This window comes from Pempheris klunzingeri, chromosome 13 (assembly GCF_042242105.1).
Source record: "Pempheris klunzingeri isolate RE-2024b chromosome 13, fPemKlu1.hap1, whole genome shotgun sequence".
NCBI classification, from domain to species: domain Eukaryota; kingdom Metazoa; phylum Chordata; class Actinopteri; order Acropomatiformes; family Pempheridae; genus Pempheris; species Pempheris klunzingeri.
This window is the reverse complement of record NC_092024.1, coordinates 19,934,706-20,148,640: the sequence shown is the minus strand read 5'-3', so window position 1 is coordinate 20,148,640 and position 213,935 is coordinate 19,934,706. Positions and strand designations below refer to the sequence as shown.

At 40.9% G+C, this 213,935-nt stretch overlaps 13 protein-coding genes across 21 annotated transcripts; 3 read left to right on the top strand and 10 right to left on the bottom strand.

Annotated features, from left to right (window-relative positions):
- Window positions 1–5,640: 5,640 nt before the first annotated feature.
- dcaf5 (ddb1 and cul4 associated factor 5) lies at window positions 5,641–19,794 on the bottom strand. Its single transcript, XM_070841736.1, has 9 exons — window positions 19,450–19,794; window positions 18,109–18,252; window positions 17,399–17,435; window positions 17,125–17,264; window positions 15,267–15,396; window positions 13,489–13,702; window positions 10,509–10,575; window positions 9,407–9,534; window positions 5,641–7,137 (listed from the first exon to the last, which is right to left on the bottom strand). The coding sequence occupies exons 1-9, from the start codon at window positions 19,655–19,657 to the stop codon at window positions 5,812–5,814; spliced, it is 2,394 nt and encodes a 797-aa protein (XP_070697837.1). The 5' UTR covers window positions 19,658–19,794; the 3' UTR covers window positions 5,641–5,811.
- Window positions 19,795–21,133: 1,339 nt separating this feature from the next.
- Window positions 21,134–77,733, bottom strand: pacs2 (phosphofurin acidic cluster sorting protein 2). 3 transcript variants are annotated; one of them, XM_070841733.1, is made up of 25 exons: window positions 77,355–77,733; window positions 40,704–40,791; window positions 39,547–39,636; window positions 38,477–38,602; window positions 36,843–37,005; window positions 36,485–36,558; window positions 35,855–35,935; window positions 34,974–35,033; window positions 34,728–34,882; window positions 33,430–33,520; window positions 32,828–32,899; window positions 32,394–32,518; window positions 31,986–32,118; window positions 31,722–31,826; window positions 31,446–31,552; window positions 31,127–31,281; window positions 30,746–30,856; window positions 30,486–30,594; window positions 29,636–29,668; window positions 25,987–26,029; window positions 25,767–25,809; window positions 25,463–25,598; window positions 25,042–25,262; window positions 24,597–24,710; window positions 21,134–23,865 (listed from the first exon to the last, which is right to left on the bottom strand). In XM_070841733.1, exons 1-25 carry the CDS (start codon window positions 77,471–77,473, stop codon window positions 23,747–23,749), a joined length of 2,673 nt encoding a protein of 890 aa, XP_070697834.1. In that variant the 5' UTR covers window positions 77,474–77,733; the 3' UTR covers window positions 21,134–23,746. The 3 variants fall into 3 exon arrangements, with proteins under 3 accessions (XP_070697834.1, XP_070697835.1, XP_070697836.1); XM_070841734.1 differs by having other exon boundaries at window positions 34,974–35,030; XM_070841735.1 differs by lacking the exon at window positions 29,636–29,668.
- Window positions 77,734–80,699: 2,966 nt separating this feature from the next.
- On the bottom strand, window positions 80,700–87,545 carry srsf5a (serine and arginine rich splicing factor 5a). 2 transcript variants are annotated; one of them, XM_070841738.1, is made up of 8 exons: window positions 87,447–87,545; window positions 86,011–86,145; window positions 85,843–85,913; window positions 84,541–84,666; window positions 83,950–84,019; window positions 82,396–82,469; window positions 82,208–82,309; window positions 80,700–81,980 (listed from the first exon to the last, which is right to left on the bottom strand). In XM_070841738.1, the coding sequence occupies exons 2-8, from the start codon at window positions 86,134–86,136 to the stop codon at window positions 81,626–81,628; spliced, it is 924 nt and encodes a 307-aa protein (XP_070697839.1). In that variant the 5' UTR covers window positions 86,137–86,145; window positions 87,447–87,545; the 3' UTR covers window positions 80,700–81,625. The 2 variants fall into 2 exon arrangements, with proteins under 2 accessions (XP_070697839.1, XP_070697838.1); XM_070841737.1 differs by having other exon boundaries at window positions 83,950–84,032; window positions 84,542–84,666.
- A 2,374-nt stretch (window positions 87,546–89,919) lies between these two features.
- On the bottom strand, window positions 89,920–97,195 carry LOC139211527 (deubiquitinase DESI2). The gene is made up of 5 exons (XM_070841740.1): window positions 97,110–97,195; window positions 93,500–93,572; window positions 92,237–92,330; window positions 91,997–92,138; window positions 89,920–91,109 (listed from the first exon to the last, which is right to left on the bottom strand). The coding sequence occupies exons 1-5, from the start codon at window positions 97,146–97,148 to the stop codon at window positions 90,870–90,872; spliced, it is 588 nt and encodes a 195-aa protein (XP_070697841.1). The 5' UTR covers window positions 97,149–97,195; the 3' UTR covers window positions 89,920–90,869.
- A 2,916-nt stretch (window positions 97,196–100,111) lies between these two features.
- On the bottom strand, window positions 100,112–104,694 carry synj2bp (synaptojanin 2 binding protein). Its single transcript, XM_070841741.1, has 4 exons — window positions 104,509–104,694; window positions 103,839–103,975; window positions 102,703–102,798; window positions 100,112–101,245 (listed from the first exon to the last, which is right to left on the bottom strand). Exons 1-4 carry the CDS (start codon window positions 104,570–104,572, stop codon window positions 101,102–101,104), a joined length of 441 nt encoding a protein of 146 aa, XP_070697842.1. The 5' UTR covers window positions 104,573–104,694; the 3' UTR covers window positions 100,112–101,101.
- A 2,402-nt stretch (window positions 104,695–107,096) lies between these two features.
- Window positions 107,097–113,034, bottom strand: lgals3a (lectin, galactoside binding soluble 3a). Of its 2 annotated transcripts, XM_070842698.1 has the most exons (6): window positions 112,885–113,034; window positions 112,451–112,468; window positions 111,589–112,311; window positions 110,287–110,375; window positions 109,933–110,089; window positions 107,097–108,098 (listed from the first exon to the last, which is right to left on the bottom strand). In XM_070842698.1, exons 2-6 carry the CDS (start codon window positions 112,463–112,465, stop codon window positions 107,943–107,945), a joined length of 1,140 nt encoding a protein of 379 aa, XP_070698799.1. In that variant the 5' UTR covers window positions 112,466–112,468; window positions 112,885–113,034; the 3' UTR covers window positions 107,097–107,942. The 2 variants fall into 2 exon arrangements, with proteins under 2 accessions (XP_070698799.1, XP_070698800.1); XM_070842699.1 differs by lacking the exons at window positions 107,097–108,098; window positions 109,933–110,089; window positions 110,287–110,375 and adding an exon at window positions 110,432–111,179.
- Window positions 113,035–114,877: 1,843 nt separating this feature from the next.
- Window positions 114,878–124,669, top strand: gmfb (glia maturation factor, beta). Of its 2 annotated transcripts, none has more exons than XM_070842495.1 (7): window positions 114,878–114,967; window positions 118,667–118,763; window positions 119,865–119,914; window positions 120,181–120,232; window positions 120,587–120,667; window positions 120,776–120,849; window positions 121,208–124,669. In XM_070842495.1, exons 1-7 carry the CDS (start codon window positions 114,965–114,967, stop codon window positions 121,277–121,279), a joined length of 429 nt encoding a protein of 142 aa, XP_070698596.1. In that variant the 5' UTR covers window positions 114,878–114,964; the 3' UTR covers window positions 121,280–124,669. The 2 variants fall into 2 exon arrangements, with proteins under 2 accessions (XP_070698596.1, XP_070698597.1); XM_070842496.1 differs by having other exon boundaries at window positions 120,181–120,245; window positions 120,600–120,667.
- A 772-nt stretch (window positions 124,670–125,441) lies between these two features.
- Window positions 125,442–132,408, top strand: cnih1 (cornichon family member 1). The gene is made up of 5 exons (XM_070842924.1): window positions 125,442–125,590; window positions 126,843–126,911; window positions 129,714–129,826; window positions 129,974–130,117; window positions 131,010–132,408. The coding sequence occupies exons 1-5, from the start codon at window positions 125,510–125,512 to the stop codon at window positions 131,035–131,037; spliced, it is 435 nt and encodes a 144-aa protein (XP_070699025.1). The 5' UTR covers window positions 125,442–125,509; the 3' UTR covers window positions 131,038–132,408.
- A 765-nt stretch (window positions 132,409–133,173) lies between these two features.
- cdkn3 (cyclin dependent kinase inhibitor 3) lies at window positions 133,174–138,771 on the bottom strand. Of its 2 annotated transcripts, none has more exons than XM_070842735.1 (8): window positions 138,732–138,771; window positions 137,785–137,892; window positions 137,611–137,666; window positions 137,470–137,514; window positions 136,174–136,396; window positions 135,058–135,089; window positions 134,777–134,880; window positions 133,174–133,790 (listed from the first exon to the last, which is right to left on the bottom strand). In XM_070842735.1, exons 2-8 carry the CDS (start codon window positions 137,862–137,864, stop codon window positions 133,701–133,703), a joined length of 630 nt encoding a protein of 209 aa, XP_070698836.1. In that variant the 5' UTR covers window positions 137,865–137,892; window positions 138,732–138,771; the 3' UTR covers window positions 133,174–133,700. The 2 variants fall into 2 exon arrangements, with proteins under 2 accessions (XP_070698836.1, XP_070698837.1); XM_070842736.1 differs by lacking the exon at window positions 138,732–138,771 and adding an exon at window positions 138,423–138,485.
- Window positions 138,772–148,642: 9,871 nt separating this feature from the next.
- Window positions 148,643–183,364, bottom strand: sos2 (son of sevenless homolog 2 (Drosophila)). 2 transcript variants are annotated; one of them, XM_070842093.1, is made up of 23 exons: window positions 183,101–183,364; window positions 171,353–171,478; window positions 170,971–171,102; window positions 170,426–170,590; window positions 170,104–170,310; window positions 167,449–167,592; window positions 167,019–167,129; window positions 161,666–161,764; window positions 160,611–160,738; window positions 159,669–160,324; window positions 159,447–159,528; window positions 159,154–159,276; window positions 157,777–157,889; window positions 157,288–157,510; window positions 156,584–156,703; window positions 156,333–156,495; window positions 155,186–155,303; window positions 154,832–155,004; window positions 154,627–154,743; window positions 153,239–153,503; window positions 152,805–152,846; window positions 152,306–152,409; window positions 148,643–151,833 (listed from the first exon to the last, which is right to left on the bottom strand). In XM_070842093.1, the coding sequence occupies exons 1-23, from the start codon at window positions 183,182–183,184 to the stop codon at window positions 151,327–151,329; spliced, it is 4,002 nt and encodes a 1,333-aa protein (XP_070698194.1). In that variant the 5' UTR covers window positions 183,185–183,364; the 3' UTR covers window positions 148,643–151,326. The 2 variants fall into 2 exon arrangements, with proteins under 2 accessions (XP_070698194.1, XP_070698195.1); XM_070842094.1 differs by lacking the exon at window positions 183,101–183,364 and adding an exon at window positions 178,500–178,556.
- A 906-nt stretch (window positions 183,365–184,270) lies between these two features.
- On the bottom strand, window positions 184,271–190,887 carry l2hgdh (L-2-hydroxyglutarate dehydrogenase). 2 transcript variants are annotated; one of them, XR_011585294.1, is made up of 11 exons: window positions 190,679–190,876; window positions 189,510–189,625; window positions 188,413–188,564; window positions 188,130–188,261; window positions 187,887–188,049; window positions 187,743–187,777; window positions 187,503–187,670; window positions 186,102–186,259; window positions 185,811–185,942; window positions 184,843–185,663; window positions 184,271–184,811 (listed from the first exon to the last, which is right to left on the bottom strand). XR_011585294.1 is itself a non-coding variant. In XM_070842265.1 (10 exons), exons 1-10 carry the CDS (start codon window positions 190,768–190,770, stop codon window positions 185,468–185,470), a joined length of 1,344 nt encoding a protein of 447 aa, XP_070698366.1. In that variant the 5' UTR covers window positions 190,771–190,887; the 3' UTR covers window positions 184,271–185,467. The 2 variants fall into 2 exon arrangements, 1 of the variants encoding a protein (XP_070698366.1); XM_070842265.1 differs by having other exon boundaries at window positions 184,271–185,663; window positions 190,679–190,887.
- Window positions 190,888–191,006: 119 nt separating this feature from the next.
- Window positions 191,007–196,114, top strand: dmac2l (distal membrane arm assembly component 2 like). Its single transcript, XM_070842397.1, has 5 exons — window positions 191,007–191,061; window positions 191,179–191,282; window positions 192,784–192,992; window positions 194,020–194,191; window positions 194,334–196,114. Exons 2-5 carry the CDS (start codon window positions 191,188–191,190, stop codon window positions 194,452–194,454), a joined length of 597 nt encoding a protein of 198 aa, XP_070698498.1. The 5' UTR covers window positions 191,007–191,061; window positions 191,179–191,187; the 3' UTR covers window positions 194,455–196,114.
- On the bottom strand, window positions 195,851–211,909 carry cdkl1 (cyclin dependent kinase like 1 (CDC2 related kinase)). Its single transcript, XM_070842396.1, has 9 exons — window positions 211,702–211,909; window positions 202,602–202,723; window positions 199,561–199,633; window positions 199,101–199,191; window positions 198,150–198,350; window positions 197,496–197,578; window positions 197,215–197,271; window positions 196,465–196,626; window positions 195,851–195,967 (listed from the first exon to the last, which is right to left on the bottom strand). Exons 1-9 carry the CDS (start codon window positions 211,867–211,869, stop codon window positions 195,866–195,868), a joined length of 1,059 nt encoding a protein of 352 aa, XP_070698497.1. The 5' UTR covers window positions 211,870–211,909; the 3' UTR covers window positions 195,851–195,865.
- Window positions 211,910–213,935: the final 2,026 nt, after the last annotated feature.

Below are 213,935 nucleotides of genomic sequence, written 5' to 3'. Positions count from 1 at the left end.
AGATCTTACCACAATAAACATGTACTCAGTTTACTCACTTACAAGTCCTGTATTTGTTTTGTAAAGACAGTGGAGAGATGTAACTAAGTATATTTACTCAAGTACTTACTTCCATGTTACACTACTGCTGCCTTCCAGACAGAAACATTGTAAGCTGCTTTTTATTCCACATTTTGTTTACAGCTGTGGTTATTAGTACAAGTTTACACCACATAACCACATAATTATCCCATAAATCAAACTACCCCAAAGTAGAGTGCATTAATATTAAAAGACTGCTTACACACAAATTTAATGTAGAGGAGTAAAAATATTATAATATACAATATTTCTCTCTAAAAATTAGCTGAGTAAGTGTAAAGTCACGTAAAATTAAAATGCTCAAGTATAACGTGTAAATTGTGTAATTTGCAGCACAGACTCATCAGAAAACACAACAATACCTGTATCACACCTGTAGGACGTCTGGCTTCAGAGAAACATCTTCTGCTGCAAAGTTTGTTTGAGGGAGACCCTGTTGGAAGAAGTGTTCAGATCTTGTACTTTAAACTCTACTACATTTGTCTGACAGCTGGAGTTAGTTACTTTACAGATCAAGCTTTTACAAAGAAATAAGTCAATTTATATCCTATAATCCGAGGCTACAGATTAAACTATCCAACAGGATATAAAGTACTTCAGATGGAACGCTAAAATACTGTTTGAGTAAAACATCAGTAATAATGAACAAAAAACTATTTTTACATTGATACTTAAAGTAAATTTTTTGTTGATGCTGCTGTTCTTTTACTTGAGTGAAATCCTGAATGTGCCTCAAGTCTTTAACTTGTGACAAAGTACTTCCTCCACCACTGATTTATACACACGCACACACACACAGGTCATTACTGAGCTCCTCCATCTTGTGTTAACACTGCACACTGTTTGCACTGTACTTGCAAAGACTTCAAGTCAATCAGCAAAGAAAGGTGAGTCACGACCGCAGCTCCTGTAAACATGTGGAGCGAAGGCAGGTCTGTCTGCCATGTAAGGTAAACCGACTCTCTCACGTACACACACACATCACAGTGAGAGAGAGAGAGAGAGAGAGAGAAGGAAAGATGCCGACAGGGATAGCCCCGACAGTCAGGACAAAGTGGAGCTCTCTTCCATATATGGACAAACTTCCAAGCGTGAATGTTTGGGAAAGTGATGTCAGGGACGGGGAGCAGGCTGCCAGCTCGCCGCCTGCTCCTCGGCTGGAGGAAGAGGCCTGCGGCTCCTGTGCAGAGCAGCCCAGTGATGATTAAAGTCAATGACAGAACAAAACCAAAAGTAGCTGACTGCAGCCTGTTAGGCCTGGAGATACTTCTACACTTCTCCATCAGCTGATTAGCCTACAATCATTTGAAAAACAAATATGTTAAATTTACATTCAAGGATCCACTGAACTTATGTACAGTTATGAGGCACTTGTAGTTTATTCTACTTGAGTATTTGTATTTTATGCATTTTTAAAGTTTCACTACATTTCAGAGGCACTTTTGTTACTTTTTATATATAAACTGTATGTTTGAACATAACATGAAGCACCACTATACCACTAATCTACTCCCTTGTAACCAAAGTGAGATTGGCTCCACAGTGAAGAAGTGCAAAATTAAAATGCTCTTACGTGTGTTTGTGATAAATAACAGAATCATGTAATAATGTATTACTCTGAAATGGGTATTTTTACTTTGGACACTTTGGGACTTCCAGGACTTCTACTTGTAATCGAGTATTTTAGGCTGTACTATCTCTACTTTTACTTAAGTAAACAGTCTGAGGACTAATCCATAACTCAATTTAATCATCAATGTCTTCAAATAATAAATGATTTACTTATTTTACAAATGGATTTCCAAAATACATTTGAACAAGTCTACAGCCAAGCTGGCAGCATAGATGAGCTAAGTGCTAATGTCAGTAGGCTAATGTGCTCACAGTGAAAATGCTAACATGCTAATGTTCAGCAGGTATAAATAGTCACCACATTAACCATCTTGGTTGAGTGTGACAGCATGCTAACACAGAGCAGTTTTCTAGAATAGTTTTCTAGACATTTCACTGAAAAGCATAAATGTCGATCTGTCGGAGGGCTCCATATGAGAAGTCAGGGGAACCAAAGTCAGTTGGCTTTATCCTCTGAGGACCGTGCACGTCTGTAGAAAATGTCATGGCAGTTCGTCCACTGGTTGCTGAGATATTTGAGTCTGGACCAAAGTGATGGAGCAGATGACTCTGCCAGCCCTGGAGCCAGGCCGCTAGCGTGGCTAACAGGCCTTTCTTTTAATTGTTGCTTTTGAATTTAATTTGCTAATGAGTTTTTCTATCATTTGTCTATTTCATTATGTCCATTAAGTCACATTTAAAACTAAAACAGGTCCAAGCCACAGAGCAACAGGAGCTCTAATTGGCCGGCTGACAAAGGAGGCTCTCCCTCTCAACACTGCAAATGATGGCTTATTAAACGCATCAATTAACTCATTATGATTAACCAGTGAAATGTGTATAATTATTCTGATGGCACACTCCAGGCTGCACGGTTCGGTTTGGGCTGACTGGAGAAATTTCACCCTGTCCAGCTACTTGACGTCAACACACAACTATTCAGCAGAATCCCAGAATATCTTGTGAAGAGTCAGTGGTGCAAAGCAGCTCAGGACTGCTTTCCGAGGGTCATGTGAAGAGCTGGTGCTTTTGGCTCTGTCTAGTCTCTGGCAAGTTCCCAAGGTATTTCAGTCATGTTGGGAGGGGAATTCTTAAATAGCTGTCCTTGCTGTTAAAGCTAAACCATGTATGGGATAACCATGATAATCCCATTGAGTTTTACATGTGTTTGGGTTTGTGTGTCAAACAACTTGAGCCAAAACACCATCTGGGACCAAAGGGAACATACTGTGGGCATGGGATAAAGAATGTCAGAACTCAGTCTAAGGGTTTAGAAAAAAGGGCCTATCTAAAAAGCTACAGATCAGTTTAATTGTACGCTATATTTACAATATTTTCATTGAATTACACTGTCATCAGACTGGCCTTTTCAACAGGGAACTGAAGACTTCATTCACAAAAACAATTATTTTATCCCACAGAACATGGATGTTGCTGGTCTACCAGCATCATAAGTGGAGTAAATATGCTTTATAAATAATACAACTGCAATTGAAAAACAAATGTAACAGTTTGGGGTTTTTTTTGCCCGACACTGTTATTGGGGTGCAATGCGAATTCAGTTTCTCTTTGAAGTCTCTGTAACATTAAAAATTCATGGCTAAATATTGCATAAAATCAGCGTTAAAGTTTGGAGTGTAACTCGGAAAACAAATCTGTTTCTTCAGGATTGTGCAAGTGTGGTTTGACCACATTTCATTGGTAACATGAGCAAATTCTACAACTGCCATCTCATTTTCATTCAAATATCTCTGAATCCTGATTGGTGCAAACAGGAGGTCCGAGTGAGGTTCAAACTGAGCCCCGCCCACCACAAACCAGCGGGAAAACCAAGGACGAACATACAAATACAAAATTATCTCATGTGAAATGAACAAAACAGCAAAAAGAAAAGTGTTCATGAAGAACCCCAACACTCATAGTAAGAAACTGAAAAGCTGAGGGAGGTGCCCCCTCCCAAACCAATATGGTGCATTGGACCTCACCCATGCTTGCTCTTGTGGAAGTCCTCAAAGGCTGTGGTTGAACCGAGCTCCTCCCAGTTGTGAATGTGACCTATGAAGGAGAGAGTCGCTGCCAAAGAGCACACATGCCCGGTTAACCTTCCCTGAATAAATAAAGATAAAACAGTCCATTGTGGGCACACTAATGGATTCAAGTCTCCTCTAATGTGACCAGCCAGTGTTTGGAAACAGTAAAAGATATGAGACCTCGTTCAAAGGATTTGTAAAAGTTCAAGTCTCCACATATTTCACAAGTGTTAAACTGTATTTCTAGCTGTTAAAAAAGCTGATTCCAAGCCATATGCAGCCTGGCAGGCACAAAATGTTAACAACACCAAAGCATACAATATCCCTATTTGAATAGTTGTCCCAGGGGAAGTATGAGGGTTAAATGAAGGGTGTCTACTTCCTGCAGATAAGTGTCGGCCACACTGAGGCATTCTAAGAAGTAAAGGAAATTATTTTGACACGACAGCAGTACAAACAACTCGATAACCCTCAACTACATGTCTGCCTGCGCTTAGATTGCCACGTCACAGCCAGCTGGTGAGGCCGTGATGCCACAGTGCGTTTTCTTTTGTAATCTTTACAGACAACCACTGGCATGCCCTCTGGGTGTCTGCTCTGGCAGAAGAGTGCCGTCGCTCAGGCCGGCCGTAGACAGGAGACGACTGGCATCGCCGTTTCCTCAAAAAGCAATGACATCATGTGTTTCACTGACAATCATTACACAGTTGGGGAATCTAAGAGGGTGTGGCCAAATTAGCTGCTCAACAAATACTTCTCCATTTATGGTTATTCACCTCCTGACAGGCCAGCATCCTGTCTCTTCTGGGAATATTTGTAGGATTTATTTTTGTGTGTTTTCTGTACTTTTACCTTGAAAATTCTCCTGTTTAAAGTTGATCGATAGCTGGAGAACAGCTGCTAAATGGACCTCATGGTGAGATTTGTTAACTGCTTTAAATAAATTTTTCCGAGTAGCCCAAAACTTCGGTACTAAATGTTTTCCATGTATTTTCTCCCCCCTGAGATGGAAATTAAGTATTTGTGATATCTGAATCACTGCTTTAATTCTCATTAATGTTTATGTTTTATTCAGCAAAGCCGCTCGCTGATTTAATTATTGTCTTGATGAAAGCAAAGATAGCTTTGGGTTTAGTCAATAAAATATTCTGCTCTGGCCGGCGTTGGCTGCTCAGGGTCATGGCCAGCTGAAAAGGCTTCAGATTTCTTTCACAAGAGAGTTGAGGCTGTGTTGCTATGGCAACTCGGTTGGCAGTTTTAGAGGAGGACCCAAGTCTCGTTTTTTTTATTATTTCAGACGAGACATGTGTCAGAGAAAGTAAATATTTCACCAACCGGTGAATCCTCAGGAAGAAGTTGGGGCATTGTCGTTGGAGAACAAATAATTCTTTAATTGCATGAAAACAGAACGCAAGCGCTGGCTTGTAATGATACCCAGGGGCTGGATAATGAGACAAAAAACAATTGGTAGAGACACTGAAAGCATCATTTCAATGCACAGCTTAAACAAATGGTGCTTCTTAAGATTTCTATGGATACACAGTCAATCGTTCAGACAGCCTGAGGCAGTCTCCGCCAAGAATCACTTTAAAATGAAGATAAGCCCAATCAGATTTACGCTCAGTGTGAAACTGTAGAAATTTAAATGCTGCAAAGCTTTTGTCCTCCATAACCTTTTTTTTTTTTTGTTACGGTTGGAGGAGCTCCAAGTCCTGGGTGGAGCTTTCTGCTACAACCAGAGCAGAAGAAAGAAACACTAATGCTGCATGAAAACAAATGCGTTTCACTTAAAATACCAGTGTTATCACAATATTTAGCTTATGTTTTATATTTTCCATCTTTAGTGTCATCTGTGGTTTGACCGGAAGAATGATGACACTGTCCAATTAATTTGTTCAGAAACAAAAACTAAACACACTTTCTTTTTTAGTTCCTTAAAGTCTTGTGCTTATAATCAGCGTGAGTTCATATGTGTCACATGGCTACAAGACGCAAAATGAAAAAGCTGAGTTGTAAAAACCCATAGAAAACCCACTTCCTAAATTAAGTCTGTTAACAAATAATTTCTTTCCGGGAGAAAGAGATGTTACTATGTTTTTAACTTCTTTTCCAAGGGTGAGGAGGCTGGCTCCCCCTCCTCTGATCCCACATGAGTCCGTTTCAGAGCGCTCTGTGCCAGGCCTTTTTCTCTCTGTGGTCTCGTGCCTTCAGGAGTAACGCCAGTCTCTTCCTCTGATTCTGAGGAGAAATGGAGGCTCTCACTCGCGTGTGGCACCACAGTCCTGTGCTGGCCGTTCACTCCAGGGCTGTGTCGGCTCTGGGAGTTACTGTCTAAAGCCCCCAAGCTGCTACAAGCCTCTCCGCTATCAGAGCTGTCTAAAGCCGGCTCTGTAGCGGCCCCTTCTTCAGTCCTGTGTCCAGCCAGTGGCCGCGGAGACGCAGCTGGATGTCTTTCCAGCTCGGTCCTGTCACTCCCTTCCTCATTCTCTAGACTCTCGGGGGACATAACTGGGCTCAGACACACAAAGTCAGAAGGGCTCAGGCATTTTTCCTCATCTCTGGCACCACCAGTGCGAGGCTTGATTTGGAGGGAGTTTTGTTCCTCGCCTGACGAGGAGGAAGACAGGTCATCGACCGATATTGATGGGTAACTGCAGGAGTCAATGGCTGAAAACAGAGCCTGTACAGACTCCGGTCGCTCCCCAGCTCTTGAGACCACATGCATGCGTCGTCGCCGCATGACGTTGCGCCGCCTCACTGCACTGCGCCGTTCCTCGTCGTCACTACTGGAGCTGGAGGTGGATGAGGAGGAGCTGGAGGCCCTGGCAGGGAGCGAAGGGGAGGAGGTGGGGCTCGACAGCGTGGAATTGTCCCTAGGGCTGGGGGAACGAGGCCGGGGCATGGGGTCGAGCCAAAACTCACTCGAATCAGAGTCTTCGTTCACGAGGAAGCCAGACTGATGCCGCTGATGCCTGCTTCGTCTCCTCGGCTGCTCCTCCGCCTCCGCTCCGGCTTGCTCTTCCCCTCCTGAGCCATCGGGTCCAGCCAGAGACGATGACGACGAGTTATCGGAGTCACTGTGGTGACCGGCAGCCGAGGCGGCAACTGGAGCTGCCGGTGTGGCCCGCGTAGAGCGGCGTCCACGGGCGTGGAGCTGCATGATGGCCTCCTCGCTCAGGTCACTGTCTGAGTCGGAGCTCCAGCCCTCGATCTCTCGACGCACCAAAGAGTCAAAGAAAGCCATCATGCGTGGATCCTCCTGGATGGACTGGCTGACGTAGTCGTGGGACAGACCACTGCCACTGTTGAGCACCAGGCTGATGTACTCCTCGTGGGTGTAGAGGCTGCGTGACTTGTCCTCCACTCTACCCTCCAGGTCGCCTAGACTGTCGGGCTGCTGGTAGGGACTCCACACCTGAGACAGATGGAGAAACGGTGGAGAGGAACGGTGGGAAAGCATGTGGAAGGAGAAATTAAGTCACGAGGAAAGGATGGAAAAGGGAGATGATGGAGATGAAGGAAAAAAAAGTGAAGATTTAAAGTTGGACAGATTGGAAGGCAGAATGACAGAATGAAAAATGGACGGAGCAAAAGTGAGGAGTGAAAAAGTGGAGAGGCCCAGGTCAGTTTGAAAGATTCCCTGTTATTGATAGCCTCATATTACAGAGCACCTGCACCTGTATCACCTTTCGCTCTGTACAGTAAAATGTACAAAACAGACAGCTTGTGTTACTGTACTGAAGAAGAATCTGAGTCTTTCCTCCCCCTCTGAAAATGCTTTTATATGAATAGTTTCTCCTACTAAATAGATTTTTAGACTGTTAACAAGCACTTACCCCACTTATAATAACAGTCTAAGCAAGACACCATTCCTGACTACCTTAACTCCACACAGGTCTTATTTGGAGGAGAATATCTGTTCAAGATTTTTAAAATTCACACTATAATCAACCATGATTTTACTGTATTTCTGAATAAAAGTGTCTATCTGCCAACACACACAACTTCATTTAGCCAAATATATTTGCACAAACACAAACCACAATATCAACATAACAGAACAACAATAAAATACTGTTGTGTGACATATCGTGTTTGGTGTGTTGAGTCATTCATCACTCTGTTGTGTGTAGAATAAAAGTTGCATAGTAACTTTTCTTAAGTTGGCACGCTACCATGTGCACCAACTACTGAATGCAGTGATGCCAGATTGGGTATTTTTCCGCCCAACTGGACTACTTTTTTCTTTTTATTAGACTGGTCAGGTATAAAATTGCTTTGGGCAGCTTGTGATAGTTTGGGTGGTTTCACTCTACAAAGTGTTGTGGGTAGAATGTAATGAATGGGCCCCTTTTCTTCTCCAGTTAAAATGATTGAGAGGTTAAATAAGCGCGATACGCAGTGACTGACAAATCCAAATGTCATTTAAGTTAATTACAACAGGCAGAAACCACTCAAATTATTATTTTGTTATGAAGTCATAACTCATTGATGTGAACCTTGTAAAAGCTTAAATGTGTCCTGTATGAATAATAACCTTTTAAGTTTAATATGACACAGTTCAAAGGCTTGTTAGAGATAGCACTTCATTGCTGTAACCATGTTTTGGGGTCTACCTTATTACAGAAGTAAAGCAGAAGATCAGAGGGGCACTTTATTTTTCTGCTTGTATACATTGTTAGCCACAGAACGTAACAGGGAGAATCTGAAGGGCCGAATTCTTTCTCAGCACGTCTATTACTGAAAAATATGTTAATGAGCTAATAAACATATATGTGAAGAACATTGGAGCGGACTGTTCACTGATATGAGTTAAAGATTACGGAACAACATGTCTTCTGTTTCTAGCACAGGCAAAATAACTGACTGATGATGCTTATGAGTCAGTCAAATACTGGTGAGACATAAAGCCAACTTCAAATGCCGTCTGGTTTATTCATAAGGTCAGCACCAGGACAATACAGCGCCCCAGAGAGCTCACACTGAATAACACTTCTAGTACAGGATCACAGCTGGTGTGTGCTACGATTGTTATTCCAACAGCGTAATATCTTCATGTTGAGGACTGTTTTTTTAAACAGCAAGTTCTTATCAAGGAAGTCAACAGATCAAAACAAATGACCTGCTATATGAATTCTATCTGGAGTCAGTTTTTTAATTTCAACTACAAAATAAAAGTGATGCCAAAGCCTAATCAAGCATGAGCTACACTGACAGCTTCAGCAAAAACGCTTGATTTACTCATGTTTTTATGAAGCCTTCTGTACTTGATCCAAGCTACCTTCATTTGTTAAGACTTTCTGAAGCCTGGCAGTAAATCATGGTCTGGGTCTGGTTTCATACAGACTTTATCTATGGAACCATTCATATCTTCAAACGACCCAGTTTCTGAATGCTGCCAAACGTCATCTGTTACAGGCGACAGTCAATGATGGTGGGAGGTCCATCTTCATTCCCCACTCCACAGAGGGAAGTCAGTTACTGCGTGGTGTCATTGGAGATCAATGTCTCCCTTAAGGGCACGTCTACTGTCTGAACATCTGAGGACACAGACTAAAATTTAGCCTGTCCACTTACAGAACCAATTCTCCGACCGCTACATCATCCTGACGCTGCAGTGGATGGAAGACTTGCCTCTCTAAAAAAAAATAAATAAAATACAGCACCAGTGCTCTTTTACTGACCTTGATGACTTTCTCCACGCCAGAGGAGCAGATCATGTAGGTGTGAGGGTTGAAGCGAACCTGGTTCACTATGGAGCGGTGGCCCTTCAGGACCATGAAAGCCCCGTTCACCACACGACCAGGGCCTCCTGGATGGAAGAACATAATGATGCTTGTTTGTTTAATGTGACACTGGCAGAGTCTACGACAAGGATTCACTGAGACAAACATGTTCAGCAATGATTATTCAACCTGCCTCTGGATACTCAGATGGAGAAATATGGCAGTCATAACAGCAGTAAAGTGATTCTCATAATCTTCCATTCTCTTGATATCAAAATATACCCAGTGTGCATGTTTTCAGTGTGAGTAACTCCAGGGAAAATAAAATCCATTAAAGTGTCAGGTGGTGCCACAGAGCTACAAACGACATTCTTGGGACTGCTGCATGTTTGGGATTTTCTTCTCAGAATAATTAGATTTGAGTTGTCTTCACAGCGAGCCTATGTGGAGTGTCTATTTCAAGCTATTCAACATTAATGTTTGCTTTTTAGTCTGTTTGGACAGGTCAAAACATTCAAAGTTGGTGCAGTTTCACACGGGTGACAAAATGGAGGCTTATATAATGACATGGACGATGATACAGGATATCTGATAGCTACTCATGCTTGGAAAGTCTATTGTGACCAAATGAACGGAGGGCAAACCACAGTCTGGGTTGATGCTCACAGTCCATCACTCTTTCTGGGGTTAAAACTTGACAGCAAGTGGTATCAGGTTTGTTTTGTATACCCTGACGCCACTGAAATCTTTAACCTTGCAGCATGACAGGTCAACAAAACTTTGTCCTTAAAGCCAGCTATGTGTCAGTTATGGTACATCTGTTTACAAGCTCTGATTGTCTGACAAGCAGCGTGACCTTAAAGCAAAGACACAAAGGAAAACAAAGTATTTATCGGAGCAGACAGAAGAAAATTAACAAGCCCTCCTTGGGAAGCAGATGATTAAATATTTCTTCTTCTTTTATCATGTGGAGACACAAAGATCGAGGTAAATCATCGCCTACACATCAGCGTACGTCCACATAAACATGCAGTCGGTGCAGACAGATTCAATAACTCACCTGCTTCAGGATCCTTTGGGATTTTCCACATGTAGAGGTTGAAGTCATCTGACCCGGACAAGATGTACTGAGAGAGAGGGGAAAAAAAGCACACGGATGTTTAGAGATTTAAGTCTGCTCTGTTTTGTATGGCAAAACTTTCCATCAGACCTCAAGGGAGAGGAAATATTTATATTATATATATATACACACACACACACACACTGAGAGAGACGAACCTTGGGGGGGTCAATATATGGCACAAAACCACCAGATCTTATCACAACGTTTCGTCTCATAATGTGGATCAAACACGCTCTTGACATGACATGACAGTCTGACCCCGACACAGCTCCTGCTCCTCGTCTGAACTGTTATTAGACTGCGTAAACAGATGGTTCCACTTAAACCTGTCGCTTAAGGTAAGTTTTGACAGAGCCGGAGTGGGGGATACGCTTGGTTCTTATGCATACATATATACATACATACGACACGTAGAGGAAAAAAAGAGGCTGAAACACGAGACGTATTTGCACTGACTGTAATGGGTAGTTACTTCCTGAATTAACACGTGTGGTTATTCATCTGATAATGCTGTGAATAGACAGCAGTTGAGAGTAGCTAAGTTATATTGGAGCCTGATTTGCTAACATCTGGAGGTTGGTTGTACACTGGACATAAGCATCCATATACAAATATTTAGGGTGCACAATGTGAAGGAGCAGAATGTTTTCCTCCGCTGTTTTTCTTTTCTTTCTTTTAGCACATTTCTATTCAATTGGGGGGTCTGTCGAGTCTTATTTTACCACCTGGAGGCACATTTTTGCTAAATCATTTACATTTGTTTATATGGATTGTATTGTGCTGCTGGATTTCTGACATTGTGTCACATTGTGAATTATTTTTGTGCCATTTTATTTGCCTGTGATTTTAAAAAATGTCTTCAATTTCCTGTAAATATTCTGCTGGTCTCTGTGGGTACATTTCTCTTTTAAATTAGCTGTTTCAGGAACTTTTTTGGAAGAAAAATAGCAATGTCTTCTTTTAAAAAGGAACCAACATAAAATGCTTTGTGGTGATGAAAAACATTACTCCTTAAACAGGCTGTTACTCATATGTCTGTAGCTCCGGGGCACATGAACACACCGTGAACTGAGCACCTGTGTGCTCTGCCTCAGGTTCCCAGAGGACACGTCAAGTAGGAATGTCACACCCATAACTCCCTCCCTCCCTCTTTCCATCAGGTTTGTGTGGTTAGTTACTGCACCTCTGCTTTAACACCATTCTGAGAAAATCCTCTGTCGTCTGTGTGTCTGTGAATACATGAGGACATTTCTGAAAATTGGTAGAGCTGTGAGAGCAACGGTGGGACAAGATGGGATAAAGCTCCTGCTTTAACAAGCAAAATCATCATCATCACGTCCCTTGTCATGTGTGACGGTTTATTTTGCCACCTATTTTCATTTAAATTGTGCTGTCTTATTTACTTACTTACTTACTTTTGGGTTTAAGAAATTCTTTAGTTTTGATCTCCAAACTGGAAGTTTGATATCTGACAAGTGAAGACACTTGATGGTGAAGTGCTGTTCATTGAGTTTCAACATTGCCTACAATAGTGCAACACAACCAGATATATGAGAGGAAAAGCTACCACTGTATAGACAGCTTGGCAACATCTCTGCTCCCTAAATCATGTAACTGTACACTGAATGGTCACTTTGCCAAACTTTATAAGGGGCCAGAGGCCAATCAGGCAGCATCAAGTCATTACAAAGTTATTATTAAATCCATAAGTCATCAGTAGGAAGACATATTAAACCTTTTAAACTACATTAATACCTCTTTGATGACCCAGGATCCACACTAACATTTTGGATTTCCAAGTGTTGATTAGACATCATTATCAAATCCAACCCTTCCAAAAACAACATCCCAACATTACTGGTTAGGTCAACACAGGAGTTAAGAGGTACAAACTTTTAAGTACTTTCAGATGGGCAACAAATGGCAAATGTTTTCATCTTTAAGTCGCACTCTATTATATACATACACACACATGAGAATACTTGTAATTTAGACAATCAAATCTTCTATCTGAGCCATTAACAGTGCACATGTATCACAAATACATGAGGAACACTATATCTGTATTTCCTTTTATTAGAATTATGTAAACCTTGTAAAATGTTATTACTGATACTGAACACACATATGACCCTGAAATCTCCTACTGTCCCCCTGATTAATCAAAGCTGGGTGTTTTTGCTCCTCAACAATCCTCATCAAAGTCAAAAAACCAATTCAGATTCAGATTCTCTCTCAAACTCAGCAGCAGGTGAGCAGATTCGAACCATCAACCTTCCTGTAAAGCCCTGACCTGATTCTGTAACCTTTAGACTACCTTCTTCACTCATGTGGAGAGGGATCATTTTTTTAAGCCTTCACAAGCTCTGCTGACACCCGCGGATAATGTTAACATAATAAACATGGCTGCAGGGTGATGTCATGTCTGAGGAGGACCAACGGGAGGACCATTGGCTGAGTACACAGGCTTCTGGTGTTCCTCCAGTACTCAAAAGTCCCAATTTCACAGACGGAATTAATATATTCTTCTATTTTTATTCTTTCTAGTGATCCCACATGTTCTCAGTATTCTCCTTACATTTCATTCGAAGTGATCATAAACCGCACATCTATATTCTGTATCTGCTCAGTGTATCAGGGGCTAAATCACACTCTGCTTTCATGGCAGGCCAAAAGAGATTTTTCAAGAGACATTTCATACTTATATTACGCAGTGGATGGTGTGTTTTGAAATGTTAGGACACTAACTAGAATTGGAAATAGATGCCTTCAAACTCTTCTTGCATCGTTTTTCTTCTTTCTGTTCTGCTTCAATTAAATGTGTTTCTTTATTAAGCAGGTTTCTACACCCTGCTCTGGTACTAGTAATGATGTAGCTGTGGTTTTAGTTCAGGATTCACACGGTCTGGTGACCAACCTGATCTTTGTCCCCAGCGAAGCAGCAGCTCTTCATGGTGCAGGAGTTGAAGTAGCCCTGGTTGTCGAACTGGAAGCTGGGCAGGCGAGAGTGCAGCTCGTAGAGGACGGGCGGCAGGCGGCGCCGCAGCGCCAGCAGCTGGGTGCCGGTGCTGTTGAAACGGACGCTCATGGCGCTCTGTAGTGACATGCTGCCTCCATAACGCAGCAATGAGCTGAGAGAACAGAAGGAAAGAATACATTAGAGGGAGAAGAAAGATTTGAATGCACCAGTCCTCACTTTTAAAACCTGCCTAAATTTGTTAAATATATCCATATTATTACAAAGGATTGGACCTGAATTATCATAATGAGTCTGCTTTTTGTTAGTGGGAATTCTTTATTTCATATTTAAAAATGATGGTCATATTTTGATGTCCAGTTAACAACATAACTCACCTTTCTAGTGGAACAAAAACTTATTATTAGTATTCTTATTATTAATCCTTTATTTAAATGTGTGACTGCAAGTACATACATATAACCTTTTAAAAGAATAAAGTCCCACTCTAGCTAGAAGTGAGACAGAAAATGTTTAAGACCGAATCACATGGCACAAAATAACAGAATAACAGGTTTGATATTTCCAAATGTTCCTCAAGAGAAATTAAGTGGGATATTTAGCTTGTGGATGGAAACTAACAACCTGAATATTATGGTGGGATGTCAATAAACCAGATGATCGTATCTCCACCCTCAAATATTACAGAATACTTGAAAACGAGTCAAAAGGTTCAACCTGACTAGTCTTCTTAGGAGTTTTGATTTAAATTTGGATTTCACTCTTAAGACTAAATACCAACAATATCACAGTTCAGATCTTGTTGTGTCAAACTGAAGCTCTAAAGTTGTGGATGACCATTATTCCTCTTTGGCCTGTCTTGTTCCTTATTTTTCTTTGATATAAAGTAATCACACAGTAGTCATGTTGGAAAACATGAACTCTGGATATTAAAGGATCCAATTTTTCCTTACACTTTGAAGTCTTGTGAAGCATTTTCAAAACAAAATAATAGTGGGTTTTTTTTTGGTGATCAGATCTATCATGAGAAGTTTTACTGTAATATGTCAGCAGCTAATCACAAGAGGTATTTCACAAGGTATTTCATTAAATAAACTTCAACTGTGAATTGAGGGAATTTCTAAGAAGTGACTGTAAACATCCCCACACTGCAGAGAGGTAGAGCCAACAGTGGAGGAAGAAAAATTACTCAGTGCTTACTTTTATTGGAACTGCCGTCACTTGTGTACTAATAACCCAAAACTAAACTACCCTGAGTGTGTGTGAACACTCACTCTGTGCGATTAAGTGTAATTTTAGTGGTATAAACATTTGGTTTTTGCAGAGAGACGGTTCTGTGACTGGCAGAGGACCAACAGCGATTAGTTTAACAGTGAGACAACAGCGCCACCTGGTGTGCACGAGCAGGACAAACATGGATCATGTTTGTAGACTAACTCTGTTGATATAAATAACTCATATTGACCTAACTGAGAGTCCAAAACAACAATTAACACCAATTAACAAATGCAAAATGACAATGAAAACATACTGTATGTTCACTGTACAGTATAATTATGTTTTATCATCTCTAATGAGTTTTTCTTTGTTTTTATTACTTCTTCTATGGTTTATTTGCCTTCTTTTAAGCCATGATGTTTTTCACTGATGTTGCAATAAAAGCTAAGGAATAAATTTGGTCATATCTTGAAAAATGGGTCAAGAGAAAAATGTGAAACCTGCGTGGCTTGCGGATGTCCCATAATCCAACTCCCTCCTTGGAGTTGGCAGTGGCGATCAGCCTGGGCTCCACGGGGTTAAACATCACACTGTGGAAGGCTGAGGGGTAGCTGGCCAGGCAGAACGGCTCTGCGGGAGGAGACGAGATTTTAATGAACTACACTGAAATCATTATTAACACTTAGCTACACAGGCAGCAGGGCTCCAGGGACGTCGATACCAGTCTGTCAGGCCACCACTTTGATCCTGAGCAAAATATCGCAGCATCACTGACATTCATGAGTCCAGACGATGTCTCCTACTCACATATCAATCATATTTGTTGTTTTAAGTTAAATATTTTGACAACTACCAAATAAATTCTCTTGAAACTTGATATATTGGCATTCACAGTCCCCACAGGATGAGTTGTATTGTTTGTGCTCCCCTGATGTTTCATCATTTAATAATAAAACTGATGACAGTCTCTCATACATTTCAATTCACCTGGCACATCTTTCTTTTTCTAACTCCGCACACACTAATGCTGAGCCTTGGAACAAACCTCTCCTGACATCCATTTCATTCAGCTCTGACTGGTCTCCACAATATACTGCATTTCACACATGGGCTCCTTTTACATATAATCTATTGACAGGCTAAGGAAGGTGGACCTCTCCTCTAATAGCTCCAACCCTAATTAGAAACTAATCTGGCAGAACATGCAATTATTTTCCAGGAACCCCACCTATCAAGTTTTTTTACACACAGAATATACTTCACTCCCAACACACCTGATGCCCATTTTTCTATTTATTTTTTTCTTTCTGTTGTTTTTGTTAGTTTTATGGGTGCCTGTCATTTCTGGGCGGATTAACACACGAGCATAAGTGATTATATTCATCTATTTTTGTCATTTATAAACTTGTATCCCCTCCCCTGTATAATTATGTTAAATGAAAATACGTCAGACTGTCCCATCAGCCTCGGCTATACTTAAAGTTAGGGTTAGGCCAGGCTTAGTAGGATGCACTATACTTATGGCTACAGTGGATTTAATAATAAAACACCTCTTATATTTAGAGAGAAAGCTCGACCACCAAAAGAATGTATTAAAAAAACAAATATTTGTGTGAAACTTGCATCCTTTCAAACTGGGGCTTCAGTGTTGACATGAAAAGCCTGCTGGCAGAAATGGAATACTGATTACTGCTAAATGTATTATTAGGCCAACTTGGTCACAAGGAGGGCTTTTAAAATAGAAGGACGTGGACGTCATGCAAGATGATCCACTGCATTTTTAAAGTTATCAACAAGACTTGCTTAGTCCAATCGTGAGGCACTAAACACCCTTTTCAGTCCAACAGAGGCACTTAAAATACACTGCGTGGCTGCCTATGAACAGCTTTTTAATTACAACCATAAAGAGACAACATGAGAGACAAGCTCTGTTTGTGTATTTTTACCATCACTGAGAACATTGTAGAGGTTCATTTTGGTGTAATTAAGTTAACTTTAGACACTCATTCACAGTGTTTTTAACCAGACTGAGCCAAAATCTTATAATATATTCATTTATCTTTCAGTTCAGGCAATCGGGGAGGAATTTGATCCATAGTTGGCCGCACACGACAGCAGTATATATTTCCAGACTTTGAGAAATCATATCCTAGATGGTTAATGGGTCGTCTGACTTAACCAAATGTCATCTGGAAAGTGCTTTAATTCTAAAAGCCTTTATTTAATTCTACGCCTTAATTGCACAGCCCTGAGAATGAACTTTAAACATGGCATCACCTGGCATTTCTATATTAAGTTAGTATTATTGTCACCATCCAGTCCGATATTTACACAAATACACATGCTCCCCACGCTTACCTGCACTTGGCGGCTCGCGGGTGTCCCAGATAAGAACACGCCCGTCGTCAGATGAGCTGGCGAACACATTGTCATTGACGGGGCTGACGGACAGGCTGTAGACGGCATCGATATGCAGGAACACATTCAGAGTTTCCCTTCTGTTGGAAAGGTGATTATCAAAATGTTAACTGTTTGGTTGGTATAAATGCAAAACAACAGCAAACTGTTTAATCATTGGAGGGCCAAAAACATTTTATAATGGCTGTGTTTTGAATGACATTATCTAACCCACCTCTCCACATCGTGAAGAATCACCTGTTCATCATTTCCTGAAAAACAGCAAACAGACGAACTGTAGATCACAAAGTGACGAAAAGCAGGAGCACAAGATGAATTCTCAGCTCTCATCTTTAACCCGAGTGTTGACACACAACCAGCTCGGGGTTCAGGGGTGTTTTTCATTGCTGTAGTTACTTAATGATCTGTCAACTAACAACTAAATCTTTATACAGCATCATCAATATTTTATCCTGTCAAATAATTTGCAGCGCTCACCACATGCCTCCAAAATTATCATTCAGTAACTCCAGCTTCTTAAATTTTGATTTTTCTCATCCATAATTCACATCCAACAACATTAACGTGTAATGAGCTACACAAAATTCCTGCAACCACTTAAATGAACACAAAAATTGTATCCACTACAATCTTTTGCATAAGATAAGGCTTCTTTCTTTCACTTTTTCCACTTCCCAACACCTGCAGAGTCTCTAAAGTCAGTGTTGTTATGTTTGATTTTATTGAACTCAAGGTGAATTAACTTTGCTGCATCAAAAACTGCATTCACATGCTTTTCTGTAGTCATTTTAATCACGACAACCTTTTACCTACATGCACTAGAGTGATAAGCCACAAAATCACTTGCATAGGTCAAGAACTACGAAGAGTGAATAAACCTTGTTGTTGAGAAACAGCAGAGATGCAGTTTTTTCTAGCACTTACCACCAGAGAAGACCTTTTTGTTGGTACTGTCAAAGGCCAGACAGAAGATGTTGGACAGGTGCTCGCCCTTCAGTTTCACAGGCTTGGACCGAGCATGGATGGCTTTCTCCATGTGCCACAGGAGCACCCGCCGGTCATCTCCACCTGAGGACATGACAAGACAGATTGACACCATCAGCTTAGAAAAAAACTGTACAGTACAATCTAGAGCAGTGGTATTTAAACTGTTTGACCGGTGACCCTTTAAGGTGAAGCAACTTCTACTTGAGACCCTGAATCACGAGCTGTGTATGAGTCTCAAGCACTTCAACCGAAGACTGATTTTCCCTAATCAGATTGGTTCATTTCAACCATTTTTAGAGGCTTGAACAGGTAAAACTCCTCAGTAAGTCACAACAAAAAGGAGTTACTCTGCAGCTATTCTGATAAATCATGTTTAAACAAATATTCCAAAACATTCTCTTGATACAGCGTCTCCAATGTGATAATTTGCTGATTTTCTATATTTTATATGAATATAAACTAAACATCTTTGGATTTCTGACTACTGGTTAACGAAACAACACATTTGAAGACATTAGAAGACCTTAGATTGTGGGAAACTGTGGTGGACATTGCTGGACATATCTTAGAGTGCATGATAACTGATTAATCAGTTATCATTTTCTCTATGTTAGTTGCAGCCCCACACAACTCAGACTGTAAATGAGCACCATTTTGTGATGCATATGGTGCAAGATCTAGATGAGGTCATTTTCATGGTCTACCAAGAGTTAATAATTATACTCAATTAGCCAGGAACAATATATATAATGCAGTCATCAAGGTGGCAGTTAACGAGGTGCATCCATATAGTTTCACTCACCTGGTCAGGTGGAGTCTACTCACACACTGGCATTGATTAGGTGAACTGCAGCTCTATTGTAAACATCCCCAGTGGACCAAAAATGGCAAGCCTCGGGCTGTTACACTAGGCCAGATGATGTTTTTTAATCCTCTCAGGACACAAATAGCTCTGTGTTTTCAGGAGGAGGCCATGATTAGACCCATCAGAGGGGAAAGAGGTGCACTTCAGCGGCCACAGCGATGAGCTTGTGGGCTGACATATGGGACTGGTCCGGGGCTGCTGCCCTCCGAGCTGCCTGCTGTGCGGTTTGACGTTAGCTAGCTAGCTAGCCTGCTAGCTGGATAAGCTAGGCTAGCTTAGCCTCGGCTAGCCCCGGACGGTTTCAGCTGACTGCCTGGCTAGTTAGCATTAGCATGCTAACACATTTAAAAACAGTCTCAGCCAGCAGGGGACGAGGTTGGAGGGGGGGGGGGGGGGGGGATTTGTCAACTTACCAGATACGAGCCATTCCCCGCCGTTGTTGGAGAACTCAATGGCGTTGACACAGCCGAAGTGTCCGAGCATATCCTTCTTGAAGAGGCTGGTGCAGCCTGCCAGCCTGCGTCTCTGGAATTCCTCCTTCATGAGCGGCTGCCCAGTCAGCTCTCTGCGGGACAGAAAGCCCACTGAGGAGCGCATACCGCAGCCCTTCAGCTCCCTCATTTTCTCCACGAACAAAAACACGGCCCGCTCTGCTTTCCTCCTCACCGCCTCGACATCGGCTCTTCGGTGGACTTGGCGCACGGCTGTTCCGGCTCCGGTCGGTCTACATTATGGTGGATCCCCCGCTGGTGTCGACGCTGTTTCGTGCCTCCTCTGTCTTCTCGGCAGTCCCAGCAGCAGCAGCAGCTTCAGCTTCCTGCTCCGGTGGAGGATCTCTCTCTCTCCCCCTGTCTGTCACCCAGCATCACCGGCCACGACTCACCCCTCTGACTTTTTATGTACTAAAACAAGCCCAGATTTCAGGCTTCACTTTTCACTGCCAGAGGTGTGAAGAGAAAACCTGCACTCACACATGTCAAGTTATACTCAATACATGTGTAGTCAGCTTATATGGTGCTCTGTCATAAACTATGTAGCAGAAGCACTCAGATGTTTTACTTAAGTAGAAGTAACATGGTGTAGAAATACTCTGTTACAAGTAAGAGTCATGTCATTGATATTTGACTTAAGTAAAAGTACACAAGTATGAGCATCAAAATATACTTTAAGAACAAAAAGCAAAGACTCTCATCATGCGTAATGGGCCATGTCAGATAATGCAAAGTATATTATATTAATGGCTTATAATTATCAATTAATTAATAGATTCATTGTTTTAATCTTGATAAATCTTGGTAAATGTGGAGCTAATTTTATCTACTGGACAGATTGTGAGCTCTCCCCCAGATCAAGAATCTTTTATCTTAACCTACAATAATACATAATTATTTATTTGTTGATTATAATCTGTATCATTTATCTAGATCAGCAAAGTATCTATAGTTTAATAAGTCCTCAAAGCTGATAAGTAAAAAAAAAAAGTGCAATATTTACAGTATTTTCTGAATAGCACTTTAAATGCTTCTCAGTTAAGTTGGCTGAAGAGCTGAGCTTCAGAGTTTATTCTTGTCCTTAGAAACAGCAGTTGAGTCCTTTTAGTAGCCGTTGATGAAGGCCATGAGACTGACAGCTCAGGAGGGATCTTGTGGTGAGATTGTTTGCTCAACTCCTGTTTCCAAAGTCTGAACTTTGAGCTACAGGAAATAACATTGTTTTGATGAAATCGTTAAATGTTCTTGTATAAAGCGTTTCTAGTCATTTCAACCACTCAAAGCGCTTTTACACTAAATCCACATTCACCCCTTCACACACCAGTCGTTCAGGAGGAATCTAAGTTGGAGGAGACTATTCTTTCACACACACACACACACACACACACACACACACACACACACACACACACACACACACACACACACACACACACACACACACACACACAGCGGCCCATTACATTACATTACTTTACTTTTTTTATTGGTTCTTGTAGCTGATTCACTTTTATATTTACAACATTGATTTAATCTGAATCCACAAGAAGGAAACAGAGTTTAATAACACACACGTGGAAAGAAACGTACATTTTAGTGTGTATAGTAGTTTTATTACTCCAAGTTTTGGGATTACAGTGGTAGTCTTTAGGGAACTCTCAGTTTCAACAAGCCTTTCTCTGAGACAACATGAATAACCAAAACATCTAAAACATTTTCTATACAGAGAAACATATAAGCTCAACATGAATTTGCCGTGTTGTTCTTTTAATTCATTCAAACCCATGTTTGAGAGCCAACTGTCCAAAGTGTGATTTTCCCTCCCTTCAATGAACAAGCTTGACTGCACGCGTTTAAACTGCAAAATCATTGCACTGTATTGAGATATTTTGTTGTTGTCGGACCAGAATCAGCACCATGTTAGCCAGGGACAGAAATGTCTGTTGATTTGTCAAAACTAAACAATTTAGGCACTTATCAAGAAATTGGCAAAGGTTATGATGAAACTGCTACTGAAAGAAACTTTATAAGCAAAATACTTTTTAGTTTATGCTTAACAGTCAAAAAAGGTTTGAGCAAAATCTACTGACGGGACTTTTTTTTTTTTATTGAACATCACATACACATTGTAAGCTAAACTTACAGAGTATTAAACTAAAATCTAAAGAGTCCGACGAGGCCCCACACTGAGCATAAAGTGATATCACACAGCACAGAGAAGATATAGGTGCTTGGTTTGATTTGCATATTAACTATGCCATGTCACCACTGCTTGTGCTGTTGTTCTGCTCAGACATAACGGCAGATATAATGTGCCTCTGTGAAGCACAGTCAGTCATACCTGCAGGTTCCCGGGTAGGTTTAACACACTAATCTAAAATGGACAAACATTTAAAAGTGCTTTACATTAAGGTACCTTCAATACATTCACCTCTACATTATGAAGTCTTCTATAATACCACACAGGTAACGAGTGAGCTGCAGTTGACGAGTATTCCTTTGGCAAAAGTAACATTTGCTTTTAGCAAAAGATGTGGAGTGTGTCGGAGGAGTGTGGGGCTGAAGGATGAAGAGTTCTCTCTCAAATAAACTTTGTAGGAACAAAATCCAGCCGGCTAATTGTTCAATACAGAGGAAGCACTCTAAAATTTGTTTCATTTTCCAAACATTTTGGCTATTTTCTTTCCAGCTGAGAGTTAGAAGAGAAGATCAATACTACTCTCATTGGTCTAATGTGAAACTACAACCAGCAGACGGTTAGCTTAGCTTAGCACAAAGACTGGAAACAGGGAAACAACTAGTTTGGCTCAGTTTTTGTACGGATTACACAAAGGAGACTGTATAATGTATTAATTAATGAGCTTTAGAGATGCTGGTAGGTGGATTTTATTATTTTGGATCACAGCCAGACTAGCTGTGCTTGCTAGCACAACCCTGTCAGACAGTAAGAAAAACCCATTGTATTTCTCACTTGTGTACTCCATACAAAAACCGGAGTGTAAAAACAACAAGTTGTGGTTTTCCAGCGGGTTGTGTGCCAGACTTTTCCCTGTAAATACCACAACTTCACTGTTTTATACTTCTTTCTGTATGCATTAAAGCTTTAACATGTTAATAAACGAGCTTTAAAAGGTGTTGGTAGGTGCATTTTTCTTCGAACAGATCTGTTTCCACCTATTTTCCAGTGTTTATGCTAAGCTAAGCTAATTGACCCCTGGCTCTACATGATTAACATACAAACATAAGAGTGGTATCAATCTTCTTGTCTAACTCTCAGAAAGAAAGAGAATAAGCCTATCTCCAAAAGTGTCAAACTATTTCCATAAGTCTGTAGTGCCATGTAAAAAGTCGTTCACGTTGTGCTATTTATCATTTCCTAAAAAGTAGGTAACTTTATTTTTTACTTTTTTATTTTATAATTAAATGCCTCATTTTGGAGCAAAACTCTTCAAACCTCAAACCAATTTACCAGGAGGAGAAAGTAAAGAAGAGACGAGGTTACACAGGGTGAAAATCACAACTAAGAGCAGTGTGTAATCTTCTAACAGTGCCAGGTTATTATTCAGAATCGCTTTCACACAGTATTCAGTCTATTGCACATTAGACTTCTTCATTGAGTGCAGAGAGCCAAAGGTCTGGGGACATTTTTCTTCTTCAGGGTTAAGACGACGAATCGACAAGAGTCTCTGAAGTTGAGAATCAAAACTTTTTTCGTCATGATCAGAAAATATACGACCATCACCTTTTCTTCTTCGGTACAAGGCAGCTGCTCTTGTGTGTATATTTTAAATATATTCTTGATTAAATGTACTGTGCCTCACCAAATTAAAAAATAATGATGAAAGAGGGTGAAACCTGGGCACTCGTACGGTATGTTAAAGGTTAAAAGTAACTTCTAATTATTATTTAATTAGTGTTTTTCCTCAAAAGTCTATAAAACATCAGCAGGATTTTTTCTTTTAAAAAGCTGAGTAAAGAAATATTCCCTTCGGCAGCCTTGCCTTGAGACGTTTTTACATAAATAGAAAATTTAAAAAAAAAACACGCAAAAGATTAAATAATCGGACAAATGCAACAGGTGAAAGCAGGATCTTAAATTAAGACGGCAGCATGGAAGAAGTGCAGGGGCAGTAGGGTGGGGGGGGTTAAAAGCTGTTGGCACGAGGGAAAGGGAAGAGAGGGGGGAGTTGTCCTCAGTGTTTCAGTCTCTTAGGTGCTGCTAGTAAGGGCCTTTAGTGTGTCCAAAGATCCCGATGGGGAAGTGTTTGACGTGTGAGGACCACTGTGCCGCCAGCTGGAAAAACTTGACGTCGTTCCATTCGACGCCGTCAATCAATACTGCAGAGGGGAAAAAACAAACATTACCATATAGTCACACTATAGTCACAGAGCTCACTGTTATCCTGAAAAACCCAGTAGTTTTCTAGAGTTTACAGAAGTACAATACAAGTACAACTTAAAGTACAACACTTTAATACAACTTTAAGGTACTTGTGCTTTACTTTTTTCTGCTGTTTTATGCTTCTACTCCACAAAAGTTCGGAGGCAAAAGTACTTTTTATTCAACTACATTTATCTGATAACTTCACATAGTAATTCCATTCCAGACTCAGGATAATAATAAAAAATACAATCAACAATTAAATTATTATATCATTATTGTTATTATATCAATAAGACCTACATGGAAATTCACAAGCTACACAGAACACAGCAGCATTGTTAATGTGATGTACACATTAATACATCGATGATCTGCAAAATGAGCATACACATTACTTACTTTAACCATATATTGATGCTAAATGATGTTTGATGCTAATTCAGCAGAATTTAATATGGTATTCATGCACACAGTAGGATCTGATGACATATTCATGTTAGAAATATTGATATATATCACAGAAAAAAAACTGTCTTTAATTCTATTGTGTCTCACAGGCTATTTAGTGTGATTTTAACAGACAATCACACAATTTAAAAGCATAATAATTTTCCAAGATTCATCAAAATGACACCAGAGGTTTGTGAGATGTCGCATTTGAGTTATAGGGAGGGGAAAAAAGTACCTCTCAGCATGGTCTGCTGGTGCTTGGCAGTGCAGATGAGTCGGCTGATGCCCTCGATCACTTGGCTCTTCGACTCCACCTCCTTGTCTTTGCTCTTTTTTGGCAGGAACATGACTGGCAGAAGGGAACAACAGGGACGCATGCTGTGAGCAAATGAGGGGTTCAGAATCTCTCTGGTCTCTGAGGATTAAATGCTGGTGACTTTTGGCCACTTGCGGTCAGACTGTGGAAGACTGCATTTGATCAGATCACATCCAGTCCTGTGAATATCTACAGTATGATCCTTCCAGACTTTTAAATGGGTTTAAAATGAGACCGGTGTCATTTTAAGGTGAATTATTCCTTTAACACTCCCACTTTGATCAGAAAATAACACCTGCAGCACACAAATCCAAGGAAACATGAATCCATCGGTCCATGTGGATAACACAGGTGTCCAGCTTACCCTTCTTATTCTTCTCCTTGGTCACAACAGTCATGGACATGGTGGGCAGGGGGCTCGGCTCTGCGCCCCCCAGTGGCAGCCGGCTGACCTGCAGCGAGCGGAAATTGCACTTCAGAGTGTTTTTGGAGGAGGAGTCCCGCTTCTCCATGTCCTTCTTCCTTTCTGTTGGAGCCACCCAGTAGTCAACCTGAAGCCCCATCAGTTCCGACTGACCTACAGAACTACAGAAAACAGCCAGTGAGGTGGATATCATGGAAATAGTTTTCTTTTTAAATACAACAACCCACATATAAGAGTTCAAATAGCTAAATCTGAAAATATGAGAAGTTTATAACACCATAATTCAACGCAGCGTCACAAAGCTGTCACATTTTTTGCTCCATTTTGCTGAAATAGCTCTTCACCAGGCATCCGTTCATACCTGTAAGCACAGAAGCTGGTGGTGACGGAGGGAGACGAGGGTGGGGTGGGCGACGCCTCTTTGAGTGCAGGTGATACTTGTGGAGGGGTAGAGGAGAGCAGCGAGGAGCCCAGAGGTGCTGCATCATCAGAGTCTCCTGAGGGATTTTATTTAGAAAATTAAGTTACTGTGCTGCAGCAATGAGCTCCTTTTGTTTGGAGCAGCAGATGCTTCAAGGTGTCTTTGGAGCAGGTTGGTGTACAAACTATATCTTTTTTTTTTTTACATTTATCTTTGTTGAATGTCAAAACAGCCATAGACAAACCTGACGTTGCTGATGTTTGCTCCACGATGCCGACTTTCACCATCTGCAAATTCAAAATAGAGTGAAAGGATATTAGTTTAAAAAAAAAAAAAAAAAAAGCCTTAAAGAGTCAAATTCTACCAGATATGTCAAAGATGAGCTAAAACATCAGTTGGATAAAAACAAAATCAGCACATAGTGAATATTTAGGGCAAATCCAAAAGCAAAGACGCTACTTTACCCCAATGAAAGGGATGAATTTCTGACATGAGTCCTCATCGGGGCTGTGGAGCAGCAGCAGAGGCCAGAAGAGAGTTCCGGTGAAAAGGAGGCAAGAAAATAATCAATATGTCATGATAACAAGGACAGAAATGATGAACGTTTACAGATGAAACATCTATTTGAATCTAAAGGGACTAACTCTCTAAACTTTGCTGTGAAAAGATTACAATTGAAATAGAAACGGCATTTACAGTTAGTAACATTAAGATCTGGTTATTAGTAGCTTGTAAATATTGACTTAAATGTTACAGTGATCCATTGCATAGAGATTATGCAAAGTTATCACAACCCAATCATAATCAACAGAGCATGCTGCACCTGCTGCTGGGCTTTAAACCTTTAAACTAAAACAGATTCAGCTCCCGGCTGCAGGCCCCTGATTGTAGCTGGAGAAGCAGAGAGCAAAAACATGCACAAGCCCATTCAAGGCGTCCAGCAAAGCCATCAAGTTATTGTGGAGACGGACTGGATCTACCAAACCAAAGTCAGAGGGGCGTTCAGGAGGCAGCAAGTCCATCAGGGGAACAACTAAACTACAGAGTCATAAAGAAGTGGATGAGAAGGAAGAGCACCAACCTACATCCAAAACTTCTCCAGTCCCATGCACTACCTGGGAGCAGTAGTGCATAGCTACACTTACAAGCCGTCCACGAACTATTTTCCTGGCAGTGACCAGAAAAATAGCCTGAGTGGTTCTACTTCTATGTTTTTCTAAATGTTCAGGCGTTTGATGATGTGAAAGGTTGTTGCTCTTGCCTTGAGGAAACCTGCCATCGCCCCCCCAGGGAAGAAACAGAGAGACTACAGAGGAGGGGAGAGAAGGAGAGAAGACAGTCCACAGTAGGTCACAGTTTGCATATCAAGGCCTCGTTCTGTTTTCCAAACACAACACATCTCTGCTGGAATCGGTTTCAGAGCAGCCAGAGAGAGAAAGCCAGATGTCTGCCTGATATGTGAGTGATTTATGTTCATCTCACCTCGCAGGGATGGATTACGACAGAACACACTGCTCCTGTCTGATGTGTTAGATCCACATGTTGGCTTAAATGTGGGGTGTATTAGATAAAAAAGATGCACATGCATGTCGCTCCATGTAGATGGATGTAGAACCATGGACATTAACACATGCACTGCTCAGATTAAAGTCAAATGTAGCGCTGCATCTCTGTCAGAACCAGTTTCTAGGTTGGAATAAGTGATTCAGCATCTTTGTAATGTTTTTATTGTTGTACATTACAGAATGAATGATAAAAATACAATTACGTTGTGCTTTTATGTATAATAAAACATAGTAACTATTTTAAATTAACATTTATTTTGTTTTATTTTATCTTATTTACCATTTATACCTTGTTTTACTGAAAAAGACTTTGTAACTTTGTTTCTATAATATATGAATTATGTTATTATTTTTTATTAAGTAATATGAATTAAGTTATTTCTTATTTTTTTATTGCATTATTATTATTATTGTTATTATTCTTATTGTAGTTGCCAGCAAAACCTGTCCCAACTAACTATTAATGTTTATCTTTACATTTTTAAAATGTAACATTATGAAAATGTGTTTCCATATTCAGAACATATCCATTTATACATCTGTAAACCATCATTTTTACACACTTGACAGTGTTTAATATGAGCTTTAGTCAAGTCAAGAAAGACAGGCAATGCTTTATTTCACAGGTCCATCTTTTTCTGAATAATATCCTGAAGAGAACCATGTAAGTTTGTAATTATAGGGAAATTGGGAAACCTCAATTTAAACTCAAAAACATTATAAATGTGTTTTCCTTCACAGATTAAATGTTATTGTAACTTGATATATATTTTATGTGAAAATATTCTATGTTAGTGCCAAAATATTAGATGAAGCTCCGCCACTCTGACAATAACATATGTTTATAAACTTAAGTTTTAAGACATTTAGAAAAGTCCTAATATTAATATATAATTCAATATTAATATAATCTAATATAATTCTGAGGCCGCCCAGTAGGACCGAAGACACACCAGTCACCATGACCCATTTGACAGGGACATTAGACCGTATTGAACCAAACAATGTTGATCGTGGTTGTTGAGGTTCAAGATTAAATTACAAAAAAGTATTAATAACACTTTTTGTGTAATTTTACTGACAGTTTGCAGGTTTTTGCACCTCTAAGTGGACAAATAACAGACAGACATGGATGGCCCGAAGCACGTGGAGATCATGGCGAGGAAACAGCAGGGAGGAAGAAACAGGAGAAAAAGGAGGAGAGACAGAGCTTGTTGTCTTTGGTCTCTTGCCACTTTAAATGCACATTTTACCATTCAGTCAGTCCTCTCATATCTTATCAGCGAGGACTGTTTGGAGTAGAAACTGAGAAATCAGAATTATCTTTCTCTGTTGAAGAAATGCTTCACGTCAGGAACAATAATCTTCACAACAAGAGCACACAGATGTTGGATTGAGACTAGAAAACCATCATGTACGCTGCAACACACACATTTAGATAATGTGCACCAAATTCTTTTTGCACAAAGCACTTAAAGGATCAGTTATTTTTCCATTTCCAATTCCAAAATTGGGAAATATGCTTTACTGCTTTCCTCCCGAGAGTTGGATGAGAAGATTGATACCACTCTGATGCCTGTACGGTAAATATGAAGCTACAGCCAGGAGGTGGTTAGCTTAGCTTAGCTTAGCATTAAGACTGTAAACAGGGGAAGCAGCTAGCCTAGCTGTGTCCAAAGGTGAGAAAACAATCACAAGCAAAACCTGAGCTAACCGAGCCCCTTGTCCTGCTTATGAACTTGCCTCCTCTGTTGAACCAAAATATTTACTTGCAAAGGTCTGGGGCCTTTTAGGGAAATAATGTTCATTAAATCCAACTAAAATAACATAAATATTGAATAAATAATAATAATAATATTGGATTGTCTGAAAAAAAACTACCATCCTTATCTAGACATGCATGTATTTGTATTTTTTTTAATCATTTAGGCACAGAAATTGTGGATTGTGGACAGAAGTCGTTTCATTTCACGTCAGCTCTCTAGTCCCTTTATGAAACATACATCTTCAAATCAAGAGTCTCTGTTGAGTTGCAGCTTTGTTAATTAAAGCTGCACCAGATTATTTTGCAGCAAAATTTGCAGCAAGATAATGATTTTACGACCTAGAAATCATGCATCATGACATTAGCATGACCATCCGGTGCGCTAACCACTATTTTATTTGGACAAAAAGGACAACGCTTGAGTGTCTTGGTAGAGATGAGAGCCTTTTCTTTATTGCATCTCATGTGTCTAGACTGAGAAAAAAAAAAATTTACTTCTAAATAAATCTTGGCCTGATGCAGCTTTAATTAGTTCAGGAAATCTCAAACTGTCTCTGTGTGCTTCTGTTCTTTATAACTCTGAGTTGTGGTCTGGATAGCAGAGATCTTATCTAAGGAGTTTATGGCTCAAGCAGTTGATAGAAAAAAAAACCTTTATGGGCATCTGTTAAAGTGGCAAGCTCCAGCAGAGGTTGAGACGGTTCAAGGGGAAATGGCTCCAACACACAGAAAGCACATGAATCACCAAGCTACGTGAGAAACAAACTCAATCGACCACAATACCTTACTGCAAAATCAAAATGAAAGCTCTTTTTCCTTCAAAGAAAGAAAAGAAAAAATACAACACAAAGATAAAACATGTTATTCACACACACACACACAAGTGATGGAAAGACAGTGATGTTTAGAAGACAGAGCCCCCCCCCCCACGTCAGGCACCACCACTCCCACACAAACTCCACAACATTAGTGACACTTTTACCTCCATTTTGTTTCAAAAGGGGGTTGAAATCCTTTTTTTTTTTGTGGAAAACAGAGTGTATGTTTACTGGTTTAGCAATAGTTGGACATTTAGGGTAATATTTGCTCTCTGGCGTGAGATGAGAGGATTGATACCACTGTCATGTTTGTCCATTGGATACAAAGCTACAGCCAGCAGCCATTTATCATTTATCATTTAAGTCTATGCTGTAAACAGGTGGAAACAGTTGGCCTGGCTTTGTTCAACAGTAAAAATAATAATAATGATAATAATATCAGGCTACAGTAAAGCTTACTAATTCACACATTGTATTTTGGAGAAAAAGTGTAAAATAAGTAACACTTGTACCACAGACGCTTAAGATTTATATATTTTGTGCTTGTAATGTTGCCTGAAATTGTCAATAATGTCCAAAAATGTACTTATTAGCTAACGTATCACATGGATTGTTCAGAGAATCAGTCTTTTACAGAACAGTTCAACCCCCTTTTGAAAAACTGCTGAAAGCTCTGCATTAGAAGCATTTGTTAGACGAAACCCTCAGACTTAACTAAATTCAAACCCTTTTAGCGTAGCTCACAGAAACACATTTAAAGTCCCAGTCTCAGGTCTGTTATTTAATGGGGGTGAAATCCGGAAAAGAAAAGATACCTCTTCTGTTTGTACGTGAGCATGGCCTCTGCGATGGGGAGCTGGTGAGCTCCGTTAGCTCCCACCATGTACTGAGTTACCCTTGACACCACGTCTGGGTTCTCCTGGGCTACACAGGACACAGACATCCATTACTTCACCAAGTGCTACTGGCTGCAAACCCAAACCCAGTCAGACACATCAATTAAGGTGTTCAAATTCATTTTTCAATTTAAAGACAGCTGTAATCTACAAAAAGTCAGTAAGACATGAAAGCCCACCAACAACAGGAGCCTCTGGCTTGTGAAACAGCTCCCTCCAAGCAGCATCCTGGAATAAACTGTTGTATCGGTAGTCAATAGTGCCGAGATATTTGGACACTGGATGTGCACCTAAACCGATCAAGAAAAACAGTCAAAATCAGACAACAAACTGTCTCTGGTAATGGCAGATGGCAAAAGGCATGTCTTATTAATAGAGCCAAAGGCAGAACATTTCATTGGAAATTCATTTGATTCTTGAGAAACACTAATGTAACACCACTAAAAGGCTACAAGACGTCTCCACCATTATCAGTAATCTAATTTCTGACCACTATTACATAACAATATCACAAATAACAGATACACATAAGAGTAACATCAGGTTAGGTTGTCACTAACCTAGAGGGATGATAAGGAACCTCATGTAGCCGAGCCAGTCAGGGGTCTTATGGGAAAGGTGGTCGACAAAGAGCCTCAGAACAGCGCTGAGGTAGTGCTGCGCTCCAGCCACGGCGATCTTTATGGGAATGGGCGTCTGGGAGTTACAGTTGCAACTAGGAAGGAAAATGAACAGACGACTTGCAGTTTCACAATCAATGTCATCAAATTTGGGACTTCACACAGTAAACTCTTCATGAAAATATGGTTTTAAAGTGTGACACAATAAATATATGATGGTAAAAGACAAATACAGTCAGAATGTGAGAGGCTGACTTACAATCTCTGTATGCGGGACACGATGGTGTTGAATGCAGCTTGGATGTCGGCCGTGGTGCAGGTGCAGACCACTGGTAGATGGTGGTTTTGCAGCATATCTGAGAGGTACTGCGAGGGGAGGAGAAGACACACACGTGATTTCTTTATGATGTTAAATTATTTATTACCAGCTATCCTTTGACAGTCTTAATCAATGCTGAAGAGTCATTTTAAAAAAGATGAATACCATTTAAAGAGTAAACGTTTTATACTTCTATCCACAGCTTTGAGACATTACCTGGCCCTGCCAGTCCGACGTGTTGATGAGAATGATGCTGTCAGGGAGGTGGTTATCAGACACCAGGATGTGGTTTAGTTGGTCATACACGGTCTTTCTTGGGATCTGGGCAGGAAAAATAAGAACCCTTTGGTTTAAATAAGGACTCATATTTTTGAGTTCCGGTGCAGGGACCATAAAATATTTCTGATGCGGTGCTAAGCTGCAAAAAAAAAACTTTGATCCCAGTATTTTTGGAGTTCTTCTGCAGGTCTCCTCTCCAACCTGTAGGTGGCAGCGTGTGTCCAGGGACCGCTCGTTGTCCAGGCTGTTGGCCCTCTCGTTCTGCGGCCTGCTGGGCTGGCGCTCCTTCAGCGACGTGCTCCTTCCTCGCCTCCCTGCCAACTTCGGTTCCTGCCTGAAAAACAAAAACAGCAGAGGAAGAAGCTGACGCAGTGATGTAATGGTCAGCAACAGGAAGTATGAACCATGATGATTACAGAAAGCTACACATATCCACTAGTATTTATCAAGATCATGATGATGAATAATGATTTATTATTTGTCCCTTTTAAAAGATATATTGTTTCATGTGTTTGTTTCCTTCCATCACAACGATCACTGTCAGCCTTAAAGACATAGACATTTATCGATGCTTTAAAGCCTGGATGATTCTAGTTTATGTAAATCTACCTGTTGGACGAGATGATTAGGGACTCTGTCTTGGTCATTTTTCCACTTGGTGGGAGTCTCTCTAAAAATGTGTCCATGTTATCCATCTCCAGCTCCGTGGTCGGAGTCACCGCCTCCGGCTGCTCCTGAGGCAAAACAAGAAAAGAGAAAAACAGCAACTGGGTTTATGAGTCTGGAGCTGACAGATTTTTCCCTCTCATAACGACACTTTCTCACACCTTAAAAGTCCTGATGGTCTTTGAAGAATTGTGTTGTTATCTAATATGAAACATGCAGAAAGTATACAGTAGATCCTAACTTAACAATTGTGTAGTTTCTGCATTTTTAAACGCAGTGAAGGCTCATTTTCCATGGTTTCCCCCCAAATATTGACTTCCAATAATGCGACTGATGCCAGTTATTGATCTCGAGCAGCTTGAAGAGTTGATACTCACGAAGGAGACGTTATCAGACACACTGTCATCAGGAAATTTGGCCCCACCACTCTTGGTTTTATCTGGGTCAATCTGGACAAGACGGTGAGAAGAATAATAAACATTTCCTGGTTTTGATGGAGTATCAGGAGCTTGTATTTCACAGAAAGTAAAGCATCTCGTGATGGATTCTTGGTTCAACAGAGGCCCTACAGTTTCATAAACATACTACTGATCACATTATACTGTAACTGGTTTAAACCTGCGGATTGATGGGAAAATCTGAGGAGGGGAAGAGAAATTGTACTCTTCTGTACTTCAGAGAAAGACAGGCAGGACAATTTACGCCTTTCTGCTCATCAGCCGTCCATGCAGTTCAGTGGTTACACTGCAGCTGTTTCACTGTGGTATTGGTAAGCCAGTTTGTTTAAGTAAGTGTAGAAGGAGCAGGATCAGACATGGGCACGTGATCAGGAACACAAAGAAGCAGAGTCTCATTTAAAATGAACTGACGTCGCATGTTCAAAATACACGGAAAGACAACTGCACGGCTGCTGAAGTTATTACAGACTGTTTTATTCATTGTGTTCATCACTGTACTGATGCAGCGACGTCGGTCTCACCGGACTGGGAGGCTCCCTGTGGCTCCGGCTGCTGTGGATGCTGCCGATCTCAGTTTGAGAGCTGGAGAGGGAGAGACCCTCGAAATATGGCCTGAAACAGAAGACACAATCTGGACTGAAGTAAAGAAAACACATCGCTTTGTCTCCACATGACTGATATGAGGAGTCTCCTCTGGGTCAGTGGGTCAGTCTACGTCACAGCGTTTTAAGTACAGCATCACTCAATGGTGATGCATGTCAGCGGAGGCATCCTGAACTCTACAACCACAAATCTTTGACTTTATGCTTTGAATTGCATTTTTTATGGGGGTTTGACACCATTTTCAGGACAGGATTCAATTCAGTTGATGTTTTCTGTTACTCGAGATCACTGCTTCAGCTTTGGAGGTGACATACTTCTAACAGGGAGAATCTGGAGGTGTGGAGTTTGGCTCAAAGACACAACAGAACTGAATTGTGGGAAGCAAAGGATCCAGCATTAATGGAGCTTGACCTATACGAGAGACTAAAAGTCAGCCTGAGCCTTTGCTCTTTTTTTCTGGGGACCCGCTTTATAAACATGATAAACCTTTACGACCACTTTCACTAGAGGCCTCATATTTGAATCATGAGAACAGTCACTTGGTGCATAAATGAACGTTTCTGACCATTTTTACTGCAATTTCCGCATCACCTTGATGTTTTCTTACTTCAACCAACCGTTTTGAAAAGATATACGTTTGATAAATCACAACTTTGTGATATGCATCTATAAAACCACATAGATGCATGCATAAATAAGTGCATCTAAACATAATTAACAGGCACAAAATGGCGGCTCATACTACAGACAAATGGTCAGGATAGCTCAGCCTCTGCTGCCTTGACTTTGAACGTAATTGTTTGTTTATTGATGTGCAAAACTAAACTGCTGGACCACTCTGTTGTATTTATGAGTATGTGTTTTAATGAAATGTCTCTAAAAGTTTCCTACCCTGCAAAGAATGAAACCCTAAAGAACTTTTACACACTTTTAAATTATATTTGTTGAATTGTAATAATCATAGAATATAAGTATTGGATAAATACAGCTTCCATAACATGACAAATGCTTCTAGTAAAGCAGCTCTCTGTTATTTCAGCCTCAGCTGCCTGCTTCACTGTTTAATGAACATTGAACATAAGGAAATGGATATTTTGGAATTTTTATGAGGCATTTTAACTTTATTATCATCATTATATGACCTGCAACACCTCATATAAGCCAAAAATTTCACAAATAAAAACACACACATTCATTACTGCTGAGCAACACTCACTTGAGTTTGGGTTTTGGTGTGCTGAGGACGCTGTCATCGTCGTCCAGCTCCGGGCCGCTGTCGCTCGGGTTCTCAAACTCTACGCTGTCCAGGTCCAGGTCCTCTTCCTCCACCTCCGGCGGCGGCTCTGCGGGGTCCTGCTCCGAGTCCAGCACCTTCACACACACAAAGGCAAAGACAATACATGTTAAGAAGCTCCACAGAGAAAACTAAATTCCCAGAGCAACATGAGACAGAAACACCCACCTCATCTGAAACTCTGAACCGCTTCAGGAGAGCCACCACTCGCTGCTTAAAGTTCTGCTGCTAAAACAGATGAGGATAAACACACAAGCACAAGTCAGTCTGTGACCTAGTTATGATTTACTACAGTGCTCTCGGCAATCCAACACAGAGAAAACAGCTACAGCCGCTGCTGAGCAGGAGCTCCTCCATCTTAGTCTTTTTACCGGCAGTAGATACATTTGCAGTGTTTGCGTGTGCTCATGTAAATCAATGATCAAGCAACATCATGCTTCATCTGCTTTCTCAAGCGTTCATCTCCTGCTTCGACTCACTGAGCTCTAAAAAACCACATCACACATGTGCAGAAACGTGTTAAAACTGTCTGATTAAAGCTCACTGAAAGGTGCTGAATATCTTTTGACCATCTGCAAATTAATCAAATACAAAATGAAGTGTTAAATAGAAATAACTGATGCCTTTTTCAGAGGCCCATTCAACTTTAGTACCTGAATAAATGCTGTGTTCTTTTTCTACTGAACTGATGCATCAGTGCAAACAGCTAACCTGGTACCAGCACCTCCCTCATCAACATGTTATATCTTGTTTGTTTCATCTGTATAAAACCCAAAGTGTAAAACTGATACACTGTGGTTTTATGGGGTCATGCGTGGGACTATTTCTTGGTCAAGATCAGTGACTTCCTGGAGATCATGTCGTCACCCTGAGGTTGCCAGTAACCAGTGAAGACTCCAGGAAGATACTACACCTGACCAAGAAATAGTCTGTTACTGTCAGTTACTGTCAGGGTGCACTGCACAGACACTGCCATGGTCGAGACTACACCTCAGTGTATTGTTTCTGTACACTGAAGTCGGGCCTCCTCTAATCCCCGGTTCACTTACTCTGGTGATAGAGGGGGTCCTTACAATCGACCTCCTCTGCTTCTTTGGCTTTCTCACATCGTACTCGTCATCCTCAAGATCCTACACAAGGTGAAGATGAAGCCCAGTGAAAACACAGCCTCCCGTTAAAAAGAAAAACAATGCATTATTTACACTTGTATGTCTTTAAGTTTTCCCTGACAAATTACACAGTGCAGATGTTTTATTCCAACCTCCTGCACCAACTGAGGGCTCAATTATTAAACAGCGGTGGTGGACGTTCAGATTCTAAAGAAGTACTAATACCACACTGTAGAAATACTCCTGGTAAAGTCCTTGCATAATACAAATGCAAATCGTCACATTTGATAAGTTGCATGAAAAATGATTTATGGATTTATTTATTCAGCTCTAGTTTTTGTACATTTTCATGCGTTTCTTACTTCTACTTCTTACTTTGTGAACTAACTAGTAACTGAAGCTCCAGTAAAATGTACAATATTTGCCTCTGAAATGAAGTGGAGTAGAAGTATAAGTGCCTCAAATGTCCACTTAAGTGCAGTTCATGAGAAGATGTAATCAGTCCCACTGCTGATTATTAACCAGCTTCCCAGGATAAGGTAAAGTGCTTTGACTCATGAGCCGGCTCACCTGTCCCTGCACGGCGTCGTCGCTGGCCTCCTGCTCTGAGGAGAAGCTCTCATATTCTTCCTCTGAGTAGTTATCTAAAGCAGGAGGCAAGTAGGGACATTAAAGGCTGCGTGTGGAAGACACCTCATACATATTTCAATGACCGTTTTAAATTTGATATCCAGCCAAGCTCTGAAAATACATGAAGTACAGTAAACACAGAGCCAAATGCTACCTGAAATTACTCGCTTTCTGCATGATTAGAGAGGAAAACAACCCCTGAACCCTGCGATCGCTGCTCTGTTTAGCCCGTTGAGCACATCAGGTGACAAAGATGGCTTCCAGCTGTCTTAACCTCAGACCAAGAGGCAGAATGTACCTGTGCATTTGATCTTCTGTCCTCCCTGCAGGGCTGCCTCCTCGTGGTCTATCGGCTGACTGGACAGGGAGAAGATCCAGATCTCCGCCACCTTCCCCAGCATGTCTTTCTGGTTGCTGCACAGAGGCAGAACCTGGCCTCCCTCTGTCGGGTGCTGCATCACCTGGGAGAGGTGAAAGAAAGGAGGGCAGAGGCACAACATGAGAGACGAGTGTTTCACTTCAGTCAGATTCAGCGATCTGAGCTCTCTTCTCTGGTCTTGTCATTCTTCACAGCCAGTCTCCATATTCCATTTTTGCAGAAATGTGAAGTTCTCTTACTGCAGCAAACTCTGTACACCATAATGCAGTGTTTCCCAGACATTTTAAACATGACAAACCATCGTGACTCCTTCCACAATTGGCTTTATCTATAAATCATGACAAGAGATACACATTTGATGAATCACAACTTTGAGTTAAGTTCAAATTATTGAAAACATAAACACATTAAATACACGTTAAATACATTAAACAGCAGGCAGTTTTATTTCCTCTCATTAGTACTATAATGCACATCTTAAGACTTTACAAGTGAGAAACATAATATTGTGCATTAAGGTTTGACAGAATGACCCTGACCTCCCACTGACCCATAATTCACACCTGGGTGCTACGGTTTTACAACCAGCTGTTTCCTGCTGTTTGAGGCAGAGTGAAATATGCCGTAGTATTTACTGAGTGACAGACGCAGTGTCAGTCGTTCTGGACATAAAAGCCACTCCAGAGTTTCAACCCCAGGTCACATGAGGACAACACCGCCCCAAATCTGGACAAATCTCTCTGTTCTAGTATAGTCCTGTGGGACTGTGTTCGCCTTTAGAAATTTACACTGTATCTTGTGTGGTTTGGTGCGTCAGAGCGTTTGTATCCTTGAGCTGAAAAAAATGAGAAAGATTTCTTTCTTATGGTTAAGCACAACTCTGTGTTTCTGCTTCTTCTTTTTCCTCCCTGGCGCCGAAATGTTTTTTTTGTCTTCTCTCAGCTGCTCAGATGTGACCTTAATAAGCTCCACTGAGCTTTGTCGGCCATATGGGAACTCCTTAGTGTATCAGCATCATCTGCACTGAAAAGTATTCATCTGAAGCAAGTTGCTTATTCATGTATTCAAGGTTTTCTTAAAGCACAAGAAACAACAGCGGGTGATGTAGCTTTAAGCAAAGAGTGTTCTTCACTTCTTTGGGGATAAATTGAACAAAGCAGGACAGTAATGAGAAAAAGTGAAACTATCTTAAGTCTTCATGGTTAAAAGTATTATTTTCAGACTTATCAGAGGGGAATAATTTTAAATAATTTATTTAAGACAGTGTTTTTAGAGCTGTGTGATTTCAAGAGCCAGGAACTTAACTGAACTGTCACCTGGCTTGATGAAGATGAGGAGGACAAAGTCTCATTATGTTTTCATACCGGTCCTGACACTAACAGCCCATTACAGGTGATGCATCTTTTTACTCCTGCCACAGACAAAAAGTGCAACCCACATCAGGTACAACCTTCCTCCCACCTGCTGCAACAGTAATAACACAAACTGTGTGATCATTATCATTATAATTCACATAGACAACACTTAACATGAACGCCAGGGTCACACTGTACCTCGGCCATGTCAATAGATCCCACTGCAAGAGTCTTGTAGCCCAAGATAGTTCGGTTCTTGTATCTCTTCCGCCTTTGCAGCATGATCTGCAGCTTGTTTCCTTCTCTTTTTAAGAAGTGAGGGTACTGAAGGGAGAGGAAATCAGGAAAAAAGGGAGGACAAAGCACAAATTACTCAATTAGAATTGCATGTAAATCCTGATATGTGTTATCCCTCTGTCCCATACAGCATCATTATTGTCCAGCAACTACTACTCACACCAATCATTGAGACAGATACTGCATCCTGCTGCTGGAGATACTCACTAGAGCATCAAACAGGCTGCTGAAAACAGCCCCAGATAAATACTGTTTAAAGTGCCTGGAAATAGAACATTGAAAATATTTCTCTAAGACTTTTAATATGAAGTGATTTAAATTAAGTGAAATCATCTTTAGAGCCACGGCCACTTCAAACAAGTAAGAACAGAGATATACAAAAATGTATGTAGAATAACCCAAACTGTAATTTTGGCAGTAAACTGTGTGCCCCTATAGGACCTCATCACTCAGAGTAAGAAGATGATGAAGAAAATAGGTCTTTAAAAGAAACACAGTGCACAGCTGTTTTAGGAAATGACTTAACCTTCTTTGAAAATGAAATCTGTGACTGTTTTTAAAAGGAGGGAAGCTGGAAAAGTCTGAAAGCAGTGATCAAAGGATGGACACAATGTTGGTTTCAGTCTTTTCATCAGATTTCTTGACAATAACAGAAATATTTCCAGCTTTATCCTTCAATGATCTTGCAACGCTTTGTCATTTGTGCACACGCGATAGAGAAGCCTCTCCAGACAGTATTTCACAGAACAGAAAAAAGGCTTCATATCTCATCAATATCTAATCTACGTTTTAGCAGTTGCCACGGCAACAAGTGTAATAAAGCTCATCCCACACTTATTTACTCCAGCAAAATCTCATTTCCAATAAAAAAAACAGCAAATATAGACCTAAAAGAACATTCATAAAGGGTTTATATGATAACCTACGATGTTCCCTTTTTACCGAACAGCAGCCTGCTGATATATTTTTACCTGCAGTGAGAAGGTGAGAGCCAAATCCGTCTCCACGGACCCACTGGGTGGCAGCACGATCTCATGGGACCTCAGAATCCGTTTGGAGCCCTGTGAAAAACAAATGGGTTGGTGTTTCGTTTAGTGGAAGCTCTTCCCCTGGAAGTATTTTCACTGCTTTTATTCGATCTGCAGTGAAGGTGCAAGGCATGAATTATTTGTCAGGATTCAACACATTTTAGTGTTTGTGCATGTGTCAGAACATTTACTACAAATGTCATGTGCTTCACCGCCATATAAAGCAAACTAAACTGTTTCACAGTGCATGTTTGAATTCCTCTTTCCTGTTTTGATTATTCATCAATTAATTGTTCAGGTTATGAACATATCTTTGAAAAAAGTAGAACCAGATGTGACGTTCATTCCCCAACAAGTCTCTTACAACTTGCCTTAAAGATGGAAAAAAATATACTGAATCATAAAATCTTGATTGAAAACAGCTAAGAGTAAAACATAAACCGCTATGGCTCGTCTTTTGCCATTCAGCAGAGCAAATATTATACGTCTTAATTACACTGCTTTGTTGAATATTTGGTGGTTATTCTGATCGGTCAATTACAGCTTTCTATGGTCTGTTAATTCTGTACAGCAGACTGGAGCGGTTCTGATAACTGAGGCGACGAAACTATTTTTATCCATCCAATATCTTTACCGCTTGTCCTTGGGGGCCGCAGGGGAGCTGGAGCATATCCCAGCAGACACTGGGTAAAAGGGGGGTACACCCTGGACTGGTCGCCAGTCAATCACAGGGCCGACACATAGAGACAGAAAACCATTCATGCTCACACTCACACTTCCAGGCAATTTAGAGTCACCAATTAACTTGCATGTCTCTGCACTGTGGGAGGCACGGGGGGAGAACGTGCTAACTCCACACTGGGGTTCAAACCTGGAACCTTCTTGCTGGGAGGCAGCAGTGCTAACCACCACACCTCTATGCTGCGGTCATTTTAAACCAATAAAATCATTTTTAGTGTCAAATTATTGATATCTAGAACAAAGCTGGGTAAAAAGAGGGATTATGCTTTGTGGCCATTTTTGCACATTATCCCCCACTTGTTTGTGCCTGCAGCAGGTTTGTAGACGTTGGCTCCGTTGTGTCTGTTTGCACAGCATACCTGGATTTTAACCGCTATGACCACAGAGATCAGCTCTTTATCAAGTTCCCTCATCACCACCAGCTTCTTCAGAGTCAGGCTGCACAATCTGAGGAGAGAGAGAGAGAGATGTAGAGGGAATGCTTGGTTTAGTGCTGCTGGTGGGTTATTTTAATATGCACAAACAGATTAGTCATCCACAAAAACACCAGTAAACTGTTTACTAAAAAGCCAAACACAGACGGTAAGTCAGGAAACACAGCATCAGTCGATCAGCAGGTGCGATGACTCTCTGCCCCTGTGAACATTTGCAGTAGGTGTTAATTTGATGCTCTAATGCTGAGCAGCTTAAGCCGTTGGCACACTTCAGCTTATCACAGATTTGTTGATTCAGGCTGATAAGTAATAAGAAATGGTGGTACAGAAATATGTTTAAGGTCATTTAGGAGCAGTGGTTCCACCACACAGTACTGACAAGTTTAGTTTATCAAATTTAAAATGTGCTGCTCAGGTGTAAAATCGGTTCACAAACAGAAATACTGGCACTGTTTTGCCTGTAAAACCATAACTTTACCTTTTTGTTTAGATTTCTGTTTGTCTGTCAATGACACAAAAGACATATAAAGTATTTAACTGCGTAGATTTAAAGGAACTGCTAAGCTAAGATAAGCTAAGCTAATCGCACATTGGCTCTATCTTCATACTTCATACACAGTGAAGTAAAAATATGCTTTATGAGCAGTTCTAAACCTGTGTGCCTCTCTTAATTGTTTGTTCTTATCATATCCCAAATTCACATCAAAAAAATTAAAAATTCCTCTTTTTTTCTCCTAAAACATTTTCAATGACTCATCCCGAACTGAGCGTAAACATAAATGTTTCCAGTCCACATCCATATTCTGTATCACTCAGAAATACGTCACAATATGGAAGAGAAAGGCACAAAAACCCTTGTAGACAGATATGAGAGAATAGATATCAATCTTCTCATCAAACTCTCAGCAAGAGATAAAATGGGCATGAATATTCCTTCAAAGGTGCCCTGAGGAGTTATATTCACATTTACAAAATGCACTGCAAGTATCTCTGAGGTCTAACAAACAGGTTTACATGTTTACTTCCTCATAAGACGATTAAGTTGATTTTTGTTACGAGTTTGAAACCTGCGTTATTAACAAGCCAGCAGTCTTCTTCCTCACTGCTGTTACTGTTGTGTTTCTGGGTATTTCGGCAAATTATCACCACTTGCAGATCGATCAAATAGTGTGGAGCTATTAGCAGGAACGTGTATTGAGTCACGTGAGCAAATAATGACATCAGTTTTATCTTAAAAAAGTCTGTATTAGTCAGACTCATATTGTACAGAAGACCTTCAGGTAACGAGGCAGCCAACGCACTGCTGCCACTACCTCAACTAAAAAAAGTGTTTTCTCAATGAATCCCCCAAAAAACGGGTCCCCGGAGCGATGGAGGAAGGACTGGCAAAAGATAGACTTGTTTAGTTTGCAGCAGGCTGAGCTAAATCCTCTTTTATCTGCAGACGGGCCTTTGCCAGCAGAGCAGAATAGCGACACTGAAGCAGGAAGGTGGCAGAGCAGCCGGGGTGGCATTGTTAGGGCAGTGTGTGTGTGTGTGTGTGAGGGGGGGGTGCTTTAACAAGCCTGTCACGATTTTTTGAGACACATCCTCACAAGACGAACGTGAAAAGGAAAAGAAAAGTTTTTTTTAAAGGGAGCTTTTCTTTTGAGGCGCTCTTTTGTCCCTTTGACTGAATCATTCAGAAGAGCTGCTCTGAACAGGCTGGCTGCTCACAATCTGGAGGCCTATTTTCTCCAACCATTTATCATCCGGCTCTCCTTTTTACTGCAAAATTAAACAGTGTTAACGGTGCTGTTGGCTGCTATGACATCACTCCTAAAATATTCTGGGGCATAATAACTCAGCATTGAATATCATCCAGCAGCAGGAACGGCTATTCAACAACGAAGCGAAGGTTTATTGTCACATAGAGAGAAAGATGTGGGTCAAAACTGCCATGAGTGACAGAGGAGGGAGAAATGTGCTCAGTGCAGAGTGGAAAAAGGCCCAGGGAAGCAGCATTAATACACAAATATCCACTGTAATGTAGTGCAAGGGCTGAGGAGTTGACCTTGGTTGTAATCTAACTCCTCTCCAATTCTCCTATTTTGAGAACTGCAGGCAAAACACTGACGGATAGGTGAGACACCAAACAAAAGAAAACAGCAGCGCGAACAGTCGAGGGCTTTCAGAAGCGCACAGTGTGCTGAGTGACATAACGCTGCAGCAGAGGGGTATCAATCAGCCTCGAGAGAAAAGAAAACACTGGGATGGAGAGAGAAGAAGCGATGACAATGGCAGGTTTGAAGAAGCCCCAGCAGGCTGAATGAAGACCTTTCTCTTCTTCAGCTGAGACGCGGCCCAAGAAATCCCAGGCACAGTGGACACAAGTCAATGAAGGCTTGCATTGTCTTCGGCCTGCTCTCACGCACACAATACGCAGCATTCTTGTAGTCCTGTTTTGTATTCTACCCTGTTCCCATTGGTTCCAATCCCACAGCACCATCTATTTCAGTTATGCTAGGTGGCTGGATGTTGGTTTGTGTGGGCAGAAACAGACAAATGATATCTGACATTCAGTTTTTTTATCCTGCACAATGGGTTTATCGTGCTCTAGGAGCTAATCTGCCCAAAGGGATGGCGCTAAAATGTTATTTCTAATGAAGCACCACTTCATTTGTAAGAGGATCTGCGCTGACCCGTCGCTCTTTGGCCAAAATAAAACTATGACACGCGGAGATGAGTGAAACTTAAAGTGGGAGCATTTTATGATTTTAGTGGACATATATGTTTGTATTTTCCCACCAAAAGTTGTTTCAGAGGAAATCTTTTACTTTCCAGGACTTCATACCGACTTCTACTGAAATGAAGAAGAAGTAGCATAAAATACTAAGTGAAGTACTTCAAATGTACACGTATGCACAGTACTTGAGTAAATGTACTTAGTTACACTCCACCACTGTCCACACAGATCATTCATTGGCTGCACTGAGCAGGGACAACATACACAGTAGGACTGTACACAGTCTGTGTGACTGCTTGTCATCGCTGGAGTCACTTCACTGACAACTTACAGACATAGTTACACTCGGTAGGAGTTTGGATTACATATACGGAAGGAGAGGAGAATGCAATTACACCTTTTCAACATCTCAAAAGCATCTGGATAAAAATCTGGTAGTCATGCTTTTGGTTACATTTACACTTTTTGATCATCTGATAACCCACGAAGCGTGAAGTGTTTCAGTCTAAATGGGTTTAAAAAGACGACGAGTTGAAGCAGATAAAACTGATTCAATTTTCTGATTAGAAAAGTTTTTCTATGCGACATCACATTTCAGCACAATTTTATCTCATCTAAAGTGGGAGAAGTAGCAACTTCAATAAAAGTGTCTAAATCTGCAACATCCACCCCAAGAGAAGTCAGTTCTTGTTTTCCATGATGCTCCTTCTTTAAAGAATATAACAGCAACACAGTGACACTTTCTGTTGATGACCATGGACGTACTCTCTGTTCCTTCTTTGAGATACAAAGAATGACATACCAGGACAATACAGCCAAGAGCTGAGGCCTCACTTAACAGCTGCTGCCTTATTCACTCTGAACCGAAGTTGAGGACACACTTACTGCCACCAGCTAATGCATTTGTCCGCTGTCTTTTCATTCATGGACACAGACAAGCACACAGCGCTGCAGCCCAGAAACCTGTTCCCTGTTCTGTCCCGCCGCTGCAGCCCCAGAGGAGCTCTGCTCTGCTGAAACACACGGCCTGCCGCCTGTAGCGCGGCCCTGCCAAATCCCCATCCAGTGGCCAGCTCAGCACAGATGCTCTGGCAAAGGCCGAGGGGGGGGAGGACCAGCAGGCCCTGTACGGTGCTGTGATAGCACAATCAAAATCGCTTCATCTGCCAAGAACAACAAACCGACAGGAATTTGTTTTGGTGTCACTGTGGCGGAGCTGCATCCACATGGAGCAGAAGGTAAACACAGAGTAAACGGACCAGAGCACCTGGTGACTGATGCCAAATCATATAAGAACCACCCACAACCAAAATATGTTAATGCTTATAGATTCTGCAGCATTAATCGTTAATCTACCATTTTCTGATCACCAAATAAGAATAAGAGTCTACAGCCTGGACAGAGGCTCAGTGAAGATGTGTATTGTAAAACAAAAACAGTAGGATGGATAAAAGTTGAGGTTACATTATGTAATGAAACGGGAGTCACTCCTTCTTTATTAAGCCTACTGCTGCCATCGCTACATCACCAGTTCATTTACCGCACAAATTTGAGGTACTTATTTTGATTTTATGCATAATTATGCCTCCATCTCATCCCACAGAGGGAAGTACTGTACTTTCTACGCCGCTAAATTTATCTTCTGCTTGGACAAATGACACAAATAGCACTTTCATTACATCTACTGCTATTCCTTGTACCACTACTATCCACTCCTGCTACTTTTACTACTAAAATGTCTTACTGGTAATACTACTGCTGCTGCCCTTTTATAATTACTACTATAACAACTACTACTAACACCTTTACTAATACTGTTACTTAAGTAAAGTCACTTTTATCTATAAAGCCCAAAATCACAAGTCTATCTCAACGGACAGCGTGTTTTTGATCTTAGCAGTCACTGTGAAGTAGAAGGGAAAACAGAGGTGGTTTGTACGGTGTTGTTTGTCATGCAAACATGCTCACGTTGACAACCTTAACATGCTTGTGTAACATTTACCATGTTCTTTGTTAGTGTATAAGCATACCAGCATTTGCTGACATGCAAATTAGCACTAAACACAAAGGTCAGAGGAGGAGGATCGACACGTCATTCGCTTTGCAGGTATTTGGTGATAAATTGAGGGATTGCATAAAATGATATTCTGACCTGATGATGTCACAGAATATAATGGCAACCAATCTTATAGTTGTTGCGACTTTGCTTAAAAAACCACAAATGTGAACCTCTTGATGCTACAGGAGAAGTCAAATCATCATTAAAGTCAGTAGGATTCATCATTTGAGGGCCATGAATACCGATAGAAGGTGAACAGCTGCTTTTGAAATGTAAAATGTCTGCTGACTGAATCTTTGAGTCTTCACGTTTTGATAGAGAGGAAAAGACGGAAACTTGGGTGTCACAGAGGAACAGGCATTAAGAGAGGTGACACCCTACACCCTGACCCAAACCATGAGCAGCGCTAGTCATTGATTTGCTTGTCCCTTGAGATGCTGATGCCGGAGGAAACAGATACCAACAGTGTATTTCAAGACCAACAAGACCTCAAAGCTATTGGACTTAATGGCAAGAAAGCTGCACTTTTTCTGGGTGCAAGAAAAATGTGTTTTATTCTGTATTCATTGGCACAAAAAGCTGCCCAACTGATAACTGATATGCTGACACTGATACCTGTAAATATGAAGTATTGTTGAAAAACAAGACTAAAAGTAAATCTAAAAATCAAGCCCACACACAACAACAAGAGGGTTTATCAAATAATTATGTACATAAACCCAACCGTAACATGCAGAGCAAGAGAGAGTCAGTGAAGGGAGATGAGTGGAGGTCCGGTAACATAAACTTCCCAGGTCCAGTTTCAGCTTTGCTCCTTCTGTTAATACTGAGAGTCGGGCAACTGTGCAGCGAGCTGCATCGATAATGAGATTCCCATACTTCACACTGCCACTTCCTCCTCCTCTGCCCCGACCTCACCCACATACTGAGGCACTTAAAATAGATGCTTGAACACAACGTAAGAATTGAATTAACGGTGTATCAGGTATCATGAGAGGAGCCATCTCAGGGCTTCCATTTGCAGTGGTGGAAGAAGTATTTAGATCCTTTATTAAAGTAAATGTACTAATACCACACAGTGAAAATACTCTACGAAGAAAGCCCTGCTCTCATGTCTTTATTCACGTACAAGTGTGGAAGTATTATCAGCAAAATGTCAGTATTAAAAAATGTTCCTGGTCAGTGTTCCTGTTAAATCTGATGTCTATGAATCAATATTACTGCTGCATTAAAGTGATGTGCCATTTTACTGCTGCTGATGTTTAAGGTTGAGATAAGTCCGACTACTTTATGTGTTGTTCCTGTAGGTTAATGCACAACAGTGCTTCATGGTCCATAAGATTATTATATGCTTTCAAGAGGGTTTAAATAGTTTATTTACCTTAAGAAGTAAGAGAAGAACAAATGATATTGTACAAGGCTTCCAACAACAGCAGCAACACTGTATGTTCAGATTGAAGCTTAGACATTAGGGCAAAGGATAAACTAAGTGATTTACCATTTTATATCTCTGCATTTCTTTTGATAACATGTCACAGCCGAGCTCAGACAGAGTTCAAAGTTGCCTCTCCAATGTGCTGTAATAGTACGAGGGGACAGTCCGTGCTGTTTTATTTCATTGAAAACTTATGGTGAGACTACAGGTTAGTGGTAAACCAGAGAGCATTCAATCTCGTCATAGGAGACAGGACACGTCATGCTTTTTAAGACTTTCGGCCTCTAAAAGAAAATCCAATTTCTGAATCTGCTGAACTGAAATTGGATTCAGGCCAACCTTGCAATGTTCGATAACATGTCAGGGCTGAACAAAAAGAAGAAAATCATTTCGGGTCACTACAAAGCACAACAGTCCTGACTCTCCTGGCCTCCAGCACTCCCACTTCTTGTATAAACGTCAGCGCGGCTGAGCTGGCGCAGCAGACTGCATCAAATTATACTCCACCACCTTTTTCAGAAGTGTTATTCTGTCCTGAATCTTAAAGCTGATCTAGATTTGTTCACTACAGTGAAAAAACAGTGTTTGTCATGCGAGTCAGAACTTCTCTATATTTGTCAGGTCCATTGTTTGCACTGTCTGGCATCAGCTGTTCTGCTTTTGGCAGATTTGAGGATCCCAGCTCTGTTTCAAAGCACCTTTGATGGTCTTGTGATGAAAGTTACAGTAGGCCCGTGTTTTGCTTTTACGAATACTCCTCAATTTATTCAGTGGTCTGGTGACTGTGGAGAAAAAGCCACACATGTCAGCACTCACTGTTTTTTCCTACATGACACACAGCGCTGGCACGGCCGTCATCCGTGTTTGGGTTTGTTTTCCTGCTGAAAAATGAATACTTTTCCCCACAGCTGTGAGCCAGAAGGAATGACTTGCTTCTGCAGAACATAATTGTTCCTCTATAAGGTCAATGTGCTGCCGAGTCTGTGTAAAACACCGTCTAAGAAACAAATATCCCAACACCTGAATCGTTCCACAGCGAGTTTGAGTTTTTATGCAGTGTTTCATCAACCTTTTGTTCAGACTTCTTCCAGGGTTAGTCAAAGTTGTCCATGTTAACTTTAGCATGCTACAGTTCTTCACAAGTTTCTCCAGTTTCCAGTTCTTATGCTAAGCTAGGCTGCTGCCTCGTGGCCCCAACTCCATACTTGATGCACGAACATGAGATTAATATCAAATTACTTCTCTAATTTCTCAAGCATGTTTTATAATATGTAAGCAAACATCTCTCAATTTTTCACCCATGCAACAATTTCCATTTTCTGGTGTTTAGTAACGCCACATTGAGCCACAAGCACGACTTCACAACCTGTTCATGGATTCACACCCGTGACCTTTGGATCACTTTGATGTTACCACATTGACTGCTCCAAGCAGGCTGAGACGAGCTCAGACCGAGAGGAGCACAAGGATCTGATTACTTCTAATATTTGAAACACAAGACTAGCAGTAAATCGACAGATGCTGCACATAAAGCAGCCACACACACACACACACACACACACACACACACACACACACATACAGTAACAGCACATACAGAAACAGCTGATGGGAAAGAGCTTGATGTGCTCTGGGATTGTTAATATGAAGCAAACAAATTAATGGGTCCGAACTGCCCGCTAACAGTCCGGACAGCCTCTGATGATGACGTTTAATTCAGACATATTGCTGCTCAAACACACATGGATTTCCAGGGTTGCCATGGAAATATTTTTTTCTCCTCCTCTGATGTAGGTTAACAGGCAACCATCAGATATGAATATAGTGGAGTACAGTCAGACTGTGTGTGTGTGTGTGTGAGTGGCTGAATCTGAGTGCTCGTCTTTTCTTTTTACAGGCTGGAATGCATTAAGAGTCAATTTGATGTGCGTCATATTGATGCACTTCTTCTGTTCTGACATTTCCATGAGGGCACCACAGTCAGGAGAGCTGAAGCATCGAGGGACAAGCTCGACAGAGCAATGCGTTTCACTTCCATATTCATCTGTTTTATGTGGCCATTTATCAGTTTTTCACCATCTTTTGGAGTCTAACCCAGCAACAAAAGCTATTAGGGGATAAACCTATTTGGAAACTGAAATTGTATTATGTGTTGTACAAAAAGGTGCTTTCCTATACAACTCAGTGACAAAAACATGAAATCCCAGTCCAGCGTTGCTTCGAACTAACTGTGGCTCTCATGACAGATGCCACAAATTGTGACAGTGACTCAACACCACTGGACCTGCTGACCTGTTAAAGCTGAGCATGCAAACATTGGTGTTTTGCACCACTGCCCAAGGATGCTGCATACCCCAAACTCAACTGTGCTAGCCAGCCAATTAACAGCATGTTCCCTCCAAAGTTCCATGAGCCCCGGCTGGATTACTCTCGCACTCTGGCTGGGAACTGAAGGTACCCCTTCCCTCAAGGTTGCCATAAATGGAGGCTTCATGTGGGATCTGAGTTTCAGTCTGCTGTTGTTAATGGACACAGTTTGTAACAACTGAATACCCTCCACCCTGTACCCCACCCCCCACCCCCCCACCCCCAGCTTGTACATTTGTTACCACATACAACAAAAAACACATACAATACGTCACCTCATTTTATTTACACCACACACTGAATCTGCTGTTGTAGTGGTGCACTTAAAGCTGGGATTCCTTTCACCAGGCATGTTTGTCCAAAAATCAAGTCCTGCGTTAATGTTTCTGTTAATGTTAATGTTTCTGTGGAAAACTCTTAGGTGGTTATTAACCATGGACAGGAAAGGCTCTTTGCTGTTATTACCCCCTGCGGTCTTAACTGTTGTAAATCATAACTAAAATGTGACACCACCTGACATGCTGTGGACAGAAGTGAGTATTAACTAGTTATGGCCGCTGCTATCCAACGTGCCATATTCATTTACATGGTGACTTGGAGTTAATAAAGCTGAGCTTAAATGAGAGTAATCTACTGTAGGCAGGTACTGTTGGTTAGCTAACTAGCATATTGATTTTCCAACATTTGCATGTTTAACTGCAGACAGTGTCTGTAAAAGCCTCGAAAGATGTTTCTGTGCAAAATCTGTTGTGTGCAGTTGTTTGTTCTCTAATGTGGTATCTGAATATAATGCAGTAATCAACATCATCTCCCTGACCCTGTTTGGGCAGGCCTCTCGTGCAGCTCATGCTGTTTTCCTACTGTGTGAATGCTGTGTGTCTGAGAGCTCAAGTGACCTAAATTCTCAAGTCTCTTGAGGTTCTGGAAAACCCAACATCCCTCTGTCTCTGTCCATCTCTCTCTCGCTCTGTCAGTCTGATTCAAGCCATCTCTCACTTTGTGACTCACTGAGAAAAAACGTGAAAACAATCCTTTAGAGACTCTAAAACAAGCTGCAGTAACTTGTATTTTGAGGAATACCCAATTTTTCGATAGACTAAGAGGAAACTTGGAGCTGCTGCTGAGTGTTTTCTCTGTCAGACCACAGATCCCTCACCTGTCAGTGAATGAAAAATGAGGTGTGGCACTGGCACAGAAATACTGGGGTTAAATATACTGTAAAACTTTAAGGAAGCAGCAAAAGTAATGCTAATGGTCAAAAACAGCAAAGATTTGTCTTCAATTCAATGAATTACTGTTTTTAAACTTAAAGTAGCAGAAGCCAGAAATCACCTCCATGTTTATTACACGACTTCACTGAAATACGATTGTGATTGGTCAATTATGGTACGGATGCAGTTCTGATAGCCTAAGCAATAATCTCATTTTTAAATTAATAAAAAGTCAGTATTTTTGTGTCGAACTGTTGATTTCTTTAGTGTGAAGCTGTGAAATAAGCGAATGTATAGCAACATTTTCACTATATATACATATATATATATATATATATATATATATATATATATCATATCATATCATCTTTTTCACCACCAACTTACAATTGAACTAAAATTCATTCTTTCTCAAACAAATATGCTTCTAAGAAATGTTACATGTCTGTAGGCGTGTGTGCAACAACATCCTGTAATGTTCAGAACAACCAGACTTACATCAGCGACCCCCCGCAGACTGTAATTCTCATTAAAGAACAAAAACAAATTCGTTCGATGAATGAAAAATGAAGAACCTTCCCACTAGTGGGGAATGCAAAGCTTGAGAAAAGGTCATGTTGTTAATCAAAATACGCCACCCTCTGTTAAGTGGCCACTTTAGGACAATTCAGACTTGCAATTGTTCATACATCAAACAACAATAGTGTGTAATACTGATTATACTGGCAGTATAGAAGTAGGTCGGATCTACACATGGGTGTCAATTTAAGGGAAAACTCACTGTAAATGGGCGCAGAGAGAGCTCACAGGCCCATTTTGAGGGTGAAAATGATGCCATAAGCTGTGTCACAGCATAGCTGAAGACCTGCGGGCCATTTTAGGCTGAAGAGAGAGTCTCTCCAGCACAGTGAACAGTGCACTAGATGAGGGAACGTTCCCTCGTGTAGATTTAACCAAGGAGGCTCATGGTGGTCCAGCATATTTCTAAGACAATTAGTCTTGGTTTGTACTTCAGTTTGTCACCCGTCTGTATTTTGGAGCTTTCAGAGTTTCACCGCTGACTCAGAAGTGACTAAACCGAAGAATTTTATGGCCGTGACAGGAAACCTGCTGCTGCCTGAGAACAGTCTGTTCATCCCTCTGACACATGGCATCAAAAACTAAAACCTTCAGTGCACTTAATTTAGCTTTTAATCAGCAGTTTAAGCAGTTAAGCACTGTTAAAGTAACAGGTTCAATCCCTGCAGCAGCTTACATGTCCATCAGCTGCCAGGTACTTTGATGCTTCTGTGCTCACTGAGCGTTTTGGGCTGGTATGAAAATAACGTGAATAAAATTTGCGAAGAGGAACATGTAAGACAAGTCACTCCACAAGGTCAAGTGATATGAATTCAAACTTTCCTCTTCAAATCAATGAAGTGATGTCTGTGATCGTCTCTGATGCTGTGTCCATGTGTTATGTTTGTTTTTCTCTCAGTCTACTGTACTCAGGTCTCTCTTGCAAAAGAGATCTTGGTCTCATAGAGATTACCTGATTAAATAAAGGATCTATGTATAAATGAGGGAATATCTTGTGGAGGAATGGACTTCATCTTTATTCAGTAGAATTCCACAGACTTGACAAAGAGCGCTGAAGCTGTTCTGGAGGCTCATGGTAGTTTGACTCTATACTAACACGCTTAATGTTGGTTTTTCCCTTCATTTGTCACCAGTGTGTGTATAACTGACATTAACTTTCAAAGAAAGGAAAATCAATCCTCTTTTACTTTCCTCACACATCTGCTGGTAAATTATGGTCTTATCACAAACACTGATTTTTTTGACTGATCTTTTTTTGTCTTTGGTGAAGAGTGATTGCGATTTCTGCGTGTTTATCTTTCCATCGAGGTGCGCCGCCTGCTCACACATCTGCCTCTCCTCTCTGATGAGGCGACACGGTCTCTTCATCACATCATTTCCAACTGAGAGTGAGATTTGGTGAGGAAACATCTTGCACCTGTCGCACAGTACGGACACATTGGTGGGACTCTGTCGCTAAGGCAACAGCGATTACACATGCTGCAGTTTACTGTACACACACACAGTATGCACGTAAATACTGAAAGGGGATATTTTGCATGCTTTGACATCAAAGAGGGACGAAGAAAAAGCGACGGTCATATGGGACACGGTGTCCTGTCTGCCCGCCAGGCCCAGACTGAAACCTGAGACGCAAACATTACAGAGGAATATTGCATTCCCGCTATTTAAATGCATCCCTGTATGAGATTTAAATACACCCCTACACACACACACACACACACATCGTCACACATGCACACAGCATGGTCATGGCTGGCACTGCGTCAGAGCAGGTGGCATCATACTGTAAACATGCCTCACACCATGGACCTGGAATGGCCGACGTGCCATACCAACACATTCTCTAAACACACACTCTTCACCACACGCTTCACCGGCTGCAGACAGAGGAAGAAGTTGGTAAACAAGACGCATGACTGAATTACTTTGGAGGTATTTCTGGTTTGTTGAGCATCAGAGAGCGGAGAGAGAGGCAGGAAAGGTGAGGGAGTGGAGAGTGGCTGCGATCGAGAACAGAGATTAGAGACCACACTTGACTGCACACACAATATCTGCGTCCCCAGAGCATATAATACTGTAAAGGAAACACTGTGCAGTGATGTAAACTGTGGCACTGTTTTTGCATGTACAAGGAGATAATCTACTTGACTGAATATTTCCTTAAGTAGCAGTACCTCTGCAGTCCTGCATTCAAAATCATACTTAAACTTAAGACTATAAGGGAATTGTTCACAAAAAAGGTGTTATTTACATACCCGTATATTAACAGCACGCTGAAAAATCAAGCGAATTCAGTCTGCAAACTGTTGGTTGTGAGTGAATTTACTATTTTCTTGATAAAACAGCATTATTTTCAAAATGAGACAGAACAATTGGAATTTAGCAGTGAGCAGAAGTGCATCTTCCAAGCTCTTAACCTACCAACATTTCCCTCAGTTTAAAACAAACATCTGCACACAAAGCTGTGGCCATTTAACTGTTTTGTCTCTTGAATTTATCAGTAAAGGTTTATTCTGTGTCCCGAAAAGAAACATCTGTCCCTGTTTTCTACTGCTCAACAAAATAACATGGCCAAGTGCTGAATTTGCAAAAGCTATAAATTGATTCAAGTTAAACTCAGAGTCATGATTAGACTCTTTTCTTGTTCTTCTTCCCTCTTCTGCTGGTATTATCCCACTGGGCTGAGGCATGGGGCGAGACGCCAGGAAGCTTTAGGATGGAGGGCAGAGTAATGAGGGAAGAGGGGGAGTCCTGGGCTGGATCAGGGCCCAGACTGACCCTCTCCCCCGAAACCCACATCCCCAAACTCAGCTAACGTCCACAAAGTTGCAGGTTTGTGATGGAGACAGAGTGAGTTTATATGTAGAGAGACCAGGGACACACAGAGAGGCAGGAAATGAGAGAAACAAGAGAAAACGTGTTGAGAGTGCGAGTGAGAGGAAGAAAGTGAAAGATATATAATGAGAGACAGACAGGGAAAGAGAAGAGCACCTGCATAGTCAAAGCCTGGTGCAACAATTTAGTTTTGAGAGTGCAAAAACAAATTTGACAGCCAGAGAGTCTTTGTCTGGGTTTTGGTTTCAACCGTTGACATCTGCCAGCCTGCGACTCCCAATTACTGCCCTGTCCTGAGGAAGCACACTCACAGCAGGAACACACGAGCAAAACTCTGATAGGAAAAGTTATTATTACTCAGAGTGGGACTATTTTATTATTATCATTTATTACTTTGAGCCGCTCTTACTTGCATGGTAAACTCAGAGTGTATTATACCATTATGTAAATACATAAAAAGAAAAAAGAAAGAAAAGGATTAAAGGAAGGCAACAGGAGGAGAACTACAACCCAAAAGTAAGAATAATAAACTTTAGACGAGTAAAAATTGTTACATAACAAACACTTGGTGGAAGAAGTATCAATGCAGGTGTGCGTATAAAAACTTTTTTATCATAAAATTCTGCATTCAAATTGCCTGCGCCTGGGTTCTCAACATCACTGATACAGGAATGAACTATATGTATTAAACTAAATGTATTAAAACATGGCAGCTGTACTGAACTGTAATGGAAACATAGCAGTTTATCTCAGATGTCAGAGTCGACCTTCCTGGCTCATAGCAGAGTAACACTGATTCATCCCAGACAAAACAGAGCAACTAAGTGCCAAAACATCAGTGCAATGATGTAAGAGTATCATTAACCGTAATTTCAGAGAAACTGAGAGGAACGACAGAAGTCCATCATTACTGCAAATAAACAGTTGGAAGTATGAGAGACTAATGAATCTAAAAGTCTTATTGAGAGACAGCTCATACTGAGTATATGAGCCCCCGGAGCATCTCATTGACACAATATCCTCACTCTTGCTCATTTCCTCCTTCCAGCGGATGTTTAAATAAAAATGCCATTTTTTCTGGACCGCTGACCAATATGTTGCTCCGCTAACACTCCTGAAAACCGGTGTGGACACATGTGCCGTGTCAGCACATGTTAAGTTATACTTTATCAGCCCCTGTTGGGAAATGTGTCCTTTTGACCCCTCCTATCTACCCTCCGTTTATTAGGTACACTGAGCTAAAACTAATACAGCCTAACACAACAGTCCAGTATCAAATCCTCTTGTTCAGGTGTCGATTCAACTGTGTGGTCATTTTGGAGGCTGCAGTCTGTGGATCTGTTGAGCTGCACTGGATTAAACAGAGACGTATTTCTGTTATTCAGCCTCCCCTCATTGATGGAAATGGGGATAACAGATGTGAAATGTTGAACTTTTCCTTTAACACACTGCAGCCCCTTTTTTCTGGTAGTTGCACAGTTCAGGCTGAATATCGGAGCACTGAGCACTAAAATGAGCGTATTAGCATACAGTTGATTATCTGTGGCCCCAGTGGGAGTTGACCCTTATCCAGCGCAGTGTGTTAGCGCCCTGCGTTAGATACTGACGTGACAGGCCTGCTAACACACTGATAACAACGTGACAGAAAAACACACATGCAAGTTGCAGTAGGTGAAAAGGGTCCAGGCCGAGCTTTACTGTGGTGGGCAGACCAACAGTCGTACCACACACACACACACACACACACACTATAATCAATCTGCTGTGGTTCTTTCCCATTATTCAGACGTGTGCCGGGGGCTCTCAGCTGCTCATGCAATATTCAGCTGTGGGATTTACCGGCTGGCTGGGGAGACAGTGTAGTGAAGTGACGGAGCAGAGCGCAGCCGGGTACGGATGTGTGTGAGTGTGTGTGTGTGTGTGAGTGTGTATATTGGTCACGAAGCTCAGGACACACCAAGCCTAAAATAGATTTTAGTTCAACCTGTCTGACAAGAGAAGACAGCTCTGACAGGAAGAGTAAGTCTGTGAATGAATGTGTGCAGTATCCACACACACACACACACACACACACTCATACTGTACATGTACACACACACACACACAAATCCTCAACATTTTGGGAAATAAGCTTTCACTTTCTGGCAGATAGTTAGCTGAGAAGATCAATACCAGCCTCATGTCTGCCCATTAAAAATGAAGCTACAGCCAGCTGCTGTTAGCTTAGCTTAGCATAAAGACAGGAAGCAGGAGGAAACAGTTTGTCTGGCTCTGTCCAACTGTAACAAAATGACTATCAGCACCACTAAAGCTCACTAATTAACATGTTATACCTTATTTGATTGATCCAGTTGTCATATCTGATGTGCACCTACTGAAAAGACACTCACTAAAACTCAAAGCAGAACTTGTCAGAGGATCATCACATTTCTAAATTTCCTTCAATATCAAAGTAATCCAGTGATAGTGGTCTGTACATCCATGGGTACATTGCAAACAGAAACTGCAAGTAGGTAATTCAGCATACGTTTTATGGTGCCAATTTTCCAAAATGTAAATAAACACAGCATTATACAGTACTTCCTATTTACATCCCCCAAAGCCCCCAGAGTATTCTGCAAAATATCAAATTATTCATTTAACATGCTGCTCCTGCAAAGAGAAAGACCCTCTGTGTTCATAGTGTTCACAGCCAAGCGTTCAGCATTAAACGCACAAATTATAGAGTTTATCCAAATGTATTTTAAGTATTTTGTGTGGATGTTAACGTCCCCAAACTTGTGGTAAATCAGGTTATCCTCCAATTGGAGTTAAAACATTATAAATTAGAGCTATCAAGGTCAACACAGGACATCCGTATATCCCACACTATGGACCCACCCATGGTGGGCAAAATAAAAGCACACATGCATGCACTTATACACACTCAGCCCCTCTTAGAAGTGGCGGAGGTTCATACATAAACCGTCTCTCCCTGTTGCTCATGAATAATAAACAGACAACTGGAGGCAAAGTCTAAAATCCGTCCTGAACGCTGCCCTCGCCTCCTGTAATTCACGCTCATATTTGCTCGATGAATGTGTGTCAGTAGATCATTAAGCTGCGAAGGCCAACACAGTGGCAGCAGATAGTTACAGCTCTTCTTTCGCCTTTTCACGCCTCTCCCTCCCGTCTCCACAACAACAACAGTCTCTCATGAAAGGAGGTGAGGTGGGAAGTGTGGGCGGAGGATTTTCCGCCACGGTGCCAAACAGAGGAATGCCATTAGTTGTTAGGTGGAGGAAATACAGAAAAACAAACATTCGCATAGAGGGAAAAATGTATCTTGGTATTTCCTAATTGGCTTTAAGGGAGGAAAACTCCACATAAGGATGCTAATGTGAGTGAATGTGTGCATGTGAAAGATAAAGAGAAACATCCTCACTATTGATGAGTGCTGAAATACAGTGAAATAAACAGTGTAACATTTTTTGAGTAACAAGTAATAATTCATAAGAAGAAAAACTCAGGACAAATACAAAAAATGAAAATATGAGAGGCACTCTATGACATGCATGCACAATTAGCTGGAGACGAGAAAACATCAGCTGCATTTTAATATAGTATTCCTGTAATTGGTTCGGTGTAAACAACCTGCGGTTGTGCGTCTGTGTCTGTGTGTCTGTGTGCGGGTGTGCATATGAGACAGATGATTTAAATTTTTAATTTGCACAGCAGGATAATAATGAGCACAAAAAGAAATTGTCCAAGCTTCAAAAGAATAACCCCCCAGCAGTCTAAAACATAAAAGACATCTCAAAATAAAACCGCAACAGCAGAGGGGAAGAAAACAACAACAGTAAGATGACAAGAATCTAAACTGAGTCACACTAGACAGAAAATAAACAGCAGCGAACAAAACAATCCCAGACGAAATCCATTAGTAGCAAGAAACAATAAAAGGTGTCATATAGTGTTTCAATATGTGTTTTTACTAATTGGTTATATGGAAAAAGGACAGTTTACATGTTGTGTTAATGGACAATGTTTAACTTTGCAGTCAGTTTAGTGTTTTTGCAGCAGGAAATAAAGAAAAAGAGACAGCGTGAGGGACAAAAAAAGTCAGAAAAAGATAAAAATAGAGGGAGAGAGAGGGTCTGACATTAAGGAGAAGTTAAAGACGGAGAGATAAAGATGATGAAGGTGAAGTGGACGGAGGAGGTCACGTTCTCCTGAGACCGGGCACATGTCAACCCTGAGGATACAAACAGTTTCTCCTCCACTGAAACTCAACCATGAAATTCCTCACACACGCCTCCTTGACTCCCCTCCGCCCTCCCGCCCGGCCTGTGTCGTCCCCAACGTCACTTTGACAGCTCAATAATTGACTGCTTATCTTTTATTAATAGAGGGAGCCATTAAGCCACGGAGACGCGTCTGGGGTTCGGTCTGAGTGTGCTGTGAAACAAAGCACTGCCGGCCCTCAGGTCAGACACCTCCTCTTGCTACTTGTCTCATATTTTGGCATCTGCTCAATGCTTCACTGTATGGTGGCTTCTTGATTAGCCTCATACACAGCAGACGTGTCCTCAGTGTCACTGTGGCGTTACCCACAATGCAAAGGCAATGCCGTCATCACTGACAAACAGAAAATAAATGTGTTCTTCTCAGAAAACCGTCCTAACATGTCTACGTTTTGACAGGATTTGAAAGGCCTCTGAAGTCTCTGTAGACTCTGTAGATAGCAAACCACATCAATAGTTTTATTATGATCAAAACTCAATTATCATATCATCTCGAGATAATAAATTCAATGTTTTGCAAAGATCCAGACTGGATTTTCCTCGCCGGTGTTGCTGCAGTTTAGTCTGACAGATGAGACGAAGACAGAAGAATAGACAGCGATTTATCAAAAGATCAGATTTTACTTTCATCAATCTCTGATACAGGCTGAAAGACGAGCTTCAAGGAGGTCACTCCTGGTGACAAGGTATGGAAGGCATAATGGGAAAACAATTAATCTGTTTTAGTTTCTTTGAATACTTAATGATTATGATTATGGACACAATGTAACATTAAAACATTTTGTTATAATGTGTAAAAAATGTATTCCAATGAAATAATTACATCTGTGTCCTCTCTGACTTCATGTAAACATGTGCTTTGAGCTAAATGCTAATGTCATTATGCTAACATGCTAATTTTTAGCAGGTATAAAGTTAATTTCGCATGTTATCATGTTATCATTTGCTAATTTGCATTAAACCCAAAGTACAGCTGAGGATGATGGGAATGTATTTAGTCTGGTCAATTGAGTAGATGTTGAGATGCTTGAATGGACGACTTTTGACCTGCTGGTGGCACTAGATAAAAAGTCAGAGGATCATCAAACCGATTACGATCATGAACGTTTGTACCACATTTCAAGGCACTCTGTCCAATGGTCATCAAGATATTTCAGCATGAAGCAACAGAGAGACTAAAGGGCTGACATGGCCATCCCTGGAGCCACATTAAAGATGGAAAAGTCAAACTAAAACATCCAGGTGAGTTTGTCATTACAGCAGAAATTACTCTCACAGAGATATAATTAATAAGAAATAATGAGATGAGAGATAAAAGATTTGGCAGCAGCCTAGTGTGACTAAATAATAGATAACTTCCATAGAAAAAAACAAAAACATTATTGGATCCACACTGAATGTGTATAAAACTAAATGTGTATTAGTGAATCCAAACGGCAGAACTGAGCAGGCTAACTTTCTCTGAACCCTCGAGTGAAAAAGCACACAAGATCGATGGCAGCGTCCCTCACTAAGGGCCGCTCTGTTTAAATTGGAGCTGAGGCCGATGGTAGTTTATGGCCTTTAGCACCTGCAGTCACCAGAGCTGCTGAATGAAAGCCCACTGAAGCAGGCGAGGGAGGCGTATCCTCCTATAAAAAGCAGTGCAGGGGAGATAAGAGTTACTGAAGTCACACTCAAGCAAACACAGACGTTCAGCTTTGTGTCGTTTGTCCTTCCTCGAGCTGATCAGATGAACACAGCAGCTTTCTGCAGGGACGAGGAGGGCTATAAATAAAGGCTTTAATCTTAAAGTTTAATATATAGATTCTGGACAACAACTTCTGTGTTCTGTTTTATGATATATCGTCTAGACTGTTTTATTTTTGGCCATGCCAGCAGCAGGCCTCTATGGGTGGCAATATCAGACAGTCAGTTCACCACTTTCTCAGCAACTACTGGATGAAATTTGGAACAGATATTAAACAGTTGAGCCCTAAAGATTTTGAGTCGCCTCTTGACTTTTATTTAGTGCCATCATCAGGTCAAATTTGACTTTTTTTGTGATCAAATACTTGCAAAACTATTGACATTCTTATTAACTTCAACTACACTTCATGTTTAGTGCTAAGTTCCAAATGCTAGCATGCTAACAAGCTAAACTAAGATAACGAACATGCACATTTTATATCTGCTAAAAATCAGCGTGTCAGCATTGTTATTGTGAGCATGTTAGCATGCTGATGTTAGCATTTAGCTCAAAGCTCTGCTGTATGTGAGAACGGCTTCACAGAGCTGCTAGCGTAGCGTAGCAACACACAGGCTGCATCTAATGCAACCAAAACACCTGCAAGCGCTTTCATGTCTTTATTCAATAGCAATAGAGGAGAGATGATGGACAGAGATGCCGTCTTAACCCTGAAGCCACAAGGGCTCCACGGCTTTATATTGATGCTCAAACACTGGCAGCATTTTAAGGTGTTTCAGCACGTTATCGCTTATGTTCTCCTGATCAGGACGTCCTTCTGCAACACACACAAAACACCCATAGAAGTCATCCACCTGCTGCAATGTGCGTCAAGTCATCAAGATCATTCTGGGCCAAATTAACACTTTTATCACATTCGCTCACCAAATGGACACATCACGGTTACTGTTCTTTGACTACTTCGTCTGTCTGTATAAGGTGTCTGTTCTGTGCAACAGGCATCAAATCATATGGACACACTCAGATGCATCTGCATGAACTCAGACATCTGAAGGACAAATTGAAATTTGGGTGGGAGAATGATGTATGTGTAATACTTTAAAAGCTGTCTGTCTGTCAAAACAAAACATTTGTGACTATAAGAAAGTCAAAATAAAAGATGATTACCTTGAAGCCTTCAGGTTGAGTGCAGTGCATAATGGATGCCAGTGCACTAAGTAACTCTTTCCGTTTTGTGAACTGCAATGTGTGAATGAATGAGTGAACTAAAAAGGAATCCATTATGTAAAACTTATTTAGTCTGCAGCAAAATTAGAAAAAAGGTCACTCGCTAGCCTTGGTTTTGTTGGAACTGGCTTTTTATCTGTGCCCAAAAATATCCACATTCATTTCCTCTGTTGATTAAACGTTCCTTCATTTCACACACAGCTGAGCTATTACTGAAGCTTACTGAAGACAGCAAAATGTTCTGCGCACTCAGTGCACCACACAAATAACAAGCTGTTGAATACTGAGGAGCCATCCACAAAGAAAGAGCCTAATAATCAAATCTCCCCACTTCGGCCCCGTGCCAGATATCCTTGGCCGCGATGTTTGAAGGCAGAGTGAAGGGAGGGGAGAGAGAAAACAGGGGAGTAGCACTGACTTAGAGCCGTATTCACTAAACCAGAAGAGGGAATATTTTTTATGTATAATGAATGCAATCCATTAAAAATGCAGGTCAGGGAGATATGAATTCCATTTCCACCATCAGCTCAGAGAAAGAGTGACCTAGAAACAATTAAAACCACAATGGATACTGAAACCAATTATACCTCCGGGGAGATTTGTATGTCTGTGGTTACGCAAGAGTATTTTTCACATGTGTGTTTATTAGAGAGAAAACGAGATGTGAGCATCAAAAAAAAAAAGAAAGAAGACAAGTATGTAGGTTATGAGTCGGCGCTGAGGTTAAACCAGCTGACGCAGAACAGAGTCGGGCAAAAAAACATCAAGCAGCAGAGCCGAGAGAGCCAAATCGTTGTTTTATGTTTCACAGCCAATGTGCTGAGAATTTAATCTATGAAGGAAGACAAAAATGGTCCGTGCCCTCTGAGAGCCCCGGGGGGCGCAGCAGAAACTGGAATACAAATGAGAGCTTTGTATGCAGCGATCTGCAGCGTGCTGCTCCGCCCATGAAGCAAGAGTGCCGGACACCCACTTTAATCATCTCAGGGCCAAAAAAAAAAAAGCATGGTTCAGCTAGTTAGTGCCCTGTGTTTATATCCAGGACTGAAATCATTTTGAAACAACATGTTCATGTGTGTTCACTTTGTTCTACTGATAATATTCAAACTGAAAAACATTTGCATATGTTTGCCCTGAGGAACAGGTCACGGGTCAGTGTGTGGACACCCAAATGGGATTGTTGTCATTTCTAAAGCACGGGTGTTAGTATGCTGCTACAGTATAACAGCCTCGAAAGAAAGAATCATCAATCAACTATTAGCAAGAACAGAACTAAAAACACTTCTTAACCTGGCTGCTGGGACTTGTTCCCGTTCAGCCACAGGAGCATCACTGAGGTCGGCTACAGATGTTCAGAGATAAGTTCTGGATCGCAGTTCATCCCAAATGTGTTGGACAGGGTTGAGGTCAGGTTCCTCCACACCAAACTCAATTTCCCAAAAAACGAGTCATCTTAAACTTTCCTTTATGCATCGAGGCACTGTCATGTTGTCATGTCAACTGTTAAGCATTAAGATTTCCCTTCACTGAAACTAAAGGGGCCGAACTTAAACTATGAAAAACATCCAGAAAACACACCAAAATACGCCGACATGTGTCACATAATGACCTTATTGTCAGTTGTTGTCTGTTCCACCTCCAGTTTTATATATATCACAGTAAACTGAATATCTTTGAGTTTTGAACAGTAGGGACAAAAACGATGCATGAAGATGTTATCTTTCTTCAATTATTCAATTTCTTCAGTTAGTCAAATAACCAAAAGTATAATCTATAGATTATCCAATATGGAATATATTTATTACTTATAGCTCTAAATGCGCCATCACCATCAGGCCAATTAATCCAATTAATGCATTTTTAAAAAGCTGGATCACCATGTGAAAACTGGCCGTCCTCCTAAGGTTCGTTTTGCGTCGTGATATCGGAGTTAAAAATTTAGACTAACGGTGGATTAAACAAAGAGCCGGCACTTCAGATCCCATTACAGCATGTTCTGAAGTGTCCCAGATAATGATTTTCATACCGGCCGAGGGCTTGTTAAAAGGACTTATGATTGCAAAACAAAAAAAGTTGGCCGAGCTCTTTTGTCTGAGTAATTATAGAGCAGTCTGCAAATTATCTGTGCAGTCACAACAGTGAAACCACATCTGCACACGCCTCTGTGTTGTTTGATTGAAGAGCCCTTAGGCTCACTGCTGCTCTCACAGGTTTCTGCAATATAGGGCGGCTAAAAATGGTCACTCAGAGCACTCTGTCCATTTATAAAAGTGTTTATTGACTGAAGTGGCTGAAAGGGTCATATTTCAGCCACTGTGACCTATAACTGTTTTAATCCAACAGCCTCTTAAAGGTCTTTATGAACTAAATGTGAGTCTGAGTTTGTTTAATGCAGTTTGTTTTAAAGTCCATTTACAAAAGGAATACTCCAAAAATAACCTTTGATTTGAAAAATCAAACTCTCACCACCTGTAGGCCTGAAAGTGGCTCTGAAACGTTTCATGGAGGCGGCAGCTGTAAATCACGAGCCGAGAAACATCCAGTTTCTCGTGCATGTTATTATAGAGGAATTTTTACATGCAAAATCTGAGTGACTTGAGTATGTTGACATGTTCGTCTGTGCTCAGAGGAGGCGGCCACCCACCTGCCTGACAGTGCCACAGGGAAAAGAGGAATTCAAATTAAATTGAATGAATTAACATACTTTTAACATAATACACCCCCAGATTATAACTTGTCCAACTATTCACTCTTTATATTACAAGCACACAACAAAATATCACATAATGTGATAAATACGCTTGTTGCCACCACTATTAGCTGTCAACATTTGTCATTTGTGACAAAGCAAAATGTAGTTGCATGCTACAAAGTGGACTGATTTGTATTTTACCCCAATGTAATAATAATAATAATAATAATAATCTTAATTTTTATAGCACTTTTCTTAACAACGTTGCAAAGTGCTTTACAAAACAAGTACTGGAAAACATGCAGAGCACAGTGTGGACAGTAGGGGACTGGATTATGCGGCAGTATCTGTTCAGGATGTTTCTACACTTAGTTTAATCATTTTATTTTTGCTGTTACGAAACAACCTCACCATCCAAATCCACTGTAACTGCTGTGAACCGCAGCATAATCCACTTCTCCATTGTCCATCTGTGTGCTCATTATGCTCCAAACACTTAAACTCTCACAAAATACAATGAAATATGGCTGAACAAACAGCTTCGACGGAGCTGTTTACTCTGTCATTTTCCAACCCACTGAAAGCCAACAAAAGATAAACAGCTAAATGTATTAGTGATGATTAGAAGCTGTGAGTTATTTTTGGCAATGATGACAATATTTTCAACATATTTTGAAGACACGGTGTGGAGAGCAGAGGAGCGGATTATGCTGCGGTAGTCTGGGTACCTTTATGAATTTAGCGTAATTTTAACTTGAATGAGAGTGAATGGGTCTGGTGTGTCTGAGCGACCACAGACGTGAGTGTTATCCACCGCACTATTTCTGGACAACCAGCTCTGTGTTTCTGACCAGTTTTACAGCCGCCGCTCGGCTCCCAGTTGTTGGAGCAGAATATTTCTTTGTTTATGGGATCGCACATCACACGGGAACCTATTTACCAGAGCAGGCCTGTCTGTTCTCTGAGCCGTAACCGACGCTTTTAAACATCCACTAAAACAAACACGTGTTACAGAGACAGTGAAGCTGTGTTTTTGACAGACAGGTCAGATGCTATTGGGTAATTACATCCAGCATGGGTCGGGAGCCATGTGAAGCTCGCTGGATGATACGTTTAGCTCAGTTATGGAATCGGCCGCTTGATATGAAAGAAAACAGGCTGACAAGAAAGACATTTATATGGGATAAACAAATTGTTGGCTCTTGGTCAAAAGACGTGTGCATTTTGCTGTAAAACTGCTGGTTTGAAGAATTTCTAGAGTTCAACATTCATCTTTGCAGTGGGAGTGAACACTTAAGATGATGAAATGTGAACATTATGTTGTATATAATTGAACTAAAAAGCAAAAACCAGCTGAGATCTGGTATTTTTTACCATTTACTGTTGAAACTGGACAGTTTATCAGTCTGGAGGAAGAAAAGCAGATTTGTCCAATGTGCTGTCTGAATGAGAGAGAAAATGAATTTCATTTTGTCTTTACTGTCCTTCTGACTGGCAACTGCTTCAATATTTTATTTAGTAAGACAAACATAAGTATTGATTTTGTCAATATATGGAGCTGGTTGTTGATTTAGATGAGCCAGTTAACTGTTAAACACCTGGGAGATAAACTATAGGCATGCAGCAGTTCTTTCAGATACTGTTTTGAAGAATATAGTCGTATTTTATAACGTAGTAATAAAAAATGCATGTGTTCTAAGGTGTGAAAGAGTCTTCTAATCCCACGTGGGATGAGCCAGAAGTGACAATGACACAAAAATAAAAATAAACTAACTAATTAAGTCAACTATACACAAGTACCTGACTGAATGTGAGGTTTGTCCTCTGGCAAATCATTTAAGTCACTTTCTTTATTGAAATATCTACAACTTCAGTGTGTGTCTGTGTGGCAGCAGATCAGCTGGCCCGCGCCTGCTCAGCATCTGGGAGGCCAAAAGGGTCGTGTTTACAGGCTTGTAAAAACGATGCTTATTTCTGACTGGCAGCGATAATGAATGCTCATTTCGACAGTCATCCACAGGCAGAGATCAGAGGTTTTGGTTGTCGATGCCAACCTCAGGATTTTCTCTGCGTCCATCTGTCCAGCCAACACGTCAGGGAGGAGTCCAGTGGAAACACGGAGGAGGTCACGTGACTCAGCCGCCCAAGAGCGGGATGCCAGACGTGGCACAGCAGCTTTCCTAATGACTACAATATGTTAAACCTTCTAAGCTTTCCTCCCGGCCGCAAGTTTTCTAAAAAGGAACCTGACCTACATTTCTCCTCCATGCTCTGAATTTAGGGAAAAAAAGAAGTTCTTTAAGCCTCACTGAAGGGAGAGCTGAAATAGCAACTCCCTCTTTTCACGCTGCCTCCTCCAAGAGGCAAAACCTGCAAACCAGCCGGCAGGCCCTTCCTGCAATTAACCAAAACTACAAGAATGAAAAGGTGTATTCAGGAGGGATTTAAGAAAATGCCCTGAGAGTGATGAGGAACAAATTATGAAGGAAGTCACTAAGTCTTCACTGAGATACAACACACTGCAGCAAAACGTGCACAACATTAATAATCCACGACCAATTCGAGATCTACCAGATGCTTTTGCCGTTACCAAAGCCAAAGTGCAGAGTAATACAAACACTGTCGTTATGGAAATCCATGACGAAGATTTCCCTGGAAGTCAGCGTATGAACACACAAATCAAAAACACAGCCACAGTGGCAATATGAGCGCGTCGAGAAACAATAACTCCACTCAGTGCAGCAGGAATTCACGTTTCCACAGGCTTGAATAATCAATATGAGAATGAGGGAATAAATCAAGATGTCGGGGGAGAAATCAAAAGGCAACACTTTATGTCACGATGAATAATAATGGCAGCTAAATGCCTCGAGTCCAAAATGTAAATGTAAAAAATGTCAGAATTACTGTTCCCAATTTAAGGCTGATAATTTAGAAGCTGCATCACTTGTGAGGCAGAAAATGTTACATTCATCCAGGAAAACATTTCATTTTCTGTGCTTTGGTGGCAAATTAAAGATTAAAGGGGAGTTTCTGGCAGTGATAGACGGCAGCGGATGTTCATGCAATTCATTTTTCCCATTTCTCAACTATCAAAACTGGAAAATAACAACATTAACCACACCCATAAAAAAAAGAGCTTAAAGTTACTGGAAAAGTAGTTCCCCAAAACTCATCAATAATCCCCTTACATGTGTCACTGGACTACAAAGACTCTGTGGAACATTTTACTCAACCAGGACGGATGATTCAAAGAGGGACGGGGCAGGCAGCACACGCAGCTCTAGAAATGTCACTTTTCCTTTTTTACTACTCTAAGCCTCGATACATAATCTCATCTACATCTGGCACAAAGTTTTGACAAATCTCTCTCTGCCTTTTCAGCCTGTTAACCTCATTTTCCCGCATTACCTCTGAAAGTGCTGGAACATGTGACAAAGTAAACAGGTCCCAGGATGCCTTGTGTAATCACAGAGCTATTTAAATAATTTGAGCAATGTTTGGAAATAAGGCCACGTCTGCAGCCAGCAATCACAGAAAGCCCAGTTTCACATGAGGCCCTTTACGCAATGGAATTTATCTACTGGTAGAAATGAGATCTGAGGATTTGAGCTAATCAGTGAGGTCGGCACCATTATGTCAGCGGTTATATTGTTGATCAAAGTAACCAGCAGTGCCTTACAACTGCTTAGTCTTAACTTTTTACATTTGCAAGAAATAATCTGCAGGAGCAGCAGCAGCAAACCCACTGATGAAGACAGTGAGATGCGTTTGAAAGCTCTGGGAAAAGCTTGTAAATCAAGCTTCAGTTAAGATTATTATGTCACCCAAGCTGATGTTTTTCTGTGGAGGGGGCACATCTAATAGTTATTGTCATTCTTGACTAATCAATAAATTGTTCCTAGAGCCCAGGGTGACGTCTCCAGGTTGCCTGTTTTGTCTGACCAACAGCAGACGTCAGAGAAATGCAACAAACCCTGACATTTGAGAAGCTGGAACCAGCGAATGTTTGGCAATTTTGCTTGATAAATGACTTCAAACAATTAATTCATTCTCACAGTTCTCAAAATTATAGTTAATTAATTGTCTGTTGAACGACTAGTTGATAAATCAGCTCATTTTTATTCAAACTTCAGGCTTTCAATCTATATTCATAGAGTCTGAAAGGTGAAGCCAATGTGGAAGCACCTTAAATCAGTATTAAATACTGTTGCTTATTTACAGATCCACAAGATCTGGAGCAACATTAACCGTCATATGGAGCTGCACTTCTGTCAACTTGTTAATTGTGGAATCAAATATTCACACTCTGCTCTGTTTTCCACTCCTGTGGGAAATATCAGGCTCTTAAGCCATGAAATGCTCTCATGTTTGTTCACCAGCTAGTCGCTAACTGTGTCTGTCAGGTTGTGCACTGTTTTTATAGCTTTTTCACTGAAAACAAAACAGCTGACTACTGCTGTCGGAGACAACGCTGAAGAGAGCTGCGAGAGCGACTCAAGAACGCAAAGTAGCGGGCCGTGAAATCAAAACAATGAGCTGAAAGCTGCTAAAACAGACTGGCTGCAGAAATGGATGATAACTCTCTGGGTTTGTCAATAAGAGCCACACATCTCACGTCACTTTTTCCATTTTGAATACAAGGATTTTAATAAGGGCAGCTTTAACTGAAGAAACATTGTGAGAGCTTTCGACACACAGGGCTCCCTGCATTTTATGGGCCAAACAAATACTAAAAATAAAATGTGCACATGAGATTTATCATCTCCTGTGGATGCTGGTAGCAAACACAGAGACATTAGATTTTACTGAGCCATTTCCACTGATGAATGAAGCGTCATTGCTTGATATTTCACTAGTAAACTGTTCTTATCGTGTTTTGGGTTCAGCTGGATGCCATTTAGTCTGCTCCCCGTCACCCTGAGGTCTATTTAGACTAAAAGACCCACTGAGGAGGACATTATGCCCCCAGACTGAACATCTACAGTGACGCACAAATTGGCCAAGGTTGGTTTGGCTTTACTGCATCAAAGCTGACATTTCCTTCCAAGAGCTGTACGTGCTGCCGAACTGAAAAAGAAATGTCATTTTCGACTCCATATCTCCAGCGACACATGCGCTTGAGATATTTCCCATTTCCAATTAGCAGGAATTTAATTTGGGGAGCGTATGCTAATAAAACGTCAGCGCTGTAGATCCAAGTGGAATATTGCACAGTAATAGAGTTTTAGCTCCTGAGCCCAAAGGTATTTAACTCCTTGACACACAAAAGCAGTGTTTAATTTTCAGCAATTTTATATTCAGTCAAAGAAGATTAACTCCTCACTGTGTTGCTGTTGTTTCTTAGCAGCTGCTGATATAAAGCTAAACACATGAATCTGTCCTCGACACGCCTGACCTGGGTTAAACCAGGCTATTTTCAGTAATCTAGTGTTTATGTCTACACTGTATCAGCTGAATGATATCTCTCAGACTGCTGTAGGCCTTGACTTTTGACTGAAGTCCCTGTCATGGCTTTGTTCCCTCTGGCAGCTTAAATTTACCAGCTAAATTCAGTGTAAACAATCCCATATTATGTCTTTCAGGGTTTTTCATTTTTCAGTATTTCAGGTTTTTGTGCACACAGACAGCCAAATAGCAGCTTTTTTTTTTTGTGTTTCTAAACTCATTCTGCAGAAAGGCAGTGGATTAAAACAAGAGCAGAACAGATATCAGCACTGGGTCCTTAAAATCAAATATTGTCTGCAGGGAAATAATAACACAAAAGGCAGGCAGTCAGGCATGGTGCTGGGCACTGAGGCACGAGGAAAGTCAGCTGGAGGCAAAATTGATCGGCCTGCAGAGTCACAGAGCATCTCAAATATGTGTGTGTGTGTATGTGTGTGTGTGTGTGTGCGTGTGTGAGGAGGTGACTGTCCTTTCCCGTCCTGCCCCGTCTGTCCTCCAGGACGCGCTGCATCAGCAAGATGGAGGATGCTGGATATCTTACATAAGGCCCTCTGACTTAACATTTCAAAGAACACGGCGGTGAGTTGACTTGACAAAGACATCTGGATGAAAACAAGAGTAAAAGTCAGGGCTGCCGCAGTGATCCACCACTTTAGTGCAGACCAGATGGATGGACTGCCGTGAACTTTAATACAGGCAGTCATGATCCTCAGAGGATAAATACAACCAGCTTTGATGACCCCCTGACCTTTTCTGTCACACCACCATTTTCATTTTTAGTAAAACATCTCAAAAACCATTGGATGGACATTCATGATTTTCTAATTGTTTTCACTTATTCAGTAAAACATCTTTTATTAACCAACATTCATGATTGTGATATGAATGGATTCCTATGAAATTTAGTGGAGACATTCATGGTCACCAGAGGGTGAATTCTAATGACTTTGGGGATCCCTGGACCTTTCCTCCAGCACTACCAGCAGGTTTCACTCATCCAGTGAAATATCTTAACATTTACTGGATGGATTGGCGCAAAATTTGGCATTCATGGCTCCCAGATGATGAATAAAACTGACTGTGGTGACTTTTCACAGACTTTTCCAAGAATGTCATCATGAGTTTGATATCTGTGGCTTTGAGTAAAATGTCTCATTGATGATTACAAGGATTGTCATTAAATTTGGTGAACAGGTGTTACCCTCAGGGTTGATTGTAAGAACTTTGGTGATCCGTCATCCATCCATCCATCGTCTATGCTGCTTCGTCAGGGTTGTAGGGGGACTAGAGCCAATCCCACGCTAACACGCTAAACTAAGATGGTGAATATAGTAAACATGTTAGCATGCAGTCGTTAGCATTTAGCTCAAAGCACCACTAGGTGCAACCTCACAGAGCTGCTGGTGAGTCCTGTTTAAAATCCCAAACATTGGTACAGACCAGGCACAGAGTGCAGGACAACAAGAACAAGAAGGGGAACACCAAACAATGAGAAGCTTTAACTGCCTCTCATTCATCCTACTCTAAATTCCCGCAGTGTGAGCATCCCAGGCAGCCAGGGGACAAAAGAGCAAGTGTCTCGCTGCCGCTCAAAGCGACATCTCAGCACTCTCGCCTCCAACAGGCCCAAATATGACAGCCTACTGGGTCCAGCTGACACTCGAGGGCCCGTTCAATCCCGGCTCTGTCTCTGACATTGGCCCCGTCTCTCGCAGCACTTAGCCTCACGCCTGTGGGCCGATGTGCAGAAATGCAACTGATGCCCACTTCAAAAATACCAAGATGAAACACAGCTTGTTGCCCTTGGCACTTAAGAGCAGAGAGGCTTAGGTGGTAACACTGCCAGTGTGATTGATTTTACACGCAGGTTAGAGGGCTGAAGTGGCTCTTAGAAAACACGTCCATCTTTAGGAATAATTGTGCAATTATTGGAACACATTCAGACGTCCTAAGCGATGAAAAGCCGCACTTGGTGCTCATTCAAATGCCTCTCACGGTGAGGTAACAGAGCATAAAAGCATATTTCAGGATGTCTGACAGACACTTAAGCAGGATGCTGAGGAGTTTAATAAGGACAACCATCAGTGTATCCTTCATGTACTTCATATCCTGATGAGCAGCAGCAACTAGATCCTCATAAACTCTCTGTGCTGTCTCATAAATAGGTGCACATGACAACATTTGCATCTCAGCAGCTAGTTCCCTTTTTTCTGCATCTAAGTCCGACATTTTGATTCCCAGACCAGAGGCAATTATCATTCAGCCACACTGCACGATGGGTGATTAAGTCGCCTCCCTTACCCATAACAGTTGATTATTAAGCATCTGAGCGCGGGGTGGCACGTGTCCTGAAGTGACTCTTGGAAACGTGAGATCAGTGCCGAGGCAGCACTTCTATAAGCCTCCCAGCCTAATAGCCTTAGGCTCCAGAGACCTCCGAGCCACAGTGAGCAGGATTTATGGAGGCATGAAGAAATAACATGATAAATTGATCAAATCAGGAGAAGATCACTATACTATACTGGCTCAAATTAAAAATGCTACTTGGTCCCTTATGACGAACAGGAGTTTGCCAGTGATGAACCCACATGAGGTGAACAGACATCAGGAGCAGATTAAGACACAAAAGGTTTATCCTGCATCCAGCATGGATCACATGTAAAATGGCATTTTGGCAACAAAACAGTACGGCTTTCTGTAAGAATGAGAGCATGTCGATGTTTAGGTCTGAACCTGGATCAGCACAAACATGAGAACACGTCACTACTGTACACTAACTGTACCTGACACGTGTTGTTTCATGTCAGGCTCATTAGTTACTCCACCATCAAGCTAATTAAATCTCGATTGCTTTTGTACGCAGCCTTGAAACACAGTCAGTGCAACTTTTTGCTTTATTGTATAAAATCAGCAGCCCACCAGGCGCTCAACTTGTGTCTTTTCAACATATTGTGAGAAACGTATATGCTGAATCTTCATGAACCCATGACCTGACATCTTAAAGGAATACTTCACCATTTTGGGAAACACACTTGTATGAAATCAATACCACTTTCCTAAGTGTCAGGTAAATATGAGGCCAGGAGATGGTTAGCTTAGGTTAGCATAAAGACTGGAAACAGCTAGCGTAGCTCTATCTGAAAGTAAATCCACCTTAAATGAGCTCTAAAGCACACAAACTTGTGTCTCGTTTACTTAATCTGAACAAAATCCAAAGTGTGAAAACATCAGGAGCAGTTTTATGACTGCTCTAGTGCTGGACTAATCCTTGAGGGGGAGCAGAGACTATCTGGAGCTGATCTAACCATCTCCGGGCTCCAGCGTCATATTTAACAAACACAGAGTGGTATTGATCTTCTCATTGGCAAGAAAGTGAATAAAACATTTCCCAAAATGTTGAACTATTCTGTTAACACAGCAGCACAGCACAGCACTTATCAAAGCTGCTGCTGGCGCTAAGTACACTCTGACATAATTACTCACGACTCCAGACTCCAGTTTTATCATTTTTTAACATGTCTCGTCACAAACGAAGGAATCAGTATGTTAAGGATCATCTGCTTTTGATTAGTATCCATTTGGTTTTATGGGACGCATGAATAAACAGATTTTAGATTAAATTAAATGTGTGAAAATACTGTGAACAATTTTCATGACTAAGTTTTTGATGAAACATGCAAAAAAGATTCTCTCATGTGACTCCTGTCCTCCAAGTCCGTCTCATTTTCTTTTTACTATTTTGAGAAGATATAAAATATTAAAAGGTGCCCACAGGAGTTTTCTTGTAAACAGACAAAAGTTACGTTTGCATTCAGTGTTACTTCCAAAAACACACTGTATGTGTGCTTGAGGGCAAACAGACATGTTGGAATTTTCCTGCCTCGTCAAACATTTGCAAAGCTCATTCTTTTAGACGCACTGTTTACATCCATGTTTACTGGCTAACAATCACCTGTAGATCAGTGTGAAGCCATTTGGGGAATTTGTATTTTGTTTAACTGCACAAAACTAACAATACTCATTTTAAAAAAAAGCTCTACAGCTCTACTAGAGGTCAGAGACTCCACAGGGAACCACATGGAGTCTTTAGAGCCACCTAACAAAGGCATTCATAAAAATGGATGAACAAATGAATAAATTAATGAATAGATAAATAAAATAAATAAAGAAGCTATATATATATATATATTTTCACCACTTTACATTGCTGTCAGACAGCAATTTTCATCAGGGAACTGAATCTATTTTATCGGTCTACACTCTATAACACTGCCAGACTCCATTGACAAAAACAGTAATTTTACCTCACAGAACACAGGAGTTGCTGGTCTATTGCTGCCTCAGTCAACAAACTGGCACGTTAATTAGGATCTGAACTAACCTTTTAAAACACTAAAGTCATAAAATAAATATAAATAAACTAACCGGTTGAGGCTGTCGTAGTGTAGCAACTCCTGTATTCTGCAAGGAAAAATGACACTGGAGTCTGGTGAGCAAGAAGAAAGAGAGAACAGCTTCACAAAAGGCTGTCTGGCAGCGATGTAAAGTGGCTCTTTAGTGGTGACACTTAGATTTTTTGGGTGGCTAAAATGTGTTTTTGTGTTGACCATCATCAGTACATTGCTCACAGCCCATGTAGGTGCTCCTATCTGATTCTCCAAACAGCAGACTGCCATTTACTTCAAGAAATACACCAGCTATGGATAAGTCCTTCATACAACCCCACTTCAAAAAATCCTACCAATACAATTAAGGTAAGTGAGCAGACAAATTGCCCTGTGACGATTGACAGCAGTCGGTTTGTTGATCCACCTTGAGAGGCTGATATCACTGAATGACACAGCTGACTTGACATCTGGTTAAGGAGCTGAGTCCCTCCTGTCCAAACTCTGACAGATGACCGTCAATAGGAAGCCCCCTGTGATCGTGATTGGCTGCTTACTTCGCGCAAGAAGCGAGGTGACTCAGCTTGGCCTTCATTCACACCAACTGACTGTGTAGGAAACTCCCACATTAAATGAAGTAGATCTTTACGGTCGACCTACACTGATCACGCCGCCAACAGGGTCACGGGGGGATTGAATGTGTGATTGTTTTAGTTACAGGAACCTTTTTATCTACTTGTCCACTCTGCTGAGTAACATCACAGCTATGCTATTCCTGGAAATGAATTAGTCTCATTTCAGCTAAAAGCCACGCAATGTAATACTCACTGAAGGCATTAACTTAAGAGGATAGAGAGAGGCCAAGGAGAGACAGTCACCAGTTAAAAAATAGAAGAAAAAAAACACACATATACTCCCCCCCATACTCTCATGTTAATCACAGCTTGTTCACATGCTGACAGCTGCTGGCTAAAATCTAACTACAGGTATTCATCAAGTGGAGTTTAAAGCACAAACTCCTGAAAATGTGACATTATGTCACAGTAGAAATGTGCATTTAACTTGTCCTGAAAATAAAATCATTTCAACATGATGCCAAAATCTCCAGAGACATTACCAAAAACAGAAAAAGGTCTTTTTCTAGTGAGGTTTTGGCGAAAAGAGAAAATCACATGTAGCTTCAAGGTTATTGTTAATCAATGACAAGGTTAACGACAAATTAATTTGAATGGCCTGTGTTTCCATCTCAGTAGGATCTATGTTGGGTTTAAACATGGGTCCCACCACCAGAATTATGTTTTTACTGCTCTGAAATGAGTCCCAGATCAGACTTCTTCCCTCACATCTGTTTTTAATGACAGCGTGAACCCATCAAAACACATTAAATCCCGCATTTTGAAACGAATGTCCAGTTTATGGCAACGTAACCAGTGTCTCATATCAAATATGCCACTTTTGTCATGACTCACTTCACCTTGAACCTCTGTAAAATGGACAGTGAGGTATTATCCTCTATTTTTGTCATTGACACTGTTCATTCAGTGCTAGCTAAACTTAAAACCTCCTTTTTTTATGGTTTAAAGAGTCAATTAAAACAACTGTCTGTGGTTTGATGACGCAGCCAGTTAACAACGACGCAGAACTTTTCATGAGAATATGAGCTATATCGATTATTCTCATTACTGATTAACCTGCTGGTTCTCAATTAATCGATCAACTGTTTGGTCCATAAAACATTGAGAGGTAAAAATAAACAGTGGCCTTCAGAGATGTTGTCTTTAAATGGCTTATCTAGCAAATCTTCACATTTGAGAAGCTGCAACCAGAAAACTTCTGACCGTCATTCGTCTGCATGATCATCAGAACACAGAGCTTCTCCAAACCATCACCTCATTATGGACTCGTTATGATCACTTGAATTAGATGAGTTGGAGCAGGACAGGTCCAATCATCAGAAAGTTAATGAGAAACTACTTTGACAATTGATTAATCTTTTTTTTTCCATTTATTATACAAACAATAAATAATTCCCCTTTTGAAATGTGTGGATTTGCTGCTTTCTCTGCGTTATATCACTGAAAAAAGAGCAGATTTCAATTTTGGAGTGTTGGTCTGATAAAACAAGTAATCTGAAGATCATGAGCTCCAGTAAACTATCAACAGCCCTTTAAAGACTAAACAATCAATTGATTAATCAATGATCGTTCGTTGCTGCCTCCCATCATGGAAATCAGTTCACAGATCCGTCTCCATGACACTGGCTGATGGAGGCCGTGTGGCACGGGTGGCAGGTCTGGGAAAAGCTCCCTAAGTTTGGATTGTGTTGTGAAAATAATGCAAAGTAGCGGACTGAGGCACCAGCAGCTTCCAGCGTGAACTCTCTGGAGGGTCTCAGAGGTCACACGGTGTCCACGGAGCAGCCGGGCACAAAGCTGGTTTATCTGAGTGGATGATTGAGAGCATTCGGGGCTCTGAACACATTTCAACATATTTTCACAGCTTTACATTGACGTCAAACAGCTGTCTTATCATCAGGGAACAGAATCTACTGAATCGCTTTATGCTCTCTTCAAACACACCAGACTCCATTGACAAAAACAGTAATTTTATTGCTGGTGTGTTAACTAACCTATTAAAACACTACGGTCACAAAATAGCACAAAAAACCAAGTGATTAAAGCTGTCGTAGTGCAGCAGCCGATCCCCAGGAAGTGTGCCAGGATTTAAAGCTGGTTTTACATAGTGGCCAAAAACTGTTATTGCAACAATGGCGGCGGTCATGTGATGCCATTAGGCCCAAAAATACTTTTTTCCATTGATTTACATTGTGAAAGAGACGCCTGAATATCAGCAGGTACATTTTTCACCATCAGAAATTGATCCATTGAGTCCGATAACATTTGGGAAGTCTGGATAGTCTGGCTAGTGCACATGCTCCATGGGCCCAACAACGCAGAAGACCCGGGTACTGTTATACCCGGGAAGCCGAACTGTTTTTGACTTCATGTGCCACTGAACAACTTTCATAGGAGTGAACGGCCCCCAACTCCAATGCTGTATCCACTTTCTCTTTATACATCCGTGGCAGCAACTCCTGTATTCTGCAAAGTAAAATGGCTGTTTTTGTCAATGGAATCTGGCATCTTTGAAGCGAGTAAAGACAAAAGAGAGAACAGCTGTACTTCCATCAGACAGGGCTGTCTGACAGCAATGTGGGATATATAGTAAGTGTAATGCACACTTAAAACCATATGGATTTGACTGGATGGGCCTTTTCAGGAGGCTAAAATGTGTGTTTTTTTTCTCAACACAAAGTACATGTGCTGACAGTCATGGCCTGATTTAGCACTGAGGCTGGAGTTTTGGTTTTTCAGGTGGTGTTTGTGCCAAATGGTGCTCACCAGCCAGCAGCCATGGAGCAGTTTCCCCACCTCCTTATTCACCATCACATGAAAACAATGCAGTCGGCTGGATGATCGTTATCCCGTTGCAGGGGCCTGCATGGGCATCCACTTTGGCACGGAGGTAAGCCGCTGTGCAGCTGCACCGTGAGCACTCTGACAAATGACAGCCTGCACTCTGGCGCATTGGAGACGCTGGCTTTAAAGTTTAAAAGGACGGGTGTCACACCGAGCCTTACCTCGGGATGCAGTTCGGGGAGGATCCATCTATCTCCCATGTTGCGAACAGGTTCATGGGCACGGGTCTGTTGAGAGCCCCGCTGCCGGGGAAGCTCAGCCGGCCGCTTCTCTCCGCCATGGTCCGGGCTGCGGGTGGGACCGTCCGACACCGAGCTGGGGGGGGGGGTTGTAAACAGCACACCGGTGCGGCTCCTCTGCGTGTGTGTGTGTGTATGTGTGTGTGTGTGTGTGTGTGTGTGTGTGTGTGTGTGTGTGTGTGAGAAGTAGAGCCCGTGACACGCTCACGTTAGTGCGATGTGAAGGGCGGAGGACGAGCTCATTTCTCCGTCCTTTCCGGGCCGGTGGTCGGTCGGTCGGTCGGTCGGTGTGGTCCTCGGAGGATCTGCAGAGGGAGCAGCGCAGGAGTGAAGCACCGACCGCCGAGCTTGTTGTGCCTACCACGCTGCTCCGAGTGTATGAGGGGCGATCAGTGCCTCAACAACACACACACACACACACACACACACACACACACACACACACACACACACACACACACACACACACACACACACACACACACACACACACAGTGGAGGGGAATAACAATTTTGTCAGATTTAGAAGTTAATTGAATTAATGTATTTGAGTTGATTTATTAAAAATATATTTCAAGTATTTACAAGCTAATTTACATATTTGCGTGTTTAAATATTTACTGAAGCATCTTTAGTAGTGTGCAGATATTGTCCTGAATCTACCTGTGTAGCCTCCTCACATTTACCTGGAGCTGGGTTGTTCTGGTCTCTGATTGGTTACTTCGGTCACATGTGAGTGAGTAACGAGGAAGTGAGGTGGTGATGAAGCCGATGAGGTGGAGAAGGCATTAAAGTGCTGCATTATCTGTCTCCATCCTGCTGTCTCTTCTCATCCAACCATCACTTATTGAACCCTCCTGTTACAGTAGCTTTGTGTCTGGTTTGCATCAATATCGTTACTATTTATTTTTTTTCTTCAGAGGTTGTAGTTCTAGCAGGAGCTTTAACCCTTTGAACTTTGAACTAAATGGTCTGCCTCTTCCTGCATTGGTATTTTTGTTTATTGTGACGTCCTCTCTATATTCAAATGCTTCATATCTTTAAAATCTGCACAACCTCAGCTAAAAAGGTAAATAAGTCATTAAACCATAATAATCAATAAAAGTGCCTGCCTTATATTAAAAAAAAAGTGCCTGCCTTATATTAAAAAAAACAAAACAATTCTGAACATATAGAAACTTAAACAAAAAAACCACCAAACAAGAAACCACCCAAAAGCCATTTTCACCTACAAAACCAAATAAAAACATGTTGAATAAGGCAGGAAAATGGTGCAAATGTGTCACACAAACACGCTGTTATAACAAAATTTCCAAATTACAATAAGAAGTATGATGAGTTTTTCCTCACGGTGGCACTAGTTACTGCATAGAGCATCATCTGTGCCACTGCCTTGTCCCTGGCATTAACAACCCTCCATACCGCATGTTTCTCAGAGGAAAACCGTCATTGAAGGTCTCTCCCCGCTGCATTTTACAGACTTTTTTTTTTTGGCAGGTGCAGCCGGTGCAGGTCTGGGCGGATCCGTGGACACGAGCCGTGCAGATCGATTCAAAAATGGTGTCTGCACCTTATTTCTAAAAACCTGGATCACTGCTACCAATTGATCCACCTCCTCATGTCACAGAACTGCCTGCAAAATCCTCAGAGAAAGAACTGTGGGAGTTCCACTTTCTGCCCCTTATCACGCAATTGGGTGTAATTTAATCACCCACTTTTGTTTAATATTTTGATGTCACCTGTTCAGGAAGCATATTTCACTTGGAGCAGATTATAGCTGCTCTCGCCTCTCCTGCTGATGTGCTGATGAGCAAACCTCAACACACGAACAATGTTACATTAATGAATATTGATCACTCCCATAATGCGCAGCCTTGTATCCTCCTTTACATCCAGTTTGATGACATTTTCCTACAAGCAGGTGCTGCCACCATGTGGTGATCTGTGTGGCTGAACATGCCTGAACTGAATGACCCCTCCAGTAGTTTTATTTAATTAAATAATATGTGTTTTGCTAAGTCTTCGAACACGTTAAAGGAGAACTCTTTAAATCTTTTAGTTTGAATGACTGGTAGGCACAAACACTTTTGGAATTGGTCCTGTAAAATGAGCTACAATGTCTGTAATGTAATCTCTGAGGGCAAGAGTGCCTGATCAAAGTACAGCCACTAAAAATGCTTGTTTTTGCCACTGACAGGCTCAGATTGTTATTCTGAGTGTCTGACAACATTACAAAAAAAGATCCCTGCAGAGACAGAGCTAAAGGGTCCTTTTTGCTTAACCAGAAATAGTCGTTTCATCGCTTGGTTTAAACCCACCAGACTCCACTGAGAAAAACAATAATTTTACACGGGAGTTTCTAGTCTACCACTGTCTTGATCAGTTAGTTTGTTTGTGTTATTGTGTTTTAAAGGGTTAGACATTAGGGTTAGGGTTAAACACAGTGTTTGCATAACACACAATAACACAAAGAAACTAAGAGATCGAGGCAGCAGTGGACCAGTGACTCTCATTTTCTGTGTGGTAAAATTACTGTTTTTGTCAATGGAGTGTTGTGAGCTTGAATAGTACCACACTACTGCTATATGAATCCATAGATATCTTATCAGCATTATTTCATCAAAGGACACGCCTCCTTTATACCACATGTAATAGTCTCCTCAGTGAGACAAATATTCCTTCAAGTCATATATGTTTGTGTTTGCTTTACAGTCCAAACACATTCCTAGAACAAACAATACAGTTAAAACGTTCTGATAGCTGCTTTGCAAAAATGTGTGGATCATCCATCCACCAGCGCAGGATATTAAAACGTTTATCATCCCAACACATCAAAGTATAATAACTCAGTTCTTTTCATATCCTGCCTTATTTTATAGTCTATTCAAAGAGTATAATAACATATTCCATGGGTTTATAAATGACAGTTTGATTTCTCGCTGTGTGCTGGATTTGTAGCCGGTCTTTAGCACAGAATATTTATGCTCTGACATTTATATTCAATATACAAGAATTATTTGATAAACTAAAGCCAGTGTTTTTGTTATCACCTTATGAAGTGAAAACTAAATATGGAAATACACAGTTCAACAACCTCTTTAAGATAAAATATAATCCTGTTACATTATATGCAACATTATTTTATCTCACTCTGATTAGCATTATTTGAGCAGACTGATGTATGTATGAATCAATAAATTAATTGGTGTTTGAACAGTTGTGCTGAAATCATTGCTGGATAAAAAAAACAATACTGGCAGACAAACGTAACATTTTATGAAAGCTTTATTTAGTTAAACTGCAGAAACTTTATTCAATATGTATGAGATTCTCGACTCACATTCACAAAGCATTAAAAAAAAAGTCACCGTACTTTCTGGACATAACTAAAAAAATTAAATGACCATATGCAGTGAGTGTTTTATTAGTATCAAATTAATAAACTTATTAAGAGACATTTCCTCCTGCTGAGACAGACACTTGTGGTCAGACCCACGACACCCAACAGGCCAGAAATAAAGTAAATAAAAGCAAAAAAAAAAAAAAAAACCCACGAGACAAGGTCCTGATACAGCAGTCGAAATAATGCCAGATTCCAATATCATTACACAAGAAAGCTGAAATAAACCCCCGACTGAGATGTTTGCATTTCTATGTTCACATGTCAGGGCAGATCACGCATCACAGAACAAAACACACACTCAGCGACGTTTTGGGGAGTGAAAACCACTCCTGCCAAACCTCGAACGGCTCTGAACACTCAGGCGAAGCACGGGAGAGTGGATGGAATCATAACATGGCACACAGCTAGCACAGGCCGCGGGGTTGTGACGGTATCACCACTGGTCAACATGTTTTCCGTCAAGGAGCATTTCATCGTCAAAATATGAAGGGGGTTTTAAAAAGGAGGGAAATGTATAAATCATTAAGTGAAACAAAAAAAGTTTTCCCCTGTGGAACAACAAACTAAGGAAAAAACAAATAAAAACAAAAAAAAAAAAACAAAAGGAAAGGAAATCGAAGCCAATGCAGGCAGATTAATGACTGAAGACCATATTTCAAAAGAAGCCACATAAAAGGCCACTTCTTCCCCTTCATTAAAAAAAGAAAACAAAAATAAAGACATCACGTGCCACCATTCAGGCCTGGTGAGCAACTATCAGTCTATTTCACGGCCTACAGGTGAACACGTCTCAGTGTTTGCTGTCTGCGGAGGCGGACCGGGAACGAGAGCGGGAACGGGAGCGGGATCGAGAACGGGAGCGGGAGCGAGACTGTTTGTTCTGAGCGGGAGCAGGGGAGCGGGAGCGGGACCTGGAGCGGGACTTAGAGCGAGACTTGGAGCGGGACTTGGAGCGGGATTTGGAACGAGACTTGGAGCGAGACTTGGACCTGGAGGGGGATCTGGCGTTGGCCTTGCCCCCTCCTGATGTCCTCCTGTCTGGGGTGCGGCTGACAGACCTGGAGCGGCTCCTGGAACGGTTGCGGCTCCTGGAACGACTCTTTGAGCGGGAATAGCTGCGAGAACGGGAGCGACTCTTGCTGTGGCTGTTGGGAGAGAGAAGTCGGTGTCAGGATTTATACAAGTTTCACCGTGCACGGCTTCACAACACTGGAAACAATAACATGTCAATCTTCAGACTGCACTGGTCGTTGCGTGAAAGCGCCATGTCACATAAAACCACTTAGATTCTTCGGTGTGTTTGGTTCAATCGATAAAGTGAAAACATCATATGTGGGACAGTGTTTAACATCTTAAATCTAAGAAAACTCACCCGCGGTCCTCAAAGATCTTCAGCTTGCGTCCGTTCAGTTCTGTCCCATTGAGCTTGGAGATGGCATTCTTCATGTCACTGCGGCTTGCAAACTCTACCACCCTGTGTGTAAGCAGACGCACTGATTAGGACCAAACTGAGGACAAAGCCCACTTGAGGAATTTGACTTTAACAGAGGAGCAGCTCACCCTTCATTTTTGTTGGGTCTGTGAGCGTCCACAAAGGTAACTTCACCTGCTTTTCTCATCAGGTCTTTCAGGTCCTGTTTCAAACCATAATGCAGGATTAGTGACAGAGAACAAAACACAAGGTGCCAGTGAGAGCCTTTTCAGACCTGGAGGGAGAGAAGTGAGCAGGCAGCAAGACACCAGCAAATAGTGAAACTTTGGTTATCTAACGCTGACTTTTGTCACTCTGATAAGATCCCATTTCAGTGGAGGACAAGTAAACAAAAGAGCCACTGAAAATGCTTTGTGTGGACAAGTGTTGCTTTTACTCAAACTGTTTTTAAGTCCCATCAAATTGACTCCATGATTTTGCTCTTTTTTTTTTAGCTCATCAACAAAAAACAAATTCCATAATGAGACACCTGACAGGTAAAACAGCAGTAAGGGTTTTAATGTGTTTATGGTTAAAACTTGATGTATTTTTGTATTCAAGATAAAACTGGATGATATCTGAGTATAAGAGATGAACCTCTGTATCTTTTGTGGTTGGGTGACAATAGTACTTTGGGTAAGTGGACAAAAATCTGAGTTTCTAGAACTTCTTTGTGTTCATGACCTATAAAAATAACTTGGCTCAAAAGCTGTATAGAGTTTACATAGTTAAACTGCCTCCTTCCCATTTGAGACTGTAACTCTACACCCCTTTACCACCCGACCCTGAACAAACCCAATCACATGAGTTTTATGCTACTTACCGCTCCATACCCAGGAAGATATTAGCATAGAGCCACTTGTCCAAATAGCAAATGGGAACCAATGCAGTGTTAAGCCCTTGAGAAACGACCTCGGCCTTGACTCGGCATCCGGCCTCCACAAGTAAGGAACCACCAGAGAGTAAGTAGGGGGAGGGGTGTGCGCCCGACTCAACACCCCCCCCAGCTCCATCAGCAACAGAAAAAGACCCAAACGGGAGAGTGTAGGGACCGTGGATTTGAGGGGGGTTACAGCAGTCGGGGATGCCAGCCCACAGAACCTCCAGAGTGTGGCTACGGACCTCCTAAGGCTACCGTATCCTGCGCTAGACCACTTTCACCCGCTACGGGGCCCAGCCAAGACTTTAGACCGGCGGCAACTGCGTGTAAGGAGAGGCACCAAATGGACACTATTCAGAAAAACAACCAGGAGAGGGCGCTACACACTTCTGACACCTCCATGGAGGGTGTGCATTCACCTCTGATATAAAGGAAACCATATCAGAGCAGCTGTTAAAAAACAGTTAAATGTTTTTGGTTAGAATGCCCATCAGCAGCTGTAACGTGCTTTTGTCTGGAAAAATAAAATGTGGATGAAGTTAAAGTTATAAACACAAAAACACTGGGGGCTTTCTATTTAATTTGGCCAATTCACTATTAAAAATATTTTTTTTAAATGTAGTCTGACTGGAGACAAATGGATCCAGTCTGATCTAATGAATGCTGCTTTATTTAAAAAAAAAAAAAAACATGTCATTACAGGGTGATATATACATTTTTTAAGCCTGTGTTGTAAGATACTTGAGAAAAATGTATCTCTTACCTGCCAGCTAATCCGTGAAGAGAGGTTCTCCACAATGAGTCTGTGTTCTGTCCGCACAGGAGGGCCATACCTGTCCGGCAAACAAAAACATAGAAAAAATAAAAGAAATAAATACCTTTCACTATGGAGGCACAGAGTGCATTTAAATCAAACAGGAAAACCCTCAGAATTAAATACGGGCTGTAAAATCCACCTGAATGTATTCTCACGGCACAGCCAGCTTCGCTTCATGTTCACTGCTGCTGTATTTACACCCTCACAGCTGTGCCAAAATTTTTTATTTGATTCAGAGGTGGAACAACAGGCTCAAATTAATGACTTGAACTTAAACATAAGTCCGTCTTAATCTTTATCTCTCAACTCTACAACATCTGTACGTGGATGAATGCACTTTGGCTTGAAGAAACAGATGAAATGAAAGATGTACCTCTTCATTTTACACATCATACACAAAATGTCACCTGATTGTATGTTACATCTTCAGACAGTTAAACATTAAATCCACAAGGAGCAATGATGTGCAAGGAAATCTGTAATACTAGGTTTACTGTAGGGGGTGGGGGGGGGGTGGGAAGTCTGACAGAAACTCACCTGGAACCACTACTGCGAGATGGCCGATAGCCACCGCCGCCGCCGCCACCACCACCACTGCTGAAACGTCCCATTCCAGGACCTCCACCTCTTCCTCTTCTGGAACGAGCATGCTCGATAGTGACCCTGAACAGAGTGAGAAATTCTTAGGATTGTGCCATCAAATGCAGAACAAATTCAATGTCACAATGTCTATGAAGGAGGAAATGTAGGTTAGTGCCCACAGCAATCGCACTTTGGTGCAGACCAAAACAACTGGACTGAGACCTTGTTGAAGAGGCGGTCTCTGTCCGCTTACAAGCAAACTCTGGTATGGTTCATTTGAGGTGAGGACATGGTCCATCCTCGATATGACGAAACTATAGGATGGGCCTGTTAGGATTTTCTATTTATTGAACAGAACAACAGAAGTCTGCTCGAAGAGCAACATGCCCGGAGTCTGATAGATAGACTGTGTGCTGACTTAAATACATATTTCACACTGAATTAGCCCGGGCGCTTTTAGTGCATCAACACTCTCCTGCTTTTCAGGAAACAGAAAGACTGCAGTGATGTCATCCAGAGACAAAAGCCAGTGCTGAAGCATCAACAGTGAATAACAAAACACAGCCAGGGCTGCGACAGCACACATGCTAGTGATTTTATTGCAATATGGGCACATTTTCTGATTCACTGCATCTGGACAGACTGAACAGTGTCAACTGTTGCCACTGCTACAAAATCTAATTTTTTCACTGGCAGATTGAGAGATTTTCTGCAAAAATAACATTTGACTGATGTGTTCTGAACAGCTTGCAGAGTTTGATGATTCGTTTTCTTCCACAACTTCTTTTAGTGTCCCTCAAAACACAGATCTGCAGACGCATCATGACGGCTGGTTTCAGTTCACGCATTTTCACTTTCCTTTAAGTTATACCTGAATGAGTGTTTTCTACTCGTTTTGAGGGACCTTTGAGGCACGTCTGCCTGACACTGTGAATCTCAAATGCACTGAGTGACTACAATGGCTTCAACTTTGTTTGGAGACTATTCCCACCAACTTGAGATATAAAGAAAATGGTGCTGCAAGAAAATAGCAGTGTGTCATTGTAAGATTAATGAAGAGGCTTCTTACCAAAATATTTATAAGTATTCAGGAAGTAACCAAAAGTATGTATTTTAAGGATAGTGAACATAAACATTAGCTACCTTTATTGTAATGGTGGTCAAATGGTGCACTTGGTTACAGAGCCACTGCTTAATGTGTGAACATGCTACATTAAGGGGCTCATAACACAAAAAACTATATGATTAAACAATTACCTTTCACTGCACAATTCTTTGCCATTCAACTCATACACGGCATCATCTGCATCTCTGTGGTCATCAAACTCCTGAGAACAAGAGCAAAAAAATGGATTATTGTCTAAAAATGAACAACGGGACAGGATCAGAACTCATAATTCACACAAAGTGGTCGGTCACACTCACCACAAAGCCAAATCCGTTCTTCAAGTTGATTTCCCGAATCCTTCCATATCCCTTGAAAAACTTCTCCACATCTCTCTCTCTGGCGTGGGGGCTCAAGCGGCCAATGAAGACACGACAACCATTCATTGTTATCTGCTGAGATGGGAAAACACAACATTTTGTAAACATTAAACCAGAGTGGGAGGAAAAGAGGTGTAAACACAGCTTAATATTTGATGCTCCTAGGACAGCAAGTTACCTTCACTTAGCCAATAATTAATTTTAGACATTTCACAGTCATGTCCCATGCTCATATAGTAAACAGATCTATTACTGATGAGAAATACAGTCATGGTGGCAGATGCTGCGTCCAGGACTTCTGCAGCCCCACATCTGAATATACCTGGAGCTTTTAATTCAAATCTAGCATCCAGAATGATCTATTCACAAAAACTTAATATACACTGGTTTCTGAAACCATTTTTCTTCCCATGAAAACGCTCAGAATACTGTCACATTAAGGCAGGTCTGGAGTGAAAACAACTCAAGTGAAAGCAATCCAACCTGAACAGGATCAAAGGAACAGGATAACCCAAATCTGGTCAAACCAGTTTCAGCATAACATTAGTCATTTAGCTCCAGGCTCACACACATCTGAAACTACTAATCCCCAATATATTTACGAGTAAAAACAATAATGTTGATGATAATAGTGCAGAGGCCCCACAATGATTCCTTCATACATCAAGGTATAAATGTAAAGGGATTAATTCAACATCTATGGTTATTTTGTAATCTGTGCTGTAATTCGAGGTGTTGTTGAATCGTCTTAATTTACACTCAGTGGTGTTTCTAATATTCAATTTTCCCTTGTTGCTATAAATGAGGGACAAAAAGAAAAAATCTCATAACAGAATATAATTCACCAACTACAGCCTTAAAAATGACCCGTAAATTAATTCTACAGATATTTAAAATGGTATCAAGTAACATTACATTTAACCATTTGTATTACTACATCTTACAATCCTTGGGAACTGGGTAGTCTCGGTTGAAATCATCACAGTAGTCATCTGGGCCCAACTTTAGCCAGCTAACGTTACTTCTTTAGCGTTGCTATGTGAGCACGCTGTGACAACGCTGCAGCATTTTAAATCTGTCCATTGGCTACACCTTGAAAATCATACTAGGCGCAAATATCATTCCATATTCAAATATTTAATATTAAGCTTACGAAGGCTGCCTTTGTCCGACTTGAAAACAATTTCTTTTCTTGCTAGCTGTGTCCATAATAGCCGAGGCTCACCTCGAGGTCGCCTTCAGCTAATGCTAGCTAAGGCGAGCTAACCATCGTTAGCTACAAAGACATAATTCGCTATTCATTCAACATACTAATCCCACGGGTAGTTATTTCATTTGAAAACAATTATATGATGCAAATTAAAGCAGATTCTAACCTCTTTTTCTCCTCAAGCCGTCTCCGTGTTTTTTGTTGTCTTCGTCGTTGGTAAGCTGCAACTTTAACTGTGTCGTCGCTGCTCCGCTCGACCAGATCAAAATGGCGAGCGGGTCCAAAGAGCAGGGAACAGGAAATGCTGCTGCCCGCGCGTTGCCAGTTTGGCTTTTACCTCCGTTAACACTTACTTTCGTTAAAAATGACGGCGTTGTCTCTTTGTCGTTTAAACAAGTATTGCACCGGCTGTACTAATTTATATACATCACTATACGAACATCACTATACGAAATACCCAAGAATGCTTTTTATTATGAAGACAAAAAGCGAAGATGATTGGAGTCCTTAAAAGGGGATATACCACGGATTTGGCAACCCACTTCACAGTTTCCATTGGTAACAGGCTGTATCTTAGATACGTCTCTATACCTACTGGCTACGTTACGTAAAGTGACGCAAGAAATCCAGTGTACTAAATATATCTAAATTAATTTCGCACATTACATTCATACGATTATCTCTATCTTACTAGTAGTTTATATTTATATTAATATTGATATTTTGCTGTTCTGTTAATAAGTATTAATAGTGATGATGTCTGCTTTGTCAACCCAATGCAATTTTGTTTCATTCAGCATTATAAGCCTTTTCCATATTGCTCTCTCTTTTTAGATTAAGTAAATAAATCTAAAGAAGTAGAGGAAGAAGAAGAAGAAGAATATAAAGATACATATTATGAACACATATTCCCCTCTCTCTTGTTAGTTATTATCCAACATATACATCACATCATACATCTGTGATGAGCTGATATCCCTAATTCTATTTAGGGATCTGGAATCTAGAAATTGTCACTGTATAAAATACATTTTCTTTAGCTTATCACGTAAAAGTAAAGTTAAATACCCAAAATATTCCAAGTGCATCATTATACTGACATAAGAACGATATAGAAATCCAGTACTGGCATAAATAGAAAGACCTGTTCACTGTCTAATACATGACAAAATCTCTAATGGTTGACAAATTTATGTCGTCTCACAGTACATATCATCAAATGTCCCACCCTTACACACATTGTAGGCAACAACAGAAGTAAAACATGTTCTGATATTCTGTCTCTTTATTCTAGTGCTATATCATCATTCTTGAAATTGTCTTGGGTTAGGAAAAGGAAATACAAGGTTAAGGTTGACACAGTACAATAGAAAAAAATACCTGTCTGGTCTGCTCTGTAGAAAGTGCCAAAGACTTTTGAGCATGGAGAACTGATCACTGCACAGCTCCTGTCAACTCAAAATATACTGAAAATCAACACAATACACTTGGTGAAATGTAAGACTACATCAAAAATAAATAAGAATATAGCTTATTTAAGAACATGAAGAAGAAGTCAAATGATTAATTTGCACTTTCAACCCCATTTATGACGGTGTTCAGCAGGAATGAGATGACTGTCACTGTCACTTCCTGAGAAAGGGCAGCAATCCATAAACACACTATGGCAGGAGGGATGGGACAAGATTAAAATCACATGTGGCCTGGTTCACTGAGCTTTTTACATGTTAAAAGAAAAAAGCACACGACATGAATTGAAATAAGTAAAAAACGCAAGGAGACGCTGTTTGTCATCATCATTATAATCACCACCGTCATCAGTGTCAGAGGAAGGAATTATGATTATCATTAATGGGGTTGTTTACCTGCATGTTCGCTAAAACCACAATGGTTACAAGTAACTCTATGACATCATATTTTCCCTCTGTGAGCAAACACAACCTAAGAGTTTGTTTGCTATCATTAAAATGCTTTGTATCTGTGAACGTGTCACAGTTCACAGTTGAAATAAATCAAACATGAAAATATGGTCTTAAAGGAATACTTGAGATTTGGGGGAAAAATACACACACGTTTTCTTGCTGAGAGTTAGATGAGAAGAAGGGATGTGCACTTCGAGCAAAATACTATTCAACATTCACTGTGAACTATTCAAACTTTGGAGTCTGCTGGTTGCTGGCAAGCCAGGAAATAGTCCGGCCCATAACTGCTGTAAAACATCGATTTGTTGTTTTTGTACAGATTAAACAACAAATGTATGATGCGTTAAATGTTGAGCTTTAAAAGGGCAGATAGGTGGATTTTATTACCTTTGGACACCGTTTCCAGTATTAATGCTAAGCTAGACTAACAGGCTGCTGGCTGTAGCTTCATATTTGCCATACAGAAATGAAACCTAACTCCCAGCAAGAAAGTGAATAAGTGTATTTCTAAAAATGCAGCAACTGTTGCTTTTAAGCACAACTTCAATTTAAAGGAGAATACTGATTTTCTGCTTTTCTTTCTCACAGCAGCTCAGTCTTTATTGGTTAAATGGTTAAAAAGTGTGTTCAGAGCAGTATCATCCAGGCACATTCTCTGGATGAAAATGCACATTTCCTAACCTGGGAGTTATCGCACCATTATAATATAAAGACCATTTGGATATAAAAGCGTAGACAAAAATTGTACTAGGTCACAAAGTCAATAATTGTCAGTGTAGCAGCTTGTCTCTCTTTGTGTTTGTGTCTCTGAGATGTTCACAGATAGTGACTGGGCTGCTCAAGGCTGTGTGAGGAGTGACTATTTAACCGAACAGTATTTGCCCTTGATTGTTAACGACTGTCTATGAACTGGTTACAGTGGCTGCAGACCAGTTTACTGTTTAAACAATTCCCAGCTTAGATTTAGATTTCTTTTACAAAAAGGAAAGGAGAAGAAATACTTGATGATACGATCAAAAGTGTGGCGTCTTCCTTTAGTTTTTTTTTGTTTTTGTCAAATTCTTTCAACGTGCATTTCAATTCATGCTTTTTACGAGTTCAGACTGAACTCAAGGAACAATCAAATGCTCTTTCACCCCGTAACCCTCTAACATGGCAACAGTTAACTACTTAAGTTCCACACAAAGAAAGCAGAGTTAACAATATCAACTGAAGGCCACATCGAGGTTATTTAACGAGAACATGTTGAAATTGAGCATATTAGCAGTTTCCTGGTAATGTCACTATTAGTAGCCTCAGGTGTCTATCTAGTTATTCTACAAAAGCAGCTCTGAAGGCAGGGCAGGGAACAAGGCTGACAAAGGTTTAAAAGTTCATGGAAAAGACTAATAACAACATACTACAAACTTCAGATCTACAAGTGGCTGCTGTCAAGTCTGAGCCAGCTTCAGTGCTCAGGTCAAAGTTTGCCTCTGTCATCCTGTCGTCTGCAGAAAGGACGGGCAGGGTCTCTGTAGGTCTGAAGTCTCTGGCGGCAGCTCCTCTCCTGCCTCTTTACTCAGAGGACAAACAGTATGAGGTCAGGTGGTTGTTCAAGCCTACTAATGCCACTTGAGCCACTAGCAGAGGTGGCAGGTAGGTCCAGAGGTCAGTGTACGGGGGGCAGTTCACACCCTCGTGTGGCGACAGCTGTGGGAGGAGCCCGTGGCGGCCGCTCCGGACGGGGAGGAAGGGTCCTCGTCGCTCGACTCGTTCTGCTCCTCTTTATGGAGGCCGAGGCTGATGTGGCTCTGCAGGGCGGCCGGGGTCAACCACTCCTTCGGCAGGCAGCTCTGCAGGAAGGGGATGCAGGAGCTGAAGTAGGCCAGCCTGTTGACCCACCGAGGGATTTCCCGTCCACACAGCAACTGGAAAAAGTCAGAATAAGTGATGTGAATCATTGTCTTTGATTTATTTCTATTAATGTGTGAGATGTTTGGTTTTGTGGATGTGTGAAGTGATTTTATTTTCTCATGTATATAGTGATCCATATCTATATCTATGTATGGCCATGAAGTTGAAGAGCTCACAAGATTAAAAAAAAATAATAAAGAAAAGAAAATCATAAGCAGCAGAGGCTGCGATATCCTGACTTTTAGACTTCACAATGGGTCAAACTCCAAAACCACTGGATCCTACATTTCCCAGAATGCAACTCTGTAGGCTCTTGTTTAGTAACACAGGTTAACGAGACTAGGAGTATACAGCCATGCTAGCAGTTTACAAGAATATGCTCAATGTTAACTTGCTCACAATGACAACATACTGATATTAAGCAGGTCTAATGTTTACTGTGTTCACTGTCTAGCTTAGCATTTTAGCATGCTAACACTTACTAATCAGCATACCACACAAAGTACAGTGAGGGCTGATGGGAATGTCACTAGATAGCAAGCAATATATATATATATATATATATATGTGCGTGTCAAGGCCGACACTGATATAACCCTGATCATACCAACAGAGTTATTTTTCCTGACTTTAGAAAGCTCCCTTCAGAGCAATGGAGGACATTATACAACTGTTACACAACTGAGGCTGAGTAGTGCTCCTCATGACGACTAACCTAACCTTCATGTGTAAAACTGGCAGAATGCCCCTTTAAGTTTACATCTATGGACAAACCTTCATGTATTGGGGTGTTTTTGTCTTGCTTATTTATAACGTTTGCTCAGCCCTGCTCTGTATCTTATAGTTTCTGAACAATGGGGACAAGCATAAAAAAACAAGAAAAACGCAGCATCAGACTGACCTCAGACAGCGAGGAGGAGAAGTGGTTGCAGTTTTTGTGCATTAGATGGTAGGCGTTGCCTTTGAACTCTTTACCGAGCTCCTCCATGATTTTATCTATGTCCTCCTCTGTGAAGTCTGTGGTGCCCAAAACAATGGCCTCCCTGTTAGAAGGCAGAAAAACACACAATATCAGCACACTTATCTCCCTCATTAACATTAACAGCATCACAGTGTATTGTATGCTAAAATGGATGCTCACTTGAATTTGAATGTCTCTCCCAGTTCAGCAGCATTCCCGGGGTTGATCTCAAAGATGCCACTGAAAGGGTATGGATGGCCGCCGTATGCAAATTCTGTGTGGACGAAGATGTGAAATCACAGGTTATCGCCTCGTGTGGAAGCAACAAACAATTGTAATCACACAGAAGCAAGCAATTAATCACTGACACGCTGCGCTTAAATCATTAGGCCTGGCTAATTACAGGCCTCTCTGCCCTGTATCTACAGCAGCATAATGGGGAGCAGAGATGAACACGACAGACATACTGAACAGACTGCCTTAGCTTCTGAATCTAATTTGAATTTAGACATCATAACAACAAGCGCACAGTCCTGTTTCAGCCATGTGCAGCAGCAACAAATATACTGCCGAGTACATTCAGGCAGGTACAAATCTGAAGAACTTCTATTTCATTATTCTCTCTGAATTTACGCTTGGACTGGCTCCAGCCCCCCCATCGCCCTTGAGGATAAGCGGTATAGACAATGGATTGATGGATGTCACTGTCTAAGAGTTATGAAATTACTTCAAACTCTTCTTTTCATGATGAAATCAACCACATTATTGGATAAACTCAAAAATGCTTGTTTGTTACTCTACAACAAGACTACTGATGTCTTTTTATAAAATCCACATTTTAAATACAACTTTTTCTAAAACCAAATATAATATAGTCCAAATGATCGACTATATTCAGTAAATGTAACTTGGACTTATTTTATTACGTCTATTTTGCATTTTTGAGCTCTAAAAACATTTGGAGTTGGACAGTTTTAACTGATATTGATGGCATATTAAATTCAAAATGACTGAATTCATGGAGTCATTAAGCAAAAATATGCAGCGAGCACAAAATAACATGCTGAAATTCCATAAAAAGGAGAGATTTCTTATCCTAGTAAGGACTGTATTTTTACTGTCCTCATATTTCACTGTGCACAGAGCCAACATTTCTGGTTCCAAGGCCCTGATGGTATTCCCAGTGGTCTAGTTTCACACTGATCACTGCCTCTCTTTTTTCAAACCACAAAAACACACACAGTGTTGAGTCAGTGGTGACTCAACCCTGAGAAATGGGGTCATGTTATTGGGAACACAATTCCATATTCCATTTTTTAAACCAGACTTCATCTGTGTCTATGAAAGCAGCCCCTGTCTAACCCTGTGACCAGACGGCGGAGCACAGGTCTGAGTTTGACCCGTGATTTCACAGAGGAGAAGGAAGAATCGGAAAGGTCTTACCTCTGCCGTAAATCTCAATGCCTGAGTGGAAGACTCCAATACCCAGATTGGAAGTGTATTCGTTTATCCAGTACTGCAGAGAAAGAGAGGCAGAGAGAATGCAGAGGGGGGCTTCATTCAGGATCAATATTCAGACTAATGTTGGAAAGAAACAATGCAGCGGCTCTATAAAGTACTATGATACTACAGCAGCTTAAATGCAGTACATTTACACTGAGAAAAATACTTGATTGCTATATAAATTACACTTCACAGAAGAGATGCTGATATATAACATAGTTAATGCCTATACATATTCGTTTTTGGGATTCACGGATCACAATGATTTGCTAAGTTTAAGGAATAGTTTGACATTTTTTAGAAGTATTCTTGCCGTGAGTTAGATGAGAATATAATCAATACCGCTGTCACGTCTGTACTGTAAACATGAAGCTACAGCCAGGAGGCGGTTAGCTTAGCTTAGCATGAGGACAGTGAAGGTGAAACAGCTAGCATGGCTTTCTCCAAACGCGGAAAAAAAAACAGAACCACAAACCAAATTTGAGCTGAACGCAACCCATGAACTCGACTCTTCTGTCAAGCCATAATGTTTAGCCCACAAAGGTCTAGGACTTATGGGAAATGGGGTTCAATAAAAGCCACTCAAAAAGCCAGCAGCCAGTTAGCTTAGCTTAGCATAAAGACTGGAAATAGGGGGAAACATGTAGCCTGGATATGTCCAAGAGATATCTTATTTACACTGTTTGTACAGAATAAACAAACAAGATGTAAAGTGTTAATTAGTGAAATATAAAAGTGCTGATGGTCTGATTTTAATACTTCTGGACAAAGCTAGGCTACTTGCTTCCATTTTTTAAAGACATGATAAAGGTATCGATCTACTAGACCTTTAAGAACTTAATCTGTGGCTCACGATACAACCAGAAACACACACTATCTAAATATTTTCCTAACAAAGCTAAAATGGATATAAGCATTACTATCCCAGCATGCACTGGGTAGAAAACAAGGGAAACATCCAGAACTGAGCCATCACAAAGGCAGACAGTTAACACACAATGAGCCCCTGATCTGTCTGATGAGTCTCACAACACAAGAAAAGATCCAGGTCCTTCACTACTGACGATCATGGGATAATTAATACCAGGACCCCACCCACACCCACTGACACTCCCACACCCTTAGACACCCCAGAGAAAACATGCTAAGAGCTATCCCCACTGCCCCAGCTGTCCCCTATTAATAATAGAACACATTTCCGGGCTCAGAGTGATACAATAAAAGCATATCCACCACTTTCCTTTGTATGAACAGGGTCCTCTCATATTTCATATATTTCCGCAGTGACCTCTAACCTTTTGGCTCTGTAGCGTTTGGCCACTTCACACAAGGAACACGGATGGAAATCTTTTAACTTAGTTTCCTAGAGGGAAACAACATATGAGGATAAATTCTTCCCGCTAAGTGAAATGAGATTTTGACAAGCCGACTATAAAATGATGAGGCTTTCTCCTGAGTACGTAGACATGTGAGTCCTGAAGCTTTTTCAGGCACTATCATGTAGATCATACTTACTGAGGATGTGAAATCACACTGTATGCCAACACTGCTGCAACCACCCATGCAGTCTCCATTATAATCTCCTGCATGTACGGATACAGCACACGCTCCACTGCAGTCATCGACCAGTCGCACTGACTTCACATTAAAGATGATCGATTCATCATCATCATCCCTCCTCACGTGAGTCACTCTCAGGCCAGAGCTTGCGGCCCTCTCGTGTTTAATTCTCGGCAAAGTATTTAAGGTCGACTCTGACTGTCACCGGCCTCATGATCACTTTCTCCCTCTTCCACAGCCCCTGCATGACCTGTTAAGTCCAGAGCCACGCTGGAATTAAATCAGCTGTCTGAGCAGCTGTCACTCCTGGCCCCACTGAGGTCCTCATCTGTGAGACGGCTTGAAGATACCAAGAGAGAGCTGAGTGGCCAAAACTGCACCTGGCTTTGTGTTTGAGCATGTGATGATACATTTACGTGTGCGAGTACTCCTGAAATCACACTCTCTTTTCTGGCGACATGCCCGTACCATGCCGTTATATATGGACTCAGCTGAATCATGTCTAGGAAGCTGAAAGATGTGAACACTTGTTGAAATAATTGACTTCAAATGAGCAAAATTAACATTTAGAGAACTCAGCTTTAGTGAATAAAACTGACTGTGCTGAGTTGATCATCTCTAAATACCTTTTTTTCTGTGTGTAAATAAAATGGCAACAACTTCCATTTCGTTGAGCTGTAAAATGACAATTAAATGACCTTGATACCTTGATATGAGCACATTAAGTGCTAATTTGTGTATTTATCTATCACCAACTATAATTCTTCTCATGAAGCATCTGCAGCTGGTGTTTAAACAAATAAATGAAATGGGTCTTCACATTTACTATGAGTTATAATACTATTTTTATATTGCCTTTTACTCATTAGTTTGCCCTCCGTGTAGTAGTTTGCAGGGTCCGCCATTTCCGCACAGGGATTCAAATGGCTTACACAAGTACTTCTACAACGGTATATGAAGTAATTAGTATAATTAGATTTTCTACATTTATTATGAATATGGATTCATAAATACTTCCTCTTCACTCAGAAGAAATCTATTTAGTTGACCTTGAGTTGGGTTTTTTTTTTTGTCAAAGATTGTCAAGAATAGATCCTAAAGTTAAAAATGTCTTAATAAGCATTTAACATCTTTATAAACAGTTTTAGACCAATTTGTGAATGATTTATACATATTAACAGTTTGATAAATGTTTTATGATACACAGGAAACTAGGAGTGTAATCATATATCATTAAATTTGATTATAGCTTTGTTATATCATTGAGTAAGTGGAGTAACTCTGTGGATCTACAGCAACATGTTGCATAATATCCACACAGGAGGCTGTTCAGCAGTAGAGTCTGTGACAACCAGGCAGTGGGCAGACGTCTGAATGAAGACCCTTGTCCTTTACTAATGTGTGGGTTTATGTGAGTGTGTGTGCACGTGTGATTTTGTATGTGTGTGCATCATGTGAGCTGCAGACACAGTGACAGAGGTCAGAGGGTTGAGGGAAGCTCTTGTTTCATAGAGTTGCTATTGGAAAATGGAGCTGAATTTGCTATCTAATCTTTTCATGTTCCAGTCTTACTGAGTAACACTGCTGAATAATGGCTGACTTAGTGGACAGACCAGAATTTGGTTTCAAAACACAATGCATGTCTGCAGTGAGCCAGATAAGGCCATATACACTGAGCCGCCATGCATACCACTCAGGCTCTTAAATCTTTAAACATGGGAGTGACTGTGCTCACCAGATTCCATTGAAAATTCTATTAATTCAACACTGTCAGTTTTTAATTAAAGTCCACGGGAATAGAATCAAATTATTGTTGAGTTTCCAGCTTTAAAATAGTGAAAGTGAAACAGGTGTGTAGTTTGTCTGTTATTTCTGGTGGTGCATTCATTTCCTCTGCTGGTGTCTGATTACAAACACCTGCAAGAAAACAGAAAACACTGACTAAAACTGAGTAAAAAGTAAGTGTGGTTTGGTTGAGATGGACGCTTACCATATCGTAGACGTTAAGGATGACAGGTTCATTGGCCATGGTTTAAACCTGAGCTGGAAAGGCAAACGTCCCCACCCTCCACGTTTAATGGTCGTCAGGACCTCCACCACACCCCTCTGAAGTCACAGGGCCACACGGTGGACAGCAGGACCGGCGGGCAGGCTTCTGCTGCGGGGATGGAGGCTGCTCATTCCCCCGCAGGGCGACTGCTGCATGGGCACTCTGCAGAGCCAGAAAACCGTCCCACAGATACAGGACGACGGGAGCTCAGCGGGGTGTCATAGAGCCATTATGGCAAGTAAGGTCGGGAAAGCATGAAACTCAGATCCCAGTGGACGCGGCCCATCTCCCGGCTCCACAAAGATCTGCTGTGTGGGAAACCGACGCTGGCAGGAGGTGTGTTTGCGAGATAAAAAAAAAAAAGAAAGCACAGCAGCTCAAAATTTCAAAATATCAGAGGTGATAACATGATCCAGAGAGGACATGAGGGGCCTACAAGAGTTGAAATCTAAAGCAGGTGACCTCCTTTCATCACGGGCGAAAAGGCGACAGTTCGGGCGGACGGATGTCAGCGACGGAAGCGGAGTGCGGGCCATTTTTTTTTTTTTTCACACGGAGGATGGTGCAGCAGCTGTGGGAGAGGACTCCTGAGCCACGGTGGGTAATTACAGCTGATGGAGGAGGAGAAGGAGGGGGGGAGCGAAGTTCAGCAGCAGCATCCCCGGCCGGTGCTGCTCCTACTGCTGGCCCGCATCCAGCATCCTCTTCGTGGGGAGGGCAAGCAGGCTTGCCGGCACAAACCCCCGCGACATGACACGGAACCGCCGGTACGAACCCGCTCGGTGGAGACTTTCAGAGAGCACCGAAGCAGCCGAGATCCATCCGTGCGGTGCGGTCGTTCGCCAGCTCTCTGCCTCCTCAGTCTGCCTCTCTCCGGCTGGGACTGAGGATTACATCATATCTGCCTCCGAGGCAACATCCTCCAACAGCTGATGATCGACGGAGCTGCTGGTGGGAGTACAGGAGAGCACATTTTGTTACAAAACACACCACTTCACCATTTCTGTCAGCCAGACTCCAGCTGAAAAACGCACAATTTTACGCCTCTGCGCTGCGGTGCTGTTAGCGGCTAAAACCGACCGTTAAACGGCTGTTTGGACACATTCAAGGAGGAAATTCACTTTATTTTTAGACCCGTTGGCGGCGTTTGGTTTGTCAAAGTGCATTTTTGTGACTGAAAAGCACTGAAATGGGTGCTATACTTTTCTAAAAGGGGTTAATGTGTATCTTTTATTTATTACAACAGGTTTCCTTTTGATAGCAAATTAGCTAAAAAAAAAAAAAAAAAAACTAAGCTAAAGGACAATGCTAATTACATCACGATTATTCAGTTATTTTTGTAGTCATTTATATTTTCCCATTGCATTACACTAACAATAAGCAAAATTATGGTATAAAGAAAGATGATATATTATATTGTATTAAATTTTCAAGTAGTTTTTGTCAAATCTACGCAAGTGCCTTCTTTTATTTTGAAGGTTAATCTACAACTTCCGGTTACAGCTAACTTTACATATTTGGATTTAGGCCAAAAAACCTATTAAGCGTTTGATCAAGCAATCAATTTTAATGTGTATTATATCAAAGTTAAGAGATGTTAAGTCAGCATTTTGACTTGTCAACACTGTAAGACATACTTATTATCTCATAATTAGTTTTGACATAGACATAAATAAAGACTACATTTTAGGCTCTATATCTCATTTTAATTAGTAAATCTCATTTTTGATATCAATGAAGATTATGACTTAGTAGTTTTTACTTAATAGCCCATCATTTTGATCACATAATGACGTTTACTTGCTATCTCTTTTATTTCCCTCTTCAATTCTATTTTTCTATCAACAGTGGTATTTAGAATTTAATGTGAAATCTTCTGTACTTCCTGCAATTAGATTGAAAAAGAAAAGCCAAACCCTGGTGAATTCAACATGAATTTTAATACAGTAGGTGCTTAGATGTAAAACACACAGTATTTGCATAATTTATTAGTGCTTCTGATCCACTTTTTCTGGCATACTGCTCATATTCACAATCCCACTCAGCAGAGCGACATGAAATGTATTTACAGACAACAAGAGCCACATACAGACGTGCTGCAGACTGGCAGATGTGGACAAATACACCCAGCACACACAATTCACTTATTTTTCTGCTCTATGACGGTCACTGGAGGAGTTCCATGATTGTGGCTAGTGCAAAAACAAAAACATTTTAACTTGACAGGAACCAATTTCTTTAAAAAAAAACAAAAAAACAATTTTCCTTTAAAGTGAACTGGTTCAGAGCTGTTGATCCTTCACATAATTCAACAACTTGTGTCCTCCTTCACAACACGCTCAAAAATTCATCCCACGAGACCAATACATCACTCAGCAGAAGGTGCGCTGTGATTACAAGCACTGCAAATGCAAAATGAGGAGAATGTTTGAAATGGCTGCGACTCACAACGTGAACATGGCAGCGTTCAGTCAGTCCTCAGCCGTGACTGAGTGTTAAGAAATGAGCTGCTCACCACATGGTACATATTTAAGAAATGATCTGTTTGTTTGACATACATTTAACGGTTCACCCTGTGTGACCACGTGACACTTTACACAAAACGCTTCAAAGTGAAACCACTTGGTGATACTCTGAACAAGTATATTCAACTTTAAAGGATGAAGCTGGTGATAATCTAGATTTTTCTTACAATTAATTGATTTAATGATCACATATTGTCTGATATCTTGTCCCTCTGTGCCATAAAGCTGCATTGTTGTCCAAAAACTATTAAAAACACATCAATGAGCCACACTGTTGTTGTCGTCACTGGGTGACGTTTTCCTTCATTACTATGAACATTTTGCACTGTAGTTTATTTTAGCCAGTCTCACATATACAGTCCTGCTTCCTGGAATATTCTTCAATTGTGTATTAATCCACAGCTGAAAATAGTCCCCCAAAAAATGCACAATATCCAGCTTTTGAAAATTACACATCATGTTTGTGGTGCATTTTTAAACATTTACATGTTGAACAAAGGAGCTTGTGGCTGAGGAAGTCGAAAAATATTGAGAGACAGACTAAATCACTGCGTCTTTTTTTACAGGACTTGGTGGCAGTAAGAAAAGACAGATTATCACCAGACACTTCCTTTACTTTAAAAGCATTAATGGATGCAATGGGTTGATTTTCATTTTGGTCATGTAAGGAGCAACACAAGCCGACATGACTAATAGAAAAGACAGAAAAGGCACTCGGAAGTCCATAACGAGAGACAGTTTTATTACATTAACTGCAGGCTTTTCCCAACCCCACAGCTCTGTCTAAGCAGCCCAGCGGGGTGCCACTCCTCCCATGATTATGTGCAATAGTGCAAAATGGAAATCAAACCCAGCTGCGCAAGTTTTGGACAGTGACAAACTGAAAGTACAGCGGGTTCCTCTCACGTCGCCCCTCACACAGATCTGCCATTCAGGGGCTGGAGGTGCAGAGAGGCCTACGAGCGACTGAACACAACACTGTCTTTCAGTTTGTAAAAAGGACCCTGAAGATCGAGTCTGAGTCCACCTGAGGATTTAATCATTTTCAGCACACAGCCTCTGTGTACGGGCAGCTGTTTGTCTCTGCGTGAGCTCAGCCCAGCTCAGCTCAGCAGCAGGAATGTCTCGAGCACATTCTTCTCCTTACAACCACAAAAGGTATCTATTCGAAGTGAACTCCGTGGTAAGAGAGCATCCTTTTGCATAGGAAGAATGTCAAGAAGCTACCATCAATCACATAATTCACATGAACATGGAGAAACTCATCGGTGACACCTACATCTACTAATCAGAAAACAAAACAAAAAAAAATACATCGCTTACTGTTCTGAGTTTGTTCCCTCTTTCACTTCTTTGGCCTTTAGCAAAGTTTTTGATCTTAAAAATAATATACAGACGTCGGCTTGGTTAAAAGTGCTTCCTACTGTGCTGCATGTAAAAGTATGCAAAGATGGCCGCGGCTCCCGCTAAAGCAGTCAGTATTCCCAGATGAGACATGGAGGGTCTGTGCTCGGCTTGTGGGCCCGTCGGTCCGTTCATGTGACGGGACAACTGCAAAACACAGATGTGGAGAAGAGAAGAAATAGTGAAGCTGCACTGGAGGTGATATTTCAGTAGGAATGTCACAAATGCAGAAAGAGTGGAAACTTTTTTAAAAGCACTTGGTTTTAGTCACTACTGGTGCCTTCACTAACTCTAATCTTAGAAAACTGATCAGATACCTGCCTGCTTAGAGAACCATTCGTCATGCTTTAGAAAACTGGGAGCCATAATTAAAATAAATACCTTTTTAGTAGATAAAACATATAAAACCACTGGTACGGCTTTAAGAGTTAGCCTGGACTCCAGCTGCCAAAAATGTTTCATTCTCCCCATTAAAACAAAGAAGTGAAACTTAAGAAAGCACATTTACCGTTAATGTCATCTGCAAGACAGCAGGGTTATAAAACTATTACACAAGTTCTGTTTCTGAATCAGTAAAAAGAAAACGGCCTGTGTACATCATGTATGGAATAGTTTTAAAGATCTGGCTGTCAAAAGTTTCAAACTATGCCCACTTTTTAAACTCCGTCTCACACGGTCTCCGCAGTCTTAGCTGTAGAATATATATTTGCTCATGGTGTGGCAGCTGTGAGCAAATATCAGGTGGTCAGTGGATTTCTCTTCCTCAGGAAATGTTGCTGCAGAGCACTGTTGTTCAGAAAAACTAGAGTGGAATAGAAAGTGGAATCACTACAGCTGTGGTGGAGCGCTAATTTCATTTAGAGCCCTGTATTATTACAAGGCTTCTAATTGAAGAAGAAGACGCCCTCTTGTCTCTTTTACCCTACAGACAATCTGTTGTCAGCATGAATCCAGTCGTCTCTCTCATGTAAACTGGACTTGTGCTTTTAAGACCTTTTAAGGACCTGTAGCCACCCTGCTTGGTTCATTACATTTAAGGCCAGTTTTGCTATAAAAATAATCATCAAATGTAAAAATACAGGTGGAGTAAATATATATACATTTCAAATTCAAAATTATATGTAAGGCAAAATGACAATAACTGATTGAGTTAAGAAAATGTGTCTAAATATGTTTATTAGTGTGAAAATATATACACACACATCTGCCCTTAGTGATATTAATCACTAAAAACCAGCATCTGAATGAGACAATATCAAGGCAGAATGCTGATTTCTCTGCTCAAAGTCAATCAGAGTCCTGTACTATTATTGTGGTGACCTGTTTCAAGGTTTATATGCTGCTTTTAAATAAATAGGTAAATGCCACCCTGTTGTCTGAGAAGTTAATCAGCTTCCTTCAGCTTCCATATTTGGTTTATATGGTGCATGTTCTATGCATGTGAGCTAAAAACTATTTTTCATTCTGGTGTAAAGTTGTATTAAAATTAATTTAGCAAAAAAATCCAAACTGCTGATAAAAGAAACAAAAGCACAAAAAACAACAAAACCACTCCAACATTTGAACACCAGGAAAAAGTACTTTCAAGGCATCACAGCGCCCACCTTCTTCAGAACGCGGAGCTCCACGTCCTCCCCTGCAGTCCTGAACAGCTCCACTGCAGCTTTGTGTGTTCGGTCCTCAAGCGTGACTCCGTTTATCTAAAAAAACCCAACATGAAACGGGAAGAAAGAGGAGGTGCTTTTTCATTTATCTTCACCTTTGTAAATTTCCCCGTCGTGGGACAAATAAAGGAATGTCTTATCTTATCTTAAGCAAACGACTGATCCTCAGATAGAACTAATCATAAGCTTCACTTTTAATTAATGTGCTGGTGATTTTCTGCCTCACAGTAATTAAATGATTGTTGAATGTATTAAATGTCCTACAATGGAGAGAATTGCTGATCACAATTTCCAAACACCCAAGGTGATGTCAACAATTAGGCTCACGTTCGTTACCAAGTAGAGCTGCAATAATTAATCAATTAGTTGTCAGCCACTGAATTAATCCCCAACTATTTTGATCATCAATTAATCAGTCTGAGTCATGAGCAAAATGTTTCACCATTTTCGGACATTGTATCGACCAAACAACTCATCGATTAATCCAGAAAATAATCATCAGATTATATGACAATGAAAACAGTTGTTACTTGCTGCCCTTTCACCAAGTAATCTGTAGATTATTTTCTCAAAAAAGACTGTTAGCTGTCAGACTCTACAATTCAAATATATATATTCCCCCAATCTATATTGTTTCTATTGTTATACTTCCTCTGTCTAAACTTAACATTTTTTTTTTTACATCTTCTCCTGTAAAGTTGTAAATTTCCCAGTCATGGGACTAATAAAGGAATCTTATGAGCAACAAATCCTCACATCCAATTTTCCACCCTGGAAATATGACATTTTCTGCATTTTTGCTTGAAAAATTACTTACACGATTAATCGATTATCAAAATAATTGCAGAATAATATCACATTAAACTCCTAAAGACCTTTCACTTTCACTTTCACACTAAGAAACGTTGCAAATCAGCACAATTGCGAAGCTGAAACAAGGGGACTGGTATGATTGCTTGAAAAGTGACATCAATTAGTAGCATGTTCCTGCACAGGACTCTTACCCACAGTTATGCAGAAGATGTGCACACAACATGTAATAAAACCCTCCTCCCTTGATAAAAGTCATTTATTACCGCCAGGATCTTGTCCCCCTCTTGGAGTCTCCCATCCAGCGCTGCAGCTCCATCTTCTTTTATTTTGGACACATAAATCCCACTGTCATTCACAACATATTGCTGATCCACGCCCCCAACTATATTGAACCCCAAGCCTAGAAAACAGACACACAGACAGACAGACAGACAGACAGATCAGTGTTTACCAGGGCAGAAGTTGCTGATCTGCTCACTCATCGCATTTATCTCAATGGATCAAAGTACAAGAGGAATCGCTGCTGCCCTGAAACCCACTCACAGGTGTTTGGAGACACAGCAGCTCACAAAATGTTACATAACAAGTGTAAAGCAGACATTAATCTCTCTCTGGGAGCTAAATAAACCTTCCTGTCAGGCCGAGCGGCCACTTAATGTTACTTTATAGAGGTTTTAACACCATCAAAGCGCATAAATGAGTGTTTTTTAATTAAACTAAGTTAGTAAATCTTATCCAGCCCCCACAACTAAAACCCCTCTGCTTATACAACACAATAACACACGCCAGGACCATATCTTGTTATTCTAAATTCTGAAATTAGCCTTTAGCTTCAGTAGCGTTGATTTCCAGCTGCTACGTAGCTAGCATGGTTAGCTTAGCAGCGTCCTAACTGCTAGCTGCTAACTGCTAGCTGCTAACTTATCCTCCTACCTGCAGGTCCTCTCCTCAGTTTTATGTCCACCATGTTGTCCGAGGAGTGCAGAGAGCCGTTCATTCTGCCAACACACCCGTGTGTTAAAATAAAGTCCTCAGAGGAGAAGAGAGAGGGGAGGGGGGGGGCAAACTATATATCTGAAGGTGAACTCATTGAGAAGTTTCGATTTGCTTCCTCCGGCACAGGCGCTGGTTTGTGGTCGTGCTGCCCCCCAGCGGGACGAGGCGAGGCAGCTTTATGTGTTCAGCACCGCCCAGACAAAAGGTAATCCAGAGAAAACTAGACACAGACACCTTAAAATGTCATGTAAAAGATAGTAATAGGACAAGAAAAGGAATAGTTAAAGCTGAAGAGAAGCTGCATTAAAAGAGAATAAAAGCATGTGGATGAATTTTTAACAGAAATGTTTTAAGGCCTGGTTTAAGCTGTAGCAGACCTCAGGTGAGCTTGTTCCACAGGTGGGGGGGCGTGGAGACTAAAAGCTGCTTCAGCTTGCAGCAGGTGACCTGAGGGGTCTGGACGCCTCAACATGTACAGGTCCCTGATGTATGTGGGGCCAAGAGCATTTACTGCTCTGTAAGCAAGTGACAGGACTTTAAAATCTATGCTTTGGCACGCTGGAGGCCAGCGGAGTGATGTGCTCCACCTTCTTGGACTCTGGCTGCTGCATTCTGGACAAGCTGCAGCCGTCTGATTGGTTTTTTATCATTTTGATGAACTGCAGGCCGACCTTTGAGTCCCAGAGCAGAGGGGGCAAGTCAGAGGGCACAGACACTAAACACTGCAGAGGATGGAGTGTGACTTACTGCTACCTCTGTTAAACCTCCAGCAGTGGGGGAAGACTTCAGCTGGTTTATGTGAGAAAAAAGAGCAACACTGTGATGTAAAAACACTCCAACATGTTCAATATTACTTCTGTACACTACATAACAGGGCATTACTATTTACATATTATTAGATAGAATGCTTTTACTAGTTTTCTTATTTATTATGTGTATTTATTTCAAAAATAAACTCTATTCTATTCCATTACATGTAAAAGTCCCATCTGTAAAGTGTAAAATTGATACTTTCAGTTCATATATCATATATTCATATATGTTATGATATGTTCATGTATTCATATGTCATCTATTTTATTGCCTACACCTTTTAAATTCTACTTACACAACAAAACGTCCTTATGTGTTATCATGTAGTACAAACAGAGTCGTTGTGGAAGCCGGCTGAGATTTAACAACTCATTTTGATTTATGCGCTTTGACGCCGTTAAAATCTTTAAAAGTTACGTTAAGTGGCTGCTAAGTCTGACAGAAGGTTTATTCAGGTCAGCAAATACTCAGGCTTCAGGTACTTGTACTTGAGAATTTCCATTTTATGCTCAGTTATACTTTTACTGCACATTTCAGTAGCAAATATTGTGTTTTTTACTCCATGACATGCATCTGACAGCTATACTTACTAGTGAGCTTGCAAATTAAGTTTTTACACACAAATCATGATCATTTGAATTGATTATTTACTAAAAATTTAATTATATTGTTATAATTCGAACAACTAAACGGTAGGTGACATAAAACTGTTACAACTTTCCATGTTTACTGTGTATAATTAATCAAGTTCTGTACTTAACTCCAGCTTTCAGGTACTTGTACTTGAGTATTTCCATTTTGTGATACTTATGATACTACAGGTAAAATTTGTACTGTTCGGTTCACTCCGTTTGTCTGACAGCTTTAGTTACTTCACAGACTTAAGTTTGAGATTTCACAAGCTATCAATACATAAGATATGATGCTGTGTTATAGATTAAACTACCCAAAAGTATATTAAGCATTTAAAATGATCTTCATCTCAACCAGCCATAATATTAAAGTACTGTTTACATGTTAATGCATCAATAGTAATGATATGACAGCGGCCATTCTGACAAATACTCTAAGTAACCTTTTTGATAGTATTTTTGTATTTTTACTTGAGTGAAATTTTGAATACAATACTTTTACTTATTGAGTGTTTCTTTAGTTTGGTATCACTACTTTTACTTCAGTAAATTATTTCAATGCTTCTCCCACCTGTTGACCACAGTGCTGATATTAATCCACTACCAGAGGTGGAGGAATATTTAGGTAGCAACAGCAAAAACTCCCTGTAAAAACACTCCTGCATGTCAAATGCTAGTTTTTGCAGAAGTATTAGTTGCAAAATCTACATAAAATATCAAAGTTCTCTTGATGCTTTAAGCTCCTAAATCGTCAATTTTATTGACCCTACAGTCACATTTAAAATTCTGATTAGATTGCATTGTTTTCACCTTGTGAAGTGTTCTCTTAAAATGTTATTTTAATTCTGTTTTTCATCTATTTATATCAGATACATCATTGTTACCTTTGTCCAGGATTTGCACTCCACTGAAATACTGATGCCTAAACCTTTCAGCAAATTTCCAAATTACAGCTGTCAAACAGAAACGATAATAACCGATAATATACGTTCTGACAGAGTGATACACTGAACGTACAGCAGAAACACTCTAACACTAACAGATGATTAGCTTCCTCCACTTCTCCAAATAAAGAATGGAAACAGGGAAACTAGTGTTTATTATACGTACAGGCAGGCAGCTCATGAGAAGGGTACAATATTCTGAATTAAACAGCATTATCAGTCCATATTTGTTTGTTGCCCTTTGTTTATAAGCACATAATCTCAAAATACTGTACCACTGTTATCTTTGGCAACAAATTGGAGACGCCTTTCCAACGTTTTACTCCACTTTGAGTCTCACTTTCTTTTCCTATTAGATCTGACTTCAACGTGAAATCATGATGTGTAAAACACCAGTCTGAGAGCTTAACACTGAAGAAAGGAGAAGCTCAAAGTCGGAACATAAATACACTTAAAGAAACGTCATCACTGGCCTTCTGCATGTTAACAGGCCAGCGAGTCTTTAGAGGGTCGTCCAGCACTGAAGTAAGACGGTGAAAAGGAGGCCAGGTTGATTTTTCAGCAGCAGACTCTCATGCAATACAAAGGCTTATCAAGATTCTGATATAAAGGACAGAATAATTAACATACACGTACTGTAAACAAAATACAGCATACTGGTGGAAAATATATGTTTGGGTCACACGTTTCCACTTGGCCTACAACCTTTAGATTAGGTATAAATTAGTATTTCTTTAAAACGCCTGTTTTAGATGCACTTTCTCTCATTCACTACTTTGACACTGTCATAAAATATATTGGACTGTGAGTGGCTATGAACTGAGGCGTCATCCAGTAAAAAAAAAAAGAGAAAAGGATTATAATGTGCAGACCTGAGTTAATCTGCCATCTGCTCTGTATTAAATGAAGTTGCACTGTGCCTCAAAGACTCCATCGGGGTGTTTGACCTCCCGTGCAGCACGTGGTTTGGTAGCTCTCCTCTTCAGATCATGCTCGGGGCCGCGCTGTGGAGGACGACGTCTCCAGCCACTCGCATCAGGGTCACTTCCTCCAGCCCACCGACTCTGTGCTCGTACTCCAGCAGATGGGTGCCGTCCACCGCCACCTTAAACATGTCCTCCTCCACAAGGATCTTCAGCTGCGGGGGAGGGGAGACACGGAGACTTTATGCACAACAAGCCAAGTTATCGGGGGCGATGCAAGTAGAGATGAAACACTGAGCAGATGAGTCGTTCCAGACAAAATTTAATCTGCAATAACTCTCAATGAATCATACGTTGTTTGCGCACAAAAGCCACAAATTCAGTGGTTCCAGCTACTCAAATGCAAATATTTGTTGAATTTCTTATTCTTCTGATTAGAATAGAATAGAATAGAATAGATTGCCCTAAAATGAAAATATTGAAGGGATACATCGGGAGACGTTTATTTATATATAGCAATATACCAGATCTAACAGTAAAAGAAACATAAGGACTTGTTTTTTCAGCCATATTTGTATCATTATAATTTGAGTCCTATATTATGCAAATGAATGATGTTTAACTTTGATTGGCTGTTGGCTGCAGCCAGAGCTCCCCGCTCATCATGCAGCTCAGTGTCGACCAGATAGAGCGTTTCGTCTCTCGGGGCTCTTGTTTGGTTGAAAAACTGGCATTATAGTAAGAATATTACTGTTTAGTCCGATATACCGTCAAACAACAGCCCCAGGGCAGGTAAAATTCAACCAGACGACGAAGGGGGAGCTGTTGGTGCAGGCAGGAGAGTTAAACATCACCTATACTACCCACGCTGAAGTCATACAAACATGGATGAAAATGGTTTTAAAAAATCCCTTTATGACCTTAAACTAATATAAGGCTCTTCATTTAAACTGACAGACTACTGCTGGAAAATGTCTACGATTAAGATGCAAACAATATTACAGATGTGGAAGACTGATACTCTTTTCCCTCAGGGCTTGAGAAAGCCCGTTTGTCACTGACATGAATGAGTCAACAAGCTTTGCAGACTTGTGACACAGCCTCAAACCACGGCCTTTATGTTTATGTGAAATATGTTGACCAAATATCACGTTGTTACTGTAAATAGGTTAACCACAGTACACTGGAAGCACTATGCATAAAACTGACTTCTGCACAATACATCTCAACATGACAACATGTAGAGCATAAACTGTTTCATACATTTATGAGGTGACCAAATAAAAACATGGGAATCCTTCCTGTCTTTACCGTCCATCCCAGATGACGTGAACGAGGCATCAGATTAGTCAGACCGAGCCGTGCTGGGAATTACATGAGGTTACTAAAGTCCTAATGAGGCGTTTGTCCCACATCCGTGGTTCAGATCAGGACCATAGTTGGATGTCAGCCCCCATCATCGTATTTACGTCTCTGTTTGGGCCATTTATGGCAAGATCTTAAAATAATAACCAATTGTTTTCAATTATTTCTATGCAGGTAGTTTGGCAGCACCTAGTGGTTGTTTTTGGTGCTAAACCCTGAGCACAGCATCACCTGACTGCAACTCAGGAATCTCTTAATCAAGGCCGGTGTGATGAAATGGAAAAGGTGGAAGATGCCGTGTGTTTGATTGTTTTGTTCGGTTTAAATCTTAGTTTGGTAAATTTCTTCATTCCCCCTGTGATGTTTGATTTCTTTGTAAAGGCCTCGTTACTTTAGGGGGAGTGTTTGTTTGGTATTTTCATTTAATTTTTGACACAACAGTAAGCCAAAGCACTTGATAGCCTGACCCAGCAACTTTAAATATACCATTCAAACGACCCTTGGACCATCTAAACCACCGTGGATCATCAAACTGTGACTGACTGACTAACCAGCCAAAAACCAGCGTACTGATCATGTCTAACGTTTTGCCGTCTGTGGACAGCTATTTCAAACCTGCTCCCATTTAAGTTAAAACTATCAAATAAAAAGTAAAGCTGCAGTCCCATTACTGTGACGCTTTACCTCAAAATGATGCCCCTGAACAAACGGGAAGCCTCCTTCTCGCTCCTCTGGCCCCCAACATCCACCTAGGTTGGAGTTTCTGACAACTGTTTGCTCATGAAATCGAGGATTGAAGTGAAAGACGACATCCGGACCTTTGAAGAAGTCAATTTGGAACCTGCAAGAAAATAATGACACTTAACGTTTTTTCCTTTTGCATAACAAAATGTGCGTTAAGAGAGGAGCCATGTGTTGAAGATGATAATGGTCTGGAGGATTAGGATGGATGCAGGGTTATTGTAAAGGCATTCAGAGATGTTCCTCAAATAGAAAGAATCACTGAGAGCAGAATCAGAGGATGGATGTTGTTCATACCTGTCTGCACCAGGAAGGGGCTCCCCGACTATTGTGATTAAAAGTCGTGGTAAAAGTCCAGCATGAAGTGGGAGATCATACGGCACCATCTGCAAGAAATATTCATATTTCAAATTATGACTTTACTTTTATTCTACTCTGTTAAGAAGAGAAAAAAACATGAAGAGAAATGAGGATTTACTATTACTAGTTGTTTTTATTAAGCAAAAATACACCCACAGAAACAATGTTTACCCTGTTGATAATATCCCAGAGGGCAGAAGCAGAATTATCCACATTTTATCACCAATAATGTGAACTCTGTCACACACAGCTAAGTACTTGATGTCATAAAAAAGGGAATTTTTGGTTAAACATTATTCAAAACTTCGACCCTGCCCACATTCCCACTGCAACACCCCAATGAGTCACCACCTCCTTCATTTAGTTCGTCACTCTTACGCAATTCACATCGATTAGCCAAGACAACGACAGAATGAGTACAAGAAAGTAAAATCTGGAGTTTTCAACATTTTTACTACAGCAGGGTATCAACTTCTGAGCAAAATGACAGACAGCAAAAAATACGTTTGAATTATAATCGTGTACAAAAAAGGCAATGTGTCAATAAGTGATGAGCATGCAAATTGTAATTAAACTGTAATTTTATCATAGAATATAAAAGTGTCTTAATACAGAAATGTGTAAATTAACTTCATATTGCACGTAAGTAAAACAATACCTTACCCAAGCACATTGAAAACAAACCCTAACTGTATACTGCGTATATATTCAGTCTTTGCCACATGTTCATGTATTCTAATCAAACCATGTGTAGATTCTGGAGGTGACGTCCTTGTCCGACTGAAAAGTTGAGTTCATTGCTTTCAATAATATGGTGGATTATATCTGGGCTGAAAGACAAGAATACAGTTTTTGATAACTGCTTTTGAATATTTCTTGATTGTGCTTTATGATTTGCTTTGCACCCCAGCAGCTCCCAAGACACAGAAAGAATAATCCAAATGCAGCCCTCAGTGAAAACTCCCCATCCTGCAGAAAATCCCAACGAGGCAGGAATCTGTCATATGTTTAGTCACTCTGAATATTTTAGAAGAACCCCATGTGTTAGAGAGGGATATCTATATGACCTGGTAATGTGGATGAGCATTTAACTGGTAGCTGGTTGTAATTTCCCACCCTGAATCTAAAAGACCAACACCTGAAGAGAGATGGTCCACTGCACACCACAGCAATAACACATCAGTAAAGAAATGCAGCGAGCAGAAGCAGAATAATGTTATTTGTGAACATAGTACTCACCAGCATGCCTCCTGGAGCGGCAGGTCCACCGTACGGACCCATAGGTCCAGGGCCAGGACCAAAGGGGCTAGGGGCAGGAGGGAAGCCTCCACCTGCAGGTGGTCCCCATGACCCAGGGGGTACTGGGGGAAAGCCTCCTGCAGGGAATGCTGGGAAAGAGCCAGGGCCAGCTGGAGGGGGGAATGCACCTGGACCACCTGGTCCGTACATCCCGTTGCCCCCTCCTGGCTGACTTCCTGGGAAAGGCACATTTGGATAAGGCCCAGGGGGAGCTCCAGGGCCAGAAGCAAATGGTCCAGTTGGGTAAGGAACAGGGCCTCCGGGTAGCTGTCCCGGAGCTCCTTCAGGTGGGTACTGGCCAGGGAACTGCCCAGGAAACTGCCCAGGAGCTCCAGGGCTGGAGGGGAACTGCCCCGGAGCTCCTGGTGCAGGTGGATATTGTCCAGGTATCCCCGGACCAGGGGGGTACCCACCAGGTGCTGATGGAGGTCCTGGGTATTGACCTGGTGCTCCAGGACCGGAGGGAAATGGGAACTGCCCCGGCGCCCCTGGGCCAGATGATCCGCCAGCGAAGTCAGCGGGAGCAGAGGGCTGGGTGGGAGCTCCTGGGGCTGAACCGGGCCATCCTGGGTTTGAAGGAGGGTTGCTGGCAGGGGCCGACGGGTTAGTGTTCCCGATTTTGTTTGCCTGGCTTGGGTTGTCGTCTGCTAAGGCGTCTGACAGCTTAAGTAAAAAAGAAAGGGCAAGTGACTTTCTCTCTCTCTCTATATATATATATATGTGTGTGTATATACAATAAAACATCTGTTCAACCACCAGCCAACCAGAAAGTGATATAAACCGTGTCAGCCTTTGAACTCACCGAGAAATCTGCCATGATCTAAAACAGAAGAAGACACAACTTTGATTAGCTTCAAGAGGAAGTTATAACTGCATTACAACAAGCTGTCAAACACTGGGAGGTAAAGTATGTCACACAGAGGCTGAGGAGCAGCACAGTAAATGTTTCCATCCCAGACTGGTGAACAACAAAATCATTTAGGGCTCAGTAGAAATAGCCTCACCGACATGAAATATGATTACAGCAAGCTGCTCAAACGCTACACTGACTTTCGCTGCATGTTAATCAGGAAATAGTTTTAAAAACAGTTAGTTAACTGGTGTTACACAGTTGGCTACAGACCTAGCTAGCAGCTGCTAACTGTTAGTTATCGCTCGTTAGCTCGTTTGTTTGTCTCAGCTCCGCCGAGTCGAAGCGGAGCGGCCGGTAAAAACGGACATTTCCTGCTGCCTCACCAGAAGATGAGCTCCTCTCAGTCGGTAGCGGGTGACGGTGACGGTTTGTCCAGCTGTGTACTGGGAGAGGGGGGCAGCTAGCCGGCTAACGTAGCCTGCCGAGGCATAGGACTACAAACTGAGGCTGGATCCGCTCTAACAACTACAACTCGCGAGCAGGAAGGGCGCAACACGCGCCACGGCGATGGCGTCATCGGAAGGGTGGGCGCGTCCCAGAGTAAACACACACACAATACACACACGTACACACACAATAGACACGCACACACACACAAACACGATACACACACGCACACAACATACACACACACAAGTGCAGTCAAGGCTGTGAGTGTGTTTGGTCTCTTATTTAAGCAAAAGTACTGATACCCAACTTTGAAAATACTCTTCTACAAGTGAAAGTATGTGAGTATTTTAGCAAAATGTACTTAAAGTACTCATAGTGCAGTAAAATGTTCCCTGTCAGTATTTTACTAATAACATCTCATCATCTTACTGCTGCAAAATGTGTAAAGTTTAGCTAATTTCAACTACTTCATAAACTGTTGGTTGGTTTAATCTGCAGCAATGCATCATGGTCTATAAGATCATGTCCTGTTTTCAGCTTTGTAAAGACACATTTTCCAGCTGATCAAATAGTTTATTATAGTTTAGTTTAGTTCGTTTATTTAGCTCGAGCGGAGGGAGGATTTTCTCAGCTCACACAGGAAAACTGAGCAGAAACAATCACTGTCACCACGTTTGGAGACTCGTGGTTTTCACTGGACAGGAAGGGCAGTAAAAACTATAATCTGAAAACTAACTAAAGCTGTTCAGACAAATGCAGTGGAGTAAAAAGTGCAACATTTACCTCTGAGATGTGGTAAAGTTTAAATATAAAGCTGCAGAAAATGGAAATACTCGAGTGAAGCACACACACACTCAGTGGTGCTGATCTAGTTTACGGTTTAGTTACTGCTTCCACTGAAAAATATCATATAAATACATTATTATGACTATTTTAACTGATATGATCATTTGTGTTTTGTTTACGTTTGATAGAGTAAGAAAACGTGTGTATCTAGATATATATCATATATTGTGGCATTATAGCCGTATCTCCCGCCCTGTATGAAATAAACTGTTTTTAATTTAAAAAAAACAAAACGTTTTATTTCATTAAAAAAATGTAATAAACATTTTTCACTGAGCTCTTAAATTACTTTGTCTCCTGTTTTTTCATTTAGGAGCACGTCATTGCACATGCAATTACTGTTTATCACCACAGATGATTTTCAAGGTTAACACTTTAATAAAGGCCTTAAGATTTAATTTGGCAGGTGAAGAACAAACAGGTAAAAAATGCAAGAGTCATAATAACAAACAGTGAACCCTGAGGCTGATGTTTTTTCGGCCCTGATTCTATTTAAAAAAAGAGAGATTTTTTCATTTTTTTACAGTTTTTGCTACTGCGAGGAAGATTAAAAGGAAATTTGAGCCTATTTTCATCTTGGAAGGTAAAAAAAAAAAGTCACAGTGAGCATAAAAAGTTTCGTTTATACAGGAAGTTTTCAGATCTTTTATTTCAGAGTCTGTGACACCATAAAATACAGCCCTTACTGAATAATTAATTAATTCTAATTACATTTAAAAGTAACTAAAAGTCCTAAAAAAAATGTAAGTACTAATGATGTAGACACATGTGCCCTGTTAATCATATATTATTATATATTACAGACTGTTACTCTGCTTAAGCAGCATTTTACTGTTGTATTTTATTGGGTAGCTTCATCTATAACAATGCAGAATATTTAATAAAATCAGCATATATTTAGTATATAAAAACTAGTAACCACAGCTTTGGGCCTCCTCTTTCATAAAAACTACCTGATAAACAGTTTAATAACTTTACTAAAGTCATAAAGCTGCAGGACAGCAGAGAGGACAGATTTATGACCAACTTTCCACAGAGGGAGGGGGGATGTTTGGGATTGGTCAAACCAGTCACAAGATGATGTTAAGTGAAAAAAAAAAAACATAGAAACCGTCTGCACCGTTCAGAGCAGCAGCTGCAGCTTCAGGGACTTTAAACTCCACAACAATGGTAAGTTGTTCAGTGTCGCCGCTGCCGGAGAGTTTCCGCCATTGTTGTTTCTGCTCTTTAATCGTGCGGTTTTAACCGATGTGAAGTTTCGGAGGCTGCGGAGGAAAAGTGAGGTCGCAGCCTGGCTAGCGTTAGCCTGTTAGCCTAGCATGAGTTCCACCCTCGGTCCATTGTATCGGTGTGAAGCTAACCGGGATAGCAAGGCTGGGCTTCCGGTGTCAGATTTCAAAATAAAATTACTGTGGGCGGTGAAACATTGGGAAATTAGTTTAAATAAGCAAAACTCTTAATGACAAATGCTGTGCTCTTAATTTTGGCTGCAAAAGCTCATACAGTGATCTGCCATAAGTCAGATTGTATCACACACGTTCACTGTATATGTAACATGGTTATAGTCGTAAAATAAATCTTACACCTAATAATGGTGTTAATCAGGAACTAATTTGTGTGTGAAATTGTCAGTTTTTCCTCAAGAAATGTGTTTTAAGTAATGTAGGGTGAGAATGAAATGGAAACTTTACTTGTATTAATCAAGCATGATGTAATATTGTAAGTGATATAATAAGTCTACATCTGACGTTAAGGTGCTGTTAATCCACACAGCATTGGTTGACTTCTGTGCTGTATCACTCACAAAGTTTGTATTTTATTCAAGACAATATATATCAGACACTTACAGTTACTTTAAAGTCTACTCATCATACATTACATAAATAATATATGAATATAAATACATTACAATAAGACATGAGTGACAGTAAAAGATATTAAATGCATTGTAATATTTGGCAGTAAAACGTCTTCTTTTTGTAAAAGTGGGAGCTACTATTTTGTAGTGCTGCTCACCAGGACACATTTGGTAAGATAAGGAGAAATGCTTCCAACACGTTTATTTGCTTCAGTGATCTCTGTGTTTAGTAACAATCATTGAACCCTCTGTTAATATACGGTGGATTGCTGAGTGATTGAGCGTTTTGTAACATGTACGCAGGCACTTACATTTGATTTAAAATGGAAGAATTTGGCCCTGTTGTGAAAACTGAACCAGGCCATAATATAACACAGTAAGTCGAGAGTGATCACAGGTTCAACACATCAGCTTTTATAAAAGTAGTTATATGATTTAATTGTGATTTTAATCGTCGATTCATCTTACAAATTACTTTCTTGTGAAATATGTTAATTGTAATTTATGCAAACAATGATCCAGAGAACTAGAAATGACTAACAGATTATGAAAATAGCTGCTGATTAATTTCCTTTTGATAGATTAGTCGACCGATCATCTCCGCTCTAACATGACTCCCAGCTGCACGGTGTGCTCTTACTTTGAAGGCCGCACTAGCAGCTTCCTGTGTTAGCATAGCTTAGCGTTAGCTCGCCGCAGCTGCTCGCACTGATGTGTTTGAACACGTCTGGGTTTTGTGTCTGTTAGCTCGCCTGCTTATCATGATGAACAGTGATTCCCCTCCGGGTTTTTCACTGCGTGTCACAACAGCTCCGCTCTCTTAGTTTCTGCCTCATTTCTACACACGAGACGCCTTAAATTAGCTGAATAGTTTGAGTTAGCCGACTCCTATTTCCTGCCTGAGTTAGCAGCCAAACTAGCGAGCTAGCTGTCAGTGCCTGGAGGAATTTAAACCTGTGGACACCTCCGGGTTTCACTGTCGTGCTTGTAGCCCATCATTTCCCTCTTGCATCCTGTTTTTCAGCTCTCTTGGCCCCAACCACAGGCACTCCAGCCTCTCCTTAATCTGTAAAGATCTCTCTGTGAGCTCAGTGAAAATCCTGACTCCCACCAGCCATCTGTTCAGGAAGGTGTAATTATAGATTTCAGAGACTCTGCAGAGACTCTTAAAGAGTTTATGTCTTTGTGGTGGAGTTATGTAATGCTCTGAGGTTCAGACCATTAAAACCCTGTCGAGGCCGATGTATTGTCTGAATAAAGTCATGGGTCTGATAGGACTCCTGCAGAAAGATGCGTTTAAAGTTGGAGTGTTTTTACTTTAACTCTGGCTCTGTAATCCAGGAAACCAGCAGTGCTTTACAGCTAAGCAATAAAATGCATGAAATCCACTTAAAGCTACTGCAGCTGTCTTCCATCCATAAAGGAAACCTCTATAAACTTATTTAGCAAAAGATTAAGATGCCTGAATATTGGTGTTTTTCTGAAAACATGACAAATCAAATACTCTACATGTCCACGACTGCAGCACTTTGTCTTTTAATTCATTTTGTCCCACATGAGTTTGTTGGAGGCGATAAACTACTTGCTTTATTGCTTTAAGACCGTTATCCATAATGCAATAGTCTTTTTTTAATAGTGTGTTTGACAATAAATCAGCTTCATCAATTACATTAATCTACATGGTGTTAGATGGTTTTTCTGTAAAGACGATTAAATGTTAATATGCGATGACGAGGACAAAAATAGTTTTGTGAGAAATGAGGATCTCTGCAGGAGTTCGTCACATCTTTGTTTCATTGTATTATGCAAAAGGTTTGGAAACGTGTGTGTGAAGTAGGTGGAAGTGAAAATTATGGACATAAAGGATATCTTTGGTATTTTTAAACCTGGGCTGTTATTCTTTTTACATATTCAGGGTTTAAAATGACTGGAATTGGTCCAGTAGATCAACTCCTCCGCAAACAGGCCATAATGGCTGCAATGTAATCCTTTGGGGCAACTTTGCCCGTTAAAATACATCCACTAAAAGAGCTTATTTTTCCCATTGACAGGCATCAATTTTAGACCTTAATCGTTAAAGCCATTATATCGTTTGGTTCAAAGCCTCCAGACTCCATTGACAAAAACAGTAATTTTACCTTGCAGAAACAGGGAGTTGCTGGTCTACCGCTGCCTCAGTTCATTCGTTTGTTTATATTACTGTGTGAATTTGATGTTAGTTCAGATCCAAACTCTTCTATGTGGTAAAATTACTGTTTTTGTCAATGGAGTCTGGAGGCTTTGAATAAAGCGATAGAACGGCTGTTTCTGGTAAAACAAAAATGATCCTATAGGTCTTATATGACTGTAGGGAACCAGGTTGTTGTGTTGTCAGACACTTCAAATAACAATCTGGGCCTGTCAGTGTCAAAAATAAGACCTGTTAGAGGACAGACTTTGATGGGTGTGGTTGGCCCAAAGGATTACATGGCAGCCATTGTAACTCTTAAACGCCTGCTGGCTGAGGCGATCTACTGGACCAATTACAGAACCTTTTGTACCGACCAGTCATTTCGAACCCAAGCTATGTAAAAATAGTGCACATGTTTAAATATACTGGTGTTACCCTTTAAATAACAGTAAAAACATTTATGCTATGCAGAACTAGTTTTTCCTCTCATATCAGATGTTGGAGCATGTTGTGCAGGGTGGTTAGAGGGAGCTAATGGATGTGAGGATGCAGAGTAACAAACATTTGTTGCACAGGATGTGACAGATTATCTCCAAATCAGGTCCATTATTTTGTAACACTAGGATCTGTGAGCGGTGTCCTGTTTTAGTTTTAAATCCAAAGATAAAGGGTTTGGTTTAACTGTGGACAAAAACATGGAGAAAGAACAGAAAAAATAAATACAGAAGAATTAAACAGTTGAATCTGAGCACAGTGGCACTGCTTTAAAAAACATGTGTGTATGTGTTTGAAATATAAGTGATCACATCAATGTATTTTTCTGTTTCTTCTGCTTTTTCAGAGTGAATCACTGGTGGTGTGTGATGTGGATGAAGATCTGGTCAAAAAGCTGAGGGAGTTCCGTTTCCGGAAGGAAACCAATAATGCGGCCATCGTCAGTGAGTATTCACTCTTTGTTTTTGATCATGTGTCGTAGGTCAAACAGTATTAGGAAATGTGAGTCTTTGTTGTCTGCGGTATCAAAGTCCGTGACAGTTTGCAGAATTAGGTCACGTTCCAGAAAACGTAAAGCCGAAGTCAATAGTTGTGGGTCAAATGTACCAATAACGCTCACTGCTAGCAGATTGGTACTGCTTCCTGCTGTGTGGAACAAAATGGAGGCAGGCAGACTGTCTCTTTCAGCTCCTGGATCAAATTAATGAACTTTTAAATTAATCCAAATTCAGCATCTGCTCCGCTTATTTCTTGCCTCCCCTTTCTAATCAACATGCTTTTGCAGTTTGAAATCCAGGAGCAGCCTCAGTCCTATTCACCGATTTCCTGCTCCTGTCAGCTGACATTTAAAGGAGGATTTCACAAAACTCAGGGTTTGACTGCTTGGATAAGCAATAATAAGTTAGATAGCGTAGTTATTTCCTCCTATTAGCAGCCTTTATGCTAAGTGAAGCTAACTTTTATTTGGATGTAGCTTCATATTTACTGCGCAGAGCGATAATCTTCATGTCTAACTCTTAGCAAGTATAAGTACAGTTCCCAAAATTTTGAACTATTCCTTTAAATGTGTGCGTTATGTAAAGCTCTTTCATGTTTGGATAGGACTAAGTCTTCCTAGCATGTTCCTGGCTTTAAATCAGTAACACACTCAGTCAAACTGACCTAGAAAACAGAAAGAAGTAAGTTGACATTAGACATTAGACAGAGAAACATAAGGTGGCCGCAGTATAAATCTGGAGGACAGAGGGAAGAATTACCTCCAAATGTAGCAGGTGGTGTGACGGCGGACTGTTGCATCACTTTGTGTATCAAACTCAGCTTAAGCTTTATCCTTCACTCTCTCTGGATCAAAATGTCATCGCTGTTAAATTGGATTAGGAGTGTGTTTGCATGACAGTCTCTGACTCAAAGGGACACACACACACCTTGTTATACATTTAGAATAGGAAGTCTGAGTAGAAATATGATATAACTTATCTGTTTTAACTCTTTCTCTTTAGTATTTATTCTTTTTCTCAATACAAAATTTTTTTTTTACCCCTCAGTGAAGATCGATAAAGACAAGCAGCTGGTTATTCTTGAAGAAGAACATGAGGTGAGTTCACCATTAAACCTGTCATTATAATATGATGTACATATTACAGGATATATTCTTGTGGCTGCACATAATACAGAACCAGCTCATGTTCATCTGTCGCATTTTAAATTCAAATCAAAAGGTACCAGACTGAAATCTGTAGTAATTAAATTCAGAACGCAGTACATCACTTCCAGCTGTCTTATGTTAATGAATAACTGCTTTTCTTGATAAAGGATTTGCTCTAAACTGTTTATTACATATCTAACTTTTTTTTTTTTCAGGATATTTCTCCTGACGATCTAAAGGACGAACTGCCTGAGAGACAGCCGAGATATCCTTTGAATAAGTGATCTGTCTTATTTAAGAGTACTTAAGTTGGCTGAGGTGAACTTCTGAAACATTTCCAAAACTATGTAAAAAAGAAAAATAGGACTCAGGTGAAAAAATACCACAGTTATCCATTAACGCACTCCAGCAGTTACTCTAAATTCAGTTTATGAACTTACACTTATATTTTATTGAAATATTTATTGAATAAATAGATTTTATAAAGGATTCTTTAAAAATCTTCAAGTACCCCCAGGGGTACATGTAATGTACGAGTTAACGTTAGGATATGTTCTTACTGCAGCATCGTCCCGATGTTCTGATGTGAAATACGTTAACTGTCCTTAGCACCTGGAACATTTATCGTCTACAGCTACAAATATCAACATGACGATGGACGTGTTTCCTATCCTCTCTGCTTCATCTTCTCCAGTCCAGTGGGTACGTACACCTCTGGAGTTACACCTGAATGAATGCTCCATTATGTACACCGTACTATTCTATCACAGAGGACATGGCTGTTAATGTGGCCGTATTTGTGTTTGGCAGGTTGCAGACCAGAGCAGCAGATGATGTACGCAGGAAGCAAAAACAAACTGGTGCAAACCGTTGAACTGACCAAGGTTAGTGTGTGAGTCATGATAAAGGAGTAGATTTCTTGTGATGTCTGTCAAATATGTGCCATAAAGTTACGTTGTTTTTATTAGCTGCACCAGCGACATGTTGGTCCAACAACTACTGGATGGATTTCATGAATTCCATATTTATTCCAGCATCTTTACACTACTGTCTTCTTCACACTCTTTGCCATTGTTTTTTACATCTATACTTACACATATATTTATTTATTTACATTGTACATAGATATTAAATGTTTTTTTTTGCTTAAATTAAATGTGTGTTAACGTCATTCAGCTTTGTTGTTCCTGAATTCTAACTCCTGCTTCTTTTTTTGTTCTATCTTGTTTTTTTTTCTACCAGGTGTTTGAGATCAGAAACACAGAGGACCTAACAGAGGAATGGCTCAGAGAGAAACTTGGGTTCTTCCGCTAAAGTCATCTCCTCCAGACGTCTGCGATGTGAGAGGGATCCAGATTGCACAACTTGTGTCATCTCTTGGGGAGAACACACCACAGTTAATGTTTCCCTCCTGTCTGTACCAGACCTGATTTAAATAGTGTCTAGCCAACATTTTCTGTTCTTTCAGTTTTAGGCCTCTTTGGTAGAGTTTAGGACATATTACGATCTGGTGTGCCACAAGTTCAGTCACAGGAGTTTGGATACTTTTCTGTGACGTGCGTGGCACTGATTTAACCTCACCCATCTGGCAGCCTAAAACTGAAAATACTATTTGATACAGGTCTGCTTTAGTCTCCCATACAAACTCTCCATGTGCCAGTTATGTGTCTGTATTGAATTAACACTCCCATAGCTCTTACAGTGGACAGAAGTTAATAGTACTCATCCGCCCTTCCTAAGCAAGTTCATTCAGGAGAATTTAAAGGCATTTTAACACAGGTTTCTGTTTCCTTAAGTAGTTTACACTCCGTTCTTTGCAACTCTGAACCTCCTGAGTTTTACCTTTTTGTGTTTTTATTAATTTTTCATAATTTGAGGGAGTCTTTCTTTTAGATTTTTTTTTTCTGGTTTATGTGTCCTTTTGTTCTGAAAACCAACTTCCTGCCAGAACATCTGAACAATCATAGCTACAATCCAGAGACCAGCTTTAGTCAGTCACTCATTTAAGGGCATATATATATTGTTATTATTATTTTGGTAAGAAACACTTAGACGTATTTACTATGTTTTGTACCTTTTCCTGTGCACATGAACAAGCTGGCAGAGGCCGTCAAGTGGTGCTTATCACACTTCAGATTTGCCCGCCTGTCCATCCTCCGATCGCGTTCTCTAAACTCTGTTTAGAGAAAAAAACAGCGGGACTCATGGGTAAAGCTACATTATGACCATTGACCTACATATTTGTGACAACAACATCACACTCCTGAAAACAATATTTCCACTGCAACATTCCAAACTGATCAATTTATTGCCGACAACAAACCTCCATCTCCAGCGACCCTGACAGTCTTGAACACATGGCACACAGGGCGGCATTACCTGCCCTCTTTTTAATCTACTGGGCTTCTCTGTATAAGTGGGTCACTGTGTCTTTAGGGAGATTGTTAGCGAATATTGTGCATTATAGCTATTGCTGTTATTAGTGTTTCTGAATGTTGTGCTTCATTCTGATGTAAAGCCACTTTGATTGCTTAGTGGACGTCACAGCCGTGGGAATGACGGCTGTGACTTCTCCAAATGCCAGTTGTGCTTAACATTTAGACTTGGTAGGTAAAGGACAGCATGGGGGCAATTTACATTTTCCATACAGAGCAGGGTTCAACTGGACCAATATAGCTTTTTGAAGGCTGATGTGAGTATTTATGTACTGAACGCTTATATTTTGTGCCAATATCTAATATCTACAGGGCAGTCTGTAAGTATTTCTACAGCTACACTTTTGTTGCTGCATTTCATCTTTACTCTGTCATGTTGGGTTTTACATTAAACCCACATAACAGTCGGGAGTTCACATGGCATATTTGAACTTTAGGCACATTTCACATCTAACGTGCTGGAGTACGGAGGTAAAACAACATAAGATGTGCCACTTTCCAAACACTTACGGACTTTATTGGTTGTATTTGGCTATTTTTCATGCCCAAAACTCGTGGTTCTTCTTTATTTCCTCCTGAAGATCCTCTAAAACAGCATTTAAACCAATCTGACACAGTGAAAGTCAAAATGATTTGCTAGTACATTAAGGATTAGTGGCTCTTAACAGCAGGGCTACCAGCCCCAGATAGTTAAATCTACATGAAATCTACTTAAAGTTGTATGGTGCTGATTTTATGAGAATGGTGAGAGAGAGAAACCTCCATTATACAGGTGGTGGTGATTTGTAATTCTTAATAACACCTTGTTATTAGCTCCGTATATATTAGTCTGACCTTACTAAAGAATAATTGGCACAATGAATTTCACATGCTGGTCCATCAGCATCACCTCCTATTGTGAAACTAATATTAGAGGATTGTGGCGCCTAATGTACGATATCATACTGCTAAGTCTACCATACCAATGCCTTGACTTCATTTTTTGACACAAATATGTTATACGACAAATAGAAGGTGATTGGAAAAGCTTTGTCGGGGGATTATGTTTTTTAAGACACTACGTTTTTTTTTTTTTTAATTTTCAAAGTCCAAGAGACTTCATCTTTTTTCTATTTAAGTGTAATCTTGGTGATGAGAGACAATAGAAGCGGCTTCTTTTTCCAGAGATCTGACTGACAGATTTGTACGCACAATCACATAATTTCATGTAAATCATTTATTGATGTCAAATGTCAGACATTATTTATGATTTACATGTCAGAGCAGGGTTTAATACAACAGGAACAATGGGATATAACTGTAATGACTTGTTTTTCTGTCTACTGGTAACATCCAAGTTAAGATTTACACTGTCAGCATGACATTAGTTAGTATTATGCTGCTGCAGCCGAAAAACTAGAGGTTGTTGTTCACTATCCTTTATGGGAAAAGGAAGTTTAACGACCTTAGGACTTGCAAAACCTCTTGAAAACTTGTACATTTTCCAAATCGCTATCTGACAGGATGTCTGTCTGGGAAATGGTTTGTTTTGGGAAAAAAAAGCACAGGCTAACTCTGAAAATCTCTTTCAATGTGACGCTCTTTTTAAAATGAAATTCTTGAAACCTAAAATGTGGAGAGCTACTGTAAAAGATGCTTTAATGTATATCTGAACAGTTTTCTAAAGCTTGAGAGAGGATTCCTAATGTGATACTCATGAATTTGCTGCTCTGTTGCATGCATTCATTTCAGGACATCTTAAATTATGTTAATTAGATTATACTGATACAATTTATTTACATACAAATTCTTTAAAAAAAAAGGGGAAACGCTTGCATCTCAGTCATCTGGTCTCAGCTGTGTTCTCACTCTGAAATATTTACACACTGACAGGACTTTGAAGAAACCCTCTGCTACTGCTATTTTTCATGGAAATGGGTTGTAATAGACTGTCCATTGATCATGTATTAAAATCAATCTTCCCAGTATAAGGTCTATGTATCTGGTTATGTCCTGTGGATCTAATAGCTTTCCCTCCTATGTGGTGAAACTGTTGTGTATTTGGCCTCTTGACTCTTATACATTAACCTGCAGATGTGTTGTTCAGCTCTTGGTGTCCTCTCTGATCAAATGCCTACTGTTTCCTTCCCTTTTTAATAAAAACACACCTGAGACATGTATCATAACCAGCTGCCTCATGGCATCAGTGAAACTTGAGATATTTGTATTTTCCCATACTTTATAAAGTGTCTATTGTCCTATTGTCCAAATAAAATGACAGTGATGTTTACCCCTCTGGTTTCTACTGTTTTAAACTAACATGTCCAGCATTAACCAGATGAAATCTCTGGAATTTTCTGCAAAAAGGGAAAATCAGCACAATTTTTCAGAATAAATAAAGGATAGAATAAATATTGTATGGCAGAGACATGTCGGGAGGAGAATCACGCTATTTTTTCTGCAATATTTTTTGTTTGTTTTAGCAGTTTTAGACTTAAGAAGTTGCAGTTCTATCAGTAGTAACTAACTTAAACGGTCTGTCGGTGTCTACATTGGTATTTTTCCGTATTGTGATGTCATTTCTTGGAGTATCTTCAAATGTCTATATCTCTAAAATCTGTACAACCTCAGCTAAAAGGGTAAATCAGTCAACGAATCACAATAATTAATAAAAGCATTGAGATTGTGCCATAAATTTTAAAAATCTGACATGTTTTTTCATCAAATTTAACTGAATAAACACAAAACAAACTGATTCAACAGAAAATATGCATAAACAAAATATTTCTTAACACCAGAACTTATTTGAACTACTTTCCTTACATTTACTATTTATGAGTACAGAAGATTTTGTATTACGGGGTCAAAATACAAATATGCCATAAGACAAAACAGTCAAACATGTTAATTACTAGTACTATCACTAAGGAAGGGAGAGGGAAGGGGAGTTGGCAAAACACTGAAGGATGCAAATAACTCCAGAAGATGGCAGTAAAGCAGCAATAAGGATGCCGGCTGGCTAAACACTCACTGAAGAAGAAGACACGCTGACAAATCTCGAAACGTTTGCGGAGCTGCCTGCATCACCCGCCGCCCGAGCCAGGAACCGACGAGCAGAACCGGAGGAAAAATGGCGTTCACATTCGCGGCCTTTTGTTACATGCTCGCTCTGCTGCTCACGGCGGCGCTTATCTTCTTCGCTATCTGGCACGTAAGTACGCATTTAAGACAACTGTGGATAAGACCGCCGGGCTGGGCGACAGAGGCAGGCGGGCGGGCGGGAGGGCGAGCGGGGCTGGCGGACACCGGGCTGACGCTAGGCCAGCTTCGAGGCGACACAGCCGCGACGTTTTCGGCTTTACGTCGCCGTCGGCGGATCCTGGCAACGCCTGGACAGAACGTATCCAAGCGAGCTCCATAGAAACGGCCGCGCGGCCACTAAGCCCGGACATGTAACATGGAACGCTACCGTTATAGAATGAATGACACACAGCCGTTAGCTAAGAGCTAAAGAGTTAGCTGACAGCTAAAACCCCAAGAAAAACACTATTTTTTAAAATATATTATCGCATTATTGTAGCCCCTCTTCGATGTTCTCCTTTAATTAACCATAATCCGATCATAGTTAATGTTTGATAACTTGTGTAATGATTGGCGTTAAGCTAGTAGCTAGCCGGCTAGTTAGTTAGCTAGCTAGCTAGCTAGCTAGCAGGCTTAGCTAACGGTAACTTCCAGTCTGTGAAGCTGCTGTCACCTGTTTCCTTTTAGCTCCCAACAGCCACATTTCCTCTTTTTATAAAACCCTTAGTTTTATTGTAAAAGTGTCCCCACTAGCAGTGCGGGTTGTAAACGTGTCCATGACCCTAAAAGTTACCCTGTTAGCTGAACACAATTATTCAGGTAGGCAGGTAGGTACAGTTAGTTAAACGAGTTAGAGAATTCCACACCAGCGTCTCATTATTTATAATAAACATGACAAAGAGTGTATAATTAAACATATTAGTAAATGTCACTTCATTACGGTGTAAAACTAAAACATTCAGGGGTAAACAACAGCAATCACGGGACTACATGTTCAGTGAACAATGCTTTGCTTTGATACTGATGCTGAAACACTTCAGAAGTCAGTTCATAATAAAACAATTTTAATAATCATTTTGTAAACATTTGTAGAACTAGTGGCAATTGCAGGCAAATTAATCAAAATCAAGGCAAATATATACTTAACAGAATGGATTTGTTTTTGAGAGTGTTTGAAATATTGTGCCACACTGTTAAATAAATGAGCATATGAAGTTACTGCTCACAGTAAAAATATGGAAAATATAGTATGCTGTAAATAATATCTTATAGATTCAGTTCAAAGCCATCTAATGCTAAACTGCATTGTTTGCATGTTCATAAAATGCTCATTTATATTGTGTTCTGTGCATTGTTACATTGTGATCGTCTTGCTCCCCCAGATAATAGCATTTGATGAGCTGAAGACTGATTACAAGAATCCTATAGATCAGTGTAACACTTTAAATCCGGTAAGTGACATTACGGTACCTGACGCACCTTCCTGCCTCTTTGACTGCATGCAGATATGCTCTGTTGAAAGGTCTTTCATTTATTTTAGGGTAACTTTTTCCGCCTATCTGTCTTTTTCTACCATTTCTCTGCACTGTTATGCTAAATAACCTGCCTGTTGTGAATTGAGTGATCTTGTCAGCTGTCAAACTCTAATGCCTTTTTTGTTTTTCCTAATCTGCTTTTTTTTTTTACACTTTGTTAACGGCAAAAAGACAGTTGAAAAGGTCAAAAAGATTAAAAGAGTCAAAATTGCATTAAAGGTTTGTACCAGTCTTTAAAATGCCCGCTCAGTTCAACTCAGTCTGCAGTCTTGTCATTTTGCACGGAGAAGTGTTTGCAAAGGTCTTTTCAGTTAACTAATCTCAGAGTTAAGGCCAGAGCTCAGCTCAGGATTAGACAACATGCCACCTGTGTCTCAAGTTTTACTGCCATGTAGTTGATTACGTGTGTTTATATGTACTTATATTTTTCTGAGCATTTTTGACAGTTGTGGATGTTAAGAATATTAGTTACATTTCTAATTTCTATTCTTTGCTTACCTTTTAAAGTGCAGCTTTAAGGGTATGAGAGCATAACCTGAGATAATGGATTGTGCTCCTTATTGCCTCTTTTTTTTTATACCTCATCCAATCAAACAAATTGACTGTTTTAAACTGTAAAGATGCTTTTTTTTTTTTTTTTTTTAGATCAGGGAGCCACAGTGTGTATCAGTGGACAATATTCTCTGGGATGAAACACCCAGTGTTGTTAATTATAGATGAGTGTAGCTGTTAACTGAAAAGACTTGCAAATGCTCGAAACATGCATGATTTTTATTACAACCTACCCTTTGTTTGCAAATAGTGTTACAGTTACTGGTACACTAAATTCCCAGTAAACTCGGACAGTCACAATACTTGAACTCTTGAGTTTGACACAACAGTAAGATGAGAGCAGGCTTATACACCGTCCTGACAAAGCTTTTACATAATATTCATTGTAATCATATAAAGACAGATCAGGTAATTGGATTTTGTAGCAAAGCTTTTTGAACAGTGGATCCTTAGAGATGTGGATCATGGTGGAGGTTGATGCTTTATTGTTGTTTGAGGAAATTGATTTAATGTCTCAGATTTAAACGAACCTTTTTATTAACACATCACACAATTGTTTCACTTTTCTGTGAGACGGAGGCTGCAGTTTGGTTCCATAATTGGCAAACTAAGCGATTTAAATATATATATAAAATGAGCTCAGTGTTGGCTCTAATCTACATCACCTGTGGTTCACACCAGATGGCTGCAGAATCCCAACACTCTCCAGCTCAGCAATATTTGGGACCACTGATTGGTCGGTGATTTCAGTAGTAGGAGGAGCTATTTTAGTTAAAAGTACAGATTCCCCCGTCTCTAATCCATGATGCACTCCACCGCTCTATGTGCAGTTTTGACCATGGCCAGTCTTTTTGCGTGTGGATTGTCAGCTCAGTTGGCACATTTTTTGTGCTGCGATCAGTTGTTTTGTATTTGGCAGCACAGTGCAGGATTTCAACACATTATAGCCCCCACCCGCCCCCGCACCTTCCTCTTCTTACACGCCCCTCACCTTTCCATCTGTGGGCTGTTGGTTGCCCCCACCCTTCCGCCCTCTGCTCTTTTTGAATGCATGGCTTCCATGTGGTGCCTCCATCTGCCCCCCTGAACCCCGCACCAGTTTGAACCCTGTCAACCTGCGGCAGGCTGCTGCATCAACACTGCTAGTGCTCACCAGCATGGTCCTTCTCCGGTGTGTTAGGAAGTGGTCTGATCAGTACGTTAACCTTCACTGCTGAAGATGTTGATGTTGAGATGCACAAATGTTCTCCAGAGCAAGTTGTTGATGGATTTCCCCCCTTTTACTTGTGGTCAGACTTGATGCATGACATATAACCAGTGTGGGAAATTAACCTTTTATATCCACTTGCAACAGCATCTTAAAGATCTCTAAATTCTACTAGAAACATACATGACTTACCACAGTTTTAAGTCGGTGCTAAAGGCTAACTGTGATCCACAATTTGGCTGCACGGCTCAAAACAATGGCTTTTTGCCACAGACAGAGGACATCTGAAGGTGATTCATCAGCCTCACTTTGGGAGTTTAAGTCAGCCAAGTGAGGCCTACAATTTGTGCAATGAACATTTTAGCGTCCAAAATGAGTCAAATATTGCAGGTGGCAGGTCTTAATTTTTCACCCTGTTTATTTTGCTCCATGTTGTGTCAGATCAGTGCATGATAAAGCACTGCTCATGTATTTTACCTGCAGCTTACTGTGACACTTTTCTGCACATGTAACCATGTGTGGTCACATAACATCTAGCTGGGCCACGAGTGTGACGCAAGAGGCGCAGAAACTTTAAAAGCATACGTAAAAATGAAAAGCATTGTTAAAATAAGCATCTCACCGCAGCTCATTTGTATCTCACTCCTGTCTTTGACTCTCTGTGGAGCTGACTGCAATTTTTAGATGCCTGGCTCTTTAAATAGCTCTGCTTTCTCTTTGTGAAAAGGCCTCGTTGTCTTTAGTTATTTCAATATTTCATATTGTATTGTCTTCTGATCAGTGTGCTTAAATGAATTACAAGTCACTACATTTATTCTATGTGACTTCACACTTTTTGTGTGGACAATATTTGTTCATTACCGACAGTAAATCAGCATGCAGACTTAGAATGAAAGAGCTGGACTGACCGTTCACTGTATGTGGATTCTGACATTTCCTTCAAATTTTGCTCTTTGCAGCTGGTGCTCCCCGAGTATCTCATCCATTTCTTCTTCTGCGTGATGTTCTTCTGTGCGGCCGAGTGGCTCACCCTCTGTCTCAACTTGCCTCTGCTGGCTTATCACGTCTGGAGGTGAGTCTACCTGTTACAGTGTTTACAGTCAATCAATAAAATTCAGTCCCATTAAGCCTGTAAAACCCGACACTCCTGCTTTTCACAACACCTGCACAAAGTCCAGTATAATCTGACTCAACACACCACTTCTTTACCTTGATGCAGGTATATGAGCAGACCTGTGATGAGCTGTCCAGGACTCTACGACCCCACAACCATCATGAACGCAGACATCCTGGCGTTCTGTCAAAAAGAAGGCTGGTGCAAACTGGCTTTCTACCTCCTGTCATTCTTCTACTATCTCTACGGGTACGTAGTCATTGTTCTGCCTTGTTTCTTTGCTTTGAGCGCTGGCGTTTTGGTTTAACATTTAAGAAAAGAGACCAATTTGCAACATGACTTCTGACTTTTGTTGATGTTCAGTTTGGGAACGTTATCCTGTGCAAATCTGCTACCGAAAAGTTAAGTAGTTTAATTAAAAGTAAATGTCGTAAATCTCCTAATAATGAATAAAAATCCATCAAATCTCATCAAAGGAATAGTTATAATAATTCTTGACCAGAGTTACATGAGGGGATCAATGCCACCATGTTTGGTAGCCAGTAGTTTGCTTAGCATGAGAACTGGAAGCTCGTCGAGGTCGAGCTCTGTGCAAAGGTAACAAAATCTGCCTGCTTGCACCTCTAAAGCTCATTAATTAACACAGTAGTTGTTTGTTGCTATACGTATAAATTATCGAGCTTTAAGCTACACTAAGCTAACGCTCTCCTGAGTGTAACTTCACAATGGAAATGAGTGTGATATCAATCTTCTCATGTAATTCTGGCCAAGAAAGCGAGTGTATTTCCCAAAGTATCTAACTGTTCCTTCAACTGTCGCTGTATTTTAACTATACTATTAATTACAAACTTTATTTTTATAGCACTTTTCTTAACGCTCCAAAGTGCTTCACAAAACAAAATGACACCAGACAAGACAGTTACAATATAAGGAGTTTAAAAGAATTAAAATAAGGTAAATGGGAACAGTATGAATAAAAACCTCAAATGTTACCGAAAAGCTTTCACAAAGAGAAAAGTTTTACGTTTCAGGTCGCAATTACCTCGTTAACAAAACACACGGTGGCAAAAAACATGGTGACATTATTGTGAAACAGTTCAAGTATTTAAACGTGCTCCACTTTCTGATGTGTCTCTAACAGGATGATTTATGTTCTGGTGAGCTCTTAAAGCGGACGATGAAGGAAAAGGACCTGCATGTACAGTAGACGCCCAGACGCTATGATCTTAGTGCTGGAACACTGGACCTGCTGGAGACCAACGTTCAGCAACACAAGACGCCATTTCAAGCGGACGAACTCTCGACCCCCCACACACACAGCGCAGAGTGTCATTTTGGAAACATTTAGCCCGTTTTAAGAGAATATCTCGGTCGCAGCGTTCCTCTCATAGCACTATAGTTTAAATTTTATGGAAAAAGAGGACAAACCTGAATGGACAAGTTTTTTGTTTTGTTTTTTTTCTTCTTTTATTTTTAACGGTGTGGTGATCTTTTTGATGCTTGGGATTTAAATAAAGCTTTTTTTCATCTTGATTCCCAACGTTTGAGTGTTTACAGGTTAGGTAGACGTTTTCAGGTGTGCATTATCTGTGAGAATCTGAGCTGTGTGCTGAACTGCATTCGCTTTCTCTGTGAATTAGATCCTGAGCTTTAACAGCTGATTTATACCTGCCACATGATTCATTATCACTAAAAACAAATGGCAAAAGCGCAAACTAGACTTCTGCTCTCTCCCTCAGATACATAAGGTCTTTGAACTGCAGTTATGTACAGCGAGGACTGAAGTGCATGGGTTATTATCACTTAGAGAAATGTTGCACAGGGACAATCATAGTCTGGTTGTCACAACATCAGTTTTCAAACCATCTGATGTATTGTTCCCGTACTTATCATCACATTTAAATCATGTAATCCCTGTTTTCTTAAGTGTGAATCCAGAGTAGACAGCAACGTGTACGTGACCTGTATTTCTGTAGATCCGCCCTTGCAGCTACTGATAAATTAAAAGGTAGACTCAACAGTACAATAATATATTCAGCAATAGGAAGCAACAGTACTTTTATTCTGCTTTCTGCATTTGAGCTTTGGTAGGGAACCGCTGATGTGCCATACTGTTGAATGTACCTTTTGAACTTCCTGAAGCATTTTTGTCATTGTGCATTTTGTTCATTTCCACATCAAATATTCCACGGCGGTAGGAACTCCAGTGTTTATTTATTCAATGTTTTTAATTTGACTTTTTATGTCTCCAGGATATCAAGCCCTCCTCGCGGTGTCTTTCTTTCTAGAATCAAATCTGGAAAGTGATGTGTTGTTTTCTTCAGAGTCTAGGCCATTAGACAACATTTTTCATAAACACTAGAGTATTTATTGCCATTTTAAACTGTAAATTTATCAGGGAAAGGGATGATCATTTGTCACAGGTAACATTTAATCTTTTTTGTATTAGATCCCATCATGTCACATTTAGGAAATGACAACTTCAGTTTATTTGAATCTAAATAAAAACTATCCCACTCTGTTATTATGGACTGAATCTTGTTTTAAATCGGTACGTATAAAAGGAAACAAGTCAAGACTAAAATATTAACTATTAGATGGATTGTAAAATTTGCTGCGTACATTCATGGTTCTGAGGCGACATGACCGAAAGACTTAAATGATCTCCTGACTTTTCCTGTAGTGCCACCACGAGGTTGATATTTCTGTTCTTCAGTTCAACATCTCAATAACTACTGGTGGTTGGCAGCTAGATTTAGAACAGACATTCAGTGTCTCCAGAGGACGAATTATAATTTTGTTGAGCGGCTGAGTTTATCTACCATCATCATCATCAGATTAAAAGTCCAGTTTGTCCAAAACAAATAACACTCCCACTGGCCTCAGCTGTACTTTGTGTTTAGTGCTACTTAGCAAATGTTAGCATGCTAGCACACCAAACACATAACATGACCTGCTTAGTGTTGGTCATTAGCATGTTAGCTTGCTTATTTTAGCATTTGCCTCAAAGCACCGCTGAGCAGCTAACATGGCTGTAGGTTCTTAGTCTTATTAACCACTGATGGACGAGGTTTTATCTCATGGACGTCATGATCCCATTAAATGTGGGACACATGCAGACGAAATACTTGGAAAACTTTTTTCTTGCTGCAAGTTTAAATGAGATCAAGGAGCACTGAGTCAAAACTGACCTTTCTACTGACTTGAACACTAAATTTAAGACATTTTGAGAGATGAGATTAAGATATTTAAGAGTTTTTGAAGTCGCATTGTTGAAATTCAGTGTGAAATCATGACTGTGGTCAAAATGAGGCGTGGCAGAACTAATCTTTACTTCATGATCTTACCAATAATGTTAGAGAACAAGAAGTTGTTTTATAACAGCTGTGGTTTTGTAACATAAAACATGAAGTAGTTTTATAACAGCTACTCCACACAAATATCAGGGTTTTCTCAGTATGTGAGACAGATGGGATGAAATGTTCAGTTAGTTGCGTGACCCCACTTCTCTGCTTAGTTTGCTGGGGTACAGATATATTGAAAGGACAATATTTCAGCTGGTGACCTTCTCTTAGTTAAAGCCTCCTCAACATTTACAATTTTCATCATAATTTTTAACATATTTTAAACTTACTAATGACACCCCAGCAGGATTTCCTCATCAGGTCTTTAGTTTGATTATGATGAGGATGAAAAAGAGCAATATATTAGTTCTGTTAAAGTGCAACCATCGGAGAATACGATTACAGCACACAAAATCAGAAAAGAAGCGCTCACTCAATAGAAGAGATCAATAATGTCATGACTCATGATTTCAGGAGGAGAGCAGCGATCACCGAGACACCGAGCGCTCTGTGGAAGCCTCCCGGCTCTCCTGGAAGGCTGCGTACCTTTCCCGAAACTCATGGAGGAAGTTGTATTGCTACGGAAAAAGCAAAATTAAGTAGTTGGTTAACATTCGCAGAGCAGCAAACACACCTTTCAATCAAAAACATTGAATACACTCTAAAAGACAGATCAATTGGTTTAACATTACTGCCGACCACTGTCGCAATGATTTGAGTTATTATGTTATTATCTTTAGTATCATGAGTTACACTCGGTGCACGGTAATACTGATGAGGCCACCTTCACATTAGAGCCTGACAAATACTGGATATTTTCAAGCTAACGTTGATATCTATATTTGATTTGATTAGATTTTTGATTTTTAAACATCTGATGACACAGCCAATATTTATTACTAACATTTTTAAAGAACTGTGACCACGATGTGAAGAGAGATTTTACCGTTGACTAAACAAAACACAAGAAAGCAAACAGCTCTCTATTGGACAAACTATGTAATGCGGGGATCATTTGTAAATAATCAAAAAAACACATCCTTAGTAGTTCTTATTGTCATAATTCTCACTTTGAATTTGCGAAAGAGCGTGTACCACTTTTACAGAAATAACATACGCTTGTGTTGGAGTCCAAAGGAAAGTAATTTTAGCTCACCAAACACCTGTCTGTTCATCTGGGTTATTTATATATCTAACGCTGGGGGTCGATGTCAGTTTAGCATATGTGCATTAGAGAAAGGTAGTGGCAAACAGGATATTTGTTTACATGTTTGTCTTCTAAGAAATTCAAGGGAACTAACTGCAGTGGCTGGTTATCCAATCATGATCATGGGTCGTTTCACTTTGATGGAGGATCTTTAAGGACTCAAAAATAATGTAACGCTGATAAAAGAAAATGGGACAGTGATTTTGAACACATATTGAAACCTACCAGAAACCTACACCAACGCTTAGTGGAAAATGGCACGGATGCTAAATGAAGTGTTTAATGAGGTAAACATGCTAAAGCTGCAGTGTTCCTTAAATACAACAGATTCAGAGAGGAGGAGAAGCAGCCTCTCACCTTCACAGTTTGTATCGCTCCTCCTCCTCTGTGCTCCCTGAGGATCTCGATGGCTTTGTTTGCCGTCATGGTCACAGAGAGCTGAAGCAGCAGACAGGCGGCGACTGAATGGTAGAAAAGACGAGACATCCATGTGATCAGAGGAGTGACACAAGACGACTTTTCAACTTTTCATGATGTGGAAAATCAGATACTGGAAAGAAACTCATTGATCTCGTTTTACATGATAAATGACGTGACACAAAGAACAAAGGCTTTCAAAGGATAAGAACAACACTCACTTAGTGCGGAGCGTCCCAGGCCTCCGTAGCAGCTGAAGGGGGAGGAAGAAGAGCGCAAAATCCCATCAAATGAAAGAAAATTGTTCAGTTATGTAATGAGACGTCCTGAGAATAACTGTTCCAAAGAAATGGATGTCTTTGTAGTGAGACGTGCTCTGGTTCTCTGGGGCTGTGTGGTGCTTCAAAGGTTTAAAAATACCTCAAATATTACAAAAAACACAAAGGGTATCTCAGTCACAGGAACTGGGGCTGTGTCGATATTTTTAGCCTTTATTCAACCAGGGAACAGAGGGGTTTCTAAGTTTGCACGCTTGGGTAGAAACACCCTTTACATTTAACTGACTCATATATCAGGTGAGTCTGATACAACCAGCTTCTCCCTGTTGCCTGGTGAGCAGCTTTATCTGCTCTCTTGAGGATTCAAGAGCCTCTCGTGTCCTGGTTTTAAAGAGTGACACACATGAACCAGCGACCTTCCTGTTTCTGCTCTGCTCTGCTGTGTTTACATGTGGCCTTTTACTCCAATAATGATCAGAATAAAAGCTGCATCAGTGTTAAAAGTTTGATCTGAGTATTGCTGCCACCATAGCAAGGAAAACATTTACTCTGATTTCTCACTAAAACATACTAAAAACAGAAACTAAGCAAATATTCTTCGTGTCATCGTGACACATTCTCATTAATACTAGATACTACATTTATAGGATACTTTTCTTAATATAACAAATAATTTTCTGTTGTCATCACAAAATCTTAATGTAATTTCACAACAAAGGAATGTGAGCAGGAAAATAAGGTTCATCATCAGAAGCCCACTGATTTTACCTGTATTAATATGAGCTTCAAACCATCTGACAGGGAGACAAATCCCCATGTGTTTATCAAACCGCTTTACTTGTCCAAACATGACAACTCATATATCCTGTTTTGAGACTGTCAGGTAAAATAAATCAAACACACGGTCAGTATTTCACTGTGGGAAGCCATTTTCTGTTCCATTTTTATCAGGAACAAAGAGGAAGATAAACCGGGAAATGTCGAAGGTGACCTCCATGTGCATCTTCTTTAACGCTGCGCTCTTATTCTGAAATCGGTACAAAGGATCAGTTCACTCACTGGATTACAGTCCTCCTGTTGTTCTCGAGGCCGACCTGCAGCTCCTCGAGGATCTGGCAGCACTGCTCCAGCTCAGGGGCGTCTCCGTCTGGAAAGGGCATGTGGTGAACTGTGAAGCCTCGCTGCTGGTAGACCTCCAGCAAGGATGGAACTCTGTATTTGTGAAGTTCTCCTCTGGTGCACAAAACAAACACCTCCTGCACCCCCTGGTTCTGGAGCTCCTCTGTTAACGAGAAAGACAACAAAACTTAAAAACCATCAGGTTCCAGCGTTTGTTCTTAAATTCTTTAAATTTAAAGCCTTTTCTGTTTCATTCTCAGCAACTATGGTGATAATTCGCTTAATCGATTTAGTCAATCTGCAAACAAAAACAAACGATCTCTGGTTTAGCTTCCTAAATGTGAGGATTTGCCAACTTCCTTACTCTTGTGTAGCAGAGAGTTTAAGAAAGTTGTTTAAATTAAACAAGTGATTTGTCGATGTTACATTGGCCATCAAGAAACTGTGATTTTAATTCATTTAAATCTATTAATAAATAAGAGAAAATAATTTTCTTATGACAGTGTCTACATGTATCACCAAGTTGAATTGAAGACTTTTTAATCCACCATTTCATTAAATGTATGTCCACTTCTCTAAATATAGATGTCAATGTGAAAATAGAGTCATGTAAATACACTGTCAGTTCAAGGTAAGGTAACTAAGGTAAATTGACAATAACTGCTTCAGTTAAACAACATTTGTTGCAATACTTTAATTAATATGACAATAATTTATTTGTCCATAATGATATTAATCACAATTGTTTTACAGCCAGAGTCACAGATGTTTCGTTTTCAATGAAGCCGAACTGTAACAGGATGACAGAGACATTTTAAGTCGACTCTGTCAAACATTAAATACGTGGAGACCATGTTACAGCATTCAAACATCCATTTTAACACCTTCCCAAACAGAATTTAAGACTATTTGATATCTTTTAGGGCCTTTTATTAGTTAGACTTAATTAGACTTTTTAAGGACCTGCAGTCGCCTGATGATCATAATATAATATTATTTGATAATGAAAATAACTCTTAGTCGAAGACCTAACCCAGATTTAAAAAAATACTTTTCCCTGAACAGCAACAAATTACTTCATGTCTGGATATCAACTTAACAGTAGAGATTCTCTGAAATCACTCTCACACACTACCAAGTCTACTGGTATGAGGTATTTAACAGCAGGTAAAATAAAAACACTGATATGTTCATGAGTATTTTATTCTTCACCAGCGGGGATCAGGGTCGTCTTACCAACATCTCTCTCCAGGCTCCTGCGGATATCTTTGTATTTGCAACCTGAATTCAAATGAAGGAAACATTTTTTTAATCACCAGTTCCACAAAACTTCACAATAAAGTAAAAGCAACATGCAAAGATATATAAAATGATTACCTGGTAGTGCACATATCCCAAGAAACTGTGAGCACTCCACTATGGACAGAGGTAACCTTAAAGGAAATCAATGATGCTTGTTTTACTTTCGATCATTTTTTTCAGAATAAACATCTATGACCTCACCCCGACAGAAATAATTTTCAAGACAAAAGGAAAATTGCTGGCACGTACCAGGAGATGTGGAAGGGAGTCAGCTGCTCCTCTCCTACCTCCTCCTCCTCAGATGAGGAGTCAAACTCACTCGTTCTCATGGCTTCAGCCCAACAGACTGCTGAGACACTGAAAGTCAGAACTGAGAGTCAAAGAACGAACGCACTCTGTAAAATAGTTCATTATCCCATTTCCATTTACACATTAATAATATTCAAAATAACTTTTGGAAACAAGTTACTTTTGGAAACAAGTTGTTTACTGTAAGTTTCTGCAAGATTTGAATACTACAAACCCACCAAAGATGCATTCAAGCCCCCCAAAATTGAGGGATAGTTTGGTGAATGTGAGCTCTGAGTAAAAGTACAGGATGAAAAATCTAAACTTTCACATTATAGTGCAACAAACTGCAGCAGCCCATCAATAAATACCACAATTGTAAAGCTGCTAATGTTCAGTTTGTGTTTAAACTATGAGCGAAATGTTCATATAACCCTGAGGTATGTGGTTTTGTTTACTTGATAAAGAAATTAGTATTTGTTTTTGACCTTCTTACTATGATCTGGTCTCTGTGCTGCATAACGCCGCATGTTACTGTACAACGGAGGCTAAAAGATGCTGAAAAATAAGCTAACACAGCAGCTAGGCTACACACCAACCTGTAAACTACTCAGTAAACATCATATATTCTGTGTGTCTTCTTCTGCACAATCCTGAGGGTGTTGGGATTTAGATAAAGACGACATATTATTTGACACTGCATTAGCATTGATTGAAATGTGTTTGTGTTGCTCGCTGATAGAAGCTAACGTTAGCTGTGCTGCTCATTCATACAGAAAACGGGGAAATCTAAATTAAAAATGTATCCAGCAATCATCAGAAAACACTGAGGAGCTGTGTAGTAGGACAGAGGCTCGTATCTGTGGCCGAAAAAAGGGCTAAAACGGTGTCTTTTTGTGGATCCTCACCGGTCACGCTCTCCTCCCGTCGGCTGTTTTGACAGCTCCGTCAGCTGCTGCCTCGATTTGAAAACTCCTTGAGGGCAGCAGCCAATCAGATTCAAGAGCTGCCCCTTAGCCACGCCCCTCTGCCGCATGACGCAAGCACACCTATGCTCGATTTGTCCTCCGGGGTGATCCACACGGGCGGAGTTAAGAGAGAAAAATAAGGAGAATAAATTATCAGTTTTGTATAACTTGGTGATATAATCATATTAATTTTAAATATAACTATATGTAAGCGTATATTGTAATTCATTCCATATTAAAGACCTTTAAAAGCTACATGAGTAACATTTTAAATGCTGTGCGAAATAAACAAAAAGCACCACTGTGAAATAACAGTACAGTAAAACACATTTACACACACATATATAAGTAATAATCACGACATTAGAGTAAATCTGCAACAGTCTAAACTCGATCATGAAGCAGGACCTCCATTAGGGTGTTTGCATGCTCCATGGCTCAACCTGACTTCCTGACAGTGAATCACTGAGCTGCGGGACATCTGCTGTCTGTCCGCACAGAGCAGCGCACAGCGTTGCACCAGACACCCGCCTTCAAACACCGCAAATGACTAAAAGCAAGTTTTTTTCCCCCCACAGAGGAGGAAATATTGAGGTTTATTTATTTTTTTTCAGTTCATCTTTTCAGATGTCTGGAGAAGCAACACTGAAGAGCTTTGACTGAGGTGAGTTTCTTGTGGCTTTTCTTTTATATCTTCTTTGGGGGGGTTCTCATGTTTTAGGTGGTTTCCTGGATATTTGAACACTACTGGCTTTATAAGTATGTTTGGAAATATTAAGATGATTTAGGTGGCTAACATGCATGTCATAGCAACCTATAACTAAAATGTGGTTTCTACATTTTTGTATCAAAGAGGGAGATTAAAGATTAAGTGGCCTGAGGAGATTCTTTATTATTCAGTTTGAATGTGATTTTATATGTTGTATTTGCAGTTTAAAACATGAGGCTATTGCATGTTCCATTTTTCAGATTTTTGCTGATCAGTGCCTGTCCTTCTGTCAGCGCACTAATAAGGAGGCATCTTGGCTCCTGCAGCCATTTCCCCTGCAGGGCTGAGCTCTTTGGCTGGCTTGCTACTTCCTTAGCAGAGGGGCTGCTGGCAGGAGCAACATCTGAGCAGGTACCACAAATAAACAAGAATACAGGCACAAAATCAGGTTATTGATGTTATTCTAACTCCTCTAGTGCATCAATGTAGAGTTTAATATGAAGGTAGGAAGGATAAATGCTAAAAGAATTCACCTTTTTGTGCTTAAATCTACAACTACTCACATTAAACTGTGTGCAGAAATCCACTTTTTGTCTGTTTCTTACAATTTCAGTGTGCATTTTGGTTAGGAACTGGTTAAAGATGCACTTTGCTGAGAAAAGAACAGGTTGACTTCCCTTCTTTGTTCCTGTTGTGTGAATGCAACACTATCCGATCTACATTTGGAGGACAGAGTGAATTACACAGGAGAGCATGTTCCTCTCTGATTGGTGGATTTACCAAACTCAACCCTGGTTTTCTCTTTACAGTTACAGAAATACCATGAAGGCGACTCCGGCTGCACAGTTTGTGGTGGTTTGAGCTCGATAATACCTGAGTGTTTGCAAACAACCTTGTTTGTGTTCTTTCTCTGAACAGGTCATGAAGCCTCAAGAGGCAGAGCTTGTCACGGAAATCTCCAAGGTACCACCAGCCAGCCTGGCTTTGTTAAAGAGACCGTTCACATTACATTTAAAGGTCCCACATTATACAAAATGCACTTTTCAATGTCTTTTCAACATAAATATGTGTGCATGCAGACCGGCAACAGAAAAGATAAATTAATCAATCACTCAATTAATCTTTATTTATGCAGCGCCAATTCTTAAATGTTATCTCAAGACACTTTTCATAAAAGAGCAGCAAACTCTCTCATCAAGAGGAAAAACTACCCATCCTCTCTGTGTTTCTCCTGCTTTCAGTAAATGTGTGTGAAAATGCTCAGTTTAGATTTGGCTCCTTTTATGAATGACCAAAATACAGCTCATCTACCTCAGCTGGCAATGATCTCAACTTCAGAGGAGTCAATGCTGCTGTGCCTTGTCAATAAATCTATTATTTTTTGGCTAATATATGACACCTGCCCTCCTGTCAGTTACAATGCATGGTCTCGGAGCTGAAGTCGGGGTTCACGAGCGCTCTGCTGGAGCTCAGTCAGATCCAACATGGAGACACGTACCTGAGGGAGGAGATGGAGGAGAACAGGAGGAGCTGCCAGAAGAAAGCTCGTCGTCTGGAGGCTCTGGTCGAGTCGCTGAAGGTGAGACTCAGATTAGTTTTACTCCTGAAGAAAACCAAGTGGGAGAAGTTTTACGTCATGTGTTATATTCACATATGAATTAAAAATACAATTAACAACAGCCGCTTTAACTGGATACTGCACAGTATCAAATGATGATACTCCCTTAGTTTTATCCAACAGCAGTAAAGTCTCAACGTCTTGTCGTCCTACAGGAGGAACTTGGAGTGATGCAGTGTCAGATCTTGCAGCTGTACAGTAACAGACAGAGACCTCAGCAGGATGGAAAGAGCTCCACATCCAAACAGAGAGAAAGGTAAAAAAAACCCAACATAAACTGCAGAGCTGCACAGACAACACAAGAGCCAAAGAACTAGAACAAGCTGATTTTACTGTGGTTAGAAAGATGAACATGTTTGACTTGATTTTTCCATCAAATATGATCTATTCCTTCATCTGCCTTTACTTGAGACTGAGAGCTTTAGCTTTATTTGTCCTGAACAGCCTCCTCTTAACTGGGCCCCAAAGGATAAAACACATACAAGACATAAAAGTGAAAATATGAGGGGAATTTGCTATTGAAATAAAAAATTCTGTAAATACCAAAACATAGAAGAGTGAAAGCACACATATTAATGAAAATACAGAAATTGAATGTAAGAATTCTGTATTTGAAGCCCATTTCGTATGTACATTGTTGTTCAGGGCTGGGCTGGCTCTGTTCATGTCAGTGTTGTTGTAACTTTCAGTGGCTCTTAGGAGACAATTTCTCATAGAAAAGCTGTTTCACAGGCGATGAGCACTGCTGGTAAAACATTTCTTATAACAGACAGACATGTACAACCTGCAGAGAGACATTTTGCCGTCTGTCCACTGTTGTGCAGCAGTGATCCGGCAGAACCGGCCTGTGAACGGAGGCAGTGTGACTGCTCGTCTGCTCCACCAGCCTGTCTGTCCAGAGGAAAACTGCTCCTCCACTGTTTCCTGCAGGGCCTCAAAGCAGGACTGAGTGAAGGCACAGGTGAGCTTTATTTGTTTCTTGCCAGGCTTTACAGATGATTGCTATGATTAAACACTATGGTGACACCTTCTGCTGAGTTATTATAGTTTTGTTATATATTACTATTACTATTAATCTATAATTATCATATATTGTTATATATCATACATTTTTCATTAGTTTTAGTTTTTTATTGTAATATGGGGGTATTTGTCAGGGGCAGATTGAAGAAGTTCAGCAGTGGTATTACAGTACAGTTAGTGAAGGCAGCTGACTCCCAGTCATGTGGACTTGATCCTAGTCTCAATAAACATCTTCACCAACACCTCCTCAGGCTGGTTGTGTTGACTCATTTGACCAAATTGATAAAGACTAATACTAAAGACATTTCCTGCATATCTTTATTGTAGTTTAGTTGTAGTTTTATAAGGACACAATATCATTTCAGTTCATTTTTCTCTGAATTCCAGTTTTTTACACATAGTTTTAGTTTAGTTTAAGTTAACTTTAATAACCTTAGTTAGTGGCTGTCGTGTTTTCAGCTGTGACACACAGTGAAACTGTGAAAATACCAGAAAATAGCTGCTTAATTTACAATAAATTTGGATTAATTTTTTTAATTTACATTTAGTCATTTATTATCAGATTGGGGATTAAACTTCATGCTCAGTCACAAACAAAGTACAAACTGTCATATTATTTCTTTGAATATAAATATTACAGAACAGAAAGGCATGTCCGTGCAGCTTAATATTTTAATTTTTCTTCAGATGCACGACATCAGGTGGCGATGCAGCTGCTGCATTCGGAGTGGGAGTACGTGTCAACTTTAAACCAGCTATACGATAAATACAAGACACCGCCTGCTCACCAGATGACGGTGGAGCCGTAGTAAGCTTGTACAACTTTTTATAAAGTAAAACAACAGCTCAGGTCTTTTTCCTGTCTTTTCCTGAAAAGAAGCTTCCTGCTTGGAACATCTGCTCAAATTATTTATTGTTTCATATGTAACTTCTACACTGATGCAAAAACTGAAATTAGATCAGTTTAGTTTGCAGTTAAAATTGTGTGGTAAAGTCATGTGCTTTGTGTTTTTGTGTTGTGATCCAGTCAGACATACCTGAAGTTTGTTGAGCAGCTGTTACAGCGACATCTGTTGTTCAGAAACACCCTGCAGGAGCGATTATCTGCAGAACACTGGAAATCTCTGGTTGGAGACATCCTGGTGCAGCTTATCGGCCAAAATGACGTAAGCTGATGCTCTTCTTTAGTTTTTTAGTCCATTACAGGGAACACTGAGGAGACTCACGATTGCTCTGATTTGGGTTGTCCAGACAGCCTTTTCAGATATGTACCTTGGATACACGACTACCCTGGCGTCATTCCTCTCCCTGGAGTTCAACAGACTAAATCATCCTGAGAAAAGTCACAAAACACAGGTATTTTAAGTGATATAGCTTAAACATTATCAAGTCATAATGTGCATGAGAATGCAGATGTGCTGATGGATGTCCTCTGCCTGTGTTCAACAGAGTGGCCAGATGGAGAGAGAGGAAATGAAACTGCTCTCCGTGCTGCTGGCACCCGTCTCTCGCATACACAGCTACCTGAGCCACATTCAGGTGAGTCGGCAGCCACAGAGAGTCCAGTTTGTAGAGCTGCAGTTCCACAAGATGTGGTGCTGCAGCGGCAGGTCGGCACTAAACCTTGACTTTAGGAGGCTGAGTTCAGGATGGCGAAAGTAGAAACTGCTTCCCCAAACAAGCTTCTGGAAAAGACAGAACCCATGAGGATGAATCTTAAAGGATAGTAGATGGGAAAAGATCAATAGATGACAAAGTATAGAAGTATAGAAATATAAAAGGCATGCTGAAGACTTTAGTGGATTTAGAAACAATTTTAAAAGTTACTAGAGATCAAATACATTTAGTGAACAGGTTAAAGTTTGCTTTATTGCTTGATTTTGCTCCATTTTCCATCACTAGAACCTGTTGCAGTGGACGGGTAAAGAGCATCCTGACTGCAGCCTCCTGCTGGGAACTGAGCGAGCACTGAGGAGCGTTTTGTCTCGCTGTCATGTGATCCTGGAGGAAGACGTTCGGTGGGAGGAAGGACACTGCGCAGGACAAAGGTCAGGGCATAGCTGGCTCACATCTTTAAGTATAAACACTCAGACTGATGCCTGGGGGCCCCTTGCTGAAACACTGTCACAGATTTATATTGAATGCCTCTGTTTGTGTCTTTGGCTCATGAAAAAACTCTTTTTAAAATTCATATTTATCGTTGCGTGAACATCAGCAGCTCTGATGCAGCGGCTGGTGGACCCTCTGAAAACTGTTGCAGGCGGAGCCAGCACATCAGAGAGTCTCAGCAGGAGTCTAACGCTGCAGCTCAGATGTGAGTGTCGCCCTCTGCTGGCTTCAGATAATACAGCAAGCGAGTACAAGCAAGTACTGCAGTGCAGAAAAGTGACTTTTTCAGTGAATGTTGGAGCCTGATGCGACTTTTATGCTTGTGTTAGCTCATTAACTTTAAATACTTGCTGGTTTTAATTAATTCCAGCAAAGCATCAAAATTGCAACTTGCAGATAGACACTTTGATATTTTACACTTTAATTTTTTAGCGTTGTATTATTGTTGCATGTTGATTACAGCAAGGAGTGATAAATAAAATCAGTGTGGGGTTACAGTGCAGATGGGAAGCTCCAACATTTAACATCTGCAATGTCTGCCAGTGGCTGCCTGTGTCTGAGAAAATGTGCAATTTTGTCCACAGCGATGTAAAGACAACTGACAACTGTTGATTTTAACCCTGAAGTATTAATTCTCTCTACAACACAAGCTGAGGCTCATGTTGCTGTATAGCTTTGAACTAAAGAGGCAGATGTAAATGCAGACAATTTCCAGTAAGAAAAGTACCACAGTAAATGTACAACCGATTTTCCCCTGACTCTGCAAGTTAATGTGGGAGTCCTGGTGTAAAAACCTCCACTCACCTTCCCACAGAGAGGACCAGCAGGCTGTCAACCTCACGAATGGAGTTGATGGCTGTCACGCGATGCGTCTGGAGTGCTGGTCCTGCAGCCCAGTAAGGAGGAAGGGCTGTGGAAGAGACCGAACCGTCCTGAACCAGCCGGCCCGTGACTGTGGACACACCTACTGCTCCCTCCTCACTCCCGACACTGCAGGATGGGGAGAGAACAGCGACTCGGGCCAGGGCACCTTCAGCCAGCCCACTGGGAAAAGCACCAACGAGCCGGGGGCACCTCACACTAACCACAACCTCGAGGATGGCGATACAGACCCAGATGACACCTCAGCCTTCGACTACTCCTCTGTCACCTCATGCAGCCCTGATGGCACCCTGCGCAGGGAGATGATGGAGAGCAACAGCGGGGAGGATGAAGAGGAGGACAGCCAGGTGCCGGTGCTGTTAAAGCCCACATACAACCAGCAGCAGCAGCAGGGGAGGGACGCACCCAGAGAGAGGACTGTGTGTCTGAGGTGGCAGATTCCCAGACTGACCCCTCACCCTCCTCTGAGAAACACTGCAGGTCCGCCTGTGGATGGGCCAACACCGTGCCTCGTCAGCTCCTACGGGAAGAGGCTGGTCAGTGTCAGGAAGGGGTCGCCTCCTTTACATCCAAAAAGTGCCTTCAGGCCCATCTGGGATGACCCATCCAAACAGGTATTTAGTTTTCTGATACATAAGCACCCTGATCTGTCCATACTGCTCTGCTCTGTCTGGCCTACTTTTAGTATCAGCATCCTTTGAGAGTGAATGAGTGAATGAATCAGAATGAAGCAATGCCAGTGTGATGTAATAGTATGATGCTCCCAATACGCAGAAAACTAAAAATTACTCAAGGAGTACATCATTTTACTTTGTGATACTAAAACCACTACGAGTAGACTGGTGCAGCAACACAGAGACTGCAAATTTCATCAGGACTGTCTCTCTTTTTCACACATGTAAGCTTATGCCATCAGAACATTTGAAAGATGCCATACATGCATACCAGTTCTGCAAATAGTGGCTTTAACCAGAGATTTTTTATGTCAGTGTTAAAATACAAATATGCTATGTGGGATTGACTATGGTGGGATGCAGATTTTTATAGTTATTTTCATGTCACGCACAAAGTGGCCAAGCCTCATGGGTTTACAAGGCACCAAAACTACAGTTGCAGTGGTCAAACATTTCATTTCATTATAAGATTACAGGTTCATTTACAGCTCGATCTTAAAAAAAAATATTCTGCCTTCTCTCCCAAGCTTGGCAAATAAAATGTGGTGCAAATAATGTTCCCTTTTTAAAGCACAGACTCAAGATTTTTATAATCATTAAATTTTACCAAGCTCACACAACAGATAAAGTCTGTCCTCCTCTGGCCGTAAACCTGCTGTAATGGTGTTGCTCCTGAACATAACTTTAGAGATAGAGATCTTTGTCTTCTGTTTAATTTATAACTCCCATAAGGTACTACAATGTAAAATGAGTTGAAATTGAATTGATGAAATGATGTAGGAGGTAACAAACCCATATTTCAAAGACACTCCAGCGAACACTTCCACACAGCTTGAGAGACGTAAATGAATCAAATACACACATCTTTTCGTTAAACCCTCCCTTCCTCATAAAACCCTGTTGTCTTTCCAACTAGACACCCTCCACACCTCTCAGAGACACTGCAGATATTATACAGTTGTTTTCACAGACTCAGTGGTACTACAAATGACTTGTGAAATGAGAAAAATTGACTAGGCATAACATTGTTAATCTACTCCTGTATCTGTATCCTGTATTTGATTAGCATTTCTTTAATCAACTGATCCCCAGTTTCCCTCACAACTTCTCTATTTTCCTGTTAATAACACTCCCAAACCTGCTCTCTGTATATCCACATCACTTCATGCACCAGGCTGATTCAGCTCCAGAGAAAGATAACAGACAAGGCTTCATACCGATTCAAGCCCCAGCGAGGCAAAGCTTTCACAATTTCAACCCGAGCAGAGAAAATCTAAGGTAAGAGCCTTCATTGAGTGGAACTATGAGATGAATAAACTCTTACCTGTTGCTGAGCTTCACATCTTTCCCTGTCTTCAGACCAGGCCTGCCTCAGCAGAGAGGTAACCATGCAGCAGCCATGAGCGGCGGAGGATTGTGGGAAGACAGTGAGGACAGCGAAGGACCCTGCAGCACCGTTTGACCCCCTTCTGTCCTCCCCAGAGACAACAGGACTAAAAACTATTGCACACAAAACTTTGAAGAGAGCTCAAAGTGTGATTTGTTTGATGGACACACTTTGTCAAAAGGCCATGACAGTCAGTCAGCGGCATAAATGCATGAATGGAGAATCAGTGATCCAGGAGAATTTTGTTTTATTATTACTTTGTTAAATGAGAACCATGCAGACATCTTTGTTTGGCTGTTTGGTTCTTTGGGATTATATTTTGACATGTGGGATAAAAATCAGACAGCGTTTTGTGGGTTTTGTGTCTATAAAGCAACACACATCTAAGAAAAATAACTTCCATTCTCTATGCACAGGTTAGACTAAATACTGAAACCTTTCCTACCTGATTTACATTTTAAAAATCCCTCTTAATTATGCCAGAATACATTCATTTTAACTTGAAGTGGAATAACAACGTATTGTTAGATAAAGTTACTAAGGACCATAGACTGTATAAATGTACAGTATACACCCAATGTTAAGGACCAGACTTTAATATTTAAAGGAAGCAGTAAAGGATTTTTTGGGGGAAATACGCTTATTTGCTTTCTGGAGTGAGAAGCTAACCTAAGTTAGATAAGAAGGTGGATAAATTAAGCATGAAGCTAAAGCTAGCAGCCGGTTAGCTTAGCCTAGCACAAAGGCTAGTAACAGCTAGCTAGCTCTGTTAAATACTAACTAAATCCACCTACCTGCACCTCTACAGCTCACCAGTAAACACATTATTTCTACTTTGTGTAATTTGTCCAAAAAAGGTGTAAAAACGGCAATTCATCTTAAAAATGACTAAATTTAGCTACTTCCTGGTCAGGCTCAGTGATTTTGTGGAATCTGTGCGGACAGTGCAAATAAATTGTCGTTTTTTCACCTAAGTTTTTGGACAAATTTATTACATTTAATTTAATACAAAATTAAAGTCATAAACTGAAGTGTAAAAACGTAGAATACGCAGTTTTTTGGGCAGAAATATAACGGACTATTTCTTGGCCCTGAGCAGTTGCTAGGCAACCAGCGGAAACTGTATTGACAAGCCAAGACATCATTTCCTGGTCATCAGATCATTTAAATGACGAATTATTGTTTTCAGACAAATTAAACTAAATATAAAGTGTTATTTAGTGAGCTTTAGGGGTTCTGGTTTTGGTTCTACTCCATTTCCTGTTTCCAGTCTATGCTAAACTAAACTAAGCGGATGCTCGTTAAAACAGACAAACATTAGAGTGGTATAGATCTTCAGGTATTTCCCCAAAATGTCACATGATCCAATTATCAGTTCCTCAATTTAGTGCCTGATGTAGGTTGTATGGATTGACAGTAAAAGAAAAAAAAATGAGAAGAGAAATGAAGTGGTTCAGTACAAAATAAGACTGGGTGATTTATTAATCTCATCAAGACCATTAATACAAAGCAGTTAAAAGGCCACATACCATCAAATAAACCGACTGCTGGATCAAGCTGTTACAGTGCCACCAGAGGAAAACCAATCTGTCTGTTATTCTGTTGGGGCTGGGATTTGAAAAAAAAAAAAAAAAAAAAAAAAAAAAGCACAAACAAACATAGAAAACCAAAAGAAAAAGGCATGAAAATCAACCCCACCAATACTGACTTGGGAGACTTGGGAAATGGACAGAACATGAGCAACAACAGTGAAGTGATTTGACTCCAGCTGTTGATAAAACTCCTCCAAAACTCGCCTTTTGTCTCTAATTTGATCAGAAGTTTTTAAATCATCCCTCATCATCTGTACAGCAAGAAGAAGAGGAGGAGGAGGAGGGCGAAGGCGGCTTTGTACATGTTCAGGAGGAAAAAGAAAAGTCACAAGGTTTTTTTTTTTTTTTTCCCTCCAGCTCGTGGCGGTCAGACATCCTCAGGTGTTTGTGTCTTTTTATGAACATGACGGGTTGAAAGTGAGTTGAACAGCTGCGTAGGACCATTGCATTTACAAACAGGACCTACGTCAACTGCGGCTCTTCAACAGTACAGCCTAAAGTGCACAAAGTGTGTTTCTCAGAAAAATGTCCAATTCTTCACTATGCTCCAATACCTGCAACTGAATATAGGTCGGTGTATATTCAACTGCAACTTTAATACAATTCCAACCTCTGTGTAATGAGTGTTAGCATTAAAAAATCTTTGAAAAGGAGAAAAGGCAATTAGTAGGACGTACAAAGTGAAGCACACGTCTAAGTAAGTGCTTGGCATAATGAACTGTATAGTTTTTTTTTTTCCATTGCTTTAGAACAGCTAAGGGGCAGGGAAGAAAAAAATGGCTTTCCTCAGTTAATACTCCCAGTGTTTCAACTGGAGATTGTCTGTAAGTAAGTTAGTGACAGTGACCTGTTTTTTTTCTTGTTTCGTTTTTTTTAGTTTTTTTGTTTTTATCCGACTGTAGCAGCATTGGATTATTAGGCAATAGTCAACTGAACAGATGCGGATGAGGGTACAATACAACAGGGAGGAAAAACTTGTCACTTTATACAAATTATTTAGTTAGTGTATACATGTTATATATACACAGTATCCACAAACATGTACAATTTCATAGTGTATAGCTTTGTTCTAAACATTACATAGGCAACTTTATTTTTTAGCATTTTAGACACCATTTGCTTATTTCTGTAAAGTAGAAAACAAAATAAAAAGGCACATCTGAGCATGATGCATGGATTATTTCAGTCTTTCCGAATTGAAAAAATGTTTTCAAGCAGGAAAACCAGAAAAAGAGAGAGATAAAGAAGAAGATGGGTTAAAAAGTTCCTCTTTTTCATGGGTTTTTAGGTATTTCGAGCAGCCACTGGGGGCGGGGGGGGGGGGCTGACCCAGCTCTGGTGGGAGGTTGCGCGCTTCTAGTGCTGAGTTTTAATACCAATGAAGAAGAGTTGGTCATGAGGGCTTTTGGAGAAGAGCACAGTGTCGAGACAGCAGTGCACGTCTGTAAGGGGGTCGGTTAAGACATCAGCTTTGGAGGAGTTGCAGAGAGAAAAACTTGCGTCTCTCTTTTTTTCTCTCCTCGTCTTCGTCCTGGATCGGTGCTGTTTGATATCGTGGCAGACCTCCCTCTGTCGCACACCGCAGAGGGATGTTTTCAAGAGTCTAATCGAAACCTGCTGACTTTGCCCAAACTCGATGTGCAAATGGAGTGTTCTCGGCTCTCGTCGTCCCATCCGGGCCGAGAGGACTGGAGCCTGGGGTCAGAGGTCACCGCTGTTGGATATTTAAAGGCAACGTTTTGTGGCTGCGGAGAGGCCTGTCTTCAGACAAAAAACAGTCAGTTTGACTCACGTCTATACAGTCACAGTGTACAGTTGAGATACAAGGTGGGGGATTTCAGTGTCGCCTCCTTTATGTGTTTCTTTTAATGTCACATTTGTTTAAAAAAAAGAAAATCCCTTATCCCCCTGCATAAAATAAGACTTTGGCAACTGTTTGTTTATCAGTTTGTAGGAAAAACAAGTCCATGGAAAAGTCCGCTGCTAACACCCACGGCCAAAGAGCTACGTTTAACTGGATCGTCGAGGAGGAGAGAGGTCGTAGAAATCTGTGAGCTGCAGCAGGACTCCAGATGATGTCAATGCCCAAAGAAACAAAGCATGACATTTGAGGCTACATAGTCCAAGGCCCCCCCACATTCATCCCACCCTGACGGAGGAGTGGGACGTGGGGTAAGTGTGAGTTAAGAGTGTGAGGGGTGAGAACTTTTATCAGGAGCAGACGGTCCCGCTCCACACAGAGCAAACAGACACAAACACTCCTTGTTGTTTATTAGCTGGCACACCGGTGTGGGTTTCTCATTGGCACAGAGGGTTTATGATGAAGGCGGAGCTACTGATCCCCTGAGAGGCACAGCGGGGGTGTGATTGGTCGATGCAGAGGGCGGGCGGGTGGAGTTAAGAGCATGTGGAGCAGTGTAATTCTTTCTGATCAGTAGCTTTGAGTCCACTGTGTCTTAGTTTGCAGGAGACAGTTTAAAGTTTGCATTTCGAGATCACCTCTAGGTGTTTAAAAAAAAAAAAAAAAAAAGTAGCGCAGACTCACTGGCTGCTGTCGGTGTTCTCCACCAATGAGAGGCCTTGTAGCTGCGGCTGCAGCAGCTCCCTTTTGTATGTCTTTGGTGGGAGTTTGGGGAGTTGTGGGCTGGAGTTGTGGCGAGGGGGGACGGGCGGGGCAGTAATGGGAACAGGAAGAGGGCAGAGGCTGTTCTGGCTGGCGCTGAGCGGGCAGCTCCGCCTTGGGACACGAGGTGACGGCGTACTCGGCGGGGTGTTGGGGGAGCTGGGAGAGCTGCTGAAGTCCCAGTGGTATCGGCCCACGGGGGAAGGCTGCAGGTTGAGGGGGTAGTTGATGAAGATCTCCGGGGGCCGCTGGGGCACCGGGGGAGGCGTGTCGGGTAGCGGGTCGCGGGGTGGCGGAGGAGGAGGGCTGGGAAGGGGGCCGTCCATGGGGGGGCCGTTGTAGACCAGCGGTCGGGGCTGGTTCCTGGGCAGAGGAGGGGGCAGCCGGGGAGGGATGGCTGGGGGGCTGTCGGACCTGGAGCTCACCTGAGACACACATGGAGATATAAACTGTGTTAAAACAAAAGGAAGCCGTGGTCTCTGGACCTCCAAGAAGGATACTAAGAGAAATTTGAGGGATCACAAAATCTTTATAGGAAGAGGAAAGCAGACAAAGTTACAAAATATGTTCAATTCTTTCATAGTAAACTTGTGTGTAATTTGTGAGAACAGGAGGATTTATTTAACCTGTTTGTTTACAGTGTAGGAGTTAAGGCCTTTTTACTAACTAACATCTTGATCTTTAATCATCGTGTCCACTTTGGACCACTTGCAGATATATTTTAAAAGCCAAAACACCCTCCTAAAATAAATCTTTACTCCAAGTTGTCACCTCAAACATCATGTTTGACAGGCCACCATATATTGCATAGTGTTTTTTATTTGCACTTACCACAAATATGTTTTAGGGTGTTGTGACTGTGAGTATAATTGTTACTAAATGATGCCCTGCTCTTACTTTGGCTTCAGACATTGCGTCTTTCCTTCGTGGCGGCAGAGGAGGCGGCTTCAGCAGCTCCTGCTCGAGCTGATGGAGGCTGCTGCAGGACACAGACTGGAACTCTGAGGGGAAGAGGAGACACTCGTGGAGTTAAGAAAAAGTGTGGATAAATGAACATGCGCTGCCGACTATCACAGCACAGCACACACACACAAAAGAACACAAAAAGACAAATAAAAATAAAAACTAGACTTTAGAGAAAAATGAAAACTAAATCACATCATATTGCAGACGTATAAAAATAACTAAAATAAATGTGAAAATACAGGAAATGTCAATTTGGTCGACACAACTAGCCTGAGGAGGTACTGGTGCAGATGTTTCTGAAAACTAACTGAAACTAAAAACAAAAATTAAGGAAAAATACAAAACTACAACAATAACTCTGCCTCTCTGCAGTCAAATAAAGCAATCAGGTACAAACTACCACGCTGAAAACTCAAAGGTCCACACTCACTTGAAGGCGGCAGAAGAACTGGAGCAAATATGGAGTTGCTTCCTGTGAAATTCAGACAAGAGACAGACAAGATGAAGATCTCGTTTCACAGGAGAGGTGAATGATTTTACATTTTGCATTTGTGTTCTGAACAAAAGCAGCTGCCTGTGTTTAAATCCCAGTGTTGTTGTTTTTATTTATTTATTTCTACATATTTATCTACTACTATTTCTATATAGACCAGATATATTAGTATTAAATGAAATGTCAGCCGGACAAATAGCTCTGCTAATACGCAGCCCACTACAGCTGTAATTCATGTAATACAATCAATCTGTAAAAGAATGTAAACAAAAAACAAATTTAGACATTTAATGACTTTGATGGAAACTCGGACTTGAAGACCCTGTCTTGAATACACTTGTAAAAACATTTCCTGATATTCAACAACTCACCGCCATAGGAGCTGCTCAGGTCGTGCTCCATGAAGACTGAGCTGAGGTCGGACGAGGCGGACTGTGGCGGCGTCGGCGTGTTCGGAGAGGTGGGCACCGAGACCGACGCAGGCGTTTCCGGCTCGGTCTCAGCGATGCTCCGGAAGGTGATCTTATGCGGGGGCTCCCTCTCCAGGGGGACGGGGTGGCCCTTCAGTGTGCCAGAGGTAGACGTTCGTACAGGCCGGATCCCCGGGGATTTCAGAGTGTACATGGTTTTCCTGGGCTGCAGGAGGAGAAGCACAAATTCAACAGTGAGAACTTAATCACCAACACAACCCGTCCTCTCCTCAGAGAAAGAAGCTGATGTTCACTAAGGACGCACCAATACCACATTTTTTTTCCCCCAAATCAAGAACAAGTAGAAGTAGTTATAGCTGGAATCTTGCCGATACCGAGGGCTGCTATGAGTGCTTTATATTACATTACAGTATACTATTTTCATTACTATACCATCATACTAATGTCAGTGTGAGTTGTCACTCTGCCACAGAGATGACGTTAGGCTTCGGTAGCTGCCACAGATGGTCAGAGTACCACTAATTGTCACAGGAGGAATTGTAATAAATGACTGTAAGAGTAATTATCAGTTAAGAGTGCATTTATTTCAAAATGGGTGAAATCATAACCTGCTTGGGGGATGTAACTGCATAAAATGATTGAAAAACAAAAAGTAGATCCTGGCTGCTCACTGTGATGCGCTGGTCAGCCATCCGACATATTATAAGAGCCAATCTGCACCGACCAACCCTCAAAAACATGTTAAATCAACCACCTGAACCCAAACACAAACCTCCCCCTGTATGCATTAAAGTAGCACAATTGTCAGGACTAAGGAAAGAGACAAGGATGGAGACAACACACGGAGTTAGAGCTGCAGTGCTCTCCTGTGTGTGTGGGAAGAGAAGGAAGACTATGGCCTGCAGTGTTTCTGTGAGTTATTAAACTCGAAACACAGTTTGGAGAATTTCAACGGCGTGATATTTTCAAGTAAGCTTACCAGAACCTGCCCGACATTTTAATTGCTCGAGCCACGTTGTCACTACCGACTGTGCTAAAACAGATTTATGGCTGCTGACTTGTCTTGAGAACAGACCATGCACAATTCTCTCCTGGCTGACAGGGAGTCAAGCGAGGCGTTGAGGGTATCTGGTTCACAGTTTTTGGCCCGAATGTTGGCATCATTATCGGTTCAAATCTCTCTTGACCTCAAATGTTTTACCTTAAAATTATATCTAAAAAGTTTGTGAGGCAAGATTTCAGAAGAACTTTGACTAAAAAAGGACACAGACCCCAAACTAAAATGGCAAACATCACTCCAACAAGAACTTGACTACTGAGACACTTACAAATCGGGGAGGCTGCTTGCAGTTCCTTGGCTCAATGTCCAGAGACGTTTTGAACAGGTAGTCAGCAAACTCCTTTTCAGTCCTGTTGCCCATCGGGTTCAGATTCTCAAAGAACCTCTGTGCAACAAAAAAAAGGGATTCTGAGTTCAGAATGTGTGAAACATGTTGACAGACCAAAGACAAAATGACAAGAATGAGCGCTGACCCTGATTTCGTGCTCCACGGTGAGACAGTAGGGCTGATTCTGATACTGCTGGATCTCTCCTGTGATTTCAGCCACTTTCCTCCTTTTGCTGAAGTTGATCAGCTCCTTGCCGTGGCGTTTCAGGAAGTCTGGGTTGCCTTCCTCCGTCTTTAGGATGTTGGTTAAATAGATACCTGAGGATGGCGATGAGTTTGATAGTGGTCAAGAGACGAGCACAGTTAGAAATGTACAGTACAGAAATGGAACTCTTGCTGGTTTTGTAATAAGTAATGGTGACTGAAAATGGGTAGGATCCATGATCTTTGTCTCATTTCATACTTCACTTGATCCATAGTTACACTGCAGAAGGCTTACCAAAGAAAGGCACACAGGGTGGGTTTATTGACTTGAGTTTAGCCAAGTATTTCTTAAAATGGTCCTGGCTCAGCTCCACGGCTTCTTCCAGGATTTTCTTTTTCCTCTCTGGTATTGCCTGTGGGTGCAAGCGGGAGAAAAAGTCCCATAAATTATGTTCTGACCACCAGTTCAATTAAAATGCATGTCAAAACAATAATCAGATGTTTCTCAGTTGCTATTTGTTGTGTCAGCATTTTTAGGCAAGCTGAAGGCCGCACTTCAACTGTGGGAGGAAGCTGGAGTACCCGGAGAAAACCCACAGGAGCAAGCATGGGGAGAACATGCAAACTCCACACAGAAAGGTTCAAGGCTCAAACCACAAGCCAGCGGATTTGAACCTGGAAGCTTCTTGCTGTGAGACAACAGTGCTAACCACAGCAAGAGTGTAATGACAATAAATGCATTGAATATGTTAGCATGCTAATGTTAAGAGTACAGCACTGACTTAAAAGTGCACTCCTATGACATCACTGCACTCACAATGGGAAAAAAAAAAATCCAACCAATGATATCGTCTTTCTAATTCCATACATTGTTCAAGTCAAACATGGTGCCTACATTACCCAAAATGCAACTGGGCCACCAACAGTTTTGTCAGACATGTGGGTGTGTTATGCTAGCTGTAGCTAATGTTACCTCTACGTCACAGAGCCAGATTGTTTTCATTTTAAAACTTGTAGTCTTCAGCTTATACAATTTTTTTCCCCACATATCCAGTAGTTCTCCCCAACAACCATAAACAGATTTAGATGTGAACAAGTTTCCTCTAACATGAGCATAATTACAGAGTCTAACAAGTTAGAGCTTGGCATGACATGCTGTCTGAGTGGTCCTAAAATAGCCACGGTATATAGAGGATAAACCCTTTAAATTCAGGTGAAAACATCCACTTTCTTCTGGGGCAATCATCAGGTCAAATACACATATTAGTGATAAGAATGTGTATGATCACTGCAGCTTCACGGGACACAAATGTGGCTCTTTACTCTTAGTCTTTTGAATTTTGTTTTCTTTTTTTTTTTTTAGTAAAAATAACCACAAAATGAAAATACAAATAATTTCTTTGGTTAGTTTTCCTTCTGATTGCTTCAATAGTTTTACTCACCTCAAATGTGTGGTCGAGCCTGTAGACTGGGACAGAGTTGATCGCGCTGACCACCTCCAGCACGCCGTTAAAGTTGTTGAGCTCCTGGAAAACCTGTAGAATCTCTATGACCCGCGATAACACTGCCGCCCTCTCTTCCCAGTTCATTGTCTCAACAATATATCTGAAAACGACCAACACACAGACACAGTTACAGGTTTTTCCCACAGGCCTATAAAACCAATTCTGAATATCTGAATCGTCTGACTCACTTCTCGAACCACAGTGTGAGGTTGGTGGTGTGGCGGATCATGCGCAGCAAGTTAGGCGAGTTTTTCTCTTTGTCCTCTTTGGTCCAGACGCTGCCGACCAGCTCGGACGGCCGAACAGCTCTGTGGAGGAAGCAATGCTTTCACTGTAGCAAATGTCATGTGTATGCCTCATCTCCAGCCGATTATCTTATTCATCTGTATAAACAAACTGATTACTATGCAAGGATTTAGTTTTAAACTGCCAGCAGTCCTGTCACAAGCCTTTTATGTGAATGTCCAGTCAGTGCTGATAGTAAATGTAGTCCATTGAAGCAATAAATACCTCAGTCTGTGCTTTATTGACTGAGATAACTGGGTTCTACTGCTCATGGAGCCATGCCAGCAGTGCCTACATTTACCATGATGCACTACACGCAAGCTTCTGACTCCCAATCTCCAAATCCTCTGCTCTTTCGGTGTTAGCGCCGGCCACAGACAGCTCAAAAACAACGCACAAGAAAAACTGCCCACAATGACTGAAATTCTTTGCAGCCGAATAAGCTGATTGGCCGAGCTGACAGAGCCAGTAGTTCTTCCTGAAGAGAGAACACTGAGTTCTTCTTTATTTGTTCAACTGGCTACATTTATCAACAACAGCAATTGAACATCTGCATAAAATGTGGCGAGATTTCCCTCGAATCCACTGCTCTGCCACAGGGACTCACCTGTAGAGCTCTGATTCGAGCAGAGTCAGCTGGCGGGCGATCTCTATAGGATGAAGGGTCATGAGGTCAAACGAGTCGAATTGACCTGCTCTGCAGATGTGCCACTCGATGGGCGGAGGCGGGCTCTCGAAGGTGATGTTGTGACTGACGCCGTTTGACTGCGTCTGCAGCTTCCGCTTGATGATCTTATTGATGGACTCAACCCACTTTCTCATTGACTTGCCTAAAAAAAGAAACAAAATATGAAACATATATTATTCATCAAAGCTTTACTTTCTTAATGTCATTTCACAAACACAAATTTCATGTTGCAAGCCAGACAAATGTGTCCTCTATCACTGTGTTTTACTAAACGAGGTCCTCCTGGGGTTACTGCTGTCATTGCAAGAGCGGGAAATACTTGTAGATCTATATTTCTGTATTTCTTATTGTATCCCTTAGAAAAGGATTCATTTTAATAATGAGTGAATACATTTTTGTTGTTCTGACCTCGCAGTTGAATTTTGCTGGTGATGTACTCCTCTAATCGGATCCTCAGCTCGGGATCATTCTCAAAGTCGTAGAAATGATGTTCGACCCACTGACGGAAAACGTTGAGAACCCTGCAAAGCAAAGACACGTTACAGTATTAACTAATTAAACAGTGTTTTAATTTTACATCAACCAAATAATCCAATAGATTACCTGACAAAGAGGTTGGTACGATGGAGACATTTAGCAAACAGTCCTCAACTGAACAGTTTTTGGCTGGTGGCCAGTGTGTATTCCTTACCCTGGTTTTTAAAGAGTGGGTACTTAAAAATAGAAACAGCAGTAATGTTTTGTGCTTTAAAGGGCAAAAGTCGTGCCTGAAGAGGTTATTTTTACCTACTTTCTTGGTTTGAAAAAAAAAAACGATGAGACGACATTGCAAATTTTACTTAACACTAGATCATCCAAACTACATTTAATTGAACTCGAATATGTTAATAAACCTTGTTTAATATTATCTGTCTCTGTGCCTTCGCGTATTAGGGAACTCAAACAAACAAAATACTGTTGATGCAGAGGACATATAGTAAGAGACACAGTGTGCTGTAATTACCCACTCGTGTTTTAACTGTTTCTGTGACTAAAGTCTGCAGGATTTTATCGCAGCTGCCTTTAAATACAGCAGCAGTGCAGCCTGATACTGAGACGCTCTGTTCTTAATGGTACTTAGTAGACTATTCCTGACTCTGTTGCTCCTTATAAGGATACAAAGTCTAATACAAAAGTTATTCTGTGGCTCACTGAGAACATTCAGGCCTCAACAGGAGAATGAAAAAGAGCCGAAAAACAGCAGAAGACAAAGAGACACGAAATCTTTTGCTGCATTTTCAAAGAAGCTTTTCTAGGAAATAAAAGAAAGCAGTTAATGATGCTGGAACAACTTTTTACATTTCATCTACAAGGGTAGAGACTCAAGGGAATACATAAAAAGCTTTTCTTATCTATAAATGTAAGCAACCAATGGACTCATTTCAGGGATGTGTTGAGGGAAATGATTTATCCCTTCTTAGACCATCTGACAGTTCAACTTGACCACCTCAGATTTAAGATTCCTTTTTATTTGGTGTAAACATTTCAGGACGGTGGTGCTTTATTAGCTTTAAACTTAAAATAGCACATAGAAAGTGCTATACAAATTCAAGATTATGCCTTGGTATAATAAAAGTTGTTCCTATAAAGCCAGCTCATTGCTAGTTACTTCTGGACATCATCACCAAACTTAGATATTCTCCTTTCTTTGGTGTGATTGTTTGTGTGTTGTTTCTCTTTGCCTTTGAGGGGCCTCACAGGAACAATCAACAGTCGGATTCAGCTGTGATTGGATGGCGGTCGTACCTGAGCTGGACTGGCTGCACATATTCCTTCCGAAATCTCTGGAGCTCTGCTGCATTTGGCTGATCTCCATTCCAGAGAGCCTGTCGGTCCTCCTCAGTCGGTTCTGGCTCAGGGATCTCAATCCTGAGAAAAATAAAGACCAGATATATGATAAACCAAGATGTTATAGCACCTACTATACCACATACTGTGTGAAAAAATTGAAAGTGAGGACAGATTGCTGTTGTGGCTCTGATAGAAAGACACTCAGCAGATACAGCAATGTGAGCACAGTTGTTCTGGTTAAACCGTACCTGTCTATCAGCAGAGTGAGAAGCTCTTGTGGTTTGCAGAATGATCGGTATGTGGTAAGAAACGTGCGCACAAAGTTAGGATCTACAAACAGATGAAACAGATTAGATAACACCAAACAATCAACATCACAATGCAATCTTTGCAAAATACACCCGAGTCAACGGGATAAAGTGAAATATGTCAGATTTTTCTCCACAAGAAGATCTATGGCAGCCGCTTACCAGCATACATATGGTAGGTGAGCCTCTCTATGAGCTTGACCACTGTGCCGGCCTTAATGAGGGGGATGCCTGTTTTGCTCTGCACTTTGTCCTCAAACACAATATTCTCCTCAGAGTCCTGCACAGCAAAGCGGTAAACCTCCGGGGAGGGTAGTCTTAGAGGATGCTCTTGTTCCTCGTGCTGCAGCACTGTATCCAACATGCGATCCAAAGTGGAGCGGTACTGCAGAGTCACCAGCGCTGCCATCCACGCTGCTTTCTCCTCTGCTGTCCGTGCACAGAAAACCGCGCAGTTTTCATCTTTTCCTATCAGTTCGAAGGCGTGCCGCAGCTCTGCAGAGTCCTCGCGATCCACGATGCGGATCTTCCTCAGCACAAACTTCTCCTTCAGACGGTACTCCGCCCCGCTGCCCGAACCCGGGAGCCGTGAACTCTGATTGGCCTTGCAACTTATCATCAGGCCATCAAACAGGAAGTTGTGCCTCTCGTGCTTGGCACCGGCTCGTAAAAGAGGCCCCTCCAGGATGAACTCGCTGCAGCACTGACCGATGTCTTTTCCCTCCCAGCCGTCGATGCTCTTCTGAATCTCATTCATGCGTTTGATGGCTAGTTGTTTGCTACGGACCTGCCTGCTGTAGAGGCGGTACATGGGCTCACTGTGAGGGAGGAGTGAAGTCAGAAAGTCAGAAAAATGAAGAGCTCAATGCATAATTCAAACATGAAACCACTGACATAACACAACTAAGCAGCAGAACTGAGCCACTGCAGCTGCTGGATGCTCTAACTGCAACAGGTTTGTGAAACAATTCTTTAACCGAGAATTGCCTCGTTACAAAGGAAAAACAGCACATGTAAACACATTTCTGCCATTTTGTTAATAACATGTAGACAGAATGACCTAATGTATATTAATTATCATAAACTCTGGTAGAGGAGGCGTACCCTGGTTTACGGCGAGGCTGGTGTTTGGCATAGATGCGTTCCACGCTACACTGAAGGTTAAGCAGCGCTGTGATCGCCTGTTTCAGACATTCTCTGTCATCTTGGTCTTGACTGCGCTCCTGAAGTTGCTGTAAAAATGCCAGAAAACACACCCTTCAGATATACTGCAGTATTCCACCATAAAGAAGTTTATACATGTTTTCCATGGCAGACATTTTGACATGACATAGCAGGGAGAGCAAAGGTGTTATTTATATAAACTGCATCACATTATGATGAGCCAGAGCTGCGGTATTGTGCATGAATGTCTTACTGTGACACTTAATGTAACAGAGCTATTGTTCATGCTATTAATAACACCTGTGCTTTCGTTGCTACGAGTCAAAATGTCTCTGTGAAAAGATGAAAGCTGTGATGTGATCAGCAAAATAAAAATAGACCAAACCAAACCAAACAAGGAACAAGGGAGGGACCAGTGATAAGACCCTTCTGGGCAGAATTACACTTTCAAGTACTAAAAAGCATATTTAACACTGTTCTGCCTGCAATTCTTAACATTATTTTAAGGAAGTGTTGATTTCCAGGCAAGGCGACCTGATGAATATTTCTCTGGTATTTTGATTTCTGCTTCCTGACCCCCCCCCCCTCAATGTAGGAGTGGACTGATAACGTAAACTGTATTTATATTATGAAAAACCTTAGTTTTTGTCTTTGTCACCAGAGAGACGTGTGCGGTAAATTCTGTACAAACATGTAATGCCCTTATGTCCACATTGTGTGGATGTTTTGAATGAATAACCCTGTAAACCTCATTGATTTTCATTTCATTTTCTCTCAAGTTTCCCCCTGATACACATTTTTATTACTCTTATGTGCACACTTCACCTCTCCCTAAATGTATGAAGAAAATCTAAGAAAAATCAGTGGACAGCAGGGGAAATAAAGAAACTTTTATCCCAAAATAAAATACAAGGAACAAAATGTAACATTTTTATTTAGTTAAACAGAAAACCAATCTTATCTTTGAATAAAACTGTCCATGTGCCAGGACATACCTGCAGTAGCTCAAAGTAGTGCATGCAGTGGTATACTGGGACCATCATCAGCTGTGGAAGGACATACTGGACTGCTTCTTTGAAGCCTTCTGCGACTGACTGGAGACAGAAAATACACATAAAAACAGTGATGGATCAGTGTGACCAACCAGCATGTGATCAACATCGACAAATTTCAGAAAAAACATCCCAGTCGCAATTGTGATTTATAGAAAAACTGTCTGTTTCATGTAAAATGATACATGTTTCTTCTGCAGACATTTAAGAACAGACGTCTGAGGTTAACTTTCATTTTCACTTCCAAGTAGTTGGATGTGTTTAAACCTGTCTAAGGGTGGCAGGCATGCTGTTAAAAAAAAAAAGAAATGCATCCCACAATATAAAACAATTCAGAACAGAGCAAAAAATAGGAATTGCTCACTACAAAACACTGACAAACTGTAAATGCTGAAAAGACAATGAAAATCAAGATGTGCATGTTTCGGTCTACAAATGCGACTGAATCCGATCATATAAGAGGCTACAGGGTGGCGAAGGATGAAGGGAGGGAGAAGCGATTGACCGAGTAAGGCTTCATGGTAACCGGAGAGGGGGCCGTCATTGTATCCATTTAAATCTCCTGTTCCCCTGATAGACGACTCAGAATCAATACGCTACTACTCAGACTCCACAGCAGCGGCCACGCTGTCTGTGTGGGGAGGGGAGGGGCGAGGATGAAGAGGGTCTGTGTGCATGGAGGAGCGAGACATCAGCTGCATGACGCACTGATGGACAGCCAAGGGAACAATGACCTAAGTTTAGATCACGATACTGATATGTCGGCATTACGCAGGTTTACAAATTGTCTGTGTGCATTAGGGCCACACTTTCAGATCTATCACAATCAGCACCATGAATTTAGGTTGGTTGAGTGCAATACTGGTGCGACACAATTATGGTGTGTGCTTTGGTGCAACAAATCAAGCGCTCCATACACACTGGTATGTTTCAAACATGCTAACCTGACAGTGTTTCTAACCACACAGGCGGCAAGTATGATGTTATCAAACTATGCTTACAGTTTTTAAGCTGACTGACTTCACTGTCTCACTGACTTTTATTATTCGTTCATTTTATTGTTCGTCAATTGATGTGTGAGCTACTGGATTCCTGAATTTCCCCTAGAGGATGAATACATTATCTATCTATCCATCTTAATATGATTGGCATGTGTTAAAGTGATATTATCAAACTCTTGGCAAGACAAAGAATAAGCAAATTTTCCAAAATCTCAAAGTATTCCTTTGAAAACATAGAAATTGTAAGTTTATGTCTGAATAATGAATGAGAGTTCTGGTTGTGCGATCATGAAGTAAAACTTGTGAGGGTGGATTTCTGTCAATTTTAAATATTGTAGCAGTTACGATGCAAGTGCTCGGCAAAATAAGAGATAATAAGATAATCCTGGTGGTTGAAATCATGCAACACTGACAAATTAATAATTTTGTTTAATCTAAGATGGTTTGTGTGGCGTTATGATCTGAACCAAGAAGATTGTTGACCAACCTTTTGGTTTGTGAATATATGTAAACTGTGAAACATCCTGAAACAAAACGGTCTTTGTGAATCTTTCTGCATTCTTAAATACTTAAATGGGTACCTGCTTAAAAGTCCAGTTTAAACTGCACTGAAAGTGATCTCAGGTTAATGCGAAGGGCTACATATGCATGTGAGCAGGTAAACTGGAAGTTAAGTTGATGTTGTGTTGGATACCGTGTAAAAACGAGTCCGTACAGGAGCGTGCATCATTGTGAGAGCAGCCTAAGTATAAAACACACAGAGCAGTAAGAATAAGGTACAGAACGACTATGAGAACAACATGTTCCTGTTTCACAGAGGTACAGGGCTGCTTGAGCCCATGTCGCGGTCTTTATTCGCAGCTTATTTTCAACATGAAATGTGCCTTGGGCCACCCGCTCCCCTTCCTCCCCCTGCCCAGGAAAAAAATGGCCCGCAGTGTGGCTGCCTGTTCTATTTTTAAAAGGCGATGTAATTTACCCACAATACCAGACGCTGCAGAGTGCAGGGGCTGAGTGCTCGACAGACACATCTATCTGGCAGGGAGCGAGGGAGTGAGGAAGATGAAGTACATGCAGTGACACAAAAGCTGAAGAGGCAGAGCAGAAACGCAGATGATGCTGCTGCTACCTGGGGTTCGATCCCCATTAAGGCAAACGATGGAATATGTGCGCATTTATAGCAGGAGCTGTGGATAAAAGTGTCCACGTAATGGCTCACACTGTACAAAGAGGGGAGAAGAGACGAGGAGACGAACAGCCATCGGGTCAGAGATGAAACGCAATGTGAGAGACGCTAAAATAAGATTAGCCAACGGTGCAGAAACGGGGCAGGAGCAGGTTGATAAAAAAGGGGCGGAAGGTGTGTGGTGGGGGGGGGAGGCTGGTGGAGAGACACATTACACCATCTGCCCCTGGGACCGCTGCTGACGAACACACACGCACACACTGATGGTACAACAGAACAGTAAAATGGTTTCTAACCAGGTTGAATCTGTGGATTATAAATCTGAAACAACTAGTTAACTAATTGATCGGTCCGTCTATCAACAGAAGATTACTCCGCAATTATTTAGATTTTCAATTAATCGTTTAAGTCATGGACAAGTCAGTGGTTTAGTGATGAGTTTTTCCAGGTGAACGCATTTCAGTTCCATATGTTAGCATGATCTTATACTTTTTAGTGCTTTCTATAAAGGAAATTTATTTCAGCTGTCCACTGTCCTGCGATTAATGATTTTTCAACAATTGGCGGACAAAGTAAGCTGTTAGAAAATAGTGAAAAGTGTCCGTTATGTTTTGTCAGACTGCAAAGTAACAAATGACTGAAAGCGGTCGCCTTCGTGGATCAAACATGAACCATAAACATGTTTTACCATCACAATATTGCAGTTTATGCAATCAACAGACGTTTATTGTAATCAAGAGTATTAGATGTTGGGAACAGATTCAGTGCTTTCTTTTATGGGTTTTTTATGGATTTTCTCAAAGCTGGAGTTGAGTCATGTTCATTATTTATACTATTTGGTATAAAAACATGACTGAAATCATTGAAGGATTGTTTTAATAGTTTTCAGTCTATCACACTAATTGATTTATCGTTTCAGCTGTGTCTAAAATAACAGAATAAATATTGGTACGACTGCCATATTGAGATGGGCTCAATCGACATGCTTATTTTAACTTCTATTTATTCGGCTGATGCTTTTATCCGAAGCGACTTACAATAACTGCATTCAGTATAACCAAATATAACCCAAAAATTGCAAGGATCATGCAGATGGAATGAAAAGCCACAGCTATGGCTTTTAAGAAAACCATCAAGTGAAACAATGTAAGGTGTTTTCAAATGAATACCGCAGCGCTATCAAGCCAAAAATAAAAGCTTTATTTTCAACCCCTGTGCCCTTTCCCCCACTCTCATACAACGAGTATATGAAAATAAACACTGGGTGTGTGTAATCAGAGGACAGTGCCATCGGTGTTGATCTAACTGGGGTTAGACTGGTGGTTTGAGGGTAAACACGGCGAGGCCTCAACCTGACGTACAGTAGAGCTGCAGGATGGTCAGTCAGCTGCTGCAGCCTTTCTGACTTTAACACAGAAAACAGAGCAAAGCAGGACGATATACGGTACATTTATTAACATAAAATCTTTACATCTGCCCATCGAGATGGCAGATTGGTGTTCAAACCCTTGAAAAGGACAGCTGAAATCCACCTCCTTCTGTAAATACTGTTGTGAGTTTGGAGCTCTGCTGTTGCTTCATGTGAATGGTCTGACTCGCTGGTCTTTGGCCTGAGAAAACACCAGCAAATATTTCATCTTCAAAGGCTGCCAAACTGCACCCCACCGAGCATAATTCAATGCTATTCTTGTGAGGAATGTCCAAATAAAACAATGCGGCAGCAGTGAAAAAACTGTACACAGGACGCTGAATATGTCATGACATGCCCTCAAACGATATTCGGATGAATTCCACCAGGCCGACTTCAAAGCAAAACAGGAACCAATATTCAAACACCGTTTGCTTGGTGTAAACACATAAATGACCTACTTGTACCTTCATATTTAAAACAAACAATTTCTTTTTTCTTTTCGTGCTTTATGGCATTTTTGCCTTATAAGAAAGTTTACATTTGAGACTGAGAGGAAAGATGGGAGAGGGAAACATGGCAACAAGAGGGAGTATTTATGCCCATAGCACAGCAATTACATGTCGCAACTTTTAATCCTCCAAGTCAGTGACGCAGACTTCAAAACAAAATTATCATACGTTTAAAATAAGTTGAGATCAGCCATTCTTTTTACAGGAGAGGATAAATTATCACACGTAAATAATGTTAATAGTTTTAATGTTAACTTGATCATTTTTTAATGTTAAATTATGCATGACACTAATGATGGAACAAAAAGACTGAACCAGGCTCTATCACCATATTCTTGAGGATCACAGATCCTAAAATGTGGAAAATCAGGAACAAAATATTTCTTGTTATCGTTCTTTTTTCACCCTTTTCTGTATAGTTTATCCCAAACAAGTTTGGGCCTGGACTATATCAGTCCGTCAGGGGCGGGGTTGGGCAATATGACGGTATGTAGTATCTGACGGTGGAAATGTGTCCACTAGCTGAGATTTGGCAACACCGTTTCCACCGCGGGAGCTATGCAGCAGCGTCTCTGTGGTATATTCAGGCCAGGCTCTGTAGCAAATCAGGCCTGGATTCTCGCGTGAACTGCCTCACAAGGTCATGTGATTTGGGTAGACATGGAGGAGGAGAGTGAAGATTGTAAATACAGAGGAGGAGGAGGAGGAGGAGGAATCCCGGCCAACACAAGATGAAGCATGCAAGGCAGTACATATGTATGGTTATTTTAGATCACTTCTTAATTGACTTTACAGAACAATTAAGTTTTTTTTATTGTCGCTCTCATTCTTTTTTGTATTCATTTCAATTTGTAATCTTTAATGTTTTGTTGTCTGTCATCTCTTCTATCATCTTTTTTCCCCCTCTCTACTGTTTTTGTCTGTTTCTTCTTGTTTTAAGTCCATCTTTCAGGCTTTCTGGTGTTATATCCTGTCTGTCAAAGCACTTTGCAAACTCCATTTTAAAGGTGCTATTCAAATAAAGTTATTATTATTATTTCATGATTATTATTATTATTATTATAATAATGTAACCATGATATAAAAGTACATGTACCGTGACAGAGGATTTCGCCCATGCTGTCCACCCCTAATCAGGAGCTAATGTGTGAAACCACAGGCTTCTCTGAGGCCGATGTGAACATCTTACCTGGAAGTAGAGGCCGACGGTTGGCCGCGCCATCAGGTTGTTGAAGTGCTCGTGGAAATCCTTACTGAGGATATCCTGAGACAGGGTCTCGTAGGGGTCGAACGCCTGCTCCTGTTGACATGGAAAGGGCAGAACAGGAGTTAACGTTAGAGAATTAACACCTGTGACGCCGACAATATTCCTACATGATAAGGATGCTCAGCAGTGTCAGACAAAAGCAAATATCAGCATCTTACAAAGCGTTTTAGCTCTGTCTAAAGAGTTTGGTGCCAGAGTAAATGTTTATAACCCTCGTCAACATTTCTTAGCAGTATCACAACGTATTTTGTTTACAAAGCATTTCACACACTTGGAAACACGAGCTATTTATATTCAAATCACATCCTGAACAAGTGAGTTTTAAGATTTTCATGTCAGAAAAGCTTCATACCTCTGCCAGATCTTCAAAGCAGCTGCCCACCAGCGGATGAGGGCTGCCATCAGCTGTCATCTCTACGGCATCCTCGATCAGTCCGAGCAGCTTCACCGTCAGCTCGTGGATGTCCAGGATGTTACTGAAGATCACCTCCACGTCCTGCACAGCAAGGCAGCCACAATGAAGGTTGGTTAAAGGTTAGAAAGTTAGGTTTGTGATCGGTTTGTGACTGAAGAATGACTCCTTACATCAGCTAAGTCTGTTGAAGAGAAACAGATCGATTACCCTATTTACCTTCATCTACTTTTAAAAAGGGAACTCCATTGATTGAGTTTAATTTAGTTCAGATTCAAACAAAATAATCCTTCTCAATCATCACTTATGATCCACTAGAGCTGTGTGGCAGTGTGTGTATCTGCAGCGTCCCTGCCAATGAGACCCTAAACCTAACCTGATCAGCTGAGCCAGGGAGGAGGGGTCAGCTTTGAACGTTGTGTTTACAAACCACAACTGACAAATCCTACTCAATCTACCTTTAAGAAATCACCTTACCACAAGAAACCAACAATAACCGAGTTACTTAAGTGCATGTAAACACACTGAAGGTGTTTAACCATAGGAGCGTGCAGCAGGGTGTTGCTGAAAAAGCTCCCATTCTTGGACGACCTCCCTTAACAAAAATGAACAAAAAAAAAAAAAAGCTGTGAGAATGAGCTCTAAACAACAACAAGCGGCTCAATTTGCCTGAGGAAATCATTAGTTTAGCACATGCGAACCCTAAAAAAAAAAAAGCCTGATTATTGACTCCTGAAGTCTGAACAGAAGCACAGTCCTGTCATTATTTCACCGTCACTCTTTCTTGACATCTCCCAAGTAATTGCAGATTATGCCGTGTTTCAACAGACATAACTGAGGTTATTTTTGCGAGGGCTGCAGATGTTGTTCCTGTCTCAACTTAATTACATGTTCTGCATTCCACTGGGCCTCACAAAGGTTTATCCTCCTCACCCAAATGATACCACAAATTACCCAACCCAAAATATGCAAAGCCGCAGCAACCCATTAAACTCAACTTTCCATTCACTTCTCCTCAACCCATGGATCCACTGTGCTCCTTACCCTTACTTTTTGTTCCTTTTTAAGAGAATTTAGGGAACTTAATTGCTATATTACGCAAAATGTAATTAGAAATTTGTTTCTTTGGTAAACCCTCTGAGATGGATGTGAATGTCTATTTACTGGGCTGGTTTAGTGGAGGGGTCAGAGAGCGTGGGTGGTGCCTCAATAGATGAGACAAAATTGCTGGAGTCTTTTTTATCAGGCATTGACATATTGGCTGTTCCCTGACTCAAGTATGCAACCTGTACCATGTACAGGATGATTGCTCTGGCTGTCTGGTCATCCATCAGAACAGACAAATGTCTTTAATCTCAGATAAACTGAGAGTAACTTGACACCAGTTCCGTCTACAGTGTGGAGGAACTTTAAACTGAGAAAGATATTCAAATTACTTAAAGGGACAGAGGAGAAAAATACATCTGTCCAGCTTCAGGTTTAATATCATAAATCAACACTTGTAAAATCTGCGTGGGTGTCTCAAAGTGCCTCCCGATGCTGATTGCCACTTAGCCCATTACAGAGATTCAGTTGTAATCTTTAAATCTTCTTATGCTGGATTTGTCTGAAATTGCTTTGTAATTAGGTTTACAGAATTCAGCTGGAAACTTGGCTGTTTGTTTATAAGCCGGTTTTAGAGTAAGCTGGTCGCAGCACAAGAGTTGGGAGTACATGATTGTGGGTCATTTTACAAGAAGTTATAGATTTCCCTTATAATCTATTTTTAATCTAATAATAACACAGTGGAGCTGCTTCTAAACTTGCTTAATACACACAAAAATTAGTTGTCTGGCATTGATGTTTCTGATCTGCTCTTCTTTATTAGTTTATCCAGTTTTATCCACAACATGTCTCAATGGAATGATGCGGAAAAATGTGTGCTTTGTAAGATAAATCACAGACTGTACATAGGAAGTGGACGTAGCCACCATGACTTCACCCCCTGGTCGTTCTAAAGCCTTCAGTTTGGCATTTTGGCCGTCACCATCTTGGTTTTACAAGCGACGTTCTTTCCACGAAGACTCTGCCTGTGATTGGTTAGATTTAGACATGAGCTGCTTCTGACTGCCCTAATACATACCCTGTCTTTTTTTGTCTATTTTACTCTAAATGGGACCAAAACTTAAAAAAAACACACCATCATGTTGTGTTGAAGAAGACTCTTAACTAGCGATAAAGGCATTAGGAAAATGTTTACTGAGATAATAAATCAAATACAATCGGACGTCTTTTTGCAACCAGTGGGGTCGCCCCCTGCTGGCTGTTGGATCCAGAGGCTACGTCCACTTCTTTTAAACAATTTATGGATAAGCTTTATTTTGCCAGCACTGTGACAATTTCCAGTGGTTGTTTCACAGTAAATAGCTACCTCTGTCTTCACTAAAAAAAATAAACCCCTTTTCAGCACATGGGGGAAAAAACGTGTGAAAATAGGACGGTAATATTTAGAGCGTAGTCTGTGCTCCGATTATCGACAGGTCTGATAATCCTCCTTCGCTCAGACAATATTACAATTTTGACAGCTTTCTAATTAATAGTACATGTCTTCCTCACCTGAGGCGTGAAGATTTTGGGGTTGGACAAGAAGTGGTGGCGGAACACTTTGATGATGAGGTCTAGCTCGCGCAGGTACTGCCGTTCCTCTGCGATTTCAAGCCTCACCAGGTCGTCGTACGTGAGCTCCCCAGAGGACGACGGCTCCTCTGGGCACTGAGACATCAAGCCGATGTCCTCCTCCTGGTCAAACATGTCCATCAACACCTGGAAACAAAAAGCAGAATCGATCAAAGGGATTCCTTTGCTCCTACAAATGCCCAGAACCTGCATCTATTAAACTGGGTGCTGTGCAACCTTCACTTTCCTCACAAATACTCACCTTGTCTGCGCACATGGACACCTTGATGTCCTGTTGGCTGATTTCATAGTGCCGAATATTGCCGACATAGTTGCCTGCCAGTTTCAGTATGTCTGCCGATATGTATTCAAGCACTGCCACAATGTACAAGGACACATGGTAGTCGACTTTATAGCCCAGAACCTCCTGTTGAGGCAAAAACGTTAAATATTACACAGCTGTCCATCAGTTGATTCATAATAATTCTTAGTGTCTGCCTGAACTTGCATGAAGGAGCACATCAGTTCAGGAGAAAATCAATTAGTCTGCACCAAGCTGTCAAAACTGTAAACTAAATTAGGTTATAAAAATTTCCCAGCAACTGCTGCAACTGTCTGGCACTTGCGTCAGAGTTGATTATGTCTTGTGGGAATGTGAACACTAAAATAGTCTAAAATATGTGAATTGAAACATGCCTTTCATTTATTTATTTTCCTCCCCAAACTGTTACAAAAAATGCTTCATTTTAGAGTGTAAAGCTTTATGTGTTTGATGCAGAGACTCTTGGGCTCTTCAGGAGTCTTTACCTTAAGCAGAGGGTGTATCTTGTCCACAGGGAGAAGTAAGGGGTTTCTCCTCTTGCGTTTCTCAATGGCTGACTGGGCGTCAGCAATCGCCCACTTATCAATAGGGTGGGGAAAGGTTTTCTGGACCCGTTCCTGGAAAGAGGGAAATTATTCTCTTAACGCTTGATAAATTTGAAGGCATTAGGATGATTGAAAGCTGCATTGCACAGAAGCAGTAAATGATGTTAAATGATGCTGTAGTAGTGGATATTTCCTAACATTTTAGAGCCAAAATATATAAACCCACTGAAGTTACTGACAATCTCAACTTCCACACCTATGCATTTTGCCAATTTACAACACATTAGGAATTCTTATTGAGGTGCTCCGTAGAACGCCTTACCTCCACATCCTGCACGGTGCGAGGCTGGGCCACACACAGAATGTTGAGCAGCTGCAGAATCAGCTCCTCGATGTGCTGCAGGGCATCCTCCTTCGCCTGGAGGTTTGGGTGGACCTGCTTCTGTACCTGAAAGTTTGAGAAAAATATCAAGGTTCTTTACTTTGTCACATAAACAAAAGCGTACAATACAGTGGGCAGTGAAACGCACTCAATGCCCTCGTAGTTTACCTTAAAGCTGGTCAAAGAAAAAAAGAGGAAGAAATGATTGACAGATACAGAATGGTTGATCTTCTCTGAGAGAGGCATGACATGATGTCAACTGAAACTGTGTAATCTGTGAAGCTGATAGTAACACCTGGTATGATGCACCTCAGTTAGGCTCAGGTCACATTTAATGACGTAAAGTCAGCAAGTACAGACAACGACTGACTGAAGACAAACCCTCTCTCTTGGTCTTAAGGGGTCATATTAGTGGTTTTTGCATGTTTCAGCTCATTGGCAGCAAATTATATGTAATTTTCATTACAGCTGGAGACCTTCTAAATAAATCATAAGTAAGTTATTTCACCACAGTGTGAAAATCAACTTGCATGCACTTCATCAGTGAACATTTGGTTACTTCTTCTTTCAGAATTTTACATAATTATCACTTTGTAATGCACTTTTGTACCACAGGGAGCATTTAAATAACACATCCTTGTTGTTACTTTCAAACAAGCTCAGACATCTCACTCAGAGAGTTGGCTATCAAGCAGCAGCATTTCTGTGTGTGTGTCCCTGTGTGAGGGAGGATGGAGGTCAACTGTCCTCTACAGCTTCATATTGCTCTGTATCAGCTAAGCCACACACACACACACACACACAAAACAGATATAGACAGAAAACAATAAAAATCACAACATCTTCCACACTGTAAACTCTGATATGACTTTCCGACAACATAATTCATGGGCAGTTGTTGGCAGCTGACTCTGAAGTCTCTTGGATGTTTGCGTGTCCTTGTATGCATTGTCCGTGCCAACATAAACTAAAAATTAAACAAAACAAAATGAATTAATATGGAGCCAACTAAAAGTTCATTGTGAAGGATTACTAATTTCAAGCAAGTTTCACGTATGGATGTTCATTTGTTTTACTGCACTGAACAGAATGAGATAATGAGTAAATCTAGGACATATATGAAGCATCTGAAATGTTTGTTCTGGGGTAATAAGAAGCATTCAAGATTTGTCATTTTGGGCTACAGCACACAAATCCTTCTGCATGTAAATTCCAGCAGCACATAACAGATATATCACCTCTACATCAAGGAAATTATTCTACTTCAAATTAAGCTACGGGACTCTGCCAAACAATAAATCTGCCTACAAATACAGTTTCCATAAAAACGGGGAAAAAGACATGCATTCAAAAGGTCTCTTCTGCTGATGTATTAAGTCATCCAGGCTTTCTCCTGAGGGTGGAACCAGCCTGACAGAAGGTGTGGTTTTAGGTGCAGGCAGCAGAGAAGGTGTGGCATCATCAGGTCTACAAGTGGAAAAAGAAGAACACCCCCCAACCAGCCTCCAGCCTCCCAAAAGTTGTCGTCATTCGGGCCGTGCCCTCTTGCAGGAATGCTGTCAGTTGAGATACTATTATAGCACCCAGAGCAGACTTAAAGCAGGAGGGAAAAAAAGGCTGTGGGAGAGAAGGAGAGGAGAGAGGTGGATAGAAAGACGGCCTAACATTTACTCTGGACTCACAAAAGCCAGGCCTGTTCACATGCTAGTGATGGAATTACCCTGGCTTATAGTAAAGTGGGGCATTATGATGACAAAACATTGCCCCCGGATAAAGGAATGTGAGAGGAGAGTTAAAAGGTCAACGCAGACCGAGCTCTGTGCATTCTTGTGCTCTGACTTAGCAGAGATGCAGCCACGGGCAGGATGTCCCCTCGGTCTCAAGTTTAAGTTCATTCGTTTAAAAATAAAATCAAAAGCCAGAGGAAAGAGAAGAAGGTGAAATTCTCACTTAAAAAGTGGTTTATAAAGGACCTCCTGTTTTCCGAGATCTGTTTTGGATTCATTAACTACAGTCAGATGCTTTTTAAAACAAGAGGAGCTGGAAAATCTGAAGCCACAGCGCGGCCTCGTTTATGTTTCTGTACGTCATTTGTGTTTTGATGCACGCTCACAAGACTGAACAGCTATAAATAAGCCACAACTCTATTTGGAAAAAAAAAACAAAAAAAACATATATATACACACACACACACACACACACACACACATATATATATCAAAGCAGAAGTAGGTTACAAGATATGTTCTCTGAACTGCAAGTAAGCACTTGACCAAATTCCACAGGAGACCAGGAGCTGTGAGTCACCACACTGAAACTACGGGGGTTTCCCCTGACTCCATTCACAGAATAGTTGGCCCGTTTCTGAGGGGCCCACATCCAACAAGTGTTGTCTATCTCCAACAATGTCAGGATGGTAGACAGAGCAGAACAGAAATACACAAATTTGAATGTCATTTGGATAAAAACATGATAAAGAATGAATTAAAATACAGCACATGCAACAGTGACTGTTACTGTAGCTGCTTATCGTGGACTGTGTACACAATAAAAACACTTCACCAGCACTAACATTGTGTCGTCATGCTTTATGTTGAATTATTGACTGTCTTCGAGTTATTGTTGATTTTGGGTATCAAACAAGTTCTAATTACAACAGGCTTTATTTGTAGCTGTGTATTTTCTTTTAATGCTTTTATTCTTAACATGTGTGCTGCCAAATATCAACTAACTGGGAAGAAAATTTGCTTTTTTTGGGTAACTCATATATTCATAAATACTCGACTGTCCCTGTCAAGTGAAGTAATAATTATATTGCACATATTTTTACATAAGTACCAAAATAACCTGCTGCAGAATGAAAAAAAAAAAAAAAAAAAAAAAACACTATTCACTATTTGTAGCCTCTCAAATGTGGTTATTTTCTGGTTTTCTTAGTTTTATATACGAATAAACTGATTATCTTTGGGTTTCGGACTGCTGGTTGGACATAAGAAGACATTTAAATCTGTCACTTTGGATTTAAAATTGTGTCATTATGAACGATTAACCGAGGAAATAATCAGCTAATCGATCATGAAATAATCATTAGTTGCAGCCCTGTGTGTTTGTTTAGTAGATGATTTTGTAGAAAAAAAAACACTTTAATGGAAAACATTTAAGAATTAATAACGGAGTGACAATCGAGTTTGAAATGACAGTATAAGATGTCATATGAGCGAGTTGCTGCCAGTGAATCTGTCAGCTCTGCTTGATGAGGGCGTCTAAATTGAGGACTGAAAGGAGAGCAGGGCCATGTGCAGGTATGACTACGGCTCAGTGTATTTACAGTACCACGGAAACTTGATCCTAATGGGTGATGGATGCAACATGGTCTGATACAGTTGGCAGCGAACACTGAAGTGAGTGCAAACGAAATGAAACCAATTGAGTGGAAAAATATCAGGGGAACTCCTGAATTTGAAAAGCGTTGGGGTTTTCGTGGTTGAAGAAGAAACGTTTCCCTTGAAGAAGACATGTGAATTCAAAACATCCTGCTTCATCACTTTGAATGTGCACCAACTGAGCTCAAGGCAACAGATTCACAGAGGAATTTGGTGTAAATGTCACAATTATCACCCATTATGCATAAAAGCTGGTTAGTCCGTTAAAACCACTAGTCGACTATTAAACAACTTACATTTTTAAACTTACACTATTAAATTCATCGCCAACTATTTTTAGAATTGTTTTGATTCACTTTAAGAAGAAAATTCTCAACTCCAGCTTCTTAAATGTGAATATTTTCTGGTTTGTTTGCTCCTTTATGACAATAATCTGAATATCTTTGGGTTTTTGGACAAAACTCACTTTTGAGGACGTCATCTTTGGCTTCAGGGAGCAGTTTCACCATTTTGTGGTATTTCATAGACCAAACAACTAATTGGTTAATTGGGAAAATAATCTACAGACGAATTGATAATGAAAATCAGCATTAGTTGTAGCCCTATTATGCATTCAAAAATGATTAAACAATCAGTTACTCAATCACTAAATCAACAAATTTAAGCATCTTTGATAATCCATTAATTATTTAAGTCATTTATCAAGCAGAATCACCAATTCGGATCAATATAATGTAAATATGGTGGGTAATATCGATAAAATCCTCTATGCCAACTAACAATTATTTTCATTATCAATTCATCTGTTATTTTCTCCATTCTTTGTTTGGTTTGTTTCACACTTTTCTGACAGTTTACAGAAAAAAAACAACCTGGAAAATAAAGAGCAGATTAGCTCTCATAGTAGACAAATATAAGTATATTATTTCATGGTATATATTATCACTGGCCCCTAATCGTGAATGACTTGTCAAGACGTCACCTCGGGCTGTGGGAAGTTGTGTGTATATATATATATATATATATATATATATATACACACACACACTAAGTTGCAGGCTTACTAATTTCCCACTCCCACACGCAAAGACGTTAAAATGAACCCATCATACGTAAGCTTTCATGCACATCGTCCTGTGCCGTGTTAAGGTGTTCAGTTTCATGGGTCAGCTCCATTAAGAGGGGAAAGGCTAGCATACAGGAAGTCCCAGCGCTCGCTCACTCTCCCCCCGCCTTGTTCTCTACCCACACAGAGCGAAGCCCCCGGGGAGAGCAGATCATAGCGGCAGACCGAGAGGTATTGATGTGCGTGTACGAGGAGGCAGCAGGCTCATACTACACACAGACTGGAGCAGAGCCAACGCCAGCAGAGGGAAAACCAGGATTCACAGACAGACCGAAACTACCAGGAAAAAATATAGCTGGTCCATGTTTTATCCACAGCGCCCTGCAGCAACATAAGTGCATCCATTTCTGGATAAAGTGCAAATAGTGGACCACACACACCGAGCAGACGTGCTTTGACGCAATTTCTAAAAACTGTACAAAGTGCAGTTGTCAGCATAATTACCCAGAAGGCTCTCCTTAAGAAAAAAAATCACTAAAGCTGGACCACCGTTAAACTAGTGCTGAAACAATTAACGAATCAATCTGCTGATTGAGGAATTGTTTAATACAATTTTGATCTTGTTTAATCATGAATATCTTTCTTCCTTATGGCGTCTTCAATGAGAGATTTAAATGATGGGCTGCAGTTTATGATTATTTCCATCAGCGATTAATCTGCAGGTTATTTCCTCATTTAGTCATTTAAACTTTAGAGAATAGTAAAAGATGTCCATAACAGGTCTTCAGATGTCTTGTTTTATCCAACTAACTGTCAAAACTCCAAAAAGATATTTAGTTTACAATACAAAACAAAACAAACAAACTGATAATGAATTATCAGAATAGTTTGAGAATAATTGTGTCAATCAACTGATCAAAAATCAAGTGTTGCACCTTTAAGGTTTTTCTTTTAATGTTTGTTTTATATCACTGTAAACTAAATGTATTTGGTTTTTGATAGCTAATCTGAAGACATCTCCATGAGGTCTGTCAGACTGTGATGGTTATTCCCTGACATTTCACTGTACAGACAAAACAATAAAGTGACTAACAAAAAATTTGCCAGATTAATAGATAAATCAATAAAGCAACTTTGGTTTTCAATGATAATGACAAAATGAAACTGCAGCACCATGCAAGTGTCTCCAACGCACAAAAAGTCTGCACACAGAGCAGAAGTGGTCCAATATAGTGGCCATGTTTTCAAACCAGGAACTGACTGAACTGTCAGGAAGACAACACACAGGACTTGCTGCTAAAAGAACACAACACTGACAATCGATCCACCTACAAAATAAGGTGTTAAAAGTATATTATCTTGCAATTCTACCATGTTTATAAAACCATGGTGACACTGGTGGCATCATCACATGAAGCAGAGACCCTGGTCCTGAAATAACAAATATTACCTGAATACAAGTGAGTTAGTTAAATGCTGCTCACACAGTATCTTAAACACATAACTGTAACACGCTCTGGCACACAACACCCTTAAATAATGAGATCTGACAGAACACAACAGAGCAGACTGTGCGACTTAAAAGTGAAAGTGAAGGGAAAAAAATCTGATCATTGGAGTGGAAAAGTACACACAGCATTTCTCCAAATCTCCAAACCACAGTCATTTTACCCCAAAGGAAGATTTTATTACCCCAAAAGTGCGACATCATCAAAAGCAATAGTCGTGGAAACTGACACAAGTTTGTTGGTGCAGTGTAGCAAAGGAGCTGACACATGCAGACGAAATGTGAAAAAGTAGTTTGGATTCTAGGTAGCAACTCTGAGGAGCTTCTCCGAGGAGATGCAGGTCACCTTTTGACAGCACGCCTCAACTGTAACACGCAGATGGATCAGGTGTTGTTGTGTGTGCTGGTGGTAAGAGGACAGAAAAGTTGGAGGTAATAATAGAGGCTGGACGGACAGCGTTAATACAGGGTTAACATTTCTAATTCAATTGATTATTCTCCTGGCTGTGTACATGGGGGCTGCATCAGGCTCAGGTTGCAGGTAATGTGGCTTGAGTGTGTATGTGTGTGTGTATGTGCGTGTGCATGCATGTGTGTGTGTGTTTGTGTGTGGTGTGGTGTGGTGGTGGGGGGGGGGTCGAGGTGGGGGTGGGGCTTGTTATTATATCCGAGCATGTGTCACTGTTTGTGATTCATGCCATGACATCATCTGCCATTACAACCAGACTGTCTGGGGAAACATAGGGCAGAGATCAACTCGAAGACAACACACACACACACACACACACACACACACACACACACACACACACACACACACACACACACACACACACACACACACACACACACACACACACACACACACACACACACACACACACACACACACACACACACACACACACACACACACACACACACACACACACACACACACACACAGCTATAGCCATACATACACTCCTCTGCTGACATTTAGCTAGCCCTCCTCACATTAGCATCATCAAGACGATGGCTGGTGCTCGTGCCGTCGACAGCGTGTGGCCTCACTGTGACCCCAGTCTGACCTGACCCAGTGACCCCTGTGGGCCTGCATCCACCCATCCTCCGTCTGAACCCCGAGCGGACCTGATTCAATACTCTGAGAAGGTGGTGAAGGTGCATATTTATCAGCCCGATTCCTCTACTTGGGCTCCTCTGTGCGGACGGCCCCCAGCTGGTGTGCAGGAAGTGCAACCTGCTACCAGGAACATCCTTTCCAATCAACAGCGCTCATCTTGGAGACGGGACAACGTGCTGCAATGCGAAGCTTTTTATGTCACTTGCTAGTCACATGCTTTACTTTTTTATTTATTTGTCTTTGCTTTGACTTGTCTACAGCAAAGCCAGAGACACGTATCCACATGTTCAGAGTTCATAAGGGCAGAAATTAACATTCGCCGAGTGACAAATAGTAAAACGTGACTCTCATTTATTCTCAACCTTTGTCCCTGCAGATCACCTCTCTGACCACTATGAAATAAAAAACAAAAAACAAATGAATAAACAAACATGAAAATAGGTGTTCCCTGGTTCCGTTAAGGTTAAAACATCAACCATAAACTGCTTCGAGTCCAGCCTGAGACCTTCGTAGCATTACATCACTCCTGATCTCTTTATCCCCTCATTTCCTGTCACCTCTCTACTGTCAACTTGGTAAGAAACAAATACAAAATGTAAAGTAAATAAATAAACAGTTAATTACAACTCCATAGATACATTCACAAAACACCCAAATCAGCTCTAAAAGCCTGTAGATAAGACTGGATGCAGGCTGCACATAGTTAGTACAACTATGTATTTTACTTGTTGTCTGAAGACCTTGAGAGCTGTAGTGAAGCTGAAAACCTCGTTTATGTTAAACTGACGTGATTTAATGAACATATGGAGCTGCAGTGAGAATACTGGTATTTGACTATGGCAGCAGTCTGGGAACGCGCCAAATATAATTTCAGAATATTACTGTGCCAGGTTGGCCCAGAGCGGAGTCCCTTCGAGCCGCCAGCTCAGTCACCTTTATCTAGATTGACGACAGATCAAAGATGAGATAAATATGAGGTAATAAAAGTAAACTGACACAGAAATAACATGACATGGCAAGACCTGTTTCTGGCACTAGGCACTTTATAAATGTAGTAGTTTTTGGTCGCATTTAGAAATAATTTGAGAACTCTTGTACAGTATCTGTTATAATATTTGAATTGGACCTTATACGGTAGATCGTCCGAGTAGAAGCTTGTAATAAGTGATTCTGATTCAGCCCCGTGAACTCAGCGGCATCGTGCAGCGCTAACTCAACATGGCGATGGAATGAAAGTGTACCCAGCAATGCTCTGGCCTTCCTCCCGACGTCAGTGAAACAGCAGACCCGGGGAATGCACAGTTATTATCAACACCAGCGTGTCAGAGGCTAAATGACGCTCTTGCATAGCACCAGGCACGAGCCACAGTGATCAAGAATAGCCGGGACGCGCAGACGCAGCTGGGAGACAAACAGTGGACTCCTTCGTGGGGGAAATGTCACAGTGAGCACACATGTGACTGGAAAGTGTCTGCTTTTACCTTTTACATGAAAGTTGCCCTTTTCACTGATGATATTATAACAAACAAGGTTACTTTTGCATGTGGACAACACTTTTAATCATCATTTTGTGTGTATTTTCTGTTTTAATTACACAGCAATACAAGAGAGATGACAGGACACATGGGAGAGAAAGTTTCACGGCCGGATTCAAACTGGAGACGTTGGGGTTCATGGTCGGTGTCTTAACCCAAGAACAGCATAAACTTAAAGCTGCAACTTCAAATCTCAGGTTTTTCGCACCTTTATCAGGCCCCTCGTCATTCCAGATGTGTAGTTAAGCTTGCATTTCTTACATGTAAAGAGATCACACTGCTCACGGTGCTTAACCACCATCATCCAGGGCTGCAACTAACCATTACTTTCATTACTGATGAATCTGTCTCTTATTTTTTCAATGAATCTTTTAATAGTTTCAACTATAAGCTACCAGAACCCAAGGAGATGTCTTCAAACTTTTTGTTTAACGGTCAAAAGAATATTAACTTATGATAATATGAAATAGAAAAGGCAGCAAATCCTCAGATTTGATGCTGCAACTAACAAATATTTGGCATTTATGTCTGATAAATGCGTTTAATTGGTTGCCAAAATAGTTAATGATTCATTTTCTGTCAATCAACTAATCATTCCCGCCCTAATTTCACAGCAAAAATGTCAGTAAATACAGGCTAAATTTATGACAAAGCACTGCGAGTGATCAACCGTCCGTTGGAAGAAGGTGACACATCTTAAAACACTTCCCTAGTTTATCAGTATGTTACTTCCCTGCTCTGACTCTGAAGAGTGCCTATTCATCAACAGGTTTTTCATTAATCCTGCCTCTACACAACAATCTAATTGCTCTTAGAGGTGGAGCCATCCACCACGGCTCCTTCTAACAAGGAAACCCCTCCTCCGGTGGACAGCTGTGAAAAACAGCGAGTCACAGTCTGTCAAAACCATAACAAACCTCTCTTGCGTCAATCTCTGACAGGCTTTCCCTCCGGCAGTTGTGTAACAAGTTGAGACAATGAAACCACGGCACCACGGCCCACCACCTGCTCTCTCAGTTTCACCTGATTCCTCACACCATCTCAGAAAAAGGATTGTGTTATTTATAAACATGACATTTGTGATGTGTACATGGCTAATTCAACGGCTGCTTACCTGTCAGTGAATCTAAAATGAATGCATTAAAAGTCTATGTGGTGACAATATTCCTGCTTTACCAGGTTTAGGGCCTTGTGCAAATGAAGGTTTTATTAGGTTTAAGCCTAATAAAACGTTTAATACCTTTTTGGAGTGATTTTGATGTTTTAATGTTACTTTGAATTAAAAAAAACGAAAAACCACAACAAAAGGGAAGGAAGTGCAGATTGCGTGTGTCAATAACTGATCTGACAGCTTAAGTTTAAAGTACTCTCACTATGAGCTGCACTTTAAACGAGGGTAGTTCACCAACTTCATTAAAAAAAGCACAGTACAAAACGTTTTACAGACAAATCTTTAAAGCTTTAAAAATAAACTTGGTCTGCATTACTACATCGAATATTTGAGTATTTTAGACAGTATCCATTTTCAAAAAACTGAATTTTCTACAGTAGGAACTAGGTGTCAAACTGTGTAACATTAACGTATATCACATGTGCTCTTAGTTCAACAACTGACAGATAAGTCCCTCTTAAGTGAGTATTAGTTAACAGTCATAAATGGATATTTTTCAGGGTTGTTTCTTTGTCAGTGGGTGAGTTTTAAGGTCACCTTGGTGAGCGGCACATTTCACTGTGCCATCCTCATGTACTCTTGCATCATGAGCTTGTATCACTGCCGCTCAAAGCACAACACAGGTGCCCCAACAGTATGGAAACTTAGCAAAAGGTGCCCTGTCTCTACTATAAACAACAGCACAGCTTTTCCACAACAGAGCAGGTCCCTGTCTTAACCCATTCGTGACTCTTTCGAGCAACAACCGCATGCGGACACAAATGCATGACAAGATTGTCACAGGACCTTGTAGGTTTGCACACAGACACAATGCAGAGGGAAAGCAGCATGCAAAGCTTCGTGCATCTTCCAGTATTGAAACAATGAGGTTTTGCACGTAACCTAACGGAGCAGCAAGGCAAAAAAGCTGACAGAAAAACAGAGCAGTGATAACTTTGTGCTGCTAGTTAGCATGAGTTTGCAGGTCTGAGAACAAAGATTGAAGAAAGTGGGAGTGCGGGGGGCTCAGAAAACAGAAAATAAACCTGGTGATGACAGGGAGAAGCCAAGATGATGCAAGAAAACGGACAGTCAAAAAGGAAGTGATACGGGTTAATCCTGCTGACCAAGGACATTAAAATTAAAATGTTTCCTGCCCTAAAAGTTTCAACGAGGTTCAAGAGAATTATGTCAAATTTCTTTGGAAAAGGGTGGGACGTTTTACACGTTAGCATCATAAATCAGCTGCAGAAGGTCTCTGGAAGGATGTGACATCTTTACTATTTAATCAAATGAAGAAATGAAGGTTGGCAGCAACACACACATATATAATGATGTGTGAAAAAGCCTCCAAGCTACATGGCAGCACTCCCAGATCTGCTTCACCTGTATTAAACATGGAGGCAACATCAGCACCATGCAACTTATTAGTAGAACCCGTCTTACGCGCAACACTGTGAAATACTACCAACAGAGGAGACTGTACAAACTTGTCAAAACTGCACAACTTCTTCTAAAATGTTGTGGGGGGGAGGGGGGGGGGGGGGGGGGGGGGTCATTAAGGGGAACTTGGGTGAGAGACTTAAAGAATAAAGACGTCAAAAGCCACAGAAGACGAGGACAGCAGATTTAACACTGACAAATGTGTGCTGTGATGATTAGTGATCAACAACACTGAATACTTTGCATTAAAACAATTTAAAATCAGTAGTTACTGCTGCTTACATGCAAAGACTTGCTTATGTTGCACATACTAATAATGTGAATGTGATACTACTTGTGACAGGAGTTTGTGGACATGCAGATGAGAGCAGTGCCTCCATATTCCTCACCAATGAATCTCCAGTATGCTCACTACTGTTTGAAAAAAGGCAGTTTACAGGGACTTTGGGAGGATTTGTGAGTGTGGCAATCACAGCGTTACCTTTCGTAAAGCTTGCACGAAGAGGCCTCTCCATTTGTGACTGTTCTCGTCACTTGAAAAGTCGTATATCTGCTGTGGCTGCATTGCTGTAGCGGCTCCTGGCGTTGCCGTGATCCGGGCTGAACTGTCAGCATCGGCCCCGGATAGAGAGTCCTTGTGGGTGGGTCAGTCCGGGGCAGGCACGGTGCGAAAAAAAAATCAAACTTGCAAATATGAAGATTATGACTAAACTACACTGCAAGTCCGCGGCTGAGTTGGGTTACACAGCGAAAAATTAGCTATGAAAGATAATAAGCACATGTAGCTGTAAAGTTGACTCGTTAGCTTGGTGGCTAATGAGGCTGTAGCCTGCTGCTGCTGTAAACACGGGACAGCGGCTAGCTAACAAGCTAATGGCTAACAACAGTGTTGCTAAATGTTATACTTGCTACTTGGCGTTTTCTAAAAAAGCTACCAACAGGCACATTAAGTTCAATATTAAGTCACGACATGTGAGCCCAGCTTGTTAGCTAACTACAGCTACGAGTTGCGTTTGGTTTATTTGCTGCCTAAACACCTGTAACGTTAGCAGGCTAGCGTTAGCCAACTAGCTAACTAATGCTACAGGCTGCTGCTGGCCTTGATGCGCTCCGAGTTTTATGTTGTGGCACACGACCCGTTCAGCTCCAAACAAGGCACACTTTCTCCTGCGCTGTTTACTGCACGTCTGGGCATCTTCTCCGGAGCGATCGGGCGCTGAAATCCAACGTTAATCCCCAAAACAGCGATCGGTCCGAGGCATGACTGCGAGCAGGGCAGCTGGAGAGCAGCCGAGGTGTTTTTGGTTTGGTTTGTGAAGTCGAAGATGTTCGTACCAACTCCGCTGCCTGCCTGCCTGCCTGCCTGCCTGCCTGCCTGCCTGTCCGTCTGCTGCTGCTGCTGCTGCTGCTGCTGCTCTCTGCGCCGCGCGTCCGCTGTCAGGCACGCACGCTGCGTAAATTCACATTTTATTGGACAGGGAAAAAAACAAGGCTGGATTTTTTGTCTCATTACATATTGAAGACTTTTGATTTATAGACAGACCCCCCCAAAAAAATCAATCTTGACTTGCTGGCTTATGTGTTTACAAAAAAAAAAAAAAAAAACATTAGTGACAGATTACCAAATACATGATGCAAATAAATACTCTTTATTTCCATGTTATTATATAAACATCTCCTGTAAAAAATATATTTAGAGCTGATTTTGGCAATAGCATCACATTTACGCATATTTTGTTCTTACACTGGGGCTTTTACAGGATGTTTGCTGCTGTGATCCTGCCTCCTTGTGGACAAACTGAATGAATGCTTGATTCAGGAACTTGCAGACAGCAACACTTGAGCAGTAAACATGCCATTTTTCCATGTGTCTCAGAAGAAGGGGAAGTTTTGCCAAAAATCCATATTTTGCTCCTCATTTTTAGTATGTAGTCGATATATGGCACAAACCATAACCATTGATACATGCACGTATTTATGGTGGAAAATACAACATTAATTTGCTGTTAATAAATTGAATAACAATAACAGCAAGGGCAGCCAATTTTATAGTAACATTGTCTGGACAGTTTTAGTCATATGTAAAGCTTTTACTTTGCAATAACCAAGAATAAATTCTAGCAGAATTATATAAAATCACCACCTGTACACACACACACATATACAAACAGCATATAAAAGATCCAAGTGTCCTCATTTGGCAATGTAAATATGACACAAGACAAGAATCTTTAGTAGTGATGTGGTTTAAACCGTTTTTTAAATTGTTTTAAAAAATCTGTTGTCCTTTGTAAACTGTGCGTTCTGCAGCTACAACTGTAGACAAATTAATCTCATATAGTCAACAGCTCAAGAAAAAAACACATCCATGCATACAAAAGATCCATACAAGAATTATACTCTCAAAAATCTCTAATTTAAAATAAAAGTTCTTTTTCAAAACAGTGTGTTTGTGTGTTTCAACATTTGTATTTCAATGCTTCAATCTGATAATATTATTGAACCTGTTTTTCTATTAATATTTTCACTGCCAGTAACTCATGAGTTTCTTTTTGGACAGAGGCGTAGTGCAAAAACATTAATTTTTACTTCAAATATGGTTGAGCAGATGTATTAAGCGACAGGAAAAAGCACCAGTTAAGTAAAAAATGTGATTAAGTGAAATATATGTTTCTTTCTCCCCCTAAATTAAGGCTTGACCCGTTGTAAAAATGTCCATCTGATGACAGGGATGCTGCTGTAGGGACAGCTTTACATAACATTCATAATCACTGTAGTTTCACTTGGTGACCTCAAGCTTTACTTTGATTTTCCCTTTTTTTCCTCCTTCTGCGAGTGCCATGTTTCTCTACAGTGAGAAGCGACTCTCCACCTCATCTGCGATCATTTCTGCGATGGCGAGGGAGGAAGTGGCCGCCGGCGAGGGAGCGTTCCGCACGTGAAGCACCCGGCTGCCCACGTCCCCGACCCCGCCGTCGAACACAAAATCGTCCACGAGGTTTCCGTCTCGGTCGAGAGCCTGAGCTCGAACTCCTGCAGGACCCCTGAGGAGAAAACAACCCAGGTTACAGAAAGCAGTGCCGAATTTTATCCTTATTTGTTCTACAGACTCATTAAGTCCACCTAGTAACAAACACCTGATACGTTTAATGTGTAGTGTGGGTGCATTTATAGGTTGTGTATTATTCTACCTGAGCACGTCATTCAGCGAAAGTTCAGGGATGTACTTCTGCAGGATTTTAACCTGTGCACCAATGAAAATCCCTCTATACATTTCTCCAATCCCATACGTCATGTTCCTCAGTACCAGCCTCTGAAGGCCCCTGCAGAACAAAAAGAAAGATTGCATATTCAGTATTAACTACCATCCAGGAAATTACACTACCATTTTATGGTGATTTCAAAATCTGTCTTTTCAAAATACAGTTCTAGGACACTACACGAAGAAGAAGATAAAACCAGATTAAGACCGACTGCTGTACCTGAACGAGAGGGCATCTGCAAAGTCTCGGGCATTGAAGTCGTACACTTTGTAACCCTCCCTTTTGAAGGCGAGGACTGCGTTGGGGCCGAGCCAAACGCTTCCATCCATCCGTGGGGTGAAGTGAACTCCGAGGAAAGGGAAACGAGGGTCAGGGACCTACACATGTAGTTTTTGCACACAAAATGAAGCACAGCGTATAATTAAGAGAAGAATTTCTCAAAGACATTTTTGCATTTTCAAACTTGGAAATACACCAGTAACTATTTTTTATAAAGTGTTGATGTTCATGCTGGTGTTCGGAGGTCCTACTAGAACAGGTTTACGTGATTTAATGATCAAAAAACACCTTATTTTCTCCTACAGATGTGGCTGCTGCAGCTGTTTTCAGCCTCTGTCTGCACGCTTCAGAGAAACAGAACAATTTGCTGCTTTGCTCTCGCCTTAAACATCTCTGTGTTACCAGGAGCTGGTGTTAGTGAGGAAAGAACAAAGGTGCACAGCGAGGTTTTCAGTGGGAGGGGACAAGAAAAATTTCTAGTGGCTTTATCTGCAGTTTAAACCCTCAAGTAGAGCTGAAAATATTGTGGATTCAACCCATTTTCCCAAAACTATTTTCAGCTGTCAGGCATCTGCTTGTAAGTCGATATCCTGGGAATGAGGGACTGAAACTTAAGAGGAAATTCAAACTGGAATCAACAGCAGCTGAACCAGTTTTCTCAATGTTTCTCTCAAAGCATCTCTAACGTGACCAGCCAGCAGTAAGAAATCCAGAGGCTGCAGCTTACTGATCTCACATTACACGATTTTTTTAGTCTGAATTCCATCAAACTTTAAATGAGTCGAATGATTGTCTCATCCTGACATTTTGAAGCTGCGGAGCACAGCTTTAAGAGACAAGACTTTGTATGTGATGACAAACATCCAGACAAATCAAATGATTTGTGTCTGGATAAAAAGTGATCTTCACCGCCTCTCTCACTACACTTCACAAAGTGTCCCATCTAAATTTGTTCATTCCTGGTTTTATCACATCCTCTGTTGCTGACATTAAAAATCTTGATGTAACTTCAGCTTTCCAGCGTGACTGGCCCAAACATCTGGGATGCTGTCGTTCAGGGTCAGCGCTTCCTTTAAATTGCAATCTGAAAACTCACCTGTTTAAATTAGCTTTGCCAGGTTCTTCGTAATGTGTATATTACGACTGTATTCTTATCTGTATTTCCAATCTAATTTCTGTTCTGTTCTTTTCTTCCCACTGTTATCTTTTCTTATTTACTAACTGTCTCATCTATTTGTGTAGAGTCTTTGGATGACTTAAATAAATTATCATTATTATCATCATTATTAGTAGCAGTAGTATTACACAACCTAGAGTTGGACATATGGACAGCACACTTACAGGGTAGATATTTCCCTTGACCAGATAGTGCTTCTCCGGCTTCAGGACCAAATAATCTCCTCTGAAGGGAACGATCCGCGGCTCCCGACTGCATCCAGATATCTGTGACAGGCGGTCTGAGTACAGGCCTCCACAGGTCAGGACATAACGGCACCGCACCTCGCTACCCTGTAGAAACAAAACAGTGCAAACAACAGAACATCATCTAAACACTGTGATGCTTTTATTTGCATGGCTTACCTTCTTGTCTCTGATTGCGATTGGATATTTCATTCCTGGAAATAAAAAAATGAGATAAATATTGACGTGGACTTGGAATAACTCTGCAGCTGTTGTTTAATCCTGACTGTGTTGACACACTGATGTGCTGAACCTGTTTCTTACCTTCAGTGCTCCCAGCTGGGTTCTCCTTGACCATGGAAATGTCTATGACCTCGGATTCAGTTACCACCGTGCCGCCAGCCTCCTCAAAGTCTTTGCCGTAGCTGAGAGCCACCATCCTCCAGTCAACAATGCCGGTGTAGGGCGAATCCAAGGCCATTATACCCTGCAAGGGTGACATACTATAGGCCTTCACTGCCATCTTTCCTTCTGTATGAAAACCAACAGCGTCTGTGACGGTCTTACTCTGCAGTACGGCTCTCGCTCTCGGATTCCCTTGGCATCGACAATACTGAGGTCCCGCACATTGTTCTTTATGCCACGCTCGTACAGAGCTTTCAGTCTGGGGATCTCCTCCTGCTCCACAGCCACGATGAGCTGCCAACGCAGGAATACACAGATCAATACACGGCACAATGATCCATACAGCAGCTCTTTGCAGCAGTGCCCTTTTTATGATACCTGAGTCTTCTTGTCTGTGTTACAGGCATATTGTGATGTAAAGTCTGGTTAAAATATAAAGGCAGACCTTTCCACATTTCTTGTAAGGAAGTCCTTTCTTCTCGCAGTACTCGTAGGCTAAAGTGGCTCCTCGCACACACAGTCGGGCCTTCAGCGAACCCGGCGTGTAGTAGATCCCGCTGTGAATGACTCCGCTGTTGTGCCCACTCTGGTGTAAAGCTGGTGAGTGAGACAGAGACAGAGGGATTAAAGAACAAGATGAAAGAAGAACAAAAGCATTCAAACTCTATTGCAGCTACTGTGAGTATAAATATAAAATAATATTGTCTTTGTTTACACGAAATATGTCAAAAAACACACTAAAGGAACAGTTTGACATTTTGGGAAATGCATTTATTTGTTTACTTGCCCATAATGGGATGAGAGGATACCTCTCATGGCTACACAGTAAATCTGAAACCACAGCCAGCGGCTGGTTAGCTTAGCTTAGCATTAAGACTGGAAACAGGCAGCAGCTAGTACGGCTCTGTCCAAAGGTAACACAATCTGCCTACCAGCACCTCAATCACACACTCGCTATTTAGCACATTACCATCTCATTTGTTTAGTCGGTACAAAAACCAGCATGTAAAAACAAGTTGTGGTTTTATGGAGGGTTGTGTCTTGGATTATTTCTTGGCCCGGGATGGTAACTTTACCAAAATGTTCTACTATTGCTCCAAGGCCAACAATGTCAAATACTGTGCATCATTTAAGTTGACTTAAACCTGTTCTTTTCTTTGAAGACTTCTGGCAAATGTCTTTCAGCATTGCCAAGAGATTGTATAATTGACTTTCAGGGTTAAGGGTGTTTGCTGCTGTTCAGTATGTGAACATTGTAGGGCAACACATTTATTAACAGTTCTGCAGCACAATATCGGGGTTACAGTTCCTCAGCAAACACCCTCTAATTAAAGCTAAAACTCGGCACTTGAGCCCCACAGTCACTCCAGCTGTTTCAGATGCATTGTGCTGGAGTGCAGAGCCAACACAACATAAATTGTGTCATACCCACTGACTGCGTTGTGTAACTGGGTTCAGTCACAGTGACATGCAAAGCATTTTGCTCTTTAGTACATGTTGTTTTCTTTCTTCAAGAACAACTAAACTCCAAAATGAACCCACAGAGCTCTTTTTCTTTCTCCAGCAGGATGAAGCTGAGCGACGGGTGTCGCAAAATGAGCTCTCTGACTGTGGCCAGGCCCACGATGCCAGCTCCCACCACGGCTACATCATACGTGCTGAAATACAAAGGACAGGAGAGGTTACAGATGGTTCAAATTTGAGATGGTTACTGATAACCAACCAGCTTTACAGGCCGCAAAAGGCAGAACGCAAAACAGGATATTTCAGTCAGTGGTACAATGTCCAACTGTACATGACTGAACGAGCAGCCAACAGACCTTTGAAACTGATTAATAAGAAAATCCATAGCACAAGTGTTATAGTTAAGAGGCTATTTGTATACACAGAGAATATCGAGCTTTGTTGCAAGTCTACACCAAGTGAATCCACTTAGACACATAATTACAACAGACTGCTATCTAGTGGGTTGGTTCAGCATGTCAGCAGCAGTTTCAGGACATCCACAATCCACCACAGGATTTCATTTAATTAAGAATCTACAAAGAGCCGGAGGAACACAGTGTTCAAGCTAGAGAACAGCATGTCATCAGAAACAGTCAACATCTGTATGTACTTATTTTTGAAAATTAGAGCCAGGCAAACACTAAACAAGTGAGTGGATCTCCATTTAGGAGGAAAAGAAGCATGTACAAGTGCAAGTGAAAATGTTCAGTGGAGTTTTCATTCAGTAGACCAGGGCTGCCTCGACTTGTATGAACCTGTATAGCTGTTTTTGTTAAAACTTTAAGAACATTTAATCTCTTAACTACTCTGAGATGTTTTAGATGTCTTGCTGGTCTCATTTAACCAAGTGGAGAAGACACCCAATAGTTATGAATCAACCACTTTATTAACAATACATGCAATACGTGCAATTTTTGTTTCACAGTTTACTTAAAGCAGACTGGAGACACAATGCATATTGTGAACAATGTGGTCTGGTGTGCAGATCAGGTTATGCACAGAGCAGAAATGTTGTGCAATCTGCTTGTTAGTGCTAAATGTCCTTGGCAATGAGTGGGATCTATTAAAAGTTTGCTTCTCCAGCAAGCACCGCCCATTTTCCTTAACCTACCTGAACCAGAGAAACGAGCATTCATCTAAATCCTCAAGTGAACCTGAGCAGGTCTACAGCACCATACTGCCACTCAGCCTAATGGCACTCTTACCTGTGCAGCTGCCTGATAGTAATGTCCTTCAGCAGCTTAGGCTGCGCTGCTCCAACAGCTTTAAAAGAAGCTCCGCTCAGTGTCCGGATCATTTTCAGAGTTTTAAACACCACCTCACAGACCCTTCTCCATTGTACAACTGTCAGAAAGACTTCTCTGAGTCCCCCCGCTCCGTGTTTCCTCCTCCTGCAGCCGGTGTTAGCTCCCAATCCCGCTGCTCTCCCCTGAAAAACGACACATGATCACGCCCCCTCCCCAGCGACGTCCTGCGTAATTCCGTACAGCCAATGGGAAGGCACGTACGAGACAACGTCATTAGGTCAAAGGGTACAGGCAAGATGGACGCGTCTGAAATGTAAACAGTCTGATCTGCTGGAGGACAGGTGAGAAATCCTCCTGTGTCGCAGTTTCAGTCGCTGTTTTTTCCCTCTCCAGTTTTAAAGTAAGAACACAGCAGGCCGTTTGTACTTGCTGTTCTGCTGTTTCTGTTTTTTCTGCAGCTCTGAGATATGAGACTTTTATCGAGGGCAGTGCAGTCCGCTGTGGGTCAGAGGGAGAGGAGCCGCAGACAGTTCTGGGGGTGGCTCAATGCAGTTTTCAACAAGTGAGTCTGCAATATTAGTCTGCAGATGTTTATAATAAGGCTGTACTTTTGTGTGTTGTACTTGTTGATAACAATCTATAAACTGATGAAGATGATACTGACACAGCACTCAACACACATGCTGTTTGATATAGTTTATCTTCAAAACATTATACTGGAATGAAGATTATCAAATTCAGATTTTGTTGAAATGTGTTGCAGTGCTGTTTCACTCTACTAGCTAGTGGTGGAAGAATTATTCAGATCTCTTTGTGAAGTAAAAATAAAATAAAATAAAATACTCTAAATAATACTATAAATGTTATATGAATAAGAATATAGGTGGACTTTATAATGTGGTCATCCTTTCTTTGGTGTGTGTGAAATAGTGATGTTGTCTTGTAGTCCCATGTGGGATGGACCAGAGGTGGAATAACACAGGTACAAATAACTAACAAGTAACTGGCCTACTTTCAAAATGTAACTGAAATCAAGTGTAGAGGCTCCTTTTTGTCGTGATGCTTCTGTAATATAATCATATTATTAGTACAATAACAGTATTTTGTTAGGACATTATTAATGTTGTAGGTGGAGTTAATTTTAACTGCCATAATTTAAATGTTTGGTAGTTCAACCCTTAAGAAAAATGTCATGTTAGATATTCACCCTAAGTTTTCTGTGGAACAGCTCAGTATTTCCCTTTTAAGTAGCTTAAAATGGAAATACTTGAGTACATAATTACAGTATTTGACTCAATGGATTGATTGTTGTTTCTGATATATTGTTCTTTTTTTTTACTCCTGGATTTTCACTGTATTTAAACACATCTATATATTTATTTATTGCAGTTTGGTGCACCATCATCTATTTTCTTTTTTTTTTTTACAGTTTGAATGACAAATAGCTTGAACTTGAAAACCTGACTGATAATGTAGTGAGAGTGTGGTGATGATTTATGGGCAAAATATGACAGTAACATACAGAAGAGAATACATTCACCATATGACTCTGATGTATTGTCAGAGAAATGTCCCACTGTCCCACTCGTGTTGTCTTTACACAAATGACATCCAGATTATATTACAACATTATGAAAACCATAATTCCAAATGATATAATCTCATATTCACAATACTTTATAGACTTTAGTCCATAAAATGTCAGAAACTATAAACAATGGCCATCACAAGCTGTCAGAATCCACTGTCCCCTTTAGTCTTGTTTATTTAGGTTTACCAACAGACCTCAAAGTATTCAGGTCAGGGATCAAACAAAGCCTCAAATTCTTAAGTATACAACCAGCAAATGTGGTTCTTTACGTCATGAATAACCAAATAAACAAACAGTGGGTGATTTGCTGAGGTTAAAACAACTGGCCTAGATGGCAGGTTTCCCTTTGGACTTTATCTTGTGTAACCTCTTGACTTCTCTCGTCTGGCGTCTCTGCACCAACCAAATGTGACCGATCACATGACGCCATCAACTTGTCCCGTACTTTGAGTGTTTGTTGATCTTCCCTCAGGGTGGACCACGACAGGATCCAAGCTGTTGGTCCAGACAGAGCTGCAGCAGAGTGGCTGCTCAGATGTGGTGCCAAAGTGAGGTTTCAAGGTTTCGAACGCTGGCATAACGACTACAACGGACTGCCAACTGGGCCTCTGGGCAGATACAAGATCCAAGGGATTGATGCCACTGATTCCTGCATCATGCACAGAGGGTTTGACTACCTAGGTCAGTGTTACACTGTGGACAATATCATGATGTTGTCCTTGTGAATTATCCCACTCATTTCCATTTCTCTCCATATGGTCATGCTCGCCCATAGATTTAATGTTGATTTAACAGGATTAAACTATAGTCGGACTCCCAGTGAGGCTGTAATGCTCCTGACATGCTAGAAAACACATTGTCGGGTAGGTGAAACTGAAGGTCCTTTACATTAGTGGGTCAAATAAAAGTACAGTTTGAGGGTCTGAACATGGAAAGTCCATGTTTCTAACTAAATCCAGTCTTGATGAAAGATGAGTAAAATGTGACATTTTTTATAGTAATGCTGCTTCAGTGGTGTCACCATCTCATACTTCACATATATTTTTTACTTTGGACTTCTAATAAATCCCTTTTTCATTCAACAGATGAAGCCAAATATCTCAAATGTTAAATGTTATCTAAATACAAGCAGCTGTACAATAACTTGACCTAAAAATGTTCTAAAATTGGCAAAATGTTGGAACTATTTTTTCCAAGAATAAGGAATCAGTGAGACCAGATTTTTCTTTTTCAACATCCTGTGTTTCAGTCAAAAATTTTACGAGGTCGTGATGAAATTTGTGACCTGTTGGGATGAAGAGTCGGGAGATCACTAAAGTCTTTAGGTTTAGGTTAGCCTGTTCAAATCAAAGATTGAAGCTTTGTTCAGAAAGTGTAAATTTTGCATCAAGTATGTTAACGTGAGCTTGACCTCGACCGCTGACCTGAAAGTGATTCCCCGCTGTGTTAACAAGAAAGGAAAGGCGAGGGTGAAAGTGCACCTCTCCCAGACTGATTATCCAAAAGTGACGCAAGTGACCGGGATGTTTTACACCGAGCGGGTGTAGCACACATAGTGCACCGTCTCTGACCTTGTTGTTGGCTGCTGCACTCCAAACCTTTTTTTTTTTATGCCAGACTGCACACAGATTTATTCTGCTGTGACGTAATGATGTAAATTGAATCCATAGACTTTGTGCTGATGCTGTTTTTGTGTTAATTTTTCCAGATGGCTTAAAACATGTGGAGGAAATCAAGTTCAGCAAGTGTATCTATATTGAAGACACCTGCCTGGAGAAGTTGAGCTCAGTAGAGAATCTGCAGGAGAGTCTGTACATGTTGGAGGTGGTGTCGTGTGGAAACGTGACCGATAAGGGCCTCATCGCCCTGCACAAACTCAGGTGAGGGTTTATTATCTAAAAAAAAAAGGCGAGTTGTTTCTGTGTGTTTTGATTTGTTTCTTTGTGAGGAAATATGATGTTTAAATGACACAGATTCAAACCTTGAGTGTTTAACTAGTTTCATATTGTGTTTTAATTCCAGGAATCTGGAGTATCTCTTTCTCAGTGATCTTCCCGGGATCAGAGACAAACACACGACAGTCGACAGATTACAGACGGCACTACCACGTCTGGAAATAGCTCTGGACCTGGACCTGGACTGACTGAGAAACCATTTCCTGTATTAGATAAATGCAAAATATGGACATCCTTTAAAGGTTTTCAAAATAAAAGACCTCATCTCAAAGCAGGCCAGTCTGGAGCATGAAGGTGATCGATTGTCCGACATGAAGATCCTTCAACTTCAGTTACATGTGAATCATTTAGTCTGTGTCTGAAATCACTCCCTTTATAACAGATACTATTCTGAAGATTTTGTCATTTTACGTCATCGCCGTCAGCTGGAGAGCTGCATGACGGCTGTTCTCTCTTATCTCTAAAATGTGGAGCATTGCATCTTGGGATTCTTAGCAGAAAGTAGTGCACATGCCATGAACACTATTTCTTTTGTTCCACTGTGGATACATTGAGGGAGCTATATAGTGGATGTATTTAAACGCTCAGCATTTAGACGCAGAGGACACAGCAGAGGGTAAATGTAGAGCACGTTGTAGTAAATAGGGAGTGGTGTCGGACACAGAACAAGTCTGTCTCAAATGAGAGAGCGTGGAAAACAGCAGCAAGGTCCGACTTTATGGGAAAATATTCAGATGGATGTGTCACTTTTCAGCTTTAAATATATGATCAAAGAAACAGTCCAGCAAAGAGAAACGTTAAAGCACTTTATACTGTTGAGTTTCTCTTGATAGAATGAAGTATTCAGTAGTTTATTGTCATCTCAATATTCATATAATAGTAAATGTTACTGCACATGTGGGTACACAGAGAAAATAACTTGTGAAAATGCTGAAGATTTCGAGGATTCGCCTTCATAATTTCTCTTTAGATTAATTTGGCATTTGTACACTAGTATCTGAGGACAGACAGATGGCTGTGAACATCCATAGCACCAAAGTTCCAGAGATAATCAGTACAATGTGGTGGTGTTATTGCTACACGCTAATAAATGTGGGAATGTTTACAACTGTGTTCACTCCTGACGTCAATAAATATTTTCAGAAATGCTCATGAGTCGTTAAAGCGTGACAAAAAAAGTTTGTGTCCTGCGTCGTAACTTACAAGAGACGATGAAACATGAAACTCGCTACTAAAAATCACTCTTACAGAGTCCATCGTTATATAAAAAATACATTTGGCAAACCAGGCAAGGCAGTTTTACCTTCAGTCTACTCAGTGACTACGAGCAGAGCAGCAAGACGCTCCTTGTCTTCACACGTCTATACAAAATACAACAAAATCAGCTTGAAAAGTCGGCAACATACATAAACCAACATGTCTGAGTCCACATGTAAGGGAACGGTGCATAGACCTGACATCGGTGTCAGGAGACAGCGACACGCCACGTGATAAACTTTAAAAAGTGGTTAAATCCTCTTGAACGTGAGATCCATCGCCTGAGATTTTCAGAAAACGCTGCTTGTCGACGGTGTCGGTGTTGTTTTTCATTCAGCGGCTTTAGATGTTCGGCAGGTGATAGTTGAACTTGCGCAGGTTGTTGTAGTACTTTTTATTGTCCACAGCTGGAAAGATGCTGCTGCTGGTCAGCTGTGGCAAATACTGGATGGAGAGAAAAAATAAAATAAAGTTGGAACACTCTGCATAGAGGAAACTTTTAAAGTGTTTTAGTTTGTTTTTTAATCCTCTGTTGATTATTTATTCTTTTTTTGCTCTTTTGTTATTTGAACTCTGTAAAAGTGAAAACCAATAAACACAATTCTAAAAAAGAAATGACAAAATACATTTTCTGGGGCCACTTTTGACAGCAATGAAGCTTTATTTCATGGGTACAATTATTTGATATGTAGACATTAGAAAGGACGGGGAATTGTAAAATTTAACTGAACTGAGAGACGAACTGAAAACAGGTGTAGTTTATTCTAAAACACATCTGTGTCGGAAACCAGCCCGTTAACGTGAGAGCTTCCATATTTTGCAGAAGTTTTATAGTCGGCAACACTAAACAGGAAGCTTTGTTGTTAGTATTTAAAAACATATTAGTAGCATATCGTGTGTGTTTAGGTCCAGTCGTTACTCTCCGGACAGAGAGTGCTCACCCCGGGAGGAAGGTGTTTGCGAGGTAAGCGTATCCTCTTGTTGCCGGAGCGGTCGTGCTCTCGAGAGGTGCTCTCGCTCTTCTCTCGCAGGCTGTCGAAGTACGGGTGCTGCAGGAGCTGCTCACAGGTCAGCCGCTCGGACGGGTCCATCCTCAGACAACCCTAAACCGTGAAAACGGGCAACAGGAGACAGAAGACAGTGGAGGTTTAGAAGCTGAAGGCCTGTTTTTCCTTTTTTAGCAGCAGCTGTCAGGAAGATTTAGTGAAACAAAACAGGCTGATGGAGCATTTCTTCTGGTTATTTGAGAACACACAGTTTCTCATTTACTGTCACATGAATGAATGAAAGTTTTTCAAAATATAAGTCATAAGTTTTTCAGACATACATGCAGTGGGGTCTAAAAGTCTGAGACCACATTGAAAACCTTTAATGTTTTTACGTTTATCTGAAAAGAAACACAAGACATTATGACATGTTAAACTAAGAGGAAATATTTAAGATTCTGCACTAAATGTTTCTGAATCCTCAAACTTTCTGATTATTTCCAGGTTTACATGAAAATATTAGAGATTTTCAATGTGGTCTCAGATTGTGGGCCCCTGCTATATATCACCTAACAACAAACACAAACATGTATGTAATGTAATGTACTGTACAAAGTGTGCGTATTTTATTAGAACTGTGTTCAGATTGTGATTCTGGAGTACAAGACAAACTGTGAGATTAAAGAAAGAAGATTAAAGAGTTACCTTCATGAGACTCAGAGCTTGATGTGAGAGATTTGGATATTTCTGCTCCAAAGGTTCCTACAGGGATAAAACACCAACAAAGATTCAGCATGTTTCAATTCTGCTGCTTGAATGAATTCATTTCACTTTCTCTTGTTTTTCCACCATTGACTTTTCATTATCTAACCTCTGTGTGCTGAGTTATTAAAACTCACAACGTACCAAATGGTAACAGTTTCTGAATACAATAAGAATGCATCAATCAAAAAGAGCTCATGCAGAGAGAGCAGAGTGTTTGTCACCATCTCCTGTGGCTCTGGGATGGAAACTCCACAGAAGAACTGGTTGTTGCTGAAGACCTGCTGGTGTCGAGGGATCAGATCTCCTGCACGGGAGGAGAAAGATACACAAATGTTACACAAATGTAGACTGACATCATTTCTTTGTTAAAAGGATACTGTATAATTTCATCTTTTCATCTTGTTCTGGGAAACATTGCCAGCTATTTGGTTCACGAGTGATTGTGTTGATGAAACTCCACATGACTTTCAGGACTTTATATGAACCCTGTTTTTGTATTTTATTCACAAAGATCATTGAAAACACTAACAAGCTCAAATATCCAAAGTACAAAAGCCCCTAATCTAATCCTTATGATTGATTTTAGACATATTTAATGTACCCGTTTAAAAGTGATGCAAACTTAATGCCTAATGCTTAATTGATGTTCATTGTGTATAAATCAATAAACCTCAATAATCATAAAGCCCTGTGCCAGTTTGAGTCAGAACTTTGGGAAAAGTTTAGAGTTGTTATTTTACATTTAACAGTTGTGTGAATTGTTTCCTCAAAATAATAAAATTGTTCTACTGATAAGACAATAAATGATAATGTGTTATCACCCCCTGCTGTGCACAGTTCTTTATTCCCTCAGAGCAGCGGCAGATCGATCTCACCGAGGGTCTTCCTGATCAGGTAAAGTTGGTCCATGTCAGACTTCCCGGGCCACAGAGGGATCCCCGACAGCAGCTCAGCGAACACGCAACCAATGGCCCACACGTCCACCGGAGCGCCGTACTGAGTGTCTCCCACCAGCAGCTCCGGGGCCCGGTACCACCGGGTCGCCACGTAGTCTGTGTAGTAGTCAGATGGACCAGCTGATGGCGCAAAACACACAAACACGTGATGGGAGGTGAGTTTTTATTACAAATCCCACAAACGCTCTGCTTAGTTTTGTGTTGAGGATACAAATATTAGTCTAATGTTATCAAATATTTATTCCTCTTATATAATGTACAATAAAAAACACCTTTAAAATCCTTTGTACACTTTCTGTATTCAGTATTAATCTAGAATAGAATAGATGCTAGAGTGTCCATGATGCTCTAAATCATTATATACTGTCAGCTTTGAGCAGCTGGACCAATTTTCACTTCACAGATTGTTATACTTCAATATTTATCTGGCTTGAAGAGGTAAATCTATCACCTTGTCTTAGAAAAAAAGCAAGGAAGAGCAAAATAACTAAGCCAAACTATAACCCATTCTTCTTTTCTAGGCTTTTGATCATCTTGTGACCGCTCAGATTTGTCTAGAAGGTTCCTGACCTTTTTACTTCATATCTAAGAGGCCTATGGAGACTACAAGACTATGAGTATCATGCACTTATATTACAATTTATTAACCGATCAATAAATCTCCGTGAGGTATTTCTAACCAGACAAGAGACTATTTCTGGGTTTGCGGCTGGAAAAAAAACCAAATATAGTTGAGCTGCTTTAGCACCAACACATTTGCACTGGCAGTCTTGATACACTCAGCTCTGACAGCAACATGCACGGACAGCAGCGTCCACCGGGGGGCGCTGCCAAATATGTGACAGCTGTTGATTAAGTCCTAAAACTTACTGAGAATCCTGGCGAAGCCAAAGTCACACAGCTTGATGACTTGGTGTTTGGTGATGAGGATATTTTCCGGCTTGACGTCTCTGTGAATGCACTGCAGGAACAGAGACAGAACAGTTAAACTGTGTGCTGAAACCTCCCTACGGTGTTCAGAATAAAGGGGCCGTGTAAGAAACAGTAAAAAGCAGAGAGACGGTGCCTTCTGGACTTCATGCCACCCTGTTAAAAAGGAGGCCTTGTAGCACTTGTTGTGTCTAAGTGATACATTAACTGCTGGTCAGCCAAGGGGAAGGAATTCTTGTTAAAAAAGAGCCATAAAGCAGACGGCTTGGTGGGAGCTGGAGGAGGGAGGAGACCGGAGGAATTCAGAAACAAGCCGAAGGGAAAGTTTGACAACAGGGAAATATTCTGAGGAGACGAGGAAGAGAACAAATAGAAAAAGACTGTGCACGGAGCCACTTACATTTTGTTTGTGACAGAAGTTGACAGCCTGAAGTGTCTGCCAGGTTATACTTTTTACAAGCTGCTCTGGAACACTGTAAGAGAAGAAATCAACGTGATCGGCTGAAAAACATTCATTGATTTTATCCCTTAAGTGATCATCAGAAAATAGTCCGTTTAAATCTGAGCTTTATGGTTTTAAGTAACTTTGGAAATAGCAGAGCGACAAACTCTTAGCACATCTTTTACAACTAAGTAAAAACTTACAGTTCTTCAAGTAAGTGAATGCCATTTGTAGATGAAGGCCATTAACATTTGGCTGAAAGCTCCAGAAACATTTCCAATTAGTTCATCATATAAGCTAAGATTTAAATTCTTCTCACACTGTAGATTCACATCCAAAAAAGACAACACACATACTGTAAAATATAAAATGTGTCAACATTTGTGTGTGAAAATTAGACAGTTGAGACGCCTGTCTTGTTTTCTTGTTGGTTAAAAAGGAAGAAAAATGCCAAACATCTGATGATTTACAAAGATATAGATTAATTTATTGCAATAAAGAATTTTAAATTAACTGAAAAATGTCCAGATTAACCCACATATTGTCTGTGATCCCTCAAAACAAACTAAAGGCTTCATGATTATTTCAAGTGATCAAAACACACTGGAACAACAATAAGTCTGCAGCTATGACAGCAGCTCTGGGAGGCTGCACACGGCGCTGCTTTGAGCTAAATGCTAATGTCAGTGTGCTAACTTCCTCACAGTGACGGTGCTAACATGCTGATGTTTGGCAGTGATGTTTACCATGTAACCATCCCTCCTGTGTAGCTGCTTTTTAGCATGCATCACCTACATACTCCACGATCCACTCGCCCTACACTCACATGCATTATGGTGTTATTTTATTTATCAAATTGTCCTTCAGCATTTGTGTCTTCTCCCTCTTTTGCCCGAACGATGAGCATTTCATGACAACTGTATTAGTTTAGTGTTAGCTTGCTAATAACTTCTAATTACTAAACCACTAAGGTACAGCTGAGGCTGATGGGAACATCATCAGTGCTAGTTTTGCAGGTTTGGACCAGCTGTAATTTTGACCCGATGATGGTGCAGATGGAAAAATCTGATTATCCAATTGAAGTTATTGCGATTCATCCTGATGTAGGAACTAAATTTCATGGCAATCCGTCAAGTAGTTGTTGAGACTTTTCGTAAAAACACAAATGTGAATGTGATGGTGGCACAGTCACGTTCATCCTCTGGGGACCTTGAATGTCTGTACAAACTCAGGACAATACATCCAACATATTTTATAGCCTGGACTGTAGTTCAAGAAATGAATTAATCTGGCTAAAAAGCTGAATCTTATAAAAGCAGCATGGATAGAAGAATGACTTTGTTTGTTTGCTCTGCTTTTTCAGTCTACTTCTGTCATCATCTCAAGTTTTCCTCTGCCCAGCTCTGTTTTCCAGACATGTCTTTCCCCTCAGACAGCTGTGGAGGACAGTGAGCAGCCTCACATGTTCAACACTGAGGCTTTGTTGGTTCAGAGACCATCATCCATCAGTGTTGCCGGGGAAATGGCTAAATCGAGCCGTGTGACTGGCAATTAATAACAATCTCCGCCCCTTCTCCCCGCTCTGTTTTCTCTTCTTTTGAACCCTCTGTGTCCAGGAGGCTACCGGCCAGGACAGGAGGGGGAAAACAGACAGCTAAAACACTCTGTATGAAATGTGGCCGAGCCCAAAGGGTCCCTCCAGCTCCCCGCGCTGCAATGCATTCTGGGACAGCATCACTGTAAACATTCCACAGCGAGCAGGTCAGCTTCCCGGGAGACGAGCGTTGTGCTCATCAGAGCTGGACAAAGCACAGAGTCCGGTGTGCTTTACGTGTAAAGTAGAGATAATAAAAAGTACACAGCACTTTGTTTAATCTAAAGCCACCTTACTCAGATTTATGCTCTCGTCCTCTCACTGTGACAGAGTTTATGTCAGTACAATACACCGAGCTGTGTGTTCATTTCATATAATTCAGGAAATAAAGACTTTGAATAGATATAAATGTTTTTTTTTTATTGCATTACTGATGCAAGTTGCTAACACCTTTATCACTTGGATTGGTTATAATATCATTATCATTATATTAGTGACAATGTTTCTTCACTATCAATGTCAGTGCTTTGCTTCAGTTTTATATGCCCTTTGTAATCTAGTTTAGTATATAATATACATGTTTTACATTGTGTCCTTTGTGTTTTCTGGCGAGTATTTGGACTGGTGTGTTATGTGTGGGCTGTTTTATGACAGAATAAAACCAACATATTTTGAGACAGGTCAAATTTGTGTGAAATCACATTCATCATTCATTTGGGTAAACAGCAGGAGCAACAAAACCACATCATCCGTCTAGTAGCTCTACTGGAGGCTGCTCCGTAAGCAGACATGGACAAGAGGTCCTTAAAACTCTCAAAACAATTGCTACACTCCTCAGTGAACAAAGTTTGGGACCCTTACTTAGAACATATCTAATCTACGCTGTCATCTTCCATATTACAAGGGTTTCCTTAACCGGCCAGGCCTGCCTCTGATGGAAAACCAGTTTTCCTGTAAACGTGCTGTTTCTTGATAAATGTATTGATTTGATGTTGCTCTTCTCTGTTGTAGGACAGTGAAGGGGGCTGGGGATGTATGACATGTACTATTAATTATTTTTATTTCTTATTTTTACATTAGTCGTTGTATTTGTCATGAGACGTCTGAGCTGCTGAACAGATGCTCAGCGGACCTGGTAGTGAGATTAGTTTTGACAACTATGTTTCACAAAAGTAAAACAAAAACTTGAATAACTTAATTACGATGTGTTCGAAATTATTCGAACACATCGTATTATCATTTTTGGTAAAGCCAAACCGAAAGTGTTACAACTTGAAAATGTTAGTTGATTTTAACTTTGACTTATATTGTCTAATATACTGCTTTGACCTGTTTATTAAAAAAAATACAACATAAAGTAATCAAAATCACTTGAAGTTTGTCAGCAGTCTAGAGACACACTCACCCTCTGGGGTGACGGTCCAGCTCGTTGAGGACGGTGTGGTCACAGTACTCGAACACGAGGTGAAGCTTCCGTTTACGCCGAAACACCTCGATCAGATTCACCAGGTTGGCGTGTTTCAGTTGCTGCAGAGACACAAAACAGAGAAAACGACATCTCAGCACTCACAGAGCTTTTGTAAATCTTGCACACTATCAGAAAAAATACAGCAGCAGCCACACAAACGCAGTTTCAATAAACCTGGTAAACTAGTAAAGCTGTTTAGAGAGCTTATCAAACAGACTAAACTGTTAACAGATGGTAATAAACATGCTGTTGCCCCTGACAACCTGTCTCTGTCCTGTCCTATTTATGAGCTCCTGGTGTCCAGCAGGCCACTAACACTCCCACCCACTGCATGACTAATTAAACCACCAACAATCACACCAATGCATCTTTGATAACATAAAACATAAAACAAACACGTTTTAGCACTTTGGTTTGAACAGACTTGAGAATAGAATTAAAAAGAAACAGGAGAAACTTAATATTTTAGTTCTGTCGTTGATGTTTTTGTTGTTTATTTCCACGTTGACAACATCTCTGTCAGGCAGGCAACACTAATCACTTAGTAGTTTAAGAATAATTAATCAACAAGAATATTTGTCTTGTGGTCAAACAGCTAAAAACAAACCGGAACAATGATGCTAAACTGATGCCAAAGCCTTTTCAGTTAAAGGCTGCACAGTTTCTCATTTCCCTCGTGTGATTACAACCCTCTGAAGCTCTTTTGAACGCTGCTCCTTTGAGTGAGAGTTTCTCTGTGCAGAAGCTACAAACCCGTCTGTCTGCAGAATTAATTGCAGTGTCCCTTCCTGCCGGCTGCACAACGGAAAAGGAAGACTATGTGTTTCATGGCACTAAATGCAGGATCTTTTGCATCATAGGATTTTGTTTGACTGTGCATTACATTAATTGCATTACACACATTACATGCATTACATCGTATTTCCAGCAAAATGAGAGTTGTCTGAACTCTGACCATGACAAAAAAAGTTAGCATTTTTTAAACTTTCTACACTTTCTATTGGATATATGATTGTAAACATGTTTACATTTAAAATATACATGTACATATGTAATTAAAAGGTTATGGTTTTAATAAACAGTAAATGCAGGCTGTTGAAAGCCTAATGCTAAACTGGATTGGTAGCTTGAACTGAATCTGCTGAAGAGATATGCACGAGTTGGAAAAGTGGGAAATGGGTGGAGTGAATTTAAAAAAGTGAATAAAAAAGTCACCATTTTGATGGCTTGACGCTCACGTTTGCAGAAGAAGCAGCAGCTGAAGGACTATGAAGACTAAACTGGAACAGATCTCAGTACGAACAGGATTTAAAAGGTTAACAAACCTCATACTGCATTAAAAGATGTGGAACTTTTTAAGGTTTGAATGGAGTCTGTATGAACAGATCAAACTTCAGCTGTGTGTTCCCGACTGCAGTCAAGCGTTGCCGTGGTGATGGTAGCTGTTATGTTTCCTCCTGGCTCAGACAGTGAGAATAATACAGTCTGACCTCTCATCCTCTTGCTTTTAGCTCAAACACCATAATTCGTGTTATCTAAATGTTCATATGAATGGAGACAGGACACCCTGCTGAGCACGCCATGTGAAAACAGCAGTTTTAGAGTCCAAAATGAGCGAACTGGAGCAGGTTAGAAAAGTATGGGAGTCAGTGCTGCAGTTGGTCGGCGCTCCTGTTGCACGAGGGCTCAAAGGACCAAAAGTGTAATGCTGCAACTGGCACACATTTTCCTACATGTTTATATATGAACTATGTATGTGGAGTGAAAATTCCTAGAGCGATAGCAAGTTTAAGAGATGTTTTTACAGCCACTCGACAATCTAGCAACGACGTCTTCCCCTCCAGCTGTGAACTCTTTGCCTCATAGAGACTTGTGCTGAAAATTTTCACTTCAAATATGGTTGAATGTTTTATGTATTTGGGATTTAAATGTTGCATTATTATGTTGTAAAGATGTGGAGCATCTTTGATGTGATGAAAGATGTGGAGCATTTTCAGAGTTTGTAGGTCAAAGTAGGAAAGAGTTGATTTAAAAAAAATAAATTAACATTTCCACAAAATGTGTCAGTTTTAAACGTTCATTTGAATGTAGCAAAACTGCCAAACAATATTGAATATTTAAAATTATAAATGAGAAAAGTAATAGCAGTGATGTCCTAATTGAGCTTAATGTTTTGATGTTTGAGTCAAGGTATCTATGTTGTAAATGTGCAAAAACACACATGTTTACTTTTGAATTTTGGGGGCGGAGCTTAAACTTCAAAGACACATGATGTCACAAAGATCTTATAGAACCTTCTCTCCATTCACCTCTTCAGTATAACAGACCTGAGATCTACAGTGTTTGCAGAGACGGACTTGTGAAAGGTAAGTGGTGAAAGGTAAGTGGTGAAAGGTTAGTGGTAAAAGGTAAGTGGTGAAAGGTTAGTGGTAAAAGGTTAGTGGTGAAAGGTTAGTGGTAAAAGGTTAGTGGTAAAAGGTAAGTGGTGAAAGGTAAGTGGTGAAAGGTTAGTGGTAAAAGGTAAGTGGCAAAAGGTAAGTGGTGAAAGGTTAGTGGTAAAAGGTAAGTGGTGAAAGGTTAGTGGCAAAAGGTTAGTGGTGAAAGGTTAGTGGTAAAAGGTAAGTGGTGAAAGGTAAGTGGTGAAAGGTAAGTGGTGAAAGGTTAGTGGTGAAAGGTAAGTGGTAAAGGTTAGTGGTAAAAGGTAAGTGGTGAAAGGTAAGTGGTGAAAGGTAAGTGGTAAAAGGTAAGTGGTAAAAGGTAAGTGGTGAAAGGTAAGTGGTAAAAGGTAAGTGGTGAAAGGTAAGTGGTGAAAGGTAAGTGGTAAAAGGTAAGTGGTGAAAGGTAAGTGGTAAAAGGTAAGTAGTAAAAGGTAAGTGGTGAAAGTTAAGGCAATGCAGCCCAGGAATTTAACAGAAATGCTCACGCAGGAGATCGAAATGCTTAATAAGAAACTTAAGGACCAGGAAATTCACTGGCAAAACGTCCTATTGATAAAAGAAAAGAATCACCAGGCAGCAGAACAATCTCGCCGAGCCATGGAAAAAGGAATTTTCGAGAATGCTCTTTGGGAAAAGGATGAGAGTTTGCAAAAGATAATGTCATCTTGCATGGACAAAGTCGGTGCTGCCATGCAACAGCAGAAGTTAACAGAAGAATACCAACGATCCAGTGAAAAATTGGTGGAGAATTTAATTAAGGAGCAAAACAAGAGGCAGAACGAGTACTGGCAAGAGATGTTTAGAGAACGGGAAGAGAAATATAGGGGTGAGTTGGAAAGACTTACGGTGAAGCTCCACAACTCAGAGGAGCACAGGATGGTCCTGAGGTCGAAGGTGTTTGAATTACAGATCGCCATTGACGACAAAAACACAGAACTTCTAGAAAAATATTTGGAGATAGGAGCTCTAAAGAACGCAAAAAGAGCTTCTAAAGAAAAGCAAGTTCAAGCCATAACGATAAAAAACCAGCAGAACCAGCTAAAGAAAAGAGCTGAGCACCTGCGCCAGACTAGAAGCTGTTACAATAAGTTACTTAACGAAAAAGTTGTGGAGGTGCATAATTTGAAGAAAGAACTACAAGGAACAACTCTGCTGCTTCAAAAGGCAACAAAGTCTACAAAGCAAAGGATGACATCTTGGATGAATAAAAAAATCTTCCGAACTGCCCAATCCGCCCCAGAGATTAAAGAGGAACCACCATCCCTTTACCCAGGTGACTGGCAGCCACCAAACCTCCCAGGTGACTGGCAGCCACCAAACCTCCCAGGTGACTGGCAGCCGCCAAACCTCCCAGGTGACTGGCAGCCACCAAACCTCCCAGGTGAGTGTCAGCCACCAAACCTCCCAGGTGATTGTCAGCCGCCAAACCTCCCAGGTGACTGGCAGCCGCCAAACCTCCCAGGTGAGTGTCAGCCACCAAACCTCCCAGGTGACTGGCAGCCGCCAAACCTCCCAGGTGACTGGCAGCCGCCAAACCTCCCAGGTGACTGGCAGCCACCAAACCTCCCAGGTGATTGGCAGCCACCAAACCTCCCAGGTGATTGTCAGCCACCAAACCTCCCAGGTGACTGGCAGCCACCAAACCTCCCAGGTGACTGGCAGCCACCAAACCTCCCAGGTGACTGGCAGCCACCAAACCTCCCAGGTGACTGGCAGCCACCAAACTTCCCAGGTGATTGTCAGCCACCAAACCTCCCAGGTGACTGGCAGCCACCAAACCTCCCAGGTGACTGGCAGCCACCAAACCTCCCAGGTGACTGGCAGCCACCAAACTTCCCAGGTGACTGGCAGCCACCAAACTTCCCAGGTGACGTCGCGTCAGCAGAGCATGTCAGTGAGAATAATGCCCTGTTGAAATCATTACGTCAGCTGTACCCATGTCTGTATCAGCTTAAATAGTCTCCCCCATGTAAACGGGTTTTCTCCGAGTGCTTCGGTTCCCCTGACACTTTAAGGACATGATACATGTTCAAATTGGACACTGTAAATTGTCTTTGAAAAAAAACAAAACATCTTTTTACATTACATCCCCATTCACACATCATTCACCCAGCATTCACCAAACTTCCCAGGTGACAACGTCGCGTCAGCAGAGCATGTCAGTGAGAATAATGCCCTGTAGAAATCATTACGTCAGCTGTACCCATGTCTGTATCAGCTTAAATAGTCTCCCCCATGTAAACAGGTTTTCTCCGAGTGCTTCGGTTCCCCTGACACTTTAAGGACATGATACATGTTCAAATTGGACACTGTAAATTGTCTTTGAAAAAAAAAAAAAAAACATCTTTTTACATTACATCCCCATTCACACACCATTCACCCCTCATTCACACATTCACCCAGCATTCATACGTCATTCACCCAACATTCACACATCATTCACACATTCACCCAACATTCACACACCATTCACACATTCACCCAACATTCACACATCATTCACACAGCATTACATCCCCATTCACCCCTCATTCACACATTCACACACCATTCATACGTCATTCACCCAACATTCACACATCATTCACCCAACATTCACACATCATTCACCCAACATTCACACATCATTCACACATTCACCCAACATTCACCCCTCATTCACACATTCACACACCATTCATACGTCATTCACCCAACATTCACACATCATTCACACATTCACCCAGCATTCATACGTCATTCACCCAACATTCACACATCATTCACACACCATTCACACATTCACCCAACATTCACACATCATTCACACAGCATTACATCCCCATTCACACACCATTCACAGTAATAACGTGTTTTCTCCGAGTGCTTCGGTTCCCCTGGCACTTTAAGGACATGATACATGTTCAAATTGGACACTGTAAATTGTCTTTGAAAAAAAATAAAACATCTTTTTGCATTACATCCCCTTTCACGCATCATTCATGCATAGTTCACACATTCACCCAGCATTCACACACCATTCACACAACATTACATCCCCATTCACACATCATTCACCCCTCATTCACACATTCACCCAGCATTCATACGTCATTCACCCAACATTCACACATCATTCACACATCATTCACACATCATTCACACACCATTCACAGTAATAACGTGTTTTCTCCGAGTGCTTCGGTTCCCCTGGCACTTTAAGGACATGATACATGTTCAAATTGGACACTGTAAATTGTCTTTGAAAAAAAATAAAACATCTTTTTGCATTACATCCCCATTCACACATCATTTATGCATAATTTACACATTCACCCTGTAGGAAGTATTGGTGCTTCACAACGCGGGCACCAATAATAATGTAGGAGATATAGGCCTCTCACTGGGGCAACAAAATAATGTAGCAGGTTGACTACCATTTAATTAATTAATTAAAAGCTCTCGTATCAATAGGGCACCACCCGTCATTGGACGGGAAATTCAACTTATTATTTTATTAGCACAGATGGCTTCAGGTCTTTAACCTTAAGAATTAAACATTAAACATTAAACATTAAACAGTCTCAGTTCTAAATGTGTAAGTTCTCAGTGGCATTGATCCTCTTAGACCTTGTTATGAAGAAATATTGGTCCAGCAGCGATGCATCCAGCGGTGGTCCGCAGTCACACAGGCAGGGTCAGCTGTCAGCGTCCATGTCAGGTTTCCAGGGGAGGAGGAGAGAGAGGAGCTCTCTCTGGAGGCTGAGACAGGAGGCCGGAAGGCCTTGGCGATGTCGGCTCAGTTCACTCGGCACCGTGGTTCAGGAACTTGAAGGTTCTGGTGGAGCAGGATGTGCTGGTTGTTGGCGGTGGCGTCTGTCGGTCCGTTCGGACTACAGGACAGCCAGCGGCATTCAGCTCTTAATAGGCAGGGTGCTGGATCTGGATCTGATGTTGGCCTCAGCTTCAAACTCGTTCAAAACTCACTAAGAAAACGTTGTTTCAGACGCAACAGTTCAGAGTTATCAAAAACGAGAGTTGCTATCAAAAAGTACTTGGTTCTGGCTGGTGTTTCAGGTGGTATTTAAGAGGACTTTAAGAAAACTCCGTTTTACTTTCAGTCATAGTGATCAGCTATAACTTCAGAAGAACGGTCTACAAAAGTTTAACTTGAAGGCAGCAGGCACAAAGATTATAAGTAACAAAGTAAAACTTAAAAGGGAAAAATAAAAATAAAATAAAAATAAAAACGGCAAAGCAGAAAAGAAGGGCTAAGCAATGACAGAGGTTTTATCCTCTGCATCTTAGGGGCGTGTTCTCCTCTGACAGAGGAACGCCTGTGTCATCACTAAAAAGTTTAGACTTACTAAATTAGATTTCTGTTTCATATTCACTATGTTCCAAATCCATTTTCATTCCTAACATTGCATGGTATACAGAATCAAGATATTTCATTTCCAATACATATATTCATTAGGTCTTTACCAAATAACTTCCTAAATGGCATGACACACAATGACCTAATCTTTAACATTCTCAAGTTTGCATTAACTTCCATTACTCTAATTATCACATGACACAGATTAAACAGACCTGGATTGAATATACTGTTGGTTAGTTTCTAATTTATTAGACACAGATTATTAATTATATGGACTTCCTGAGTCTTCTCACTCATTGGTGAATTACAGTGTTATCACAGGATTTGAAGCAGCATCCTCAAAAGCTGTAATTGGTTAGTTGGTCATCCTTGGATATTCATGAACATGTGGGTTACACCATTAGACAAAATAACACATTAATTAGCATTAATTGATCTGTGGGCACTTTGGACAGTTTCTTTAACCACATTTAAACTTATAGCAGAAATGGAAGAATGTTCATACAGACTTCCCTCATTCCTCTCATTGATCAGTCTGGCCTGGGCCTCAGGGGTCCACGAGTGAAAGAGACCACGGGGTCGCTCGGTTCATAGAGAGTTCAGAACGTATATGTCGATAGAAGCCCTTTGTTAATTTGTGGCAGTCACTGTGAGGCCTTTTACACAACACCTACCCAGAGGCAAGCTTTGGGTTCCATCACTTCATCATTGTCACTTATCAGTCTTTTTAGCGTTCATCACGTTATCATCCGGAACTCTCATACAACGGCATCCTGTTTAGGATAAGTCAGTTCAGGGTTAATTCCCAGCCAGTTCACTGTTAAGCATGGGTTCGTGGCAACCCCCCCCCATTTTCCTCTGTCACAGGACAGTCCAGGAGGTCATAGGGCAAGTGAGGCAGCCACACTACTGGTTCGACGGGCTACAACCCCTCATTCACACAACATTCACCCATCATCATTTGAACTATTCAAACCACACAGTCTCCCCCAATGCGAACAGGTTGTCTCCAAAGACATGATAGGTGTTCAAATTGGACACTGTAAATTGTCTTTGAAAAAAAAAAAAACATCACCACCTACTGAAATACTTCAGCCGAGAGCTGCAGGAGGCAGGACAGGATGCTGAAGTACAGCATTTTCTAATGATTACCGGAAACAAAACAGCTTGAATTTTCTAAGAAATCACCCCACACGCTCTCCCATCAGCTCTGCTTCACGGTGGAGCGTTCAGGCTCAGTCAGAACCGACAGCTACACGACTGTGTTTCAAACAAAACACCGGAATACATGCGATATGATAACTAACTACACTGCTGCGTCCTGAATGTCTGTGAGGTCGGTTTTCAATCACGGAGCATGAAGAAGTCAGAAGTCAGGAAATCAGTAGTTAAAATCCACAAGTTTATTGTGGATTAGAAACTGGAATGCATGTGATGTGGAATCAGGTCACAATAAACAACAAAAGGTTCATTTTGAATTAAAACACGTCCAGATGAGTTAAGGAGCTCTGCAGACAAACTATTGTCCTGACAAACTACAAAATATCTGCATTATGTCACTATGAGACAACAATCGGTCGCTCACTGCTAAATTAGAACAGAGTATTCATTATTGAAAGCTCTAGTAGTAGTAGTAGTATTAGTAGTAGTATTAGTAGTAGTATTAGTAGTAGTAGCAGTAGTAGTAATAGCAGTAGTAGTAATAGCAGTAGTATTAGCAGTAGTAGTAGTAGTTGTATTAGCAGTAGTAGTAATAGCAGTAGTATTAGCAGTAGTAGTAGTATTAGCAGTAGTAGTATTAGTAGTAGTAGCAGTAGTAGTATTAGCAGTAGTATTAGCAGTAGTAGTAGTAGTATTAGCAGTAGTAGCAGTAGTAGTATTAGCAGTAGTATTAGCAGTAGTAGCAGTAGTAGTAGTAGTAGTTGCAGTAGTAGTATTAGCAGTAGTAGTATTAGCAGTAGTAGTATTAGCAGTAGTAGTAGTATTAGCAGTAGTAGCAGTAGTAGTAGTAGTAGTATTAGTAGTAGTATTAGTAGTAGTATTAGCAGTAGTAGTAGTCGTTGGTGAGCGTTCCAATTAGCAGGTTGTTTTTTTTGTCAGTATCAGATGTTTCCAGGGAGACCCAGGCTTCTTCCACAGACTGGTGAACCTGGATTGTTTCTACGTTAACGTCAGTGAGGATCAAGAGCATCAACATGAAGGACCTTGAAGGTATCGTGGTTAAATAATGTCCTGTTACCTTGAGCATCCTGATCTCCCTCAGTGCAATCTTCTTGATGATGGGGTCGTCCTCAGACTCCACAAACTTCTTGATGGCGACGATCTGCCCCGTGTCTTTGTTTCTGCACTTGAAGACGACGCCGTAGGAGCCCTCTCCGATCTTTCCAATCTTCTCGTACTTCTCCATCCTCAGGCCGCTCCTGCAGACATCCAGAGGCCAACGATACTCTTTCCCAGCAGGTTCGGAGGAGGCAGGGCTGTGTGACTGTACAGCCTTTAAGAGGAGGGAGGAGACGCAGGAGGGATGTGAGCAGGAACACAGAGAGGGAGAGAGATGCTGCTTTTATGACCTCTATCACTCACTTAAAGATGGACTAGTCATTTTAGGTTGTAGCAGCAGCAGTAGTACTACCAGCAGCATTAGTAGTAGTAATATTAGTAGTAGAAGTATTAAAAGTAGCAGTATCATTACCAGTAGTATTAGTAGATGCAGAATAATGATAATAATAATAACAATAAATTCATTTTAAGGACTAAACATGGGTTGTTTTGATGCTTTTTAATATAATAGCAGAAATGTGGATTAACACTTGTGTCTCTGACTCTGCTGAACCATGAAAACCAGAATAATGTGTCATCAATAATTACCTGAATGCTCTGATGAGCACAGTAAAGGATTCAGATGCATCTACTGTGAATCTACAGTACAAACTAAGCTCAGACTGTGTTTAAAATGGGGATGATGGTGTTAAAATAGCCTCTTTGACTGCCTCCAAAAGATAGATTTGATTGCTTAGAGGCAACATTACACCTGTATCCTTGCAGTTGATTGCGTAACGCAAAACATTTGCAATGCAAAGTCTATTAGGTAATTTCCCTGAGGGAATTTAGTGCGAAAACAAATAAGACAGAGAGAGCGAAGAGCCGGGGGAATAAAATCAGGGTGCTGCACTTATGAAGGGAAAACATGAAATAATGCCAGAAGGAGGAGCGAAGAGCTCAGGCTGCATGTTTAGAACTGATGCTGGAGGCTTTAAGAGATGCAACTATATTTTCACTATGATCATGAAGTCTGAGCAAAAGTTAACGAGTTAGACTGAAACTAATTGATAATAAAAGTAGGCACGTTTCAATATTTACATGGGAGATGTTACAGAAAATAACAACAACAACAACAACACTTCCTGTTCGTCATAAATGTAAAAGTCCAAACTTACTTTGAGTGCAGATGTTCGCAGATGTTCGTCAGTCAGAAAGTGGGAGTCACTGAGGAACCAGCAGCTTCTCCTCAGACACGAGCAGGAGGAAGATCTGAGCTGCACTGTGGCTGCAGAGCCGAGCAGCGCCTGTTTTAAAGGGTCAACAAACACACACAGAGTAAAACACAACATCCGGCCCTCGTTTTCAAAATAAAACACAGGAGCAAAATAAAACTAAACTCCCTTCACTGTAATGTTTAGTGGTGGTTTAACTTGAGAGTGAATCCACATATAGATATTCTCATTGTTCTTTTATATAGTAAACTAAATAAATATATTAAAAAGTGCATTGATGGCAGTTGCACAAGTACATTAAAAATATATTGCACAGATTGTGTAAGATAGTCTGTCACAAGTGGAAGTCATGCATTCAAAATGTTATTGAAGTAAAAGTACAAAAGTTTTAGCATTGAAATATACTTACCAAAAGTAAAAGTACTCAGTGTGCAAAACGAATATCCACCCAGGGATCAATACAGACGTAGCACATGGTAATCTATAACTAATAAAACATTTATTTGGTATTATTAGTCTGAATCTGCAAAGAAACTAAGGAGTAAAATAATCAAATAAATGTAGTGGATTTACATGTAACATATTTGCCTACTAAAATGTTGTGTAGTACAAGTAGAAGAAAATGTTTTCTAGGTACCTTAAAATTGTAGCCTATTGAGGACAGTACTTTCATAAACGTGCTAATTTCCACCACTGTTGTTTTGGAAAACAGTTAATTGAAATAAAACATGTTTAATTCAGTACAAAGAGTCCGACAGTAGAGTTCAGAAAGCTTCGTTTAACCACGTAGGTCATAACAATAAAGATCCTGCTGTGTGTTTCAGGCTTTTCAACACAGTAATAATGACGTTACGAGGGTCACAACTACTGACAATAAATGTGGTTTCACGTGTTCATAATGAGCTTCGTTTGACGCTCTCAGTGCATAAACCCAAAAGACAAACCCACAATAGAATAACTACGTTTCTGATTCAAGATT

Coding starts and splice junctions, on each gene's coding strand:
- dcaf5 (XM_070841736.1), bottom strand. CDS start 19,657: ATGAGGGAGCTGAAGGGCTGCGGTATGCGCTCCTCAGTGGGCTTTCTG. Junction 17,265..17,398: donor ATTCTTCACGATGTGGAGAG/GTGGGTTAGATA, acceptor CCTTTCCAACAG/AAGGGAAACTCTGAATGTGT. Junction 9,535..10,508: donor CCCAAAGGATCCTGAAGCAG/GTGAGTTATTGA, acceptor TCTTCCATCCAG/GAGGCCCTGGTCGTGTGGTG.
- pacs2 (XM_070841733.1), bottom strand. CDS start 77,473: ATGGCGGAGAGAAGCGGCCGGCTGAGCTTCCCCGGCAGCGGGGCTCTC. Junction 39,637..40,703: donor TCATAGCGGTTAAAATCCAG/GTATGCTGTGCA, acceptor TGTTTTTCACAG/GGCTCCAAACGGATTCTGAG. Junction 31,827..31,985: donor ACACACGCTGCCACCTACAG/GTTGGAGAGGAG, acceptor TTTCCTGCCCAG/ATCCCAAGAAAGACCGTGTA.
- srsf5a (XM_070841737.1), bottom strand. CDS start 86,136: ATGAATGGTTGTCGTGTCTTCATTGGCCGCTTGAGCCCCCACGCCAGA. Junction 84,033..84,541: donor ATCTCGCAGTAGTGGTTCCA/GGTGAGTTTCTG, acceptor TTCTATGTTTTT/GTTTGCCGGACAGGTATGGC. Junction 81,981..82,207: donor AAGATCTTTGAGGACCGCGG/GTGAGTTTTCTT, acceptor CTCTCCCAACAG/CCACAGCAAGAGTCGCTCCC.
- LOC139211527 (XM_070841740.1), bottom strand. CDS start 97,148: ATGGCCAATGAACCTGTCATCCTTAACGTCTACGATATG. Junction 93,573..97,109: donor TCCTTAACGTCTACGATATG/GTAAGCGTCCAT, acceptor CTTTCTCTGCAG/TACTGGATAAACGAATACAC. Junction 92,331..93,499: donor CATTGAGATTTACGGCAGAG/GTAAGACCTTTC, acceptor TCGTCCACACAG/AATTTGCATACGGCGGCCAT.
- synj2bp (XM_070841741.1), bottom strand. CDS start 104,572: ATGAACGGCTCTCTGCACTCCTCGGACAACATGGTGGACATAAAACTG. Junction 103,976..104,508: donor ACTGAGGAGAGGACCTGCAG/GTAGGAGGATAA, acceptor TCTGTTTTCTAG/GCTTGGGGTTCAATATAGTT. Junction 101,246..102,702: donor AGCTCCGCGTTCTGAAGAAG/GTGGGCGCTGTG, acceptor TGTGTTTTGCAG/TTGTCCCGTCACATGAACGG.
- lgals3a (XM_070842698.1), bottom strand. Junction 110,090..110,286: donor CCCCTTCCTGGTGCAGACAG/GTATGAACAACA, acceptor ATTTTCTTGCAG/GTTCCAAATTGACTTCTTCA. Junction 108,099..109,932: donor TTCAGGGGCATCATTTTGAG/GTAAAGCGTCAC, acceptor CCTCCCCCGCAG/CTGAAGATCCTTGTGGAGGA.
- gmfb (XM_070842495.1), top strand. Junction 119,915..120,180: donor TTCTTGAAGAAGAACATGAG/GTGAGTTCACCA, acceptor TTTTTTTTTCAG/GATATTTCTCCTGACGATCT. Junction 120,850..121,207: donor AAACCGTTGAACTGACCAAG/GTTAGTGTGTGA, acceptor TTTTTCTACCAG/GTGTTTGAGATCAGAAACAC.
- cnih1 (XM_070842924.1), top strand. CDS start 125,510: ATGGCGTTCACATTCGCGGCCTTTTGTTACATGCTCGCTCTGCTGCTC. Junction 126,912..129,713: donor AGTGTAACACTTTAAATCCG/GTAAGTGACATT, acceptor TGCTCTTTGCAG/CTGGTGCTCCCCGAGTATCT. Junction 129,827..129,973: donor CTGGCTTATCACGTCTGGAG/GTGAGTCTACCT, acceptor ACCTTGATGCAG/GTATATGAGCAGACCTGTGA.
- cdkn3 (XM_070842735.1), bottom strand. CDS start 137,864: ATGAGAACGAGTGAGTTTGACTCCTCATCTGAGGAGGAGGAGGTAGGA. Junction 137,515..137,610: donor TGGGATATGTGCACTACCAG/GTAATCATTTTA, acceptor ATTTGAATTCAG/GTTGCAAATACAAAGATATC. Junction 133,791..134,776: donor GAGCGATACAAACTGTGAAG/GTGAGAGGCTGC, acceptor CTTTTTCCGTAG/CAATACAACTTCCTCCATGA.
- sos2 (XM_070842093.1), bottom strand. CDS start 183,184: ATGCAGCCACAGCAGATATACGACTTTTCAAGTGACGAGAACAGTCAC. Junction 171,103..171,352: donor GCACCGTGCAGGATGTGGAG/GTAAGGCGTTCT, acceptor CCCTCTTTCCAG/GAACGGGTCCAGAAAACCTT. Junction 160,739..161,665: donor ACTACTTTGAGCTACTGCAG/GTATGTCCTGGC, acceptor GCATTTTTACAG/CAACTTCAGGAGCGCAGTCA.
- l2hgdh (XM_070842265.1), bottom strand. CDS start 190,770: ATGATCCGGACACTGAGCGGAGCTTCTTTTAAAGCTGTTGGAGCAGCG. Junction 187,778..187,886: donor CCCAGCTGGGAGCACTGAAG/GTAAGAAACAGG, acceptor TTTTATTTCCAG/GAATGAAATATCCAATCGCA. Junction 185,943..186,101: donor GCAGATGCCCTCTCGTTCAG/GTACAGCAGTCG, acceptor TTTGTTCTGCAG/GGGCCTTCAGAGGCTGGTAC.
- dmac2l (XM_070842397.1), top strand. CDS start 191,188: ATGAGACTTTTATCGAGGGCAGTGCAGTCCGCTGTGGGTCAGAGGGAG. Junction 191,283..192,783: donor CTCAATGCAGTTTTCAACAA/GTGAGTCTGCAA, acceptor ATCTTCCCTCAG/GGTGGACCACGACAGGATCC. Junction 194,192..194,333: donor ATCGCCCTGCACAAACTCAG/GTGAGGGTTTAT, acceptor TTTTAATTCCAG/GAATCTGGAGTATCTCTTTC.
- cdkl1 (XM_070842396.1), bottom strand. CDS start 211,869: ATGGAGAAGTACGAGAAGATTGGAAAGATCGGAGAGGGCTCCTACGGC. Junction 202,724..211,701: donor GGGAGATCAGGATGCTCAAG/GTAACAGGACAT, acceptor GTGTCTCTGCAG/CAACTGAAACACGCCAACCT. Junction 197,272..197,495: donor TCCCAGAGCCACAGGAGATG/GTGACAAACACT, acceptor TTATCCCTGTAG/GAACCTTTGGAGCAGAAATA.